This window comes from Lates calcarifer, linkage group LG1 (assembly GCF_001640805.2).
Source record: "Lates calcarifer isolate ASB-BC8 linkage group LG1, TLL_Latcal_v3, whole genome shotgun sequence".
Classification (NCBI taxonomy): domain Eukaryota; kingdom Metazoa; phylum Chordata; class Actinopteri; family Centropomidae; genus Lates; species Lates calcarifer.
The window spans coordinates 10,725,325-11,013,682 of record NC_066833.1 but is presented as its reverse complement, the minus strand read 5'-3'; the positions used below and the strand labels follow the sequence as shown (position 1 = coordinate 11,013,682).

The 288,358-nt window shown below is 40.0% G+C and overlaps 5 protein-coding genes across 6 annotated transcripts; 2 read left to right on the top strand and 3 right to left on the bottom strand.

Moving 5' to 3' along the window:
• Positions 1 to 2,795: 2,795 nt before the first annotated feature.
• On the bottom strand, positions 2,796 to 9,008 carry umps (uridine monophosphate synthetase). The gene is made up of 10 exons (XM_018704836.2): positions 8,764 to 9,008; positions 7,762 to 7,915; positions 7,481 to 7,605; positions 7,104 to 7,291; positions 6,906 to 7,003; positions 6,585 to 6,745; positions 6,381 to 6,498; positions 6,067 to 6,242; positions 5,853 to 5,967; positions 2,796 to 4,805 (listed from the first exon to the last, which is right to left on the bottom strand). The coding sequence occupies exons 1-10, from the start codon at positions 8,914 to 8,916 to the stop codon at positions 4,627 to 4,629; spliced, it is 1,467 nt and encodes a 488-aa protein (XP_018560352.1). The 5' UTR covers positions 8,917 to 9,008; the 3' UTR covers positions 2,796 to 4,626.
• Positions 9,009 to 9,669: 661 nt separating this feature from the next.
• On the bottom strand, positions 9,670 to 38,767 carry fn1a (fibronectin 1a). Its single transcript, XM_018704829.2, has 49 exons — positions 38,417 to 38,767; positions 37,421 to 37,546; positions 37,196 to 37,333; positions 36,768 to 36,899; positions 36,457 to 36,594; positions 35,572 to 35,730; positions 34,609 to 34,806; positions 34,199 to 34,381; positions 33,867 to 34,043; positions 30,599 to 30,754; positions 30,092 to 30,220; positions 29,709 to 29,852; positions 26,479 to 26,600; positions 26,199 to 26,367; positions 25,579 to 25,764; positions 25,341 to 25,469; positions 25,046 to 25,135; positions 24,722 to 24,916; positions 23,272 to 23,550; positions 22,913 to 23,176; positions 22,567 to 22,661; positions 22,065 to 22,233; positions 21,872 to 21,958; positions 21,563 to 21,754; positions 20,752 to 21,024; positions 19,992 to 20,106; positions 19,758 to 19,834; positions 19,579 to 19,668; positions 19,168 to 19,434; positions 18,945 to 19,061; positions 18,584 to 18,748; positions 18,309 to 18,464; positions 18,071 to 18,184; positions 17,660 to 17,929; positions 17,311 to 17,522; positions 16,709 to 16,796; positions 16,349 to 16,534; positions 16,131 to 16,220; positions 15,830 to 16,021; positions 15,616 to 15,705; positions 14,604 to 14,712; positions 14,220 to 14,439; positions 13,942 to 14,112; positions 13,709 to 13,847; positions 13,359 to 13,526; positions 12,082 to 12,207; positions 11,729 to 11,835; positions 11,401 to 11,520; positions 9,670 to 11,062 (listed from the first exon to the last, which is right to left on the bottom strand). The coding sequence occupies exons 1-49, from the start codon at positions 38,544 to 38,546 to the stop codon at positions 10,994 to 10,996; spliced, it is 7,518 nt and encodes a 2,505-aa protein (XP_018560345.1). The 5' UTR covers positions 38,547 to 38,767; the 3' UTR covers positions 9,670 to 10,993.
• Positions 38,768 to 63,494: 24,727 nt separating this feature from the next.
• Positions 63,495 to 68,198, bottom strand: LOC108902827 (melanoregulin). Its single transcript, XM_018704834.2, has 5 exons — positions 67,621 to 68,198; positions 67,205 to 67,460; positions 64,560 to 64,650; positions 64,256 to 64,422; positions 63,495 to 64,148 (listed from the first exon to the last, which is right to left on the bottom strand). Exons 1-5 carry the CDS (start codon positions 67,695 to 67,697, stop codon positions 64,077 to 64,079), a joined length of 663 nt encoding a protein of 220 aa, XP_018560350.1. The 5' UTR covers positions 67,698 to 68,198; the 3' UTR covers positions 63,495 to 64,076.
• A 124-nt stretch (positions 68,199 to 68,322) lies between these two features.
• On the top strand, positions 68,323 to 77,087 carry LOC108902826 (carboxypeptidase O). 2 transcript variants are annotated; one of them, XM_051070125.1, is made up of 12 exons: positions 68,323 to 68,585; positions 68,717 to 68,780; positions 68,982 to 69,083; positions 69,191 to 69,301; positions 69,396 to 69,512; positions 69,733 to 69,826; positions 70,009 to 70,101; positions 70,464 to 70,573; positions 70,678 to 70,762; positions 71,004 to 71,084; positions 71,177 to 71,287; positions 76,757 to 77,087. In XM_051070125.1, the coding sequence occupies exons 1-12, from the start codon at positions 68,515 to 68,517 to the stop codon at positions 76,780 to 76,782; spliced, it is 1,065 nt and encodes a 354-aa protein (XP_050926082.1). In that variant the 5' UTR covers positions 68,323 to 68,514; the 3' UTR covers positions 76,783 to 77,087. The 2 variants fall into 2 exon arrangements, with proteins under 2 accessions (XP_050926082.1, XP_018560349.1); XM_018704833.2 differs by lacking the exon at positions 76,757 to 77,087 and having other exon boundaries at positions 68,324 to 68,585; positions 71,177 to 73,289.
• Positions 77,088 to 113,427: 36,340 nt separating this feature from the next.
• On the top strand, positions 113,428 to 287,104 carry LOC108902825 (partitioning defective 3 homolog B-like). Its single transcript, XM_051070118.1, is given in 28 exon segments — positions 113,428 to 113,700; positions 114,385 to 114,610; positions 124,462 to 124,563; positions 149,233 to 149,386; positions 154,571 to 154,665; positions 164,101 to 164,142; positions 164,144 to 164,172; positions 170,599 to 170,682; positions 171,683 to 171,808; positions 175,177 to 175,435; positions 176,470 to 176,578; positions 177,983 to 178,122; positions 178,253 to 178,381; positions 188,962 to 189,153; positions 189,883 to 190,041; positions 193,075 to 193,228; positions 196,511 to 196,613; positions 197,093 to 197,241; positions 200,594 to 200,638; positions 209,708 to 209,923; positions 212,349 to 212,577; positions 221,330 to 221,440; positions 221,852 to 222,223; positions 237,327 to 237,447; positions 267,490 to 267,566; positions 282,333 to 282,548; positions 282,740 to 282,850; positions 283,061 to 287,104. Coding segments are annotated over 27 exon segments (3,756 nt in total). The 5' UTR covers positions 113,428 to 113,700; positions 114,385 to 114,493; the 3' UTR covers positions 283,176 to 287,104.
• Positions 287,105 to 288,358: the final 1,254 nt, after the last annotated feature.

Genomic DNA, 288,358 nt, shown 5'->3' with positions numbered 1-288,358 from the left:
TTGTAAGAATGGATACTCTGAAGGAAATTTAAAAGATTGTGTGAAAAGCCTTTAGCTTACCTTCAGAAGAAGCAAAGAAATGAAAGTCAACATGCGCAACCTTGATCAGGTTCGGCTCACCTTTTACGCGCACTGAATGTGTGCTGTTTTTGACAGGTATACACCTTTTATACCTCTACAAGGTCTCTCTCTCTCTCTCTCTCTCCCTCCCTCCCTCTCTCTCTCTCCCTCCCTCGCTCCCTCCCCACCCCTCCTGGATAGGAGAGAGCATCCTCAGGGTGAGCACGGACACCTGTCGCACGGTGCGTTGCTCTGATCCAATATTGACATAAGGGGGGGAAGGGAGGCGGTCACACACACACACACACACACACACACACACACACACACGATTTGAATTATTCTTTCCAACCCCTTTCCTTCATCCAAAGCACCCTCCCTCACTCCCCTTTTGTGCCAGGCAACGTGTCTGACCTTTGTGCCTGTAAAAGGCTCATTGTAACGTAGCTACCTGCCTTGCTCAATTTGTCCTATTCAGCGCCTGCGCGGGCATCATTTCCATATCATATACCTTGCAAATGACTTTCCCCCCCTCGCCCAACAACTCTGGGGGAAAGGCTCGCTGTGCAATCCACAGTTGTTGTGGACGGAAAATGTTTGGGGTTAATCTTAGATCTGTTACTGAAGAGAAAATCCGTCCTGAGGAAATATTGATCTAGTCTTTATAAACACACAGATCCTACATATTTGCCCTAACAGGAAATCAGAGGATCAGAGATTTGAATTAATTACGTTTTCAACAGACTGACAGAGCTGACCTGAGGCCTGTACTACGAAGGTTACTGGCGAATCAGGGTAACTTCAGGAGTAACTTGGTGACGTCAGGTGTAACTTCCTGATTTACCTGTGCTACGAAAGGTGGATAGGTTTTACCCGAGGTCTGCTACCATGGTCATTTACGCTGCGTCTCTAAACTGCTCCGAGCAGTTTATGTTCGTGGCTAACTCGGTGTTACCGGTGTTACTTTTACCTAAGTACCGCCACACAGGTGAAACAACCAATCGATATTGGCACAACGACAGAGAGAGGCTGACTCAGCAGGACGGGGGTTGTCTAAAGACCGTCAGTCCCCCCCCCACCAAAAAAAGTAGTATGTAGTGGATGGTAGAGATATGTGGACCAATGAATGGTGTTTTTTATGGCTCCGCATTTTCCATTTCATTTTCTCACAGTCAAGCAGCAGAATTTAGAGTCATTAGTGTTGCATATTATCGATTTGAATAATCCTTTAAATGGGGTTGGGGGGGCGTTATTGTCCTGAAAGACAATATAACGCGACAGGCTGTTGTAACTGTAGACTACAGACCAACACATGCAGCATTAATTATGGAAATATGAATGTGTAGCACTTGATAGAATGTGTCTATTTGATCCAGGTTCAGTTTCCACTGAGGCTGAAATACTGTTAACATGAAGTTCATACTGAACACAACAGCTTTACATTCATACATATACAGCCTGAGTGTTCCAGGCCGAACATCATTCACAGTAACAGCTCATTCTCAGACATGTGACCCACGTGTTGTCTGTAATCCAAGTATCCGAATATGTTCCGTGTCCTTACATCTCATATTACAGATTAAGAACCCAGGGAGCATGTGACAAGTCTCCCTTGGCTTTGTTGACAGCCGCGGTTTTACATTGTGTCGCTAGAGTCTCTTTAAATTCTTCGTAAACCGACAGAATTAACGTGCGCTCTTCATCTGAGAGATTTTATGCACGTGCGTTTTATGCACGCGCACTAACTCCGATTAACACCGACTCAGTTTACAGACATCTGAACCACCGTCGTAGTACCGTGTAACACAGATCGAGACAGTCACGAGTTTGTCAACCCCGACTTCCCTTGATAACCCCGAGTTAAATCAGAGTAGGTTAAACTCCCTTCGTAGCACAGGCCTCTGATCACATCAGTGCTGGCTCATTTTTTTAGCAAATTAATTTGGTCTGCATGGCTTCTGAATAAGAAAACCATTTTACCTAGATATTTATGAGTGTTTTAATGTCAGTCACACATGCATTTACAGAAAATAATTGTTATAACATGTTGTTAAATGTCTGTAAAACCTCTTTGTTTGTAAACATGTCTGTAAATTAAAGGTTCACTCCTCTACTTCAACACAACATGGTCAGTTTACCAGTCATGGTTAGTACCACTCAGCTTGTGAAAACAGTTGTAGATTGGCTGTGGAGGGACTTGGAAATTTGTTTTCAGGGTTGTTTTAAATGGAGACTGACCTGAAAACCTGAGAAGAGCATGGAGATTGAAGAATGAAAGCCTTTAACAGGCAGGTGAGAGGAGGTCTGCTGAAAGATCACTGGGTTGCATAATGGGAAGAGCAGGATCACGTTTCTGAAGCATGACAAATACAAAGATCTGAAAGGCAGAATAATTTAATTGGTGCTGCATCAGTTTTGACCATTTGCTATGAAAAGAAAAAATCTGTGCAAGTCCCCCAACTTTACAGGAGAACAATGAGAGAATATGAGAAACGTTTAAAAGAGAAATTAATTGCGAGAATATGAAAAGACAGTTGCAAGAAATACATTTTTTAAAAACCTGTATCAAATTTACCTAAAGAAAAAAAAAATTTTAATTAATCTGAACATGTTATTTCTAACAAGTTTTTAAAACTTAAACCACTGAAAGTGTCTCAGTTATGTAGTTTTGTCTACATTTCATTGCACTGAACAGAATTTTCATGCCATATTTTCAAGACATAAATCGAAACCAATAAAATGACCATGTGAATATTTTAATAATCAGTTCAACCATATTGCCAAGCAGTAAAGACTCTTCAGAAAAATCTTCAGATCATGAAAATACAGAAAATTTAGGTTTTGCGGAAACTGGAAATCATAAAATGTTTTTTTCATTCATAAATGACAGTTCATACTTATCATATTTACTCAGTATCATTTCTTTTATTGGCTTATATTGAGTTACCCTAAACCCTGAAACACAGCCAAACTTTCTCATGACGTCTCAGCCAACCCCAGAATTACATTAAGAATCAATATCAACAGTAGTTGAACATTATTTAGCATTAAACATAAAACAATGTTTTTTCAATATATGATTTATTTAAGTATCAAGTCTCACTTTACTGCATTTCTTCATGTATGTTCTAAAAGGAAACTACATGGAAGGAAAAATCAAATAAGGTGACTGTAAAGAAACTACTCATTTATTCATTAAATCAAGGATACCACCAAGTGTACCATGAAGCCTTTTCACTGCATGTAGGTTTAGTGATAACCACACAACTGTTATGGCTCCAGGACAGTGTTTGCAAAATTCAATTTGTCTACTTTTAAAAGGAGGTGTCAAATTGCAGCAGGTTTTCTCCTGTATAAACAAAACTTGTTTATCCACTCATCTTCTGGATGGGATGAGTGGATAAACAATAAGTAACAACTTCTAGACTTGTTCTGTGAGCTCGCTGATCATGTTACATTATGTTGATGTCTTTAGAAAAACTACTGCCTCAGCTCAGGTAAGTCAAGTTAAACAATATGGATGGCATTGGACTTAATGGCCAATGACTGGCCAATCAGCATTCCCTCATTTTGTAATTCACAGTAACCAGAGGGGCTGCACTGATCCTCTGAAAAAGGCTGAAACCATATCATCAACAACAACAACAAAAACAGTCAACTTAGTTATTGATTGAAATGACTGACCAATCTGTTTAATCAACTAAATACTGATGATTTGTGAAGCTGGAGCTCAAAATTAAAGACTGTTACTACCAGAGATTTGGTAGGTTTTAAAGGAGTTTGAAAGTCTTGCAGTAATTAGTATGTCGTGATCGTGTGAGCAGTGATGTGGAAAATCCAGATAGGGCAACTAAAGGACACAAAGCTGCTCCACTGCGTGCTGAAAAATGCCCTGAATTACCACAGAAACATTACACTATTGTTTGAAATACAATCTATACCCACTCTAATTTGGATTACAAATCTTGGTCGGGTATTCCAGCAATTATAGAAAAACATACACAGGCATGGTGGGTTTGTGACAAAGAAAGGCTTCATCTTGACTGGAAGTGGTAGCCTTTGCCAAGGGAATGATGATATTTTAGCAGATCACTGCAAAATACAGTACTGACAAACTAAGCAAGTCTAGGTAACCTGCAGTTTATCTCCAAACTTAAACATGGTCCTAGATCTGGTCTAAACCTGGTCAGAAGTAGCTCAGCAGATCAGATGTTAGCTCAGGTTGTGCAGCTCATTAATAGGATGGAATCAGAAGAAGGCATTTACAGCAGCTTATTCATAGAGGACAGAATCAAAAGAGCACATATGCACATGTTCAACAGTAAAGTTTGTGATTCCCCACAGTTGCCAAGTATCCCTTGCAAATGTTAACTAACTGTGCACTGGTGTAGGAACAGGTGTGCATTTCAGTGTGGCAGTGTGGTGTTCAGATGCACGTGTATACATGTTTCGATGTATACCAATTATGTGCAAAAATACTTTCAGGTCATCTGCAGAGGTTCATTATTAGAACTGTAGTTTAAATTTGAAATTAGACGTAATGCTAAAGATGCTACTCCTGAGCTCTCATTGGCCACTTTGGCCCAGTCTCTTTGTGTAAGCATCCCAGCCTGACTTTCTGTATGACTCAGCAGCTTTCAGCCTATCAGGGGCCTCCAACACACCCCGTCCCACAATGATGACATCGGAGCCCTTGTTATGGATAACTTCCTCTGGGGTGGAGTACTGCTGGCCCAACACATCACCTGTGAAGGGAGAGAGACACAGAGATGTCACACATATATGACGAGGAGTAAAGAAGGGGGGGTGCTATTTCTTGTGCTATAGCTCCACCCTGTGTTAATGATGAGTCACAACACCAAAAGGGAGCAGAGTAAAAAGTCATCAAGTTATTTACACTTTTTGGCTTAATAGGGGATTTTTTTTGTTTTGTTCTTGTTCTTGCTGTGTGTTGCGGTTTCCTGGAATTGGGATGTAAAGATGACAATGGGGTTAAAGTTCTTTTTGCATCTATAAAGGTCCCCCATATAGTTCTTTTGAAAACAACCATTATGTTGACAATCAGTTCCTCACTAAAATGCTCTGTATTCTTGAACTGTAACACATTTTAAAACCAGCATTGTAGGAATCCATGTTACAGTAGATCAGTGGGATAGTGTGATATCGTTGGCAGGAGTGTGTATCGTGTTCCTTGCACATTTGTGTTCGTCCTTGTGCACTAGACAACACACAAACTCACTCAAAGAAAACCTCAGTCGGGTTGAGGTCACTCTTCTGCAATAACAAGGATTTTTGTCTCTTACCCATCACACACGTGAACATTTAAAACACCCTGAAAGTCTGAATTGTGGGTTACCTGTGTTTTGAAAGCACCTGGAGCCCAAAACACAGTCACTACAGTTATGCACATAAAATGCAGGAACATAGGAGCAGGAACACACATTTCTAAAACCTGAGCCATTACACAGCCCATGTAGAAAACTGGGATGTGTAGACACACCATTACAGTCAATGTCTCATTTTAAAATCTTATGGAAATAACTATAAACAAAACAATTAGAAATGTGCCACTGGATTACACTTAATATAGTTCATCTGTTCTAGCTGGACATAGCAAGTACAACAATAAGAATGTGGTGGAATATTTTTATAAAAATACATGATTTCATTGCTTCCTTTCAAAATACTTGAAACATGTATACATGTAAATCCTAGATTAAATTCTAAATAAAACTAAACCAAAGGCTTAAAAAATCACAAGTGGAAGTCTGATCAAAAAGCCTTCAGTTTACCTCCAGCCTGCATCTGCACTCCAGGGGTCATGTGGATGAACTCTGGTCTCTTAGTGATCTTAGAGCCACAGATAAAGCCGATCACAAAGTCTGACTGCTCTTCTGCCATCTTCAGCTGTAAGGACAGACATAAACAGATGTAAACTTGTAGCCATGAACAATGTACAATACACTGAGTAAACTGAGAGAAAGGCCTATGGAGAGACATGCGTACCACAGTCTTTGTGTATTCACCAGTGGCCAATGAGCCCTGTGAGCTCATCTGTGCAATGAGCAAACAGCCTCGGCCCAGAGCCTTTCCTACAGCGCTCAGGCCCTTCACCACCCCGGGCCCTGGAACCGCATGAGCATTCACTATGTGGGACCAAGATGAGATCTGGTACATACCACCTGGAGAATAGATACGCGAGTACACTGTTAGGATACTCTAAATATTAACAGGATAGTTTCTTAAAGTCATTTTGAAGATAGATGTATTTCAAATATAAGCCATAAACATGTCAAAAACTACAATGCATTAAATTTCACCTTCATACTGGTGCTTGACTGTGTTCCCAATGTCAGCAAACTTGCGATCTTCAAAAATGAGGAAGTTGTGTTTCTCGGCCAAAGCCTGCAGTTTCTGGCTGAAGGCCACTGTGTAGTCCTGTTAGCAGGCGTGACAACAATCAGTTTCTTTGCCCTGACATAGTTCTCCTTGTAACAACAGGTTGGACAGTTTCCACTCCATACCTTGAGGATGTCTACGTGTGTCTTCAGCATGCAGATCTTGGGACCTAGAGAGTCTGCCAGCTGGAGAAGCTCCTCGCTGCTGGTCACGTCAGCGGACACACAGAGGTTAGACTGCTTCTCCTCCATGATGTTCAGCAGCTTTGATGCCAGGGGGTGAATATCTGCAGACAACAGACAGGAGAGCAGATGATTAATTTCAAATGTAATACTTAGTAGCATAAAACCAAGATATTGTTTAAAATATGGAGCTGAAACATTTATCTGGACATAGATTGTAAAAAGTATTGGTGTAGATGTAGCTTAAGTTGCAAGACTACATACTTGGAAGTTTGGCTCTGTCAGCATAGCTCAGCTCCAGGTTCTGTTCCACACATGGCTTCTTGGTGGCAGGAACTTCATTGCCATTCTCCTCCTTGGGCCTGAGAGAGGGAAGTTGCAAATGTTACTTGGGAACTGGCAGATGGAAAGAATGCATTAACCATCTTCACTCGCTGTAAGGGAAAAACAACACAACTGTACCTGAAAGTGTTATTGTCCAGGATGAACTTGCGGACGCTCTGGGCAGTTTGGGCGTCGATGCGTTCGGCCGCCAGCAGCACGTTGAGCAGCTTGAACATGGAAATGATGGGATGGAGTTTGATTCCCTGAGAGGCCAACATATCCACGCCGCCTTGCTCTCTGTCCATTAGTACAATGGCATCTGTCACCTTTACCAAATAAACAAAGAGGTCATTAGAAAATTACACTCTCCAGGGCCATTATTATTTTGATAGGACTCCTGTATGCTGCTACCCCTGGTAAAAATCAATGTAATTGATTTGCATCTATAATCTTGCAATCACTCTTTATACATATTGCTGTAATATTATCATCACCACTGTAATTTGATACTGAACCTTCAGTCCCTCTTTGTAGAGCACTTCAGCAGTCTCCAGGATACTGGCGCCACTGGTCACTGTGTCCTCAATGATAAGACATGTATCCCCCTCACGACATATCCCCTCCACCAGACGCTTGGTTCCTAGCAAGGTTACACAAGGAAGCTTATCAGTCCCAACTCTAAACAAACTTACAGCTTCTTTTTTTGCAATTTTCTGAAACAGCTGATTCACTAAGGGCAAGGTCAGTATTCCTAAAAACTAGATAAAATGAGCCTGACAAGCCCCCCTTCTCTCACCATAGTCCTTGACCTCCTTTCGCCTGATGAGCATGGGCAGTTCATGTCTAGAGCAGATAATTGTGGCCAAAGGCAGGGCTGTGTATGGAACCCCACACACTGAGTCAAACTGCAGCCCCTCTTCTTGCACTCGCTGGTAGATGAGATTTGATACCTGAAAATGAAAGAATAAAACAGGTTTGAGATAGTAAATGGGTCAAGATTTTTACAGTGGCAGCGCTGCAGTAGACATAAACATCCAATGTACCTACACATGTTCTACAAGAATGGTGGTCATTTTCCCACCATTCATACAAGATCTGACTCATTGTTGTCATGTTTAAACGTGTTAATGAGTATGTTGGCCTGTTCTGCTCATACCTCACAGGGTGATACACTCTTTTTATGGGCTTTTAGATTTTTGCCGGGCTGTACCTCATCATGAATGAACTGAATGAGTTGGATGATAACATCTTACATTCAGAGAGTATTACCAGTTTATTAACTTGTACAATCTAATTCATTTCATTGCAACAACCGTGCAATAAATCCTATATTCATGAGCATGATAATATGCAGTACTTTTGACATTGTGTCAAAAAGATGTTGATTCACCAACATGATACTAATAAGATTTAGTATATGGCTTTGTACTTAAATGCATTGTACTGATTGGTGTTTCTATGTTGTGCTCATCATATACATGAGGAGAGCAGTCCTCCGGTATAAACAGGTTCATTTCAGGAGGGATTAGGGACTTTACTAACGAATCCCTGGACGGAGGTCCACTGAAAATCCATTAATGTGACTGTTGGACTTTAAGTGCTGATATAGCCCTACAACCACGTGTGCACTAATATCACTACGGAGTGACGGAGGAGCTGCCATGTTAACGCGCATGTAATAGTATTTTGCCTTTGGAGCAGTGTAGCTGCTGGATGTTTCACTGTCTATCCCACATCATTAAAGTTGTCTTAAAGTCAGTCTCGCCATGAGGGGGACAAGACAGCAGCACGTGTTTACCTGGTTCATGAGCGCGGGGTACGAGACGAGGACTCTCAGGTCGATATAAATGGGTGTCAGCATGCCGCTCTTCAGCTTATATTCCCCAAACTTCACCGCGTTCACATCGTGGAGCTTCAGGATTAAACTGTCGATACAAAGATTGTTTTCCATCTTCTCGTTTGTTCTGGAGATTTAACCGGAGTTCTCTCTGACTTGTGAGTCTGCGCTTCCTCAGCGGCAGCTGCAGAAACAATACTTCCGCTATGAATTCTTCAGAATAAAAGTCTAATTCGTGCTCTGGTTTTGAGAGCATTTCGACATAGTGTACTTTTTGTGCATCAGCTACAGCTGGGTTACCAATCGGGCAAAGCGGGCAAAACCCGGGCAGGTCCAGTTTTTTATTGGTCTCACATAATTATAATCATTGTAAATTTGCAAGAAATATGCACCACTGAATTACAATGGGTCCTCTATCGTGTGGCCCAGAGGAAGTCTGTTAAAATCTTGCTTAAAACCTAAACTGATTTACTTTATATTGTGGTCATTTGCTGTGCTTTCCAAATAGTCTGATTTCTGTATGCCAAAAAAAAAAAAAAAAAAAAACAGGGCCAAGGCCATATGAGCGTTTTGGCATTTTTGTTTTTTAAAATGACATGAAATCAAACGGTATTGATCCCAGGATAAACAGAGACATATTATATATTTCTGAGACTATTATTAATCTAAGCTTTAGTACACGTTTATCAACACAATTTTATTCTGAAGGAAAGAAGCCACCCGGAAATCTCCGCAATTTGCATTCCACGTGCTTCCGGAGTTTCTATTGTTTTTTTTTTTTTTTTTTTTTTTTTTCCAGAATAAATCTTCCGTATATCTTCCAACTCAAATTCTCCCCCAACAAAGAAACAACGATAGGCTTGGATGTTTTTTTTTTTTTTTTTTTTTTTTAAAGTTTATTAAAAAGATTCAGTCCACAGTAGTTCAGAGTTTTGGCACCAACAATATAAAAACAAGTTAATCAAAATAAAGTGTACACCCCAAAATAGCATCAAAATGCCTGAATAAAAAGGGATAAATAAAAGAAATGATTAAAAAAAAATACAAACATTTATGTAATTAAAATGCATTTCACTTCGAAATAATGGTGAATTTTCCCATTCATTTTTGAAGAGTTTAACTTTTGGTCAGTCAGCTTTGGCTTTAGAGATTTAAGAGGTGCTGTAGGCTACCTTATGTACTTTTACAACACCTATATTACAGATCACAGAATCACATCTACATGGTGACTTCAACAGCCTATTCCGCAATAATAGCAGGGCAATGATTTTAACACAAACTCAAAAGTAACAGTGCTTATCTTTTTTAGGAAAGTTTGTAGTTTGGAATTACTACTTTTGAAATCTTAGTAACCATCTGATCTGCTTATTAAAATAGAAGAACACTGACCACAGAGAGACAGACAGGACAACTGTAATCTCACTGTAATTCCTCTTAATGTCAAAGAATGCTGATTCAGGTTAATGAAAAGTGAAAAGTCTTATTAACTTTATTTCAAATCTGACTGTTTTGTCTGTCTAGGTCAGTCAAGCTGAGATAGGAACTTTAGGAGTTGTTTTGGGCAACAAGGTACATAAATGTATGGCTTTGGGATTCCTTTGTAAAACAACTCTCTCTCCTGCTTTGAAAATGTCTAAGGACCCACAAAATGCATTCTATCACTACCTAAACATCTTCTGAATATATATTAGTCACAGTGAGACTCAAAATTGTGGGACACACAACAAACATGGCTACAGATATTATCAGGGACAGACATTTGCAGTGGTGTTTTTTGTCTTGTAATGGAATGTTCTAAAATCAGAAATTTAAAAAGTCCCAATGCAACAGTAAAACTACACAACAATACTGCAACTGACGTGTGTGTGTGTTTGGGGTTTGCAGGTTTGAGGTGAAAGCAGCAGGATTTGTGCTCGGATAGATTTGTGTCAAAAATTCACCTGTTAAAAAAAAAAATCCTTGTTTCTGTTTAAGTAGAAAGAGGATCACGAACCAACATGAAAAGCTGGACAGATCTTTGAACAGGCACAGAGGCTGGTGTAGAAAAGTCTTTCTTAAGGCACTAAAATTTGGTGTGGGGGAAATCCTTTAAGGCACAAATCTAATGGAAAGGTCTTCTTTTCATGAGAGGGAGACGTCCTTCTTGTAAGGGGTCTCGCTTCTTCCTTCTTCACTCATGCTTCCCTTTTCTCTACTCTGAGGGGCTGTGAGCATCTGCAAGCAGCTCCGGCCTCAAACATTCAATCGGACACTGGATGTTCTGGACAGCAGGGAAAGGCAAGAAAGAGAAGGAAAAGAGAGAAGAGGATAAGGATTAGTTTTGACATTTTATTCCATATTACAACATTTCCTGGTCAAACTAATTTAAAAAATGTTATATTTTAACACCAACAAAATAAAATGAATTAAGTGGATATCCCTGTTAATGATCATTTAGGTGTATCCTTATACATGTATATATTGTATTGAAATCTGAATAAATATCAATAACTTTGTTTTTTTTTTCTTTATTTGCCATTTTGTAGGTGATTAAAATGCAATGCAATGGAAGAGAGTACAGCAGAATATTAGTGGTAAAATTTACAGTGAGACACTGACCAGTTTGCGTAGAGCATTTTCTCTGTACCGGTCGAAGACATCTGAGCTAACAGGCTGCAGGAGGTCAGCGTCCACATCAGTTGGTCCGCCCGGCCTTCTGCAGTTCTCACAACGCCAGCCCTAAAGAAGGAGAGGGAAAATTATTGTACACACACCAAATGTGGAGGTTTCAATCAAGCAGTTCTGAGCATGAAAATGCACATATACACACACAAAAAACTGACAGAGACACAGAGTTTCTGCCCATGCTTTCAACATTATTCTTAAAACAGCAGGGAATAGGTTTGTTCACTCAGAAAAAGAAACACACACACAGAGTGTTACCCACCTGTTGTCCTCCATAGCAGGTACAGGTACAGATAGCACCAAGATATTCTTTCTGCCACTGGTTTCCCACCTGGTACATTTTCCCATCATCATAACAGGTCGACTCATCTGGAGGATTACAGTTACATATTAAAGATCAGCAATAGTTGAGTATAATGATGAAATGAATCCCATTTAAAACCCCCTATTGAATATCTGATACTCCAAGAGATATGTATAAGAGTTGAGTAAGTTCATGTAAACCATAGTGTGTGTTCAGGCTGTGTGTGCATCAGGAAAAGGTTGGTGTGTGAGGGCCAGGGGCAGGGGTTTGTTTGCACAGTTCATGTTTGTGTGTCTGGTGTGTGTACTTACGGGGTTCACATTTGAATTCTCCCTTGCCGTTTCCGAGGCAGGTGCAACTCATCATGTGACCATTTTCAGCGCGGCGATCCCACTTCTCACCAATGCGGTAGTTGTTGCCATTGTCATGACACCACTCTGGAGGAGGAGAAGTAGAGAGCGAGGGAAAGAGAGAGAGGATGGAGGGAGCGAGAAGCAAGGGAATGACAATAGAAATACATGAGGAAGAGATGTAGGAGAGAGGAGGTAGGTTTAAATAAAATGGAGATGAAGAACAGAGCAAAGGGTGAATAGAATGAGGGTTGGAGTGGGAAAGTGTGGAAGGAGAGAAGTTCATCAGTTTATGTTTAAGAGTTTAAGAGCAGACAAAAAACACCTGAAAAGTTCAAACCTTTCCCCTTTGCAGTGACAGATTCATAGCATTCACATATACTGATTTCCACACAGTACAAATTCAAGTGTCTCTAATTGAAAGTGTAAATAGGCATTCATCTTCAATGTGCAAAATATTCCACTTGAATATACACATTGTCCCAGTGAGGAGACAGAGACATACAAACAGCATGGCTGACCTAAAACCTATGCTGATGGAGGATGATCTTAGTTTCTGGTATTGTCATGTTAGCTGTATAGACAATACAAACAACTGAGGCTGATGCTGGCTAGTTAGCTTAGCTTAGCTTTCTGTCCTCTTACTGTGAAGTTTTCACAGTTTACAGAGGCAGAGCAGAGAGGCCAGCATGGGCAAACTGCAGGCAGAATCACTTCAGTAAACATGAAGCAATTTAAGTGGTTGTAACACATAATACATCGTATAGAAATTATGATCTTTACAATGTATTTATGCAGAAAATCAGAAATTTTGAGAAGGTTGCCCATGCTGGGATCTTATTACTGCATGCTGCAGCACATAGAACATGAACTCTGCAATTCTATGGCTTTTGAACAGCAATAGCTAAGGAATTTAAGATGTGTAATGTAAAATATATTCATTAATATGCTTGATTTAACTAATTGACATAGTTCCATTCTTATATTAGGCCAATTTGGCTGTCTACGTCCATCTTATAATCTTATGCACATGTTGTGCTTATGACATATCAAAACTAGGATGTGGGTGCTGAAATGTTTTGGTATGTAAACACATCACTATGTCACGCTTTGTGTTTGTGTTCCCTCTTATAAATTCCTTTTTGAGTTAATCACATAGAATTATTTGACTTCTAATTCCATGGTGTGTTGTTGGGTGTTTGCAAAGCATGCTGGGATGGGGTTATTAAGCCACTCACTGGATGAATCACACCTAAAATGACCACTGCCCAGGCCAAGGCAGCGGCACCACAGCTTGAAGCCAGTCTCAGACATGCGCTCCCACTCTGAGCCCACCTCGTGATAGGTGTGTGTGAATGTATCATAGCACACGTCCCGGTTGGTGGTAATGGGGATGTCACCTGGAACTAAGGGATGGAGGAAAGAATAAGCTTAAAATAGGATCAGAGGATGTGGTTTACCTTATTCTAACTTTAACATTTAATCAAAATGTTATATTTATCAAATTGTTTATATTAATAGCAATATATATTGCACTCATATGCTTATTATGATGAAAGAAAGATTATCCCAGTGTGGACTACTGTACCAGCATTGCCAGCAGTTATGACTTCTTCCAGAACCTTCTCTTTAGCCCCGTCCTTCATGGCTTCCACTACAACATTATAGGACGCTCCAGATGTCAGTCCAATCAGTGTGGCGCTGTTAGATGTGCCAGGAAGACGCATCTGTATGGAGAAAAATAATAAGTTAAGTTAATCTTTACATCTCCAGAAGTAAATATTTGTGAGTGACTGTGTGTATGTATGTGTGTGTGTGTACCTGGAAGCCCCCTTCTTCATGGTGTGTAATGGGATTACAGGACACCTCATACTCTAAAGTCTGAGGAATGGGTTGCCAGGAGATGGTTGTGACTGTCTGTGCTTCTTGGGGCAGCTCTGTCTCATTGTCAGGGAAACCAAATGCAAGACCTGGCAGAGGACCATCGCTCACCTATGAAATCAAACAATGTCAGAGACATTGCAAAATACTCACTTATTATTTAACAACAGTAATAAAACCACATCAGATTTATAACACATGATTTTGGCGTCACACACCTTGACCAAGGGTATTCTGTTTCCATCAGGACCTGTTACAGGAATATAGACTAAGGGTTCTCTGAGAGTGGGTCTCTGGCCTTCTTTGGGTCCGCTATAAGGACCATGAAGTCCATTGTTGGGGCCTAGGCTCTGGTACTCTGTGTAGATGTGCTGGCCCTGCTGTCCTGGTTGGTTCTGGCCACTAGTACCAGCCAAGTGCACATGGTTGGAGTTGAAACTACACACACAAGAGGAGAACGAAGAGTAAAGAAAGGTGAGAAATGCAAAGATGGGAGAAAGCATGATATAGGGCATTCTTAGGCTCAAAAGTGCTGTTTGACTGCATCGAAATTGGAGGTATTTTTGAATTTCCTATATCAGTATAATTATACAGGTTCTTACATCTTGTCATCGAAGGACTCTGGAACATCCAGGATATCAGTGCTGGGTCGGTGAGGAACAGGAAGCTGAGGCAGCTCAGGAACCAGTAGCTGATGATCTGTAGCTGGCTCTGTGTGGATGACAGACATAGGTATGCTAGCTGTTAGAAGCAAGCAAGGCGAAGCAAATGCAGAGATCCACCAGCTGAATTTTTGTATTTCCACTGTACTCCAATATAAATAAGATTATAAATGCATCTGGTGAATCCATACAAGCTGCGGTATGCCCATAGACACAGACTGATGTATGTTAAGATCTGTAGTTTATCCCAGTACAAGTTCTCATTAGCCTCTGAGATAAAAAGCAGATATATTATTTTTATTGAATTCAATCAAATTTTAATACTCTGCTCTTAATAAGCATGTTGTACGTATGTATGTACCACAAATGACAATCAATCAATGCCAGGGGCAGAATTGTGTAATTCTACATTAGTAGAGAAAAAAGCCAGCAGGGGACAGCACAGCGTAGCTCTCAAACTGCAGGAGGTGTAACAATTGTTAGAACTCATTACTCTTTGTATGTTTCTGCTAGGAGAAATAATCAATGCTATTTTAGTGGGACGATGTATTTACACATAAAAAGCTAAAAAACAATATGCTATGCCTTGAAGAAAAATTAATTAAAACAGTTATGACAAGTAACGACAATCAAATCCAGTGGAGAGATCAGATGACTTAATTGAGAACAGAGTTGCAATTCTTGGCGCAAATTTCTAAAAGATGGTTATATAAAAACAGCCCATAATGTTGTATTTTATGGTTTCATCAACATTTTTGTGGTAAGTCTTAAAAGCTGTTCATTTTGTTATTCCACAGCACCAGTAGCATGAAATACCTTCAGAATGCCATAATTTAAGCTGAAAGGGTGATAGGAGAGATAGATTAGAGTACAAACTGCCTTTTGACATTCAACAATGTTTTTATGTAAGGGCAGTGCACCATTAATACAGGTGGAAGATGGGTGTACTCACGTGTTCTGGCTTTGCCCACTAGAGGTGTGCTTCTCAAAGCGTTCTGCAGTGCAACAATCTTAATAACATACTCTGTTCCTGGTTTCAGACCTGTGACCGAACAACAAACACATATCAAAAGGTTTGCTTATCATTTGTCACATTTTTTTAATGCGTGTATTTGCATGTACGTCCTATTTACCTGTGTACAGTGAATCTTATGCTCTGCACTCACCAGTGATAATGGAGTAGCTCTGGCCTGCGTGGGGTCTGGGGGTGACTTCTCGGGGCAAACCCCCAGCCTCCTCATAGGTAACATAATAGCCAGTGACTCCTGAGCTGCGTGATGGCTCCCAGGTGAAAGAGATGCTGTCAGGGTTCAGGGAGGTGAAGCGGATATTGGTGGGCGGGATGACTACCGGTTTAGCTAGGAAGAGATAAGACATGAAAGTAAATGCTCAGAACGACTGATTAAAAACAAGTTTTGGATAAACCGCAGATACTACACTCCACGCTAACTACAATTTAATGGTTACCTGTGGTGGCAGTGAGTGTGAGAGGTGCACTGCGTCCATTCCCTTTAAGCGTGTACATGTTGATCTTATAAGTAGTGCCAGGCTCCAGACCTGAAGTGGAGACAGAGACAGCTTCATCAGGGACTGTGTGTAGTAATATTACAAAACTGAGGTGGCCATCGAACTGTATTATATGCAATTCTGGTTGCTCTGGCTGCTGTGGTTTATATTCTGTGCACCTGTAATAGTGTATGAGCGTGAGTCAGGGCCGATGGTCCTTTGAATGGGTATGTAGCCTGTTGAGGAGGAGGTGGGTGTGGCCTCGACCAGGAAGCCAGAGATGGTTTCTGTCTTGGAGCGCCAGGTCAGAGTGATGGAGGAGTCGTTGACATCAGAGATGCGTACGCGACGAGGTGGACTGATATCTTGATGTAGACGACAAGAGAGGAAGTAAGGGTGAGAAGTGATAGGTGATGAATAAAACCAGGAGAGACAGAGAGCGCAAGAGTGTGTACATGGTATCAATAATGGGAACAGTGAGTAGAGCAACAATGCCATCTCATTGTCAGAATGTCAAAGTGTATGAGTTAGAGACTCACTCTCCAAAGTGGTGACCTCTCCTTGGACTGGCCTGCTGGTCAGAGAGTTTTTCAAGGCATAAACATGGACCTCATAGGTAGTTGCAACCTAAGGAACAAAAAGAGAAAATAAATCTGTCACAGTGTTGCACAATTTCCACAGAGTGGATTTCAGGTATACTGGCTACTGCCACAATTAGAACTGTTTGTGCATGTTTATGCATGTGTAGTGCTCTCACGTATGAGGCCTGACTATGAGTCTGTGAGTAATGATCATTAAGTGTGCATGCATCCACGTGTGTGTATGTGTGTGCTTGAGCTGAGGGTGGAACATTCCTCAAGGTTAATTTACTCCAATTATATCACTAGGGAAGAAAATCAACTTGTGGACACCTGAAATTTATCAAATGTAATCATAATGTAATGTGATCTCAGCACATTTTTCTTAGTTTTACTATTGTTGCAAGGTAAAAGCATTCACAGCATTCACTGTGATGGACATCTCTGCAAGTTGACTTTCACAGTCCATAGTGACACTGCACTCATGTCATTTATAACCTCTTTTCATCAAGAGACAACAAAGAACAAAGGTCCTTCATTCACACTCGCAGACCCACACTCACCATGAGTCCAGAGATGTGTGCCTCAGTGGTGTCTGGGGCCAGGTTGATCTCTTTGGTCGGTCCACTCTTGTTCTTAGGGTTTACCACCACACGGTAGCCTGTGAGACCTGTGAGGCCATTAAGTCGGTTTTCCTGACCTGGCACAGCCCAGCGCATTGTGAAAGAGGTCGGGCCAACCTGAGAGAACTGGAGGTTCATGGGTGGTGAGATGGCTGGGGTTGGGAAAAGAAAAGCAAAAAAAGAGGGTTTGAGGAAGACAGCGTTGACAGGCGGACACACTTGAAGAAATCTGTTAAGAATATAGTATTTTTCATGTTTATGCAGTTCTAGAATTAATTTCCTCCCATACCTGTAGCTTGTGTCCCAATCAGTGGTGTGCTGGCTGTGTCATCGTGCAGGGCAATGACCTTCACAGTGTATTCAGTGCCAGGTTGCAGACCATAGATAATGGTGGACTCAGCGTCACCTCGGGGAGCAGGGCGCAGCTCTCTCTCACCCTCCTCCGGACTTGAGTACAAGACCCGGTAAGACGTAACGATTCCCTCAGGGCTGTCCCAGGTGATCCGCAGTGACGTGGAGTCAATGTCTGAGAAGGTCAGGTCTTTGGGGTGGTCTACATCTAGAGGTGAAGAGAGTGGAGAGAAGGGTGGCGAGGCAGAGGGGGTGGAGGAGTAGGGGGGAGAAATCAGGAAGTTGTTTTTCTATTTGTGAAAGTTTAGTGAACAATAGTGGATAAGTATTAGAAAGTGTAAACCCTCACTTGTTACAGCATTCACCACTAGTGGAGAGCTCTCTCCATCTTGTCCAAGAGCGTACACACTCAAAGTGTATTCTACAGTAGGCATTAGGCCTGAGAAAGTAATCTCTGTCTGGTCTGCAAAAAAGAAGGAAAAAGATATGTAAAAAGGAGACGGGGAGACAACAGTATTTAGAATAGATTAGAAAGTTTTAAAACTGACAATACTCTACAAACTGGGAATTATGGTCAAAGAACATACCTGGAGCCACCACCTCAGTAAAAGTCGGCCCCTGTCCATTTTTAGGAACCCCAGTCACCCTGTATCCCTTGATTGGACCCTGGGCAGGGCTCCACCTCACTGTGACACTGTTGTCATTCACATCCATCACCTCCATTTCAGAAGGAGAGTCCACACCTAGCAGAGGAGAATGGAGAGATGAAGAGGAGAATAGCTGTGAGTTGAAACAAAGGGAAGCAGGATCATACTGTATCACGAGAAATGGCTGAAATAGTATCATGTATGTTTGTATATACCTGTTTTGTGTGTGACATAGATTGGAGTGCTGGATGCAGGGCTGTCTCCTCTACCAGTAACAGCATAGACAGTGATGGTGTAGTCGGTACCAGGCTTCAGGTTAGAGATTGTGGCAGTGGACTGAGAGCCAGGCACTGTGAACTCCTTTGGATTACTGTGACCTCCTGGGTAAAGATTGTGAGTGTGATACATGTTGATTAAACCAGCGTTTTGAGTTCAAAATCTGGTCAAAGATTTGCAATGAATGAATGCTGTATCAACTATAAAGAGAAAAAAAGAAAAATACTTTCCAAAAAAACTGTGTTTCTTGGCAAAAAAAAAACCTCTGCTGTAGATCTTGAGCCATTATTACTCGCTCACCTGTCTCTCCATGAGTGATCCTATAGTAGCGCACAGTCACAGGAGGGGAGTCCCAGCGGACTGTGATACTGGTGGGGGTGGAGTCTAGCACTTCCAGGTCTGTGGGAGCATCAGAGACTGGAGAGAGAGAGACAAGCCAGAGACAAAAAGTACATTAACAACACAATGATGATAACATGGTGAGCAACCGGAGTAAATCAAGTATTAAATACAGATTTCGTACTCGTCTTCTGATTCCCGCTGAGTGGCAGGCTCTCCTGGGACCCGCTCACTGCGTAGATGTTGACCAGGTACTCCGTGTCTGCAACGAGTCCTGTCAGAGTGAAGTGGCTCCGGGAGGGAGGCAGCCTCTCGTCCTTAGCCCTCCCGCCGCTGGCCATCTGGTAACGGACACGGTAACCGGTGATTTTGCTCTGGGGAGCAAGCCAGTGGATGGTGAAGGAATTGGTGTAGATCTCAGAGAAACGCAGATCCACTGGTGAATCCAGAGCTGAGGAAAGTTGGGAAATACAGAAAAGGATGCATGAAGGTTCAGGTGAAAAACAATGACAAAGAATCTCACTTGCTTTTAGATACCAGTGCCTATTCCTGGACTGATATTCTCCTGTTGTCAAATCAGATCAGTAAGACTCACATGTTTTCTGGGTGCCAACAAGGGGTGAGCTCTCCCTCTGCTCATACACACACACCACGCTGACCAGATACTCTGTGTTAGGCAGCAAGTCTGTGGACAGTAAAGAAGACATAAACACAAATGTAGTTGTCTGTGTGTCTGTGCATTGTTGTCAATTCTTCATTTTTGCTATAACTTACTCCTTAGCACCACGCTGTTACTCCTGCCGTCTGTACTGGTTTCTGTAATATCATCTTCATCGTCAACGGGGTGATACCTGAATAATTAGCAAAACCAACAACACAGAGTAGGTGTTGTTATTTTTGGTGTATTACTGGTTTCATGCCAGGGTGGTCTTTTCACTTCTTTATTTTTTGTTTTTGTTTTTTGGAAAAAAATATCTGCATGCATTAAAGGTGACATAAGAATCGCACCTGATGAGGAAGCTGTTGATATCAGCAGTGTTTGGAACATGGGGAGAGGCCCAGGAGACTCCAATACTGTCAGGCCCAACCTGGCTAAATCTCAGATCAGTGGGGGCTGGTACAGCTATTGAAAAGAGAGAGCAGCACGATTCAAAATGCATTCAAATCGTCATGGTAGATCAATCAGATTTGCTTTTCATCAATTGGTCAGAGAATTCTATACATGAGTGAGGATATAAGAAAAGTGCAAATAAGAGAGAGTGGATATGAAGAGAGGGAAATAAGACAATAATGAAATGACTAAAAGAGAAAAGCTTCCACATGCTATCTTTAAAAGGGGAGGATAATGTTTTATGTGTGTGTGTCAGTGTAAATCCATGTGTGAAGTTTTACAACATCTTAAAAGTGAGAGAACAAGCAGTGTTTGCATTGGGGGGTAAAATGAGCCTCAGTATGATAAATCTCCTCAACTAAAACCAGATGGTCCACACATACACACACAAACACACGCACACAGAGGATTATTTAACTGACAACACAGCATGCAGGGCAATTACATCAGCAACTTTAAAGGTTTGCTTTGAAGAGCCATGTCTTGGGGTTAATAGGAACTGTATTACATTATATAATTTCTTTATGACTCTCAGACAACACAAATCACACATCCTAAAGAACACTTCTGACAGCTTGGTATTGTTGAATACATGCACTGTAAATGATATTAGCAGTAGAGGAAATCTTTTTCTTTCTGTGGCAACATGGATCTTACAGGTCTGTTGAGTGAGTGTGGTGGGTTCACTCTCGCCATTCTCCGTCACAGTGATCACACTAATGTCGTAGTCGATACCAGGCTCCAGTCCATAGACGGTGTAATGACCAGTCGTTGGCATCACCAGGTCCTCAAAGATGGGCACGCTCTCGCCGGCTGCCACCACTGTGATCCTGTAACCAGTGACGGCTGTGGTGTTGAGCGGAGACCAGCGGAGACTGATAGTGGTGTCGCTCACCTCCTCAAAGCTGAGGTCCGTCAGCTGTGGCACTTCTGGATAGGTGGAGAGAGGGTGTGGGGCAGAGGACAGAAAAGACAGGAGAGAAACACCAAACCAGAGGAAAGACAGACAGACATGTAGAAGCAGCGGTTAAGACGAGCAACGGGAAATGTCCACTTCCAGTAGGATGAGATATTAAATATATCACACCAATGGAAGAGCTAATGCTAAGGGCTGCTTTTCCTGGTATCTATTACTCTCTGGTGAGGTTTTAGGTGTTATTCAATGAGGTTTCTCCATTGAAGAAAATCATATATAGCCAGGAAATAAAGCAATAGTGTTGCAAAACAGTCAGAGTACTGTTTCACATAGTCCCTCAGCTGCTGGTGAGTGAGTTAGAGCAGCAATGCTAACAAAGCTATCATCTGTTGAAAGATGCTGCTTCTGTAAATGACAGCTTGCTCTTACCTGTTCACATGCACATTTCCAAAACAAAATCATATAAATATCTACAAACTCAGCACCAAATATCTATATTTTCTAATGTTGAAAAAGCCATTCAAAACTCTTTGATCAACCCCTCAAACTCACCTGGTGTAATGACAGTTGATATTGGGGTGCTCTCCATGTCATCCTTAACAGTAACCACGCTGATGTTGTACTCCACTCCAGGACTGAGGTTCTCCAGGGTGCAGGAGTTCTGTCCTGCCTCCACAAACTCCTCCACACTGTTTCCTTGCTGTCCATTGGTGGGAGTGCATGTGACTCTGTAGCCAGTGATGTCTTGCGGAGAAAGACACATAAGCTGTGATTATTTGTATTTTGTTGAGTGTGACATAATCATTTGTTATTACTGATGTCCTGGTATACAGGTGTGTGTGTGTGTGTGTGTGTGTGTACCTGGTGTACTGGCTCCGTTCCATTGCACAGTGAGCTCTCCAGTGCCAGGGTTAGACTCCAGGTTGAGATCAGTAGGAGGAGACAGAGCTACAGAGGAAGAGGAGAAAGAACAGTCAGAGGAGGAGTAATAAAAGTAAGCAGCAATAATAGCCCAAGACAAGAAGAAAAGGCTGACAGAGTCTAATATATTTACGTGTAACAACACGGCGTGTGACTGGGGTTCCCTGCTCATGGCCGTTTATGATTGGCTGGACGCTGTAGGTGTACTCCACTCCCGGAGTCAGACCGGAAATGTAAATGCTTCCTGAGTCAGAGGTCACGTCCCTGGGGGCTTCTCCACCCTGACTGGGACGAACTGTCAACTGAGAAATAAATCAACACAGAGAGGAGAGACACAGATTAGTGGTACAGGAGGTAAGGGTCAGAGGTCAATGTTTTCCCAAGAACATGGAAGCCAGCAGAACATTCTCATCTCTGGTGTGACATATTTCGACCAATCACATTTATCCTTGAGGTCTTTAGTTCCCATGTTAGCTGACTCCAAAGGGGCCTACACTGAACCAAGAATAACTGGAATGTGCTTTCAACAGCAAATGGAGGGAAATAATTGAGACAGAATAGCAAACATGGTCAGATTTCCTGAATAACTGGGCAGGATATTGAAGAAGTATGTTATGCATTAGCAGTAAACATACCTTGTATCCAATGCGGGGAACTGGAGTCCAGGATATTATAATGGAGGTGTCGGTCACATCAGTGCTGAAATGAGGAGCGTTGCCCATTGGTGGATCTGCAAACACACAGAGAGCATAAGTGTGCCATGATGAGTTTGGGTGTAGCATAACCCAGTGTGTACATTTACATATGAATGCATGCATATTCAGACGATTGCTGCTATCTTTTCACTCAGCTGTTTCTATATTTGTTGAACAAATGTTCTGTCAGTCCAACCCTAATCTGAGCAACTCCAAGTTCCAAAACACAAGTGCTTTTTGACCATATGCAAAGTGTATAAAGAGTGTGTTATATTCTTTTACTCACTAGTGGTAAACACTGCGGTCTCTCCTTCACTCAGTGTGTTGTCTTGCTCTGCGTGTAGTGTGGCAGTGTACTCTGTGTCAGGCTTCAAGTTGAGGAGGGTGTACTTTGTGAGGCGAGTAGGAAGGCGCAGCTGCTTGGGGTTAGAGCCCTCAACAGTGAGGAAGAGACGGTAGCCGGTGATTTTGGCACGGGGGGCGTACCACATCATCACAGCACTGTCCTCAGTCACGTTGGCAAAATGGATATCTGTGGGAGCATCGGGTTCTAGCAAGAGAGGAAACAACAAGCATTGTTAGATATGGAACAGTTTGATTAAAGAAAAAGACATTTTCAGGCTTGTGAGTATCCGTCATACTCACTGGTAGTTCGCTCCCCAATAAGTGGTAAACTTTCCTCCCCATTGTGAATGGCATAGACACTGAAGCGGTACAGTGTTCCAGGCTGCAGGTGAGTCACTTCAATGTAGGAGTTTTGACTGACAGGCAGGGTCATCTCTCTCTGAGGAGAACCAGACTCATCGACAGGGACAACAGTGACGCGGTAACCTGAGACGTCACTGCCTGGGCCGGACCAGGTCAGAACAATTTTTTTATCTGACACCTCAAAGAACTGCAGGTCTGTAGGAGAAGCCACTTCATCTGTGGACAGGAAAAAAACTGCATTACATTTTTCATTCTTTATCTCCATGTATATTATTATATATAAACTGAGAAGCAAAAGCATTCATGTATTTATCGATAGATAATATGTCCAAACATGCTTCTGAGTAAATTTATCTTAGTGCTCAGTTAGTCTAAATCCCATCTGTGAATGACGACTGGTCTCTCATTTAAGAGCTGGAAAGACTGTCTTGCAGCTGTTTGAAATAAAAATGGTGATTGTGGAGAAACATGCCTTTTATGAGGGAAGGGCCCATCACTCATCTCAACACAAAATGGAAGTTTAGATAAGAGCATAATGTTTTGATATTTTAAATCATGTTTTGACCTCATGGCTGTGTGTCAAAACGTGATTTAAAAGCATTCGCTTCTATGTAGCTTATCATCAACGCCCACACTGCTTTATATATATGCATAATCATACCAGATGTATGACAAACGTTCTGCAAAGACAGCTCCAAATCATTATACTGCTTCATATTCTGGACACACTGGGCGGATGCTGCATGAGGGCATTCACTTGTCTGTCCAAAGATGGCAGCACAAACTCTCAACTCAGTTATGTACCTTTATTCCATCACACAGACACTACAAACAAGCCAACATCTGCTTGACTGACCTAAAAGCATGTTCGCCCTGGCAGACTGATCAGTTTTACATAACTCCAGTTGAGCAGAATAAGAGCAAAACAGCTGTGAACTCAATGACTTCACTTTCCATTGGAAAACTCTTTGCTTCTGTTACTATTGAGAATTGAAACTTCTACATAAATCACTAAATAGGCCACAAGATGACTTGCAGGTTGATTCTGGCGGGCACACTTATGACAAGAATAATAAGTATAATTCCTATGAACATAAATCAGAGCAAGGGGGGACACAGGATGTAATGACGATATTTGAATATCAAAATCACCAAATGGGCAGATTTGTAATCGCAGTATACTGACTCCTGGTGTAAAGAGAAAAAAGGGACAGATTTGCCATAGCTTATTAAACTCTGCATCTTTGAAAACATCCACAACTTAAGTACCAGGAATTCTCTCCTAAGGGATGTATGTTAATCTCTTTCAACCAAAACAGTTGTTTTGGCAAATATTAGCACATATGCAGATCAGGTCCCCTTTGTTGCACACATCTCAGTCATTTACCTGGCAGTGGATCTCCAGCAGTGTTGACCTGCACAAAGACAGGCTCACTCTCCAGGCTGTCCTCCACGGAGTAGATACTGATGTTGTACAGCTTCCCAGGTCGGAGGTCACTCAGGGTGACAGACGTCGCTGTGTCAGGAAGAGTCAGCTCCGTGCTTTCACCCTCCACTGATGGTGTGTATATGACGCGATAGCCTGCATGAAGGAGGAGACCATACAACTCGCTGTAGATGGCAGATGAATACGCAAGAGGCTAAAATAACCTACAGTAATTTTGTCTCCTGATAGATTTTGGCCGTGACAGACAATACTGTTGTAACATACCAGTGATAGGAGCCAGTGGTTTCTCCCAGCTGATCACAATGGAAGTTTCTCCCACCTCCTCTACTTCATGGTCAGTGGGAGCATCGGGTGCTATGGAACAAATGAGGTGATAAGCATTAGATGGAAAATTATAACCACTGTTTTTTTTTTGTTTTGTTTTGTTTTAGTGAATCACTTTATTTGTTGTCCCTGGCACGTTTATTATTTCAGTCGTGTGCTGATGAAGGGAAAGAATACCAGAGAAGATAGATGAGAATATGAAATAAGAGAAAAGTGTGTGTATGTCTCCACTCACCAGTGGTTTGTGAAGTAGTAAGAATGAGGTTGTCCTCTCCAGTATCTGTAACCTCATAAACGTTGACAGTGTACTTCCTCCCAGGCAGAAGCTCATTAATATTCACTGAGGTAGCTGTACGAGGAAGGTCTGACAGGAAAAATGTACATACATCAGTGGGTAAATAAAATGCAAAATCTCTGACAACGGGGACTGTCATCATGCAAATGTATTCATGTATATAAGTGTCTGCAGTTACCTAGCACCACGGGTTGTCCAGTGCTCTGCCCTTGCTCACTGAGCTCATACTCTACTCTGAAACCAGAAACTGTGTCGGAGGCAGAAACCCAGGAGATGACAAAGCTGCTGGAGGTAATTTCAGTCACCGACTCTGAGATGTCAACCACAGGCGGAGGCTGGGTGGTCTCGCCTTGTGATGTAGCCACTACAGGAGAAACAGAGATGGAAAATAATAGAGTTGGCTACTTGCTGCCTCTGAGATCAGAACTGGCAACACCGGCCAGGACACTCTGGCAAAATAGTTTTTAAATCTCAGCACTGACTTTCTTGTTAAGTAAAGGTGAAATTTAAGGAACCAAATACAAACAAAAAAGGAGCAGGGAAGATTGCAGTTTTATGATGCTGCACAAACTTCTCCAGACCCCCCTCTTCAACATCATATTCCATTTTTTTTACAAAGCAGCAACAGTGGATAGGATTAGACAAACATTATGCAGTGGCATGCAGAAGAAAAACATCCACGCCTAAAAGGCTTACATGGAAAAAGTAGCCAAATAAACTGGACGCAGTTAATACTGTAAGACAAACAATGTGTTGCAACTCAGCCAACGCTGAGGTCTGTCAGCTCCCTCAACTCACATGATCCATAAGTGGTGGTGAAGTCAAAGCGTGTGATGTCTCGGTGTCCGAACCGCAGAACACTGATCAGCTGACCCTCGTAAGTGATGCCGGGCTTCAGACCAGAGATGGTGTAGGAGTTAAGATGGCCAGGGATCATCACCTCCCTCCATGGGCTGTTACTGCTTTTCTGTAAAATGTGATGACCAGAAGTTGAATGTTAGATATAAAAGGTCAGAGACAGAGATGGGTAAGAAGAGGAGAAGTCATGTCTTTGTTACGAGTGATGCAGAAAACTCACCACTCTCCATTTGAGGATGTACTGGGTGATGTGAGCAGATGCAGGAGCATTCCACTGAATGGGGTGGGAGTTGGGTTGGTTTCCAGACTCTGTTATGATGACTTGGACAGGACGGTGACCACCTGAGAGAGAGGGATGACACAGCACAGACAGAGCGGTAAACAGACCAGTTTCACTATCTTTTGTACAGTAAATATATTATTATGGTCTGATATTAAGAATGTCTTGAAAGAATGATGCATTATCAGTGTTTTTAATGTACAAAACTACAAAACAGTAATAAGTGCAAAAATACAAAATCTAGCATCTATATATATGGAAAATCATTTGCTATTCTACAGTCTGAGAAATTTCAAAAGCCTGTAATTTTACATAACCCAACTCAGCACTGAGTGAGTATCAGTGAATGTGCAGCAGTATTTTCCTGAGCAGAAAGAGAGAGGAGAAAAATGGCATGTCCCTGTGAGATTCCAGCACAGATTTCAACAGCTCTACTTTCTCTACCCCACCATGTTTTCTAAGCTTCCCTGTTCTCTTGGAGGTATTATTTTGCTGCAGGAATAACTAGTGTTTAGAGGAGCAATGATTTAGTGGTTAGTTTACAAACAGTATGCATAGATAAAGTAGACTACACAGTAAAAATGTAATTATAAAATAAGTTACCTTCAATAAAAGCTAACCATATTAATGCTCTTAATTCTCTGTCCTTGTCCAGAATACAGTATGACTTACTGTCAAATAAACCCTGAAATGTCATAGAAAGATTTGTATGGCCTCAGGTGATAAACATGAATAGAGCTGATGAAACACTTAAAACACTTGCAGAAGAATCAAACAAAAGAATATGAAAAAGTTAGAAACGACAAGGAACAATGAAGAGAAACAACAAGAACTGCTGAAAAAAACGCAGCAAAGCTGATGACAGAAAATCACAGAATTTATAGTGCTGGAGGAATCCTTCTCAGTCCTAGAAACTGAGGTTTTCAATGCTTAATTAAACTCCAAGGCCTCACTACAGGCTGCCAAACAACATTTAACTTCAACATTTGGGCATGTCTGTCAGTGTTTTCCTTGGAGAACCCTTGCAGTTTTGTAGCTGACAGGAGCTCAGGCATGTGTACTGTGTCATACTGCATTTGACACTCTGGATAGGCTTGGATTGTGTACTTCAAAAAGTGGTGGGGTCCAGGCAAAAGTGTATCAATTTACCAGATGATGCATGTAGCATACAAGCTGAATAAACACGTTAAGTCTTAGCAGGTTAGTAAATAAGAAAGAAAAATGGTATCAGCACTAGCTCACAATTGGAATCTCTGCACTGGTTTCAGAAAGGGTATCAAATCATCTTTAATGCAAACAGATGTCATGTGGCAAGCAGAATCCTGCATAAGCTATGCTGATAAAAACTGGTAGCTTCTATAAAGAACTGAGGTTTTCTGACCACTTTTCCAAATAGCAGACCTGTAATCAAAGTTTCTGAGCAAGTGGCTCGGTTAACCAGAAGTTGCTAGCAGATACGCAAACCTCAAAAACAATCTGGGACCAATTACTGTCTATTACAGACCCACAGGCCACTAGCGAGGGTAAGGGTTACACAGAATCAGATGTGGGACGTGCATGAAAACGGATGCATGCTTGCAGTGGATGCATGTACACACACACACACACACACACACACATTCTCTCAGCAATATGTGCCTGTGGACACATCTATGTAACTTACAAGCACACACATGCATGCAAACATCCCCCCTTTACTTTGCACACAGACACAACATTCATTCTTGGTACAGGCAGATGCACGACAAGATGGTGATAAGGACCACAGTAAAGGGAGGTAATTGTTAAGAGTCATCCTAACAATGAGAAATGCCCAAAAAGATTAAATTAAACCCCAAACAAGAGGAGGATAACACAGATGGCAGAAAAGAAAACAAATTTCTAAAAGATCTTATCAGTGTCGGGCTAAGTCTGAGACTTGTGAGAAGCTTAAAAAATTCCCTCACATGCGGTTGCCATTTTTACCTTTTATGGTGTTTTACCCAGTAAGCCAACTGACTTGGTGTCTGGATCTGCTCCCTGCTGCCCTTAAATCTTAGTATGCTGTATTTTGTATGCCTAAGCACACACACACACACAGACACACACAGACACACACAGCAAGTTCGCAGCTGGTTGCCATTATGGCCACTTACAGAAGAATAGTGCCCTACATTTTGTATCTCCCATCAACCTGCTTCACACATGGAACAAACAAGAAAGCGTTCGAATGTTTCTTTACGTAAGACATGTCAAACCTGAAGCTTTGTTTTCATCAGCACATCACAGCCTCACTTGGAGCTAAACTGACATATTTATGTCAGTATCATTAGGCATGTCAGGGAGCACAGGAGGAGGGAACTTTAAATAAAAAACTGTGAGAAAGATTTTGTTGGAATAAGTTAGTGTGCAGTGATACGATCTAGTCAGGCTTGGTTTCAAGTAATTAGGAATTAGGTAACTTAACCATCATGGCGACATAATGTTGTGCAATGAAGCATGACCCTGTTATCAATGACACAACAAAGGGCTTAAACTTTAGGACATGAGGTTAAATTCCTCAGTCCACAAAATTGAAAACTGTTGCTTAAAAAGTATAGTAGGGTAGTAGGTATGTGTGTGTGTGTGTGTGTGTGTTACACACACACTGTGGTGTTTTGTACAGCTGTGGCAACAGCACAGGGGATGTACCACATGCTGGCAAGAACAAAGGCTCAGAGTGGGGGGTGTATTTGTAAGAGAGGAAATCACACCCCCTCCTATGTCTGTCTGTTTCACATCAAAGTTAAGGGCCTCATTTTTGAGGTGACTTAAGCAAACATTTTTGACTGTAAGAAATGAAGCACAGTTTGTAAAGTTAGCCAATTTCACATCCAGTAGCATTGGTAGTCGTGGACACATCTTTACGGCGGCCTGAATGTCTGTTTTACAGCCACTGAGAAAATTTAGCTTGTTCTTTCTCCTGTAAATCACCAGAATTCATAAAGTCATCTACCGGGCTTTACAAAGATGTAAGGCTTCAACAGCTTACTAACACTGAAAAGGAATGAATACCTAACAGTCAAACAGCAGTCAGTATAATACAATATTACCAGGGACTGACACAGAACCAAGAGTCAAAGAAAGAAAGGAAACGATTCACTGCAAAAGGTGACCATGCAGAAAAAAGAAGAAAATCTGTAACATCTCACCAGGGTATGACTGCTGGGGCTCGCAGCTGAGCTCTCCAACACCATTGCCATAGCAATAGCACTTGTACATGATTCCATGGATGACTTTATCCCAAGACTCTCCAATCTGATAGAAAGCTCTCGTCTCTGGCTCCTGGCACTGATCTGAAGGCAACAAACACATCAGTTATTAGTCCAATTAGCAACTGTGCAGCTTACAGAGATGAGTCTATACAGAACTATTCTCTTCACTGTTCTCTTGCCCATTTCCATTCCATAGTCTTACATAGAAAAGAGAATAAGAAGTTTAGGATTAGGAATTTAAACCACTGAAATGTATAAGTAAGTAGAGGAGTAATGTTTTGCAACCTTTAGGTTGTAAACCTGTAACATGGTGAACTCACCAATGGCATCACACTTCCAGCGGCCACGTCCCTGTCCAAAGCAGGTGCAGTTCATCATGTATCCCTCGTCATGTTGTTTGGTGAAAGTCTGGTTCACCTCGTAGGTCAGACCATCCACAATACACTGGTCTGCAACAGACACACAAACACAGATATAAGAAGACGTGCAAAGATGTGGTGGTGCATGTGCAACAAGAAACTACTTTTCTAAATACCCCACTGCTTTTGCACATCTGCTCTTCTGAGGGCTGTGTGTGTATCTTTGTGTGTGTGTCTTTACACATGCATCGCAGGTGCAACTGAAGTCCCATTAAGTGCAGGTGTGCAGGCTCACTTTTGACCTTTTGGCAGGTGAGTGATTATATCACAGGTGACCTTTCACCTCTTCGCTCAGAAAATTCTAACATTACCCTGTAATTATTACACCACACACAGAGATAGAAACACTGCAGTGACAGCCAACGCTCAATCACCTTCAATCAAGTATTCCGTCTCTCAGATACACACCTTTAAGCTGGGAGTAAGCAACGCAGCTCCATTCTCCGCGGCCATTGCCAACACAGGTACACCGCATCATGTGACCCAGAACATCGTGCCGTTTGTCCCACTGATCTCCCACGCGGTACATCACCCCTTCACTTGTCGTGCACACCTCTTCATGGGCTAGAACACACAAGACACAAGACATTTTTTGGCAAAGTTTGGGCTTTTGGTGAACACACAAACAAAAACTACACAATTCAAAGTAATCAGATGCACAGGCATGCATCCAACACATCTGATCATATCACCTAGTTAGCAACATAAGCAATGCATACCGGCATCAAAATAAAAAGAGACAAACACATTATAATGAATGAGTGCCCTTGGAGATCACTTATTCTACCCTATAATTACTACAAAAGGCTGTACAGGACACAACCATCACGGAACATCTGTGTCCGTAGGAACTAAGATTTGATTAAAAGTCAGAAACAGCTGTTTTGTCTCCCAGTGTGTATGAATGACTGTGTGTGTTCACCATATGTTCTCCACTAATTAAAAGAGTGGGTAGTTTTTTTATCAGGAAATATAGAACGTTTGCAAAGGTGGGACAAGCAGAGACCTGTCTGTGTGTGTGTGTGTGTGTGTGTGTGTGATTAGTTCAAATTAAATGACTGACATTGCTTCAGTCATCGAACAGTAGAGCAGCAGACAAAACTGATATGCACACATGCTCATGAACAAATCTGTTTAATGCTCCATAGAGAGGAGGGGGTGGAGAAGGAGATAGAGGACACAGAGAATCTGGAGCCCAGCCAGGGCTTCTCTATGCCAGAAAGAATCTGGAATGGAGCCAGGCATCTGGTTCCTGGATCCTTTGGACTTGGGTTGGTGGCTTTGCACCAAGGCTGTAGCTAGGGCAGATACACAGGGGCTGGAGATGTTTAGAACATGGTGTAAGACGGTCATGTTCCTTGGAAGTGGTTTGAGAGCCTGAGATATGCAGCAGCCAAGTCCAGGGTTAAACCTTACTAGGATTTTTCTGAATGATCAAAGTGACAACGGCTGAGCTACAAGTGACCTAGTTTTGTTGTCATAAGAAGTCTGTCTCTTGACATGTCATTGATGGATGTACTTCTCTTTTGACAGGTATGGCTTGTGTTTAGTGGGCACCATTTCCAGTGTCTATAGCTGGTGGCATTATGTTTTTCACAATTTGAAATCATTGTGTTCTCTGGAAAAACTTCAGACTAGCCTTAATCTGTTCCAGTTGCAAAGGGTTATCTGGGGTCTGATTGTACTTGGTCAAAAAAAGAACCAACTACCTATCTACAAGTATTTCTTCAGAACCAATCAATACTTTCTCAGGGTCATTTAACCACTACTTTAATGACTCGGAAAGTGGCCATTTAAAACTTAACTGGCTGTTTGGACACTGCAGCCAACAGCTGCGGGAGCTAAAGCAATTACCCTCTGGCAAAACAGTTTTATAGCTACCTGATTGTATGTGAGCAGACTCTAAGATACAGAGAAGAAAACCAAAAGATCTGATGCTAACTGAATTTTAGAAAACGGTTTCTTGGTGTAGAACACATACCCTACTCCTGGAGTAGTAGAGGAGGGATTCTGATATATAAGTAATTATGGTTATGGAGTGTTTTGGGGTAGAGAGAAAATAGTGGATCTAATCATGTAAATGGTGTAGTTTGCATAATGGAGGTGTACCCTGGATGTTGGCTCACAGCTGGAGACCATTGCTCTGCCGTCCTAAGAGTACATGGCAGACACCAGATTTAAAGTGAACAATTAACATCTCAACCACCATGTTTGTTTTGACAGTCCTTGTGAAGTCATTAATGTCAATATCAAAGACCCCCTGCTGCTTTGACTGCTTGACTGAGTTCACCACAGACAACAAGCTCTGACATTGGCTAAAGGGCATGAATGCTGTTTCTGGTCTTGTTAAATCTTGACAGGGTGTTTTTAACAACAGGGTGTTGCCTCTAAGGTGCATCACAGTGACTGAAGAAAATGATAGCTTAGAAAAAAAACCCATAAAGCTTAGTTTTAGCATTTAGCAAGCACAAAGATTAATATGTTGTAGGCCTTCTACATGTGCATATATCAATGTTTGCACACACCAGGTTCCCCAGATTTCAGTTCAGAGTTTAACACATGCAAAATATTTGAACTTCTTCAGGGATCACTTCATGCAATAAAAGGAGATAGATAAGTCCAGTGCTCCACTCTTTCTTTGAATTCAAAGACTATTTTATCTCAGGTAAGGCGTATAGATGTTTCCACTGTGTACCATCCACATTTTACAGCCTGCTGCAAAACAGTCTATTCTATCTTCTATCTGACAACCAGTATCTGCTTTGATGTAGACAGCTAAACAGACCAGGATGTTTTTTTTTGTTTCAGAGCTACCCTTCTCTCTATTTGTGGATACTGTTTCAGTGTCACAGCATCAAATTTTAGGCATCAACATGCGTTAGCTTCAATATCTAAAGACGTCCTATAGATTTTCATAGTTTGTGCTGTTTTTACAGCATGTTGGTATCATCATTACCATTTCATTACTTCACAGACATTAGTGCAGTGTCAATAACCCCCCAGTGTTTCGCTGTCTTCAACCTCTTTTGTTATGCACAGAGACCTAATTAACACCTATACAACACAAAACACAACAGTGACTTCAATGTGAATTTGGTTGTGCTAAAAATAAAGGTGTAACAACTGTAAATGAGATTACGTCTGTGCCATCAGCTCTGACTCCTTTTTTGACATCAGTCTGATAATGGCTTTCATGCTAATTACAGTAAATAAAATCACCCATCAAACCCCTTTATTGTAGAAGCAAAGAATACAAAGGCCATGTTAACGCCTTGATTCAGACAAGGTGGAGATAAGTTTTACTTATGACTGGGAGAGACACTGCAATTAGCTGTGCTAATCACATTAGTTACCCCCATGGGTCGCAAACTGTTGAGCTGATCTAAAGTTGGCCATCAATCCACATTAAGTTGTCTGTGAAAATATACTGTTTTGTTAATACTTAAGTCAATAGATCATAAAACATCTGTATCTTGTTGTAGTGTGTCTCATTGCCCAGAAACTTAACTGGCTCGCAATACTCTGAAACTGATGCACCGAAAAAAAGAGATTTATGGTTTGTTTTCTTTTAAATTGACATTTTAATAATGTGCTAAACTTTGTTCAGTGTCACACAACTTTACACCAACACCTCCATCCCTCTTTCTCCATCAACAACAATTGCTCACACACTTACCAGCCATGGGACAGAACCCAAAACGCTGTTCTGCATCATAGTTGGTTGTGGTGCCACACCACTTCATGCCATCTCTGCGCCCATCTGCAGTGCAGTCAGTGTAGTTTCGGCCATTGTAGAGGTAGGGGAACTGGCACAGAGCACCATTAGAATTACCACCTCGTGTTACCACAATCGCTGTTGAGAGAAAAAAAAAACTTGCTATCACTCTGACTTATGAATGTTACAATAGAGATATTGATTACTTTAGCTCACACACTGCCTTTCTTGAAGACAGTGACAATGTCTGTCTTTCACTTCAAAATTCTTCCCACACAATTCCCTGTCCTCACCACTCTTCTCTGTGCAGAAGGAATATTTCTGGTCTGTCTCAAAGTTAGAGGAGGTGGAACACCACAGCTGTCCGTCACTGCGTCCATCAGAGGTACAGGAGTGGTAGGTCTTCCCCTTGTAGACAAAGGGAAACACACAGGGCTGACCTCCAGAGTTGCCACCATACACTGGAGCTGGTCCATCTAGATGAGGACAGATGAAAACATGTTATATGTAAATATCCCTAATCCTATGACCACATACAGGTATGACCTGAAGCTCATCAATTCAGTTGCATTCACCTGTTATGTTTATTGTTACCTCAGCCTAATCATACAACTCCATGGGTAACTTGTTGCATTTCATTTGTAGGTCACTGTGCCCATAATTGCTTTCCCTGAATTTGTTAAACCAAAACAACATCTCTTACCCCACTGCTCACAGCTGACTCCATTACCAAGGCAGGTACAGATCATCTGCTTGGTTCCCTGGCTCTTCATCCAGCGCTGGCCAATGAAGTATGACAGTCCTGAATCTGTCCGACAGGGCCCCTCCTGGGGAAGCTCGGGCACAGAGGCAGGCTGGTAGACTGCAGGCTGGATGTTAGTGATCACACGAGAGCCAGTGCCTAAAATGTAACATGGGAGTCAAATCAGATAAAGCAATCATATCAACAATAGAAAGTTTATTATAAAGTGCATTAAAACACTGTGTGGTGATCTAGTTTTTTAAGTTTAAATTGAGGTGACCTGAGAGGAAAGAATGCTAAATGTCTGTAACAAAATAGCTAATTATGGCTTTTTGAGATTATGACATGTACCTGAAAAACTAAAATTACATACAATAATACACCAGAGTAACCATCCTTGAATAAACACATGTAACTGCAGTGCAGCTCTATGCAAAACCTCAACTGAAGAAAAACAAACATTACCTAACTTAAACATTAGAAGTAGGTATTAAGATGGGTTGGTAAGACTCAACTAAAATCACCAATCAATGAGTTGTACTGTATGAGACACAGAATAAAATATGAAAAAAAGATACTTTCCATTTGAGTTTTTTCATTGTCCCCGAGTCAGGATGAGCATATGTTTCTGTCTCACACCCCATAATCACTTCAAACCACTTCAAGCACATTTTTCCCACTAACTTTCCTATGTTTCACTCCTCCCTCTTCATTCTCCTGTTCCCTCATTCCGTTTCTGACTCTCCTCTTCATGAGGTCATGATCATGAGTTACAAGACACGTCTCTCACACTTCAGCACTTGGATACTTTGGCACTCCTTATCGCTCCCTCTACACAGCATCTGTCTCTGGTGTTCTCGTTCTTGTCTCCACACAAAGTGAGAGAGAGGAAAAACAAGAGACAGGGACGTTATCAGTTCTCACCCAGGCCAGTGGTGTGAAGTGAGGCGTGTCGCTCACACTTCCACTCCCCTCGGCCGTTTCCTGTGCACAGGCACTGGAGCAGGTGGCCTCGGGCATCTGTCTTGGTCCAGGTATCTCCGATACGGTAGGAGGACAGAGTATCCTGGTCATTACAGCGATCTAGGAGAGGAAGGAATGACTGGAATTAATTAAAAATGGTAGAAATCTTCAGAGGGATGTAAAAGTCAGCGGTGTGGTCCAAGAGGAATGATTCCTTCTGGCCACCAGCTGTTTCCATGTTTGTGCATTGGCGATTTTGTTGATAATTTGTTGAACACATGTATGAAAACAATTTGTTGATGACTTCCACTAAAAAGCCTCCGAGGCCACCCTGAAGTCTTGCATGTGACAACAAGCCAACAGGGAATAACATCTCTACCATCATCTGTTGCATCAGCCAATATCATTAAGGATGCAAGTAATGGTTCTAATTAGAAACACCACTGGTAAACATTTCCGCCATAGCTTGTTGAAGTCCTCCAACAAATCACAAACTATACAGTGTTTTAACTCCTGCCAGTAAGGATAGAGAGTTTATCTGTGCAACATTTGATGAAGATTAAGCCATATGTATATCGACACATGTGACTTGTTCAATAACTGCAGCAGTTCTTTTGATTTTCTACTTGTGTGGCTCTTGGCAACCCAGTTTTCCCGGTCTGTTCTTGACAATGAGATTACATTTGTGTATGTACACCACATATAAAAAGAAAGACAGATCTTGAATACAAATGAATGAGAGCAAAGTGGCAAGAAATTAAATTAGGTTAAATAAGAATTAAAGACGTTTTTAAAAAATGGGGAGGTGATGATTTGATACAAAGAAAGACATAAAGGGTGTCTTACTTCTGGAGGTACATGTGATGCGTCCACTTCCCTCTCCCAGGCAGGTGCAGTCCACCACCATCCACCCCTGGTATGGCTTCTCCCACATCTCCCCAACAACGTAGGATGTTCCCGCTGAGTTGTCATAGCAACGCTCAGCTGCAGGAAACACAGACTTGTAAACTACTAAATCAACTAAAAACTTTTTTTTTCTTTATTCAACTCTTGTGTACAAACCACTCAAAAAGTGTCAAACTAGCAACTAAATCAGCCAGTAATCCACCAGGTAAATACAGTCGCCTGTTAGTCAGTGGACTGTCTGAACGACTCACCGACAGGTTTGCAGGTCCACTCTCCCTTGCCATTACCCAGACAGACACACTCCAACATGTAGCCTCCAGTTTCATGGGGTCTCCTCCAGGTGTCACCTATCTTATATGAAGCCCCACCCTCATGACAGCGATCTGGGTAGGAAAGGAAAACAATATGATTTCAGAGAGAGACAGACATGACTGTTTGTGTGTTTTCACAGTAAGAATGCAAAGGAAAAGAAACACACTCTCAGACATTTATCTCATTAGCTAACCACCCAGCTAACTGCAAACAGCTGCATGGCACCAGTTGTTAATCGGCTGTAGAGGACATGGAGATTAAACAGTTTACTGGTATCAGTGTTGCCAGACCAGGATATACACAAGAAACACATGAGCTGGGGTGTGTGGTCTGGGGTAAGAACAGTTAATAGCAGAAACACACTTACTAGCAATGGTGCAGCTGATCTTGCCCCTCCCAGATCCAATACAGGTACAGTCCCAGATCATGCCATCCTTGGGTCTCTCGTAGGTTTCTCCCACAGTGTAGTACAGCTGGTTGATTTTATCATAGCACCTTTCCTCTGCTACAGGAGGAAAGCAAAAAGAGAAGGTGTGTGCCACATGTGTATTATTAAAGGAAGGGCCGTTAAAAACACCACAAACAAACTTACCTTCAGGTTTGCTTTTACACTTGATGCCAGCGACTCCATGGCAGGTACAGACCAGAGTGCTGCCCAAATACGGCCGTTCCCACTGGTCATTCACGGCATAGAAGTTGCCATTCTCTATACAACCATCTGACAGGAGAGAAAAAATGAGCTGATGAGACATTAGTATAAGCTACATTCTGGCTGCAGGAGGTTTGATTAAAAAAAATACCCCCTGCCTTTGCTCTTACTCCAAAGACCTTACAGCACAGGGAAAATGTGAAACACACCCCACCCACACTGTACCTGCTTACCATGTACTTTTTCAAAAACGGAAAGACAAATACAGCTACTGGAAAATGTGCTAGCCATAACCACAACTTCAAAAAACACTGGTCAGTGTAATGGGTTAAAAGATAAAGAATGTAGGCATGCTGAAATAAAGCGAACCCAAACTTGGAATACACATCTTATTGCAGGACAAGACTTCACCCATGTCTGTGAAACTGACTCTGGATGTGTTAACTTAACTTCAAAGGGCCCCCACCAAGCCTGAGTAATAAATCAGCTGCACAGACTGAAGAATAATCTCTCCCCCACCAGGGCAAGTTCTTTGTTCACATCTCATGACTTCATATGCCACAAGCATCTCTTTTTTCGAGTGGCCAAGGGATTTATTTTATGTTTTTCTCTCTCAAGCTTTGATTATTTTTAACCTATTGAGGTTAAGAAGATCAGAAAACCTGAGGTGTATTTACAACTGATTCTAATTTCGTGGCGTTTATCAATCCAACGCACAGGGCATTACCTAAATTAACAGGGTTCCCAATCATTTTAATTGCAAGGACATTCAATAGACAAAAGATGTGTCATGTATGCTTTCCATCTCAACAGCTAAAACCATACTCCCTGAAGTTCCCCAGGTGACCTCTGGTGGCTCCTGTACCCCAGTTTGGAAACCATTTACTGCAACACGAAGTCACTCTTGTGACTAATAACTTGGAGGAAAAAAACACTCACCCTGAGAGGCTGAGGAGACGTGATGCTGCTGCGCCTGTCTCCGATTCCTGTGCGTCCCTTTGGGCATGCAGTTCACCGCGCTCCCGATACAGAGCGCAACCAGCACCCTGGCTATGGTGCTGCCGGGCATACTGTTTTAATGCGAGCCACTCGATTACTGCAGAATGTGGTTACAGGTGCTCCTTAAACAGGTTTTTTCTCTATTGTCTCCAGGGACGGAGAGAATTCGGTTCCAGTGCAACCCTTGTTTTACGCCGCGCTCCTGCCTCCCTCCGTTTCAGTCCGCTCCTCTCCGGATCTGCGGCCCCAGTGTGCAGGTTGCCAGTCTGGGGGAGTGATTTATCTGGGTATGGCTTTCAGACGGAGGTGGGAGGTCCAAGAAAAAGAGACCGACTACCCACGCAGCATGTAGAAGTGAGATAGACAAACTTTTACGAAACGAGGATGGTTACTCACGTTTAGGTCGTAAACTACTTCTCCTCACTATGAGGTAAGACAAAAACCCACGGCTTGTCTCCATGCGACCTGCAACACTGAGGCAAACAAACTTTAAAATATCTTTGAAATCCGGATGTGGAGGCAAAACAACACTAGCAAGTTTTTAATTCCCCCTCCCGATTAAAAATGTAAAGCCCTGGCCCCAGCCCATCCGTTTAAATGTTGAGGATTTGAGACCTTGATGGCCACAGGGGTGCAGCCCTGTTTTCAGCTGCTCTCTTCAAATTACATCCATGGAGACAAGAAAATCCACCATCAAACTTACTGTGATTTTACCGTGTACTTGTAGAACCCAAACTATGTATGAAGAATTCCAGGTGTACTTGAAACTTGATTGTAAGTTAGTTTCGTTATTATTTTGTGCTTGAGACCATGTGTTAATGCAGAATATGGTGTGTACAGCCAGATTCACTGGGTGTGGAACACAAATGGAAAATTGTTTCTTTCTCTTTTAGTCAAGCCTTTAGTGCTTCATTTAGCAGAAATCAGTACCTGCCATCAATATAGCAGTCTGTATCTTCATTGCAACGTGATATTGACAGCAGTTGCTGTGTTACTGCCTCATGTTCATATAAGCGCAACGGCCTCGCTGTCCTTTCATTTGTACTCACTGATGCTGTGCGGTATTGGCCTATAGGTGTAACAGCAGCCCGGGTAGTGATCTGCAGGAATTGGGTCACATGGCGTCAGTGCCTGGAAAGTCTCCAGTAGTCTTTCAGTGTCTGGAAAGTGTTTATACGTCCATAGGGTTTATTGAAATGATTCCTCTGTGATACAAGCTAACTTCTGTAATGTGCAAGTCAAGAGGTCAATTTTTTCACTCTTCAGGTCTCTTCCAGTTTAAGTCCTCAACACCATATAAAGAAAGAGGAATGCTCTGTATCTCTGAGTTTGCTTATTTCTCTCAGTGACAACTTGGTCTGTGCCTGGTACGGGTAGTGGGGAAAAGCCTGGGGTACATTTAAGGTGTATGTATCTTCAGAAAAGTCCTTTTAAGTTAATTAGGTATTTGTGTTTGGTTTAGTTTGGGGATTGGAACAGCCAGAGTGAATTCATCACTGTCTCTTTGCTCCTTTTTTTCTCCTGTTTGGTTGAATGTCCTGCAGTAAACATTGTAAAGTGACCACTTTGCAAATGGAAACCTCCAGTAATGGTTGTGTTTTGCCAAATTACACATTTGTTTCCGCTGTCCATGGGTCGTAACTTCCTTCCATGTCTTTAGTCACCTCTACACAATTTTGGGGTTGAAACACTCATGCATGATGAGTCCCTGACTTTCTTTTCAATAACAGAAAAAGTGATGTTGGTTCTCTCTCGAGCACATCTGGAATTCAATTGATGTATCTGTAAGTTTTAAAATAAATTCATTATGATAATACAGACATGGTCCTGAAAACACAATCGTCTGTTCAATTTGAGGATAATTGCTGACAAGTTAAAATTTCATGACAAACTCTGTTGGTCCTGCAGAGCAATTAGACAGAGAACTGAAACTCTATTGACGTCACCTCAACCTCTAGATTATGATAACTTCAAGTTTCATCAATCAGAAGATAACAGCATTCAGCATAAACAAATTCTATTGGAGGGTAGGCCTTAGCATGGATTTTAAAAGACAGAGGAGATAAACAAACTCATGGATTATCATTGACACTTGATGTGTAGTTCACATTCTAAACCAATTTGCAAAATGATCCAACCCTGACAAAAATGAAAAAAAAAAAATCCTTTGCAATGTCATGAACTCATCTGTTTCGGCAGTAAAACAGATAAATTGTCTAAATCATATCAATCAAACAGTGGTTAAATGTGAGGGCAGGCTTTCTAACTAAGCCCCTGAGGATTATCTTATGTGTGTCAGGAAATCTATGGCATGTACAGGCACATTTTCGAGGTGTTAGAGAGATTTTATGTTGGCATCATGTGGCTCTGCCATGACATCGATCTGAACAGTTTATTTTATTGCACATTTGCTCCACACCAGTAGACAATGACCTTTTTTCACTACGCCATAGCATGAGGACCCATCTGTTACATTTTCTCCTATGCATGGGAAATCTGTTGATGGTGTTGGATGGCATGCAAACATACTCTAACACAGACTGACTGGGATTTTTTTTTCAAGACTCAACAACTATATTCCTGTTGCACAGTGTGGGTTATGTTTTCTAAAGCACTATATTCACTGTGTTTTACAAACAGGAACCAGCTCAGTAACTGAGGAAAGGCTGCTTCCACATACAGACCTATAGTGTAAACGCAATCTGCTTGACTATCTGTCTGCATATACAACAGAATTTTCTGAGATAGTTATCTTCTCTTTGGGTCTTTCTTTCTTTCTTTCTTTCTTTCCATTCATCTCCCCCGAGCCTCCAGAACACACTCATCTGTACATCAACATGTTTGTTGAATGTCAGTGTCACACGAAGGTGAAGAGGGCGTTAGATATGCCGCTGACAGCAATTTTACACCTTGAATGTGTTTCTCATGATCCACGGATGCACTGACCTAATTATGTTTTTGTGTTGAACTTGAACTTCGAGTGCGTGACAACAGAAAATTGCAAAGTTTGTATCGCAGAGGGACAATCAGCTTCGGGCCTTGTAGCAGAGAGGAGGAAAACAACATGTGTCATTGCATCATCCTGTAATAATGAGGTAATCATAGTTATATCAATCTGATGTCATGAGATACTTATGTTACATTAAAATGCACTTATCCACTTAACTCAAAGCACTAACCACCAGATTCAATACTTCCACTGGGTGGTGACTTCTTCTAGTCCTCTTTGATTCTTTTGTCTACAAGAATTTCATATTTTGAAATACTTGTGATTCAAAGGATGTCCAAAAACATGGAAAGTTACTCATTTTTGAACAAAAGTTCTTCATCTTTTGTCCCTTCTTACATCTTTTGTACCCCAAACTGAAGTCATTTCCCTGTGGTTCCCATCCCTAAACCACTTCTGCTACTGCAGTTTAAAGCCATTATCTGGTTGTTGTGCAAGCGAACTGGCTGCTGTGGCTTGACATATAAATATACAAACATTCCTATGGTTTAATTGACTGGTTTTAAGTGGTAGTTAGCCATTAAAAGATAATCACAAAAGGAAGCTCACAATGAGGATTACTTATTTCCAGTATGCAACTTGGGTGTCAGAGAGTGACAACAACACCCTGAGCCACAGGAAAAGATGGTCAAAAACAAAAGGCCTCGTAAAGCCTTCTGGTTGTACAGCATACACAGTGTATGTCGTGTGAAATCAGGTAAGAGTTTGTATGTTTGCCTCTGGTAAATCTTTCCACCTGGATTTAGCAGTTTCTGCAGACACTGACCTGTCTTGTTTTGGATGTTCAGAAACACCCTGAATAGGAAAGAGAAGAAAAGAGAAAAAAAGAGAGAGGACAGAGAAGGTGTATGTAAGAAAGCAGTGAAAGAGATAGAGAATGTTGTGAGGCTGAATGCTGAGAGAAAAGGAAAAGTAAAGAGTGAAAATCTCTGGAGAAGGTTTCAGTCTGAGTTCTAGGCTGTGGGAGGTATGAATAATCCTGACATCAGTGGGAGAAGTAAGTGAAAAGTGAGGGAAGATCAAGACAGTGAATTGAGAAATTTGGGTAGTTGGTGAAGTTTTATGCTGATGTGTGGAAATCATTCTGTAACTTTGTGATAGCATTACACAACAGATTCAGAATGATCCTCCTGAGAAAGAGGACAAGGGTGAGGAAAGAGGTCACAGCTGCAAAGTCTCTGTACAGCTGCTGCACATTTCCATCCAACTTTTTCTTTCTAAGTTCTTCTCCAAATCTTTTCAGAATGTTACTCTCATTTTTTTCCTCTTTGCCTCTTTTGGTTTTTCTTCAGGAGCTGTCCGGTCTTACTTTCTGCTCTTTCATCTCTCTCCCTCTTTCTTTCTGTGGTGTGGTGTCTTATTACTGCATTGAGTAATTGGCCATTTGTCACAAATCACCAGAGGAGTTTTCCCGTCTTGCTCTTCTCTTACATTCTTTTACACGTTTTCTTTTATGCAGTATTTTCCATTTTTTCTTGCATTCCTCTATCTGACCCCCTCATGCATCTTAAATGTTCTGGTATGTCTCTGTGTTTAATTAACTCTACCTTTGTGTCCATTCCTTTCACTTTCACTTTTTGTCTGCAAACTTATAATTCCCATTGTTTTGTATCACATGATGCCAGACAATACATACAGACAGAGATCTAGTATACAGCACCAGTCAAAATCATATATGCTATTAAATAACTACTTTTTCAGGGCATTCTGGATGCTACCGTGACGTGACAGGCGGGGCTAGCTGTTAACTTCAAGACGTGATAGAACAAGAGGCAAAATATTGCTGTTGCTTTTCACTGCTGGATACTTGATGTTTTAGGTTTGATGCTGAACTTGCAGTGTTTCTTCTAGACAGGTAACAAAACAGCTGTTAATGCTAATGTTGACTCTGTAGCTATAGCAAAACTTACAAAAAGGTTCTTTTAAGTATTGTCATTTGTTCACATCTGTACCAAGGGTTATCAAATACTTGACTATTTTTTACAGCAAAAACATGTTCACAGTTGTTCAGTCAGTAACACATTACAACTCATCAACTTTCGCTATGGTTTAGTTTAACCCTGACATACTGTCCGCGGTTTAAGAGCAACTTCCTGAGGGTAAAATTAGAAATATTAGACTTTATAAGTCGTTCAGCAACCACAGAGTATACCAACATATTTGTCCCTGTGAGGCAAAGGGTGGGAACTCCCATTTGAAAGAAGGAAAAAAGGGGTGAAAGGAGGAGGAGGTGCCGGTTAAACACTCAGTTTTGGGACGCCTACACCTTTGTAGGGTGGTGGAATGGAACGTGGCTTTTGTGACACCCCCTGCACCCCACCTAATTTTCCTAAACTTTTTTATGTTTAGTCATGCATACACTTTTTATGATACTTATGTCCCTGTGTCTGTGCTTACTTGACTTATTTATTCACAGATCCTGCTATCATTCTACACCATTGGCACTTGATATGTGATGAGGATTACTTACACATCTTATTAAAAAACATATACAAAATGAAACAAAAACATTCCTAATTTCCCTCCCCCCTGCTTTTCTCCCTTCTTCCCCCTCCTCCAGCCTCCCTCTCTCAAGGGAGATGAGGTCACAGTCTGAGGAAAGATGGAGTGATTAGGAGTTTTCTTGGATGGATTAGCTCTGGGTGTCTTCAAAACAATCTCAGTATAATTGGTCAGACTTGGTAAAGTGTAACAGAAATAATTGTGCAACAGAGTGGGCAAGATTATTGTCTTGTAATTTATCTATTCAGAAACCACTGAAGCATCTACTGTTGACATTTGTCTCTGTTTACAGATGTTTACAGAGGTACAGTACACATGCCAGCATGGTATTTGCCAATTCATGTCTTTAAATACATAATGGATAGAACTTGTTTTGGGGGTATATATGATGCAGATCTTGTGGATATTTGACACTCCGGTCTCCATTCAAACAAACAGATTAAAATGATGATAACATGCCCCCTGGAGATTCTGATATCTGCCCCCACTGTGTGGCTTTAGTCATAGCCATTTGGTGTGGAGACGTGCAGGAAAATTGTTAGAGAGCGTGAGAGCAGCATGGCCCCTAACCAACTCCACAACCATTAGCTACAGAACACCACAGATATGAGTGATTCAGATCTCTAACCAATGAATTATTATGGATAGACGGGAAACTTCCAAGTGTGTCATGTGCACCTCATGGACCACTTCCACTGTTATTGTCATGGGAATGAGCACTGTTGTGGGAAGTGTGACATGCAGCGTTCAGCTGTTGTTTGTCAGTGCCTGAAATAACAAGCCAAAGGCTGTTTCAAAAATGTTAATTTTGGGAATTTACTCCTGCTTCACCCCTGATTTATGTAACTTTGTGACAGTCTGACAGTCAGGCCTGCTGGATTGACAGATGTACAGCGGTGACAACATAGTCAAGATGTTAGAAGTCAGTCCATCTGTCAGTCAATCACGAATAGACTGACTTACTGGCCAATCACAACCCATGTCAGTACCAGTGCTAACTCCAAGGCTGAATTTCTTTCACAGTCTGACCCTGTGTGTAGGAGAGTTGATTTAGGTCAGGCAGTGAAATTTTGGTGCTCTAGTATAACTCAGTGCCCTTCATTTATGCCAGAGAACTGATCAAAAGAATTGGTTGCCTTTCAGATTTACCTCCTATATTTTTTTGTTTCTGTTTTTGTTCATGCAAATTATCAAAGTGTTCTAAATATTTTTTGTGATTCCCTGTCGCAAGTATATATTTTTATATAATGTCTTGCTGTTATTTTCTGTTGTCTCATGAACTTGTAATACTTTCGTAGACAAACTTGTCTCCCATATGTAGAAAATTTTCATGACCTCTGCCCCAAATCAAACCATTGATTGCGAAACACGCAAAAAAGCAGACACACCTCTCTGTTAACTTCAAAGAATAATACACAGATGTAAGCTGCACTTAATTGAAAAGCTCATCCATAGACTAAGCAACTGTCTTCTGAAAGCAAACAGCCAGTAAGTGCAAACTGTGAGTGTTTGATTATTCAGTGAACATACTGTGGGCTAAACAAACTGAGCAGGCAAAGTGGGTTAAATTTGCTTATTCAAGGTTTATGAATGCATCCTGTTTCTTTTTTTCTTTCTTTCTTTCTTTCTTCCCTGCTGCAGTCTCAGACCATCTTCTCTCTCTTCATCTCTTCTCTGCACCCCACTTTCTTCATTTGTCCCTAAACTCCACCTCTTCCTTCATCCTCCATCTTCAGTCTTCACCCCCATAAACAAACACACAGATGAGGTCATCACTGCAACATTTGGTTTATCTCCTGGTGACAGAACATAATGCACTGAGCTGTTGACCCCCGCGGGGAACCCAAACTGGAGGAGAGGAAGTAAGAGACACAAGGGGGTATGGTGGTGTGTGAGTGTGTGTGTGTAATCTCAGACAGATGTGAATTGTGCTGTGTCCTAACAGCACCATAAAAATGTATTCTCCACCCTACTTTCCCAGCAGCCCTTTATGGATCATTGAACACATCACAATAGTAACTAATAATGATCAAATACTAGATTTACAGCACTGTCTCTAAAAGCTGCAGTTTTCAAGCCTTTCCTGTTCTGACACAGCAGGGTACAACTATGACAAACTTTAAAATGATTGTTAACTGAATGAAACAGAATCTGAGACCTGAAAGATCTCTGGTGTTTTAACACGGGATAGGGATGCTGTGTTTCATTTAATCATTTAGAGAATTCTGTTTCTCAAATATTTCAACATAATTCATAACTGATGCAATATTTATTATTACAAGATCGGTGAAGAATATTTCTTTCTAAATTATATGCAACATGAAGCACTGAATTTTCAGCAATAACAGATTATTTACCATATGGATCATGAAAGCGCATCATATAAATGCATGATTTTTGCTTGGCAGAATAGCAAACACCTGCAATTGTAGGTCAAACACAGATAATAGGAAACTAACATGAATTTTTAAAGTTTCGTAAAATACAGCACCATTAAGTGAAAAAAAGGTTGATATAAGGAAGCAAGTAGATTTTTTGCCATTATTAACGTTCTGGATCATGAATCTGCATTATTTAGTTTGGCTAAGCATTTTCCATTCTACCCTTATGCCTGTGACTAATTAATGGTCATGTACTGCATAAGCAGAATGTAGACGTCAGTCTGAAGATGTTGCAATCTTAATTCTAATGTTTACAGAGAAAAAATATTTTGGAATTTCCATATTTCCACTTGTAAAATAATGTCATTAGAGCTGTGTTATATGTTTGCAGAAATTGCAAGCAGCTTTGTTTAAATCATTCTCCTGCTGTGATGTAAGAAGAATATACAGCTGCTCATACCATTTCTTAAATACATTCTAAATTATACATTCTAGAAGATGAAAAATACTTTCTTAATTTATGTGCACAGGCTGAAAAGGAGTTAAAAGCCCTCTCTGATGGGCCATCACTATATATGGCAGAAGTACTTGTTTTCATAAGTCTGGGCCCATGTCTGAAATTTGGGTTCTGGTCTGGGAACACAAATCAGCTGCTGGTTTATTTTTTGTGTTGGTTCCCAGACTAGGTGTCCTTTTCCACAATAAGTGTCAGTACTATTCTTTTCCTGCTTTTGGTTGTTGTTGTAAAGACAGCCTGCTCTGTGAACTTCTTGGCAGATTGAAAAATGTTACCTTGCGTTGGTTGTTGAATGGACAGCGTGTCTGGAATACTAAAAAGATGCATGAGCCCAGACAATGACCCGTCTGACCCTGCTATCCCCTGTCTGACCTGGAAATAATTAACAGCCTCATTTGCATATGTGTATGTGCAAGTTTCTTAATAAGACTTATGCAGGAAATAACAAAATAAGCAAAAGCAAGTAAATAATGACATTTTCCTGACTTATTTATTTCAGTGAATATTAATGGCTACTGACCATCAAAAGAAGATAAACAGTATACATTTCTGGATTTAACTGATGCTACTGTTGACTGTTTTATCACAACTATATGAAGATATAAATCTCATGCTAGTTGCCAGGGGAGATTTAGATTTGAGTTTCCATAGTTACCTCATAACAATGGTGAGGAATTCCAGAGTCATAATTTTATTGCAGAACAGAGAGCTCCAAGTGGAAAGGGGGGAGTGAAGTTGACTGAATGGATGAATGGGATGAGGAAAAGTAAAGGAAAGAGAGAAAGACCAAAAGAAGGAGAATGAAAGACAGCAACTTCCATCAGCATGCACAAATATGCTTGGTTGAGTCATTATAATAACCTAGAAAAACAGTTACTAAGCACAGAGGGCATGGAAAGTCGGGAGAGCTGGGAAATGATCCCTCAAACGTCTGAGTCATACACAGTCATGTTCTAATTAGAGGTATATAACTACAGATGGAGATGTTTAGGAACAGCTGCATATGAGTGTGTATGTGTGTGTGTGTGCATCCTGGATGATGCAGAGAGGGAACCTATCTGCATGTATGTTTATATACTTTGGGGCAGAGTTAAGTATCATTACCACATTGTGTGCTGCAGTAAGCTGCGATGTGAGACCAAAAGCTGAGGAATATCTTCCTTTCTCACATCACATTTTTCCATCCCCCAGCCACAAGGGGAAACTGAGCTAAAACTGTTAGTAGATGACACAATAGAACTGGTGAGGATCAACAATGGACTAAAACATCTTTGGGTTGCGCTTCTTTTGGCTACTGTCTTATTCCACACTTCCACATTTTTTGTGTGTATTTTTGTTTGTTATGGATGCCCCTGTGTGTTAAACACATAGTGAAAGTGGTTGGAGGGAATGAATGAATCAGGTTTGACTACAGATCTAACACCGCACAGTTTTGGTACATAGTGAGGAGAATGAATTAAATGTATTTTTGTAATATTTGTCAGTTCCACTAATGAAATTTCATGCATCTCCATTATATTTGGGTGGAAACAAAAATCTCAGAGATAGATATCTTTAAACTGTCTGCATGGTTAAATACCACTAGAGTTAAATGAGAAAATATAGGATATATTTGTGTAATATGGGTGAACTGATCCTTTAATCATGTTGGCGTTGGAGACTTTGAGTTTACTTACCATATCCCATAGTCTGGTATTTTGGTGTTGGTTCAGTACTTTATGTCATACATGAGGTTTTTCTGTGAACGGAGTATAAAATGAAATTGCAGCTTTGTTTTCTTGCTACTGCTTTCTGAATTTGAGCGTTACATCATAACCTGCATTGAGTCAGTTTGGTCTGAGTGGAAACCAGTGAATGGAAACGGACTGGGAATTGCATACACAGACACACACACACACACACACACACACACACACTTCCAGAAGGCTCTATAGCACTATGCTAGACAGTCCGGTAGTATTGGAAATACATCAAATGGGCTGTTATGACAGGGGCACCAGAGAAAGAGGGAGGGATGGGCAGAGGGATGTAGTGTGTTTTCATGCTGATGTAACCTGATGTAATGTGTATCAAACCTCTCTGTGAATCTACTGTATCTACTGTATGAAGAGTATGTCATAATTAGACAAAGTAAAATTTATGTATATAAATATCAAGCCCCATCCTCATTGTGCTTGAACTGGATTTAATAGTTTGCTTAGATCTTTCATGAGGAGTGGGATTTGAATCAGCAATACCATGAAAGTAATGTGTGTGTCCAATGAATAGAACAGATCAAGGGAAGGTTTTGGTTCCTTTCATGTCTTTAGGCTTGCTACATTATTAGAGGAGCCTCTGTTCCTTTGCTACCTGTCCACTGAACCAGGACAGATAAATCAGGTCATTGCTTTTGATGTTGTTCAGTGACCTGGCCCAAAATATCTGCTCAGCTATCAGAACAGAAGAGTGACTGTTTCGCTTAGGGCAGGCAGCCCACTCTGCCGAAGCTCTTTATTAATCCCTCTGATAATATATGGTGCAGAGAGACAAGAAAATGAGAAGGCACAAATGCCACATCATGGATGACTCAGTTGTGATGGTCAAGTACAGCTACAAATAGTAATTTTGAGCCACTGCAGCAGCCCATGTATAGTATAAGAAACTGAAAACAAATGGAAGCTATTTACATCCAAAACTACCTGTATGTCAGGTCTTTAAAGGTCAGCATTGTCTGGAAGCCTTGATGTTGATCAATAGTGAAAATCTACATTGAAGTCATCATGAAAATCTGAGCGACTTGGATGATTAACTTGCCCTCGCAAGCAAGTATGCTTGATCCATTATCTGTACCTCTTAGAATCACTAGTTAACCTAACCTGCATGTCTTTGGACAGAGTACCCAGAACATGCTAACTCCTCTCAGAAAAGTTCAAACCCAGAACCAGTGTTCCCTCTAAGCTGCACGCCTGCGCAATCGTGCACTGCTCCCGCTTTCACTGCACACAGCAAAACTATGTAGCGCATAAAATTACAGTGTGCAACAGTGTGCACGTCTGATGTTCTGAATTCTCAGGGAGTTTGTGTGTATGCTCAGACACATGAAAAATTAGGGGGAACATTGCCCAGAACCCTCTTGCTGTTAGACAACAGTGCTAACTGCTGCACCGCTGTGCTGAGTGGCGATGCCATTGAAATGAACTGAGTTTGTTGCTAAATGTTTCAGTCCATTGCTAAATCAAAAAAGTGCTACTCTGCAAATAAGTGCTTCTCAGTGATGGGATCACCATGTGCTTTCAACACTGCACTGTTTTAACCAACTTTAGCATTTTCCCACACTGGGTGTGAATTAAAATGCAGGCCAGTGCTTCCCTAAAATCCATCTACAGTATGTTGTAACCATACAGTTACATCAAATGAGTTCAAATATAAAGCTGAATTAAAGTGAAACATGTACTTGTCATTGTTTTCCAGACATTTTGTACCTCCCAAAAGTCCCCTCTTAAGCAACAAAAACTGATTCATTTTCCTGTTCTCTTCCATGTGTCCACTCATTGTTTTGCTGCTTTGGTGGTTTAGCTTGGTTTATCTTATGCAGCATTTTTTTTACACATTTTGAAATACATATTATGACCCATGAATTACCAAATGTAATGCAATGGAAAAAGAGCAATCTTCTGTATCACATCTGTGCTTGATACACTCGAAATGAGATGATGAAGGAAAATGTAGAAAAGAATTTGCTCATGGCTCACAGTAATACCCCACTCAACTGACTCCAATTAAATCCATTTATGTTTAAATCAGTGTTCAACCAAATCATGGTATGTTTTTGTTTTGCAGCGTCTTATGATGTCAGTTGTGTTGCTTTACTGCAAACTCTAAAAGTAAAGGAATTACTGCAGCTTTTAAGCTTCTAGACTGTATATGATTGACCCAACTAAAACCTAGATAGATTATTTTATGTGTGTGTGTATCAGTGAGCAGCTTAACAACCAACACAAGGCTGGAGACAACAAAAAGAAAAAAAGGTTGAGTTGTTAAATGATGTGTCTTAGGGGAAAAAAACAATGATTCACCACTTTGTATTACATTCTGGAGCCTCTCGAACACTTACCCCACCATAGATGGACATAGTCTGCTGCTCATGGATGTTTGTGTGTGTGTGTGTGTGTGTGTGTGTGCGTGGGCATGTGTGCGTGCCTTAGGCATTGCATTATCGCTTTGTTTTTTGAAACAACACATGTCCACTGTAAAAAGACACTCATTCAAAACAAACCTCAGGCTTTCCCCACCAACCATAGTTTATTCTAATTATTTCAGCAATAAAACAGGAAAACCACACACACTGTGAAAATTCTCTTTGGTCATTGGTGTAATCTTCAAACATCATAGCTATCTTTTTTTGTCACAAGTAACCATTAAATACTAGGGGATTAACAAAATATAATTTCTCCCAATGTGTAATTGTATGGGCTTGAAATAGACTATTAAAACAGTGGCTGTACGAACAGTCTCAGTGACCTGCTCCATGGTTTCTTTTCCTTCAGAGTCAGAGATACTGGAAAATGTTTACAGAACAGTAAAGAGAGAAAAATATTTTTTAAAAAGTGGAAAACAACTCAGAAAGCTGTCCAACAGTACTGGCAAAGGTTGCAATTACAACTGATTTACTGTTGACACATCTCTTGTAGAGGATCCCATATATGTAATGGTGTTTGAATTAGCTTATCATTCAAGTACAGACTTACACACAGACTGTCTGTCTAAATCTTAGATCTTGTAGTATCTCTGTAAAGGCTCTGACACACAAAGCAAACCTCAAAGAGCTACTGTCTGCTTCACTTTGAATCACACATTGACCTATATAACCTCGTATTACATTGCCTCATGACACCTGACTTTGTAGATTACTAATTATACTTAACACACCATCGTAACTACAACTTTTGTCCAGCTGTTTGCCGACATGCACAGTAGTTGATGCATGGTATTGTAAAGATGGACAACATGAGCTGAAGCACTTTTTGCAGATTGGTGCCCATACTGTTCAAAGTGACACTGTCAGCTCTCAGCTTTTCCCTCTTGCATGGTTCCAGAGAGGTGTGGGAACCAAGAGAGGCACAACGCAAGGATGAGACACTCTTTGGCTACACAATATGGTGCCATGCTGAAGACCAGAGGACTGAAGCAAGTACAGCAGACACACCCACTCAGACTAGACAAACTCATGCTGTAACAGCTATTAATTATATAATACATGGTGGTATTTTCAGGAAAGAATTTTCTTTCTCTCACATATCCCACTTCTGTCTTTTCCAGGCCAGATTCCCAGGCATGCCCACAAAGTTTCTCACATGAACTTTTTTCATGATTTTTTTCCTCTTTCCTCTTTAGCTCATGCACTGTTTTTAGCAGACAAACCCTCCATCTGATCCACTGTCTATCGTGAGTTTTTCTTGTTGATATAAATATAGATAACATTTTACTAATGATTAATGTTTTGTATTATGATTTGCTTTATATGACAGCTTTTGTATTTACACTGATTTATAACCATTCTCTCTCCTACAACCAATGAAGCCTGCAACTATATGATACACTCGTGGTGTATTGTTAGAAGCGCCTGATGCCAAGGGATATGGCCAAAGTCCTTCCCTTATAATGTCTTTGGTATAGCTGAATGCACTTCAGTAGAGAAACTGGCAAACCTGTGCTTACTTGGCCAAGCCTTGTCCAGTTTTTGGTGGAAACTACCACCACAGCATTATACCCTTCAGCCATGCAGCCACACAGGAGGACTGCAGTGACTTTTTGCTACTATGGTACTGGAAAAGTGTCAAGTTGTCTGCCAGAGGAGTTTGTGTTTTTCTTTCTATACTTCCCTCTCAAGCATCTGTTTTCCTTGCCTTTCTTCTTCAATATTTCCATCTTGCTGTGGCTCACTACAAGTTTTTATCACCTTTCACACTTATTGTTTCTCTCCTTTTTTTAACCACTGACCCCACCCTTTTTTATAGCCATTCTCTTTTTTGTTGCAACTGTTGTCCCTTCCTCTTTAATCAGTTTCATCCTCCACCCTCTGGAGGCGACCCAAGTTGACCTAAGAGCCTCAGTATTTTCACTCATCCTCCAGCTGAAACCTCTAATCACTCTATCTGTCTTACAGTCACTATAAAAAGATGCTCTTTGTGGGTGTCTATATATCTGTTGTTACACATGTGTGTGTCTAAGGATGGACATCTGTATGTGTGTGTGTGCTGTCACGCTGTTATGTACTGTGTTACACCCAGTCAATACAACATGGTAACAGAGGGATGGGATCTGGTCCTGGCACAGTGACATAAAGTGACTGTGCATTTATATGCCTCTCCTCACGCCTGTTTCACTTTTCTATCTCTATACAATATGAATTTGTCCATTTGCCTGAGTGTGTATGTGTGTCTGTGTATTTGCGTCATCCAGGAAACTCATCACTTCGCAGGTTGGCCATTAGCCAGTAAAGATAAACACTTAATTAGCCATCTACTGGGGTTGCTAGGTAGAAAACAGATTTCCCCTTTTAGAGTTTCCTGACATCAAAGAGAAACAGATGCAGCCCTAATTTGTCACATTTTATCTTCTCTCTCCCTTTTAATCTACGTGTCTCCTCCCCTTTGCTCCCCTCTTTCTGTCTCTCTTTCCCCTGCTTCTTTCTGTGGCTTCATCCTTTCATCTATAAACAAACAAAGACAAACTGTTTCCGTAACCCAGACATTATGTCAATTGAAACATAATTTGACCATGATATCCACTGTAATCTTTCATACAAACACACCAAAGTTAATGAACGTACTGCATTAAAGAATTTCCTTTTTCCTTTTTTTTAAAAAAAACTATGCTGGCAGTTGTTTGAATTAGCAGACATCTTGCTATAAGGGGAGCTGCAGGATTCTAACCTGAATAGAAAATGTCAAATCATCCCTTTGTAAGAATCATCAATCATTACTATAACCAGAATCAATAACTGTTTCTAAGGATCCTATTATTGCATACTATTAATAATAGAATAGACTGTTACTATAATAAATTAGCTTATAATAAAATTAAAAATGCAACCATTACTATCTTTTTTTTTTACCACTTATGAGGTTTTAACCAAGCAGATGTGCACTCACATGCACAGACAGTTGTAGCAAATGTAAGCACCCCTAATGAGCATAATTGCACCGACCTAAAATCATTACGCCCTGACAAGACTCCATTTTCAGATAACACAGATACAGAGGAGAAATGGGATGATTACCAGCCAGGCAAGCAAAAGAAGAGAGATGGAGCGCAGTAGTACAGCTGAACGTGGTAACTTTTCTGAGCAAGCAGAAGGCAAAAGAAAAGAAAAGCATGAGACAGATCTTGGCTTTTTCCCCTTGTCAGGAAGTCTGCCAGACTAGCCCTCTATCCACAATCTGTATATCAGACTCCCTCCTCCTCCCCCCTCCTCCCTCTCCCCCATTGGCCATCTTTCACATCCTTCACCTCCTTCTCCCCTTTGTCCCTCTTTTCAAGGCATCTATCTTATCCTCATCCACTTCCTCTCATCTCATCTCCTCTCCCTGTTCCCCCATCTCTTCTCTAAATTCATCCTCAGCCTGCGCCCACCCCCCCTCCCACTCCCTCCTTCCCCTCCCCACCCCCCCTCATATCAGCCTTTCAGACAGAGATATGGAGTCAGTTAAGGAAGGCCTGCCAACTTTCTTTGTGTTCAAGAATATTCTGTTCTCCAAAAAAAGACAGAGTGTACAGAGTATAATAGTAAGATTTGGATATCACTGATGAGTGTCATATTTTCTCATGAAATACCAGAAGGAAAATACAACATCCTGTTCCTCATGGGCAAAATAGGGGCTAGAAAAAGTTCAAACAACTCTGATCATGTAACAAATTAAAGAGGAAAAATGAAAAAAAAAGATGAAATGAAACAAACCTGTTGCAACTTTCAGGTTGGCAGGAAAATTCTGTGCAATACAGATTTGAGGAACACAATTTAGTTGTGCAGACCTTTGAACTATCCTTTAATTAATTTTGTACGTTAATCTTACTTCCAGTTAAACATCTAAACTACAGCTCTCCTCAGTCTCAGTCTAACATGATGTCAGCGAGAATGTGGGAGCCTTTTGAGGGACCTAGAGCCAGTCATGGTTCATTTATGATGCTAAAGGCTTTATGAATCATAGCCAGAAATAACAAACCAGAGACTCCCTCCCTCTGTTTTCTTAAAAACTCTGATCCCACTGTGGGTCATTAGAGGGGGTTTCATATACGTAAGTCTTATATCAGCATGGACTTGGGTTCACACAGAGGGGAGAGAAAGAGTTAGGCATAGAGAGATGAGGAGAGGGAGGGAGGAGAAGATGGAATAGAAAAGAGAAAAAAAGATGATTTGCAGACAGTAGAGAGGTAAAAGGGGATTTCAGATGATTCTGAAAGGTTTTATTCCCTAGTTCCATTCATCTTAAAATAATCCAATATTTTCAAGCATTAGAAATAAAATAAAACAGTTCAATGCGTGCAGCTGGCTTTAAAAGAAAATACTAAAAATACTAAATTGTTAGTTTGCAAAAAATGGGCCAACATGAACTTTCAGCTTAAGGAAGAATTGGATTTGGAGCATTGAATGCAGTCATGAGGTTTTCATGTGATAGCAGCATGGGATCCCATAGGATTTCTGGATATGTTGATTTAAAAAATAAATAAAAATCTGACGTGCATAAGGGCCCATTAGAAGTATTTTCTCCATCTGTATCTATTCATCACTTGTTCTCCTCATGGGCCTCTAGGTGTGGTTTTAGTATCACTCCCTCTCTGCCTTCATGTCGAAGCAGCTGACTCTACTTTCCTCTCTGCCCTCCATTGCTCTCTGCCTAACCACTGCTGCGCTCACACTCTATCATTTAACCGTACCGCACTGGGAAAAGCCTCCCTTTCGATGGGTCTACCTCTGCTCTGTGTATGTGTGTTCTAATGTGTTCCTCCCAGAGGGAAGGGAGGAGCAAAGTTTTTGTGTGAGATAGGATGTTAAGCCAACTGAAATGCATGCAGTGAAACAAGCACGCACACAAACACACACACACACACACACACACACACAATCCCACAAACAAAAACAGACAAGTATTTAAGTAACATTTTTATGCCTAGTTCATTTGGCTCAGTTTATACTTTTTGAGTTATTATTACTGATGTGTCAGGTGAATTCACTTTTGGCTTTACATTCAAGTTAAGTGGTTTATGTTCTGACCAAACTCAAACAGAAGTGAGATCAAAGTGTGCTAAACCAGGATTATTCTTTAACTAAATGCAGATGCAGACAGAGTGTACAGACATAAATATAGGAATAGAATCAGATAAGGAGGCAGGCAGGCAGTTATACATACAAGGCTTTCTCCCTCATTTGACCTCTGTAAGTGAATGGCAGCTGTTTTTCAATGAGCTCATAATGGTGGAAGCCCAGTATTTGTCATGTCTGCCTGTATATGCTTGTGGGTGTGTGTGTGTGTGTGTGTGTGTGTCTGTGTGTGTGTAGACCTACCAGAGTGGATTTCTGGGCGGTGAGTCACAGAAAGTTGAGATTGCAGAGTCAGGCAGATACATATCCCAGTGTCCCTGAGCAAAAATACACCCCCCACCTATACACACACACACAGACGCAGGCCAGCAATCACCTCAGTAGCAGATGTCTGACATTAGGTGTGTATGTATATTTGTGAGTACGAGTGTGACTGTGGCTGTATGTGTCTGTGCTACCTCTTTTACAGTCAGAGTGAAACCATCTGAGAGGATCTAGCTATACTATGATATCTACAGTTGGAGGAAATGTTTAACTTATTATAGTTAGTTAGGGTATTTCTCTTATGCTCTGATGTACACATTTTTAGTCCTGTGCTCTTATAGATAAACAACTAGGTTATGACAGCTATCATCCAGCTTCTGAACATAAAGGTGAGATCAGTTTATTTCATAACTGTATCAGAAAAGTTTCTTCAAAAGTTTCTTCAAAAATATTTTCCAGCACACCAAAAGACATGAGAGAAATGATGGATGGAAAGAGAGATGATCAGACGTTTGATCAGACATCACGAATGATGAATCATCCTGATGTTTGGCAGCTTTGAAGCAGACTGTAGGAGCATCAAGGTTCACCAGAGATATTCATCTAAATCAAGTTGAGACTCTGACCTCACTGCAGTGATTTAGCAGATAGCAGTGTATCTATTATCAGTAGCCAGTCAGTAGCATAGCTATAGTTGATATAAATGAAAATATAGCTGTAGTAGACAATTCAGTGTGTCAGATTTCTGTAACAAAATGAGCCTTTAGCTGCTCACAAAATGTATTACATAATTTAATTGCTGTGATGTGTGCAGACAGCGCTGTAAAGAGTGCACAGACAGCTGGAAAGTTAGTTTGGTGTTTTTACCAAAACATCCTCAGCTAAACTGGGCAATGTCCGTCATTAGAACCAACATTTTAGTAAAAGCAGATGAACAAGGAGGTGTGTGTATGTTTGACTTTGACTTGTATGCATTTATTCAAATAAGGGACCAAAATTAACAAAAGGAAATATACAAACAGATGAAACAGTTGATCTGATATTTGGCACTGGGCAGGCACCATGGTGTGTAGTCATTAAGCCTCAATTATCCTCCCTTGATGCGTAGTTGTTCTTATACTCCGTACGAACACAACAAATTAGTGAGTATGCAGACAACCCCCCTGAGCCTAGTGTACACCCTCCAATGACAAAATTTACATAATGCTGACCCCTGCATACTCACCAGTGTGGAATGTATATCAGTGGCCTTAGCCAAAGCCGGTTCTAGGCTGGCTATTTCCTCTTTGCCATACACCTGCTTTGAAAATGATTAAAGACACACCAGTGAGCCACATGTTCCCATGTTTCAGTGAACGCAAACACTTCACTCCATTATGAGTCCCTCTACTCCTTTGGTTGCAATACATACTGACTAGGGGGCAGCCAAGTGTGAATTAATCCACCACTGAAAATAGAAGAACCAAAAAGGGTAACACAGAATATATTCAAAATCAATATATTGATATATTTTCATAGGATTTGTTGACAGGAAGAAATATACAGCATAATGTCAGTCTAAGGAATTGATTTTAAATTTTACAATTTCTCTGTATGTTCTCTCTTTTAAGTCATTATCATTTTGCTCAGCTGTCAAGCCAATAGTTAATCTCTTTGCTAGATGGCAGTGACGTGACAAAATTGCAGGTTAAAGTTGAACCCAGTTGTTTATATTTCACTGTACTTTACTCTGTTATTCAGGTTCATTCAACTTGTATAATCATAATTACTAAAGAAAAATACTCAGATGGAAACTCAGCTCAAGAGACAGACATAGAATATGATGTCACGGCTCTGGTCTGACCAGTACTGTGGTAGATAGCATCATGGAATCAGAATTATAATTCCATTAGTATTCCAGAACTGTTTCTATTTCTATGAGGGGACTCTCTCTGCTTCGATTGACCTCCCAGCTGTGGCACTTACATTCGTATTTGTTACTACACACACACACACACGTACCCACGCACACATCTGGTGGTGATGTCTAAAACACTAGCCTCTGACAGGCTATTTATATGGTAGGATCAACATATGTTTATGCTGTACATTGGAGATACCTGTGTGTGTCCTTCTATCAGTGGCTTCCTGTTTGTTTGTCCTTCTACATTGACGTCTCTGTAGGCAAAAGAAGAGACACTTTTCCATCTGCACCATAATTATATGACATCATACACAGTCAGAGTGTCTGTTACAACAAAAGGAGGTTCTTTTCCTCTTTTGTCAGCATGGATGCAGTCTATATGCCATCAGTGCAACATGCCGATCCAGCCTCTGATTCATGTCAAAAGAATCAGTGAGCGTAAGTGGGTTTGTGCTGCTTGGCTGCTCTGTGGTCGCGGCTCCCAGTCAGGTAGTATGAGTGAACAGCAGATGAGTGGTGACAAAAACCCCAGCCAGGTGATCAGAAGTGGGGATGATTCATCGTCTGACTTTGCCTTGGAAAGAGCAGAGAGGGGGAGGTGAGGATGACAAAAAGAATCTGTGTAACAGTTCTTTAGTCACTCATGTTTTTTTTTCTTCCTCTGGCTTTCTTTTACCCATCTATCTCTTATAGATGATATTCCCTACCCCAGCAGGACATCAGTGCAGTCTAGTAGAATTATTTGTTGGAGATTTTAGCAGCATTTATTTTTGCTGTGCAGCTTTCAAGAAAATCGCTATAGAGCAATATATTAATGTGTGCGGGGGATTCCATACACACTATTGTGCTTTTTAAGTGTTATAAGGCCGGCTAACCTCAATAGCTTTTAACAGAGATGGTTCATTGTGAACACAAGAGAAAATATATACACACAAGAGGATGAACACATCCACACATGTGGAAGTGAGTTTTTGGCATGTTAGGGGATATGGCATGGCCTCAGCAGCTGTGTGAGATGACTATAACATCCAAAACCACATCAATGAATGCTATAACCCACACGTCCACATACATACAGTATGCTGCATATATACACATCTGGATGTATCCTTAACTCCCATGTTAATGCTGATTATTAGTTCAAACCACATTACTTAGCTTATTAAAATATACCTACAAAGTATTATTATCAGATACTGACCCACTGTACAGTGGCTTCCCTTGTGACTCTCTGCGTCCTGAGGCCTACGACCAGTGCAGTTATACAAATAACAATTACAGTAACAATACACAGTCTTAAATTGAGGGGATTTACGTTTATCTCCTCTAATCATGTTCAATTTGTGGGAAATAAATCTGGATATTTCAAGAGCATCAGTGGACTTGAGTAATTACTGATCCACCACTGATGACCACAGACATGCTGTAGAACACACCCTGCCCTGCCCAAAGACTTGCTCAAGCCATCTGTTTTGTGTATGCATGTTGCGTGTGTGTATATACAGTATATAGTGTGTGTGCTAATGCATTATTGTCTGTCTGAACTAAGATACAAAGAATGACAGTGGTGTCCAGAGCAACATGCTTTCCATGACTGTGGTGTCAGTGAAGAACTTCATCCTTATTTGTTAGTCTGCATGCAATGTTTAGATTTTTCAAATCTATTCCTAGACAGTAATCTTGAATTGGTGAGTAATGGAGTGCAGCTACAGGGGTTGCTGATTGCAATTGCAATAACACAGTAAAAAGTAACAGGTCATTCTCTGTCCAATGGGAGAATTCTCCTCCTCTACAGCCTCTCTCATTTGGTGTTCTGCAGGGTTCAATCCTTGATCCTACTGTTTTCTGATTCACTTGCTCCAATTAGATCAGCTCATACATAACTATAGTATTATTGTACACTGCTATGCTGATGATACTCAGCTTTATATCCCAAATAATGATGACATTTTAGGTGTCATGGTGTCTTTGTTAAACAGCAGTCAAATTCAGAATTATTATTCTGATATTATTAATTATTATTATCATTATTATTATTAGTAGTAGCAGTAGCAGTAGTAGTAGTAGTAGTAGTATAATCATCAATAAATTCAACTAAATTTTGTTGGATAGCAACACATGCAACGCATGCAACATTCATAGTCACATTCAACCTAAACCTGCTTTCTCTTACAGACAATATTAAAATTGCAATTGGTGGGTTTGACTTGAAAGCAACATAATAATGCTGCCTTTCCTGAGCAGACTCTTGACTTCTGACCTTTTGCTGGGAGTCACAGAGGTCAGCACACTATAGCCAGGTTTATTTGTTCAGTTCTCTAAACATCCGTTGCAAACTACTGTGTCTGTGTGTGGGTGGGTGTGCTTCAACATTGCTGTCAGCACTGTCTTATCATAAATGACTCTCTGAGATAAACAGTGCAGGCTTTGAAATGGGTTAAAACTGGGCATTTGTGCAAGTGAAAAGAGGTGCATCTTTAGTCATTTTGGTTTAAGGGTAACACAGTTAATCAAGCCATCATGAGTATCCCTTTACTTACCAACTGAACAAGGTATGGTATGCAAAGTGTATTTCCACTCTATGGCATCAGGTCTATTTCAGAAAACATCTACATTCTCAACTCACAAGTCTATGTTTCATGTTTATGACAAAGTCAAAATTACACAATCTCTAATATTTTTCATGTCTCTTAGCCAAAACCTCAAGTTGAACATTTACAGCTTCTGTTGCAACATAAGTCTTCATGGCAATTCATCCAATATGGAGACATTTTGCTCTGAAACAAAAATGTCAAACTGCTTGTTGTGCTAGAGACAAAGTCAGGTGAAAAACTCATAGGGTATACCATCAGGTGACTATGAATGTTGCATGTGCCAATCTATGCAACACATGCAAGCCCTACACCTAGCAATTAAAACTGAGTTATACTTAAAAGTTTAGTCAATTGTGGTTCACAAAATAATTATTCTCATGTCTCAGTCACATAAGTATAGATATATAAATAGTAGAATAATGATCCTAAATTGTCTGTGTTTACACATTATGTATCGGTGCTTCAGACAGTGTATGATGAGAGGTTCCTGTTTACACAGCCTTACAGATAACTGATTATAACTATGTTTAGTCTCCAGGAGGATGAGTAGAAGTAAGTATCAAGTCACTGTTAACTATGTTTATTGGGTGTGTGTTAAACCAGTCAGTAGATGCCTCTGTTTGCCTGAGTCAGCTGTAAAATCTCCAAATCCAAATGGCACACTATAGTTCATCATTACAGACTTTGGCATCTGTTTTAACCAAACCATTAGTCACTGTGGCAAAGTGCTTTGTATGTGGAGATAAACATACAGGTCCTGACCTCATGAGTCATGGGTCTCCCTTATAAACTACCTGAGATTAAAAGCAGTACACACTCAGGACTAATGTTTATTAGTCTTCACACACTCAGGGGTGAGAGAGAGACCAAAGAAACCTGAGGGAAAGGATGTGATGAAAGAGATGCACAGGAAAAAGAGTCTTTGAATATAAATTGATAAATTATATCACTTATATTTTCTCAACCCATATATATTAGGGCAGATGATTCTTCTGATGATTCTTTCTTATTTGCTTCAGATACTCTCTGATGAAAGGGGGTCAGTCTTGTTTTCCACTAAATTTAAACAAATCAACAAAGTATAGCATGTTCATTAATTAGCTTTAGAGATGTTGGTAGACAGATTCTGAGTTAAAATAGCTGTTACTCTGTCTCCAGTCTCTAAGTCAGCCAATTCCTGGCTTTAGTTTTGTATTTAATGTACAGATACTGTATAAGAGTGGTATGTTCTCATCTAACTCTTCACAAGAGACTGAATAGTGTATTTCCTACATATGTGTGAGTATGTATCTGTGGACGAAACCCCACTGGAAAACATTTGACCATAAACAGGAGTCAGTCTGAATGACCATCGTCTCAATGTGTGTGACAATAATGGACTGTATGCCTTGACCACTGACTGGCCTTTGGCAGGTTTTATTCTACACACACACACACACACACACATTCAATGGTAGATGAGCAATGTTTCCAAAGAAGTACTTGCTGAGATTTTGACCCTTTAAGAGGACATTAATAACCAGAGTGCGGCAGCCTAGTCTTTTCTCTCATTTTTGTACTGCATCACAACCGCCCTCTTAATCATTCTTTTATTTCATCTGTCATATTTCAGTCCAATAGATATAAGAACAATGATCAATGCCTCACTCTCTTTGGGATAATATTTCAGTAAAATTCTTAAGAATGATGTCAGCATTGCACGACCTAAAATGCACATGCATACACACACAGTTGTATAATGAGAAAAAGGTGCAAGCAGCACAATGCCTTTCAGTGCTGCCAGACTATTGGCCTGCTCCTCATACTGCTCCCCTCCCCCACTGTTCCCCCCTTTAAGGTCCACATCTGTTTCCCAAACTTGGGAAGGGGCCTTGGAGAGAACAATATCTGGGTCAGAGTAAACTCTCTCTTACTGTGTGCATGTGTGTGTGCGCCAGCAAGAACGCATGTACAACATACCACAGTCATCAATGTATGAAAACTGTCTCACAATCTGTGACCCTGAAGACAGGGCAGAGGCCTAAATGGGTGTGTGCATATTAGCATGTATACAGTACAGTGCAAAGATTATTCAAAAAATGGTTTTGAGTGAAAGCCAAGATGAGACATTATCAACTGCATCCTGCACAAATCCTCAATCTCTGAAAGAGTGCAGTACTTACACTGTGCATCCATAGACTGTAAGACTGTATATGTGCACCTCATCCTTATTCTCAGTTTTATTCATTTGAATGTTGTACTAAAACAAACAAATTTCAAGCTACCTTAAATATTACAAAATAAATGTATTCCTCAATATTCCACATCACTGTTTGAGGAGCAAAAGCTGAATATTCACTTTCTTTTATCATTTTTGGGAAGAAACAACTTCATCAGTTTAATGGAGTGGAAATGTTTCACCCATCTGTGATATAGAAGCTTCAGTGTTTTTTTGTTTTTTTTTCCTTCCAGGTTAACCCTCTGGAACATGACTATATGCTGCCACCTTTTGGACAAAACTGCCAACACATGGAGCCAACTGAAAAAAAGTCAGACAGAGCACTTCCAGCTGCTGGACTGAGCAAATACACTTTATTAGTGACAAGGTGAGTAAGAAACAACCCAGTACCACATTAAAAAACAGTTACTATCAGTTGACAACAATTGTGTTAAATGAACTGTTTCATATTTAATATACAGTAGACACATCTTGCAGATATGCAACCTGCAGATGGTTTCTTAACTTTTTTGAAATGCCTGTCCATGTACAACAACTGACCAAAACAACTAAACAACAAGCACAAAACAAAATGTTTTAAGTGGTACCTCCACCTGTAACGTTGTTTCTTAATTGCCCAATTCTCCAGAAGGCATCTGCATTTCTCCAGCTAAACAACAGTGTAACAGTCCAACAAACAGACTACTGAAAAATGAATAAATAAAAAAACACAGTGTTTTTAGACAGTATTATAAACTGTATGGTTTATACTAAAAAAAGTGCAACTTATTTGCAGTGTATTAAATTATATGTATATATGCAGTGTATTAATTAATTCAATCAAGATTCATATTAAAGAGCAGGTTTCTCAACATTTCAGACATTCTCACTCCCAGCCTTTCTGTCTTCATCTTTCTGCCACTGTCCCTCAGCCTTATTTCTTGGGGTATTTTTCCTTGGCCAGTCTCACAAAGTCCTCAGCACTGTCCAGTGACACCAGGCAGTCCTGAGAGAGAGAGGTGGAGACAGATGAGGAACATAGAAAGAATGAAACAGATGAGATTGGAAGGTTGGCAGATGCAGATGGAGGAATAGAGACATTACAGTGTGTACCATGACATAGAGGTATCTGTTCTGGAGCCCTGTTCCTGGGGGGAAAAGAGAGGTGTGGTCCAGCAGCTGTTTCAGCAGTTCAGTTGATTTGCTGTGGTGCTCGTGGTCTTGACTGAACCGGCTCTCTCTGTTCACACACAGCAAGGCATCCACCTCACACTGATAACCTGCAGAGAGAGAGAGAGAGAGAGATGGAGAGTCAAAAGAGCAGGGGTGTATTTGAGAGACATATGAGGTGAGAGACAGACAGTAGAGTCAGAGTATAGTAAACTGAATGAAGCAGAGATGAAGCTAAGCATCTCACCTAGCTGCAACAAGATTTTCTTCCATCGAGATCTGACTTCTCGTCTTGCGTAGCGCAAAGTGTGTATGTCATAATTCAGCTTCTCCCACTCCTAAACACACAAGTACATGAATATGAATATAACACATATGAAAGGTCTTTTTAACTTATGTGGGAAGTACGGGGTAAAGAGATTAGTGACAATGCTTGTTTGGGGGCAGAGTGTGAATTATCTGTAACCATGCAACACAAGACTAAATGTCTACAACCATTCTAGCAGTTGAGGCCATAGTTATACACCATGGTACTAACAGGTGTTTTTACTTATGCCTGATTAGAGGTCTTCTGAGGACTGTGTTAGCAGACATGACTGTGCATCATTAACATCTCCTTGACCCTGCTAATAGTTTTGTTGCCAAACTTCAACCAAGCAACAGTCTAATCAACTAGAATAAGTGAAAACACTTGCAGAGGTGTGCGGGGTCTTTAGAAACCATGTCACTTCCTTTTGTAAGTAAATGAAACATTGAATACTATCTAAAGTATTGTGCCTTTTCACCACAGACATTTTGACATGTTACAATGGGAAAATCACAGGTGTAATAAATAAAATAAATAATGGTTGCATTTCATTCAGCATCTTCAGCTTCAGGGTGTTGTATTGCACATGCTGGCCGTCTGTCATTGTCATTGTTTACTAGGACACTTGAACAGAACAGAATCATTGTTAATGGTATTACTAACACCTGTGCTTTTATTGCTATGACAAATCAAAATGTCTGCTGTGAAAAAGGCCTGTGGCTTTCGAAACTGCACACTGAAGCTGGGTAACCGAACTCATAATATTTTTTTTTACTAGACAAGAAAAATACTCTCAACTGTAAACTATCTGAGTTTTACAAGCTAGTAAGACCCTGGCAAGTCTTATTTTATTTACTAGGCTATTTTTTCCTCCATGTTTAATTGCCTTTTAATGTAGCAGACCCATTCTGAGTTTGTCTGGACTAATAATAAAGTCTCACAATATGATTGGAATGGTTCAGTGAATATCTTTGAATGTCCAGCCATGCTGTTGGCCCACATCTCTATTAAGGAATTCAGTTATTAACACAATGTTCCCACTGTGTCCTGCAGCCTGCTATTCTCAGCATGAAGACTGTCACATGTTTTGCCAAATTCAGACTCTCTGCTCAGAGACTGAAATCACCCAGCTTTTTTATGGAGTTTCACTGGGTTGCAATCCTAACATATATCCCAACATATAGAAGGAAAGGGTCTCTGAGTGATCCCAATGTGTTCCCTCAGCAGAAAAATGGAATAGTCTTTGAGCAGGTCACTAAAAGTAGCAACACACACACACACAGTTACTGTATGTCTAACTCATTCTAACACTCTAATAAGCAACCTACAGTAAGTTACTGTGTGAGAAGTATTGGGTCACTAATTGAGTAAGTTAATAAAGTATGTCGCCTCCATAGACTGTAAATAAAAATGTCGCTCCTCTGTGTGCTCTTTGTGTGTGTGTGTGTGTGTGTGTGTGTGTGCGTGTGTGTGTGTGTGTGTGTGTGTGTGTGTGTGCGTGTGTGTGTGTATGTGTGTGTGTGTGCCTGTGTGTGTGTCTTTTAGAATGAGGACAGATCACAAATCAGACAAAACACAAACAACGTAGTGTGCCTGTGGTACACTTTAAAAGGTAACTCCTGAAGTTTAAGCGGCGATTTAAGTTTAAACTGACTTCTGTCTCACTTCCTTCATGATTCTGGTAACAATAAGTCTGATATAATATTTCTGATATTAAGTTATTTTGGAATTGAGGTCAAGTTCATTGAGCCAACATGAAAGTGACTCAAAGACTTCTTTGAGAGCAACCTGTGTATGTCTGTGTATGTCCTCTTATTAGATAATTACATTACAGAGCTGCGATGGCACAGATAAGGAAGAGAGAATTACTGTTTTATTGAGTTACAGTTGTACCTTCTAGTGCTAGTACAAGTGTGGATTTTGTAAAAGCATGTTGGCATTTAGAAACATGGTAAATCTTTGTCCTGATATGAATGTCAGGTCTCGGCCTGGTTAATTTTCCTGATTACTGATAACTTACAACTGTGGAAAACCTATGAACTACAGCTGTGTACAAAAATATAATGTATAGATTCACTGTAGCCCAGTCAGCAGGTGACTACAGTATATCAGATGGTGCAGGGACTTGTGTCTAATTCTTTTAAACTTCTGTTATGGAACATGGAGGAAAAACTGATGTGCTATGGCTTTCAAGTGTATTTTTTTGATCTCCACTGTATTTCCCATCATACATATATGGTTGTGTATGTACATAGATATAAGTGGTCTATGGTCTATTGTCTATGGTCTAAAGGGATTAGCAGATCAGACTGATCATTTCAGACAATGTGCCACCAAACAGGTAAAACTGATACCTTGGAAAGTGACAGCAGAGTTATCTTCAAATTCACAAAAAAGCCACATTTATTCTCTTATTTACAGAGTGTGTCCTGTGTCCTGCCTACATTTACTTTCTGTCATTCTAAGGAGAATTTTCAGATTTCAGATTTTTCAGTGTTAAAATTTTTGAAAATATAAACAGATGTTGCTGTTTATTTCTTCTGTACTCTGCATATCATATGCAACAACCATACTCTATGTCTCACCTCTGTGGCCTTGTCAGCCTGGTCTCTCATGCTGATAAAAGCCTGTAGCTCTCTGTCTGATCCTCGGCTGATGGGAGAGTCACAGGGTCTGTTTGTGCTGGCCCACTGATCAGCAGTGCTCCTCTGGCTCTGCTTGTTGCGCCACTGGTTCCATTTCGAAGGCTCTGGCCCAAAAAGGCTCTCCTCTTCTGTTTCACTGTCACTGGACCCACTGGACAACAGCTCCGGTGGTCGGGAAGCTGTGGTGGAGTGCATACTGAACAGAGACAGAAGAGTCAGGAGAAATAAGTAGTTCAAAAGCAGGATATTATTGTCTATTGTCAAGATGTATTAGATTCTAGTGCATTAAAATAAATGAAGATTAACAGCTGAACTGTAGGGCTTTCTGTCATAATGTCTGTCAGGTGTTGTCTCACCGCAAAATAGCATTCCCCTCTTCTTTGCTGTGTTTCAGATAGTAGCGAAAGCAGCAGGTGCTAAATTTAGCACCCATTGGTCCTTTCAAAAGGTTTTCAGAAATGGATATTTATCCTTCCTGATGTAATCCCAGGACAGTCACAACTCCCGCCACAGTTTCCTTCCAGAATCCTCAGGAAACCTCAATATTTCCAAGCTGATGAGTCCTCATTTGCGAACGTCCAAGTGCACAAATTCAGGCAACAACATCCTAACTTGTTATGTCCATCCCCCTTTCTCTGTGCCTGTCCTGGCCTGAATGAGAGCCATCTGTCAATTACATTATCCACGTGAGTCCAAACAGGAGACGACAACAACAACACACAGGACAGCTGAGGGATGAATGGCACATTTATTCAGCAACTCCTGATGGTGCAGAATGCAGTGGCCAGGGCATAGTTTTCCATCCATCACTGCTAAACACAAGCTCACTGCAGAGTTTGTGCTATCATGTACTCCCTGCTTTCTAACTAGTAGTATTATAAATGTCTGTATTATGAGTGTTTGAGTAAGATAAACACACATAAAGAAGCAAGCAGCAGACCTACTGCTGTATCATGTGATATCACTTGTTACATAACTTTATTGACACTTCATAAATGTTAATATATGACTGATCTATAATCATCTCTCCCATAATCCATTGCCTGTGCCTCTGTGTTGCACTGTTAAGATAGCAAGTAATGCTCTTTGAAGGTGAAAAGGTCCCCTGTCTGAACAAAATGTACCGCTGCTTCTGGACATGACAGCAGTGTTAGTGCTGCAGGTGCAGGTGCGACAGGTAAAGAAACAGTAGCACGACGGAGGAAGGTATCTAACTGATCTAACTGAGAAGTCTGAGTGGGAACAAGCAAATGAAGATGACACTCGAATGCTGGATGCTGGGTTTGTTCCTGCTGATAAACAGTGGCTTGACCTCTCACAGGTGAGTTTGCGTTTACCATAAAACTATTAGTTATAATATTGTCAGCATTCAAACTTAACAACTGTGTCAAAGCAATTGTCAATCAGTCTTATCTTGATTTATTAGTAATTCCATTATTTTTACATTTACAGTTTAGGAGAAGGATTGCAATCAACATGGAGATATGATTACACCAAATATCACCCCATGGATGAGGTAAGGAGCTCTGTTTCCAAGTTCAACGTTCTTTAGTGAATATTTTATTAAATAAATATTTCTCTGTTTTGACTCACCCCCCTTGTTCTTCCTTTTAAATTTGGACTTTAATCTTTGTAGATTACAGATTAACCTTGCACAGAGAAAACTACAGATATCATTATCAAAATGAATTATCATACTGATTAAACTACAATCCAGATATACGGGTGGATGGAAGATGTGGAGCGAGGAAATCCAGAGCTGGTCTCCTCTGCTGTCTATGGACACACCTATGAAGGAAGAAATATCACACTGCTGAAGGTATTCAAAACATTTCCCTCTGTGGGAGGTTTCTTGATAAATTCCTGACAAGATGTAATCCTATTGTCACTCATTCATCCAAAATGAGCCATTTTGTGTGCCTCCAGCTGGGACTAGAAAACTCAGAGGGCAGAGAGAAGAAGGTGATATGGGTGGACTGTGGGATCCACGCTCGAGAGTGGATCGCTCCTGCTTTCTGCCAGTGGTTTGTTAAACAGGTGCGTATGCTCAGACACAGTTTCCATTATACAAGCATTCACTCAAGCACGTGCACCCTGACATGTGAGCATTTGAAATTCCTCCTTTGTTCAGATTGTGGACACATATAAAAGCAACAAGAAGCTGGAACAGATGCTGCAGAACCTTGACATCTATGTAACTCCTGTGATTAATGTGGATGGATATATTTTCACCTGGGCCAATGACAGTGTGAGTCTCTCTTAAATTTCATTATTGTCAATTCAGCAAGCACCACTGTGTACACACTGACTTATTGTTTTATGACTGAGTGACTTGTCTCAATTTAGTTTTCACTTTGTGAAAGCGTCACATTTTGTCTGGAGAAGATGTGACTGTAAATGAGTGGCTCCATTGCCTTTGCACAAACTCTCTGACCTCTGTGCCTGCGTCTGTGTGTTGTTTCATGTAGACTCGTCTGTGGAGAAAGTCTCGTTCCGCCCCTCCCCCAGAGAGCAGCTGTTATGGTGTTGACCTAAACAGAAACTTTAACGCCAACTGGGGAAGTGAGCTACATACTAAAACAATGATTTAAGCATATATGACTGGGACAACTGTATCATTAGATATTATATTATCAGCTGATAGTCTTTCATACAAATCAAACTTATTTTAAACATAAGCCTGACATTGCCTGTCATTTAACTGTAAGTAATGTGTTGATGTACTTTGTTGGCTCTTTCCTCAGTGGTAGGTGTGTCTTTTGACAGCTGTGCTAATACCTACTGTGGGACATCACCAGGGTCGGAGCCAGAGGCTAAAGCTGTGATGGATTTTGTCGGTAACTACCTTTCTTTCTATGAAATTACATCAGTTTTTTAAATGAAAAAATGAGAATGATATGTATTTTTTTTTTAAATGTGTCATGTGTCATAAATGACATGTAGAGGTGCAGTAAGGTCATGTATATGAATAGAGATGCTAACAAATTAAATGTAAGAAATGATATGACGGAGTGTGTCTGAGCTGATTATAACATAAAAACATGAATATAGAAAGATCATGAAATATAAAGGGCCCTGTTTAAAAACATTGATATTATTGCTTATGTTTTTCTGTACATTTATTCGGGGGCTGTATCTTTAAGAGATTTATGCTGTTATGTCATTGTGATATTAATCCCTTTGTTTTGCCTGCACTTAGCTAGGATGGTTAAACAGACTCTGTGTTTCCTCACCATCCACTCTGCTGGGCAACTTATACTCCTGCCATATGGCCACCCCGAGATCTCTGCACCCAACTATAATGAACTGGTGTGTGTGTGTGTGTGTGTGTGCCTCGGTGAATTTTTATTAAGGACAACAGTAGACCAGTAGACCTTTACAGTTTACACATACATTATATGTAAACTGTGCAGGTCTCAGTCGGTCAGGCAGCAGCAGAAGAAATGAAGAAGGTGCATGGAATGAACTACACCGTAGGAACATCTCCACAGATCCTTTGTAAGACTCACACACACACACACACACATACACACACACACTGACCTGACCTGTTCTTTCATGCCTGTGCCAACACATAGTCTGATCCACACTCACTTTGATAAGTCCTTTCTTGAGCAATTTAAATGAATATAATGAATAGTAAGGCATCTTCAGGGTTTGTATCATATGCTTAAGTAAAATACTCACCCCACCTCCTCTTCTTCCTCTGCTTCTGTCTCCGTCCCTCCGTCACCATCAGACCCAAACTCAGGTTCAAGTCGCGACTGGGCTCGTCTCATTGGTATCCCATTCTCATATACCTTTGAGCTGAGAGACAAGGGTGAGTTGGACTTTAGTAACATAGTCATCAGCCAAACATAATGCACTGATTTTTACTGAGTAGCATTTTGATGTTAATTAATGATCCACCAGGTGAGTTCAGCCACTTGCTTCCAGAGGAGCAGATCCAGCCAGCATGTGAGGAGGCGTACGCTGGAGCTCTCTCCATCATCACATATGTTCATGACAAGGCTTTCAACAACGGTACCCCCCCTAACACTGCTGTCACAGTGATGGGCTTTACCTCACTTTTCAGGGTTGCTATGACGATTTGGAGCACTTTCATGGCTGTGTGTCTCACTGCAGGGGTCTTGGTGTAAGCCAGAGAAAACCTCAATCAAACAAAGATGGGCCACCAATTTGTGGATAGAAAGAGATATTGTAGGTCCTAATTGTGGCAAAGAGCCAGAGGTGATGACTAAGCTTTCAGTGCAAATATTTAAAATAGCAAGTATGCAGTCTGTAATCTGATTGATGGTTTCTCAGACAAAGAGACATTTACCCATTTTCATAATCATTAGTGTTCATAAATGACATATACAACAAATAAAATTGGTGGTCAAAGTCTGACATCCTCTATTTTAAAAGAAATGCATTATTACACCATTTATAAAATATTTAGATTTTAATAAGAGGGAACAGACTGGAAAAATATTGACCACTTGCAGAGTAGTGGTGATGTTGTACTTGCTTTGCACAGCAGGGGGCAGCATCGCTTTATTTCAAACAGCACACTCTAGGTCATTCCTGAGGGGCTTTTCTCAACCAGACACGTTTTATTCTGTTAACTTGAGTTCCTTTAGCTGTGTTACACAGTTGGTGAAGTGAACATACATTGAAGTCGCCTCCTAAACTATGAGTATCATCTTGTTTTGTCATCACATTTGATTCTCTTCATGTCCAACACCAGGTCAGATCAACCATTTTAAAAGACAGAAAAACACAAATCATATGACTTGATGTTACCACAGCTAACAAGGACTGCAAGTTGGTGGGGCTCAGAGGTTTATCTGTGATTTGTTTTTGCAAGATTTCCATGAAGATTTAATTTTTTAGCAACAAAGACATCACTGTCTCTCCTTTAGGGTCAGCGCAGTGTTTCAATTTTTTAAAAAATCTTAATCACCCAGTTTATCTGGAAAAGGACTGGGATTTTTGAAGGCAGCTTCGTTTGGTTAGAAACTCAATTTCAGGTGGCACTAGAATGTGCTTATTTATTTCCATAGACTTTTATGTACAAGAATGCTTTTTGTCAAGACAAGCAGATTTCTGTTGTTAAGAACTTTAGATATACAGTCTTACCCTCAACCAATGTCCTCTCTCTCCCTCTCTGAGATTTATATTTCCAGACTGTATTCTCCTCTGCTACCTCAGTGACTGCAAGACCACCAGACAGACACACACACACACACAGACCAGACACACACTTGGCCTTTGACAATGTGACATTGACATACTGCAGTTGAATACCTTATGTGAGGGTGAGTGATGGACCACTCACCCTGATGGCTGTTCCCTAAAAGTGTGTGTGTGTGTGTGTGTGTGTGTGTGTGTGTGTGTGCTGTTTTTGAGCAGCAGTGGAAATAGAATTATATTCCAGCTCACATGAAACCTCGACAGAACAGAAAGACAGGTCAAACACCAGGGAACCAAGAGAATAATAAGCAGGAACACTGACACACACACACACACACACACACACACACACACTCATATATAACCCTTTAGGGAAAAAACTATTCACTGCTCCATCACTTACGCTCACTGAAAGATACTCACACATGACTTGGTGAAGCAGTGCAAGGCTTCCTGACACACACACATACGAACATAAGAACTGGGCAGGGATTCAGAGACACAGATTGAAGGTGATTATAATTCACAGTGAAGTCTGGCTGGTTTAGTTATCACCAGCTCATCCATCTATTTGTGTGCTCGCATGTGTGGTAGAGCACTCATCAAGGTAGCAGGGGAAAAAAACCCACTCCTGACATATAAATCACAAAGCCAGAGAAAGACAGAGAGACAGAGAGGACTAAAAAATCAAGCCTACGTATCAAGGAAGAGGTAATGAAGAATGTGTGTGGAAGGAACAAAGAGAGGGCTCCAGGAAGACAATAAAAAAGAAATAATGTAGGGCACGAATCGGAAAACACACTGTGTTTTTTCCAAAACAAAACTGATTCAGTGAAAACAAACAGCAAAAGATTTAAATTCAGGTCTTCAGGCAGAGGGAAAAAAGTATTAGCTTCTTGGTGGGAGGTGTACATTTAAAATGAACACTTTCACGACTGTTCTATATATGAGTTCGTAAGGATATTAAAGCAGGACGCTGTCTTTTTCTTACACATTAAAAGATTTGTTCATAAGTAATAAAAACCACCCTAGCTCAATTCAATAAACTCAGGGGTTTTGCAGCTATAACTTTACTTGGTCTGGCAGTAGCATATGGTGGCTAATGTGAAGCTAATGTTAGAAACTTTAGGTAGATATTGATGTGTAACTGAAATACTTAAGTCAGTTCAGTGACTTTGTAATTCTGTCTATTTGAACAAGTATGTTAGACTAAAACTAACATTATAATATGTTTTAGCTAATGTTGCTTACTTATAACCCCTGGCCACAGCACTGTAACTGCTACAATAAATATTATGGGCTCAAAACTGCAAGTAACTTATTGTGCACTAATTGCATTCAATACATTATATTCAAACTGCAAAACACAAAAAAAGCAGAAAAAAACATTTAACGACCATTAAACTTTAAAAGTATAGTAATACTCTCATTGTGGTGACACAGGAAGTAATGCTGTCTCGTCTGTCTGCTTTAAATTTTGTATATCACAATATCTTTCCATTCACTGTATCACTGCTCACTTACATGAGCAGATCCATACTATTCAGAACAAAAGACAGCAATAGATCTGAAAGTGATTCAATAGAGTACTGAGCTGCAACTTTTTAATGCCATTTTTTAATTCCTCTTTTGTTCCAGCAGAAGCTCTTTACATCATACTGATGCAGTAATGTTGTTGGGACCCTCAAGCAATAATTCCACAGACTATTTTAGTCTAGATCAATATGGAACCAGTCACCAAGGGACATGTGACACTGACCACTCTGCCTCTGTGTAAGGCAGTGATTTCAGTGGAAAACATTGAAAAAAAAAGAAAATGGAGAGTTTCACAGGATTCAGTGTGGTTCATTGGGATAAAATTTGATTGGACATTTCCTGTAATGTTTCAACAATGAAGAGGAAATGATAGTAATATGTTTATTCAGGCTTAAGTATGTATTTTCAGGGTGAGACAATACATCTAAACTCTCACAAACTCTCTGTGAATCCCCCAAGGAAGAAGCCAGGGTTCAATTTCCAGACATTTCAGGTTAAAAGAGGAGAAATCATGTTTTTGTTTCTGCAAGTGTTGAGACTTGCGAGAACTAGCTCTAATATGTCGGCTCTGCTTTATTTTACATGGATACAAGGGGGAAAAAACCTTTAGTGCTGCTCTCTTTTCAACACAGTGTGTCATTCAGGAAGATATCCCCAGTATGCCACTATGTTTCACCACTGATATGTTCTCATTTTTTAAGGCGTGAAGCACGTGTTTTCACACGTGGGCCACATACATTCAAATGATGAATAGTAGTGTGTGTGAGAGGGCTCCTCTGCTGTGGACCTATGACATATCTTTGCCACACACCCTTATCGCTAATCAATATAGATGACACCATTTTTTACACACTGTCACTGACGATCAATGGGAATTATGCCATGCTTTTTAACTGTCACTGGTAATCAATGAGGGTGGCGCCATCATCTGCATCTCCTGATCATTACAACTGGTGATCAATAACATAGCTGGCTGAGGATGACACATGATCATCATACTAGCAGTCTGTGATGATAGGTAAGCATGTATGTCTGTGTGTGTGTGTGTGTGTGATGTTAAATAACGGAAATGTGTGAAGCTGACTGGCGGTCAGACAGCGGGTGGGAAGTCACAAAAACAAAAGCACAGACAAGGGAAGGAATTTGACACAAGAGACACACAAAGCTCAGGAAGCTGAGCAGCCATATTTCAAATCATCATCAGGTCAAGGCTGTCAACAGATAGTACTGTAGACAACACAACCTCCCTCCCTCCCTTCCTTCCTTCCCCTCTGACTGTCTAGGTGCTCCCAGTGCCCAAAAGGTGATGCAACTGTGCTGCGCCAATCCAACATTAGCAATAATAATCAGAATCAAATGTGATGGATTTAAACATGCCTTGATTTATATTTTGGCTACTTGACAACAGTGCAACAAGGTCTAAACACACCATGCAGTATTATCACCTCATAAAGTTAATTAGAATTTGTGTTAACAGTTGCTCATACACCAACTCTACCAGCCCCTGCAGACAAGCACATAATCCCCACTTGGGCAGGTTATTCTTTTTTTATCATACATTGTTGTTACATTTTTTAATAGTAATGACTGAGCTTTACAATATGCCTCTCATTCATCTATTCACACACACATACATACAAACAAGCTACCATGCAAAGTGCTGGTTGGACCATCAGGAGTCATTTGAACTACCATCCTGTACTTTCCATCTCCCGAGCCAAAACCACCACAGCATTTTTGGTGGCTGTGGCTTACTGGAAATTTCACCCTTGCCCAAAGGAAATATTTTTATTTGGCTGTTTAGCAGCTAAAGGCACGGCTATAGTTCACCAGCTAGTCGCTAACTTTGTCTGCTTACTGTTTGGTGCTGAACTGGTAGAATACAGGATGGATTTAATTAGATTTTTTTTTCTGACTGCTTATGTTGCCAGGAAAAAGCCAGTGTCACTACAGTCTGATCAACCACACACACACATGCAGAGAGTCCTGATGAAGTGTAATAGCTGAGTTTTCGAGTGCAACGTTCTCATAAAATAGTGGATGTTTGCTCTTATTGTTAGTTTCATATATTTAATGGTGTTGAGAATCTGCTTGTTTAGAAGTATGCATTTGTGCCAGTGCTCCTCCCACCATATTATCACAGGTGATTGAAGAGCCTGTGGTACTTTCATCAGTGGTAGATCACATAATAATTAAGATTCCCTTTACTCCGTCACGTCACTCCTTCTGTTGGGTGGAAGAGGATATACTTTACTGATGTGCAGACATGTAGGTGTGGTGCTCCTGTAAAAACATGGAAAAATTACTGTTTCTCTTGTCCCAGTTCTCACCAGTGACCGTGTGAGCACAAGGGTGATTTATTTTATTTACTTAACCAGGATGAACTTTCTGACTGAGGCCAGCTTCCTCTCAAGTGTTTTACAAGTAATGTGCCGAAAGTCTCTCTGAGAAATAACCCTTCATCTTTTTCTCATTAGTTTCTGCATCTTAGTCTGTCTCTAAATCCTGCATGATGTTTCATCATAGGATATTAAAAGTTTCCTTTCTAATTGCTTCTCTCAGAGATGCATCTTAAAACTGGCATCTTAAAGTTGTTATTTTAACCTTTGTGACTGACAGCTCCTCTTCATCCATGAACAATTGCGTCTTCTTGAACCTTGAAAACAAGGCAAGAATTATTCCCTCTTCCCTCTCCAACTCGCTCCAACTCGCTTGACCCGAAATTCTCCACATGAGATGACTATGAAAATAACACATCATTTTTTCCCGTTCATGCACCAGGAGATAAAGCAACAGAGAGAGAGTAGAAACCAAGCTACAGAGGAAGTGGACTGATGGAGAGTGAATGAGGAACGTCGCAGTGGAATAGAAAGAGGCAGACAAACTAACAGAGACCACACAGCAATCATGCCAGTCACAGACCATCACCAAGAGGTGACCAGGCCATCTGTGTCTCTGTCTGCCTGTAAAATGACTTGCCATCAAAACAGGAAATAGCCAATATTGCACTAATACACTGAGGGAGCACAAAGAATGCCCTGATGGACATCTCTATCCTGACACGATTTTGTGTTTGTGTGCAGTTCTGTGTGTTTGAATGTAAGCGTGATTTTTGTCTGCGCATGCATGTGTGTAGTCAAAGGACTGCTGTTTCCTACATATTTAGTTTTTATATCTTTAGTCTCTCTGGACAAGTGGCCTCTAACTTCAACATGGAAAAACAGTATTTCTTTCACTGACTAGATAATGATGGAAACAGACACAGTGTTTGATCAAGACTCGTTCTCAAATCAAACACAGAACAAGTTAATATTGCAAAGAATGACTCAATTCTTGGACAGGGTTTGAATTACTCTGCTTTAATAATGTGGAAAATGGAAAGGAATAAACTGGGACTTACTGTTATTTTATTAGGCATACTCTCTGGGGAAACTGTGTGTGTGTGTGTGTGTGTGTGTGTGTGTGTGTGTGTGTGTGTGTGTATTTGAAAATAATACGTTCATGATGGATTGAATCTGTGGCTTTATAGATCTACATGTTGATTTATGGTACCACAGGACCGAATAATGAATGTGTGTGCACACGTGTGTGTGCACACGTGTGTGTGTGTGTGTGTGTGTGTGTGTGTGTGTGTGTGTGTGTTTCTGAATGTCTGTTGTACATCTGTGTATCCATACTTTCCCTGGTGTATGCATATGCGTCATGACCTGATAGTTGATCATGAAAAATTATGTGTAATCAATAACTGTAGTGCGCAAGACGTGTACATGCACACATATACACACACACACACACACACACACACAAACACATACACTTCAGAAACTCCTCCCCTAGACACTTTGGGACAGCTTGGCAAAGTCCAATTTTTCCCTGTTTTCTCTGAAGCAAGAAAACAGTTTCTACTGTACGCTGATTGGTTAAACAGAGAAGGAGACTTGCAGCTTCTTTCGCCACAGATTTGCTGTTGTTATACTTTCCCTTACCTCTAGGTGGCACTGTTGAACAGCATGGAGACACTGACAACCATTAAGTGAGGCTGCAAGTCTAGAATTGTTTGCCACCCAGTGTGTAGGATGTGGCTTCACTTCACTTTCTGCACATAAATGACATGTGATGAACAAAAACAAAAACAAAAACAGCAGAAGCTGTAAGCTAAATGTCCTGTATGCCATCTGGCACACACTACACTACATACAGACATCCCATAATAGGTAGTATCTGCTTTTCCTAATTTAGATTTTTACAGTTGATGTTTCCCAGATGATGACAACTAGAAATGAGCTAAATATCAAGTGTTTTTTTAGTCTGACTTTCTCACTTACTCTTGTGACTGCATGTGCGTGTGTGTAGATGTGTGTAGGCGTGTGTGGGTGGTGGTTCACACAAATGAGCATACAACTGTGAACTTAAGCTTGATTTCTTTTGCCAGCAGTTTCGACCAGAAAAAAAGCATCATGTCATTTCCCATTTGTTTTTCATCTTTCCCTGTCTTTTTGTGACTTTCTGACGCTTCCCTGTCCTTTCTCTCGCTCAGTATGTGTAGTTGTCTTTGCTTACTGTTCAGCCATAAATTTAGCTCACCCACTTGCCCCATGAGATACCCAATCCTTGAAACAAACCCAAATGCACAACCACAGTAGAAGATGGATAATGCTCTGGAGTAATAAGGCATAGATGTGCACACGTAGGAGCCAGCTAGAGCTTGGGCCCCTGCCCAACTGTCCTCTGAAGAGAGAGCACCCTTTCGCCAACATAAGAAGCATATTCCTGCATCTGCCAGGGTGTATAATTTCTCATGCTGCTGTGTCTGGGTCATGAGGCTGCTGAGCCATTGGTGGCAAACAGACAGTGTCAGACTAGATGAAAAAGTCTTGCAGGTTGCTTGCTAATGGAATGAACAATACCTGACTTTATTTCCAAATTAGAGAAAACAGCAACGCTACAGCAAAACACTCTCTGAGAATTAACCTTTAAGCTATTGATTGATATTAAGTGATTTTGTTACCCACCCTAGAAACACAACACATGGATGATGTGTCCTCAGCTATCATAATCCACAATCATTCCATTTATCCGCCTTTTAAAGAGCACTTTTCTGCTTCTCTTCTGCCTAAACTCTCTCCTCCCTTTCTCTGTCACAGACGAGTAGGCACAAGCTTGACTTCTCATTGACACTGACACAGACGTCCTACAGTACTTGTTGCATTTAAAATGGTTGAGTTGCAGAGTAGTCCCGTTTGAGACCTCAACATTCTTTTCTCACCACTAATTTTTCATGACTGATACAGTTCCCCATGTAAACCCAATCCAGTATTTCCACAGATAGGGCCACTTAACTCTGCCCTTACCCAGTTTCTTTGTACATTGTGCTCTACTAGCATGCATACAAGGGCACACATGTAGGTGTACAAGCACATGAGTGAAATAGTGGTTTCACACTAATCAACAGGTCACAGCAGTGTACTACCAAAGCACGGAATAGTAGAGACATGGCTTTACAAATGCTTTCTGAGCAGGGAAATACTTTCAGTACATGTGTATGTGGTCTCAATGATAAATAGTATTTTCGTGAGAGAACAGTAACAAAAAAACTCCAAAGGGTACCTTTAACGAACTCCCTGGGAAACGTGTATCTTCAGTGATGAACTCGTGCTGCACTATTGGGTGTGACTGAAAAGTCAACCACTTTTCAACACTTCTGTCTGTCTGCCCAAATTAACATACTACTTTACACTTAAAACGTCTAATGTCCTGCACTAAAGAAAGCACATAGCCTCATACCACACATGCACACACACAGTTGACAGCAGAGGGTCTACCCGCAAACACACACACACCATTAGTATAGTTTAGTGAGCTTCCATGCATACAGACTACCTGTTTAAACCAATCATTACATCGCCGCTGGCTCATATGAACACTAAGGAGAGAAGAGCAGGTTGGCCAGGGGAAAGAGGGGAAGATGGATTGACCATAAGCAGAGAGGAGGAGGTTGTTGGGTTGTGACTAACTCTGGCTTGAACCTGCAATACGATGGGTACATGCCATCAGAAAGAGCTGATATATGATGTCTGACCACAAGGACAGTTAAAGGCGAGCAGTTAGTTGGATGCCACAATGGAGGGATAAGACAAAGAGGAAATGAGAAAAAAGAAAGAAAGGATAGGAGGGAAAGGAATGGGATTTTTTTAACAGCATCAAAGCAGAGAAGAGGATCAATTGATAAAGTGTGAGAGTGAGATGGAGGAGGACAGGTGGAAAGACGATTTAAGGGAAGAGAGCTGATAAATGGGAGGCACATGTTACATAGAGGCAGGGATGGCTGGGTGTGCCTCTGCAGAGAGTCAGGAAAGAGAGAGAGAGATGTAAGGGTGAGATAAAGAGGAATGATAAAAGTGTGAGAGTGGGAGGGATAGCACCGGCCGGACGGATGGCTGGAGTGAGGAGTAATATGTTGTAGGAGAGGAGGAAGGGAAGGTAAGTACACAGTAGGAATGAAACAGTGTCAGATGCAGGGTGATGAATGAAGAACGCTGTAGGCGGGAGTACGGTAAAGGAAGCTAGATGAGGGGAAAGAGGGATGAGCAAGGAAAGGAATGATGAAAGGAATAGAAATGCAGGGTTACCCTTACAATTAAATTGTACCACTACACATCTTTTAGACTTACTGTGCTACAACCCAAACTGCTTCTCAGAAGATATAATAGTAATACTGTTGGAGGTGAAAACAAAGTATGAAGAAGAGAAGGAAGGAATGATAGTCAGAAGAAAGAGTCTTAAAATGAAAGAGTGGCGGATGGGTGGAAAGGAGGAGGAAACAATAGATTGATAGATGGCCGAGGCAGGACACAGTGTCTGACTAATGGTAAACCAAGGTGGCAGAATGGACAGAAAGAAGAGCTGAAAGGGAGGATGGTGAGATGGATGGGTAGAGTGTCATGCTGCTTAACTAATGTTTCCCAGGCCTGTAGTTCAATTCCTTTTCAGAATTAAAGCTCCATCTATCACTCCAATGTGCCTCGTTAGCAGTGCAGCCCTAACCAATCCCAACACAACCATTTACATTTTAAGTAAGACAGACGATGGAGCTTTTATCTGCCTGTGTTCCTATCTGTCCGTCTGTCTGCGACTGTTTCTTTCTCTCTCCCTCCATCTTTCACCTTTGCATCGTCCACACACACACACACACACACACAAACATAGAATGCATCGAACACAGATTATGCCCAAACAGCGGCTGTGGCGCAGTCAACCAAACGTCTTTTATTAAAACATGAAACAAGACACTGAGAGAAGAGACACACATTTCCAAGACTGCAGCATTTTTCTATTGTATTGTCTCTACGTCAACCAGAATTGTGTGAAATTAGTTTGATGAAGGTAGTAATAGACACACCATTCATTAGACACTTTATACTTGCTTGGCCATGGGTATTCTTTATTATCATAGCACACATGATAACATAATACATAGCTCTAGCCTAATTAAAATTGTGGTATCTGTTTTCTTTCTGCTTTCCTCAATTATTTGTAAAAAATACACATATCTTAGTGTCTGGCACTCGCCCAGCTGCCGGCTAATAATGACTGGGTTGTATTTCACACAATTCAATTTCAGTGATGAACTGCGAAAGGTCTTAATTGCTTTTGGTTTTGCTTTCTATAAAGCTGAGTCACTTCCTACAGACTCTGAAGGAAATTGAAACAGCTTTCCTATCTTCTATATTTACAGAATAATTATCAATATGCCACAGAATCTTAAACAGATCTGTGTCAATCTAATTCTCAATGTAATTTTAATACATTTAAGACAAAATAGTTATTAAAATTTAATACAGGTACATCAGTACTGAGAGGAAAAAGGGCAGTTGGTGTAGATGTAAGTTACTGTGGATTAAGGGAGGATCAGGATGAGAAATTGGTCAATGACTAATTTGGAGAGGAAAACACTTTTGTGTTGTGTCTAACAATGCAATCCACCAAGCTATGGATGGCAAGCAATGTGGGACTGACCAGCAATGCAGGAAAGGAGATGATAAGAGTTGAAAAATGTTACTGTAAAGAAATATATCCTAATAAATACACACTATTTACTCACATTCACAAGTTATTTAAAGGTCCTGGGAGACATTTTTATCTTTATACTATGCTAAGCTAAGTTAATCATCCTCTGGCTCTAGGCGCTCGATACCAGCAAAAAATGAAAAACACTTTCTACCAGTATTTTTGTTCAACACAAATAGAGTTTACACTGGTACGTACTGCCTTCTATATGATATAAAAACAATGGCCAGCCATATTTATGAAAGCATTACAACAACATAGTGCTACAAACTCACTCTGTGTAGCAAAGTTTTAGCTGTGTGTGTCTTCCTACACATGCTTACAAAAGCACGACATTGCCACTATGAGTTGATTTAACCCCTGGTATCTCGATCACCCTGAATCAGTGTGGTGGTGCTGATGCCGTAGTTAGCACTGTTGTCTTACAGCAAGTGTATCCTGACCAGAAAACCAGGATAGGCTCCACTCATCGGTCCACTCATGCTAGGCATAAGTGGGTATGATAATGGACAAATGGATGGATGTATCACCCCAGATCCATCCATACCTTGTTCTCTCCAGCTACCCTCCATCTCTATTTGTTACTCTACCTCTCCTCCGTTTGCTCTTCCCTAATCTTTATCCATCTATCTCTATCAACACTCCGCTTCCCTGTCGTCCACACCCTTCCTTTACTGCTCCATCTCTTTCTACATCCCCACTTTGCATCACTCTCTTTCTTTCTCCGTGGGTCTGTCTGTCTCTGCTGACGGTGCCATTATTAAAAGCTGTCCTGTCAGATATGTCGCTCATGGCCATTATTGATGCCCCCTCATTACTCATTATCGGTGAGTGCCTGTATTACTGCTGACTGGCCATAAACTGGCAGACACACACACCCGAGCATACACAGTGTATACACTATTGCACACACATGCAACATGTGTGTAAATACAGATCACACACAGACAATGTCTATAACAATGAGTGTTCAGGATTGTATTGTTTCAGTCAACCTCTACATATAATGTGAGACCTGAGTTTAAGAATCATTCCTAATATGAGCATATTGATTTTGTCAGTTTTCTCTGGTAAGACTTTGCTGTACAACATTTATATTAAACATAAACAAAAACACATGAGGGAGTCCAGTTTCTGGAGTTCATTCATTATAATGTGAAGCATTATAAATCTGTATCTGAATGTAAATTACATATGTAATGTAATTTCCTTTCTTCACATTCACTGGTTGTGTGTTTTTGGATGAAGAGGGGAGGAGTGGAGAGGAATCTCATGAATGAAAGACAGAGATTTTTTCAACAGTGGTAAATTTAAATGATCCTTCATACACACACACCCTTCACTCAGCCACTGCTGTTAACACAAGACTGTGTCTGATTTATAGGTCACAGGATACTGGTTTGTTTGTACAACAGATACCTCCATCCGTCTCATATGAGAAAACCATGCTCAGTGTAGAAAGTTATTTGACAGATGCTTTCTAAGAGTCTGACACTCGTTCGCCTGTTTGCAAATACATTAGTTTTATCAGTCCTCACACACACACACAGAGAGAGAGAGAGAGAGAGAGAGAGAGAGAGAGAGGCATATGGAAGCACTTTCCCCAGTTTGTCTGTGTGCTTGTCTGTGTCGTCTTAGGGTTTGATTACGTGCCATAGGAAGCCATGCTGGGTGTCCTCTCAGCATATAAGGCTGAAAGGATCACTGAGTGCACTGGCCAAAGAGAGGTGATGTTGAAATGAATTTCACCAGGGGAAACACAGCAGCGTAGGACAAAAATGTGTAGTCTACAACCAACATAACAATGCAAATTAACTTTTAGATAATTCATGTTTATAGTGTTTTTGATTTTATCTGAGGTTTTCTTTACACACTGAAAAACAGAGCCACAGAACAAGTATATTTTTATAGGGAAAAGTAAATTTCTCACAGATGTACCATGACCAGTACAAAATAAACTTTCACGAGATAACATACACCACAAAGGTACACAGTACATAGTGTTACTTCAGGTGAAAGCACTCACCACCATCAGAGAGGCTCATTTAAGGTTCAGTGTTCAGCAGCTATGCATCCAAACTGGCCCATTCAAACACAACTGGGCATGTTGCTGGGTGGGAAGCCGGAGAGGAATCATGTCCATAAAGTAAATCCTGTAAGATTTCTACAAGTTTGTATGTCTTCATCCTTTAGCCTACACCTTCTGAGATAAAACTGGAAGTGTATTAACAAGCGTGCAGGGAGAGAGAGAGTTAAAACAAGCTTTGTTTTACCAAAGGCACTATGTACTCTACTTTCCTCTGACTGTGTATCTTGATCGCTTTAACATTCTGAGTTGAGGTTTTTTTTGTCACATTTCTGGCCACGACTCTCCTTTTAACTCGTTTTGATCTCCACCAGCTCCCGGGGGAAATATCTGGTGCTCCACTTGTTCACCAGCTAGCTGCTGACTTGTTTATCTGCCATTGGGTGCTGGACAGGGCAGGTGGTGTACAATGGATTCATCAGAGTTTATCAGATTTTTTTCTTCTTCTTTTTCTTTGTGAAAACAGCTGTCTGATGCGGCTGGGGTGATGAGAGCTGTGGGAGTGATCCAGAACAGTACATTTTAAGGCTAGAAAACCAAAATAGTGAGATCAAGGACACTATAAAGCTTGAAGGGAACTGCAGAGTGGGGTGGTCCTTTTTTTGTCACTGTCAGTACAACACCCAGTGACACCTTTTACATTATACACAGTAATTTGAGCCATAAAAAATGATAATGGTTCAACATTAAAACATTAATTGGATATTTTCTGGGGAGGGCACTGAAGAAATAATTACTAATTACTTTTACTATATTTATGTCCAGGTCATGTGATGACACCACTACAAAAGAACCCTGCTCTTCTTTTAATGTGACAGAGGTTATATTGACAAACACTACAGGTACAGTGCACGCAGGGTTGTAGCAGAAGTAATAAAGAGGCTGCAGGGTTGAAGTCAAACTAATTGCAGCATGATGAATTTGTCTTGGAACAACAAGCAGCATCTGAATGCTGCCTTGTCTCCTTGACTGATTATACTGAGCAATCTCCCGCTTCATCCATCAAACATCTTTATGGCTTCTTTGGGGAATAGTTTGTGCACATGTACAGTACTCGTACATGTTTGTTGGTGAGTATCTGTGGGTATATACACATGTTTAGGGCTCTTGGTTGGCGAGTGCGCGCATGTGTGTGTGTCAGGAGAGGTGTGGTCAGGCAATTAACCAGCTGTGCTAACGATCATCTCACTGCAGAATCACACAATGTTTTACAGCGCCGTACAACACTTTACTGCCTTTGTTGTCACGGTGATATAGTATTCTTCACCATAAAGTGCTGATACTGGTTGATTGTTTTGGCCTCTTCAGGCTTTTTCTTTTATGCGCATACACACACACACACACACACACACACACACACACACACAAAATGCTAATTCACTCACTGTGTTTTTTACACACACATACACTTGCAGGCACATTACCATTCTTTTATGGCTGGTGTATTTTTTATAGCTAGTGTCTACTGGTCTGTCCTGGGACCAATCTCAAGCCGTAGATCTCCCTTATCATAAAACGAGTGGTGTGGCTAGTGTAGCCATGTTGGAAACCCTCCACTGTGCATCTCCTCTGCACATAACCTCCATTAACACCAGCCACTGCAGTCCATTCATTCTGCAATGCTGGTGTGAACAACAGAAAAGGGACTGTGCCAGACAAGTTCTCTAAGTCCTTCCTTTTGGTAGCTGAAAGTACATTTTATTTTCCATTAATTGCAGAAGCATGTGACGATTCATGCAACACAAAGTTGAGTTCTTTTCATTATTCTATTTATCCTTTTTATGAAACATGTCATTTTGGGAATGGTGAACACAGCTGAACCAGGAAGAGTAGCTGTTGCCTTGGTAACAGCATGCCAGGTTCCTAATAAATAAACAATAAAGTTCAAGAGAGGTTTCACAAATAGATGCATCAAAAGATTAAATAAAAATATTTCATTGTATTAGCTTCACAGTGGGTAATTTTTTCTTCTGTATGCGTATGATTCATAATAATACTTCCTTCAGCCCTATATGTGCATCTAACTGGCATCACTTGAAAATTACAGTATGTGTGCTATTTATTTAGCTTTTCAACACTCAAGAAATGAGACTTTTGTTACGAGCACAGATTTAGGTTTCAGTCAGTGTGTAAAAATATAAGCTGCTGTTTTGATGAAGTGTGTTTAGTATATTGCAAGATCTCATATTCCTTACACACATGTAAGCCCCCAACAGCAACAGATGCTACTCCTAACAAACCATTAAAGCGGCATAAGCACCGCCATAAACAAACCCTCATGGTAACATCAAGAAAAGTTTGCTGACAATTAACTTGTTAATGTCTTGACTTTTTGTTGATGCTGTTTACTGTTTACACAGCCAGCAAACTTCTCTTCCTGTATCATCCTCACGTATAAAAGTTAGACGTCAGATTATTCCCTTCCTACGCCCTCGCTTCTGGAGCGGCTGCAGACATTGTAACTTATTGTGTGTTTGTGTATCCATTTGTGTGCTTGAAAAGTGTGTGAAAGAGTAATGGCATTCTTGTCTCTGTGTGTGTGTATGAGCTGCCCACCCGTGCATGTGCACACAGTGTATGGATTTATGTGTACGTGCATGTTTCGTGAGTGTGTGTGTGCATGTGTGGTGCATGGGGTCTTAATTAATCTCTGTCATTAATAATTTAATCATGGCTTTTTGTTTAATAAACAGTTTGGCAGTGATGTATTGCGGCTGGGTCAGGTAATTTGATTGGCGGTGGAAATGAGCTGGGTATGCATATGTCTCTCTCTCTCTCTCTCTCTCTCTCCTCTCTCTCTCTCTCTCCCTCCCCCTCTCTCTCTCCTCTCTCTTCTCTCCCTCTCTTTCTCCCTCTCCCCCTCTCTCTCTCTCTCTCTCTCATGACCAGAGATATTACTGTTGGCATTCAGGGATGGCGAGTGTGCATGCACAACACGGGGAGGGCAATTACACTAAGATGCCATAATGATCAGTGATGGATGTAGAGAGACGAGGTTCTTTCAGAGCACATTTCAGCTAATGGAATAACACTATGCGGAAAAAGGCAGCAAAGAAAATTTTCAGAATTACTTTATATTACAAAGTACATTTCCATCAATGTCTCTTCAGCTATTATTCAGGGTCTCAAAATAGGAATATATGCTTTTCTCTCTGCAGGCTCCTTATTCTGCTCATGTACAGTACATTTAATGAGCCTGGGTCCTAGGCCAAAGCTGGATTCATTCAGTGCTTCTACCTGTCAACACTAGATGGCACTCTTGAACAGTCAGCCTCAAACTGCAGCGCTTATTCAGAACTTCCTCTGATGTTTCATTCCTTCCTTCCTTAATGCACACTTCCTTTCCATCTTCATTCCTCTGTACTTATTTAGTTCCTGCCACCAACATGTAATATGCTCAATCATGAATACAATATGAATGCCTCTGCCTGTCAGCTTGATTAATCTTACACTTCCTGTTTGGGTAAGTGCAGTAGCATAAGATCTCACCTTGCCCTTTCAGAGGCCTCATTCACCGAAATACAATGAAGGCAGTAATAATGCTGGATTTCGCTGAGGGGCATGTTTCGTTATCAACGAGTCCAACCTTCAAATACTGAAAAATGGCCATGTGATTTAAGTCATTTCCATCAGTCTTTTACTAAGCAGTAGTTCTCTCTACAGTCATGACCCAGGAGGTTTTCAGATTTCTATACAGTAAAACTAAAAAATATTAAATAATGCAAAACAGGAAAAATATTCTTTGATACATTTGGTGTACAAGGCCTCATAGTTTCATTTTGAACATGGACTATACTTTGCTGTTTTAAGTGCTATATTCTACTAGCAAATTTACATTCTCTAGTTCAGCAGTCATTGAACGCTGTGTAAATATTTTATACTATCATTAAAAATAGTACAGTAGAAAATAGTTCACTTGTTCTGATTTTGTTAAGCACAGACAATAGAAGCAACAGTATAGTGAACCTAGATGGACATCATTCTCTTACCAGCCTGCCTCTCCCTATGTACACAGTCTTCAGTCTTTCTGCTCCCCCTCAAATACCTTTCCCAGCAAAATGCAAAGAATTGCATATATTGTTTTGAAAAAAAATGTGATGGAAAAATAACAATGAGAAAAAGGCAAAAAGGGGTTTTATTTTAGCAGAAGGATTTAGGATGTGGGTTTTTTGAGTTCCAGTGTTGGTGTGTAACAGGCTATGCTATCCTGTACCACAGCGTCTATTACAAGAGCTGGCTCACAGGGAGATAGACATGCTGCAGCACTGTTTGGTCCATTTACTTGCTAAGGTTGCAATACTGTCGCATATGTAAGCCACTGTGAGGATTTTGTGTGTATCCTTTTGGGGGGGTGTATAGCCTATATGTGTGTAAAGGCATAGAAACCTGTGTGTAAAAGGATTAGAAGTGATTGGGCTGGTGACAGCAGTGATGTGTATGTGTGTGTATTGTATATGTGTGGTAGATGTTTTTTGGGGGGACTGTTTTCATTACAGCACAAAATGAGCACAAGCGGCATTAACACATTTAGGTATTTGTCGATTTCTTTATTATTCTAGTGTGCAAAGAAGCACCAGTGATACAAAGATAGAGAAGCAACAAGATTGGGTGCAAATCTTCCCCTTTAAAATCTCTGTAGCCACCCAAAGGTTGCCAGATATGTACAGTACACTGTATAAAAGTATGAAACCAGAACTTAATGTGATTGTTGAACATCTATTCCACTCTCCTGAGAAGGCTTTCCATAAGATTTTGGAACCAGGCTCAGGTGAACTTGCTCCCACTCAGCAACAAGGGCATTAAAGAGGTCGTCTCTTGAATGCTGGGTGATAAGGCTGAACTTGCAGTCAGTGTCCCAGTTCATCCCCAAGGTGGATGGGGTTGAGGTCATGAGGTCATGAAAATGTTATCTGATGTGGAGGCCATCTTGATTCACATTCAGCATATTCCTTGGGTTTGACTGCAAAAACAACAAAGGCAGTTTTCTTTGGACAGTACAAAATGAGGGGACATAGCATTCCTCCATCAAACAAAACCAAACCACATAGTGTACTGGCATTTCATCTCTATATTTAAGGTCAGAAGTGTTGATTTTGAGTCCATGGACCTGCAACAATATGTGATTTTAAGTCTCAGGGCAGTCATGGCGGCAGAGAACATAGATCAGGAACCATCACATGTTTTCAAACTAGAACGAGGTCAGCAGTTTTTGCAAAGGTCTCTGTTATAAGGGCTTGAAAACTCTGGAGTAGTATGGACGCCTGGCCGTAAACATAGCAACAGTGATGGGCTTTAAAACTTAAACATATTAGTGTGTATGTAGCCTTAGTCTATATTTAACTAACCTGTGGAAGTCTCTGATTCCTACACAGAGAGTGCCAATCTTTGAATTGCACTTACAAGCATTTGCTTTCCTTTGTAGAAAGACTCAAAAAAGGAAAGACAAATGTTGCAAGAGAAGAAAAAAAACATCCCGTGGTCAGGTCATTTGAACCACTGAACTAGCCAGAACAAAGACCTCTATTACATTCCCTGTTTTTCAGTCCAACCAAGAAGATTTTGTGACTACATACAGAAGTGCATTACAATAGCCTGTAGAGAATAGAATGCTTAGAATGCTTATATTTTTAGTACGAACAAGCCTGCAAGAACTGTGCCATGCCCTCATGCTGATTGAGGTACTCAGCAAGTTTTCATATGATACTAGTGGTGTACAGTGAGTGTTTTACAGTCAGCTGTGTATTCTCGCTTTTAAGAGTCCAAACAAGGACTAAAATCATCAACATTCTTCTAGCATACTTCTCAGATATCTCTTAAACTGGCAGTCAACCCAAAATCAGTAATCTTATGTTTGCGCCTCTGTTACCTTTTCTGCTGATCAAGGTCTTCCCAGTTGGACATGCCCGGAGTATCACCTCAGGGAGGTCCAGACCACCTTAACGGGTTTGACTGGTCAGTGTACATTTTAACATAAAGTGATCCTCTAAAGAAAATTCTGCCTCTGACAGCTACAGAGCTCACCTTGCACATATACTCATACATTCACTACAATACATCAAAAGCTTCAGAATAGAGCTACGCAAATGACAACTTGTAGTATAGTGTCAGCTTTTCTAATGACCTCAGTAATTTAAAGTAGAATAGTCACATGCTCAAGTGCAGGCAAAACGTTAAGAGAAATAGTTCTTTTTCTTTCTGCATTTGTCACAGCTGAACAGATTACATGACATGTTCTTCTCTTGAGCGTTTGAGGTTTGTTGAACATGTGATTAATTGGACACAATGCTCTGGAGTTTTAGTTTGACTGTGCTGATGATGCAGAACGTATATTATACTGACTGATACACGTGATTTTTTTTCCCCTCAGAAAGTATGTTTTCTGAATCCTTTAGGGGATTAGACATGCATATGATTACTCTGTGTGTATAGAGCTGTGTAAGTGTATGCGTGTGTGTTTGTGTGTATCTGTCAGGCAGGCTCATTAGCTGGTGGAATCACAGCAGTAGGTACTGAGAGGGTCCACTGTCCCTCTGGTGAGAAAGACTGAACAGATGTTTACTGTGAAGAAACTGTACAATAGAACAGGACAAGACACACAACTGAAAATTACACACTTCAACACCCACAGGCATCAGATACATGAACACCCCTACACTTTAAAAAAAAAAAAAAAAAAACTCAGAGCAAAAGAACATGTACACAGAATCATACACAAACACTTTTACCGATAAACAAAATAGAGAAGAAACCATCAAACAGAGTGGTACAAGCTGTGAACAGCCACACCAGCATTAACATTCACATTTGAACACTTTTGTTTATAACCGTAAACAAAGAATGCAAAAAGATATACTACAAACTCTTGGTTTCTTGTCTTTGAAAAGAGTCCTTGTAGTTAGAAAGTCTGTCTCTGGAAACATAGCGATCACAAGAATGAGGCCCCAGCAGGTCATGATCATGCAATTTGATTCCAAAGCATTTAAAAACAAAAACAGTAACAGTAATAGAAACAATAACATTCAACATGAGAAACAATAGCACCCAAGCATGGTTATTGTCACCATTCCTGTCAAGCCTTCCATCCTCACATAGCACATAGGCACTTTACAATGATATCCACGCAAAATCTGTGGTAATTTTAGAAACAATGGGTCCTTGAGGTAGAAGTAGACCTACACAGCTACACAGATGTTGCATTTTCAGTCACCATCACTTTTAAAAGAGGAAATGACAACTGTCAAGGCCTGAGTAAGTTCACTAAAAATATTAACAAAAATGACTGGGGGCATTTTCATCATATGACATTTATTTATTTATTTATTTATTTTTGATGATGTTTAATAAAACATATAGCTCACATCAATCCTGAGGTTAAAATACACCCAGTGATGCAAAAAAGCTAAAAGTCAACATGCTCACCAGCTGACAGACTGATTAGATTGGCCAAGTCATCGGGGATAAACTCTCCTAAATCTAACACAGGACACTGCTACAGCCTGTACCCTAACATAATATTAGCTATTAGCTAGCTAATAATATGCTAACTTCTGTTTTTTTCCCGTATAGAGACCTGATGTAACTCTTGTTTCCAGTAAGCTGCAATGGAATTTCAGCACCATCTGATCAAGTTTTCAAGGTTTATTACAAAACTCATACTTTATTTGACACATTATTAGGCCACATCACCATAGAGCACATCACAAAGAGAAGACAAGAAAATTAAAAGTTTTTTTTTTTTTTTTAGATAATTAAAAGTCATGCATGCTGGGTCATCGCAAGAGCTAGTCCTTTGTGTTCTGATTGGCTTAATTAGCTTTTGAAGTAGAAAATTACTCCTTCAATGAGATTGTGTGATTTCTGAGAGTGTGAGGAGAATGACTTAATCAGATATAATCAGAATGGAATAATTAGGACTTACAGCATAACGATACAATGGGATATTCTTTACAATGAGAAATATCAGCTTATGGGTTTGCAGATAGATCTAACACATAATACAATAATGCTTTGTACTTGATTGAACCCTATAATGTACAGAAATGTGTTTCCTCCAGTCTTATGGCAGGACTCTCCTTACATTAGAATTCTGAAAATTGAACACAGCAGAATTTGTTTTAATGGTCCTGATTGGATGGACTGGACATGACAAGGCACTGCAACCATCAGTTTCTCAATATCCCCATCCATCCATCCATCCATCCATCCATGTTCAGCCTCAACCTAACACAAGCTGGACTGACAAACAAAAAACTATTCACACCTTTCTTCTCCTCCATGCTTCTTTTTCTTTCAAAATACATTCAGCCTGCACACACAGCCGTCCGAAAGCTCTGTTCCTGTCCTCTCTCCTTTCTTTGTTATTTTTTGTTATTTTTACAGTCACTGCTCTGTTCCTTTGTAAATGTACCTGACTTATTGAACGGGACTCACCTATTTCTGAACACACATAGAGATACATACACAAACTCCTACATACACACAAAGAACTGAACACAAGACACAAGCAGAGCACACACACACAGACACACACACAATGAGAACACAGAGCACACACAGTGCCAATCCACTTAACCAAACCACTCTCTTCCTGAAAACGGCTGATTTGAGCCCCCGCAGCCCCTAATCATCCAATCAGGGACAGAGCAATCTCCTCCCCACTGGGCCTATCAGAGCCCTTAGTTCAGGTTCCACCGTTCCTGCAGGGAAGGCAAGACAGAGTCGTGTTCAGAGCGCCCTGCCACTCATTCACAGGGACTAGGTTCATTTATATAGTTCTCTGTGGTGCACCAGGCTGCTGTAAAAAAAAAAAAAAAAGAAAGAAAAAAAGAAAGAAAAAAAAAACTGTACATTGCCGGTGTCCAGTCAAGATCACATATATCCAATTTTGCTCCAGTTTTTGGCTGCAACTGCTGGCCACCATCACCTCCCAAAAACATTACAGATGATCCCTTTTTGTTGAAATATCTGGGTTTGAAAAGTTTGTCCTGAATATGTAGTTATTCGGGGCAAAGTAAGTATGAATCACCTTGCTAAAAAGGGAATGAAAATTTAACTTTGTCTCTGTTAGCAATTTTGGGTCCTTAAATGTAGTGCATGCTGGGTCATGGCTACAGCTAGTCCTTTGTGCTCTGATTGGCTTAATTAGCTTTTGAAGTAGGAAATTGTGGCTTCAATGAGATTGTGTGATTTCTGAGAGTGTGGAGAGAAAGACTTAATCAAATATAATCAGAATGGAATGATTAGGACTTTTATCTGTAGTGTAAAGTTACGATATAAGATGCTTTTTAATAAAAAAAAATGGCCCAATTATGGGGCTACTGATGTATGGTGGCAAGATTATGCTCCATGCTTCATTCAAGCATATAAATGAAATGGCTTTGTGTGTGTGCATATTTGCATTTGTGATATCTTACATCTATATGTTGTGTTTCTGCTTCCCTTTATGCTATCCATTAAAGTACCTTTTTACATGCACAGAATTGTGCTGCCAATTCAATTTCAAGATCTATTCGACCAACTGAAGGCTGCACAGACACAGGATGATGGGCTTTTAGCTGCCACTGATTATGCCTGTGTGAAAAACACAGATATCTAAAGCGAGACGGAGGGTGATAGGAGTCAGATGAATGGACAGATAGAGGTAGACCAAGTCGGACAGAAGGAGATGGAGCTTTGCCTTTGACAGAAGATAAGTAAAGTACATTGTGCAAGTGGTCGAAGGTTGTTGTCACGGTGATAACAACCCCAAAATGTCTCTTTTGTTTGGGCTGATATTGCCATCTGTTCATTTCGGTGTCATGAAAACGGCCTCTAATACGCTTCATGTGAAAGGGGGTGAAGAAAACGAGTACAGGCTTTTTGATAAAAAATGGGGATGAGAAGGAGAGCAGGTCGAATTATCTTTATATCCGTCTCTCTGACAGTGAAAAGGGACATAATTAGAGAAAAGCAATCTCCCTTCTGTATCTCGCTCTGTCTTTCTCTACCTGTACTCAACCCCCCATCTCAATCACTCTCTCTCTGCCCATCTCTGAGATGTTTTTGTCCATTTGATTTTCTCCTTTTCATGCCCTATAATGGCACATTGAGAAACCTCCATCCACCCTCATCCCCATCCTCCTTTTCTCTTCCATTATCCCCCTTTTTGTCCTCTACTCTCTCCTCTTCCTCCTCCTCTTCCTCCTCCACCACCAGCTCCTTCCTCCCTGCCCCATCTCTCACTTTCCACCTCTCTCTATCTCATTACTCCGAGGGGGCCACCATGCTGTGATCCTGGCCATCAGTAATGGCTCATGGCCACAGCGGATGGGAGATTGCAAATGTAGCACAGATGAAATATTAGGTGGTGACTGAGATTGTGTAAATCAATGGCTTATGAAGGCTGACCGGACTCCTTCATCCTCTCGCACATACACATCAGACGCTTGGTCTGTACTTCCTATTATCCTGCTCTGTGGGTAACCCTCACTTTCTCTTTGTTGGTAAATCACTCTTTCTGTGTTCTTGGTCTATCTCAGTGTATCATTAACATCCCACTATTTTCTCTCTTGTTCCATATATATAAATATATATATATATATATAAACACCCCATCTCCCCATTCTACCTCCCCCTCAGTCTGTTTCTCCCCCCATTGATGGGATTTGATAATGAGGGCCATGACTTGGTCTTCATTTTTAGCCTCTTTCCTCTCTTCCTCCTCCTCCTCCTCCTCTTATCTGCCTCTCTTTGCAGCAGAAGGTAGATAATGGGGATCAGAGAGTGTGTGTCTCTTCCATTAAAGCCCCTGCAGGTTCATAAACCAAATCACAAATCAAACAAAAGTGCAGAGCTGGAGCAGAAAGGACTCCAGATTATAGCAGCCAAGTCTCCAAATAGGGTTTAGTAATGTTGCCATGAAATTAGTGAGGGAAACATTGAAATGGCATTTAAAAAATAACTATAAGGGGCTCACAAATGGCTTTAATGTGGTTGGAGATCCAAAAGTGATTTGCACAGGTTGTGCATTTGCAGGACTAATAACTGTGGTTGTAAGCAAAAGTCAGCAAACAGGAATGCACAGAGCCTGTACACACATTCTGCACTGCATTCATGAATGTACTGTAGCTCATCAGCTGTTCACGATGTTGTTGTCACTTTCTTATTAGATTTATGATATTCTACTGATGAATGCACATTTATTTTCTTTCACTTTGTCTGTAATGCATTTGGACGTTTCACTATCCCTCTTTTTGTTTTGGTGCTTTATTCACTTTCTCATCTTTTTGTTTCTCCTGCCCCCCCTCTGTTTCATACTCTCTGTCTGTCTGTTTCTCCATGATTTAGCAATTAGTTTGGAAGCTATAGGTTACTCAAGTTCACACTGGAGAAAAATCACTGGTTAATTAATGACAGAAATACTAATTGTGAATTTCCGGCTGTCTTTGTTCTGCTTGTCTTTGAAAACCATGCTCCCATGGTTAATTACAACTGTCCCTGCTTCACATAAAAAAGTAATTGCGCAAAAAAAATAAATTTGTTTCATCATCGGCTCATTCTTTATTGCAGACAAACATTCATTTTACTTATCGACAGTAATGACTCTTTGACATTGGCAGGTACAGCATGTATCTAAATGTGAGGATCTCTGCCCTGAACAAAGTTGTGTTGATTTCATGGTGGACTTATTAGCTCTATGTGTGTGTTCATGCAGGTGATAAAAGGAGAAAGATTTGCACTGGGTCCTGGAGCTAAATATATTGTAGCTGTTAAATGTGACTGGATTGTTGTTTCACTTCTACAGTACCTATCAGACAGGAGCATTACTATTTTTTGTACTTGTGACATTAGTGCTAAAAGGAATAGTTAATTTCCTGTTAAATCTACCACAACACCTTCTACAGGTGCTTCACAGTTAGAGCTTCACACTGGCAAAACACTTGCACTTTTTAAATCAGTGAATCCGTTTAAACATTGAAATTGTAAGAGGAGAGGATGTGGTTGCAAATGAGCTCATTAGAAGACACACAGGCAAAATTCTTTAAATGTGTGAATAGCTGAGCTTATTCGTTGTGCCTGTGTGTGTGTGTGTGTGTGTGTGTGTGTGTGTGTGTGTGTATAAACTTACCAATTGTAATGAGTGTACATTATCTGTGCATTATATTATCATTACACATCATTACAGTTTTAATTCTACTTGTGTTAATCAGTTTCACTTTATAATGAAATTTTTGACACCAACACCTTCAAAATGCCCTCAATCCATTTTTTAGAATTACAATCAATATGTTCTTATTCCAAAAAAATTAACAAACCCTGTGTAGATGTAAAAATGAAATGTCACTGTACAAAAATAACTTTGAGTGTACAATTCTCAAATGTCACCATTTGGATTAGTATTGTTTTGTGTTTGAATCAGGCAAAATAGCCTGAATGCTTTATGTAGTTAATCAGCCAGCGGTTCCACATCTTTGTAAAACTGTTGTACTTAAGACAATTCACAAAATTCCAGGCACATGTAATTATTGATTTCTTGGAAATGTCAAGAAAAGCCTATTATGGTTGCATTCAGTGCTTCAGAAAAAGAGAGACCGTGGCCAAGGAGAATTTCAAAATGCTTATTGGCTGATTTTCATTATTTTACATTAGAGTTCTGGATAGATGTTGTTTTTCTTCAATTTCAGGAGAAGTTCAAAAGTCTCCATTACTGTCATAAAAGTGTTCATTTCTGTCTTTTTCAGTGGTGACATCCATAACACGGTATATCTCACTCCTAAATACAATACGTTTGTGACTTCCATGTTATCTTGCTTGATAACTGTGTGGTTGTGATTATATCCCACTAACATCTTGAAAGGTTTTAAATATCCCAAGAGGTTGGAAAATTACATCAAACACAAAGAAGCTTTTATATCTTTCATCTTTTGTGAAAATGTGAAAACCGCTAAAAGGTTGGGTGTTGTTAAAGGCTGGGACATGTTTGTAACGAATGAAAAGTCAGACCTCTACAGGGGCCTCATATTGAACAATGCATTCTAACTGGTCTTTGTGTTGATGGGCTCTTAGTGTCTGCATTTCCACATGAGATTCTAGACGGAGCATGGAAATTATTTTTGTGATAGTAATGTTTGTTGTTGATGATCCATGAAGCTTCCCTCTAGTCAGGACATTTTGTGTTCAGTTTTACACTGGCTGTTGTCTGGGTACAACTAAAGCCAATACTATAGACCTACCTTTTTACACATTATTACACACAGCCATTATTACAACATTACATTCTGTATTCACTTTGCCCAGATACACAGACTAGAGCTAGTGAGAGCACATTATCATGTTCTAAAGACATATGCATTGACAAAATTAGAAAATGATTTTTTACTTATTTGTTTATTCATTTATATCATATATGGATTTGTCTTCCATTAATATTTCAGTAAGCATGGTTTTATATTTTTTCATAGTTTTTTCCTTTTTAAAGCTAGTTTGCAAACTTTCAGTTTGATAATGTCAAAAACAGTTCACATTACTCTTTTTTATGGAGAAATGTGTAATACAACAGAAGGGGATTAAATAAATTGAATGGTTCAACACAGTTAATAAGCTACTTCCATTTTGGTCTGTCTAGCTCTCAGTTCTCTCAGCTATACTCTTTCTCTCACACACAGACAGCTGCACACACCACAGATGTGTAGTTGTTCTTATTCTCCTACTTTCTGGTTTGCTTGGAGTATGCTTGGAGGAGCATATGTGCAGTTTATGCCCTTGTAGTTTAGTGGTTATACAGACCTCTGCATAGAGCCTTAGCCTTATCACTAGCTTTAAAGGTGGTAATAGTCTGAAAAGCTTCAAAATCCACAAAGGCTGAACTCATATTCATGTAGATTTACTTCACCTCTCTGGAAAGAAAGTTTTATTTTTCCTCCTCTCTGGGTTCATTGTTTCTTCCTGTGTTGACCTTTCTCTGTCACTCCTGCTTTCCAGTGCTTTCAAAATTCCCCATAATTACTAGTTTTGACATCACAGTGATCTGACCACATTCCTACAGCCAGTTGGTCACTGGATGTCGTTCTTTAAATATCATTGCAATCTTGTCATTCTGTCTTTCAGACCTTCTATTAGCACCATGATCCTTAGGTTGATTCACAAGGTTCAGCTGAGAGATTCCTTCCTCCTCCTAATGTCTTTACACCACCAGCAGCATCTATATCCATCTTTGATCATTATAGTCTTTAAGATTTTAGCACCACTGAATTACATTGGGGCTGAAGGACAATTTTTCAGTTGAGAGTTGAGATCAACATATTTAATCATACAAATCATAATTAGAGTCACTGTGATCACAGGCAGGCAGATGTAGTCATTTTATAAGACACAGTTTTCACATGCTTGTTGCACTGTTGCAGTGGTGTTACAGTCCCAGAGGGATGTGCTATCCTGTTCTGTTCTACACTGACAAAAGGTACACTGTTGTACCTGTGTTTTCAGAGGAAATTAAATCCATATCAATAGTTAATCCATTAAAAAGTAGGATGAAAACATGGAGTTTTAAAGCAATAACTCATAAATACACACACCTTCTCATTTTGTTCATCTCCATCATTTCTGTCCTCCTCTCACCATCACTTCCTCTTCCTCTTTGACTATTATTCTCTCCCTCTCTCTCTCCCCTCCCTCTCTTCCTGTCCCCAGTGTTCACTGCCACAATGAGTTTTCACAGGAATTTGAGCATGAATCTTTAATTAGCAACAGCTGCTGTTCTTGTGTGCCTGTCCTCATGTGTGTGTTTATGTGAGTGAGTTGGTGTGTGTCTGGTTGGTGCTAACTATTCTCACGGGCTCACTGTCACCTCAATCACTGTTTCACACACCAAGCAGCCTGCCAAAGAGCATACACACACACACATACACACAAATAGTGTACACGTGTGCTCATGCAAACTTTAGCTTCCAAATTCACATATATACGCACACCCACACATGAATGCACATGGCACTTGCATCCATCACTCACCACACACACACACACACACACACACACAGAAACACTTTCTCTATGTATATTTTTCAGCCTCCTTGGCCTTCTTCCTCGCTGTCCTTTTCGTCTTCCTCTTGTTCTCTCTCCCTCTCTCTTTGTCCTCATTTGCTCAGCTGTTGGCTATGAATTATGTATTCTATCCTTATGGAGTGAGAAAAGTTAGCCTGAGGCTATCATTCCCCACTTAACGATCATTAGTTGTGTCTTTGCACCAATTAGAGCTCGATGGCAAATCAGATCCTTTTTGTAGCCATCCAACTCCTGCATAATGCAACTCATTGCACCTGTTACCACTGCAGATTTAGTTGTAATTCCTCTGAAAACGGTATGTAAAGAAAAAAAGAGTGTCTGACTTCAAACTAAATCACCCCTGTTCACTTAAGAACATGTTGGTATTGCTTTTTTAGACTGTGGCCAAGAATCTGTTTGGTTACTGCAGTCTGGACCAAGGCAACATAAAAATAACCTCAGGTAAAGGTGAGGTAAAGGTGAGGGTGTGAGCACACCTGTAGATGAAGATTAACCATGATGAGGGAAGGAAACTGAAAATAGATCTGTTGTTGCCTCTTAAATCTTGTCATTCAGGTTCAGGTCAGATGAATTTGATTGGCTCAGTACAGTTTTTAGCAACATGGCTCAGGGGTGATCAGTGTCAGTCAGTCCACCTCTTTGATCCAGACTGAAATATCTCAACAACTATTTGATGAATTGGCATGAAATTTTATACAGACATGCACAGTCCCAGAGGATGAATGCTTTTGACTTTGGTGATCCCCTGAGCTTTCTACTGGCGTCAGCATAGGATTGACATTTCTGTTTTTTAATTAAATGTCTCAGCAACTTTGCTGTGAAATTAATATTATCTATGGTTCCCAGAGGATAATTCCTAAGGATTTGAGTGATCCTTTGACTTTTCATCTAGTGTTTTTATTGGGTCAGATTTTTTCTGCAAAAGTAAAGACATGAGCCTTAACTCTGTTGTGTTTAGTGCTAATTAACAAATGTTAGCAGGTTTACATGCAAAACTAAGAAGGTAACTATTACCTGCTAAACATCAGCATATTAAGTACAGTCTGACAGAGCTGCTAGCATAGCTGTAGACTCTGTGGTCATGGAAATCCATCATGGTTGCCAGTAATAACCTGCTTGTACAGACGACCTATGGGCTCGCTTTTTACAGGACAGCTGTCTCATCTTGTAAGAGGATTCCTGTTTTAAATAAATACTAAATATACTAAATACCTATCCCTGTACAGGAGGGATAGCTACAGGAGAAGAACAAGAACAAGAATATTTCATTTTCACATTTAGCAAATGATCCTACCATATCTTTGTTCATCTTTGTTGTACTGCTACTTTGTTCTATCAGCGATATGCCCCCTCTCCTCTCCTCTCTTCTCCTCTCCTCTCCCATGATCCCTTTCTCCTTCACCAGACAGCCGTCTTGCCAGGACTGGATTTTATTTTGCTGACTTCAAGGCAATTTGTGGGATAAATGTCATCTTTTCCATTATGCTAACATCGCCGCCCTTCTTGCCTTACCATCCACACTCACACACACACACACACACACACACACACACATACATACACACACACAAACACATTCAGACACTGAGTTTGTGCAAGCCTGTTCCCTGTTAGCACCCTACCCAGATATACAGTGGGTGTCATTGCGGTACCATGGTAACGAAACCATAAACTGAGACTCGATGTCTTTCCTGTACTACTGACATGGTAGTTTCCCTCTGTTCTCTGTTGGTCACACAGCAGCAGCAGCAGCATATTCTTTTGCAAAAGCAAAATCAAAGAAGAAGAAAACAGCCTGTAACTCACTGTAATATCAGAGACTATTTGGATGTTCTGTCGCAGCATTCAGTATAGCTTGACGTAGCTACTGCTACTTGCTCTTACTAACACCCTGCTGTAGTTAAATATAAATGCCATCCTGACATTCTGCGAAGCATTAATAGTATTCAGTACACTGTATGTACTGTATCATCCTGAAAGCCTCTCTCTGTGTGCCCACACTGTCCTCACTTTGGCTTACAGGCTTAGTGGCTCAGCTCGTTTCACACCCAACTTTGCACTCCTCCTTCCATAAGGGAATAGGAGATGATAGAAAGGTGGAAGAGGGTGTAGCATTTCAAGGGGGAATGTAATGGAGAGGTCATTAAAGAGGTGAGGGACAGGAGAGTATTAAAGGAATAAAATGGAAAGAAATTTAAAAGGGGAAAGTGAGTTTATTTAGGAAGACAATGGTGCTATTATTACAACAGGATACATTCAAAATGATGGAGGGATGGATGGAGAAAATAAAAGGGGGAAGATAATGATAGAGAGAGAAGAGGGGGAGGAGGAGGAGGAAATGAAGATAAAAAACAGTTTGAAAGGTCATAGTGAGGATAGTACCCATTCTCTCCAAAGACAAATGGGAACAACCCCTCTTCAAAGGAAAAGACCTGATACTAAAATAATACACACTCACTTTTTTTCTTCTTCTTTGTCAAAGCTTGGGTTTCCATCAGACTTTGAGCTTGTTATCATTTTCCTGTTCAAGGAAACTTAAGAACATCTTGTTTATCTCTTATCTTTTCATTTCACCATTATTCATCTGCTTCCTAATATCCCACCTCTCCTTCTCCACATCTGATTCCTTTCCCCGTTCTAAGGATTTATTTTACCAGGAATGAACAGATTGTTATATAAGCATGACACACCAAGAGGAACCTCACCTCTGAGAGGGGAAGGAGAAAGAATAATATTTAAAGTGTTGTGAACTCAGATTAACTGGGCAGAAAGAGTTTAGCATGAAGATAAAAGGGTAAGGAAGGAGGGAGTTGGAGAAAACAGAAATGGACGGAGCAGTTATAATGACAGGATAGGATGGATCACCAGTTTCTATCCACAAAACTTCCTCTGTTCTCTTCAGAAGCATGCACAGGTCATGTGGCCATACTTGTGTGTGCATGTGTGTGTGTGCTACTCCTATATAGACCCCTTCAATACCCTGACACACAACCACACACACAAGTAGAAGTGATGCCAGGGGAAGTCAGCTTATATCATCATTTATGCCTATCATTTAAGGTCAAACTGGGGTTTTCTTGCTTACTGAGCTGAGTTATGTCTAAACATTGCAGCAGGCTGGTTCAAACATGTCCTCAATATTACAGGAGTAGTTGACATTTTGGGAAATGTGCTTATTTGCTTTCTTGCTAACAGTCATATGATAAGATTAATACCACTCTCACAATTTCATGGTGAAAATGAAGCTACCATCAGCAGCTAGTTAGCTTAGTTTAACAGAGACTGGAAACGGGGAAACAGTTCTACCATCTACCAGCACCTCCAAAGCTCACTGATTAACTCAGTATATCTGTATGGTCTGTACAAAAATATCATTTTTATTTTTTCAGAAACAGAAAATATGCAGAAATATAGGTTTCCTGCATGATGCCAATAATTTCCAATTGATGTTTAAATGATATGCACCACCATCCAGTAAAAGCTTGAAACGAAAATGTCAGTTCAATTTGCCTTACAGAAAACATCTACCTCCATTTCTTCTACAAGGTGAAAGGGTCAAACTCCCAGAAACACTATTGATCCAATGGAGCATTAGCATTCATGCTGCCGTCTTTAAAATGCAGCGCCTGACAGTATACTGTATGCCACTGGGCTATAGATACTGAAACACGGGCACAAGGGCATAGAATTACAATAGATGAACAGGACATTTTCTGCTGTAATGCTCACCATTGTCTGTACTCCATTTTAAAAAACTGGTTCATTGTGAATAGGTTTTCTTTCTTTCTTTCCTTCCTTCCTGCTTCCTTGCATCCTTTTTTTCATCACTATACCATAAGGTGTGATTTAAGGAAAATGACCCTGAGCCGTAATGAAAGGAAAGGAGAGGGGATGGAGCATGTTATCAAAAATGTGGAAAGCTTTGAAAGGTCAGTGTGTGTGTGTGTGTGTGTGTGTGTGTGTGTGTGTGTGTGTGTCAACGGCAGTGCCTGAGTTCAGGCAGTGATCACACTTGAATGTCAAATAAAATAGACTTTTCGCTTTAATTCTTTCATTCTCTATACAGTACCACTGTGGTCCTTCTTTTACACACTACTCCTTCTTTTGCACAATTTCTTTTTCACTCTCATCCTTTGTCAGCCCTGTGACCTGTTCTGACTATGGCCTGTTGAAAATTCAATTTGAGAGTGCTATGATATCTCCCCCCGAAATCCCCCCCCCCAACCCACCCCAACACACACACACACACACACACACAAAACACAAACTGCAGGAGAAGAAAGAGACATGAGAGAAGAACATTCTGAAAGAGGAGTGTGAAGTGGAGGGATATGATTTCCTATGGTTTCAGGAGTACCACTGTCTCAGGCCAGTCATATATTATTCACTTTCACATGGCACAAGGTAATATCTCACACACTGAGGACTCAAGACTATTCTATTTCTATTTCGCCAAAGTGAGCAGAGGAATGGAATTTTATATGAGGAGACTATGAAAACATTGTTCTTAATAAATAGATCTGTTGGTGTTTACTTTCATAGATGTGGATTTGTGGAGCAGTGTATGAGTTAGAATATGCCCCCCATCCCGACCCCCCACACCCCACTTCTTCAGTCAAAACTGAATATTTTCACTTTCTCATTCTCTTTGAATATTTTCACCCCCCTTTGCCCTCTTTTTTGCTTTTTCTATCCATTTCTATTTCTTTCCCCCCATCCTCTTTCTGCATAGGTCAGACTTTCTCTCACCATGGGGGACACAAAAATAACAATATAATCTCAACTCTGCAAGCAGACTTGGGGTTTATTTTCACATTTAATGATAGCAAATCTCCTGTGCACACACATACACACTCAGGACCTTATATCTCGTTCTGTGGCTGCTTTTCTTGAAAATGTTTGTTTGAACTAGAAGAGGGGAGAGAGAAGCAAAGAGAACAGAACATATGAGGCAGACTGACGTAAAAGCCAATCACCACCTACAAAATATATTATTTGTAAAAATCTGATAGAAGTACTGCCCAATAGGGAATAACTCATCTAAAGACCAAGAGGTAGGAACTGAAACTTATCACATCAAACCCTAGGGGGAGCAATTACCACAAAGCACAAGATCCCACTGAGTGGTTGTTCTCAATCTTGAGAAATCAAGTTAAGTATTTAAAGTTTTAAAGTCCTAAAATTTGACTGAGCTTCTCGTTAATCTGTTCATTGTTAAATCAAGAAAAGAAACACTTACTTTTCACACACACTCACACACATACATAGTTTAGAGCAGACTTTGTTTCAGACTCTCAGTGAGTTAATACCCTAAATAAAATGGATGTCACTAATGACATTTCACAGTGCCGTTATTTAATTTGAAAATTTACGCTAAATGTGTAAAGTGTGAGCTTCCTTCCTTCTATGACTTAGGCTCAAATTAAACAGCATAAAGCATAAGACACTGTTTTTTATGTGTCTGTCCAGGTTATCTGAATTCACAGCAACACTGTCAGACCTCACGTCTCCCTGTTTACAGCAAGTTTTGGTTTAAGAGCAGTTAAGTCTCTCCTGAGATCAGTCATTTGAACCCTTGACTGAAACCATGTAGACGACCATCACACACTGCAAACTGATTCTGTAGCAAACTTATTACTTAATTCACATGGCAGGTGTTCTACCTGACAATGTGAGCAGTATTAATCAAAGACAATGGAATGCATATATGTGTATATACATACATATATAGTATACATACATATATAATCATGGTCATTGGTTTATGAAGGAGTGTAGTTGTTTTGGTCTACATTATGATTGTGTAAGAACCAGGTACACCAGTCTACCTCTCTCTTTTGTCTATTCCCATTTTTAGAGAATTGAAAACATACAAAATAATGTAAGTAACTATGTAGAATAAACAGAATTTAAATTCCCAGTCCTGACATATATACAATACAGTACCAACTTGTTTTTTAGTAAAGCAATGTTATATTACTACCTATTATAAATCAACATTAGCATTTGTTTGGAGTTATGTTTCTGGCCAACACATGAATGTAAATCAAATATTCACTCTACTACTCGATACTCGCTAGCTTTCTCTGTCTGCCATGAACTACTGCTGAGGCAGAGTACACTGGGTTTATAGTATGGTGGTAATTCTCCATAGGTTTGTCCCTGCAAGTGAACCTTTCCACATTACACAACATCAAGATCTAATGTTAATCTAAACACTTTAAATATTTTAGCTTCAATGTCAAAAAAATTGTTAGTAATTTTGAGAAACAAGACTCCGTATTTACTGCAGTAATAAACAAAAGAAACTTAATGTTTAAAAAGAAAAACATGCTGAGACGAAGCAAAGATACTTGTGCTTTACTTTTTAGGAAAAAATATTAGGTGCAAGTGCTGATGCCTGCAGCAGAAGCATATACTTGAGCACATTGTTGTCATAAGACATGACTTGCTTTTTTATTGCATTGATCCTCCGCAATACACATACTATATACTTGAAAGGGAGCATGTCATTTGCATACAGGAACCACACAATGAATGATTCTTTGTAACTGTTGCCATTACTAAGACAGCTTAGGAGTTTGCACACTTACAGTAGCTGGATATCTAAGTGCATATACATATCATCCTCCAGCTTAAGGGCATGAACACATTGCATTCTGTGTAGAATTCTTTGAACTGCTACAGGATTAATCCAAAGCAAGGGTCTGTGTCAATCTCCGCCATTATTCACAATGACAGTGTTCAGATGAATAAAGCAGGCCAAGACATTTCCAATGAGATGGTGTGTTTAACATAACAAAAGGATGTTTTTCCCTGCATCTTATTCTGTTTTCTGAAAAACCTTGATTTCATTCAGGCACTCAGTCAGTCTGCTATCATCTCTTCTTTTCATTGCCTTGTTGTTTAAGCCCCCATAAGCCCCCACCTTTTTCTTACCCGTCACAACATTTCTTTCATTCTTTTTATTATCTTTCTTTCTGCTTTCCTTTTTTCTTGTTATATTTTCTCCTCACTTTCCGTTTTGTCATCTTTCTCTCTCATATCTGTGGATTTGCCCCAGACGTAAAATGCTTGTATATTCAATTATTTATTTATTTGTTTTTTATTTGCATGAGGGCAGAAGGTGTTTTGTGTGTGTGTGTGTGTGTGTGTGAGGGCTGTATAAAAGAGGTCAAAGTATAAGGATGATGTAGTTATGGGTTTGCAATTAATGAATTTACATACGGTAATGGGGAATGTTTGGCAGGCAGAACGCTGCTCTCAGATGGGAGCAAGTCTGACCTCTGACAAATGGACTGATCGCAGGAGCAGTGAGAGAGTGGGGGAGAGAGACAGGGAGACTGACCTTAGAGAAAACAGAACGATCTCCCACTTAATTTCACAGACACTCATTTACAGACGTTTTCATAAGAGAGAGAGCGAAGGGAAAGAGATTAAATTTCTTCATGCATTGATAATATCTTATATTTTGTATTAGAGGGAGACAGGATGGAGCCAAAGAAAGAGGGAGGGAGAGAGATCGACAGACTGACCAATCTCTGGGCAATCTCCTTAATTTCACAGACGCTCATTTAGAGGCGTTTTTATAGAAGAGCGAGAGATTAAATTGCTTCATGCATTGAAAATGTCATATTTTTTGTAAAAGAGAGAGGAAGGAGATAGAGGGCATGAACCCGCAAGTCTTCTGGTCGGCAATTCCTCTGAATCCAATTCGGCGTCAGACTGCTTCCCATTCCATTGCCCTATTCATCTGCTCACATCAAATTCTTTGTTGCACTGAAGCGGCAGATAACCAACTGTGTTGATTTAAAGGACCGGGCTGGTGATATTAAACATTATATTTTTTTATCGTTAACAAATCTTACAAAAAGACTAAGCCCACTGACAATGTTGTGTGGGTATCTGAAGCCTGATCATTCTTATGTCTCTTGGCCATAGCACTCCATTGTTGTTCAAAAACTTTTAGATAGCTTGCACCATCTCCTATATATTTTACATTATAATATCTATCAAGATAAGTAAAGAGCGCTTCAAGAATACATAGTTTATCTTACTATAAATCTCACATATCTCATTTTCTCTGAATGAAAATTGTTTTTTCTTTTTTCCTGGTTTTGCAGCTGTAAATGCATGTCTGTTTTGTTTAATCGACTCTTACTTCTGCAGATGCACAGGGACATCCAACACAACCAGCTTCTCCCCAAACATGCTTTAAAAAGTCATTTTGATTCAATCTGATCCTCTTTCTTCTAACTGTAAATGCAAATGTTTCTTGGTGTAAAATACACATAAAAGAAGCAAAGATCACTCTGCAACTTGTATGATCTCATTTGAGTCAAAGTCTGCCATGTTGTATTTGTTCTGTGACATCACCAGTGAATGGAGAGATCACAGCACAGTCACATGATAAAATAAACACACACATCCTAGAGAACTCACTTACACACACACACACACACCTCCCGGTCCCCACAACTATTACCTTTCAGGAGCTGTCGGAATAATTCTCTGCTTGTTATACACACATAATTAGTTTTCAAAGTAGCTTTCCATGAATATAGTATCAATTACTTCCTCTTTCTTCGCTATCCTCCTTGGAGACAGGTGGATTTAGTGGGCTCACATTTTCTGATGCGACAGTGTGACAGTGTGTTAATTGAGCTATTAGCCAGAGGTGTGTCTGTGTGTGTCGTGTGGTGTGTGTGTGTGAAAAAAGACAGAGAGAGAGAGTGAGAGAGACACAAACCCCAAGATATGTTCAGGTTCTGTTTGTGATAGGAAGGTGTGTGTGTGTGTGTGTGTGTGTGTGTGTGTGTGTGTGTATCTTCCCAGGTGTTCTGTTAGATTTTCTCTCTTACCTCTCTAATTAACACCTGCTAACCATACCAGACTGGATTACTGGTTTACTACTCAGTCTCTGTGTGTCTGATATTAAAGAATGGAAATGTATCTGTCTTTTTAATTTGACACACATTCACTGATTGTTCTACATGTTTACAGAGAGGTGACATTGGAATGTAGAAAGCCCTCTGAAATATCTGCTGCAATCACAAAGCTAGATTTGTCATTTTCACACAAAGAAGTTGCTTTTAACTAGTGAAAATTAGTTTGATCTCCATTTCTTCTCGTCTATGTTCTGATGTTCTGTCTGTCTCATACACGTAAGGGAATGTCATCGTCCAAATGTTTGGCAGCCTGGCCTTATGGAGAAAAGCAACAATATTCATGGGAAATGTTACTCATGGATATTTGTACGTCAGGCTGCCTGTAATGTAAGCAAAAGTGAAATTAAAGACACTGTTTTGTTTTAGGGTATTTGAGTCATCACTGGTGAGGAGCCTTTTTATTTCTCTCTGATGCAAGAGCTTTGTTTTCTCAAACTCTCAGTGGTCTCCAAGCCAAATAATGTTTTTCTGTCTCATTTTCTGTTTCTTTTGCACTATTTTGCTATTTTATTTTTCCCCTAGTTGTTGAAATATTGAAATATCTGTGCCAATTTATCTTTGTGTCCATGTAACATTTTTTCTACTACCATCTCATGAACAAGTAGTCAGATTCATCTCAGGCCAAGGTATACTGTGTATACAGTACATGAAAAAACAATTCTTTATTCCCCTCAAATGGAAATATACTTTAAATGAAGTAATGAGCTCTGAGTAGACTTCTCTCAGTGAACAAAGAAATGCTAAAAAAAAATTGGAGCACAAAGGAAAAGTGTTCTTTAAATTATTATGAAAAGGCTGTTGTTTAAAATGGAAAGAAAAAGAACATAAACCAGCTCTTAATCTTTCTCTTTGGGAAAAGCTATTCAAAATAAAATCCAAATGGTTGTCAGAATAAAACAGGCATTGCAGTGTGGAAAATAAACACATTAGGCATACATGTTTTCTTTGTTGCAGATTTTCATAGTATTTCCCAATTTTCATTTATCCATTCAATCTAAGTCCAGGTTTCCCTGTGGAGCTATAAATGGGTTTTACGTACATACTGTATGTGACACATTGAAGATCACTGCAGAGATAAGGATGAGCAACAAGGCTACTATTACTAGTGTGTGCATGTGTGTGTGTCTGTGTCTTTGTGTCTATCTGCCTGTATGTCTGTCAGAGTGTGAACTGAAATGGTCTATTGACAGCCTGCTATTCTTTTGAGTGTGCAGTGGGAGATGGGGTGTGTCCGTTTCTGTGTATATGTGTGTGTATGGGGTACTGGGGGATTCAGGGGAATGAACTGAGTGTGACTGATCGAAATCTCCCTGGTGACAAGTCCTAGTATCGATCTGCTTGTATCTGTGGCCGACACATGCCCCCCACATCCCTACCCCACCTTCCAACCACACACACACACACACACACACACACACACACTCTCACACACAGACACACACACACACACACACACACAACATCAGTCTGGAGGGTGTAGGAAAAATCTTTCAGTAATATATAACATGCTGAGCACCAGGGCAGGGCATTCTGTCTGGGCTGGATTTATTTGCCTAATATAATTTATTGATGAGATTTGGAGATTTCTAATTCAACACAGAGCAGGCAAAGTAATGTGGGGAGACAAAAGCAAAATGAAACAATGAAGAAGACATTGGCACTGATATAGAACATTCTGACATTTCTATCGCACAAGAATATCATTTACAATAAAAGTTTATTCTTTTGTCAACTGTTATTCAGTGCATTCTGTTTATATAATAGATTTTAGGGCCATAAAGACTCTCTGTGAAAAAGGGGTAGGTGGGACTATAAGACTAAGATCTCCCACAGTATAGGAAGAGCTGAATATAATGTCCATGTGGTGCTGGTGGAGGGGATACTAACTTTCACAAACAGATGTGTCCTAGTGGAGCAGTGGTTGATGGCATAACGATATACATCCTGGGTTGGAATGGACCGTGGTGCACTTGTGTTATTGACAGTTCTTTATTCTGATTTCCAGTCTTTAGTGTCCAAATATCTGCAAATATGACACATATACACTTAAATGTATTCCACATTAAAATATTGTACTTCAGTTTGTCTTGCTGTGCACCTGAAAAATAAATATAATGCAACTTGACAAGCTGTAGAAACAAAATTACCATATTATCACCTTATAAATGTACTATAGTGAATGTGTTTAGAATGAGTTTTGCTCATTTAGACATATTCTAGCCAGAAATGATGCAGATGAGTAGGGTTTAATAGATAAGTATTTTACGAACCTCAGGAAAAGAAAATTAAGGAAATTAAGTTCTGTCTTTATCAGTTTCAGCTTGAAGGGAGCTCATTCCTTTGTGACATACTATATCTTCAACAGCGAAGCTGTGAAGATCCAGCAGTACAGGAAATATGCCTCTGCATTCTAGGTTCTGAATCATGTTTGGGCTGTGTTGTCACGAAGCAAAAACATAGCAGCAGCAGCAACTTTACATATTTAGTGCGTACAGTATTGCACATGCATCTTTTAAATATACTGTCATTATGTGCACATGACTTTTCTGACCAAACGTCTCTTTGTCTCTTGCTCTTGGTCTCACATGAAAGGCAGCTGTAACGGTGAACTCAGGAAAGCCTTTTTGTCTCAAAACAAACCCCACAGATGCCCTGGAATTATAGCTGGAGAATAAGTGTTTGTGGGTGTTATTGTGTGTTTGCTCCCCCGCTGTCTTATGCCAGATGTGCCTCTCTGTCCATCTCACCTCCTGGTAATACATTTAATCTGAGGCCGCTTGGGGTAATTTAGAAACATGCAGTGGGTGACACATGTGGAGAACACAGGCACATGATCTTCAACATTAATGATCAATTTTATTTGAGGGTGGGGGCTTGAGAGGCTGAATGAGGGACAAAGGATGATGTGTCCATGTATCTAAGTGCTTTCCTGTACAGTGAATACTATATACTATACATGTACTCTACGTGTGTGTGTGTGTGTGTTTCAATCCTGCATGTGTAACACCAGCATCTTATAATTCTCTCCTCTCTCCCACAGCATGCTTTCATTTCATTTTTTTCTGAAGCTGTTCTACCTCACATATTGATTTATTTATCAGGGTCTGAATGCACCTGTCCCAACAGCAGGGGTGCATTCACATCCTAGCATGTGCACTGCAGTTCATAACAGTTCATAATGGAGGAGGAACAACACAGAACACTGAAGTTAGGATTTTACCAAAGGGGTGAGGAGAGGGAATGAGTAACCATATGGATCAGCTTGGCAAGGTCTGGATACAAGTGGGTGTATCTCTGCGAATAAAGAAATTTAACCAAAGTGTGAACCTTTTTTTCCCTCCATTAGTGTGAACGAATACATCTGATTTACAACACCTGGGCAGGAGTATGTAAATAGGTGTGTATCCAGACAAGGATGTGAACTGATGTCTACCAGCTACTGGCTCCTTCCTGGTACACTACATAAGGAGCCACTTTGGTGCTGTAGCTGTGCTCATCTCCCTCTTCTTCCAACTACAGCCTTGTTTGTTTGTATTATAACTGTGATTGTAAGATGAAGTCTGTGCAATGTTGAAGGCTTTGCTCTCCTGGAGTTTGTAAGTTTTTGTTAATCATGTCTTGTTTGTTATGTCGTTCTTGCCCACCCTGAAGTCAGTCTTAGCTCCATCTATTTATCACCATACTGTAAATAAAACATTTTTAATTTTCCATAATTTGTCTCAGAGTTTTCTTGGGACTTTTTTTCATGTTGCGTCTGAGCCACCCTCAAATGTGTCATAATACTAGATTTATCCACTATTGTGTGGATAAGGACTCAGTCATTGGTCTCTTTCACATCAGGCATTTTTGGCTTGTTACAGCAGGATAAGCACAGGTGTTTTTAATAACACTGCCGGCTCTGTTCGGTTCAAGAGCCCCAGTAAGTCATGACAGTATGCCAACATGCATAATACCAGGATTTTGAGGCTAGAGAACTGAGGCAGCTAAAATGAAACTGAGCCATCATTAATTTTATTGCTGACAAATCACATGTCACGCAATGAAAAGAACTGAATTCTTTGGGATGAAATAGAATGCTATTAAACCAAATAACTCTCAGCCCTTTAATTTTTAATTATTACATTTACAGTGTATTGTCGTAGTGTCATAAAAAAGGAAAAAAATGTCTTTGCCTGTTACTCTCCAACTCTCAAAATTAATATCCTAAATGATTATTCAAGTGTAATTCTAACTTTCAAACTTTCACCAAAGAAAGAAGAAGAAAAAAAAATGCATGCCTGCACAATGTTCCTCCTCCCCTGAGGTTCATTAGTAGCAATGGAATTCAGTGACCCAGAAACTAAACCTAGCCCAAATCAATTAGCAGACATACACATGCATACATTTGAGCTGCTAATTATGAAGCCAAACTCCGCCTCACAGGGAGGGGTTTCCCCTTTGAAGATGAACCAAGCTGTGAAAAACCTAAATGTTTTCTAAGTACAGTATTTTTGTTGGCTTCTACATTACAATGCTGAACTTGTGCCAGCCAGTAGAAGACGTTCAGTGGGTTTGATCAAGATTCGCACTCACGCAAATTTTATGTCTACTGAATCAGTGAGGATCCCTTAATATTATAGCCTGAGGAGTATGAAGTGGAGTATGTCTAAGTGACATAAATGCTGAAATAAATGCTCCATAGTGACCTTATGTAAAATGTATCATGAGGTGTTCTGGATAGAGCGGGAAAGCAAAAACATCAGAGGTCAAGGCTGTGCTATGGATGTCATGCAAGATTGGTAACCAGGAGTTTGGATAATACTATAATATTCTACAACAATATCCCTTTTTTCATTAAACACTATGCATTACGTGAACTGAAATCACCCAAAAGTTTAATGAGGAAAATATCACAGCAGATCCTTTCACTCATTACTTCAGGAAAAGCTCCACTATTAGGGTCCACATTTTTTGTGTACCCTAATAGATGAAATGAGATGAAATAGCTATAATAGTGGATTTAAACCAGTGTTACCATTTTTACGTGTAATTCATGCATCTTAAATAATTTTGAGTGAGAAACTATTACTTCTATTTAACTTAAGGGTTTGAGAATGAGTGTTTGATATGCATGCATGATATTAAAAATGACCCACTCGATGAATTCATGTCACTCCTCTGTCAGCTTTAATCCGTGTTTCTCTCCTCTACACATCATATTTTACCGTGCTGCTAACTGTAACTCAGAATGTGGATCCAAAATCATCCTTGCGCTGTTTGATTGTAGCAGTAACTGGAGCAGTTCTCCTTTAAGAAAGTGACAGCAATGAGTGGCGGAGGAGCTGGTCAGGAACTGGCCAGGAGCGGACGGCAGTGAAGGCATCTCAAAACTTTTCCAACACACAGTTCCGTGGTCCGTTTACATTTTCAATTCGCCTTCAGTTTGTCCCTGACTATGAAAACAACCGCTGTGCTGTCATACTTAATCTGTCGGCGATGAAGTGGATGCTGCTGGCCGCTTGGAAAAACGGAAACTTGCGCGAGGGAAAACTTCTGGGATGATGCCCGAGCGACTGCATCCCTCCCTCCAAAGTTCAGCTAAGGTGGCTAACGTTAGCTAGCATGGGACTCAGCTCGCGTAAACTATGTGCAAGTTTTGATATGCATGTGTCCGTTTCTCGAAACAAGCTGTAACGTAGTGGAGAAGGGGGTGACGATATGTTATGCCTCTGGCAAAGTGTATTTCTTTCATCCTTGGCTCACTATCTTAGCAAGGCCAGGTTACAGTATCAAGCTAATCACTTTTAGCCAACTGGAGCTAGCTGCCAGACTGCCTCTGTCAAGTAAAATTAAGCCAGGGCTAGTTAACTCCCAGTGAGCAACGACATAACACGCACTTCTCGTTTACCAGCTACCACTCAACTCATGAAAAGACTGCAGTTCTTTTAACGTTTCTAGAAACGTTGTTTATACATGGACCATAGCGTGAAAGACTAATGTATTTACTCCTGCCATTGGGTTGTGGCTTCAGAATTTGGGAGACATGGCATGGATAGACAGTAAACACATCTGACAAGCTTATGAAGGAGCTATACTGACCACTTTGACAAGCTGTGTGACATTTGAACAAACTGCTCTAAGTGATGTAAGTTTTATCTGGATGCAAGTGTCAGCTTTTGACATAAAGCAACTCACTGTTAATCCTGCATTTTAATTTTTATTATTATTATTATTATTTTTTTTTTTTACCTTTTCTGGTTGGCTACATCCCCTGCCTCCTTATGAAGACTCTCTGGGGGGCATTCAACAGTTTGAAGCCTTCCGGCATTTTCATCGCCATTGTTCACCACCCATATCCAGAGGGTACGCATCTTGGATGAAGTGGAGAGTGCTATCATGAAGGTGACAGTGACGTTTGGACAGACTGGTGTGGTGGTGCCCTGCAAGGAGGGTTGGACCGTGAGGGACCTCATACAGCAAGCCACGCAGAGATACAGAAAACTCCTGGAACAGGTACTGAGCAGAAGCTGAAATGGTTGAAATTACCCTCTTGGGGTAGGCAGTGTCATGATAAAACTGCATGTTTTGGTGTAGCTGTTCCAAAACCAGGTAAAGGAGTTCATTATCATTATTATTGTAACAAACAATACACAAATACTAATCCAGAGGACATGCAAACCAACATGCCAGCTACTTATAGTGATGTTTTCCCAAATATAACAGGTAGGTAAATCTCAAAATTACCTCACCTTGTTCATCACCCTACAAAGCAGTTATGGTGGATGTTTTTTTTCATGTAAATGCTGCTCATCTGTTAAACTTTCTGAGTTGCAGTAATTTTAGCTGTAGAATAACATTTCATTGTTACTGATACCAGATTCTCCAGTGTGCTCAAGAACACGAACAAAAGCGTGAACAAATGTAATTTTATCTCTCTGTGAGACTGTCTGACCTCTGAGCCAGCAGTTAGCTACATTATTAATTGTAAGAAGTAGTTTTGTAATAATGTGTAAAGATTTTCATGAACTCCTGAAAGACTTCGAAAAAGAGGCGAGATAACTTTTTATGAAACAGTGCTTTCATAATATTTGAGGGTTTCCCTGAAGTCATAAAAGAATAATCGAAAGCTCTGTCATTTTTATATCATGAAAGGACCATATGATTTTCACATCCCAAAGTCTTGGGAAATTAGACAAAGCCAGGAGGTCCAGTTCTCCATAATTGCTGTATAAAAAATTAAAAGCATATCTGATATGAATTGTGATGATCCAGACAGGGAGCAGGCACGAGTCGTTTCCACTTTAGTTGTGAGTGTAAAATGCAAATGTCTCCCTCTTGTGATTCCTTTATCCCTGCTGTTGATTCCCTGCACTGCTCTTAGGGCGGGAACCCTGTGACCCCCATCAGACGACCAAATCTTCTCAGTGACTCACTTTATATTGGCTCCATTATTCAAAGAGCACACAAGCTATATAGATAGATGGCCTCAGTTGTGATTGAGGGAGAGGCAGAGATGTTGAAGCTGTGTGTGTATGTTTGTGTTTATGTGAAAGACACTGAGACAGCACTTGGAGATGCACTCATTTTATCCACCCATCTCTTTTTCTTTCCCTCGCTGCCTTTTTTGCCTCTTAATCTCCTTTCATTTACCCATACCTATCCCCACTCAGTGCTCCTATGTGTTTTGCCCCCTTCATCTTCTTTATCAGCCTTTTCTTCTCACTGGTGCACCTCCTCTTCACCTCCCTTCATAGCTCTCCACATAGCAGGAACCCTCGCTTCTCTATCGTTTGAACTCTTCTTCCTCTTTGAACACTTCCTCCTTCACCTTCTGTTCCTACTTTGTGAGACAACTCTGTTCAGCCTCTGTTCTCTTTTAACCTAACAAGATGGACAACTAGGTATGAACAGAGGCAGCGACCATAAAGCATAAACCTTTTTCACAGCAGACACTTTTGGTATGTTGTAGCAGGAAAAGTACAGGTGTAACTGATAACATTGAAAACAACAGCACTCTGTTTAGGTGTGCTCACTGGCATGCATGGCTTACTGTGACCCTGGACTGTGACCCTGGATGTGACTGAACCATCTTGATGAAATTTGTCTCTGTAGTGCTGAAAAATGTCAGCTGTGAAAAAGCTCTGTTGCTAGGCGATAAATTGTTAGCTTCTACGGTAAGCTGCTGACTGGGACACATTATACTGCATAGAGTATCAGTGTTTATGTATGTAATGTAAAGTTCTTTCCCCTTTTTCACCAAGCGCACATAGTGTTGACTATTAGCCATTACCATCTGTTAGCCGTCTGTCCCTTTACAACATTCAGCATTTGAGAGGACCCATCCTGCTAAATGGATGGAAACTAGTTGTAATTAGCACTAGACATCACTTTTTGCTAATTTTATTTCATCACCTGCAGAGTCAGCGACAGCTCCAGCTATTGTTAGCTGTGTTTTTTACTTGGCTGGAGTTGTATTGATGGCAAATAATCAAAAGTAACAGCAGTAGATTGTCCTCTAACCTCAACACTCTTGAGTGTTATCTTATGATTTGAATCATGACAAACAGAGTAACAACGTTCAAATCACAGGTGGGACTAAGCAACAGTAAACAAGTGATGATGTTGGACCCCCCACTACTTTTGAAATTAAAGAAAATGGAAAACTATTTTTAGTTCTCAACCATACAAATGTTAGACGAATACAGTTAATCTTACTGACATGATCAGTGTCAGCTAAAGATTCATTTTGGTAACACCAATGTTTGACTTTAAAAATGAAAAACAAAAGGTACATGCCATGTTGCAGTGTAGTTTGTATCTCATCTTACCCCAAAGCAGCAACATTTTAATGGTTATTAATTTTCACTGAGAGACAGTGTGAGAGCTCCAGTAATGTTTTCCTGCAGCTGCATTGTGTGTAATGATGCACCTCCCTGCTCTATCGATTAGGTCTCAGAGTGTTTAAATACTTTGTTTCCCGTCTGTGTGAATGAAATGCCTTGTTGAGCACATGCACACTGTGTGTGTTTTGGCCTGCTCTCCCACAGCTCTTCCTCTTTATCTTCTCCTCTCTGTTTGCTCTCTCTCTTCCCACACCGTTGTCAGCATCTCTCAATCTCTCCCTCTCTTACTACATTGACATTCCTGTTTGTTTTTTATGTATCCTTCCTCTGTCATTCTTCCTACTTTTCTTTGGACATTTTGGCCAAAGATATTTCTCTTCTCCTAGTTTATTATTTGGCATTTCAAATACCCTACTTTTTGTTTGTGTTCACATTTTTCTTACTCCCCTCTTCTTCCTTCTCTGGAATTGCAAATATGTACGCTCCCGAATTGCTTCATCTCATCCCATCTTTTCCCTTTATATTTGTTTCTATGTGTATTTTTCTTGCTTTCTCTCCATCACTCAGTCATTTTCCTGCAACAACTAATCTGTTGTCGTAGCTGTGTAATTATGGCTGTTAATGTGTTTCGGGATTAGAAAGCTGGGATATGTGTATGTTATAAGAGCTGTCCAGTCACTAATCCTCCCTCCCAGTGCTAGGCAAATCATATTTTTAAATTGTCACTGAGACAGGTTGCTCTCTGTCTGTCTCTCTCCCTCTCCCCTGCCTCCCTCCATCTCCCCTGCCTCTCTCCATCACCCCATCCACTCTATCTGCTTCATCCTACTTAGAGAGTACGCTGCTTGTATTTGAAACATTTTATTATCTTGCGTGTTCCAGCCTGCAACCACTGTAGCTAACTAACACTGGCAGTTCCATTTATCAGCTTCTTTGTTAGGAGTTCCCACAGCGGTGCTTAAGAAGAGCTAACACTTAAAATAGGCATTAAAGCTTCAATTTAGTGATCTTTAAACAAGTTGAGGTTTAGTCTTAACTTGAGTCGCAGAGAGGATTTATTTTGTATTTTAGTTGCATAGATTTTTTTAGTTTCACATTGATCACAGCCTAATTAATTAGAATTTCTATACCCCTTTGTGTTACCCAGTGTGGAACCAAAGGGAGGATAGGGAAGACAAATGGGATTAGAAAGTGATTGGCAGAGAGTGCTGATGTCTTAGTATGTAGGATGCAGATCTTTGTTATACTAACTAAGTCTTTTTAAGTACTCTGTAGACTCTCAGCTCGTGGAAAGTTCTTTGCAGTGAGAAGTCTCACTTCATTAAATGCTATGCATAATCTTGAGTTTGACTGATTTTTGTGGACATGCAGTTCAGTGACTGATGCTAATCTGTAAACATGACATAGTTCATTGGAGATGTCTAAACTGGTCCTTTTAGGTAACTATGTGTTACAATGATAAGCACAAAAAAAAACTGGGTGTGTGTTTTTTTTGACAGTGAAAATGTAAAAATATAAATAGCCCTCACAGAAATCACAGAAAAAAACGCCCTAATGATTTTTATTGTGTTAAATTAAATTAAATCATAGTGTATACAGATGGATTTTGGAGTTCAGATAGAAATATAGCATAAAGCAGAACTAGAGTTTTATGATATAAGCCAAAGTAGCCATTATCATATTGAGGTATGCCTTAATACTTGGCTCCAGCGCAACCTTTTAGAGGGGATCAGAACTGGCTGTATGACAGTCTTAGGTTAATCATCATCCACCTAACTCAATACATCAGGGAACTGTCAGTGCTCAGTGATCTGTACTTATCTGTTACAAAACTAAGATGCAAAACAGCATATTTATAGGTATCACTCTTGATGGATGGAGCATAGAGTGAAAACACAAACAGACAGGGAAATGGAGAATGTAAGTTGTAATTTAAAAAAAAACAAACATAAAACAATCAAACATGAGGTTCATGTACCGAGGCAGCAGGGAAGAAATGAATAAACCTGTGAAGGAATCAGAACAAAGATGATGAATGTTTAAAGGGATATAGCTTAAAGAGCAAGGCAAAGAGGAAGAGCAGCCAGAGGGAGAGGAGGAGGGAGGAAAGCTGAGGTTGTTTTTGTGGGGAGTTGTCAGGAAGTTATCAGCTTGTTGACAGACTTCTTAATTACCCTTGGCCAAACAGACAAGCCTGTGGTTATGTGTTTATGGATGCCTGTTTTTGTGGTTTCAGGTTTAGTCTATCCTAAGAAGAAGACTGTAATCTATGTAATATCACACTGCACAATCATATGAGCTCATTAGTGTGCATTTTTTGAAGGAAAATGTGATTTGCTTCTCTCAAATATATGCACAGCATAATTTTATGCATATGTGATATTAGACTGCATCTATATTTAACACAATATTGGGGCTAAATGTGTTGTTTGTGTGTGGTCTAGATATTTCCAAAACCATAGAACCAAACTGTGAAAGCAGTTCCTTTTGTAAGCTGATGGTGTGTGAACAGTGTGTATGTGTATGCGTGCACATATAAAATGTAAGGTGGATGTGTATGGAAGGGTTCCTGCCTATGTGGGTGTGTGCTGTGGTTTCATTAGCCAGGGGAGGAATGCTGATAAGGCGTGGCCAAACAAGCTGATAAAATCGTAAAAACATTCTGGCCCCGTGCCAGAGCACAGGCAATTATTTCTGAGAGGGAGGAGCAGGGAGGAGACACAGGCCGCCTTCCCTGCAGACACACCGCAATACATTGTTGATCCTGTTCTTTTATGGTCCTTTTCTTACTCTATTTATATCTATTCTGTTCCAGTCTTATTTCTGTTTTATTCTATAATTCTTGTTCTATTCTTCCAAGTTAGGAAAGACATTAATGGCACACAGGCTTTTCCAAATTAAACAACAGCCTGACAAGCCTGCCATATAACCAGACAATTAATATAAGAATGAACGCTGTAGCCTAGTATGCAGATCATCCTGGTCAATAGATTCTGAAATTGTTCAGTTTTACTGTTTAGCATGCCACATTAATTATTACTCATGATTATGCTAATGTAATCTGATTTTGAACCATCAAGATGAACAAACTTTCCTCAGCTAGATGAGTGAAGAATCCGCTTGTGCTCGTTTGAAACCTGGATTGATTAAATGTTAACATGGTGAGTAATGGTTACCATGGCACTGCCAGTGGTAATTTTCTAACTTTGCTGGTCGCAGAAGACGAGCTTTGTTACTGCTGGGTAACAAGATGGGTCAAGGGACAATCAGATGTTGTTATTTTTCCACAAAATTAGGTGCTGCATCAGTATTCGCTGTCTGTGCAAAATCATGTTTGTCAAGACAACTTGGAGGCCTCTCAATGAAATTGTGATAATTTCCGACCTCCGTTTTGGCTAAGGATCCAGATATTTTACTTTTTATAATCTAGTGGAATTTGATGTACACTGCCTCATATTTAACCTGTTGTAGTATTCAGCTGTAAATGTGTGGAACAGATGCCTTTCACGTTTTGTGTAGACAGCATGAGCTCCAGTGTTTGCTGAAAGTGAACCCTGGATCACTCATTTGTGGCGTGCCCAAGTCCACCTCTTTGCGCTGCCTCCAGTTTTGACAGCAGCATACATACCAAACTCTTGTGTCAGCTGGCAGACTTGAAAGGCTGACTGTTTAAAGATGAAGAGTGGGGGAGAGGCAAGGGGTTAAACGCATACCTAACAACACTGAATAATCTAACCCTGGTGGGATTTTACTTCAAACTAATAATCATCTCTGGATGATGTCCCGAGAGTCAAATGCCTAAAATTGTCTAAGATTATCTGTTTAAGTATCAAGCAAAACACTGTATTAAGGACTAATCCCCCTGATTTTCAGATTACATCCGTGTGTTTACAGCTCTTATCTTTAGTCCTACAATATCTAAGTCTCCCTCTATGTTTTTAAACTCACAGACTTGGGGGTAAAGGGTTTCTGCAGTTCCCCAAAAAATATGTAACATATTATTCATGCACTCCCCCCTAATATCAGATTTGATCAGTGTGCTCACAGCTCTTTTCTGTCTACCTCTCCATCTCTTGTCTTCTTAGCTTTATGGCTTGCCTACTGTAACAAGAGATCATAGAGGGTTGTTGACCTAAAAGCAACAGCAGGTCACCAAAGGAATGAGGCTGTTGGAAGCCAGTGTTCTGCAAATACCTTTTATCACTACATTTACCGTTGTTTTCCTGCTGTAGTTAAAACATACAATTTGACTGTGCTTTCTGTGTCCTGGCTCCTGTCTGCTGCAGTCAGTTTTAAATACAGGGGGAAAATGTGATTTAAAAACGTTACAAGTAATGGTAATTTAATTGCAACCTAAGATTATTGTTATTATTTTTAATTATACGTGCCAGTGTAATTATTGTAATTATTGATAAGTCTGCAAATTCTTTTTTTCTATTATTTAATGAGTCATTTAGTCTGTGAAATGTCAAAAATCAAAAAAATGCCATGTCAACTTGGCAGAGCTGCATGTGATGTCTTCAAATGTCTTCAAAATATTGAGTTTCGATGATAAGACCAAGAAAAGCAGGAAATCCTCTTATTTCAGAGCCTGGAATCAGATAATATTTGTCACTGTTTCACTATTTTTGCCAAAAAAAAAAAGACAATTAATTGATTATAAGACAGACTAATCATTTCAGTTCTAAATCTATGCACATTTATTTTGAACATTGTATGAAAAGCAAATGTCTGCTCCAAGCTTAAGGCAAAGTGACATCATGAACAGCAAATTACTGAGGTTTGCTTGATAAATTACTAATATGGCTATTAACTAGAATCAGTTAATTTTTGTCAGTTGACTGTCAAGATTTGGTGAATTGATTGCACTACTTTAGAACAGCGTAAATCCATAGAGTGCTAGATTACTAACATTGCTAAGGGGCAAAGCCCCAGGTTTGTCAGTTGGTTTGTGGTAATTTGATGAATTGCTTATTTGTTTGGGACATGCACCCTAAAACTCAGTGTTAACTGAAATGAAAACACAATGTATAGTCTGCTGTGTTAACTGTATTGCAGGGTCACTTTTGCCCCAGAGGCCCCCTAAGGCTTTAATGTGGACTTTGGAATCAGAGCAGGCTTTGTTGACACAAAAGTCATTTTTCTTACTTTTGAATTCACAACCCATTGAAAATATTACCCTTAATGCTCCTTTGTAGTCTTCTTCTCTTTAAAAATGTAAAACACTGCATGAGATTATCATGTGTTTTTGTCAAGGCATAGCTCGTAACGTTGCTTGTGGAGTGACTTACTGTTTGTGTGGGGATGTTGGATCGACAACTTGCCAGTTACACACCACAGACAAAATTCCACAAGATGTTATATGAAAAGCCAAGGGCAGAACAGAACATTTACATGACACTTTGGCACGTAAATGTTTCCTCGTAATCATAGAAACATTCACATGTGCTGTCCCAGAGTTAATATGCCTCCAAACCCTGATTGATAGTGCTCAAGGAAGATAAACACTTCGCAAAAGAGAAAATTGAAACAATGTAAATGCAATGTTTGAAAATCTCTCTCTCTCATACATCTGGCCTGGGTGTTAGCCAAGTCAGTGTTACAATAGGGTTATACAATGAATTCCAGCAGGAAGGGAGGGAGGGAGGGAGGAAGAGGGAGAGACAATTTAACAGTATAAACAGCCACAGTGTCAGAGTCTTGTGTAACAGTGATGGTTGAAAAGCCATTGAAATGACTTGTTTTGTGACATAATAGATTTTTATGGTCCTAGGCTATATTTAACCAGGCACAAAAGCTTTACCTCAAGTAAGCAAACACAACTGTATTTGTAGTTATATCATCTGGTGCCAGATGGTAGTGAGGGATGACTAAACTCAACATTTCTGAATTGTATGCTGAGTTACATTTTTATAATGTAACACATTATCACATATCAGCTGACTTATTACTGGAGTACTGTATCATTTACATATGGTGAAACACAGTGTTAGTCAGTGTTAATCTAGGTGTGTTTTAAAATGTTAAGTGGTTGAAATGCTACTTTCTTTTACTTCTAGCCCATTAAAAAAGACTTTTGAACAAATCTTTTAACTTAAAGCATCCACCACCGAAGGAACTCCTTATTTCAAAACATTTTCTGTGCCTAGCCTTAATGAACACAGTTGAGTTGCATGTCCAAAAGTCCTATAAGACACAAAAACTATGTGGAGCCAAGCAGGTTGGCTATTAAAAATTCAGCTGGTTTGTTGATGAGTGTCAAAATAGATCAGAAAATGAGATAACTCTAATCAGATCTAATGTATAAATATACAAAGAAACTATTTTACACTGTCAAATATATTCTATGTATACTATGTATGTACTATCTTAAAAATGTAAGTTAGTTAATAAATAATATATTGGAAAGAGTGTTGCTGCAGAGTGAAGTTTAGTGTTGGAACTAGTATTGACATTGAGACTTACAGTGATATCCAGGGACACAGAACACCCCGCTCTACCTTACACTCTCCCTGATGGGAATTTTTGAAAAAGCACTGACAAGCATCTGACCCTGAAAGAGTGACTTAATGGAGCACCACCCTGAAACGTTTTGACTCATACCTTTCCTTAGGCTGTGTGTGGTCCTGTATGTATGTATGTGTATGTGTATGTGTGTATGTGTATGTGTGTGTGCTTGCTTGTGTGCGTGTGTGTTGTCTCAATATGTTGTTCAACAACCGGCTCTATGTAGTCAGCTGTCCAGTGCAGTGTTGATGTCATTAATCACAGACCCAACACAGCGGAGAAAGGGAGTGAGGAGGGAGAGAGAAAGGGCCAGGTTGGAGTTGTAATCTGTATGAGGCACCTAGGGACAGATGTGGAAGATGTGTGGAGGAAAAAAAAAAAGACAAAGCGCAGATGGGAGGAGAGGGGAAGGAGAAAGCCCCATAAATGAGAAACAGAAAGAGGGAGTTGGTGACTAGTAGAGAGGACCTTTATGGTTGCTCTGAGCTTTGGCTTTATTCTGTTTTAAGTCTCCATGAAATAAAAATCGACTTTTTCATTGTTGGTCTCTATTATAATGTTTGCTGTTAAACAAATATCAAGACTTTAATTTACCTTTAAATTAGAGTTAAATCTTTAACACTTCCTTTAAAATGTAAATAACAATACTAAACATTCAAAGCATCACAGATTTTTTTTTAACTATGCAGCAGATGAAACTGCCTTTTTCCACTGGTCTCTGTTTTTGACATTAAACTGCTGTTTTTGCTCAGTAACAAGTTTCAGTAGGAAATGAATCAAATTGAGCAAATAAAAAACTCTACTTTTACCTTTTTTATTTGCTAATGTGGCCTATGTACTTCTGGCTTGACTTAATCAGATAATCCTGAATAGTAATATTGACATCAGCAGCCACTATTTTAAGAATTGGAAACGTTATGCTCATATAAGCAAAGTGGGAAGACTGATCAGCTGCTGATAGAATTATTCACACATTAAGTTGCTGATTTACGTTGGTTGTGTCTTGTGTTACAGGAAGGAGATTTCCTGGTTCGGACTCATCATGTTGAATACTGTGATGGGGGGATTCTGGACCCTGATGATATACTCAGCGATCTAGTGGAAGACAGGGACAAGGTAAGAACCTCTCGGGGTAGATTTGAATGTTGTTCTGTGTGCTCCCGCTTTAAATCTGATAATATAACAAAATTGTTTAAACTTCCTTTTAATTCCATCTATTTAAATACAAAAACACTGACACTGTCAACAAGGAATTCAGTGGTTTTATGTAGCTTTAAGCTGACAACAAACAACTATGTAACCTTTATCCTCTTAATTAATACCTGTGAACTGGAACTAAAACGTGATTTAATAGCCATTAATTAAAATGGCCCGTTTCCTGAATGACCAACAGTCAACAGAGTACACAGACATGCATGTGACTAACCACACGCTCAGCCAGGCAAGCCATGAGGAAGAGAAACAAATGTCAGGTAGTTCTTGTTCTCTGCACAGATACAAAGTATCCCTTAAATCCTTCCTGATGCCTCTGATGTCATGCATATAATAGTTTTGATTTATACTTATTAATCAATAACATAACAGTGTGTATGTGCACAGAAAGGTATATGAACTTGCACAAAGGTTTGCGTGTGTGTCAGGGTGTGTGTGCTTGTTCAGACTCTAGAGTATTGAGCTGCAGTGGCCTATAAGCCACTCCCTTGGATAGAATATTGCCTCACAAGCAAAATTCAAAGGGAAAAGGTTTTAACTTGCCTGTAGCATTAGGCAGTGTCATTAGCAATTCACTTTTGGAGACTTTGCAAACTCAATCCATATATTCCCCATTTTTCTTATTTTTCCCCCGAGGAATATGTCATTTTTCATTTTCCCCTTTGGGAAGTCTTGTGTTTTTTTCACACCCTCTCATATACTCCATAACTTACCATAACTTAGGACCTTAAATGAATCTTGAGCCCTCTCTTGGTGGCTCTGCACATTAAAACAGTATCAACATGTTTTAATCAGCCTGTATCCTATAGTGAACTGAATTCTTCATTTAGGTCACAGCCAGTAAAAGCTGAAGAACCTATTGGCTAAAAAAATGTAATGTACAGTATATTCCCTTGTCCTCGGCTCATGCTGTATGCCTTTAAGGATGTATGAATACTGCAGGATTCTGTTTGAGATTCTCTGAACTAATTAAGAACAAAGTTGCATTAGTTGGCAAGTTCTCTTGGGGCTATAAGAGCCTTTGAGAAGAAGTGAAGTGATCACTCTCTCCCTCTAACTGGGACTTAGTGTCCAACTAATTGTCCTCATGGTTCAAATCTTGATCTTTTTGAATATGTAAGCAAGATATTTTTGTCATTTTAAGTTTAGTGACAACTAAAATGAATGAAAATTAATTTTGTGTTTTTTGTTGCCTTGACAAGGATAACACAAACATCCTATAGAAAAGTGACTTAATAAGAACTATCTTTACAGTGAAGAAATTCCCACAGGACATTTTAGAGATTTATGCTGAATGAGTTGTCCTGATGAACCCTCATGTCTCTAACTGAGGTGGGGGGGCTACATGACACACTAAGCCATGGCCCTGGGGCCATATGACTCAGTGACAGGAGCAATAACAGAGTCAGGAGACCAGCACCTGACTTTGGGGATTGCTATTATGAGAGCCTGTTGCCATGGCTTTGTAGCGATTCAAAGAGCAGCATGCACTGGTCCCACAGCTGGCTAGTTGCCACTCGCCCTGTGCGACTGTGATCTTGTTTGCAGCACTTATTCATGTGAAGGTGTTACAGTCTGGAGTTCTACCCGTGATCAGTCATTGTGGCATGGAAGTTGGCACTGCAGTGGTTTTATATCCAAAAAGCTTTAGTTTGAATACAGTTGGTTGTATGCTATAACCAAGTTGTTTTCAAAGTCAATTCCTATTTGTAAAATAGTGCACTGGTTTGTTGTTCATCTACTGCTGAGGAAAATATTTGGCTGAAAGATGCTAAAATGTTCCAAAGAGCTGAGAGGACAGAGACCTACGACCTTTCATTGTGAACAGGACTGAGGAAGCATTTAGCTATGGTTGATGGCAAAGAGGTGAAGTATATCAGTCTGGTCAGAAGTAAAATGACTAGATAAGCTTTGAATAATTTGAATAGTAGGTCTGTAGTTCAAGCCGGTTTAGCAGGTTTCTGTTTCATGGCTGGAGTTATAATGACTAATTCAATATGTGTGTGTGTGTAAAGATAGATACTGTATTGATGGGTGTTTTGCATTTTTGTCTCAAATATGTCCTAAAATCTCCTCATATTCACTGAGAAAGGATTCTAATGTTCCTCTTGTTGGATCCAGTATTAAACTGTATTAAACATACCTTTGGTGCACAGAAAAAGCACATGCATGCTACAAAATACACATTTTCATACTGGGATCAAATACAGTATATAGAAACTAATTCCTCAAAACACACACATACATAGTGAGACACACACATAGAGAAATAAACTGTACAGAATGATATCCAACAATGCATACTTCTGAGCACCAGAGATTGCAAATGAAATGAAAGTGTGAAATATTCATTGGATTCTGAGGCGAGGCTCTCATAGTATTACTGAGCTGAGATGAATAAATGGCTTCTAATCCCAGATGAGTGTTTTACTGCAGGCAGACTCAGACTGCCTGGTTTTAGGTTTTATAACCACAAAAAGTACAGAGAAGGTTTTTGAGGTCTGCTGAAGACTGAGGTCAAAAATACAGGTTCAGAGATCCATGACTGAAATATATTCTCATGATACATTTGGAGTGAGACTACTCAAATTTATGAACTTAACATTGTTGTCATAGCACTTAAAGCTGTTCGGGACCAAACAAAAACACAGCGGCACAGTATGTTAGAAAAAATCCCCCACAGTCCTGACTTATTTGGAAAGTTATTTATATTTCCTCAGACTCTGTGCTTCAGCACATGCAGTTTGAAATGAAGTAAAGAATACTACATTAAAGTGCCAGGTCTCAGAGTAGGTTTACATTACTGTAGGAAGAACTGTGTGGTAGATATAAAACACTGTGCCCACAGTTTAGGGATTCAAAAGTAAGTGGACAGACATGTAAAACAAAATCAATCAAGATGATTATATTTTGTAAAAAATCATCAGTCTTTTACCCACAAATATCAGCAGAAGCTTCCCCAGTGATGCTCTTCCAGACCTTTACTGCAGCCACCTTTAGCTCCTGCTTGTTGTGGACCTCAAAGAAAAGAAAAAAGATACAGTTACCATACAGACAGTGAAATAATGTAAGGATACTCTTAGTGTGTGTGTGCATTGCAAGTTTACCTTCAGACCACCACCCACACACCCCATCCCTGTCCTTTTCTCCATTACCCTAATGTCTCCCTTGCATGTTGCCTTTCAAACCCACTCAAAGCTTTATGCTGAAGAAAATGAAAAGTAAGCAGGGAATACGGATTCCCATCAGTATTTTCTATGTAGCTGGAAGTGTAATTCCTAATGTATTTTTCCCATCTTGTAGGTATTGCACAAATATCCTTACAGAGACCAGGGTTTGTTAAAAAGGTTAACTGGTAATGGTAAGGGAGAGAGAGAGGAGAAACACTGTTGCCTTGATATTGATGTTTGTTGTGGGACATTCATATCACATACACTTGATCAAACATTCACACGCACACACACACGTCCCTTTGCACACACTTTGAGCACAGATGTTCATCAAGTATGCACACACGTGATCACATCATTTAGCATCCATTTGCAGTGACTTTCTGTATTGTGCTCACTGTTGCACCCATTGGTATTTACAGTGTGCATTTGTGTGCTAAAATGTAATGTATGTGCTTTGCTCACATACTAAGCTTAATGAAATTTATTGATAGAACACACACACACACACACACACACACACACACACACACACACACACACACACACATAGTTGAAGTCAACATGTCAACATTAATAGGGACATATCTCAGATATTTTATCTGATAGGATGGTATGGAAAGTGTATTAAAAACTGTATAATGTTAATATGTTTTTGATTACATTGTGATTGAAGTTCTTAATTATGAAAATACATTTGTGAAACAATAACACAATATGATCATATCAAACCTAATAGGTAGTTTCACCTTTTAAGAAATAAATATACTTCCAGGCTAGCCTCCATGGAAAGGCTATTCACGATGTGGGGCAGCTCTCTATGAGCTGAGCTTTCGTTGTGGATAATTGTGCCTATCGTTATTTATCCTGTTGATAGTAGGACACACACATGCACAGCACCCTGCTGATTTTTTGATTATACTTCATTCTTCTTCAGATGTAAATGACATTAGCCTTTACCAGGACTCCCTACTGGTTTCTCTTCTGGCAAAATAGTTGGACTAATGAAAATTACTTCACTTTCTTCATACGTATTTTTTTATTGACCCTTTTCACAGTATTGATATTCACAACAGAAAATATACCATGGTTTAAGATGAAGATGAATCTCTACAGTAAATGCCAGATTCTGATATCCTGAATTATATCAGAGTATAAGGTGTTGGCAGATTTATATAGTCTTTGCGTTTTTAGATAATTGACTCTATGCTGCTCCGTATATTCACTGCTTTGGAAGCTTTATTGTATCCTTCCCCGATCTGCACTTGGATAACTTTGCCACTGATTAGTTGATTAGTTCATAAGCAGAAACCTGGTGTAAATACCAGAAGAAAGAGGAGCTTGTGAGATCTCTTGTGTTCTCAACTTGTTCTCAAGTGGGTACCTCCTCAGAGAGAGAATTTAGTCCATTTAGACCTATACTGCCACAATAGTGTAATTTACTAGAGAACTGTTTGTAAATTGTCTTGTAAATCCTGTTAAAATACACTTTGAATTGAGCAAACTCAAAGCATGTCTGGCGATTATACTGTCTGTCTGGCTAATGAGATGAAACAACCTCTAACGGCCTGACTTGGAGATGTTAAGATGGACAGTTGGTAGACTCAAGCCAACTCAATAGGGAGTGCACGGTGTGCGAGTGTATGTTTGTATGTGTGTATTTTCACCATGTGTATATGTGTCAGTTTTCCAGTCAGCCAAAATCATTTGCTGGAGAAGACAATCAGGCCAACAGTTCATATCTCAGTTTTGTTAATGTTTAAATAATGCTCTTGTTATCTCTCCTTTTTTAACTTTCTTTTTTGTCCTTTTGATTTTCTTGGCCTACGTTGCCATCACATGGCCTGGTGGGTGGTAGGAACAGCATAGGGATAGACAAACAGGCAGGCTGGCAATCGTGCAGACAATGTGTGTGGTGTTGGCATAGTAACTCAAATGTAAGAAAACTATAAATGCGATGATAAATAAAGTGAAAGTGGAGATGACGGACTTTATATATAGAAAAGAGAAGGTCATGAAGAAACTGAATATGCCTCAGACCAAAGTGTGAAGCAGTCTCACCAGACTGTCAAGCTAGACTAAATCAGCACATGCTGAGGGAGTGTTTGCATCTGAGGAAGTAAGATATAACCTGTATTGAAGCTTTTTTTGGGCTCTAAATAAAGTTTAGTTCTTCTTCTGTTTCCTATTGAATGTCTTACCCAGCCTACATTTTAATTAAAGCAGATTCAAAAATTAGTAATTGCCCATGTCTGAATATTTTTTATTATTTTTTATTATTTAAATAAAAAATGAACCTGCTCTTACGGCTGTAATGCTTTGAAATGATTCATCTGCTGGGTAAATCTAAATAATTTAAATAATTAAAGGTCACTACAATACCAGAATCATTAACAAAGTGGCCAAACCTCTGATAATGAGGAAATTATTCAGAACAGGTTCCATTTTGTCAGCAGGCCTTTCCTTCCCCTCTGCTCTCTCACTCTAAAGTTCTCAATGTCCATGATCATGAATGCTTTACTACTGGCAAATAGCACAAGCTGCTGCTGCTGCTGCTAACTGATGCAGAGATTGTTTAAAATTTTAGCTCATTTATGTATGTCTTTCAGTTTAAGCACTGGCCTTCTAACTTATGGCATGCACGCACATAAATGATACACTGGACTTGCAAGATGTGATATTGATACAGATGAATCAATTAAGGGCTTATGAAAATGTTCATTTTGCAACTGTGAGTGAAAGATGATAATGTAGATCTGCTGTGCCATTTGTTTAGACAAAGACACATGCAGGCAAAAGTAATTTCGCCAAATTAATGTATGTGTTGCACCATTTACAGAGTGATTGCTGACATCACTGATTGTGTGAGCTTGTAATAGCATTTACAATGGAGCTGGAATGTAATCATTTAGCCATTCATCATTACTAATACGTAGTTTAGCTTTTTATATGGCAATTAACTGTCTCGTGTAATAGCTCTGTTTGGGTCACACCATATTTTTAAAGTAAGATAAGCTATTAATTTAGTGCTTTGTGTGCTAGTATCTTATCATATTTCTGTGTATGAATGCTTTAAATATGTATGTAGCCTGTATTATGGATTTGACAGATCCCTCATAGGTGACAGACTAATTTAGGAGAAAGCTGAAAAAAATGAAGATTAAAAGAGTTGATGGCCACCAGCTTGTCAATAAAAGTGCTTTTTGGCTTTCTGTGTTTGTTATTCATAAATGATGGGACCTGGTAAAGAACAGGCTTTCAGGATCTAAAACATTAAAGTTTACTATTTGTAGTGAACTTAAATTCTGTGCTACGTGTCTTACCAGGATATATTAAAACAAATCACTGACACTATTGGTGCATCTGGCGGCAACTGCAGAGCAGTTATGTAAATTATGTGCTTGACAAAACTTCCAACACCTCCAGAACTACAGATTCATGAGAGCCAAGGTACTGCCAGCCTCAGTGTATCTGTATATATGAACATATCCTTACTATTATGTTTACACAGGAGATGTTTCAAGAGAAACAAAGAAAGCACAGGTAGAGGTGAGTGTCTGGATGTCTTTTGGCACTAAAAGTATTGTATAGCAGCCTATGGAGACTAACTAAATGGTACAGAAAGCTTGTACGGTATGAACAGTTTCTCCCCATTACTGAGATGTAATTCAAAGATGTAGTTGTATTTGTCATGTTTGGTTCCCTTACCCCTCTGACTCTGAAAGTATCAAAGTCTGTTCTTATTTTGACACAAAGATTGGTACATTAGCAGGAGTGTAGAACAACACTGAAGCGAAAGCAGTACTCTGTAAAAATATTTTGTCGTTATAATTAATAATTGTAACAAATAATCATTATCTCTTTATTGATAAAAATAATCATGATTATCATCTTGGCCATGATCATGCAGCCATGCAGCTTTCTCACTGTTGTACATGTCTGCCCTCTTTTTCACTCTCCTCCCCCATCTCTTTCGTCTTTCTCTTTCCATCGCTTTTCTTTCCCCTCTCCCCCTTCTCACCAGCTTAGCTCTGCCATTTTGAGGAAAAAAAACACAAGCCAGTCAGAATGAGGCAATTATTACCCTGTTGGAAGTGTTATTATGCATAATGCCCTGTAATCCCCCTCTACTGTTTTCATCATAAATGACATGTATATTAACTCTGTGCAGTGTATATGTGCTGATGGAAACTTCACTTCCGTGGAGAACACCAGCTTCATGCATGTGCACATCAGCACACACACACACACACAGGAACTCAAAGCTGTGTTTAAAGTGTTGATTCATAAAGATGACATAGTTGAAATGTGATTATTCATAGCCATTTATTCTGGTGTGACAAGATAATGAAGACAATAGACACCAGACAGACTGGCAGTATTTGAATGGATTCTCATGAACAACATGCTGTGTAAGTTGTGTTTATGCATTAAGGTAGCTGATGATAAGGTTCTTAAAGCATTTAGTGTGTGTCTGCGTGTTACTAGTTAACATGTCGACATTAATTGACCCATGACCCAGATCAAAACAATGAGACTTGAAAGGGATTAGAAAAACATGCAGGCATATTGAGAAGCAGCAATTTGTGTGGGTGGCCTCTGACACAGTCCATGTTTAATCACAACATTTTAATCCCAGGCAATTTAAATAAAACCTGATACTTAGATGAAGCATACAGGCATCCAGCAAATCTCATTGTTCGGGTTAAACCTTTGTGTTAAGCTTAATAATCACGTTAGTGTTGTGGTAAGTATTAATAAATGATTTTTTTGTAGCATTGCCAGCATCATTAAGTCTTGCTGGTATTGTTTTCCTGCACTGTAGTGGCCAAGCAACTTTTAATTCAAGTTTTATTAAAGAATAAAGTCTCCATTTTCATTTCCTAGTCCAATTATCATCATCATTTTTATTTATTTAGGCTTGACCAGACTCAGTCCATATAACGGAAGCTTATCTAGTCAAGACTTATGCTTACTGGTGATATTTTACTTGGCCTGCACACTTTCTTTGCTGTGATTATACATTATAGGTTAGATTTGCTTCATCAATAAAAAAACATCAGTCACTTGTAGGTTCCAAGGTGTCTGGCAATGGCACTTAACTTGCAGCTTGAAACTGAATTCACCCGGGGACATGCTACATGTCTTTGAGAAGTATAGGCCATGTTTGTCTCAAATCTTTTTAGACCGACAAATAAAGATACACTGTCAAAACATATTGTTTTTTCATCAGTCTTTCTGCTTTTCAGCCTGTCCTCATTCTCTTTATCAGTATGTCTTTGAGGGCAGCTGAGTTCACATGTATTTTAGTTTCCAAGTGTGATGTCACCTTGAAATGCGTAAGTGAATTACCAGATAGGACAAATATACACACTCTTGTCTCCCACACGTCTACTCACACATAGAATGTGATCCGGTAATGGTAACTGTTTTCTAGCCACCTTTGACCCCCCAGCCCTCCATATGAAGTGGCCAACTGGTGAGAATAATATTGACCTTTCACTGAAGAAAGCAGTGCTTCTTATTGCTTTCACACATTGCACTGGTTTCATTTACTGGATATCCTGGTGTGTGGATCTGTGTGCACTCATGCACAAGTATAAAGAGAGGTGGGATATATGTTAAACTGGTTTATGTTTCTTTACAGTCCATTAAGAGCAGCTCTTTTCTAAAATGATCTAAAAGTTACACAGTCACACAGTAACACAGTTTCAGCCAGCATCTTACAAAAAGAAGCTTTCAGTTTTTGTCACCACTTCACCTTTCATCTCTCTCTCACCTCTCATTAAATGCATGTGTGTCAACAGGAACCTACTGTGGATCTCCAGTTGTTTAACATATACTACCATGAATAAATGAGAGTACTTGATCTTCCTAGTCCTTCAAAAGGGTACAAGAGCCATAAAACCTTCTGCCTGTCCACTGTAGGTGTGACTCAGATATCATTTCTTTGTCATTTGCCTTATGTAGCCTGACATTTTTCATATTGTAATCCTATATGTTTTCGTTGATGGCTTGTCTTGTGTGTGTGTGTGTGAGCAGGTGTATCTGGTAGTCCTTGAGAAGGGTAGAGGGACCATAAACCTTCTCTTCAGGAGCTGAGATCTCAGCTATTAGCTGAATTGTGAATTATATTTGATGAGGCTATGGCCTCATTGTTAAATTGCGGTACACTGACACATATATCAGTCTACACTGGCAGTCAACATATATTCACAGAGCACCCTTTACAATATGTGGGACTGTATTCATGTGTGTGGCTGATGTATCAGCTTTTAATGATATATGACCTACTAGATTACATCTTCTGCATTGATTTACAGTGTCAGTCAGTCTATATAATGAATATTCACCTTTCTGTTTTTGATAGGGTAAAAGGGTGTATGTCCATGATAGGCAGGTTCCTTGGTCTTAAATCTTATTTGTCCCTAAACCGTGATGGCAATTGTACTTGTGTGTGTTGAATCGTGTGCAATGAGCTCTTTATGTGTGTGTGATTTCAGTGAATCATCTGTCAACATGCTGCTCACACTCACAACCTTTATCTGTATATCTTTATCTTTTGTGCGCACACACACACACACACACACACACACACACACACACACACACATATCAGACCATATAAGTCATCAAGAGCAGTGTGACTTCAGACGTAACCCTTAATGCCGCATAGCCTCATATGTTACAGACATGTCATGTTTCACTTGATCACACACACAGATGGGTAATACTATATTACCCGTGTGGCACATTTGGAATAGCTCTATGATGTTCCATCAGTTTGATTGCTTACAACCTGTCACAGATGATAGGGTAGAAACAATAAAATCAGAGCAAAACTCAATTAAATGGCTGTTTTTATGTGTTAATTTAATGGTTTAATTTTAATATTTTTCATTATGACTAGATGGTTTCACTTAAACACAGATACATGAAGATGAAAGGTCCACACAAAAATACACTCACATACATGCTGCTTACACACACATGTGCATGCCCCCACATGCACACACACACCCTGACACTTGTCAAAAGCAGTGGAGTGGAATAATGGACAAAGTGATGGAACAGTGGGCAGATTTTATCATTCACACTCTTAACCACCAGCCATCTGCTAAATACAGGCATACTTGTCTTTGCGTATATATGTGTGTATCCACACACGCACACATGCATGTGAATGGATCAATTTAATTTCTTGAAGGCTTGGACAAACACTTATAATGTTAAAATGGCTGATGCAGATAATTTGTCTGCGCAGACTAATTCAAACAAAATTGTGAATGTTGTGTCTCAGTTACTAATAGAAAAAACACATATGGTATATACCTGAAGAATTTGAATAAAAATGACCTAAATATAAACCAATGTGATCCCATGCATAGCTAGTAACATAATTTTAATTATTACTTTTGTGCTATTAATTTAATTTTATTAATTTAATGATACTTTTTTGGCTGGACCGAGTTGGTCACCTGAAATACAGTGCAATTACATACGTACATTCATGTAATGACATTTAGCAACTTTTCAAGCAGGCTTCCACTGAAAGTAGCTGTTTATAGTGGCTCCAGTTTTTGTCCTAGTCTTGTTTCTTAGCTTCCCTCTAATTTTGGCGTAAATTTGCTGATTGCAAAAAGTAGAAAACTCCATGAAAGGATGAAAGCCATTTAAAAAAAATGACATAAAAAGTTATTTAAAAAAAAAAAACATAATTAGGTAGTGTGTTCACTCATCAAATAACCTAGAAATTGCAGAAACAGGCAGTGAACTGATGTTTCAAGATACATGGGGCTCAATTTTTTCCAATTAATGGAAATTTTTAAAGGTCGTCCAGGCTTGGCTCATGTATCATTATCTCTGTGTTACGTAGAGAGATTGCTCATTAGGACAGGATAAAGAGGAGACAACAGTGAGATCTCAAACATAATGAACCTAACTGCTCCCTCTCACCTTCACCTCATCCTTCTGTTCTGCCCATTCTCTTTACACCCATTCTCTCTCTCCTCTCTTCATACTCTGTGTTTACCCACTCCTAACTTTTTGTCCTGTCTTTCAATCTGTCCACCTTTGGCTCTCACATTTTCTCCCTTTATACTCTCCCTGTCTCTGTTAACACTATTACTACTATATACTGCTTCTTTCCTCACCATATTTTCCCAGCTAACATCAATCTCTGTCTGTTTCCTCCCTCCAGAGTTTATTATTTACCTTCCTTTTCATGGCCTCTCTCACTTTATCTTTTTTCATTGAACATGTCCTGAGTCCTCTACCAGTTTTTAGCAATACTTTGGCCTCCCCCTTTCCACTTCCTCTCACCCCATTTCTTCACCTTCACCACTTAAGTCTAATGAATCCAATAATTTGGGAGTCACACCTTAGTGTGCAAGCATGCGTGTGTAGGTGGACTCTTCATTTGTCAAGGGCACACACACAGGATTGATCCAGACCTGATACATATGTTGACCCTTACCCAGGAACCAAGGGGGTTAATTGAGTAATGCAAGCGTTTGCAAGAGAGGGAGACGATGCTTTGAGGGAGGATGAGACAGAAAGCCAGAGAGAGAACATTAGGAGAGCGAGAAGAGGCAGATAGGTGCAATTTGTACGAGCATGTGAAAGGGAGAAGTGGGAGGGTGCAAGAGAGAAAGGGGTTAATTGCAAGAGTGAATAAAATGAAAGTCAGAGGGAGGCTGGCGATTAAAGAATCGTGGAAGAGAGGGTGAAATAAAGACAAATGTTGGGTTAATGGTGACAGTGTGTGAGATGGGCACGAGGTGACAGCATGAGGCAGCCAACCAGCAGGATATGGAAGATTGATTTTAAGCGATAGAGAAGGGGTTAACTGAGTGATTGAAATGAAACAGAGAGAGAGGCAGGCAGGGTGAAAGTGAAAGGGTTAATTATGAGTGTAATAAACGATGAAGCCTGTAGTCTTCATGGAGCTGGGCTCTTAATTAAGGAAGCACAGCTGCACCTGGGACCCACCAAGAATAGATGGATACACGATACTGCATGAAATTGTGTGTGTGTGTGTGTGTGTGTGTGTGTTACTAATTGTTATTGTTATGAGGTCCACCTCCTCATGGATTCATTGTGCTGATGAATTATCTTAATGAAGTGCCTGAATGTGGGGTTTGTTGTGGATGGACTAACTAAATGGCCAGATGACTAAGAATTGGTCCATCATGTGCCTGTGTGCTGGTCTGACTGTGTGGTCTGACTGTTCGTCTGTCTGTAACGTTTCTGTCGTCCTCTACGTCCTCTACTAGAAAGTAAACTTTGTGTTCACATTGATGATGTGGCATTTTTGATTAGACATTTTCATTGGGCTCTGGATTGTGAGGCCAAGGCAACAAATCAATCTCAGACATAACTTCCATTTTGAAAAATCTGTTTAAGTACTGTACATTACCATAGAGAATACATTCATATGCAGATATACAGATACAGACTTTGAACTTCTTATTCCTGTTGTCAAAAATCACCAAGGATCTTGCATGTGGTGGCCTAGAGCACAGAACTGATTGCTCTTGAAATGTGAGATCATAAGAAATAATTTCATTCATAATCTATTACTTTTTTCATATGAGAGCAGTGAAACTGAGATTAAGACTGTGCAGATTTGTTTTTTAATGAAAAGCAGGTAGCTTGAAAATTTCTTAAATTGAACCTCTGATGACCTGCCAGTCTCATTCTGTAATTCATTATGATTACACTGAGACAGTGCTTGATCTAATGACTTAAAAGGCTCAAGGCTCAACAGCTTCAGGTTGTTTTAAAGCAAATGTAGAGAAAATCTAAATGAGAAATGGAAAACTAGTCTGAAACTTCACCTTGAGACTTTTGCAGCTGTTCCTATGGTAGTGTGTAATCTGTTTTAAGGTGGATTGTCTCTTTAAGTACACAGGATTTAGCTTTGAGATGGATTTGATTCATGGTCTTGTGAGTAGATGATATGATCTGTTAGGACTAATGTAATCACTCTGTGTTGTCTATGGGCTTTACTCTTCACCTCAATCATAGAGATGTTGGAGGGACCACATCTCATGCCAGCCTTTTAAAAAGAAGCTGTCTGTGATGTGTGTGTTCTCTATGTAGGCTGTGTATGTGTGCGTGTGTGCACGCGCTACTAGCAGTTAGGAGAAAGATTTACATACATTGACAGAGTAATGTGCTGGGCGGTGAGAGCTTTATAAAGAGTGAACCTGTCCCTGAATGTGTGAGTGATGATAACAGGCTCATTTAATTGCCTAACCCCTGCACACATAAACACACACACATACGCAGATCATCAGCTCCCTCAGAAGCCGCCACATAATTTCTGTCATTCACCTTGAGGAGGTGGTGGTAAGGCAGCATGATGTAGTAGTAGTAGAGTAGTAGTAGTGAGAGAAGGGAAGTAAAACAGTCAGCCAGAAAGAGAGCAAAATTCAAACAAAGCTAATAAGATATCAGAGGGGTTTACAGTGACCATATCTGACTGTATCACTTTTGGTAGACAGTTAAACCTAAATCAAGTTTAATGTTTGTTGGCTGCGTCTTTGCAATAAACGTTCAGGTTTTGCACGACAGTGACTAATAGAAAAATCCTAGTTGAAAAATCCTAGTTTTACACTTGTCACACAGTTTGATTTTTTTGTCTTTTTTTCCCCATTTCAGAATGTCAAATCCATCCATCTACCCTCATTTTGTCCCTAAACCTCTTGTATTATAAAGTGTATTATCTAGATTGCAGGAACTGCAGGTTTTTGGTAAAGGTAAAATGTGTCTCAACACACCATAAATGAAACATTTTAGCCTTACAGAGATGCCCCAATCTGCAAATCATATCCTCCAGATGTAAGGGAGCATGTTTGTTGTACAGACCTCAGCAAAATATATCATTTTTATTGCATATTGTTCAGCCCTATCTCCTGCCACAGACTGCTTGGACTTAAGAAGTTAAGCTCAGCTATGCTGTAATATAATATTACATATTTTTCAAAAAAAAAAAAAAGACAACAAGGAACATCTTTATTTTTGGCCGATTGCCCTCAGCAGATGCTTAGGTGATGTGGTCATTGTACATCATGTTGCTATGAGACTGTTGAATACTGGCTAGAAGCACAAGTTTCAAAGTCCACATATATTTACAATCTGGCACTCACTACTAAAATTGTGTCTGGCTGTGTCTGATACATCCTAGCAGCAACATATTTGGGAAATGAAACATATAAAGGTTGTCCTTTGTGAACTTGGAAACCACTGATGTTTCAGCTTTTACATAGACTCAGTGCATGAGGTTCTGCAGGGAGGGTGTCTGCATATGTTTGTTGACATACAGTCAAGTTAGTAGGTGGGTGCTCTTAAGTATTTCTAATGTGTGATGTATATAGTGTTGCAATTTCTGTATTGTTTTTCCGGGGGTGTGTCAGTTAGTATATAGGATTAATATAAATGTTGGCATGTTACACTTCCATGCATATACTCTGGTACTGCCAAGCAAACATTACTGTTAAACCCCTAAACACATTAGCTCCCTCTTTCTTCCTCTCTTCTTTCCTCACACATGCACACACACAAACACACACACACACACACTCGTACACTGCTTTCCATCTATCCCCTTATAATAAAAGCATCTGCAGACACTAATGAATAGACTGAGTGTAGTTACACAGCTCCACATAGGAGATAAACACAGCCCAGTCAGGAAGATAATTTAGGTTAAACTGTGTCTGCGCTCTCTCTCTCTCTCTCTCTCTCTATTGTAGAGTCCAGCCAAACCTTCCTTACAGCTCACAAAAACATGTCACTTCTCTATCGGTCTGTCTAATTGACTGGCTGTCCATCCATCTGTCACTCTGTCTGTCAGTTTGTTTGTCCAACTCTTTGTGTCACTATACTTTTAGGGAATCAAAGAACAATATGAGTCATTGAGAAGGACTATTAAAGATGTTGAATAGGATGGTGTATTCTGGCAAATACTCCTCTTCAACAAGCAAACTGGCAACAGTATTGACTCAGCAATCACAACATTGTTGCCAATAGTCCGTTTTTCTCATTGTGAAGCAAATCACAACATTTTGTAATTCCCTTATCTGGGTGAATTCTTTTGATGGCAAGGCTATCCTATTTAGCCTTGGTATATAAACATTTGCTTGAGATGTAAAGCCCTATCCAAATGCATTTGATCATCCAAAGTTGTTGTCAACAATGACTATTTGACAAAGTGAACATACATTTGTGGAATAACAGTGTTGTTCCTCCAATCAGTCTGGCCAGTCGCAGTCGTAGACATAACAATATGAACACCTATAAAATAAATTGGCCTCCAATGCATGTCCAATGCCCTTGTGATAAATACTGTATTTGTGAAGTACTTAATTTGAGATTTAGCTTTGCAAGAGTCTCTCCCGTTTAAAAGACACTGATTGAACCAAGAACAAACCACTTAATTCTATTTGAGGATGTTAGATCATCATCGTTTTCACTTTTTGAATGGATAGAAATTGTTGATTTTAAAATGGTGAGAGTGATTCCTTCTCGTGTAGAAATAGTTAATGGTGTTGAAAGAATTTTTTCCTTGCATTGGTTTGAAGTGACATGGTGAGATTGATTGTTCTCCTTCAGCTCTGACACAGATAAGCTGTCTGGGGGTCAGGAGACAACCTTTCAACAATTAACCCCATAATCCCCAAAGTGGTTACGGATTATAGAATGGCTAAAACTGCAATGCTCCATTGTATGGAACAGGACGACCACCCTCCATCAAACCTGCTTAAAGTTACAAAACTCTCATGGTACTAGGGAATAAAGGAATAAGTCTATTATGAGCCACTGAAAAAAGATAAAGTTTGAAATCGTTTTCTCTCCTTTTATCAGTCCGTCTTGAAAAGGGTAGCAAGACGTATTACTAGCATGTTTGATACAGTCTGTTATTTTAAAATTTTGTGTGTCTCCATGTAAATGTCTATGCATGTACATGTGTACTGCATTGATCCTGGTTTAGGACTGTCAGCTGACAGTTACTAGTGCCTAGTGTTTTGACATGTTAATCCTCAGATAGCGACCATCAAAACATTTGTGTGTGTATATGGGTGTGAAGCTGTGTTTGCATGTATGTGAGAGAGAACATGGTGCCTGTGGGTGAGTGTTTGTAGCCTAATCAGTCACATCCGACAGACAGCAAATCCCACTTCAAAAGCCACTCAGACATCTATTGTTATGTGGAGAGCCAATTGAATGAGATAAGATGGTGGAAAGAAAGGAGAAGATGAAGGAAAGGAGGGCTGGATTTGAGCTATCAGGGGATGTAAGAGCCATAGACCAAGGGTTGGTGCATGGTCTTTCAGAACTAGTTCTAAAAATGTGTTCATGTGTGAATGTTTGCATTGGAAGGTGGAGAGAAAAGACAGCCTTGATAGCAAGAGAGGAGACACCTTATAGTAAAAAACAGAAATAATGATGTATATTTCCAGACAGTTAATGCAGGAAAATATTCATAGTGTTGCACATGGTTGTTCACATTAAAAGTGCCACAAGTAGTTTTGTAAAAAATGAGAGCTGGAGAATATTCAATACCTAGCTCCCCTCTCATCTCCACACAGCAGTATAGCCACTTTGGATAGACACCCCCTATTCGACTTGAGAAAGATGTGGGGGAAGGGGTTCTCTAATGTTAACTGAGCATAGAACATTTGTTCAGATGGAGTATAAATCCCACTTAAACCTCAGTGTTTGAACATTGACACCTTTTAAAGATTCTGTGCATAGTCCTTAAACATCAATAAATCATTACCATTTGTTCTGATTATTTGAAAAGATGAATACTCTTTGGTTTCACTATTTTTGATGTTCTATATTCTGAATGATTAATCAAAAATAATCAACAGAATAATCAATAATGAAAATGCCTGCCCTGTTCTTCAATTATAGTGCATTTTGTTTTTGCTTTTTTTCTTGTCTGTGTTATTTTCTGCAGTAATGTGAAGATAAAGTATAAAGTGCGCTTGTTTAAGTTAGTTGCTGTGGCAAACTTAAGTCTTTTAGGTTGAGGAGATTCATTTGTTTAATTCTATAGCCGCAGAAAACTGGCATACTGCAGACAGACCCTTCCTTAGGGCTTGTTCAAACAAGAGGTGCACTGCAGGGATTCACTTACTGTATGTGAATTTTGGATCGGTATTAATCGGCAGCAACGCTACTGAATATATCAAATGATTTATCACAGTTAGTAGAGTGTAAATGCTACATACTTGTGAAATAATAGAATGTAAAAATGTACAGCATGTTTTCACAGTGGGTCTCTGTAACACCTTTGTGCTGTGTTTATGATTTTCTCAAAGCGTTTGAAAGGTTCATGGTCAATTTTGAGTCTTAAGCTTGCAGTGCTGTATTGGGGCAGATGCAGACACATTTTAATGAATCTGTATTGGCTAAAATAAACCCAATCAAATGCCAATCCTTTCTGCTTTGTCCACAACAGCATGTTAGTATAGCAGTGCTGCACACCTTTTTGGCAGCCAGGCTCAACAGTGTGAGCTTTTCCCTGCCTATGCAAATGAAAAGTGTTGTGAATGTGAAAAATTATTTGGGTGTACAAGTACCTGTAATGTGGATTAATAAAATTCACTAAACCCTGTTATGTCTTTCCAAAGTACAGTATGTGAAACATTCAGGTTCTCATTTTTAGCTGACGTGAATCATTGCTTTCGCTAATCATTGCTTTTGCTTAAAATGACAAACAATAGTGTCTGGTCACATCATCTGTCACTAATTAATATTAATTCAGTGAGTAACTTGGTGACAGGCTGAGATTAAAGCTTGCTGTTGTCGGCTTTGTGTGCTCTCTGCAGCAGGTGTCTGTACTTGGCTACAGATAATTTTGGAGGAAAGATATTCCGCTCTTTACTACCACTGTACAATTGTGATTCTTTTTTGAATTCTTACAACACCAACCAGTGATAAGACTTTTCTGGTAAAACACTCTGGCTTTTCATGTCATGTTATATCATGTTATGAAATGACAAGCAATCAATAGCTTTGAGCCTGGATCTTAATAAGCTTGTGAAAATAAGAAATGCCAAATTTAGTAGTTTTCAGACGTTATTTCAGTGTTCAGATATTTAATCAACATTTAGGTAAATATGAGCATCAGATTTGACTCTGTATTGGCAAATACTCAATATGAAAGGACTTCATCAACACATCCCTAGCTTCTAATATTTTGTCCACCCCATTTCTGTCATTGAAGGTTGAGGAAATATTAATAACATTCTCAGGCTTGAGTTTGCAAACACCCTTCGATGCCCAGAGTCAGCTTCCAGGAAAGGTAAGACTCTGTGTCAGACAAACTGCTTCCAAATTTGTGGATATGTCCCCCTTGAGAAGCTGGTATACTGGTTCACAATTAGCGATTTACTCTCGTCTTCCCAGAGGGTGGAGCCTATGCAGTTTTCTCTGGTTAATAGGCTCCTCTGGTTTATGAGTGCTGCCGCTTAGACCGCTACTGGTGGATCATTGGGAATATGGCCTGCACAGAATGTGTCCATCTGTGCCACTGCGTGTCTCCATAATGCAGTTCCATATGGCCAAGTGTGGTCTACACACAGCCTCGGGGAGGCAGTGGTAGATGGTTAACGCACACACACGCTCATACACATAGATATTCTTCCTCATGCACAAGCATAAATGCATATATATATGAATACAGGGACACAAGCACACAAACATTCATGCACACGCATGCACATTTGAATGCAGACATGCACACACACCATCTGTGTGACTGAGGAAACAGAAGTTGTCATTATATTTTGGCTGTGTGGCAGACGCTGAAGTTCTGTTTGTCTGAAGTTCATAAAGTCACTGAACAGTAGTACTGCTGGTGTGGATGGAGGCTACTCTGCTTTTGACAGTTGAAATTGTTTGTGCTTTCTCTATTTCTAATATGTCTATATTTCTATCTCTCTTTTTGTATTTCTTATCTTGCTGTCTGTGTCTAACAGTTTGTATTTTATTTCCCTTTGTTTTTATGTCCATGTTTCTCATTCTTCACAGTGCATCTGTTGCTCATTCATCTTTTTCTTCTTGTCTGTTTTGTCTGGATTTCTCATGCTCTGCTGAGAGGTAAGGTGACTGGAGATCAATAGAGGGTCAGCGCACACACAGACACACACAAACCTTCACAAACCTGCACACACACAAACTTGAAACTGCTGAGCAGGTGAATTTCATTCATCCATATTCTCCATACGGAGACACCACCATCCTGTTTATTGATTACCATGGCAATGGATCAATGGCTGTGGAGAGGTCATAGAGATGTGTACTTTTGTGCTTGTGTGTGTATATGAGTCTTTTTTCCGCTGTCCTTTTGTGCGATGTATATATAAGTGATTTTATAGTGTATATACATCTCTTTGTCCTAAGCGTGTTTTTAAATCTGTACATAAATCTGTTGCGGTTTATGCCTGACTCTTTTCTCTCTCTCTCTGTATATTCGCAAAGTAGACATTGCAAAAGAATTGAAATGAGAGAGAAAAGGAGAGGCAGGGAGAAAACACATGAAGGAATAAAATAGTGAGATTAAGAGTACTGAGACTGAGAGAGTGAGTGTGGGTGTACTAGATTCATGCTTTAATCGATATGCTCTTTGTTGCTTTGCGGGTGTATCCGATAGAGCAAAGTGCTGGAACATGATGATTTACATCAGCTGATTTGTAAGGAACTACTACAGATCAGAGGGGAGAACTGGACGGCTGAAGAGAAAAGCTATGGAGAAGATTACAGGAGATGAAGCAAAAGGAGAGACCACAGAGAACAGGTGCAGGAGAGGTAAAGCAGGGTAAATGAGAGGAAGCAAAAATGATGAAGGAAGGAGGCAACCGGAGAAGAGGAAAGGCAAGAAAAGGGAGGGGAAATGAGTGGAAGCAAAAGAGTGCAGCCAAAGTGAAGCCAGAGGGGAAAACAGGGCTAAGCAGGAATATTTGCTGATGAAAGACGAAAAGGCCAAGTTGTATATAGCCATAGGAGAGCTGACCTGCCTCAGGGTTCATTCAAATTCTCTTTGTGATCTGCACGATTATTTTTATGGGTATCACACAGAAATGTGCAAGGCTTTTAAAAATTACCTCTCATGCTAGCTTTATAGAGAAACTGTATGCCTGCTCAAGTGACCTTATCTTGCCACATTAGCAACCCTGCTCTGACTTCTTTTATGGGTGCAGCACAAAAAGCATCAAAATTATGTCATGAGACATAAAAACGTCTCAGTATTACATCAAAAGGGCAAAGAGGGCGATGACGACATGCTGACAGAAAGCCACTCACTGGGCCTGTAAAGCGTAGCAGCACAGTTCAGAAACACAATTCATTTACAAGAATGGAACTTAAAACCAGAAGGAATGGAGCCGTCACTCTCCTTACAGATAGATATTAACAAAGCAGTTGAAGCACTTTGTGTTCCTCTTTTTCTTCTCACAGGCAGGAAACAGTTCTTTTGTTTATATAGGAACACATGGATGACACAGTAACAGATATTGAGGACTGGGGGGTTGGGGTGGGAGGGTGTTTGGCAGTTGCTGCAAGATGTACTTAAGATGCAGTTTCTGTTGTGCAGAGCTAGGTGGTGCTGTCACTCTAGCCACTGTTACTGTGTGTGTGTGTGTTTCTGTGTTTGTGTGTGTGCCACTGAGTGATCAAACCTGGTCTCTTTCTCACGAACACCAGTTGCATGAGAGTAAGATCTTTGTGATTTTGGACCTGAAAGATGTATTTATTATCCTTAGTTTATTACTATATTCAGATCATTGCAGTTTGTTTATGACATTCTTGCTTAACGAATAAACAAAAGCAAAATGAAAAGATGAAATTATACAGTTGGCAGTAAATTACCATATCTGCAGGGAGAAAAATAGAGAAAAATTATTGCATATGTAAAATGTTATTTTAGTACACTGTCTGTCTTCTAATGTATTTTACCCAAAACCAATTGAGCTGTTGTAACCTATAAAATAACTGACAGCACGTCCTGACAAAACGCAGATCTGCACACACACATTTTACATGTGATGGACTGATGCCATCATGTGTGGCCAGCTCAACTATTCAATTTGTTGTTAAGGTAATTGTGATGGAGTGGCCATTGCCAAGGATTTTGCTGACTGCATTAAGATGCCAGAGTACACAGACACACACATGCACTCGAACATTATAGATTTTTTGTATGGTAAATGGTCATGAGTGGAAATCAAAGCTCAGCTGTGTACAGATAGCTTAATCATATTTAAAGATTGTATTCTGTGCTCTGTCTGTGAGCCGTGTATGTGCTCATGCATTTGGCTGATTGTAGTGTTTCATTGATCTACTCCAGACTAATCAATCAAGCCCTAATCGACCCGATTAAAAAGGATATGATGTGAAAAAATGGTAAAGTAGTGTGTGTGTATGTACTGTTGCCATGCTGTGCACTTAAATCTTGAACTGCTATTTATCCTCACCAATCTCAAATTCATGTGCTCTTTTAATTTTAATAAAAGGACAGGAACCAACTCTGCACTTCCTCATCCCCTCTCCTGCTCTCACACATGCACTTTATAAGAGATGCTGAGGCATTGCACTTGATAGCATGCACATTGGGTATTGTGTGTGAGTCATTTTCTTGCCCCATGTGTTCATATTGGATGGCACACAATCTATGTCCAAAGTGAATCGCCTTGTTCTAGGTTACCTGTGTAAACCTTGTATTGAGAAACAAAAAGGGTCATGTACATATGTAGTCCTCAGAAAATCATAAGTCATTAATTCATTGTTTTATATTTTGTGCTGCGTGGAGTGTTTGCTGTGATCAACCTCATGGCAGCCTTCTGTCCTATTCAGACGTCCATAAGCTAGTTGTTTTACTTGCTACCCCAGTGCAGTGAAATAGTGGCTGAATTTTAACAAGCATCGCAGCAAACTACCACAACAAACTACATTTGAATATAGTTTGTGCCATTGTCAGTCTGTGTTAAGTACATCTTCATAAACCCATATTAAGACAAAATGAAGTCTTATTTCTTGCTTTTGAGCTCAAGCATTCAAACTCACGGATGGATGAAGGTATTTCTACATGAGGTTGTCAGCAACACGATCAAAGTAAAATGTGTTTTGACAGTAAGCTGAAACTGAAAAATAAGAGAAAAAAAAACAGAAATTTACTATCATCTTTATCTTCGACTCTGTCAAGTTTGATGACAGGATAGCTGATGAGAAGATTGTATGTTACATATAGTAGCATGATGAAGACACACCGGTAGCAGTGCGCTGTTGTGAAAAGTGATGATGGATCGATCACATAAAGACTTAAAAACACAAAGTGTCTACTCAAAAGCTTATGATATAGCACTAGTCTTGAGATCAGAAAGTGGTCTAAGGGGAATAGAGGAAGCGTTGGCAGCATGTAACTTTTCATTTTGTCAAAAATGGACACATCATTGCAGTAGCACTTGACACAGTGACACTCACAGACAGTGTCGAGTTTAAGTTTAGCTTTTTACTCCTAACTCTCTGGAGTACAGCACATCTGTCAGTCCCCCTCATTATTATTATTATATTCTCTCTCAGCTTCTGTCTCTTACCTTCTCCATGGCCATTTCACTCTTTTCTCAGTGCTTTCCTTCTATGCTGTCTCACCTTTCTGTCTCCCCCCCCCTCCTCTCTCTCTCTCTCTCAGGCTCAGGCTGCGGTGTCATTTTGTTTGGCAGGTCTTTGAGTCCCCTGTCGGAGAGAACAGAGGCAAAGTCCTCCCCTGCCTCATCTTGCTGTCTTTCTTTTCTCTCCAACTCTGCTTTTTAAGAGACTCTGCAAGGCTACGTTGAATTTGTCTACCCATTTTTCTCCTTGTCACTCTCTCAGATGTTCTTTTTTAAGAACCTCTTCTACCCCTCTGTGTTTGTGTGCTTATCTGGAAGCTATTAGTCTTGTCCCGACTCTCTCTTAACAGACAGATTTACTGAAACTGGATAAGAATGTGAGCTGTTTTTCTTAAATATGTGTAGTCACACAACTAAACCAAGGCTTTATAAGTGTGTAAATGAAGCAATGGGGCAGAAGAGGTGGAAGGTGATGAGGACAGTGTAGAAAAAATGGGAAAGTGGTCTCAAGAGGAAAGGATGATAATCAGCCATCAAGACAGAGACAGCAAAGCTCGTTTGACAAAACTTTGTTGTAAGAGGAAAGATGTAGTAAGACAATGAGAAAGATTTGTGTTAGATAGATGGAAGTGGGGAGTGTGAAAGAACATGAAGTGTGTGAGCGATTGAGAGGCTTCATCCCTGCTGAATAGTTGGTGAGATATAGATGGGAAGATGGTGAGAGGGGTGCGATATTGTATAATGTGATACCATTGTGCTCTCTGCCTGGGGAGATAATGCTAGAAAGAAAGTTCACATATGGTATATACTGAACATCTACACACAGACATATACAGTTTAAAAACAACGAAGCTATTGTACTTGAAAATAAGCAGAAAAGCTACAAAAAAGCCCAAGTTATTTTCAAGTCATTTTCATATTGTTTGTGTTTCTGTTTGTAGCATGCATATGTATGTCTGAGTGAGAGGGTATGTTACCCACTTGTGGGTTCCAGTTTAGCAGGAAGCCTCTGGCTTTACTGGCAAAATCCCCTTTCTTTACTCTTGACCACTATAGATACAACACACACATACATATGCACATGTACACACAGATCTATTCAGCTTTTGTGTGGAGGCCCCTAGAACACTGTGTTGACAAGCTGCATGCTATGTTAGGCTAAACGCAGACTCAGTGCAATACTCAATAGACAGGGATTCCACTATATAACACAGTCAGAGCTAGCAGCATGTCGCACACATGCAGAAAGGAGACACGAATGGAGTCAGTTGTTAATCGGTAGACGCACACTGCACAGGAATGCTGGGCTCCTTGGATGTCCTCTATAGCGTCCTCATGCACAAGGTAACACAGAAGTTATGTGTGTGTACATACACACAACCGTTCTCAATTTTCTAAGTTCAAATATTTTTAGGTTAAGAAAACATTTAAGTCTCTGATTGTGCTTGTGCTTGATTGTGCTTACGGCAGATTAGCATTTTCTTCTTGACTTTATATGCATTCATGCTACCTCTGAATGTTGCTTTCCAAAATATAATGGAAGCAAAGGGCAACAATTTGCACACTGGATGTAAATCAAAGTAGAGCAGATTTTCTCTCAGTGTGAGTGGAGAGTAGAAAAAAGAAAACCTAGAGAAACTGTGAGTGGAGCTGAGTTAAAATCTGAGAGCAGAATTCATGCTGCTCTGCTCGGATGAAATACTGTGTTCATAATTGATGAAAAAAACAGAAATAATGAAAAACTAACCAGCTACATTGTGTGTGTTGTTTTTTTCTTTAAGCTGATGGCGGTGTATGAGGAGCAGGAAGCCCAGCAGAGGGGTGTGGCTAACACAAGCCTATCCCCCAGCCCTGACCTCTACCAATCTGAGCTCTCTGTCTTCCAGCCAATCACAGGAGGAGAGATTGAAGTCAATTCCTCAGCGCTCAAATCCAGTGAGTGATTTTTTATTGAGTAATTTCCTGCTCCACTCTTGATATTGGGCATTTTCTCCTCTTTATAAACAAGTCCACCCCCAAAATATCAAATCAGAGGAAATGTTCTGTTTGTAGATCTACAGATTGTATTGTACTGTAGAAGTGAGGTTTGAAAATTCACAGCTACAACAAACTTATGTGATTTACATATTGACTTTTGGCAGCTTTTTTCATTGTTTCCTGCTTTACACATACCTAAAATATTACATATAGTTTAATACTTAATGTTTGTTCCCACGAGATTTGTTTATACTTTCCAAAGATTTTGAAAGTTACAAATTGTTATGTTGTGAAATGCACTCACTAGCCAGTTTATTAGGAGCACCTGTGCATCTAATCAGCCAATCACGCAGCAGGCAGCAGTGCAATGCATAAAATCATGCCGATACAGGTAAGGAGCTTCAGCTAATGGTTGTTTAACTGAAGGGCCTTGTTGATAAGAAAAGTCAGAGGAGAATGGCCAGACTGATTGGGGGTAACATAGATAACCACTCTTTACAACTGTATTGAGTAGAAAAGCATCTCAAAATGACCAAACCTTTAGGTGGATGGGCTACAGCAGCGAAAGACCTCATCAGTTTCCACTCTCATCAGCCAAGAACAGAAATCCGAGGCTGCAAATGTTGTCTCAAACTGGTGTCATGAACGTGACAATGCGTTCAGTGTATTTCAGTGGTCTCCCCACTCATCAAATCTGGATCTAATTGATCACCTTTAGGATGTAGTAGAACAGGAGATTGGAAACATGAATGTGCAGCTGATGAGTCTGGAGAAATGATATGATGCAGTCATACCAACATAGACCAGAATCTCAAAGGAATATCTCCAACATCTTGTATTATGCCTCTGAAGACAAAGTAGTTCACTTTGACTCTGGCATCCACAACCACTCTGTGTCTGATCCTGCTGGAAATACTCATCGTACTGTCAGTACTTCCCCCACTGTTGACTTAGGCAGGGACTTTCTGATGCCAAGGTTTAGTGTCACATGGTCTAAAGACTGTTTCAGATTACTCTCATGACACAACAAAGGGAAAAAGTCCTTTTTAGGTGTGACCTGTAGGTCAGTGTGTATACGGGTCAATGCCATAACTGATGTTAAACAAGAAACAGGTTCAGTGTGGCTCAGTTTTGATGAGGAGGTTGACTGCCAGGCCAGTTGCCATTTTGGAGTGATGGAGAGAACATAAAAGGAAAGAAGAAATAATAAAGCACATTTGACATTTAACAATGGCTTATTAAATAAAGTTTATTGTTAGTTTCAGAGCCATATACTTTATGTTTTGTAGACAATATTGGAGGAATGAAGTTAATTTGATATTTACTGAATTATATTACAGACAAAGGTCAGGTTGTGTGGCCATTTTCTGTTGGACACTGATGAAAATAAGATGATGAGAGCTGAAATGTTGGCAGCACTGTCTCTGAGATGGAGACTGAGATGGGGAAAAAAGAAAGAGAAGACAGGAAGTGTATGTGTTGTGTCAGGCTGTAGAGCAAAAACTGATGTCTGTGTCTGGTTACTGTTACTTGGACCAGACCTATCTACATGACCTTTCCTTTCTCCTGTGTCCCTCTCTTTGCCTCTCTTCCACTCTGTCTCTGTGTCCCTTTCTTCATCTCTATCTTCATCTCTCCCTGTTCTTCTGTTTTATTTCAAGTCAAGTGCCTGTTCAGTACAGGTACTGTAGACATGAGTGTGAGAGGGATTAGAGTTGTCAACAGTAACTTGTCCAAATTTGCTGCACCAGAACAAACCATGTGGGTGAAGGATTTATATACCCACAACCTACAACCAAAGCCTATGCATTATGTCTGCTTTGTTTAGTTATGAATTGTAGACTCTATATCGATCTAATTTCACACACACACACACACACACACACACACACACACACATATATATATATATATATATATATATATATGTGTGTGTGTGTATGTGTATATAACAAAAAAAAAATGCATCTTGCATCTATACATTGAGCTTGACTTCTGACAGTAGTAACATTTCATTTCAGTCTGTATGACCTTCCTAAATTGTGTAGGGGCATTAGCTGTATGATCCAGACAGTGTTAAGACAGGAAGTTTAGTCTGTTTTACTATAGTCCCCGTCAGCAGAGATTAGTGGTAATGTGTGACTGTCATGGGAGATTAGAGGTAAGGGATGCTCTGGAGCCTATCACTGTCAATGTGGGAAGGTCAGACTTAGGCCTCTATCACTGTCTAATTTTTTGCTTCTCATTCTAACCACCTGTCTCTCTCTCACTCTCTTCATGCCTTTTTATCTCTGAATCTTCTTTTGTTTTTTCTCATCTTTTTTTCTACACCACTTTCCTTTGTGTAACTCAACTCCATTTTTCTCACTAACAGACATTAGTTCTGTTTCCTGTTCCTGCCTCTTTGAGTCATCTGTGACATCTCTCCTTCTTTGTGTCCCGTTTCTCCACTGCCAAGCTTTTCTTTACTTGGCAGGTAGTGACATACATGACATAGTTAGATGATGCTTTACAATTCAGCCTTGATGAAGGACTCTAAAGAAGTGTTCATGAGCATCACCTCAACATCAATATTCAAAAAGCTGAACATTTTACATTACATAGATTAAACGATTATCAGCGAAATCTGCAGGTTAATTGCTTATGGAAATAATCCACAGTTGCAGCCCTATTTTAAGCAACTTTGATCTTAATATTCTGTTGGACCATGCAATAGAACATTTTTATGAGATTCTGTAATTTTTGTCTTAATTTTTCCTGTAGATGTTTTTTGTATTCTCTGTCTTCCCTTTCATTGCATCTAGCTACATTATTACTATAATTTCTTTATGTCTCCTTGTTTTGTGTCTCATTTTTGCTCCTTTTGTCCTCTATCTTTTTATCCCCCTTTCACTGCCTTTCCTTGAAGAGATGAATTGATTAGATTTGATGTAATCCACACCCCCCACCAGTCTTAAGAGCACCAAGGGTCCATTTTGTGACAATCAATATATGACCCTACAAATATCATTTGGCATGTGTTCTGAGCACTCCACTCATTTAGAGTTCCCTCAACGCTTACTACCACCTTTCTCATTTTATTCCCAGTGGAACTATAGAATCTAACATGACAATGTTAATGTATATATGGATTGATGGGGCCTATGAATGGGGATGGTAGATTTGAGGATTGGGAGAGCAACACACAGATCATAATAATAGATCCAGTAAATATTATTTATTTGCATAGCTTTCTGCAATGTTGACTTTTCTCTCCATTTCACTATTTCTCTAAGCTATAGCAGCAGCATAGGCAATAGTCTGCTGTGCTTCATCCATCTGCTTCTGTTAAATGATGATTTTATGCAGTGGGCTGATGAGATGTGAAGAGAAGGGAGACACTATCATATGTTACCTACATGCACACAGAGATCTGCAAATCAGCCACTTATTGGCCATTTGGATGCGTGAACACCAGAGCGTTCACTGAAGGGATATGAAGGGAAAGGGATCAGTCATTAACTTCTCTCACACTCTGGCTTTCATATCTGCTCCTTAAAGATGTAATGAACACATTGAGCAGTGCACACTCACATCTCCCAAAACAACAGTTAGGACTGAGCTTTATGATGATGGTGCTATAGCATGTAATCAACAGATATGAACATACACATGTAAATGTTTCAGGCTGTGCTAATGAATTTGGATGATTAAAAGTAGTCATGAGACCTGTAGGTTTTCTTAAAATGGAATTTGGCAAAATGCCAGTAATGGCATCTGTTCCACATGTTCAGCTGTGGTAAAAGTATGTAGTAATTGACACAACTTTTTGAAAACCCAGAACTTTCCACTGTTGAACTCTGAAAAAAGTCTTATTAAATTTGTCCAGGTCTATGTAAAACCTGCAGAGGCCCTGATAAATACACATGCATATGCAGATTTACATTTGTCTTTACACATGTTCATACTGTAGTTTCCACTCTGCCTATAACTAATTTTATGCTAAGCATTGTGTTCTCACCAAAATAGGCTATTAGGTAATTTTGCCGAATGTCAGGATGTTCTTGTTGTTGTTTGAAAGCACACTCTGACATGTCTTGGGCTGATGTCACAGGTACATTACGATGACAGGGTGGAAATTAATTTTGTCAACCTAACAAAAAACAAATTCATTTCTCCTCTCTCTTTCTTCCTCCATCACGCTCGCAGAGAAACACACACAAACTCCTGTCTGTAGTGCTGGCTTAGGGTCTGTATCCTGTCATCTACAAGATTATTATTAGACATGAATTTAGCTGAACTGTGACTCCATCAAAATAGCATTAGCAATTTTAAGACAGCTACGTGTGTGTGTGTGTGTGTGTGTGTGTGTGTGTGTGTGAGTGAGTGAGACACACAGACGGGCTGTAGATTTGGAAGCAGTGCAGATGCAGACTTTCTCAATTCTCACCATTTTAGCATTAGTCCTGTTTTTTTCCCCTTCTCCATCATATCTTTTTCCCCCCCAACAGTCTGGGCTCCTCTGGTTTTTACCAGAGGAAACTGGAAGGGAAAAGTGCACACCTTGAAAAATACAGCAGAATTAATGTAGATTATAAAAGGAAAAAAAAGTTTTTTTTTTTTTTAAAAAGGAATAAAATTGTAGAAAAGGGAGTTATTAACTGTTGAATGTCATACATTCATGTCATTTTTCTACAGCTAAAATTGTTTATATTTGGTGGTATTTCATGAAATTCCTCCTGCAGATACCTCCTATGAACAAAGAAATGGGGGAAAAGTGGCTGATTTACAGGCTGTACAACATCTACTTTAAACATTACCGTTCTTTACTCTAAATAGCTAAATAGGCATACTGTATAAACACACACATCTTTTCTTCTGCTTAAAGGAATCTTTTTCAGCTTGTCCTAGCTGCAAAACTAAATTTACAATGCTGCAGTGTAATTGTTATGTGCAGTATGCTAGACAAGGGGTACTGTGACTGGTCTCAACATTGTATTATGTTGTAGATGTGTACTTGTTTCTCTGAAGAATATCTCAAGAGTACACATGGTCACCTTTTGAATGCTCTTTAGGCATTCATCCAAATCTTCGAAAGTAGGCCTTACTGGAAAAGAATGTCTCGCTATCTTCACATGTAATTTGTGTTTGTGTTTTCTACAGACACCCCCCTGCTAGTGAGAAGTAGCAGCGACTCAGCCCTCAGCCCTCAGCTGACAGAGACTGAACCGTCCCTCAATGAAGACACCAGCGAGATGGTAAGACCTTCACACAGTTGATACAAAAAGCATATAAAGTTTGAAACACTCACTGGAATAACAGCACATATGAGCATTATTCCTGTGTCACTAAGGCCACAAATACTTTTGTGAGAACCTGCTGGATACACACAAATACCCATAACCCCAAGATGACAATGTGTGATACTCAGTTTATATAAGAGCCGATACTGAAACTTGTCTAGAGGTCTAGGTCTGTCAGAAGCCTGCAGTGTTTGTCTGTCTTCACAATACAAAAATGCTTGATGGATCAAACAACATACCGATGGTGCTTGAAGAGAGATCAGGAGGGTCAACAAAAACATAAGGATTTGTACTCTGGGGCTATGAATATTTACAGCAAATTTTATAGGGATCTAACAGTTCCCAACATTCACTGTCATGGATGACGTTCTGGCAAAAAGTTGCAGGACAAGAGTGTTGGATAGACTATTTGACTTGCTATTCTGACTGGCATTATCATCCTTAGGTACTGTCTCTGAGGTTTTTCATATTGTAATGCAGTAAAAAGATGTCACTTGTCAAGCTTTTAATATGTATAGTTGACATTACTGAACTTTTGCTATTTCTGCTAATGCACAAAGCATCAGTTTTAGTTTCAGTTCTGTTTTACTAGCAAGAGAATGGTTTTGCCTAAGAACAGCAGTGTTTGACATTTTGCAGCTCCCTCAGTGGACTTACTAATCTTTTGTCGGGCACCTGTGTTGGGTTAAAAATAAACTTGAGTAACTAAAGAATTTAATTGGAACATTGCAATTGAATTTACTGAGTGCATTTATTATCCCTAGAGAGAAAAACTTTACATTAGACATCCTGTAAACTCTCCTCTAGTGTCAACATGACACTAAATATGAGAAAGAAGTGTCTAAATAATTGCTAGCATACATAACGCCATCTGCTCATTTTAATTGCTTGTATTTGTTTTGGATATATTTGTTTGCTTTAGCAAGTCCCACATATCACATTTTGCAAACATTAATGAGATGGTGGTTTTACAAGACAAACAGATTTGTGTCATGAAATTTCTTTCCCTAAGTGTAGTCTTGAATTGGCTTCTTTCATGTGCTCGAATACGTTCCTCAGCTTTTTTAAGATATTGACTTAGTGTGATGAATCCTCATGGATACTATGAGCTTTCCACTAGTGCTGTTGTAATCTAATTGGTAGATTTCCATTAATTATGCTAAGCATATTAAGATTCCCAAGGGGATAAACACTTTGATTTTAATGGGCCCATGGCCTTTCTTCTAGCAGCATCCCCTGGACAAACGTAATATTTTTTGCATCAGTGCGGCAAAGCTCAGCGAATAGCAAATTATTGATATGGGTTTGTATACTTACTTTTTTACTACCTATCTAAGTATTTCCAGCTGGCAGGATAAGATTTTGCCCCTAGGATAAATAAAGTTCCTTGTTTTTTCAGTTGGAAGTGTTGTTAAAAAGTGCTTACAAAAGTCCAACCAATGCCCAATTGGTTTCAAATATGTCTGAGCTTCTTGTTTGTGTCGGGCCCTTTCAAACAAATCACAGCATATGTACAAATAAAACAGATGTGTATGTGTTGGTGATGTATTTAAGGGTTGGGGGGTGAGTTGTGCTCACATGATTTCATGTTCTACCTAATTCAGTCACACTTTGTCACATTAAACTCCACTAACAAAGATGAATGGCTCTTTATTTATTTTTTTTCTGTCTTTTAATCCTTTCTTTTCCTTTCTCAAAAGGGCAGAGGGCAAACACTTTCTTTTCTCCTTTTTCCTCCTCTGCCTCCTCCCCCCTCTTCCTCTCTTCCTTCATAATTGCACAGATGGACCTCACCTTTTCAGAAATCTTTGCCTTTTTTTTTTTTGCATATTTTCCACATCCTTGCCCAAATGTCATTACAATGAATAATTTTGGTACATGCCTAATACAACACTGACCAGAACATTAGCTACTATTCAACTTGTACTACAAACCCTACCTTTCTTTTCTTAATCATAGCGCATGGTTTTTTTCTTCTCTATGAAAACTGCAATTTTGTACATGCTTCTTTTTTCTCTGCTACTTTTATAAAACAGTTCACTCTCTAAATAAACTGTCCTCCTCCATTCTCTCCAGCCTCAATGTCTGCTTTGCCAGTTTAACCCTAGAGCCTTGTGTTTAACCTACTGATCCATGCTGTCTGTTCTTTCTCCTCTGAAGCTAATATATGTTTTTTTGCTGCATCTCCTGTTTCCTATTGAACTGGAACTAATGACTTAACTCTGTACCTATCCATGTTTCTGTCCTTTGCTGCAGCACCCCTTTATCCATCTTTTCAGTTGTCTTCCTGTGTTGTCTAAATAGACAAACTCCCAAAAGGTAAACTGTATGCATTGACTTTACATTGTCAATATAAACAGCAGCTGTGTTAATCCAGCGTTAAGTAAAATAACATTTAAGGGACAACAGTGAACTCTGAGCATTAAGATGTGATTAAAATAAACACAGACATTGGTCATTTTCATGGATGTCAAGGAAGTATTTGAACTCAAAGTGTAAACTTTACAGTTTTCTATCGTTGTTACTTATTTTGAGTTCTCATTTTCACATCTTATAATGTAATAATATTGTTTGTCAATCCTCAATATTCTCCTATTTCCTCCTACATTTCCTACCTAGTTATTTTGTCAGCTTCTCTCAGGTGATGCCTTATATGTATTTTACACAAATACACTTTTTCCACTAATTTAGTAACATTACAAAGTCATGCACACAGACACTTATCTTCTTACAAGAACATGGTAATAAATACTGTAATGCAGTGTGCCAGCTACGCAGACATGTAGTTTCTATTACTTGTTATGGTAGTGTCACAGTTTAATATTCCCTGTAGATGGCTGGACACAGTAAATCCCTCAAGTACATGGGTTAAAGGAACTCCACGCCTGATTGCACTCTTGAGTAGTGAGTGCCGTTCCTTTGAGATTCCTCACTGGACAAACATCCCTTTTTATACCCGTGCTGTATTCCCCGTAGAACAACCTGTTTGCATGGTTTAGTTCTTTTGGGGAATGTGATTGGTTCTCAGAGGTGGCCAGTCTCCCTGCTTAGTGTTGCTGAGGCTAGGTGGTGACCTAACATGTTTATGACTATACAAGATGCAAAGTTGACAACAGAATGCTGTATGTATTGTTTTGCTAAAAATATGATCACTCATATTCATATTACCCAATCAAAGTGATTCCATACAGACCAGTTCCCATGACGATCCACCAGAAATAGACCTGTTTTAATTTGGTGTAGCAGAAAGGAAACCTGGGTGAAATTAAACTTTGGATTACTAATAAATATAAACTGCCAACACTGATATATTTTCTAAGTAAGCTGAAACTTAGGAATGTAGATCATGTTAGCCTGAGCTCACCTTCCACTCCTTACATCCTAGCTCTGTTTTCACAGCAAACTATCACTCATGTGGCTGAGAATATGAAATATTACTGGGTGTCAGTTACACAGTAGGCCTATCCAGACTGCGTGCGTCTGGGTGTTTGTCCGTTGGAGCTCTAGCATACATATACGTGATTTTAACTCACCAGCTGTGCCTCTGCCTGTCTTTCTTTAACCTCATGCCAGCTCCTCAGGTTTCTCTAGTCGCTCATTTCACACATAACATTAGTTTAGATCAGAACAATAATATTCTAACCTATATTAGCATAAGTTTACCCTTGAATTAAAACTATCAAATGTTTGTTGCTGCTTAATAATTGACACAGTCTTGTGTTGAATGGCTATTAACACTGACAGAGCAAAAAACAAAAAAGTGAAGTTAGCCTAGTTAACATCAGGTGGGTTCATCAGTTCACTTTCATTTTCTAATCTTGTTAACCATCGTCTTGTGGCCATTTGAAGAGCTGCATCTTTAACCATCCTTGGTTAAAGATGGTCACCCTAGCTGGTCACCCTCGCTGACCACTGTGGTTCTGTGGTCAGCTAGGTGATTCTGCTTAGTCATCATTAGCTTTTATTTTGAAAAATAAATAAATAAATCTCTCAACTCTCTCATTATAGACATTATAGACATTTTATAGTGAAGTCAAAACAAATCTCACTCCAATTCTTGTAACTTAAGAAAACCATTCTAATCTTGTTTTTGCAGTTTTTTATCATGACTGGCCCATTCACATCAGGGAAGACAGTAATTTTGCCTTGTTTATATTTGATACTGAATACTGTTTTATGGTTTTATTGCAAAGACATCAAGGCTGACAGCAAACAGATTCTTTCTGCTCAGACTACCACTTGTGAGTAATTTTACTTGGATCAATTTCATAAATATATGCTTACCATCCAAGTAAGAGTCAATAAGAAATGCTTGTAGTCAAAAGAAAAGGAAATGCTAACATAGTGCATATAGCACCATCCACAGACTTCTGAAAGTAGAGTATCATGTCATTTTCTACAAACCTATTTACTTTAGTACTGACTGTAGTTTTATCTCTCGACTTGGTGTAAAGAGTGTAAAAAGCAAAATTTCACTGTTGTGTTGATGGTGCCATTAAATGATTACATTATATCCAGTGAGATTAAGATTGAGTTTTCAGTATGGATATTTATAAATTACATGTTTTATTCCAGTCGTTTGGAAAAAAAATAACTGTTTGATGGTGTTCAGTGCCACTCATCTTCTCTCCCTCTAAGCTTTTCTGTCTCACACCTGCTGTGTTACCACAGCTAAATGACTGTGACGAGTGCAAATAAAGAAATTCTCTTTCTGTTTTTCTCTCTCTTCTTCCTCATACGACATTTTCAGTTTTTGTCTTCTTCACCATCCCTCACTCTTTCACTTAGAAGCACACACAAACACATACACACACACACACACTCACACACGTTCAGTCGCTTGCTCATAGGTCTGCCTCTTCTCAACCAGCCAGGTTCAGATAGAGGTAATGGCTCCGGGTAATTGTTCAAATTGTCACTTGGCCTTTTGGTGAGAGCGATGAGGGGAAGAAAGTACTCTTCTTGCAGTAATTCTCTGGTCTTTCTTCTCTCTCTGTCTTTTCTCCCACTCTCTGTCCCCTGTCTTTATTTAATTTCAGTCCAGAAAGATTTACTGGTGCAGGTCTTCCGTTCTAAATGCCAGGCACAAATGAGTACAGTGTGCCACAAAGTCACTCTCCCTGTCCCTCCCTCACTTTGTCTCTTGCTTACAACATACACACACACTCACACACACATACACAGTTGCAGGTTAGTTACAATGTGTTAATCAAGCTGGGAGTATTTGTCCTTACTGAGAATACTACTGGGATTAATAAGGCAGTACAGCACTTCTTTATCATGCTACTCCTGGGTATGTGTACACATGGGCGCTCACGAGTGTGTCATGGCTTTTGTGCCGGCACCCTCCGTGTACATTTGTCAATGACAATTTCGTATACCTGTCATTGTGCGTATGTACAAGCTGTTTTATGTGTCTGTCCTTTTGTGTTCACACCTTTCCTGTTCCTCATTGTGCTTTCCCTGTGCATGTGTGTGTGCATTTAGAGAGCTTAAGTCATATTCATTAAATATACGAAATGAATCTGACATCTACTAAACAATGCAGAAACAGGAACACATTGTTTTCACTCTGTTGCACTTCTGATACCTGAGGGAAAGTTAATGTTGAGCCTATGTTGTGGTGGTGACACACACACACACACACACACACACACACACACACACACACACACACACACACACACACACAGTCATTTATCTTTAAACTGATGTAATGTACAAGAACTCAGTCCTTGAAAGAAGTTAACAGTTTTAGCCACTGGTATTCTTAACAAATGAAGTGATTTTATTTAATATAGAAATAGTGTTATGTTTATTAAATAATCTTTATTTCAAGATTAATTACCTTATGTTTATCACTTTGATACAGATGAACACACACTCACACACAAACAAATACATACACATAGGCACAAACTGTCCAGCATTCATTACTTTTAATTTATCATACTCACTCTGGGAGCGTTTTCAGGGAACACTTAGCCTGATTGGTTATTCAGTAATTAGTAATATCACTAATAGTTCACTGTTTTTATCCGCTTTTAGCAATTATTAGATTGGACCAAGAAGAAGACTAAATGCTTGCAGCCCATTTATTACAAGCATAGTTATGCAAGGTAAGATTATCCATCATTGAGTTAACATGGAAATCCTACTTCTCTTTTCTTCAGTTTTAGGAGGGGCCCTTATGCTCAGAAATATTGATTGAGCTGTCCAAGGTCGGCAGACTAATGTATTAATTTTTGCCTGCAGTTGTCCTCAATATAGTTTTAATAAATCTCTGTCATTTGTAAGTAAATTTCATCTGGAATAAAGCATCAGGTCTTTCAATCATTATTTCTGGTGAGCTTTTGCTTTTTGTGTATAAACGTTGTCTGTCTTTATGGGGCTGTTTGTGTGACTTTACATTTTGATATAACAATGAATCACTGGAAGCCATGATTGGCTGACAGTGCTGATCAATCTTGAAATATAGTTTTAACTGATTTTGCAGCTTTAGGAAAAGATTTCAGATTATCGGTATCATGAAAGTGAGCTAATTCATTAAAACAACAGCCATAACTATGGTATTGGGTGCTTCAATTTCCACTCCAGCACATGTAATTGTTCAAGTAACCACAAAAATGTCATTTTTAAAATTGTTGTTGCCCGAGGAATGAAATATATAAAAACTAGTAGAGAAAATATTCAGTTTTTAAGCTTTTTCATTTAAAAACAAAGCCCTAGCTAACTTAAAATTATAGTGTATGACTAATATGAATAATGAGACACATTTATTTGTTCAGATTCATTTACTTGTTCTAAATTACCCTTTGATAAGTAACATTCGTTTCTGGCCTTTGTTATTAATATGTTGCTCTTCCAAAGAGAGAGAGGTACTGTTTCTACATGCAGTTACTGAATGAGACATACAATTAAGCACCAAAGACTTTCCAATTAATATGTGAGTGGCTGTTGTTATGACAAAGAGGTTAGGATAATTAATGTTACCTGTCATCCTCTTAGTAATTAAGCTCACATGACAGCATGTGCGTTAGACCAGACTAATTGATTTCCAGACTGCCGAACTCCAAACATAGGTTTACTGTATCTGCAGTCATTCACAGATGAGTAATGCCTTACCTTCCTCCATCTCTTCTAATCAGCCTTTGTCTCAAATTTGTTCATCCTTACATCCTTTTTCACCGCCTTACATCTTTCTCATATTTTCTCTCCTCATTACTCATCTGCCTTGGTCAGTGTCTCTACTCCCTCTCTTTTCCTCCCATTCTCCCTCTCTGACAGGTGGTGTGGGTCATATGGCCGTAGGGTGAGAGGTTAAAGGTTAAAGGCCATGTTAAGAGTCCATTAGTGACTACCACTAACATTGAGCCTTATTGACCTGCATGTGTTCGTCTGCATATGCTCACACAAACACATGTGCTCAGAGTGCACGCCTAAGCTCAGCTATCCACATCCACGTCTGAACATACAGGACAGATGTGCACATTAGGACTGAATGATAATTCTGATTATTTTGACAGATATGAATATAGTGCAGTTTTTGTTTGAGGCAGGTTAAAAGTGCTTTACCTGCAATCTAAACTGGTTTTAATTTGGTAAATGGTAAATGGACTGGTACTTATATAGCGCTTTTCTAGTCGTATTGACCACTCAAAGCACTTTACACTACCCTAGTACCCCCACTAATTTCTAATGTAAAGAAATTAAAATCAAACCTTTTCAAACGATTCAGGTCTTGCAGCTATAGTTTGTGATCTTTGTGTGCTGCTTTACATTATGTTGTTAGGTGTTGACCAGATACCCCATACAGTTCACCATAACAAGCACATTAAGGCTCACAACAGCCTCAGAAATGGTGATAGAGATCAGAAGGGAAACCAGAACTAATGGGTTTTGTTCCAGAAGTAAGAAACCCCATTCAGAATTACATTTGACATTTGTTACTAAATTACTGAAATTTCATCCATGAAATATATCCTTCCTCAATACTGTGTTGTTCACTCCACATGTCTACATATGGATGGTAGCTATTAAAAAAGGCACAGCTTTGTTGTTTACCTAATATTTCTTTTTTTTTTTCCTGCTTTTAATTAACTATTTTCTACAAGCCCATAACCATAGGTCACATGTTTGACAGAGGGATGAGTGGCTGCAGCTAATTCTGACACAACAACCTTAGCATGACAAAGAAGGCCAAGCAGTGTAGACAATGACAATAACAGCTAAAAAATAAAGGTTGAAAGATTGTACTAGAGTAAATTGTTGGTGGATATGATGGATGTGGAAGCATTCAACATTTATTTAAAACTTGAGTGGAGCTGCAGTTTTTTGTATGCTAACATGAAAAGTTTTATTTTTAATTTCAGCTGTTGTGGTAGATTTACCTTAGAACATGGATAGTAAATCCAGAGGAATGTGTTTTCAAAGAACAGATGAATAAATAAAAACACCCATCAATAGGAGTTTGCTTAAAGACACAGAAGCTTGTAGAAAACCAGCTGTCCCTGCAGTGACATAAGGACTTGAGGGTCTCTATTGATAAAATAAATCAATACTTGTCCTTCACATTATTTAAAAACTATAAACATAGCTGAATGTCCCAAAATGTCATTAGCTTTACAAAGGTAGGATGTGTTGCAGGGCTATGCGATCATACACATGAGAATGCGTACACTCAGATGCTGTCACATGTTAAATATTAGATGATTCTTCTCTCTCATTGTTGCACGGTGGCATGGCATGAAACCTCGTCCCTGTGGAGATCACCTCTCTGTGTCTTCACACAAACACACACACTTCACACAAGCCCTATGTCATTGTATAAAGTAATTATTGCAGCTCCCTTAGCTCACATTTACACCCTTCTTTCTCACACCTCTCTCTCTCAGTTTCTATACCCATTGACAGTGTTATTTATTACTGCCTGACAACACTGTCTTCTTGCCTTCATATATTAATTGCTATTTGTACATGATCCATCCATCAATTTAGGAACTCCTTCACTCATCAACTCACTCATTTCTTCTTTCATTCTCTTCATGTCCTCCCTTGTCTTTCAAAATGCAAAGATGTATTTGTTGAGCTCAGGATTTCATGAGAAGTGCATTAAAAGCCAAAGTCAAAACAGTGAGCTTTTTGTTTATTTTACACTGTTGAGTAGTGAATTCATCCACATATCCATAATAACATATCCATAATAACCCCCCCCACACACACACATACTTTTTTTTTTTTTTTTTTTTACATTTGTCCTTCCATTAAGTCTTTTGATATCTGACAGATTGAATGTGCTGTTGGTGCTTTTTGTTCTGTTCTTGTATTGTCTCTTTTCCAAATGCCAATCATCGACTAAGCTGAAAGGTGTTCTGTGTGTGTTCTCTGCAGGCAGCCGGTCCCGCTGTGGAGAGGCCTGCAGGGGTGGACCTGTGCCCAAGGCAAACACACCTTCAGTGGCGGGTCAGTTTGTGTGTTACTCTTGTACTGAAGTCCTCTGTGATGTGGATGCATTCTGTTTCTATTCATCATTCTCAGTCAGTGTGTTTGATTAGATAATCTTAAAAAGTGACTCTGTCTTTCTATCATTAGGACTCTGTGTGTTACATACTTTGTTTCTGTGCTTGTATGTTTGTACTACATTCATGTTTATTTATGTGTGTGTGTGTGTGCCTCTGTCCTACTTTCCCTTCATTAAAGCCATATTCGAATCCAGATCAAGGCCCTTGCAGATACAGTTAGTGTAAAGAAGCTCCATCATTAGCCCATTATAAACGACTGCCAAAACGGGGTCAGGGTCATACACACACAAACACACACACACACACACACACACACACACACACACACGTACACAATACACACAGACATGTGTTAACTGCCATACAAACGCATGGTCTCAAAAATAAACAGCTACAAAAACACACTTGCATCTGCCTTTTTTTTTAAATAAGCAACCACAAGTGAACACATTATAACACACATGCATACACTAATGACTGCTGCTTAATTAAGTGTTAGGGATGCAGGATGCCCTGTGTCTCCTGTGGGCCTTTTAAGTGTGCATGTGTATGTGCTTATTTTAGCAGTATATGGGGCAGAGAGCGAGGACAGATAGTTGTTATACATGTAACAAACATGTAGAGCAATTTAATAGGCCCTCTTGATTCTGTGATCCGAGTAAGGTATTACTCAGGTTAAGATGGCTCCATTTGCTGCCTCTACCAGTCCATTAATAATCACCTTTCCATCTTAGCATAGGCCTATCTTTGCTGTTCAGCATCCAAATCTGCCTCCAGTGTTTTGTCTCAAGTCTTTAATGCCACATAACATGATACGCCCTTGCATTACATATGTAGCCTTTGCTGTGTAATGTTTACCCTCAGAGTAATATTGTACTAGCCTCATATGCCTCAATATGTAGCCTCATATTGTATTTCACAAAAACATACCCACACTGAAACTGAGGCGAAATCAGCTTTCATTTGTTCTTAAAGGATTAGGTTTTACAAAACCAAGGCAGTAAATGGGCCAGCAGTAAATCTGAGAAAATGGCTGTTACATCACTGATAAATGTGCTGCTCTGTCTGACAACACTGACCTCTGTTAATGGATAGTATATTAGACTGTGTTTTAGAAATCAGCAGGCCAGTATGGGCAAGAAATTAATCTGTGGTTAATTCATCAATACTAAAACAAAAATAATATGTAGTTAACCTGTACCGCTGACATGTGAGAGCTTTGTGGAAAGAATAATGTTGACCTGAGCCAAAGCTGTTTTAGCCTCTCTCCATAGCAACCAGACGCAACCACAGAGCACAGACGGAGATTAGATCACTCACACATTTACACATATACACCTCACATTCATTACTGCACAGAGGTGCACTCTCCATGCAAGGTTTGGGCAGTAGCTGGATTTTTCTCTTCCCTCTATTAAATTATTTCATGATCAAATTATGACATTGAGTTATTGTGACACAGAATCTCCTCAATTAATGATGAGAAGCAAATTCTTTTGAAAATAATTGAATGGGAACATCTGAATGGAAGTGAATCAGAATATATTTTTTTGAGTTTTAGTTTTAATGTCCCTGACAGTAATACACACTTAAATGCAGAGACAATAAATTATTTTAGACACATACAACCTCACAGTCATTTGATTTCCTCCTTTTTTTCTGCACATATCCTCTCATGTACACACACACACTCTCACACACAAACCATCTCAGCTGTGAGTAATGTAAAAGTAATATAATGGTTTTTGTGGTCGCCGGGGAAACGATCCTTGAAATTGCAAAAAAGGCCAAAATGAGAAGAGGAACGTAGCTATAAATATTGGGACTGTAAAGCATACGTTAAATAAATGTGTGTATGTGGCTGTGTATGTTTCTACACACATAGTGGTCCTCTGTGTGTGTGTATGTTTGTGTATGAGTGTGCATGCACCTTTGAGAATGAAGCTACACCTATAAATACAGTAATGGCTCATCATAATTTTAACCACACAGCACGCTCACTGCAAAACTCATTACCTTTGAATCAAAATGTCCTTTTTATACAGGGAAACAGATTTACTGTAAATTGGTTTATTGAAATAGCATTGCCAGTATATTGTATTTCTTAGTGAAATAAGGCACTGCATTGGACGTTTAGAAGCTAGGAGGTGAAAAGGTAAATAGGTTTCATTGAATGCACAAGACAAACTGGATGTGATGAGGGTTTTACATGGTGAACAGAGTTTATTCATCATGTCATTTTGGGACCCAACTCAGTGAGAGTCACTGTTGTGATGGCGTTGTGATACTTAGTCTGTTTGTAGATCTATATACCTCTCTCTCTACCTACCTCTATCTGTCCACCTGTATGTCTACATCTCTCTCCTCTGCCCTCACTTCCTTCCTCTATACCTGTTTTGTTTCTTCCTTTTCTCAGCTTCCTCTCTCCTAATAGTCTCTGTTGTCATAAATACAGCAGTATAAATATAATGCAGCAACTGTGTACCTGGTGTAGACCTCAGCTGTAGTCTCTCTGCTGCTGTAATTTACTATTATTCCTGACTGACAAAAAAGAAACTCACTGCCTCAAGATTTGGCACATGACACTTTTCCTCATGGGTCAGCCTCAGCTCTGGCCATGTTATTTCTTAATAGTAATGAGGAGATAATGTGCAGATGAGTGGATGGTGTCACTGACTCGTAGGGGCTCAGTATAAGTGTGCTGTGACACCCAGCAATTCTTATAGACAGGTGTGTCAGATGACCAAACTCTATGTTTGAAAGAAACATTATAAAACCAGTTATTGTGACAACAATTGTAGCATGAAAATTTGATACCTTGCCCCTATTTGGTAGTTTAAAAAAAGGTTTTGATATTTCTTGTGTGCTCATTTATTCATCAAAGAACTACTATTTATAGTGTGTTTTAATTTCTGTTTTTGCATACACCAACCATAAGCAGAAATGTACATTTTTTACTGGTTTGTCTTCCCCTTACTCTGTTCATCTCTGGTCCTCTCCACTTTGATGACCAGCTTAGAGAGAAAAAAAAAGAGAGAAAGGGAGATGATAAATAAGAAGAGGGATGAGAGGGTGAGATGTAGTGAGAGGGAGAGAGTGGTTTGGTAATGCACATCCTCTGTTTTTTGTTATTTCTCCTCTGTGTTCCTGTCTTTCATAGTGAGGATCAGTGAAGTGGCAGGTGGATAAAGAGAACACCTGCTCTCTTCATCTCTCTCTGCTTCTCTCTTTCTCCTTCTCTCTCTCTCTCTCTGTGTTTGGCCTTTTCTCTCTGTCTCTTATTCTCTCGCACCGCGCTCCTGCTCTCGTCTCTCAAGTCTCACCCATTTTGTCTCCCTTTCACCCCCACTTCATTTTTTGCATTGATGCAGCCTGTCAAACATCTCACACAAAATATAAAAAAAGGAAATGCAAATGGATCTCAAGTGCTTGTGTGTGTGTGTGTGTGTGTGTGTGTGTGTTCTAGTGGGAGTGTTAGAGATCAGAGGCACAGCAGCAAGAAGGGATAGAGGGAGGGGTGGATGTTATTTTCTCTCTCATATTAATGCTATTCATTAGCCCTGTCTAATTAATTCAGTGCCTCCTCCTTTCATTTCACTATATCTTGCTTCCAGACCTCCCTCGCTTCCTGCCTTCTCTTCCTCCCCCTCCCGCCCGGTTTTATTCTTTTTTCTGCAGTTTTCTTTCCTTCTCTACTTTTTTCCCCTTTGCCTCTTTATATTTACCTCATATAATTTTTGCTAACAGTGTCAATATAAGAAGACAGCCCACGACTGTTGAAGACTGAAATATGTCAACAAAAGTTGGATGGATTGCATGAAATGGTAGATATCAAGGTCTCCAGAGGATGAATCCTATTGACTTTGGTATTCCCCTGACTTTTCCTCTTGTTTAACCATGAGGTCAGATTCAATCAATTATCCAGTGAGAGATGTCACTATCTACTGAGTGTAGAGACATGATAATTCCCATGATTCTCTTGCACAATCATGAGGTTAAAAAATTTTATTTATTATTTTTATGTCCAAAAATTCCCATCAGTTTCATCTGTACCTTCTGTTTAGTGCTAAACAGCAACTGTTACCTCAGTATGATGAGTATTTAGACTGCATTTTGACTGCATTCTAATTGAGTTTTCACTATACTAATATTCAAGTATATATTTACAGATAGTCCGTCCCTCTATCCATTTTCCACCACTTAGTCAGGTCTGGCTTGCAGTGGCTTTAAGCTAAGTAAGTTATCACATACATCCCTCTGTGTAACTGCCTTCAACATTTCTCAGGAGATCCCCACGTGCACCCACAGCTTAAAAGGAAATTAATGTATAGCCAAAAAATACAAACAGAGGAGAAAGAGGGACAGACTTATGCCATCAGCTTATACACTGCAGCCAGACCAGGTGAGCTGAATCTCCCTGTTGTCTGCTGTCTGCCCACGGGCTCCTGCAGGGAGAGGCCTGCCCGGAGAGGGTTATCACAGTTTGTAGACTGACCAGTAAATTGAGGACCTTCACCTCCAGGCTTGGGTCTCACTGAGACAGTCCTGTATAGCACCTGCATTACTGTGCCACTGGATGTCATTCAAACTGCAACTTCAGAATATCTCTGCCATTTAAACATCACAAAAAGGAGACAAAATGATTTTCCAAGACCGTTTTGATATCTGAAATATTGAGCCTTGAGCTTTTTCATCACCATTTACAATCAGTTATTTTTATTTATTCATTTATTTTTTGTAACTGAGAGCAGAGCAGAGGAAGGGTTGTTTGAGTACTACTTTAAGCAACTTTTCCAGTGTAAACACAGATCATACTCAAAATCCACTCACAAGTAGTATGAAATATAAAATTGAGACAAAATTTTAGTTTTGGTTTTCCTGTCATCTCTTTTCCTCCCCAGTATCTTCATCCTCACTAATAACCTTCCCCCTCTGCTTTTCTCCCTTTTCTCCCTCCCTACCTTCCTCCTTGCATACATCCTTCTTTTCAGTCTCCCTCCTCGTCCTTGCCTTCATCTCTCTTCCCCTCTCTTGCAGTCCCTTGTTTATTGTCTGGTTGTGTGGATTAACTCAAATTTGCTGAGTGGCGATGAGGCAGCATCAACTTGGTGTGTGTGTGTGTGTTTGTGTGTGTGTGTAAGATGGAGTGAGAGACAGAGACAAAGAGAGAGGGAGAACTTGTTTTTGCACTTCACATCTCTCCCCTGTTGCCACCCACCACCATCAGCCACCCTCTCTGTGGAGTTTATCAGCATCTGCACTGCTATCAGTTCATGGATGTTTAGGGATAGACAGTCTACAGAGAGAGGGAGACAAAATGAGCAGAGTTACAGACAGAGAGAGAGAGAGAGAGGGTAGAAGGAGGGTAGAACTAAAGCGCACAAAACTAAGTTCAGACAAACTCACTTTAGAAAAAACCGCACACACAGAGGGAGCAGAGAGAAGGTCAGGGGAGGATTAATGGCTGTGCTCAGATAGATAAACTAATCAAACAAACAAAGACACACATTAAAACACAGACAGAATGTAAAGCAGACACTCACTTGAATAATCCAAGCTAGACAGAGGCATTGAAAGATCCAAAGAGAGAAAGAAACCCATAGAGATGAATGGCACAAAAAAGTTTAGACAAACATACACACACACACACACACACACACACACACACACACAAACACACAGTGCTGGCATCTCCTTCTCTGAGGGGTGGTTTAAGTCCTTGACAAAAACGTATTTTTAGCAGAATGACTGCATCCATGGCGAGTGATGTTTCAATCTAGGATAGTAGTCTTCAAACTTAGCCTTAAGAGACAGATATTTTCAATATTGTTTTTATTCAGGTGTTTGTATCAGTGTGGTACCACACGTTTACACGCAACATCTTTCCTACTTTACTGTTATCTTGCCTTCTGTCTCTCCCTCTCTTATCTTACTTCCCCTACCAGTCTCTGTCATGTATTATAACCTGTGTGTGTAAACAACGGAGAATTGATTAGATGTTTTTTTGCAACACATGCATGTCTTTATTGTGTGTTTTTCAGGTAATGTTAGCTTGTGTCACAGATTTGTCCCTGGATAGTTGATCATTATGCAGAGTATCTCTGGACACAAACAGAAACACTAATAAGGGGAGACAGACTGAGGTTAGATAACTCGTGTAGGACTTTGAAATGCTTGAAATTGAAGAAAATCAAAGTTCTCAACGTTTTTTAATGAATAACTCATTTTCACAGTACATACAATTAGAATACTGGACAAAATTCATGAGAATGTCAAAGCTGTGGTGTGGCAGAACTTGTACCCGTATTGTATTTGAGTGTACTAATATTACATACATTGTTTTTTTGTGGTGTGTTTGTGTGTATAGTCTGACCAGAACAGTGGAGATCCTGGGAGAGGACAGTCCCTTGGGAATCCATGTGGTTCCCTACTGCTCATCACTGAGTGGACGGTAAGTTGTCTGCTTTCACACACACAGTCATAGATTTATGCACACAAAAACAACAGATGCCCATTTATATGAGTCCTAATTCTACCCTTCCACCTCGGAAAGCCTTGTCTGTTTACCAGTTTCAGTGTGTCTTAGAGTTATACTCTCGTAATCCTGTTCTGCACTTGAAAGGAATTCTGAATTCTGCTCCCTTGCACTACAGTACACAAACCTGGCAAACGTTTTTTTCTCTCTCTCTCTCTCTCTATGCACACAATGGAAAAAGGAAGAAAAATTGCACAGCTATGCAGGGCTTTTATTTGGGTGTGTGACAGTCAGACAGAAGATGGGGGATTTCCTAAAGGAAAGCAGGATGGGTTTTTGTGGCTGTTCTCATGACTCACCTGACCCTACCAATCGCCTCCTTAAATTCCCCCCTCTTTCTCCTTCTCTCTCTTTCTCTTTGTCCTCTTTTCCCTCTTTCCTGAACACCTCTTCTGTCTTTTTCCACCGTTTACCATAATCGCTTCCACCTCTTAACCTGCTTTCATCCTTTTGGAGCTGAGGTCTTTTGTGTGTCACTGTCCTATCCTATCCTGCCATTTTATTCTCTGTCTGTAAAAGTACTGTATACACCTTTACACCTGTTTCTTTATCACATGTCTGCTTGCCTCTCTGTCTTGGCTATATGTTTTTTGTGATGCTGACTGTGTTTCTCTTCCTCTCTGTCTTGTTATCTCCTAATCTTACTGTGACCACTCTGCTCCCATACTGGTGTTTAACAGTTAAGGATGGATAATATAAGCACAGATAGAAATCCACAGTTGGACAGTGACAGACAGTTAGGGGTTGTAATCAGTCTCCTGGGGCCATGACTGTGACAAGTCATTCTAAGAAAATGTGTTCTTGTGTATGCATACATGTGTACAAGGATTAAAAAAGCTGTAGAGGTGAGAACATGAGAACGTGCCCAACAATTTGTACAGCTGTAACCTCTGTTTTTCTCCTTGCTCACTTCCAGGTCTCTCGGTCTGTTCATTCGTGGAGTGGAAGAGGAGAGTCGCTCGAGAAGGGAGGGCTTGTTTCAAGAAGACGAGTGCATTGTCAAGATCAACAACACCGACCTCATGGATAAGACCTTTAGCCAGTGAGTGCAACGCTGTTTGTCTGTGCTGGGCTCAAGAGTTAATTCTCACATTTTGCTTTTAGAATTAAAGAAATACAGTTACAGTATATGTTCAGTCCATGATCTTGGGTTAATGTGGAGATTTTTTTTACCTACCTCCAGTGATGTCTAGCAATGCAGGAAATTTAAATGTTTTTTTTGCTCATGTTTTAATGTATCTCAAGATGAAGCTTCACCATGATAATTAAGTGAACTGACAGGGCAAAACAAGTCCATCTGCACTGCTACAGCGAGGAAGAAATATTTAAATCTAGATTAAATTTGAGCTTTAAATATGTAGATATGAGTATTGAATTAAGTTACATTAAGGTTGAAGATGCTTCAACCTCTGTGATTCTTAACCATTATCAGAACAGAGAGAAGACTAACAATGTCTAAGTGTGTACATGAATAGTTGTTTTTGAGCCAAAAGCCTGTTGAAGTCAGGCATGGCCTGTCTTCTCCTCCCTGCTGTCTGTTCTTCTGTGTGTCTTGTTTACCTTTCCATTGTCAGAGGGCTTATATCACTGTTGTACTGCCATCACAGAGAACGGCTGAAAAGACACTTGGCAGATGTTTGGAGAGCTTTGCTTCCAAATTCATCTGTGTGTGTGTGTGTCTTTGTCAGAACTCGCCTTTTTGTGTCTGTGCGTTCCATCTCATTCCTCCAAGGAAAGATTTGTTCAAGATTCATTTGAGACCAGATGTTTCTCAGCACAGTTTGCTTACTGTAGCATTGAAGCACCTGAAACAAAGAACATTAACATGAGAGTACTTGGGGATATAACATGATTACAGAACATTAAAATGACAAAAGACACACTTGTAGAAATGATTGCTGCAGATTACCAGGGCTGATGTGGATGTTATAATGATTACCACGCATTACAATGTCTATATAGTCCACACAACAGTCCTGGTCCAGTATTCAGTGTGATAATAAGATTATATGTGAGGTATTTTATGCCGTACTGTAGGTAAAGGGATTATCACCGGAGGGGTTTGCACCTATTGTTCAAAAACAGGTGTATATTCACTCGCTCAAAAACACCAGTTCACACACACACACACACACACACACACACACACACACACACACACACACACACACACACACGTATGTTGATCTTTCTATAGTTGTGAGGATGCACCTTGACATAACACATTCCCTAGCTCCTTACCTGAACCTTAACCATTACAAATAAATGCCCAACCCTAACCCTAACCTCCAATTCTAACCTGAACCTTAAAACCAAGCCTTAACCATGAAACAGCCCTTTGACGTTGTGAAGATGATCGTTTCAAACCAAAATTTGTCCACACAACCATAGAGAGACATGTCCCCAAACACACACATACACACTCTTGCCAGTATTGTTCTGTCATGGCAGGTTTATTGAGATATGCAGCTTGGTCCAGTGAAATATGTCTAAGTAGGCCACTGATAGTCCACTGATCCCTGTGAGTGCCATGTCCACACACAAACACACACACTCACACACTGCCATTGTTCCAGCTTGGCAGCTGTATTGAGGAAGCCAGCTTGATTAGAATATCTTTTTTTACACAAATGTGCCTGCTCACGTTGTCCAATCAGGAACAATAATGATATCATCTGTGCACAATGGTCCCAAAACACACATCTACACACACAGCTTTCACATCTAGTTTCATTGTACTGTATTGTGGTCTTAATACAATGACAATTACTTCAAGTGTCATTTAGCAAGGTGTGACACAAGCACTTGTATAGGCTGCCCAGTGTGTTTAACAGTTTCAATATGCAGATCCTGTCACAGGAGAATGAAGCAGAGATGACCACCTATCCCCAAATACACACATACACATTTTCTAAGAAGTCATTCTCACTTTGTGCGTCATTCTCTTGCAGAAAAATATCAATAGGTCACTCAGTACTCTATGAAGGATGGCGGGTATAAGAGCTACATTTTTTTTATATGTTATTCACACAAATTGGCCAGTCTAATCTAAAAAGAACTCTACAATGTACTACAATGCTGTTTCAGCATCAGGTTTCCATCGACTCTTATATTTTTATTTGTTTTTATACTTTATTATTGCATATCAAATCTATTAAAATGTCTGTATATCCCTCATTCACAGCTTTCTAAACATAGTCTCTAGTTACGGAAACAGTCTGATCATTACACGCAATAATAATCTAGGCGGGAAACAATAGGAGTGTAATCCAATAAAATTTAAATAAACTGGATTTTCTCTGTCGGTTATCTGAGGTGAAGGATGGTGTGTACCAATGGCTCCTGACACAATTTTTCCTCTAACTTATTTAGCATAATCTGATATACACTAATTGCCTGCAAAATGACCTTTTTTTATAGATCACAGGATTATAACGGCCTGCTGTACAGGTGTCATGGTCCTGTGTTGCATCTCCAGCTCTGTCTCGTCTTGAGCTCAGATGAGATAGAAAACAGAAGCAAACACATTGAGCCACCAGAAGTAAAGAATAAAGCATACAGATTAAAACAAAACAAACAAATTTATTACATCAGACATTATAAATAAGCAGCTGCAGTGCAGTGAGTTTCAGTGCTTTCTTTAATATTCACACCAGTTTACACATGCACTCGAGCCTTCAAAGAGAAAAGTACACAAGCTGAATGCAGTGTACCACAACCCAATGTAACATAACTCCTGGACTGTTTAGAAACCAATCTCTGCTCAGTTTTGAGATGTTTTTCACGTGATTGTTAATCCGTGATTTGTTTATAACTTGTCAAATAAATTAGCGCATCTAAGACATTACCTTAGGTTTATTTAGGTGAGTTTTCATTATTTCAAACATTTTAGAGATTAGATAATCAGTTGATTAATTGGAAAAAAAAGGTATTAACTGCCAATAAAAACAACTGTGAGTTATACTCATCTGTCTTTGAAGTGACAGTTACTTAAGATCTGCTTTGTAAAGATATATGAGCCTGAAATATGCAAGGGTCTATTACAGCTTTTGAAAATAAAGCACCCCATTTATAATCATTAGCAGTTGAATAGAACTCCTTTAATTTGTCATTTGTAATCAGATTTCTACTATTATCTTTTAATATTACTTCTATATTTTTCTCCTAATTGAGTTATACATCCTTTGATAATGACTTTGCATGTCAGAGATTGATAACTATGCACTGTATGTAATTGTGATTAATGGCATGATTAGTTTTTGTGGTAAATGAATATCGAGTATAAATTACTTACGCAAAACTCCACTTTTGAACAAAACTTTTTCTTTACTGTTTCCTTTATGTTTCTACACCAATCACCCACCTTTCTCCATCTTTCTGTGTTCCTCTCTCTCTCCCTCATCCTCCCAGAGCCCAGGAAGTCTTTCGCCAGGCAATGCGTTCCCCAGTTGTACGACTGGAAGTAGTTCCCTCCTCGAACAGAGAACGCTACGAGAAGAGCCTGATTGGTCAGCTGTTTGGCAACAGTGCTGGTCCTGACAACAGTCCCCGAATCGCCAAGACCAAAGAGCCACCTCCGCCTGTCAAAGCCAAACCTGTGTTTAAGCCCTCTGAGAATCCAACCACACGATTGGCAGAGGACCCTGCCACTCTGGAAGCTCCTGTCAGTGTAAGTCAGCAGACTAAGTAGGACTACTCAGAAACATATTGACTTGCAAAGTCCCTGAACCTGTTTTTGTCTCTCTTACTTAAAATATTCCCCATGACAATTACTCCCAGTCTTTCTACACTCGCTCACTGTACACATACAGTATATTTATCTAATTTTATTTTGCATTAGATTTATGACTTGTTAATTCTGTCAGGGAATGTTTAGTTGTTGTAGACACAGCATGTATTCCGCATTATGTTTACTTTGTTCCAGGCTCTTTGTTAGAACCAAGTTTTTCTTATTCAAATGTCTTTAACTGTGGCATCAGCATCACCATGGTGACATGGTTGACATTTAAAAAACAGCTGACGTAGAAGCAACAGTTACTTAGCAACAGCTGGTTATCATCGTATTAAAAAAACAACAACAACATGAACAACAAAAAAAGAGACAGACAATAAAAGCAAGTAAGTGTTTTTCTGTGATTTTGTAATGCAGATGTTGGAGCACATACACATTTGGCAGGGCTCTACATCATTTTTCTGTTTCTGATGCTTCCATAGATACAGATTCATCAACTTTGGTACAGTACATCAACTTTATATGACACCTCCTTTTCACTTTGTGTTTGGATTGACACATGCATCAGTTTCTGAGACAAAAAAACAACAGAAAATATTCCATCCTACATTTAATATTTCAAATTAGTGCATAAGCATTATACATAAGCAATGCTTAATAAGTGGATGACATTGACAATTACTCATAGGTGGTCACTTTTGTGTAATAGGCGTTTAGCTAGTTTTAGCAAATATCACCTCACTATATTTATGTATGTCTTGTGAATGAAGGAGCTCAATTCTGCAGTTCACCGAGCAATTCAAGTCCAGTCATGAGAAATGATGCAAAAAGAATGTGACAAACTCGGCAACTAAATTATACAAATTAATTTGAATGTTTAAGCCGCTGTGGATATCCTCACGTGTAGCTATTTTTAAAAATGTATTCAAGTTCTGCAGAAATTAATCAAATGCTTTACTTTCTCCACTTAGACCCCCAGGGTGAGGAGTGAGAGCCCCCTCCTTAAGAAAAGTCCCGCCCTCTCCAACTTGGTGGCCAATAAAAAAGGAGGACGAAGACTGAGGATTGACTTAAAGAAAGGTGAAGAACACCTGGCTTCAAAGCCTCACTCAGACTGTACGACAGTACAGTATGAGTCTGACTTCTTTTTAAAAAGGTCTCAGATCAGCATTGTTCAGTAAACGTTACAACTTTACTGATGAGTGGAAGTATTTCAGAAAGGTCTCACCTCTCTTGTATTTGATCTTTTGGTGCAGTTCCATAGTCTCAGTCACTTATCTTAAAAAAGATACATATAATTCTGTCTGTGTACAAATGATGATTTTTTTGTAGCCATTTGGACTGTGAATAGAAAAGAATGACATAAGGTCAATACTGTAAATTGACATAGCATATGTGTGTAGAAGTAGAACTAAAAAAGTTTCCATAGTTACATCTGTTCTTTTTATCTCTATCTATATATATATTTCTTTTACATTCATCTGTCATTTTCTGAATGAACACTGTTAACCCTCTTTATTTCTTGTCATTTTCTGAATGTATATAATTGACCCACCGTATGTCTCTTGCTGTTCGCCCAGCATTGTGCTTATTTCTATAAATCTTCCTTTCTCTGTTCTCTGGCTGACTCCCCTTCCTCTCTCCCTTCCTCTCTCCATCTTCCTGATTCGCTCTCTTCAGGGTCTATTAAGTCTTTATTGATCTGTTCATTTCTGCTGATATGAATTCATACTGGACCAAACTGCTGACTTGGCTCTGCTAAAGAGACCAGACTAAATGAGGTCTATAAAACACACAACCAGACTCTCTGTCTGTGTGTGGCCTTTTTGTACATGAGTGCTTGTGTATGAGTGCTTTCATACACATTTCTGTGTGTGTGCACTTGTTTTTCACTGATTACTATTTTAATCTTCATCACTTCTCTTTCCAGAACATTCGCTCCTCATTTCCACTGTGTTACACTCATTCCTCTTTTACTTCTTCCTTGTTGCTTCCTAATTTTCTTTTCCTTCTCCCTGCCCTGCACCTGAACCCATTTTTAAAACCCTCACACCTGCAGATACTATAGGAGCTGCTATAGCTAAAGGGTTTAAAACAGCACACACACACACACACACACACACACACACACACACACACACACACACACACACACACACACACACACACACACACACACACGAACACGAACACACAATCTCCTAAGGCTTTAAATGATCACACTTAGAGAATGTAGTCAGGAGCTGAGTCAACAACACTGTGTTGTAGTTTTCAGCAGTAGTTTAGAGGGTGTGTATGTGTGTTTGAGGATGGATAGATTTTTGCTCTCAAAGCCTGTGGAAGACAAATATAGAGGCAGGGAGCAAACAGCTATATGTTGATATTGGCCTAGGAGTGTTACTAATGCCTTGTACATTGTACCTCATCTCTCGAGTCACATTTCTTTGTGTGTGTGTGTTTGTGCGTCTGTGTATCTTTGTCTAGGCTCAGAAGGTCTTGGTTTTACTGTAGTAACCAGAGACTCTTCAGTCCATGGTCCCGGTCCCATTCTAGTTAAAAACATTCTGCCTCGTGGAGCTGCTGTCAAAGATGGACGCCTGCAGTCTGGAGACCGCATCCTGGAGGTACAAGGCAGCTGACTGTTGTTAGACTTTAATCATTATCATCACTCTAGTCCAAAATTGTTTAAGTTATACACACTTTTTTGACTCTATGTGTCTGTGTGTGTGTGTGTGTGTGTGTGTGTGTGTGTAGGTAAACGGAGTGGATATCACGGGTGTGGGCCAAGAGGAGTTGGTGTGCATGCTACGCAGCACGCGGCAGGGAGAGAGTGTGTGCCTAGTGGTCCTACGGCAGGAAGACATGTTTCTTCCCAGAGAGATGGTAAGAACCTATCACACTGCTGTATTATCAGCCAGTGAAACAAGATTTTCTGGTTGGGTGGTGGGCCAGTGGCCAATTATATGGAAAACGGCTTCTTGCTCTTTTTTTTTTTTTTTTTTTTTATTATTTATTAAGGCAGCCAGAAAGACAGGCAGCAACACAACTACATTACTTTTCAATATTTAAATTTCAACTCCCTAATTTTGCAATTTTTGGTCCAATCAACAGGCTTGCCTGGATGATGCAGCAGCCTATAGGAAGGCTTCTGTTTCTAGACATTAACCTCAAATGTCAGTGAGGCCTTTTCTGAATTATCTGTACAATAATATTCTGGCTTTAAACTCAGAAAGCAATCATGTAATCCGGTGTTTTACCGAACTCCACTCCGATTGAAACAAATGAATGCATTGTAAAGCTGTTGATATTGGTAATATTTTGTGCTGGTCTTCCCCTGCCGCATTGTTTCTGCTGAATTTTAATAGTGTTTTGATTAATAAACTCTTCTTTTTTTAATCTGACTAATTTTCCTTATTACATTTTCTTCTTTCCCATTTGCTTTCACACTGTTTGTACAGTAAACCTTTTGCTCTTTAGCCGTCCTTTTTCCGTTTTCCTGAAAGTCTTTGTTCTCTAAGGTGATTTTCTGTCACTTCATCACTATTATCTCAGCTGTTTTGGTGACGACTTAGATTTTTCCCTACAACTTTGAGGCGTCACTTGTTTTTCTGCAAACACATGAGGGTTTACAGTCTCAGTTTATAAGACCACCATTTTTTCATGTGGCCCAATTTGCTTTTGTCTCCTCTCCAGCCGTCACTCAAGTCTTTGGTTCATGTTTTCCATCTCTCACTGATATTATCCTCTTTTTATACTGCCTTTTGTGTCTCTTTTCCCTCTGTGTCTCTGTCCACTCTTATTGACTGATGTTTCCTCAACGGCTGCCAGGAAGTTCTACACACACATGTGCATGTGACCCTGAGCCCCATAGGAAATTCTGTTTCTGCAGACAGGAAAGGGAGCAGTGTGCTGGAGTGTGTACATGTGTTAACATTTAGGATCATTCAGAGTTTTGTATCTAGTCCAGAGGTCCTCCATGTATGCGTATCTGAACTCCATGGCACTCCTCTTGGTGTGATGACCAAGGATATGTTTTATGCCTCTGTGCCTGTGAGGGGTTTTCCATTCCTCTGTCCGTCTATCTGTCCATCCTCTTCTCCTAAACATAATATCTCAGTAACGCCTTGAGGAAATATCTTAAACTTTGGCACAAACATTCATTTTTACTCAAGGATGTACTGATCAGATTTTGGAGGTCAAAGGTCAAGGTTGCTTTGGTCTCACAGAACATGTTTCTGGCCTTGTGAACATATTGTGGGAACACTTTGAGGGATTTTCTTCAAATTTGGCACAAACCAAACAACCACAAGGTGGTGATTCTCATTGAGTTTTATAAGTGTTGTTGACTTCACTTGCAGTTCTGTCATATGTGTCCCTTCAAAACTTTTCTACTACAGCACTACTCCTTCTACTTCTTTATCACCATACTGTTATATAGCAAACACTGCTCAACAGCCTCTTGGTGGCCAGTTCCCAGGAGGAGTGAATATGATGCTTTCTAGCTCCCTGATGGAGCTTTGTTGCTGTAAACTGGGCAGAAACGGCAGACTTTTCCAAAATGTTCAACTGTAGTAACAAAAGGGGGAGAAGGGACAAAAATATGTATTGTTTCCTTTTACTTCTGTTGAGCTCCCTGCTCACACCGACGTCTTAGAAATGAACCAAAAGCTGTAAAAATGAAATGATACAGAGTGGCATCATCGGGACCCTCATGGGGAAATCAAATTGCAGTTAAAATCCCTGCTGACAGGCATTCTTGTTACCATGGTTACCCATTGATTTGCATATAGTCAGTATCGCTTCGTTTGCTTGTAGACCGCAAAACGAATTTCGCCAGAATCCCCTTGGAAATGAACTGACACCCTGTTTCCTGGTGGTCTTGATGTGGTTATGTAGTCTGCACCAGTTTGATTGACAGGTTACCGGTTAACTTTGTGGCCACATGGGCACTAGACCATAACATCATTCACCCAGTCAGGAAACTGACCTCTCATTGGTCTAGTATTTTTTCATACACATGCCCAGCCAGTCACACCCATTTGTTTCAAAGCAAGAAAAGAACTGTTTGAGTATTGTTCCTCTGCATACAAAACTGCGCAGCAAAATATCTCCCATAGGAAAAGCATTGTTCTCTGAGTTCTCTGTGTATATTTGGAGAGCTGCTTAAACCAGTCAAGGACGCTGCTGGTGTTTGTGTGTCGCTACATGTGTTTATGGAAATGTGCCTGTAATTGTGTAGTGTCTGTGTGTCTGTGTGTGTGTGTCTGTGTGTGTTGTGTGTGTGTGTGTGTGTGTGTGTGTGTGTGTGTGTGCTCACTGCTTAGACCAGCTTCAGAGGCTGATTTTATTCATTTTAGAAAATGAACATTTCAAGTGGACAGGTGTTTCTCTTGGTTGTGGTAATACAGACCTACAAGGCCTTTAGCTCTTCTTTCCTGAGCTCAGTCACCTTTGTCAGGTTATTTTTTTCATCATTAACAAGAAAAAAAGCTTCTTTGGAGGTTTTGTAATTGTAACACACAAATAATTTGTGTGATCGTGGTTTTGTTGTGTTTAGTCAGTGTGTTTTTCTGGCCATGTAGATCAGGGCAGTTTGTCAGTGAGATCTGTTTGGGCTCTCTTAAATGCACTGGGTACGGCAGTGATGCAGCTGGTATGGAAGTGTTGGGGATGAATAGTACAGATGTGGTGGAAAGCGTATTGGTTGAAAGGCAAACTGATGAGGATCCAGCCTCATCACCTGGAGATGAAGAGTGTGGATGAAAAATGGATAGTTTGACTCTCCAGTACAGAGTGAGTACTGATTAATTACACTGGTGAGCTGCAGTTTCTCACTGGCGAACTTAGCCCGGCTTGAATGCTGCATTCAAGGTAGATGATGAATATGTGTGTGCTTGGATGGATGTTGAGAATGATGATGTAAAGACTGAGGAAGGATGCAAGCCCCCAAACAGGAAGATGAGCAAGCAATCCACTCTGGCCTTGGTGTTTTTGATAGAAGGAAATGAAGAGATGAAATATTGTACAAACCTGTTCACACCACCGCTATAATTCACTTTTCCTTGAAACTGATGTCCTGAGTGACTTTGGTTTATCAGAGAAACAGCGAGAGAGAGAGAGAGAAGTTAGCATTTACATTTTGCACTTTTTCTTTGTACAGTATTTCAGTCAACAAACTTGTGTCTGCCTCTGTCTGAGTTGTCTCTCTCTCTTGCCCTCATCCTCTCTTCCTGACAGACAGCATGCCCTGCTAGAATTCACCTGTGTCTAATTAACAGCTGATGGTACAGTCACAGTCACAGTTTTCAAGAGCAAATGCAGATGAAGTTCTGCATAGTGGAGCTGTGAACACACTCCTCGATTAAAATTATACGTGCAATATAGTGTTGTGTGCACATAAATATACATGCGTGTGTGTGGGAGGGAAGATATCAGGACAGTGGTGATCATTCATTTGACCTCCAGTCAATATTGTTTTCTAACCATGAGCACAAACTTTATTCATGTAGTTTTTGTCAGAGAACCGTCATATCAGTCATATTTGTAACAGTCATACACGTTATGTTTGGAAGGATTGTTGTCATGCATTAAATTGAGCCTCTGTTGAAACTTTCACTTGTAATTCTTCAATTAATCAGATATAATCAGTTTAGCACTTGAGACATGCTGTCTGCGCTCTGCTATTGTTAATTTTTGTGGGTCACACCTTCTTCAGTTGACAGTGCAAATAAACGCACAGACTACACAGAAGCGATGAATCTCGCCTTGTAGTATTCTCACATCTCACTAGTTGGAGTGTTTTCCAGATTTTTCTGTGTCTGTTCACATGAACAGTATTCACACAAAGCTTCTACACAACCTTGCTAATTTAGTTGTGGACCTGTCGCTGCTGCAGAGGGCGGCCATAATAATTTCATATCCTGATTTTTCCTGATCTGTTTTGCTGCCATGTACAGTCTGTTTCTATCAGTGTTTGCTAAGGACAACATTATTTCTTAGGTACTTAGGAACAACTTTGTATGTCCTCCAAAAGACTTTTTCTGTTGATGTTGTAGGGATTCATATGGGAGTGGCAGTGAGTGGTTGTCATTTCTTAAGATGTTTGTAATGAGTTTCAGATTGTCAATTTATACCAAACGTTATGCACAGTTGCAATATTTTTATACCATTTTAACAGACTTTAAACAGTGATAAGACTACAGCTTTTTTAATGGTTTGATGTGAGGGTTTATGCCAGCTTGTTTGTGTTTACAGAGAGGAAACAGAAGAAGGATGATGATGAAATGATGGAAGGATCTTGTCTATTGTCTCCTCCCCCTCTTCCGTTGTCTCATTTTAGTCCACCATCTGGTGTTGTCTGCTAAAGTGTGTGCTCGCTGTAGAACAAAGACAATACACCATGTCTATATGTGCACACACACACACACACACACACACACACACACACACACACTTACTCAAAGTCACTTTTTCTGGGACATACTGTTATAGTCATACATATTCACATTCCACAATAGTGCACAAGTATACATCCACCTGCTGTATTGGCTCACTTTAAAGGCATTTTGTGTGTATGCCCTCACACAGACACACACACAAACGCACACAGAGACACACGCCCACATAAAACATTTTCATCACACATGAACAAGCATACGCCTGCTGAGCTATCTCGAGCCTTGAAACTAACTTCTAGTGAATATCACAACATTAACATCAACTGAAATAAGCAAATTATTAGACACAGATAATTTATTATTACTACTATTAATATTATTATGATTACTATTATTACTATGTGAACAAATGTGAAGAATGTGCTTTATCTAAGTAAACATCTAATGTACATAGTTTAAGTAGGTCAAAATATTCACGTTTGATCCTCCTCAGACATGTTTTAAGACTTTTAACTAGTCCACCATAAAGTTCAATAAATCATTCACAGATTTTTATGGGCACACTTATTCCTTCTCCCTCACTGAAAAATCCATAATCTATAAATATGCAAATATTACTTTGCTTCAAAAGTTCAGCTGCTCGACACAGGATGTCTCCTCCATCACTGTAATGTCCATTCATATTATAGTTTATGTGCAGTGGAGGCTTCAGATTTCCACATCACACCTGTGTAAGCTGCATGCTGGACCACAAGTGGCTCCCACATGAGTTGTAATGTCACACAATTACACTCATCTATCCTCATCTTAAACTCAGATTTAATATAAGAACAGAGAAACCTTCCACATACAGCGCTGAATGTGAAAACAGGGTTTCTTTGATTCTATTATTCACCACCTACCTCGCTTAAAAGACAAAAGCATTAATAATGAAAAATTATTTGGCACGGCCACACTGTCGTTGAGTATACGAATACAAATCATTCACAAACACACTTTGGCTACAGAGGACTGAATGAAAGGTTTAAGTGTGATTCCATCAGGCTATTTATGTAGCTCTGTTTTTGGCATCCAGTATGTGATGAGTCTTGTGTCTTTCCTTTTCCTGTTTTTTTTTTTTTTTCCACAACAGGAAACATTCTCCTTAGTGCCAGATGCTCCTCTCACACACTGACAAATCAGTAAACAGTTGGCAGCTGGTGACAGAGCACATTCAAAACAAAACAACTTTATTGAACAGTTTTTTCATTCAGATTGTCCCCCATCCATCACCACTGCAGCCACTGTGTGTGTGTGCGCGTGTGCATGTGTGAGAGAGAGTGTGCGTCCATGCACTTCTTGGCAGGCTGTTGTCTGTTTCTGTGTGTATATGTATGTGTGTATGTGTGTGTGTTACATATCACTGATATCGTCACCAATGTGACCTCACAGAATCACTACAGTAGATCCCCCATCTGTTACACCCTCAGAGACCTGTGTATGCACACACACATATACGCACACAAACTCCTTGGCAGCTTGGTGTCTCTGCAGGAGCTGCCATCATCCCAGTGGAGAGCAGCCGAGAGGGGTATCATGTCTCTCTTCTCTCTCTCTCTCTCTGGCTCTCTGTCTCAACTCACTTCTGTGTGCTGTTTATTGAAGGTTTATCAGCTCCTTCATTATCCTATCATCCACAGTTGCTGCTGTGTCTTAAAGCCCCCTGCACATGAGTGTCACACACACCCATACATACCAGTTGCGGGTTCAAGCCACTTTGGATCAGCATGGGTATTGTCATAGCAGGATGTTGCTGTGCTACCAAAACCTACAAAACGTAGTAATAGCAACAGTTTTATTGAGAACAGCAAAAATCAGATGTACAGACAACCCATAAAAAAACTGTTTTGATGAAAGATAAAAATTTGACTTTCACTTAATTTGAAGCTGCCTCCATCAGCTGCTTAATTTAGCACAGAAAATAAAAACAGCACCCGGCTCTGTCCAAAGGTATCGAAATCTGCACACAGCAACTCTGAAGCTCACTAATTAGCATGTTTGTGTATCTTTTGTTTAATTCTTTTAAGTGTGAAAAAGACAGATTGCATTTCATAGCACAAAGATGTAAATGTCAGAGCTGGCTGACAGAGACAGTAGACAGATCATAGTCTACATGTTCATGAGCAAAAACACTTTGAACTATTTTCTGTTAATGACCTGATGTTGCTACAGTACGCGTGAGTCGAAATGAAAAATTTTGACTCTTGCCCCAAAACAGATAAAAAGTTGTGTGTGTAGAGTCAGGAATTCAGGGAGACTGGTTACCATTATATCACACTTATAAAGAGGAAGAGGATCATGTTAAGTAGAGGTCTGCATGTGCTCTGACACTGTATCAGTTTGCTTCTAATGCTTTTTGCGCCCCGATGGCATGCCCTTTCATACATTTCTGCCTCTGCTCCTTCATCCAGTCACAGTCAAATTTCAACAAACAAGATCCATTTTAATGTTTCAGTGCACTGAAGACAGCAGCTATGATTTACTAACACTTGCCAAGAAGCAGTTTGGTGTTCATGCAGGGGGCTTCGGCACATGAACAGACGGCTGCCCAGCCCACACCATGGTCCCATATTACAACGTGACCGCCCATGCCCACTTGTAGCCTTGGAGAACGAACCCTGTGCCGCCAACATCTGCTGTGGGTTTCACAGGACCTGCAGGCTGGCTTACCCTGCATCCGCTGACCTCTAATATGCAGCTCCAGAGGAGACTGTGCACTGATGGCACCAGTGCTGTACTCGTTTAGAGGACTATACTCATCAGAATATTTAGTGCTGTATCTATCCCTTCAGCTCCCTCACAGACTTTTTTTGGATAAAATAGAAAACATGTCATGGAGGTCAACTAGTTCCTTTACTCAAAAAAGAAAAAACTTTCAATCGCATGGCTAACCTTCTCTCCCTCTGTCTTTTGCTCTGATTTTTTAATTTTTATCTTCTGTCTTCTCATCCTCTTTCTTTATCTATGGGGTTGTAAAAGCTCAGATTGTGGTGTGTAGGTTTCCCGCCACAGCCTTTGCCATTAGAGGAGGGTGTTGCAGATTGGACAACAGGGGCCCATCCTGAGAGGCCAGTGATGGGACAGTTATTGTCATGAGTCAAAAGCATAGCCTATAATGTCAGGTTATGTCCCTGGGAGTAGTTACCTGTTTGTGTGTGTGTGTGTTGTCACAGCTACTGCTGCATTTAAGCACAGCGGCTATTGTTGTTTGGCCTTGTAAAATGAATCCTTGGGCAGTCGTTCCCACAGCATGGGGCTTACTACACACACACACACACACCACACACACAGTCTCTCTGCATGGCTGGGCGGAAGGGCATCTGCGAGTCCCCCTCATTAAACGAACATGTTGCTGAAAGCAGGTGTCCTCACACACAAAGACACAGAGTGACTGCAGAGTTTATAGCACCATAGTATTAAAGTGTACCCCTAATATTACTCACACAACTGATAACTTAAATTATGATCATCATTCTTCTTATCTCCTCTTTTATTTTATCTTTTTTAAAATCTCACTCCATTTATTTCTCTGGCTCACAGTTTATCTGGCCTTTAGGGGTGAGTTAAGGACTTTTTTTATTCTTTTATGTGTGTGTGTGTGGTGTGTGAGTTTTAGTTGACTGTCTCTCCATCTTTCGGTTCTTTGGCTCAGTGTAATATAACAACACACACTCTGATTCACACATGACAGACACTGAGCTGTCTTTTTAATAGCACGTCATTCTCTTGATCCATCATTGTGGCAACCCATTGAAATGTTAAATAACCGTCACAAGGAGGTTCATCTATGCAATGTGTTTTTTTCTATAACCTTTGACAGAGTTTATGCAGCAAGGATTCAGACACCTTTTTATAGCCACAAATGGAAAATACACATACCTGAAAGCACATCACTGTTTATTATTGTAGTGTTACACACAGATATAACCACCTATCATAGCAATGAGGCTGAAATAGTAGAAATGTTCCATGAAATTAAATTGTGCACTTCCACCACTAATTGTTTGTGCCCTCATCTACTCCTGTGTGTGTGTGTGTGTGTTTTAAAGCAATTCCAGTTAATGAAAAAGAGAGGCCTTGTTTAATTTTGTGGGGTTTTTTTTCCTGAGTTCAGCCACTGAGTAGAAGTGGGTTCTCTCTCTATTCACTTGATTGTAAAAACCCGCAGAACAGTCAGGTTTGACACTAAAAGCTGATGTTTTTTTACTATCCTCACAGGCGGATTGTTTGTCTAGTAAATCATCGGAGGGAGCCCGGAGGCTGTTCGTATTCATTGTTTTACAGGGAAAATTGAATTCATCACCCAGAAAAACAACTTTACATACATTTGCATATTTTTCTCAGATTTCATAAAACATCTCACAGCCCTGTGGGTGGTCCTGACCCTCAAGCTCAGAACTGCTGGTTCAGACTTTTCTACAATACAACAACACCCATCCTCTGCTCTAAATTCATTCTGGCATTGGTTCTGTCCCATGCTGAGAACAAGAAAAAAAGAAATCATAAATTAACAAAACAGGGAGGTTGAATCAGATAAATAAAGAATGTAGCGGTAGCAGAAAAAAACTGAAAACTTGCCAAATCATGACATTACTTCGGACCGAATCCCAGACTAATAAATTCTCACTGTAATTATGTGCAGAAATAAGCCAGCATTTCTCTTCTGGGGGTTTTGAAGTTCTTTCCAAGGTCGTGGAGCTTCCTATCAGGTCTGGACAGTCAGTCTGATTGGGGGACTTTTTCCAGCAGGGAAAACAGCTTTCTGCAGAGTAGAGGACTTTGTGTCGGCTTAACGCTGTTAAACCTACAATCCCCACAGACAAACAGTGTCTAAACCTGACAGTGCTGACCCACGAAAACACACACACACATACAGGCAGACTGAATTCATGCATGTACATAGAAAGCCACATAGGCACAGACATCAGACTCTCTACCACAAGCACATATAATCATTAACAGATTTCTGGCAAACATGCACATGTACACACATTGTTGTACATAAATAGTACAGCGCAGATCAAAAATGCAACCCATTCACAGACACACTTCTACAGGATGAGGCTACACACAGCTCATCCTTTGGTTTTCAGTGTTTGGACTTTTTTCCTCTGTCTGTCTAAAATCAATCAAATATTTTTTTTTTTCCTGTCATACAGTAATGAATATTCAATAGTTTAGTCCAATACCTTGTCCATTCTTTTTCTTCTGATCAACTAATGGCTCTTTAACTTCACTGTTATTTTAAAGGTTTCATAAATAAGCACTTATCTGAGATGAGTTGAGTTGAGTTGAGTATTTGGAATGGAATAATGTTTTTTCGATAAATACCTTTAACTCATTGTTACATTTCAAGTGTAATCTATATCTAGTGCAACACTGCTGCTCTTCCCACTGAGCTTTCACAAGCCCCAAACACTTATTTTCATCTGGTGGGATCCACTTGCTTTCTTTGTTGCTGATAATTTTCCCTCTAACTCTGTCTCAGACTTAGTTATTACTGCCATACCTCCTTCTTGATTGGTGTTTTTCACCATCTCTCTGGTTTTATTATAGTCATTTTCTTTATCTATAAAGTCAGTCTTTGGTTCTTGTTTCTCTGTCTGACGATGTATCTTTCCTATTGCCTCTGCTCAGTAGTTTTGTCCCTCTGCTTCTCTGTGTTTGCTGTCTCCAATTACCTCTTGAAAATGCACAGGTCATTTTATTGATATTGCAGAGCTGAGAGAGGAAGAAAGATGGGTGTATAAAAGCAGCCATTCCAAATGGCTTTTTTCGTTTTCCTCCTTAGAAAATAAACTCTGGCTACAGTTTTTTTTTTTTCACTTATAGAGAAATTTAGCTGAAAAGCTCCTTGTGATGGTTTCTCTCAAATGGAAAAGCTTTTAGTTTAGCTTTTGGAGACTATTCAAGCACAATGAGCTGACCTCTGTCTCCTCGTCCTCACCCTGTTCACCTCTCTCCCTTCCTCATTGATATCTTTCCCTTCCATCTCCATTACTCTCTCTATCTCTCTGTCACCCGCAGAAGGAGGAGGTGTCCCGTGTGCCTGGCTTTGTTTCGGAGAGTGGGAAGGAGCAGCTCATGTTTGAGGTACCTCTAAATGACACTGGCTCAGCGGGGCTGGGCATCAGCCTCAAAGGAAACAAGTCCAGAGAGACGGGAGAGGATCTGGGAATCTTCATTAAATCCATTATACATGGAGGGGCTGCATACAAGGTGATGTAACAATCTCATACATATAAAAAAGAGGAAAATTAATAAAGAAAAAAATGTAAAGCATTTTTTTGTCCATTGTAAGCTTCTTTTTAAGCCTGAAGCTAGCGACCAAAATGGAACATTATGGAAAATAATAACAACCATCAGAACAGACCTTTGTATATGAGATGGTGTTGTGAGAGCTGTTGTAGCCACTTCAGCTGTCTCTGCTTCTCTGCTGCCATGTGCTCCTGCTCTGTTAACCTTTGACCTCTTACACGCCAGGACACGCTTGACATTGTTGAAGACGGCAGAGAGACAGACAAGCAAGCAGATGCGTGCGCACACACACACACACACACACACACACACACACACACCTGTGCAGCTTTTAGTATCAGTGCAGAGACAGACAGGAATAGATGGGACCAGGCCTGCTGTCGAGGCATTGTAAATAACACACCCGGGAAATCAGACAAGGAGCTGATGGCAGTCTGTGTCGAGGGTGGTTTGGGACTGAGTGGAGTCGGAGAGTCATGGGAAAATATGTGTGTCAGTCAAGTTTTTGGTGTCCTGGATAATTCCTTCAATTGTCGAAGAAAACAATATCAAAACGCACAGCAGGAGGAAATGTGAATGCAGCAGTTTACATGTTTTTTAAATTAATTAACCCTGGTCATTTATGCATATACCTGTAAAACACACACACACACACAGTATGTTTTAATCAAACTGGTGTGTATTTTACAGGATGGGCGCCTGCGTATCAATGACCAGCTGGTAGCAGTAAATGGAGAGTCGCTGCTAGGACGCTCCAATCACGTGGCCATGGAGACGCTCCGCCGCTCTATGTCACAGGAGGGAAATGTTCGAGGGACCATCCAGCTGGTGGTGCTGAGGGCTTTAAAGGTACATACTCTCTCTGTCTCATGAGTGCCAATGATTTACGTGTTAATGCTCTCTGCAACCATGAGTTAGACTAAGAGCTGCAACATGTAATGTGATTAATCAGTTAGTTGATTAACCAAAGAATGACTCATAATTGATAGTCTTTTAATCTTATTTCTTAGCAAACATGGCAAAGATTCTGAGGTTCCTAAATGGTCTTTTAAATGAGTGTTTTGGGGGTTTGGGTTGGACAGCACAAGAACATGAGATGTTTTAATGGATAAATAAAGGAGGACTTAAATGTCTTTTTAGGACACCTGCTGTGCAAATGAGAGCACATGCATGCCTCTGTAAAACTAGCATGCATGGCTCCTTTATCCTCACTCTGCATCTCCTATCTTCTCTTTTCTCTCAGTGACTATAGCATCATTTTTTTCCTGTGACCCATTGCCTCTTCTTCTTTCTACACATACTTGACACTAGCCTCCCTGCTCTCTTTCCTGCTCTTACCGGCAGCACCAAAAGAGCATTTACACTTCAGCTATTCAGATTTTGTGTGTTTTTGTGTCTCTGTATGCTTCTTTTTGTGGGTGTGTGAGAGAGATAGAGTGCTCTTCACCCAGCTCTATCTCTTTTCTTGAGTGAAAAAAAAACTGCTGGCTGCTTTTCAGTTGATGCCTTTAACACAGCTCTGCTGAATGTTTGTACAAACCCTTGCACACACAAAGATGGGGTTGTTGGCTCAAGTGTGAATGGCCTGTTGCATGGCCTCCTGGTAGTGGAAGAAAAAAGCTACTTATAGACCCTGTATTGTATGTTCACACACAAACATAACAAACACATGGACAGATAAAGAATTAACACAAAGAGAAACCACACAGACTACATATTAGTAACTTCAGTATACATTAACACAACACAATTCAACTGCACCACATAATACAACTTTCAAAATTCCTGTAAGTTAAACTGCATTAGTTTTAAGTAAGTGTACCTAATAAACTGGCATCTGAGTGAACATAGAGTGCTCTGCTGGGGCTTGCAGGGCTCAGGCCATCCCCAACCAGTCTATTGATGGTCAAAGCTGTTAGCAACATCAAAGAGTTGCATCCATGTTTCCCTCTTTGTCTTAGAGTGGAAAAGACAGGAATAAAAAAAAGAGGGAGATAAAGGCAGATAGATAAGAGACTGTACCTTAAAAGGCTTTTTGGGGCTTCAGTATTGATGCTTTTAACATTACAGAAGTGGAGCACTCTGCTTTTTTACCCCTTCTGATCTTTTTTTCTTGTATATGTCCTTTATTCTTTTTCTTGCTCACCTCTTATTGTCTTCATCTCTAGCCAGCTCTCCCTTAAAATCTCACTAATTCTAACGCTCTCTCTTTCCACGCTAAATAAGTATGGCTCTTACTTAGCAGTTCCCATGGCTATAATCTGATGTTGTTCTTGCACATCAGTGATGCTGGTGTCACTATATTTAAATTTATAGTATTATTGATGATACTAATCAGAGGAAAAACCAATATTTTACTTATTTTGAAGCAAATGATGATTCCTGACCATAATCCTTTGGCAAAACAATGTATTCAAAAACTCTGTAGTTTGACTTTTATACTGACTTATTGCTCTGTGCGTCTCCTTAGACACCTGACTCAAATATCAAATGTTTCCAAGCAGCAGCAGCGTGCTGCCAGTCACAACGTTTTGAGGAGGAACCACTCTATTCTTTCCTTCTTTAGCACGCCAACACCCTGACAAGAACCGTGAACTGTTCTCAAGTGGAGAGTAATGAGAGAGACTGATAGAACACCTCTGCAAATACACAGCAAATGCTTGATGTGGAGAGTGTTGTGTGTGAGGCATGTGTGCTGCTGCTGATGCACAGAAACTGCAAGGTTGTTTCTTGGATTTTCCACTTGACAAAGTGGACAAGTGAAAGTATTCACACCACAATCCACGAAGTATCTACTGAGTGATTAAAACAAAACAAAACAAAAAAAAGAATTAAAAACAACAGCAACAAAAAACACACTATATCTTAAACTATTGTTTTATATCTCAGCAACCTTTTTTGGCGTCTGTAGAGGCATGTGTTTCTCGAGAGTAATCTGGTGGCACAATGACACTGGCTAATGGGATATGTGTTGGGAGAGAGCCAGGGAGGAGAGGGGGGCCCACAGGACCTCTAACATCCTGATGAGTGATGTGTCCTGGGTTGGAACCAGGGAGAGGCTGTGTGAGGGCCAGGAACTGGTGGTGCTGGGGTGGGGTCAAGAGGAAGATGACAAGGAGGATTTATTACACACACTGTACTGTTGTGTCCTCTTTGTTGTGTGAGTGAATGGCTTATTCTACACATAAACACCCGTGAATACTGAATCACACCAAGCCATACATATGCATACATCTTAATGAAAACGAACAGTTTTCCACACACACAAAAATGACAAATAAATGCTAATTAAATTCCTAAAGATATACGCACAAAAAGAGACACATCAACACTCAACCAACTCTTTGTTTGATCGTTACAGGGGACCTAAGAGAACCATGCCTCCAGGGGATAGGTGTCAGTTTGACTGTCACTGCCACACACTCAGACAGATAGACACATATACAAAGTGATTAGTGTTGAAGATAGTAACAAACCTACGGGCCATGGGAAATGAGGTCCCTCTTTTCACCTTGATCCTCCACTGTCTTTCAAGAGTCTCTCTCTTATTCAATCTCTTGACATCTATTTGTGTTTGAATAGTCCACTACAAAGCTCTCACTTGGTCCTCTGGTCATCTCTTAATTTAAATGTAATCCACATACCAGACACTTAACATAAAACACATCAAAGTTTTAAGAAAGGTAAATGACAGAAACAAACTATCAAACATCTTGTTATGTGTGTTTGTTTCAGATTTCAATTTCAAGTTATTAGTCAGCATCAAATGATGTTACCTTTTCATGATTGTTGGGGAATTACAGTAGGTAGCCACACCTGTCCATAATCTGTGTTTTGACAGCGCTGTAATGAATTGTCGTTTTTCTTTCCTCCCTGCCTTAGGATCAACACAGTGTGTCACCCAATCGCTCATTTGACGGCTCCTCTGGCCTGTCGGGACCGATGAGCCCAGTGAACGGTCCGTCAGGATTGGTCAGTCAGGCCAATGGCCCCATTCACCCTCCCATGGTGAACAACTCTCTCTATGCATCTAATGGTGAGTAAAGTTTTTTTTCACATTAGTGGTCAGTCAGCAGATATGACGTTTACATACAGCCCAATGTCAGTTTAATGTTGTTGTTTTTATGTATTCTTTTAGAGTCTTAATCTCTCCAGGGCTTGGTCACATTCTTAGGCTTGTTTACTTAAACGTTTATTCCTGATCTAAAACAGGAAATCATGATACTTTGCTGAAAAGTCAGTGTACAGAAACTAATGAAAACTCATGCAGGGTGAAATTTGGCATTTTTTATAAAATGGATGAAAGGGTTGCCAAAAAAAGGATATTATTTTTAAAATATATTTTAAATTGTATTAGTACCAAAACTCTGGTATTGTATTGTCACCTGTGTTAACGAAACAATGCTGACCAATGTTGATGTAACCCAGTGAGGTTCTCAGATGCTATATTTTTGTTGTCTGGCAATGTTGAACTAATCTGTAATGATAGTATTACTGATGTACACTGAGCTTTCTTTACTTTATTGAAGAAAATTGTCCAGTTTCAAACATTTATTTTGAGCATTTCCTTAATTATTTTCAGACTTTTCTGTCTGAAACAGTGTTCCAGTTTAATCTGGCCTTATTCCATCCCTGATTTTAGCTGAACTTGATGCACATTTCTATTAGTTTGTTTTTCAGTCTTATTATTTTGCCATTAAAACAGCATCAAAGGTGGGCATACTATCATTTTCAGTGAGATCAGGAAAGCACTGCATAAGTTTAATCATCATGAACAATGTCTCCAAGAAACAAGAAGAAACTAAAAACAAACATAAACAAAACAGATATTGCCATCTACACTCAAACCTTAATTAGACACTTTCTGCCCCCATTTTCCCTCTCATTTCTCTCCCTGCTTTATTTTTCTCTTGTGTTTCTCAAGGTGGTTCTGTTTATTTGTTTTTGCTGGGTTCAGCCTGTTATAAAGAGTTATTTTAGTACCGTGTGCTTCATATCGGCTCTTTCTCAATAACTCTATCTGCTCCCACCCCTATATTATGTGTATGGCCTGTGTGTGTGTGTGTGTGTGTGTGTGTGTTCCATGCTAGTGTTATGCTCCATGTCAGTATTTGCCTGTATGTGTCCCTGTTAAAAGGTGTGTGTGTGTGTGTGTGTGTGTTTGTTACTGAATAATATTTCTGCTCATTTAGAAATGTGTTAAGGGCTGCTGTGTGTGTGTGTGTGTGTGTGTTTGATCAGGGATATTTGGCCAATATCAAACAGTGTTGTTTTTTGTGTGTTTACACTGAATCTGGTAAACAGCTTTGACCTTGAATACACTTTGCTGTTCAAATTCACCTCAGCTGTGGTGTCATTTACATACAGACATTAGTGTGTGTTAGTGTGTGTAAATGTGTGTCTGTATACAGTGAGCACATTTCTCCAGCTCTGTGAGTTGTTGCCAGTATTTTACTCTCCTAATGAACTGTTTCACACGCTGAATTCATTTTATTTGGCATTGAACTCCAAATTAAAATGAAGAAATCTTTTTTTTTCTTGCACTGTTGTGTGCTTCTGCAGAAGAATAAATTGAGTTTAATTATTCACTACATATGTATTTATGCAGATGTGTTATTTTTGCATTTATAGATCTTTCTCTTTATCTCTTATCCATCGCTGCATCTCATTAAGTCTTTCTCGTGTTTTTTTCCCTTTCTGTGCACTTTGTCTCTCTGTTCTCTCTCTGAAGAGTTAATCTACTTGGAGGCATGAAATAAAATAATATCATTAAGTTTTAGTCTAGTTTCAGATATTACTCAATCGAAGCAGATGGGTTTTAAGATGGAAACTGAAATGTCCTTATATAATAATGACCCAGACCTCACTAAAGGAGTACTGATTTACACATCAAGATCAGTTTACTCATCATATTTACTACTTATCAGCCTGTCCTGTGTAATGTCTTCTGTGGCTCTGGAGAAGCTCTGTCCAATTAAAGTATGTCAGTCAGAAAGTTTAAGCATAATGTTATGGCTCCTGTTTTTAAGATTTAATTTTCAGAAATGTTATGGTATTGTCAGGCCATCTGATGTATGTGGTAAATTGTTGAGTGATGGTTTCCCTTCAGAGAGGAAAAGGGAAAGGGTGGAGGAGATGGAGAGTGAGAGAGATGATTAGACAGACACATTGTAGACAAATACAGACGGCAGGAAGGAAAAGTTGAGTGCAAAAGAAGAGGATTCATATATCTGCTATTGGAGCAAGCTGCTATTGATCTATCATCTACACAGCAAATGCCTTTTGCACTTCAAATAGTGGGAGTCAGTGAGAACAGATTTGTGTGTGTGTGTGTGTTTGAGGTGAAAGAAGAATGTGTTTTTGACAGTTCAGCTGATTAAGGTGCTGGCAGTGAGGAGGAGGGAGGAAGTTTTGGAAAAAAAAGGCTGAAAACTGAGCGAGAGATAAAATGATTTATGGGAGATCTGAAAGGAGAGATAAATGACAGGCAAAATATCAGAAGATTGCAAGAAGGGGAGCAGAAGAAAAATAAAGCAGGTGATTAGTGTAGAGAAAGTGAGAGGGAGGGGACAGAGATGAGAGGATGTGATATCTTCAGATGCTGCCATTTTCCTCCCCAGCTCCAGACATCTCTACTTTCAGTCACACATGTGCGGATGCAAGCACATAAAGGACACACAGTGAGGGACTGTGCAGTAATCCCAGCATGTGTTGTGTGGCAGCTATGCACTCTGAGAAGTGATGACTGTATGTAAATTGTGCTCGGGCGTGTGTATGAAGTTGTCAGAGACTCGTTTATCAAGCAGATGCAGCCGTATCACTGCTCTACATCTGCAGCAACTTTTATGGATGAAGAGCAGCTGCCTTTGGTGTGAGGTTTTCATCCTCTTTATGTTTCCCTTATATGTTTCCTCATCCAACTTCTCCTTTCTCTCCCTCTGGTTTTTAATCTAAAGACCTTTTGCTCGCTCTTCATCCATATGCTCACTATGCTCATCTCAAACTAACTGCATGGCCCTGCCAAGCTCTCCTGCTGTCTCTGATTGTTGTGGTTTGTGTATGTAAGAGTTCTGGTCTTTCTTTCTAGTCAGAATGGCTCCATTGCAGCATGTTTCTTCATCCAAATTAAAGTGTACTGTCATTCTGTTTCCAGGTCACATCACTCTATAAACAAAACACCAGAAAAGACACTTCTCTTTATTTTTCTTTGTTTTGTCCATAGAATGCACAGGGTCTGTTTGGCCAGTTTTGACTGTCTACATCATATCACAACTACTTTTGTCCTCAGTGCAAACTCGTGCTTCTTTTTTCTTCTTAGTGACCAATGGGAGTTATACTCACATGGATGAGGAAGAGGACGGGGAGCTGTATGGACATGAGGAGTTCAGCAGCTCTGCTCAGCACTCCTATCTACAGGAAAGGTTTGAGTTAGTGTATGTTTGGTCTTGCAAAGTTTCCATGCAGAATGATTCAGAAATGAATGATAAATTATGAACCAAACAAATGTTCTGTATCTAATGTTGTCTTGTTGTCATAATACAACAATACATAAATACATATAAAATATGTAGAAATATAATTAGTCTACTGTGTTATTTGTTTTAAACAGTTATGTTCAAAGTTGCATCAATGAAGTATTTGAAAAGTTATTTGTCATTGTAGCTTGTGCTGTCAAATATTTTTTCTTAGTTTTAAATGCAACGTTATGGCACAGTAAGCAAATCTCAAATGTATCAAGCATGAATGGTTGACTAGCATTCATTATGCATGTTGTCCCCAAGAAGGTCACAGAAAATGCTACATTATTATCTAAAAAGATGACTTAAGTACTAACAGATCTCAAGGATTGACAAACACGAAATAAGCTGAGAGTGCTCTTTTTGTCATCAATTTGTTCCAGGGAGAACTCTCACATCTCCAGCCCGGCTCAGCCCCAGTCTCCCACCCAGAACCAGAACCAGAACCAGAACCAGAGCCAGCGGCAGTTCCAGCACGTTAAAGCCTCCAAGAGCATGGACCTGGGTACGACTCAGAACCAGCAGCACACTGGTGGGGTGATTTTTCTGTTTATCTGCTCTGCATGGAGGCCTGCATGAGTCTTATTCTCACATATATTTAAGTATCTCTGCTGATGCATGGCCGCTGCACCAACAGCATGCACCTCAAAGCCACATGCAGACTGACACACCTGCAGACTTGTGCTTCAACCAGACACATGGGCACAGCTACACATGTAGGTGGGGAATCATTTATGCCTGTTGCATGAGTTTTTCAGTTGTCATCTGTCGAAAAAGGCATTTGTCTTATTTTTGTCTGTGTGTGTGTGTGTCTGAAATGTGGTAATATTTAAATCATAACCCAGTAATATGACCCATTTGCTCTATGAATATCAGGAGAAAGTTCTTATCAGATGACAGCTGGTACTGTAGAAGAATACAGGTGACAGGTGACACAGAGGAAGTAGAAGTTAACATGGAGTGTGGCAGTGGGAGACAGTGGAGGAGAGACACCTTTTCCTTGCAGTGAATTTCTTTGTGTCTACAAGATCTCCAGTAGGCTTAAAAACAATGACCGTATTATAGGCTATGGCACATTTTCATGTACGAATCTACAGTTACCCACCCTCTCTCTCCCTCTTATTTTCATTTATTTTTCAGAATTCTGAATAAGTCACAAGTTGTGTCACAGTATTTTAATTCTGATTCATTATGGTTCTTTATATATGCAAAAACAAGTCAGAAAGGCTACTTTTGCGGCCACTGCGATCCCGCTTTCCCCATCATCTTTGTCACCTGTTGCTCTCTGATTACTGATATTGGGATAGAAGGGTTCAGTGACATTTCAGTGACTGTTGAAAAGTCAGCTTTAGAGGTATGTGTGTGTGTGTGTGTGTGTGTGGTGTGTGTGGTGTGTATGTGTATGTGTAGTTTTGTCTGTGCTTATGCATACATCTGTGTAATTTGACAGTGGATGCAGAAGCACAACAAAAGCTTATTGTTTCAAATGTCACTTCCCTCAGTCCTCCTCCTCAAGTTGGCTCCACTGCCAGCTTTGTGTGTGTGTGTGTGTGTGTGTGTGTGTGTGTGTGTGTGTGTGTGTGTGACAGAGAGAAAATGAGACAAAAGAGCAGGAGACTATCTGAATAGTATATACATCCATTTCTATAAGAATAACAGACTGATGTTATACTGTTTATCCGTACATCACCTCCTTTGTATTTTTACATGCTTAATCTTCACTTAATGTGTGACAAACAAATTAGAATGTAATTCATGGCATTACATGGTTTCATTGCCAGTCCATCAAGTAGCAGCTTATTAACAAATGTCTCTGTTTTTCTATACTGACAGTAGGGGAATAAGATTTAACTAAGATTACGAAGCTGTTTTACATCCAGAAATAGTTTAGAGAGGAGAACCCTTCATCTTTTGGGATAAATGTTATCCCTTTACACTAGCCTGAAATCCTGCTAGATCCCTCTCTGCTGTTTGGCTTATAATTAGTACAATAGTTTGTTAATTGTGGCAAAGAAGTGTTTAGAAAGATCCAGAAACTCTGCCTGTTCTGTGGTGATGATTAGTATATACTTGGGGTTTGTATAAAGAGTTCCAAGCTATGACAGAAACAAATATGTAGTACACCGATAACAAGAGACACTTGTGCTTCCTGAAGTTCTGCTTTAATCACCACAAAATATGAACCATAACCAGCTTTTCTTAATGAGGTGATAAGGTAGCCTAACTCAATCATTAATTTGCAAATATTTCTTCATTGGCATACTTGATTTTACATAATTGCGTGGAAATCAGATTTAGCTCATTAGTACTGAATGGGAATGCTTATTTCAGTTCTATAAGAAGACACATAAAATAATTATTAAGCTGCCTATTTAATATTACACATTTTAGTTAAACTGATACATGAAATTCAGAATCAGGCATTCAGAAATGCTATTGTAGTTTTTATCCTTAGTTGAACAAAATGCCTTTTTTTAATACTGTTTTCTAACACTTAATGTCTGTAAATACTGCTGATAATAGTGCAGAATTAGTACATGCTATGAGTCCATTCTGTAGTGTGTGTGTGTGTGTGTGTTTGTGTAAAGGAGAAAAAAGTAAAAACAGCCAGACACAACATTCTCAGCATTTCATTTGTGGGTCTGGTACATAATTTCATTTTTATTTAATTTGTCCTGATTTCATTTTCTGCCCCAGCCCAATGAAACATTTAACAATAATTGGTTGGTTCCAAATTCTAAACTTCCTGCCCTGGTTTTCACTGTCCGTCTCACTTTCTCCATCTATGTATCTTTTTTTCTCTCTCTTCACCTTTGTCAGAGTTTGTCCCTCTCCTTGTCCCTAGGTTTCTTTTTAAGGTTTCATTCAGGTCCATTCAATGTGAATATAAGCAGAAGAACATCAATTCTGTAACTCAGTTTAAGATTTCTCTACAGAGGTCATTTGAATTCATTTTTAATGTATGTTTGTACCTTTCTGAGACTCCATCCCTCATGATAAGCCTCTGTTTGGATCTCACACGTGGCATTTTCAGATCTGCTGAAGTAGACACACACACAAGTACACTGATCCCTAAACCAGTGGGCTGCTGAAGCAGCCACATTGATTCACCACAGACTGATGCCATCAGACACACCACACACACACACCACAGCTACAATTGCATTTTAGGCTTGGTTTTCATTAGAAAAGTATTTGCTGGGAGAAGCCATGTTACTGCTTGGTTTTTGTGGTCTGAATGTGTGTGTGTGTATTTGGCAGAGTGCTACCAGTCAATGTGTTCCTTGTTGGCATTGGGCTGCTTTGTGGCTTTAGGAAGGAGTGAGGACAAGCAAGAGCAAGAGCTGGGGGAGAGGTAAAAAGTGAAAGGAGGACAAAGGAGAGAGAGACGGAGAAGAACGCTGTGGGATGGAATGAGTGTAACTGAAGTAAAAATGAAAACATGGAAAGTCAGACGTGAGGGTAAAGGGCAGGAGGTGAAAGGGATAGATTGAGGGGCATTTGCAGAGAGAGAGAAATGGGATGACTGAAGGAGAGGAGGGAGGGTGAGTGACAAATGAAGTGAGAGAGAAGGGGAGGAAGGGAAATGACTTCAGTAGCAGTGAGGCTGACTTTAACATCACAGGGAAAAAGAGCAGCTACCGCGCCATCCTGTAAAACGAGACAGAAAGAATAATAGAGTGATAGAGACAGATGATGGTGGAGGCAGAAGGAGGAGCTGAGAGGGAGGTAGGAGGGAGAAGTGCAATGAGATTTTTAAAAAGTTTTTTAGGAGGTAAGAAACAATTGGCATTTCAGGCACAGGAAATGGAGAATGTTGAAGTCAAGGTAAAGGAGTAATATATACAGCAATGTGATATTAACATGTATTTGTTTTGTTTCAGTGGCAGATGAGAGCAACGTAGGATCCCTGGTTGGAAACACTGCAGGTGAGCCAATCACAGATGGTCTTCACCTGCACAGAGTCAAAATCAAAGACACAGAGACACCGAAACACACTGAAAAAAAAAAAAAAAGAATCACAGCCGGTGTCTTTAAGCATATTGTTGTGGTCCCTGAAGATGACAGGAGATGATGTGTGTGTGCGTTTGTGTCTTTATTTCCCGGAGCGCACACCTGGGCTCAGTTTCACGTCAGAATGAATGAATCAACAATAAAACAAGAGAAATGTGTAAAGAAAGAAAGAGTAGACACAGCATGTACATGTGCATTTTCTAGTGTATTACGGGTAAAAGGAGTTCTCTGTCTTCTTTTCCAATTTTTCAAATTCTTTTTGTTGTGCAATCAAAACAACCTCTGCTGTTCTTCACTTCACTTCACTGAGTTCATCACCATGCGCCATGTTTCCCTCTCTCTCAGTTGCATTTACATGCCACTTTACTTTCCCTCTTGCACATTGCCTCTTCTGCCTCTATAGAAACACCTCCTTAATTTGTCCAAAGAGCAGATGAAAGTAAGATTTGCAGAAGGACTGGAGAGAGAGGAGAAGGGCCAGGCTGTGGCCACTTCTTACATATGTGCATAGACAAGCTTTTTCTTGAGGGTAAGAGAGAGAAAGACACACTCATCTTAAAGGAAAGCACGAGCACAGGGAAACAAACTGGTACTTCAAAACCTTTCACCTCAGCAGCCTGCACACACTCCTTTTTAAAAGTTTGATGTCAAACTTTTCTTTTTCGCTTTGCCTTGAAGTCTCGCCCATCTCATTTGTAGTTTCTTGAATGTAAGAGCACTCTACTTTATTTCACTCTGTGTGTGTCTGTCTTGCCTGTCTGCCACTTTATTCCTGTCAATCAGTCTGGCCTTTTTCCACATTCTGCTGTGCCTCAGTTTTATATGTGGTTGTATTGACTTTTATGTACCAGGTGTTCTAAAGGGAGCAAGCAAGGCAGTATAAAGAGCATAAAAGACAAGGAAAGAGTGCAAGGTAGTGTTGTAACATTTATATTATTAGAGTGAAACTGCAATATAACAAAAATAACTTTTATTTTAGTAGCTGAACAGATAGAGAAAACATCTTTTTTTTTCTTTTCAGTGTCTCACCCTGGATTTGAAGCTAATTTGTTTCTAAAAAGTAGGACTTGTTTGAGGGAGTAAAAAAAAAAAAAGAAATACTGGTACGTACAACTCTAGTGTCACAGACTCTGGTTACATATTCCTTCAGCTTTCCAAAGCAAAGCTTTTGATTGTCAGCAAATCGTCTGAACATCTGCTTACATGTGAAAATGTACCTGGCCCTTGAATAACTGCGAATTGCCTTCAGGTGTAAAATGAATGTTACACCCGCTGACAGAGCTTAGTGAATGACTTAAAGCAAGCTTCAGAAATAAATAAATAAATAAATGTAATTTGGAATGAACAGTTATGGAGCTTGGCCAGATTAATGTGTAAGGGAGACCTGGGGAAAAACTTGCCCTGTCAACCTCCCTCTCCATGCACACATTTATTTAGGAATATGTGATCAATGAGCGTAATATTAGATAAAATACCGTATGTTCAACTTTTAAAGACTAGATTTTTTTTCCCTATAAGACAGAGCCACAAGATTAGTTAATAATGAGGAACCCACCTGAGTTGATTTTAGTCCTTAGAGGTGAACATTCCTTTACAAATTTGCAATTAATCAATTTACCAAGAGCTAAGTGATACACTGTAAACCTGGGCTTTTTGGGCCCTGGGGCAGTTTTCCATGTTGTTTGTTTGGTAGTCCAGCCTTGATATGGAAGAACACAGGGGAAATTTTGTAAATGGCTTTATTTTCTCCACTTTGCTCTGCTTTGCTGTTCCGCACTGTAGACTACAGCTTGTTTTTGAGACACATATCTAGATGCTGCAGAACAAAAATAGTTTATAAAGCTCCTTTTTTTATTGACTGAAATCTTCGGCAAAGAGAGGCAACATTGCAATTTTGGTGAGTTATAGTTTGTGGGTTTTATTTACTAGTGCATTTCTGTTATTCTGTGAGTCTAACTTGATCAGGAATTTGGGTTGAGGTGATAGCTGAAAGTTTCAAATTGAAGGCTGATTTTTTTCCCCATCTGTAAAATCTGACCACAGTTTCCAGTCTTTCTAGTTTGAGCTATTTTTCCCCTGTAATATGGCTGTTGAATGTTCAGCAAAGCCTTTAAGGGCCCCTATCTTTTTTCCCTGGTTCAAATCCAGCCTTTTTTTTATAACTAAAGTCTGTTTACACATTCCCTATACCTGTTGCTTGTCAGTGTGTCTCCTGTTTTATAATGCCACATAGTCCAGAGAGTTGTTAAAGAGAGTGTGTGCCTGGCAAGCATGACCGTTTTTTTGCCAAACCACTTTCCTTTGCTCTAATGTATTTTTTATTATTTTACTAAAATGCTTCCAACAGCCCCTGTGCTGGGACATCAGACAGCTGCTGGGATTTTGGGGGGAAAGAGAGAGAGAGAGAGAGAGAGACAGAGACAGTGAGTGTGGGGTGGGTTCCTGGGAAGTGAGCCGTTTTAAAGACAATGACTTCTGGGAATGGTGCTTTCACTTCCAGCACTGGTCTTTCCCTCCACACCCCAAGAAACCACTGGGCAACTACAGCACAAGTACACACACACACACACACACACACACACACACACACATACACATATAAAACTATTACTGTTATGGTAATTCTATGGTAATGGAAAGTCTCCATCATCTTGTGGAAAATGTGAACCTTGGAAGATGTCATATTACATTAGAATTTTTGCAGAATCTGAGATGCAAAGTGATGGCAATAGGAGACCATATTACAAAGTGCGCGGTGTGTGTGTGTGTGTGTGTGTGTGGAAACCCTTCCCTGAAAGTGAGCTGGTGTGTGTGACCAAGTGTGTTTTTGTGGCTAAATACATTTGCCGTGTGTGGAGGCTGCAGTGGAGTTATGGAAGTCTCTTCAGTTAATTTTTTAAAATAAGTTATTTTTTATATGCAGAGAAAAGTCCCCAATTCAGCATTCTGATATTATAAATATTGATGGAGAATATGAAACTGTAAACACTGCTTGATTGTGTGTGTTTGTGTGTCTTCGTGGTCAGACATGCCTCACGTCTCTGTGGTGGCTCAGAGAAACAGGAACCCAATCATTTCCAATAATGAATCAAATCAGCTGTGGGAGAGGAAACATGAAATGCAGTAATGGAGGAGATGCTTCAAATTAAATTCCAAGTAGATATCACTCAAGTCACTGTCAGAATATAAAGTTCACCATACAGACAAGAACGGTGTCGTGGTGAAAGAAAGAAAGTAAAAACAGAATATATCGGTCTGTATCTTTCTGAAGTGTTGACTGATTCTCTCATCAGACCGCCTTAAATAGGACAGTACAGTCAAACACACACTCACACACACATACAAAAACTGCTGACACGACATTAAACGAACGGTTGCAGCTGTGTTTCTTTCACGGTGTTTTCCTTTGGTGTTGGGAAGAGCCTGGAGCTCTGTGTGTGTGTGTGTGTGTGCACGTGCGGTGTGTGTGTGTGTGGTGTGTGTGTGTGTGTGTGTGTGTCTTAGAATCAATGTAGGAGAGATGTTTCCTTGTGAAAATAAACGGTGAGTGATGAATATCCAGAGGAATGATGAAAAGCTTGTCGGAGAAGTGATGATCTGCCCGTGTGTGTGTTTCTAGGGAGTATGTGGGCATGTGTACAAACGTACTCAGTCGTGCACTTCTCGAAAAGGGCTCTTAAGTGTGCGTGAGAGAGTTTAATAGTCACACAAGTTCCAACACAGATGCTTCTTAAAGAAGTGATGATGACTGGCAAAATGGTCTCATTTTTGAGGAAAATATTCTCATCTGTCTGTACTTATGAGGACACACTCTTATACACAGATCCACCAAAATTCTTTTGCTGGAGTTCTGTGTCTTTGTGTTGCCTAATTTTGGCTCCTCCACACACCACCATCTCTCTCTCTCTCTCTCTCTGTCTCTCTTTCACTCTTTCACTCTCACTCACTCTCTTTCTTGCCAGCGCCATTCAGGCTTAGAGACTGACAAACAGGCAGAGGAGCTTAGAACGAACAACATCTCTCTGAAAACGTCTGTGTTTGTGTGTGTATGTGTGTGTGTGTGTGAGAGTGAGTGTGAGTGTCAGGGGGCCAGTGTGATGCTGAGGGAGACTGGTGCAGTCCATTGTCTGAATCTCTCCCTTGTGGAACTTTGACTTTGACAACAGTCACACACTGACGAGCTCTGCCAAAACTGCGTCTTTAGAGAGCCACATCTCTCTGTATCCCCTTCTGTCTCCTTCTCTTTGTGATTGTCTCTTCATTTCTCTCTTCATCCCTCTTTCTATTTTTGCTGGGGGTTTTTTCATTGTTTCACAGTCTCTCTGGCTCTTGCAGACTTTGCTGTGGAATTAACCTGAAAGCCACCTTGTTGCTGATGTGGATTGATGGATTAATTTGTCTCAAGGAGAGAAGTGTGTGTTTGTGTGTGTGAACACTACGCAATGCCACCGCACATTAGCTCTTTACAACCATTCTTTGAGCAGAATTCAAACAGCTGCTTCTCCATCATTTTTACCTTCATACTGTTGTGTGAATAGGTGTGTATGCTCGATCTTGAACGCCTTTTCCCTGTTCATGTGTTTGGTTTACAAGCTCTCTGCCTCTGTCTTCTGCGTGCAGCACACACTCATATTTCTTTGTCTTTGTGTGTATTCTTGGCTGCCTCTCCATATATTGAATGACCTTTGACCCCTCTCCATCTCCCCCAGTAAGCCAATAAAGGTGAGCAGTAATCAGGAGATGGTCAGCACTGTCGTTTCTTGCTGGTGCAGCCATTCGTCTTTATCAGGCTCTACACACTGATCACTGACATTTACTGTACTGTATGTTGTATGATGCTTGAGAGAGAAGCACAAAGAGAGGGAGGTCATTTGTTTCTGTCCCGGACCAATCAGTTAGATTCCCTGTGATTGATTCATTTTGTAGGGCTGCAACAGTCTCTCCTAACTGTAGTCTACATCTCAAACCACCGGGGACTACATGTAGCTCTTGTCTGTTATAAAAAGTATCAGTAGCTAATGCTAAATTTCTGCAACCGTTCACAAAATAATACCAATCCAGCTGCAAAGCTTTTTTCTTTTCTGTTACAGATATATGATTGTTTAAAGTTTACATCTTTTCTGTACTGAAGTGATCATTGTTAACAACTGAATTTGAAAAGTAGAATATCAAGGGAACTTCAGCTTTCAGGATAGAACAGGAGCGGCAGTCCTGTGTGTTTATGGTAAGACAACAGTATCGATTGTAGGGTTATTGAGTCTACTTTTATTTTCCACAGACGCTCCTGAATCTGTGTTTACTGACTAAATAACTCCAGGCGAATGCAGCAGGGATCAACAAAACGATGAATTGTAGTTAGTGTGATTGTTAAAGCTATTTTCTCAGTTTTGTGTGTCAGAAAATTTGAATCGTTACAATTATTAAAGGCACTTTAAAGTACAGCCCAATTTTTTAAATAAGTTTTTGTCCCTGTTCAGTTATACCTTTGTTAAAACCTTGATAATTCACAACCCCACCCAGCTCATACACAGAAATAGCAAGTGAAAAATTAGGATTCGTCATCTTGTTCAGAGACATTAAAATGACACATTGGTTTCTCAGGCCTGGTGCCTTCTGGTTATTATCGTTTTAAAGTGTTGCTGTTGAGGGCTGCGGCATCTAGGGAACCCGTAAATACTGACCAGAGACATGATATTGAGGGTGATGTCACATGTTTTTATTGTTTATGATTCCCATTCAATTAATATGAAACCCTGTGGGAGAGCAAAGCCACATGTCATCTGCTGGGAGATTGAAGAAGAGGAAGCTGAAGCTGCTCCTTACAGGAGTGATCTTCCCTCCACAACATAAGATATTTCCCAGGAGATACACATGTGCACTGACACATACTCTCATTAGCACAAACACCTTCCTCTTACGAGTGTTCGCAGGTTTAGGAAAACACATACGCATGTAACTAACACACACACAATTTTGACACTGAGGAGCCACATCATTGCATTTAAGAGGGAGTAGTTGTGTAATACATATACAGAGTTCTGTATATGTATATTTTAAACACAGTATTTCCTGCTACAGTGGGTGGGTTGGGTAAGTGAAGTATTTGAGCTGTGATGTACCATTGAAACTCAGGGGGACTTCCACAAATGGGACAGTGAGAGAAGTTGAATATTCTCTTTACTGAAAAACCTGTTTCCCTGTTGTTGCTGCAGCCTGCTGCTAAGCCTCTGCTTGGTGTAATTTTTGACTTTGAAAGTAGCCCATTGCCTTCCTGCCAACAAAACAGCCTTGGGATAGCTTGGCGTTCTCTCTCTTTGTGTCTTGTTTTTAATTTTTAATTTCTTTCTTCTCTCCTACTCACTCTCTCTCTTGTTGTCACTCCTATCCTCTGTCGTTCCCAGGCCTGCTCTTTTTGTTTCTCTTTCTGTTGCATCCTTTCACAGCGTCTGTTTTTCTCTGCCAAACCCCCACTTTCATATCCTTTCCCTCAAACCACTTTGTTACTCTTGTCTTACTTACGTCCCTTCTCTCTCTCTCTCTCTCTCTCTCTCTCTCTTTTCTTTCTTTAAAAGCAGCTTAATTCTATCATCTTACAGTTGGACAGCAGTAATTACATTTATGACACAAATCCTGCTACTCACAGCAAAATACTTTGTGAGAGAGACCAAGTGTGTGTTTGTGTGTATGTTGGTATGTGGCATGCTCATCAATCCTGTGTGTGTGTGTGTGTGTGTACTGTTCATTCCATGATAACCCAGCCCGACAGCACTAAGCTATTTTTAACACTGTTTATATCATCCTTCTATCCAACCCTCTGCAATCAGACACATTTGGACTCAGAGGTCACTGGCTGTGAAAATACTGTGTGCTCTTCTCTATGACTGCAGTTGCTCTCAAACTTTGTAGATCCCTCAGTGGGGAATGAGCCTTGACCAATGCCTTGTGTTGAGTTTAAATGAAAACATCTTTCATATGGAATGCATTAATCTACAGAAAGCAGTGTGTGACTAAAGACTGATGCATACAAATCTAGGCATGTCTATTGAGCCTAAATACACTGGATTATGAATTTATTGTCCCTGAAATGAAAATGTCAGATGCTGGTTTAACTTTGATTATGCTTGTGTTTTGAAAAAAGTGTTGTTGGCAACTGCAAACATGTTGGCGTGAGGAGTTTCAGGACTCTGATTGGAGTGTGAATAAAGAGAATAATACATCACAAATCCAGGACAATTCATGTTGAGGTTATTCATGCCTTTGGTGGCCTTGGTTCAAATGTTACTGGCAGCTCTAATCCACAGTCCTTAGAGTTTTCAAACAGTGGATTAGCTATTGAAATGGGCATGTGGAACATTTTTTAACATCAGTCTCAACTGTAGAAGTGAGGATTTGTTTTTGTATAGATGTCTCTTTAATGGAAAGACTGCTTTGCTCTTTGGCAAATGATCTAATAATGTTTTCACTAAAGTTTACTCCAGAGTGGTGGTGTTATATTACCTGTCTTTATGGATTTTATGACTGTTAGTCTAAAACATGGTGTAAATGATATGATAGTTATTTTGTTTAAATCCCTGTGCAATTTCAAAGAGTTTTGGAAATTTCAGTGTAGATTAATCACATAGCACTTGTATGATCTTTACAACTTCACTATGAATCTGAATGTCACAGGGACTGTGTTAATGGATGGGAGTGATGGCCCTTGTCCATCTCTCCCAGCAGCCGACTTGAATTATGCATGTGCATACATTCTATGTGTGTTATTACTTTTTATGCGTTTGTGTGTGTTTAGTTAATGGTTGTTTAAATAGATGTGAAAGTCACATCAGCCTTCTCATCTCTTTTGCTCTGAGAAAACACACTCACACACACTCTTTCTCACTCATACACACACACAAAGAGCAGTCATGTGTGTATGGGGAATCATTAGCTAAAGTGATGCAGGTTTAGCTATCATGAATCACAGTGGCATCGTATCGACAAGCCAGAGCCAGCAAGGAATCCAAAATGAGAGTGTGTGTGTGTGTGTGTGTGTGTGTGTGTGTGTGTGTGCGCGTGTAAGGATTACCAGTATTTTGAGCTGGCAGAAAGCCCAGCCTTCCTCCCTTCTTCCCATTTTTCTCTGTCATCCTCTCCGTCACTGTGGTATTCCCTGGAGGAAACTTAATGTGCCCTGTTGTCGTTCCTCCTGTCCTTTTCCTCCCCATTTTGCCTCCCGTCAGTGTCCTGCTTGTTTTGGGTGGCACTCAGTGACAGACCAAGCTCAAAGACCACGTTACCTTTTGGTTTTACTGTCGGCTGTCCTCACAAGTGGTGGGGACATCATAATGGACCTTTAGGCTGAAATTGGTCTTAAGCAGTCAGCATGTCATTAGCTTTGGTTGAGTTGGAGCAGCAGGAGTAGCAACAATTATTAGGTAGTCTGTCTTGCTTTTAAATCACTTGGTATCTATATAGACTGGAACTTATGAAGCCTCACAACATCTCTGATCTCTGCTCTCCACTCTCTCTTGAATACTTCTAGCATTGCTCTGTCTTCTCATACATCGCTCTCCTCTTCATCATCCTTTCTCCCTGAATCCCTCCCTCCCTCAGTAATATCTCTCACAGTGTACTTGTGATGATGGATGGAGAACCAGTAACAGTGAAGCAGGCTTCACATCCATCACAAACTCAACAACAGCATAGTTAACTGCATCACTGTGTTTTTTTTCCTCGCCTCTGCTCTCCAGAGTTCAGCCATGTCGTGGTCTTTCTGGCTCTCACTGTGTCTCCACAGGGTTTTTAACCCTATCAGAGCAAAGCGCAGCAGGGATAAACCTATTAAACAGCCTGATCAGACTTGGGGGAAAAAATGGCCATATCCTAAAATATACATGCTTTTCAGGTTCTTTCTTTGTTTTTATTGTAGCAGTTTTACTGGTACAACACATTCTTCTAATGAAATTATTATATTTGCTTATCTGTGTCTCCCTCTGCCACCTCAGCTCCTTCAAGTCCCATAGAGCTCGGCCCTACCCTTGGCTTGAAGAAGTCCAGTTCGCTGGAGAGTCTCCAGACAGCCATGTCAGAGGTCAACAGGAAAAACGAACTCCTCCCATTCCACCGTCCTCGCCCAAATATGGTCAGGGGAAGAGGCTGCAACGAGAGCTTCAGAGCAGCTATTGATAAATCCTATGATGGGCCACCTGAGGATGATGATGGTAAGAGAGATGAAAAGTGTGTGAAGTTGGGGGCGTGTGTGTGAATGTGTGCTGTTGTGGTGCGTGTATGTGCAGAATTTGCTACACAAAACAAATAACATAGACTCGACAGCAGCTGGCTTAGTCTCTACATTTAAAGCAAAAATATAAATAAATAAAAAATCTAAAACTCACTGCCTGGGAAATGTTTGGTGTGATGAGACAGTCCCAACTGGATGTTCATGCATCCAGTTGGGACTGTCACTTGCTGTTTTCCTTCCCTCTACTCTCCATATGTTACCATTTCCAAAATGACATGGCTTACTCCCGTACACAGTGTGTTCCCCAATTACACTCAGCTCCAGCAAAGTTTGACAAGGGCTTTGCAATTAGTGCACCATGCCTCAAATTATTAACACATATGATGCAATGCAGCAGGATTTCATCACAGCATGTTGTTCGGTGTTGAGTTGGGCTCTCACTTTAAATATTTATCCAGGAGCTAAATGGTAGCTGCTTGGTTTGTTTCACTGGGGGGTGCAGTTCAATTCCCAGCCGTGTTATTAGCAGCAAACTCTTATCAGTCACCACCAGAGTAATGAGTTGGGCTGTTTCAGATCACTACTCTCACACAGGATAGGACTAATAGGCCATGTCAACACCACACACACGCCATGGCCACATCTGTCACCATCTCTCTAAACGTTCAACACGTTTAAAGCTGCTGTTAATTGACAGATAACAGTTCTTTGAAGCATACACTCTCTTTCTTTCTCACTGTGGGTTTCTCTTCCTCTACATTTGTGCATATTTCTGTCCTAAATTATATCTTCACTTCCATGTCAAATGTAAATGCTTATCAGTTGCCATCTGTCGGTTTCTGAGAGGAGGATTAGCTGTTTTACCTATGGACTACTGTTGGATTAGGAGGGCAAACACTGCAAACAGTTTGACAGTGTGAGTGCACAAGTAATATTTAATCTGGGTTCATGTGGAGCTGGCGCATTGTGTGGGATCCTGAGTGATTCCAGCTAATACGACAGTGCTTCACAGCTTCCAGTGAATTCAGTTGTCAAGAGGTCCATTCAATAGAGGCTTTGAGTCCCTGGCTTTGATGTCTTGTGTCAGCTGGGATGGATTATAGTGGTGAATACTTGTTTCTGTCACTCTCTTTCTGTCTTTCCTCACATGTTGTGTTACCTTACTTCTGTGTCATTTGTGCATCTTTTCTTTCCTTATGCCTCCTTCTGCACACACCATCCCCACAGGTGTTGGGGAGCAGTCGTAAAAACACAGTAGATTCTTATTATGGTGGTTTGTGGTGAGTTCTTTTCCATCATTAAAACAAAGCTGACTTTGGCAAAATACAGCCCAGAGCATTTCTAGAGAGTTAGTATTTTCATCATTTTTAGTGTGTTTTTAAAATGCTGTAGTTTGCTAAAATAAAGGAAATAGCCTAGTGAATGGCTGTATATGATGGGATATGACAGTTGTAACTCACATTCAGTTTCAACCCATTCAGCATGATCCGCCAAACTGTGGTCCGTACACATTTTGTGAATCAGACAGAGGGTTTTCCTGACATTGTTGTTCATATTTTATGCCTTTTTTTAGCCTAAGACCAAAGATAAAACATTTGTAAATGAAGCTTGCTGATTTTAAGAACTGTTTAAAAATATACATACACAGTTTAACAACAGCAAAATTTATTTAAACATCACAGCTGTAGCAGCACTGGTCACGTTCAGTTTCTAACTCCCTGTGGGAAGGCTAACAAGGCCTGATACAAGCATGAGGCTGTGGATCTGCAGGCAATAATGCACACACACACACACACACACACACACACACACACACACACACACACACACACACACACACACAGACATACATACATACACACACAATTATTTCCATTCTGTTGGAAGACAGTCCTTGTAATTAAGGGTGAAGTGAATATCCACACAAAGGTAAATCTCAGTTGAGGTAAGTAATTTAATTTGGTTATCTTATAAAATCTGACAAGTGGTTGTGTGTGTGTGTGGTGTGTGGTGTGTGTGTGTGTGTGTGTGTGTGTCAGAGATCATTGTTATTCAAGGCCAGACCTCCAGTCTGTTGAAGAAGTAATGAGACATCACAGTTTACACTTTGAACATTTTGGCTTTCTTACTTCTAACAGTTAATTAATTCACTGTAAAGTTAATAAATCTGCTTGGGCAGTAGAGAAAGTTAAGAATCATGTGCCTGTGTGTTTGTGGACTGTTCATGTCTAAATAGGCACACAAATCATTTTTTGTCTGTTTTTGTTTTATTGATTTAAATCTAAGAAAATAATGGAAGTGAAAAAAAATCAATTTTAGTTCTTTTATTTCACTACCACTTTTACTTTACGCTGTTCTTCCCCCACTTATTTTAATCTTTATCTTTCTTCCTTCATTCCCTCCAGATGACGGTTCGGAGCCGAGTTCAGGCCGTGACACTCCTGCAAGTAGTTCGTCCCGCCAGGGAGTCGGGGATCAGATAGAGGAGAAAGGCAAAAAAGACAAGAAAAAGAAAGCAAAAACAAAGAAGAAAGAAAAGAACAAGGGGAAGGGAAAAGAGAAAGAGAAAAAGAAAGCAGAGGAGCCTGAAGAGACAGAGAAGAAGAGCAAGAAAATAGGATTTGGCCTTCTGAGGTGAGTAACTGTGAAAGAAGTGGAGATGATTATTTTTTAACTCAAAAATGTATTTGTTTATTTGTGTGGCAACTGTAAACTGTAAACATCTTCAGCCTGATGTTAGTTGACCTGTCCTTAACATCAGGTCACAGTTTGTATCATTGCAACAGCCACTGAGTAACTGACAAAAATGCTGTCTTTGTTTGATATCAGGAAATCATATATGTGGAGTCTGCCATCCACAAATAAAGCACATATACATTTTTCCATCATTAAGCAAACAAACTGGCGCAATCTCTGTACACCTCATGCATTCGTAACGAAAAATATCCCTTAAACAGGAACACTGAGGTCTTTTTCCTCCTCATGAAACACTATCACATGCTCACAGGCACACAAAGAGCACTGTAAGAGTGGTGCCCCAGTTTCCTTAAGAGGTCCTGAAAATTATCTGTCAGAACTATTTGATGTGATTAACTTAAACACCATATCTTCCAGTGTGAATAGGACATAGGTATGCACACAGTGTGAATGGGGCAGAGTCTTTCAATGAACAGTTTGCACTTTCTTCCATAATACCTACCTAATATTCTGTTTTTTTTTTCACCGTAGTTATTTCTGTAATGAGATTTCACATGACCATTTCAAAGATACAGATCTTAAGAAAAACACTTGCATGCAATTTGAACTACAAAATAAAGCCACAGTCTTTGAAAATACACTTACAAAAGCAGTCTGTGTGAACCAGAACACAGGAAAACACTTCACATTTTATCACAGTGATTATCTCAGAATTGCAGGTTATTTAAAGTGAAATATTGGGTAATTAGACTAATATGCACTAATGTTACCTAATTGAATAGGTTCAGTGCTTTCTCTTTGAAAATAACCACCTTTTTCCTCTACTTCTTTCCACCTTGAAGTTAAAGTGCCGCCTCTGTCATGCAGTTGAGGGTAAATGGCTCTTTGTACCGAAGGCTGTTGATAATTATGTCAGTTCAACTTTATACACAAAGATAAGAAAATTCAACGAATATGCAGATATATAGAGCCACAGCATGTGATGTGTACTGCCTAGTACAGTATGTTCCTTTTCCTCAATCACTTATTTTTTGTCCCTTTTAGTTGCTTGTCAGATCTTCTGTGCCTCTGACTTTATCACTTCCTGAGGTGTCAGCCCATAGGCATGTCAACCCATCATCACACAGGATGTGCCTTTGAGTTGTATGTAAAAACAAAAAGAGTATCAGTGGTAGTTTATTACATGGCCTGAATTTTTGAAATGCAGCATTTAGCTTTATTATGCAATTCTTCAGACCTCAAAGGAAAGATAAACTTTGCAACATGGAAGAAAGTCCCTGGTAGTTCAAACTTTGTAAAAGGTCAGTTCACCCAAAAAGACCTCCATGGACCTTACTAGCAATATATTTCATCAAAAAGTAAAAAAAAAAAAATACAAACGGATCATTTTCTAAGATAAGTGCCCTCAAAGACATTTTTCTGTTGAGTTTTTTTCCACAGTTTCCATTTTATTGCATTGGCAGCAGACGTCTTAGCAGCAGGTCTGCATGGCAACAGCAGTAAGTTTTATAACTTACCATTTACTTTCATCTGAACTACTGGAAATTTAGTCTTGTAACTCAATCCCAAAAAATTTGCTTTAGCCACACTTCAGCCGTCCATTACTTTGACCGAGGCACTTAGAGTGACTGTATGATTAGGCATGCACAATTCACTTAAAGCTTAAAATGTAAAACCTGGTTCTGAGAGGTGATTTTAGCTCTCTTGCTGGAGGGCGATGCTGAGCTCTGCACACACAAGAAACAGGCCTGAAGTTACATTTTACTTGAGTCAACAACAACACTGTTCATTATCCATTAGTGCACCAAAATCCGTCAGTGAGGGAGGCAGTATGAGCAGTTCATCAAACACCTGTCGATCAAACACAATATAAACTTGCAGAACTGCTGTGCCTGCAGTTAACCCGCTGTCCTCTCTTCACTCACAACACCAGTTTGTTTTACACAGACGTATGGAGCTTGTTTAGCAGATAGTGAATGAACAAGTTAAAAACACAAACACTAACTGTATGTAACGGTTGAACTGAAATAGCCTTGTATTGTTAGTAGTTAGACTTTTGCAGACTTGCAGGTTGAGATTATCCAGCCACTCATTTCCACTGGCAGGATCTGTCGAGCAGAGGATTAAAATTAAAAATAAATAAAGGCTATTACAAACAAGTTACAGTATATAATACATATTTTAGATATGGTGAAGTTATCACGTCCATCCATTTATATTATTTATATTATGCATGTAGTAAGAGTCTCTAAACAACCTTAAAAGGAAATGAATAAGAGATTATGTGTATGCAACAGAAAGTACAGCTTATTTATAGCATACCAGCCACTGCTGCCTGTGTGCAGCACAGGAGGGAGAGCTAAGCCGGATGGAGCAACAGATGCAGCAGAAGCTTAGAGTGCTGAGGTGGAGGGTGGAGATGGTGTTGATATAGTCTGATTCATATAGTGAGGTAAATGCCAATAAAGCTGTTTATGCTATAAAAATAATGTAATTGCCAGCTTGTTCATCCAGTGTCAATTTAAATTTCAAATTTAATGATCACAAAACCACAACTCCTTCTTTGGTTTTATTTGTATTCCTTCTCTGCCTGCATCTGTCCCACAATCCATTTCTCCTTTACAGCCCTAAGCCACTACCTAACACACCTAAAGTTATCTTTTTTCCCCACTTCCCTCACTCCATCACTCCGTCTTACCATCTTAGTAATTTTTTAAGTGCCTCAAAGTTCAGGGGAGGTTATGTCAAATACCTTCTTTCTGTGTACATCCATCTCTCTTCCATCTATCTACCACTCTGGTTGATTACGGTGTGGACAGCCTACGCAGCACACCCAAGAATATCTCCAGTTTAATCGCACCAAGCCTTCCCTCTGTGCTCCCATCTCTCCATCCACCCTGTCATCTAACCACCGGTTCCCCATCACTTCTTGCCTTAAGTGCCTTAAGAAACCATATAATACACCCAAGGATATATTTAAACCTTTTCTCTACACCCCATCTCTCATCACCATAAGAGGGTCTTGATTAGAGCCCAGTGATTATCTCAACCTTTTCTCTCCTTTCCCTCTTTCTAGTCATATTTCTACAACCTCTCTCCCTCTCTCCCACCCCCACCCCCACCCCCCCTTAATCTCAGCATCATTTCAATTTTTCCTCTCTGTCTGCTCTCTTAAGCTCCGGCTCCCTATCTGCATTTGATTACATGTAATGGTGGTAGTCTGAGAAGGCAAATTGTTGCTATTCAGTGCAGTTCAATCTAAGCCAAGCTGCTGATTTGTCACATTCATCTAAGGCCAGCTTTGATTGGCCTAATGGTCTGGGGGAGAGATTGGTATGGGATGCCCAACCTTTCTCCAAAGCTTCTGGTTTTACAGGAGTAAATTTTAATGTTTATCACCTGTTGTAACGCAAAAGATCTGTTTATCAACTACTACATTATATTTCTATCCTGTCACCTGTTGAAAAGACAAATCTGAATGTTCCCATTGTGAGTTTCTCTCTTAAAGAGGAACTCTCTTCACTGGCTCTCACAAATTAAACTGAAATTGCCAAAAAGGCTGAATTACTGCAATTTATTTTTTTACTTAAATGAAGAGAGGGTGTAGCCGTGTAGAAAAGTTTAATGTAATTACTGTTTTTCATTCACACTGTTAACCAAGATATTGAAGTCAGACTGAATGTTTGTTGTAAATGCCCTCTAAAGTGGACCGCTGGCTCTGTCATCTGAACTGCTGCCACCTGCCAATCAGATGTGCCAATCATCTGTGTGTATGTCTGCGTCTGTGTGTGTCTGTGCGAGCGCTCAGTCGTAACCATTCTCGTATTATGAATATTCATGTGGTGATAAAACATGATTGGTCACACAGTCAGATGGTTGTCATATAGTTGGCACGTGGCCGCTGTGAATCTTCCTCAGACACCCTGAGTGTGTTTGTGTGTGTTTGTGTGTATTCTCTCCAAATTAACTGCAGTTGTGTGACCCTTTGTTCCTCTCTGATCTGTGTATCTCTTCTCCTTCTTGCTCAGTTATGCTTGATATTCAAACAGATCCCGTGCCCCTGAACATTCATATTGCGCACGCACACATACATACCTACAACCATTACTTAATGGTCTACGAACATAACATACATACATACCATGGGCTGAGAGTATGGTTCTTGAGCTGTTCTGTCATCTGTGAATGTGGCTGGCTGTGAAAGAGGGAGGGAGACAGTACAAATGGAAATATGGTAATCTATTAGGTGAGATTGGAAGAGAACAAGGTCTACCAGAACCAGAGAGTGGGACAGGCGCTGCTGTTGCCAGTGCATCATGTTTATGTGACTGCTGTTGTGTGTTGTAAAGTATGTGTGCATGCTGTTCATTTTCAGATTTAAAGGTGTGAATTTATGAGAATCTATGATAATAAATGCGTGGTTGCCTGCCTGGTTCTAATCATGCACTGCTGTCCTCACGTCCATCTAGACCCGTTGCTCTGTTTGGTATGTGTATGTGTGTGTATATATGTTTGCTGACTGTCAGCTGAATAATCTACTTTCATAAGAACATTTTTTACCTTGGCCAAACTTTCAACTCAAAAGAGTAACATAAAAATTGCAGCAACAAACCAAAAACTAAAAAAGAACATTAAGGTTTTCAGTTAGACTACCATCTGTCTTTTTGTGCATTAAGTCTGCTTTCTTTCTTTACCTCTTACTGATGACTATAATTACACTCTGCCCCATACATGCCCCTTTTTTCCTTCTCTTTCCCTCTCTCTCTTCTCTTCAGCTGGTCATAATGCAGCACCTCTGTTAGACTTAAATGCTCCATTGTTGGGACTATTAGCCCATCTCAATGGTGAGGCCCATTAGGACTGACTAGCCCCATTGTTGGATCTGTTATGGTTGAGCTCCATGCTAGGCCTATTAGCCATACTGTATGCCTTTGTGTGTTTGAATGTGCACGCGTTGTGTGTAGATGAAAGGTTTGATGGTAGAAAATGGACTTACTTGGTTGCTGCAGTCCCTATCATTTGCAGGAGACTTTGTGATTGGTGGAGCTCCCCATTTTATTAAAATCATTTGTAAATAGTGTGAGCGTGTTTCTGGGTAAAAGTCAGATTAGATGGAAATTGTGTATGAGGGCAGGTGTTTGGATTAATATTATTAATATTTTTTATTTAGTTTGGAACTCAACAAGGAAACACTATCTGACTCTGTGCCTGTCTCAAGTAAATTATGTGATTCTTAGAGTATTATCAAGTCTAAATCTCCCCAGAAAATCAGATCTGTATGCTTTATTTATTTATTTAAGACATTCAGGACAGCCGCAACAATATTTAACCCTGTGGAGCAATGTAACAATGTGTAGGATGTCACAAAATCTGAATATTTTCAATGAGTATCTTGTGGATTTTAGATTACTTTTGCTTATCCAGTATATCACTCTGCTGGCTTATCTTTTCAACCAATGTGGTCTGGTTTTGGTAAAGACGAGGCAAAATTTGTTAAAAAGGGGGCGGTTTCAAGCCCTTTATGCAGGAAAAAAAACCTGTCTCCTGACCAGACATTGCCTGTCATTGTTTCATAATTAGAGAGCACATGCTTGAAAGAGGGGAAGGACCCACCAGCTGCCAATCAAACATCATGACAGGAAGTCATTGGTGTGTCACTGACTGTTGTCGTGCCTGCCAGTCACTTGTGTGTATGTGTGTGTGTGTGTGTGTGTGTGTGTGTGTACGCATGCGTGAGCTCATTATCGTAGCACAGTTGTCAATCACCCATTCCCTCAGGGATCCATTTGCCAATGATAGCAAAGGGAGGCGTGTCTAAGGAGTGGCAGAGGGAGGGAGTGAGAGAAGAGCAGAAGAATAGAAAGAATAGGTGAAGTGAGAGTCACAGATGTTTGTTCTCATTTTCTATTCGTTCGTCTGTGGGTTTACACCTCATGGATTATTCGGAGGCACAAGTGTGAAACAGCCCTCTGCTCACTGTTCACCATGCCAAATAGCACGTCTGTGTACATGTGAACGTACGTGTGTGGGTTCGTAGGTGTTAATCATTAGGACCAGTTTTAGTTTTAGACCTCCTGATGTTCTACCAGGTTGTGTCATGCTGGCCAGTGTTAGGTCAGAATGCTGTCGGTGTAGGGTTGGATTTTTGGTTAAGGCTCTTTTAGCAACTCTAACCTGCACATGTCTTTGGCAAATCTAGCTAAGGCTTAACCCAAAATGACACAGCAGCCAGGCTCAAATAGTCCCTCTGATCTGCAATAAGGGCATATGCCATAAAGTTTTTGAAAGATTTGGAATATGGACACTGATGAGAGTGTTCTACAGTTCCTGCTGCTGTTTGTTCAGTTTAATAAATATATTCAGAGGGACTAGCTGGGAACAGAGTGAGGAGAGTTTAATCATCCTCTTATGTAGTCTTATTTTGCCTTGTGTTTCTATCAGTAAGAATTGATGTGGATGTGTTAGATATGTCACAGATTTTGTGGTGGCACATATTGTTTAATGTAAATTCTTTACTTAACAAAACTTTTTACCCTCGGTCGGAAAGGTTGAATGAATCTTTGCTCTTTTTCTTCCTACCTTTTCCCTACACAGATGGATGTTTTAAGAAACCTATGCATATATATATGTAATTAGATTTTTCTCACATGCAAATGAGTGAGCCATAGACTTTCCATACAGATTGTGGTGTTAGGTCATGAATATTCATGAGTCATCATTCTGTTCCCACTGATGACAGATCAGGAGGTAATGTATTCATCCTAACTGGCTGCTAATCAGCTGTTCTTACTCTGATATTCCTTGTGAAACGATGCTCAAATGATAATGTCGTAACTTAAAAATGTGTTCTGGACATTCTGCCTGTGTGTGTGTGTGTGTGTGTGAATGATATGCTGTTAAGGTTACAGTTTCGAAGTTCACTTCTTCCATATCACACGTGTCATTCCACCACTCGATTTCTAGAAGCTGTCTCAGGTGTGAAGCATTTTGTTTCTGTTTTTTCTTCCCTCGCTCACAAAAGGCCACGTGCACACACAAAAACACGCATACTTTTTAAAAATTGTTGTTCGGTATACAACAAAACTGATGACACTCCTGCTGAGTATATCTGGAGAGAGAGAGTAGGCCTAATTATACTGTAGGTGTCCATTATCTTTGTACAGCTCTCTCCTCTGTTCTTATCTCTCTCTGTTCTTTCACCTTACATTTCTGCCACAAAATTGTAAGTAAATCTTCTATAAATACAAATGATTGCTTATTTGTTGTAATCAGTCCACACTGTGAGGCAAGAGAGTAAATGGGGATGACAGCAAAGAAGAGAGGAGAGGAGGGGATGGTAGAGGTTAAGTGTTTGATAGCAAGGGGAAAGGAGCAAAAGTGGCAAAGGAGACGACGAGATGAAGGGGTGACGGCAAGGTGAACTATGGAGAGAAGGAAAGTGAGGGTAATGAGGGAAAAGAAGGAGAGAGCTGAGGTAAAACAGAAAGAAAGGGAAAGAAGGAATAGAGGTGAAAGAGAGGTAAATGAAGGTATGGGAGAGAGTTGAAGGAAAGGGTAAGCCTCTAACACTGTAGGTAGCAGTAATTAGAGCAAGGCTTGTCCCCTGTGAGGCAAATGCACACACACACTGTTAACGCACACACACGGTTGTAGCCCTTCATTGCCCGTTGAGTCCAACTCCTCTATGGGTGGTAAATAGGCTTCTGTGCCCCCCCAGTCCACATTAAGCATTTCAGTGAAACTTATTAGCTCAGCGCTCATGCATACTCCATTTTTTCTACACCAGTGCACAAACATGCACATGCTAAAACAACACATTCACTTCAAAACAACCATGATTGTTGTTCTAACAGGTGTAGTGATGCTTCAGAAATGGCAGCAGCAGCGGGCAGCAGAAGTGAAGACAAAAGGATGTAACATCAATAAATTCACAAGATAAATAAAGCATGATGTGTGTTATAAGGTCATGGTTTGCAGGCAGGAGATATTAACTATTTAACAGGTTTGACTGTCTCAATTAACCGTATCCTGCTGCTGGGGTGTCAAAAAATCCTCGATCTCAAATGACAAGAGGAGACAGTGGAAAAGAAAGGCAGAAATGAAGCAGAGTTTAAATGTGACTTTGTGAGTTAATGTGGCATTAACTGTAGGGCAGCGCTAGCAAAAGTCTAGCAGCAGCAGTGCAGGCTAAAGGGTCGTGTTTAGCCACAGCGGCTGCTTACAGTGATGGGTATCTACCTCTACCAGTTTGAAAGGGCACCAACTAGCTAGAAGTGGCATGCCATTTTTAAGTTGCAGCAAGATGTTGAGTTTGATTTACCTTTTTGTGTGTGTTTCCTCTTGTATTTGCTTGCATGTGTCTGTGAGTGAGGGGTTAGAAAGAGGCAGAGATGATTCATACCAGCACTCTATTGGTCCTGACAGTGAGTCACAGGCTGCGCCAGAAGCTCTCACACTAAATAACACTGTGTGACTATAACACTGTGCGCGCACATATCACAGAGCCATACAGTGTTATTGTGGTGCTTGCCCCTCCCACCACCTTTCACAGTACCACATTATGTCGAAGATGTTAGAAATCTTCATACAGAGTTATTATGATATGATGTTTTTCTCTCCCTTTGTCAGTGTTTCTGATGTCCACCTCTCTCGTCTTTTTCTGTTTGTATCACTGTTTCTCTCCGTCCAGATTTGGGAAGAAAAAAGAGGAGAAGAAGGAGGCAAAAGCAGCTCTGCAGCGACAGAAGTCAGACATTCTGAGCGACCATGAGCTGGAGAGGATGAAAGAGGAGAGGCAAAGGTGCAGAGCTTTCTGGAGATGAGGAGATTTTTTGTGCTTAGACTCAGATTCTGTATAGTTTTGTTGTGTTTTGTCTTATTTTCCTCCTCGATCACAGATGATTGCTCACTTACCATTTTGATTGAACCCACTTAAGTGGCTTCATTAGCACCTTTTCCTTGAATTACATTTCATTCTTTCCATTCTATCCACTCCCTCTATTTTCTCTCTACTCTGTGCCCTGATTTCTCTCTTGCGTCGCCCTTAGCCTCTGTCAGTCATCTATAACACAATCAAACATGCATAAACATGCAAATGCAAACATGGTATAGGTGTTAGATTAATATTTGCTCCAGTTCTTCCCTGTTACTCAGTCTGTACTATTCAGTAATATTTGTAAAAGTTTGAACTAGCTCTCCATTTGTCTGTCAGAATCGAGGCAGGGCATCCTGAGCTACGAGAGCACCGGTCTAAAGACCAGCAAGGTGGCGGTGGCAGGTCCGCATATCCAGATGTTGAGGATGATGACACAGACCCCAACTATGCCCGAATACAATCCTTCAGGGACAGAGATATGGGCTCAGTGCCGCAGCCACTGTCTCAGTCACCTCCCTACAGTACGATTCAGCACACCCACGCCCCCTCTCCCCAAACACCGTCTGGCTTTCCAGGGCATGGAAATCATGCTAATGACCCTGGAGCCACTCCTGATGATGACCACATTGATAGGCTTTATGCCAAGGTCAATAAACCAAGGGCAGCTGCATCTACATCTCCTCCAGCTCCTTCACCCGCCAATGACAGGTAAGGCACCTTTCTGCATATTCTGCATTTTTTCTTAAATTAATTTTTAGATTCTGAAAGATCTTTTTACTTCTTAAAACATGCTCATTAACCTGGGCCTCCTCCTGAACCTAAGCTCCCAGGTTAGCCCCTGGGTTCCCGGTCAGGTTGAGCACCAAAGGATAACAGGGTTGGTATAATGTGGGCTCACCTACCACAAGGGCAGGTGTCAGCCTGGTGTCAGGCCGTGAAACACAGGATGTGCCCAACAAACTGACAAATACCCTCCACTCCCCACCACAACCCACTGCCCCTCCTTTTAAATCCACCTTCTTTTTGCCCATTCTCTCCCTCAGTACAATATTATCTTGCTGATGCTTCATATTTCTCTCACCTGCTCCTGTCTAAATCAAATTTTTCTGCCACAGGCCAGTGTGTGTGTGTGTGTGTGTGTTTGTGTTTGAGAGCAAAAGAGAGATAGAGACAGACAGACAAAAAGAAAAGATTGAATTGTTTGTGCTTGCTTTGAGCTTCAGTATAAGCACATGTGTGCTCAGATGCCCACAGATGTGTGTGTGTGTGTGTGTGTGTGTGTGTATCTGGGTCTTGGTGTTGGAAAAAAAAATCACTGTAGGGCTCTGTGTGTTCCTCTCAGCTCAACAGTTCTTATGTTTTTTACCTTTATTATGTCAGTCACAGCTCACTTACTTTTGAATATACTGTATCAACCAGTACAGATGCGCACACACACACAAACACACAGCCATCCACCTCATTTCTGTACCTGTCTTCAACCGAGGAAGTAAACCTCTTTGATGGACAGTTGCAGGCTTCATAGAGATGTTTTCTGACACTGTGTCTTTCTCGCACAATTTCTTCCATGCATAATAGCGTCTAATTATGCAAAGTCCTGCCTCCTTTGACCTTAACTTTTAGGGTAGACTTCTTTAAGTTTTAGCCAATTAAAGACAGGATGGAAACACAATACCAGGTTCTTCTAAAAAGTATTTATCCTAAATCAGTGAGTCCCATGGATCCAGGCTTTTAGTGAAGGTGTACTTAGTTTATCCAATATTTATTTACTAAAAATTTCCTTAAAATTCCTTAAAGGAAATTAAACAAGTTGTAAAATGTCTTGATTTTGGAAACATATATTCATTGCCACAGCAGCCTTGGCAAGTAGCACTGTTCAATAATCATCACTTCCTGAAACCTGATGATGCAGACAGAAGGAAGTCCAGGTATTGGTTGACAGTAATCGATGGTGCCAAAAAAAGAAGGTAGTGTGTCAGCGGTGTCTGTGCGCACGTGACTCTGTCTTACTGTGCGTCAAGGGAGGGCGAGAGCTGGTGTGCATGTGGGAGACGGAGATAAACGAAATCGCTAAGGACTCCATTCCATCAGCACCTCAGCAAAGCAATGAGCCACACAGATTTACACACACATACACTGTGAGAGTAATGCAGTGACAAAAACACCAACAGCATATCGCTCACAAATGTACAAAGTTGTGTGTGTATGTGTGTGTGTGTGTGCAGACTGAATAAAAGATTTAGATGGACTGTGGTCTGTTAGTAAACATTCATGGGATATTAAGTGGCTCAAAAAGCCAAACAATTAAACAGTTACTGCCTCATGCTTGATAATAATTGGATGATGATTTAAGTGACGAAACAAAGCCATTGGCTGATAATTTGACTGCCCTTAGTTATTGATTAAGGTCCATACAGGTGCACTTTAACAAATAAGCAGTTTGTTTAAACAGTGGAGGTTGTGATATTTTGAATGACTGGTGAATGACAGGCACACAAAGACAGGCAGACAGGGGCCAATAAAAACTTCATGGGATTTGGAATTTGTCGCTCTCCCCTGCTTCGCACTGTCTGGAGTCGCTCTGCCTTTCATTTTCTTCATTTGGTCATTTTAAGACAAAGCTTGGTTGTAAAGTTTACTGCCTGTCACACTGTTGCTCCTGCAGTGCTCAGTGTGTGTACTGTGAGGAAACAAAAAAAGTGTGAGGAGTTGACTGACATTTTGTGAGTTGAACCGGGGTCTTCTGGACCGATGAACTTTTAGGAGGCAGCCGAATTTAATATCTTCATTATAAAACAGTAACTTAAAGTAAATCAATAATCAATTTGTCTGAATATAAATGATGTGTTTTGTTTCAGTAGTGCTACCTGCCTTTTATATCTGGTCATCAACACAGTGGCACAGTGGAGCTGACTCTGTATCACTTATTTTTTATCGCCTTTGCTTGCCCATGCAGTCTGTAACTGCTGGTGCACCCTCATAAATTTGAGAAGCCCCCTATGCAATGTTACTCTGGGACTGAGACAGGCTCATGAATGCAGACTGTACTGTGCTTTCATACCTGCAGATGTCTTTTTGATACATGTGCAACAAAGAGCACATCATCAAACAACAAGCCGTCATAAAAGCCCCCATCGACATTAATGCCTGAGTCTGTCCAAGGCTGTGACGAACTTTGGTAAAGGAGCAACAGGTAGTGAGACTTCTAAAAGAACAATGTTGATGATAAGAGCTAATACCAGTGCTTTAGTTATGCGATCCTGTGAACATAGTTGGCCGCATGTAAGCAAACTAGCATGTTTTTTTAAGCTCAAATACACAGTAAGGTTGCTTACAGTCCTCCATAACAGTTCCATCATGGCAGGCGTTCAAACATCAGGTCAGTTTCTTCGGACAGCTGAGGGCAGTGGTGTGTGGCATGTAATTCTTAAAGTATAGTCAGTTATATTGCTCAGCATGTATTTGTATGTATATGTGAGTGTTATGAGACCTTTTTTTTCAGTGGTTTGCTTTAAACAGCTCTATTATGGAAGGACAGTTATTTAACCACACAGCACAGTGATATATCACACTGTCTGCCTCTCAACTAGCCCAGCACCTTTAATTCTAAAGGGCACAGCCAGCTCAATTCCTTATGCATGGCAGAGTTTAATGCAGACTCATTTAGTAAACTCAACACAGACACTGCACATTTGGTAAAGACTACACACACACACAAAAGCAGGGATGTTTTTAGAGGAAGAATAGACTCATTCTCTCTCCCATAAAAACAAACCAGCATTTTATTATCCATCTCCCTAAATATTCCACTATATTCTCTCTATCTCTTGTCTGTTTCTATTCTACCTGTCTCTTTTCTCAAATTAAATTATTTCCTATGTTGGAATCCTTTACTATCAGAGACTGGTGATCTAACAAGCCCTCTCATTTTGATACCAAGAGTATGTATGTAATGTACATTCATACCAGTGTTTTCATGTTGTTTAATTTATTATTCCAAACTTATTTACCAAAATGCACATAAATACAATGTAATGATAATACCTGTATTGATCTCCTATATTGATACTTAGCCCAAGAGCAGGCTTATATTATCGGCTTCACATTTGTCCACATTAGAGACTTCAACAGGCTGACTCATTCAGGCTCAAAAATCCAGCTAAGTGCGGATGGAGTTCAAACTCATAGTGAAAATAGCGTACTTTTCAAATTTTGTCAGCTCTCTGTGGACATACAGTCATTCTCCCGGTGTCCACCCTCCAGCAGCTCCTCCGTCTCTCCTCCATGTCAGTACACAGATGGACTGATGTGAGGGCCTGAGTGGCTTTCATAGGGAAAGCAAAGTGGGAGAGAAAAGGACCCAAGCAAAGGAGCTCCTCAGAAGATTTTCAAGTGGAGAGCAGCGTTCTTTGCCCACCTCCTGCACATAAACACACACACATGCGCTTATACACTATCTTTCTCATTCCCTCCCTTCCTCTCACAAGAACCCTTCCTCTCCCTCTTGTGCACACACACACACACGTGCACGTACAAAACTGAGGTAGTTAGGGTGTCAAACACACACACACACACACACACACACAGGAGGAGAGAGAGAGGGTCCATTTTCTGAAGTGACCACCTAAGCCTTGAATGAGTGCTGCCCTTGGTTTTCTTGAGTGGGTGCCCCTTCCCACCCTCACCCAACCACCGCCACCGCCACCTAACCCTTCCAAGTGCCCCTTGCAGGTTACCATAACAACCACGACCTCTGGCACTCCACCAATTAGAAAACAATCAGCCTGGAGAGACCAGAGTGGAGAGAGCTTGAGAGAGAGAGAGAAAGAGAGAGGTACTGTTGCACATGAGTGAAAGCTAAGTAGAGAGCAAATAACATAAAAAAGAAAGAAACATAAAGAAAAAAAAGAAAGGTCTAGAGTGCATTTGGTTAACATCTTGCAAGGAGAAAGCATAGCTCTTCTTTAGCTAAGACAATTAAAATGCAGATTATAAAATGTCTTTGCTTATAAATCTGCTTGTTTGGAGGCTGTGTTAAAGAGGCATTAATTCAACTCTTTGGTCAATTTTGAGCCTGTAGTTTGAGGTGACTGTTGTATGTTTAATATGCTAAACTTAATGTCATGTTTTTATATGTAGGAACTAGAAAAAATAGTATATCAGTTGCTACTATTCCATGCCAGTGAAGTTGTTGTATTAAGCTGAACAAACCTCTGCTGGATCGTTAACAGTGTTGCCATTTACCAAAAAGACAAAGTTTCTGCTCTGCCTCCCTCTGCCTTCCCGATATTGGTCCATTTGTGTTTGTTTTGGGTTAGCTTTACTAAAGAGGATAAACATGTTGGAAGTGATTTTGCCATTGGCTTTCTCTTGTCCTACCATCTGCCATTTTGAGAAAAGTTTTTTTGTGTTTGTGCTGGAAGCGCAGCCGTCCTCTTACTGCTTTATATCATACAGTAATACTCCTTCCTTCTGTAGAGCAATCCAACAGATTTCCTGTGAGATACTTGTTAGTGTTACCCAGTGTAAGACACAGTGTAATGGTTTTTAGGCTCTTTGGTATTTGACTGTTGAAATGACACATAAAAGCTTACGGTATAGAATTTACACAGCTTTAACATATTTAAGCATAAATATATAAATGATTCTTGCCTTATTTCACAGAATACATGACCGTTGACAACATACTCTCCCAAAACATGTGTTAAGAGTCAAAATGGTGAAATAGAGGGAGTTCATGCAGGAAAGAGAGATGAGCTTTTAGCATTGCTTGGCCAGTCACTGGAGAGGCTTTCTTTCCTCCATGTTAATTAATCAGACATTCTCTCAGCTCATTGAGTGCCACATGCACACACAGACTCGCACACACACACTGTAGACTGGAGCTTTAGTGGGTGCCAGGTTGGTCTGTGTGAGTGCTGTTTACCCCATCACTTTCTTCTTGTAGGTAATTAGTCTTGGTGGGGCGGGGGCTTTGGGCGTGTGTGTGTTTGTGTGTTTGTGTATGAGGGGGTGTATCTTTGGTGGTGCTGGGTAGGTACATGATTTTGGCACTAATAAGCATTAAAGCAAATAATATAAGTCACGAAGAAAAGCTCATTAGTGAATGAAAAACTAAGGTTACATGAAGATAAAATGCACTTAAAAAGCTGCTGCAGCAGGAGCAGTAATTTGTAGTTCTGTTTCTTCATGTAGGTAAGAAAATGGCATTATTATGGAAACTCAGTGGAAAGAAATGTGGAATTTTCAGCAGACTGAAAAACCGAAAGAAGCAGGTAGATTCAAGGACCATGGTGGAGATGAAGTTTAGAGTGTTTTGGAACTAAAGCGAGGTAAATTGGAAGGTCAAGTGGGATTAGAAATAGAGAGGAAGGGAAGACAGGAGAAGGAGAGGGGGGAAGGGGTGAAACAGAAGAGAGGTATGGAGAAGAAAGACCCAGAATGAGTTTGGAGCTAAAGGAACAAATTAGTGGGTGGAAGTGCTGAGGGAACAGAGTGGATTTAATTCTAAAGGTAGGAAGAGAGGGATACAGAGTAGTGAAAATGGAGGATAAAGGTGAGGGAAAAGAAAGGGAGGATAAAGAAAATGGTTGAGGGTCAGAGCAAAAAAAGTGAAAGCAAAGGGGATGATTTGGAGGAGACAATATGGCGTCCAAATTTTGTGGGCTGAAAGGAGACGAGTAGACCCAAATAATTGCAGGAATGAGAAAAGTGGACCAACTTGTGAGGGTGAAAGGAGAAAAGAAGAGTTAGCGAGGGATTCAGAGGGGAGGAGAAGCTAAGTGGGTGTTTTGGGATAATTCAACAGATGAAATGGGGAAAGAGGTGGATGGGGTGAGGAGATGCAAGGAGAATGCAGGGGGTGAAGGGGGGTGTCAGTGAATGTCCAGGGCGGAAAGGGCAAATTAGACTGAAAAAAGAGATGGGAAAGTAGAAAAAATTAAGGGATAAACTGAACTGAGATGCTGAGAGCAGAGAATGTGAAGAGAGGTTGTATTTGGGAGGAGGGGACCGGCAAGTGATGGTTAGCAGACGAGAAAAGGGCCAGAGTGTGTGTTTTCCGGACTCAAAGCGCGTGATTCAGCTCGGCTAATAAGGAAAAGCTCTCAAGAGGCACTCGTCCGCTCCATCCCTTCCTCCCCCTTGCTCTCTTTCCTTCAATAGACCCTTTCTAGGTCTCTCTTTCCCCTGTTGCTCTCTCTTCCTCTCATTTATGATTTCCGCCTCTCGTATTTGCACAAGTAGTTCTCAATGAAAAATAAATTCCATGCAAAGGACATCCGCCTGCGCTGGAGCACGTACACGGTAAAAGGACACATGGGCACATACACTCAGGCTCTTAAAAGGACACACAAACACACTGAAAGTTTCAAGACACAAAAGATATGCAATCGTGGCACAATTAGCTTTGTACGTATTTCATGTTATTTTCTTTCTATAGAGATGGTGGTTGTTCCTGTACTGTATCTCGTACCCTTTTCATGCCCATATCTGTAATGAAAAGTTGAATTAGATTGGGATTTCAGTAGTGGGAACCTGTAGCTAAGCAACATGCACACACAGTTTTTCTGCAGTTTTGTGTGTGTGTTCTATGTCTCAGATCCTAACTAGCAAAGATTTTTATGCTTCATATGTAGTGCATTACTTGTTTCTTTGCAGGTGTGGCTCTGCTGTTTTACCATGTGTGAGAGAATGGATATTTTTTGGTGTGAGTTCTCCATCGTAGCAGCATGCGTGCACATAAATGCTACCCATTTCTGTTCACATCATATAACCTTGAAGTTAACGCCATGCCTTCTTTTTTTTAAAGAAAAAGTAAAGCTAATGTGTGAAGGTTAAGCTAACACATTTTTGGAAAGGTCAGGATAAATTACTATACTCAGGTTTGGGAGAAAGTATTCTGGTCATGAGGATTATGATTAAGGGTTTGCTTAATTTAATCTAATAAAACTACTCTGGTCAAGTCCACAGAGCCAGCAAATATTTGTTATATTAGCACGACCGAGAGCATTGAAGAGATGGGGCCATGTTAAAGTAAAGGTCAGCAGGAGTGGCTTCTCAAACCTTATGAGGATTCTTAGTCAAGTTCTTTGGCTTGTGTGCCTCTGGTCTCTGCTGGTTAATCAGCAGACAGAGACAGTTGAGAGTGAACACAACGCAAAGCAGGTTCAGTTATTGTCTCCTTTTTATTAAGCAAAGTCATCTCCGTTGCAGACCTGCAGTTTGCAGTGATTGTCACAGAGAATGAGAGAACATAAACAAACACAAGGTGAACTCTCCCATCTTTGTTCTTTATCACAAAGTGAGTAAAAGAATTAAAACAGAATTGCAGTGGGAAATATAAATGAAGCACAGTAAGACCTGATTATGTGCAGTACAGTACATCTCTCTGGTTTGGCTGTGGTGCTATCAACAAATTGAATATAAGCACTGGATTATGAATCAAACTCTACGCTGTAGGTATCTCTGATGAGACAGCCGTTAACCCCTTATGTCAAGTATAAATCCAGCTTTACAAAGATGCCATCCGCAGCTATTGTGGTTGGCAGAGGCATTAGGCAAATAGGCCTCCTGCCACACACTCACGCCTGTTAAAGTCAAAGGGGAATGTTGAGCCAGGCAGCCTGTCTCCATGATTTTATGCCAGCCAGTTTACCACCTGTAGCGCTCCCTCCCCTCTGTCTGTCACTAACACACACACACAAAGAAGGCTTGTCTAAATAATGTTATGCCAGACAGTTATCAGTCTGTACAATATGAACATACACAGATACACACACACACACACACTGATTGTCATGACGACAGGATGCCAGCCTCCTTTGCCATGTGCGCGTCTCTCTTGCACACGCAGGCATTTAGACAGCTAGTCTGATTGATGTCATGGCAGTCGATAGTGTGCTAATTACTCCCCTTGCTTCAACGGTGCCACGTAAGGAGCAGTGTTATATCCTGTTAGCTGCATTTGGAGAACACGTGTCACTTCCTGTTAGCCTCCCTTGGAGAAAAGAGAGCAACGGAACAACCTGACAAGCACATATATGTGCCCACACCACTTACACAGCCACAGTGTATTACCCAGTCTCTCTTTCACTCACCCTCTCTGCCCCTGTTCCTGCCCCTGTCTTTCTTTTTTTCTCCCCCCTCAGACCCACCTGCCAGAATTGGTGATCTTTTGTTGTCAAACTTCATTAGTAGAGACGTCAGCTAATTAGAGCCAAGCAGAAGCCTGGGAGATTAGGAGGAGGAAGATGATGAAGGGCGAGACGAGGGAGGAAAATGGAGGCAGGGCAGAGAGAGATGGAGATGAGCAGATGATGAAGAGATTAAGATGGAGTGGGAGGGAAGGAGAGATGGAAATGACAGCAGAGATGATTACCTGCACAAACCGTGGGGGGCAGGAAGAGGCGAGAGAGTGAGAAAAGGTTGAATGCAGGTGTGAGAAATTGGAAATAGAAGGAGAGGCAGAATTGTGAATATTTACTGCTCTAAATGGATCACAGTAAAGGAAAATGTGAAAAGAAAATTGAATACATCACAGAAATGCCAAAATGACAGAATATACACAGTAAAGAAGAAAACACATATCCATTTTGCCAGATGATGCACGATGACTCTGACTGATTAAGTTGTTTTTGTTACTTGCGAGCAATCCAGTGCAATCCAACAAGAAGCCGAGCGAACCAGAGACACAAGACACAGGGAGAGATAATGCATTGACCTGTGTCCGTTGCTGTGGTCTGATAACGATCCTCTACTCTACAACTAGACACCAGGGAGAACACACACAGACCAGCACACATTTGTGGACCTGTGGAAAGAAAAAGACTACAACTCCCTCTTGTCATCATCAGTCAATATTAAGCTTCATTTCCTCTGTTGTTCTCCCTCACTGTTATCGACCGAGGTTTGACTCCCGTCATTACCGAGAGATGATACCAGCCAAAAATACTTTTTAGACTGTTCAATTATGAGTTCAAATTGTTAAAATACTAATTAATTCTGTCTCCTGTGGAACAGCATAAAGAATTATATTAAAGTTGTATTGAACTGAATTGAGTATAATTAAGTTAATTCATGCAATTTGTATCCTTGAGTAAACAAGTTTAAGGTCCCTGCCTTATTACATCTCATTTAAATAGGAAGTCAATGTCCATTTACTGTTGCACTTAAAGGGTAGAGACAGTCATCCCTAACTCTGACATTTCTAAAGCTTCAAGCTTCAAACAGTTATTGTTCGCTGCATTGATCAGCGTCGGCAGGATGCAAAGTCACAGATTTCCTACTTTCTTGAAAAGGGTGAAGGAGCCATTTATATACAGTATGTACCATCTCTTAAGCTTTTTAATCAATTGCAGTTTATGTTTTCAAGCTTTATTGATTTTTCCAAATGGCTATCATGACTTTGTGTTTGCACTAATGAAAGGAAATCTGACTTTACTACTTTGCTTTTTTTTTTTTTTTTTTTTTTTTTCAAGAAGGTCAACAGCTCTGCCAATGGGTAACATTTTTATCCTTTTCTTCCCTCCAAGAATAAAAGACTGACACACACACTCTGTCTCTCTTGGACACACATGCTAATATTTGGGAGATAAGATACAATTTTACTTCCTCTGATACCAATTCATCCGTGAAAGAGATGTCACTATACTCTATTTTGGCATTATTTAGCCTCTCGTTTTTCTGTGCACGTACCAACACACATTCTCATGTACACATAGGTGCATAGATGAGATAAATCAGACCGAGCCGAGAATCAGAGTAGCATATTTCCCCTGTGCCACATCTAAGAGGAGGCTATACATCACTTGTGTGCTGTCCATCTGTGTATGTGTGCAGCTGAGCACTTACATGTGTGTGTTGCTGCTTGTGTGGCAGACTACACTGGCATTTTCTGTCAGGTTTATGAAACATTTCAACTCAGAATCATCTGTTGTAGAACAGACGTCTGCATGGCCTGTCCTTTTATACAGTACCCATCTTTTCACCTGTCAGTCTGTGTCCATAATTAATTTTTCCAATAGAGGGAAAATGCCAATGCCAGTAGATCTTCAGGTGCATATGACAAATCAATGTGTTGTCAGTATACCAGCACCAGTGTTGCTAATGGATTTGCCACATCACTCTGCATGGTTTTTAATTATTAATGATCTTATTAAGCCAAGCCTACAGTCAGCCAGGCTGATAATGCCTTTCCAAGGTATTTACACTTAACACAAGCATTAAAGTTTAAATAAATAAAACCTCTTTCAGAGAATTAAAACCCTTGCATGTGCATTTTTCCTGAATGGATTGTGTTACTACAGGATTTGACAGATCTCACATTATGTAATTAAAAATTAATGTTAAATATACATGGCCTATGAACACATGTTGCTCTTCATCCTGCCCTCAACACCAGAGTCTTGCTTTTAGATGGCAAGATCCCAAACCTGATTTAAAGAAAGCCTGAAAACACATTTTAAAGGTGTAACTTAAAAAAAAAAAAAAGAAATTGCACCTCTTATAACCAGTCTTGTAAATATTTATAGGCTTTAATGACAAGGACGTATTCCTTTACTGTGGACATTGATATATTTTAGGGCGTATCTCGCCATGTTATTAATGGAACAGAACTCTTAATTATTAATAGTGGCATTATTAACAGCTATGCCGAGTTTCAGATTCTGATTTTAAACATTTATAGAATTATTATTGGTGTGACAGAGCAAGAGCAAGAGATTGATCTTCCCCTGTGTGTGTGTGTGTGTGTGTGTGTGTGTGTGTGTGTGTGTGTGTGTGTGTGTGTGGTGTGTGTGCGCTTGAGAGAGAGAAAGAGAAAAAGAGTTTGTTCTCCTCTGCTTCTATTTTGAACATGCAAGCCTTAAACATGACTTATTATTTTAGGCTTTAGAATCAAACAGTAATATTCCAAAGTGTATGACATACTCATCTGGAGTTACTCCTGACGTGAAAGTTTTTGGTAATTAAAGAAAAAGCATTGGCAGGTTTTAGGTACACAGTCATCCATTGTATCACACACAAGCACAGAACAAAGCTTGCTATTTTGCCGTTACCACATGAACCATTGCTTGTGGTGTTTAATGACCACAATGGTAGTTAAAAGTGAAGTCATACAATTCTGCTTCTTTTATGGCTTGCTTGTTTCTCTAAAACCAATCAATAACTTCCTCTGGTTCCTCAGTATGTGGTCATGGAAATGTTTGCATGGATGTGTGTTTGTGCTGCTGTGTTAGGTACGTCTGTGTTTATCATATTTATTTCTTCTTGAGCCCACCCTCTTCCTTTTATGTGGGGTCATAAATCGTATAAAGCACCCTTTGTGCTTGTGTGCACTAAGGAGTGTTTATGTGTGGGCATGCATCTGTGGGCATAAAATGAATGTTGTGTACATTTATTCTTCCAGGCTCCTCTGTCAATAAAATAGAGCAGAGGGTGAGTGTGTGTGTGTGCATGAGAATATTTGCATGAGGTGTGTATCATCTGCTGCTCCTTGTGATACAGTTCATTTCTGCTGTGATGCATAAACATGAAAAAGCACAGCAAAGACGAACACGCACAGAAGTATACAGCAGAGTAGAAAAGAACAGAACTTGACCGTAGGACTATCTGAGCTTTGTTTGTAAAATTTTGCTACAAACAGCCAGTATGTACAGACAGTTATCTACACCTAGCTAGGACTGTGTGCTGGTACAGTACAGGATGTGTGCAGAGTGTACCTGTCTATGTTTGTGTTAAACTCTAAAACTGATGGAAAAACTTTTCAAAGCTCCATCTCTCTCTGTTCCTTTTCTCTCCTTTTTTTCCTCATTTGTTTTTACATCTTTCCCCTGACTTTATGGGCAATTGTGGGAATTTTAAAATTCACTAGCAAGTTCTGTTTGAACACAGTTTGAGCCTTTGTTTCATTTCTCACCTTTAACCGTCTTCCTTAATTTCTAATGCATCCAAAGTTTGGAGTGGCCCTCATTAAAGAGTGTGTTCCATGAGAATCTGAAAGGGCAACAGAAACCATATAAAAACACTTACATGTTGTGTTGAGAGCTACTCAGTTTAATGATGTGTTACCACTCTCTGTTTTTAACTTTTCTCTTGGTTTATGAGGTGCTCTGGGTAGCCATCCTTGTATTTGAGACAGCACTGCTTTCCAGGAGTACATTCAATCAGAAAGGGGAGGTCACAGGGTAAAGGTGGGAGGAAAGGAAAGATGTGGGATGTAGTATTGATTGCCTATAAACATGAATGTTTATTTCTGTCTATTTCTGTTATGTGATAACCTTGTGATGAGTTGCCAGTTCGCCTCAGGTGTATCTCTCCGTTCACACTACCCTACAGTCCCTGTGATGCTTAATAAGGTGCTAAAGACAATAAATACAATTACATAAACAGTTTTGATTCTTAAAAGAGGACAATTTGGGATTTACTCACCTGATTAAATGATCAAATAAAACATGGAATGCCAATTCAATAAGAAAAGAATTGTAAAATAAAATTCTGAATAGAAAAAGGAAAATCAAGACAAAAAAAGTGTCTCTTGGTCATGAGGTGCAGTTAGCATCTGATTTCACTGTGCTCCAAATCTACCCTTTGCACAGTAGATGCTGTGTGTTACTGCTGACACAGCTCTCTCTCACTGCGGCTAGAATATGGAGCAGACACACACACACAAACACACACTGATACACACACTGACATTAGATTGTGTTTCACCACAGTGCAGTCCTCAGTACAGTATATACCATACATAAATGCATCTTCTCTCAATCTACTGTCACTCCAGTACCTCCAGTGAATTTTAAATGGGAAAAGAGAATGAATGACAGACAGGCAGTGCACTGTTTATTCTGTATTTCAGATTTGTATATTAAATATCGTCATAAATAAACATAAATAATAATAAAAATAGATTATACAGGTCTAAGAGGGAGTAGTAAAGTAAATGGAGATGCTAACAAGAGGAATTTTAAACAAAGTGTGACATGATTTGTGATGTGAGACCAGGTATAATGTGTTATCAGAGCTGTAGATATTACACTCATTCTCACAGCTCTCTGGGTTTATTGTTTCAATGAGATGATGGGTAATGAAAGAGCAGGTCTAAATAAGAGAATAGGTGAAGAGAAAATGGGGACAAAAGAAGAACTAATGTGTGAATGGAATTTATATTTTAGAAAAATAACAACACCGGAATATTGTGCTTTTCCAGCAATCTTATTCTTAGCATTTTAACTTTGATTTTAAGTAATGTTATCGGTTTGAATGTAAGTCTGTCTGTTAATCTGCTAGCAGCCTGAGTGTGCCACGTCATTGTCTATCATGTTGCTAACCATCTTATTACATTGCTTCTGGTATCTAATATGGTGTAATTTTGTAGTTTTCCCCACTCCACCGTCATCACTGTGGAATGCCTCTGTCTCCCAATGGCCAGACGAACATGGGCTTTTTTTTCTCCTTAGCTAATCTGTTTTTTTGGGCTGTGTGTGTAGACACTGAATCACTGTGGCAAATCTGAGAGAAACTGTTAAGAAGAAAATACACACACGCACAATCAATGTAAACTCAGGGAGGAGGCCCATCATGACAGATTTTAACCTAAAGTAATATAAATATAGAGTGCATACTGAATGTTTTCATGTGCACTACTTATATTTTTGTTCATTTGTGAGTTTGTGTGTAGCTAATCTGTGTTTGGACCTTAATGTTAATGTGCATGAAGACTGGCTCTCGTCTTCAGTGTTTCTCACCTGCGTCAAACTGTGGAAAACAGGAATGCTAGGCAAAGTCTAGCATAAGATTTTTAATTGTTAAAAACGTATTTTTGACTGCGGTTTTTCAGTTTCACAGAAATAAATACCCTCAAATATAAAACAGACCAAAATTATTGTGAAATTATGGGTGACGTGCTGAGTATTGGCAAGAAGGTCAGAAGACATAGTTTGCAGAACGCCTTGGAGAAAAGGGAGAGAGTGGGTTGCTATTTTTCTGACTTTTCATAAATCCTGACGCTACATCAATGTGTTTTTCCTCCTTCCACCAACTTGGTTCAAGAAATTGCACACAGCAGTTTTAATGGTGCATATGGGATCATATGTGTAAGATATGGTTTTCCGTATTTCCATTACGTGTGGGTGAGTCGATATGTGTGTGTGTGCGTGACTCACAAGGGTGCCCTGGGTTCAGTGTTGATGTGCTGCATATTTCCTCTGTTGACAGAGAGAAAGAATATTCATAGAATGATTGATGTTTTTGTTTTCTTGGCTTTTGCAAGAGAAAAAGAAAAACATGGAAAAGCAGATAGAGATGTAGGCAGTCAGAGCGATTAAGAGATTGATTTTTGTGGGTGGGCGTGTGTGTGTGTGTGTAGTGCGTGTTCGCACGCACGCACGTGGGTGCGCATGTATACAGGTGGGTCTGTCTAGTCTTTATTTCTGCCGTCAAACTTCTGCAGGCTGATGTCAGGAAAATTGCTAAACAAAGGGCTTCTGCTGGCAGTTCATCAGCTGTCTGGTGGTGATACTAGACTTCTCAAAGTTTTTTTATGTTATATTGATACCAGTGTGATTCAGTTGTAATGTCAAAACACGCAGCAACCTTTAACTGGTCACTGCCTTGACTGTTTCACTATCAAACTTGCTTGTTTTTAAGATCTGGAATCCCAAAATGATACTGAATTTAATCTGTTTTAGGCCTGAATATTCTCCACAGACACCTCAGATGTGTAACAGCTTAATTAACCCAATTTCATTTTTGTTTTCAAAACAATCTAAAAGCATATTTCTCAAATCATTTTTGTGTGCTTCTGCATGTGTAGCAGTGTGGACAGGATCCAGCAGCTAAGAAGAGAGTACCAGCAGGCCAGGAGAGAAGGAATGGTGCCACCCTATGAAGAGCTGGACCCACGACGCAGAGGGCACGAAAACGACGCACACAGGGTAAGGAGCCAACACACACACATACGTTCACACACACACAGGGAAGCACAAAGTTGTTTAAGTATGGATCAGATATGTAGCATCACAGTCCATGACTTGAACCCTTTTCTGCTCTATGTAAATTTATTGCACTCGTCATCAGTCCGTCCATCATCAAGTTGTCTTTCCATGAGATAACCATGAATAGTGTGAGCATGTACTATTTTCTATCAGCTATCAGAGTGATCACTGCCTTTATTGCGTCTGTCGAGTGATCAAGGCCCTTTAGCTGTCAGTCGCAACTTGCTCTTTTGACGCGAATGGCTCCTGTGGGCCTTGAGCTGGTAGGACTGATACGATCCACTTCTCCCTGAGGATGAGACGCAGAGGAGATGAGCGGAGGTTTTACTCGCTTGTCATCTTGCAGGTCCTGTTTTTCAAATCACAGAATCCTAACCACATCCTCCTGAGCTCGGGCTGCCTGAGTCACGCTGTAAAAAATCTCCAAAAACACGTCTGCGATGCCGCAATGACGGTAAATTATTAATGTGGTAACGAGAAATCACCTCCCACACTGGTACCAGGTGTCACCCTGCTATGATTTTGTTTGCAGCTGCTGCTAACCAAGTGTGAGTCCTGCTATTACAAACGTGTTGCTAGGTATCAGATTTTGTTTTTATTAGTCTGACAGTGTCATTGTTTTGCCATATCTCTTGGTCAACCAGACAGTGACAATATGTTCCTTCTTACCTGCTGCTACTCATTTTATTTATTTTCTTGTATGTCAGTGGTAATGGCACCTCTGCTTAATGTATAAAGTCTAGACTTCTAGACGTCAAGTAAGACTCTATGAGTTTTTATGGTTTGTACTGTAAACAGAGTAGGTGCAAAGCAAAACCTGTGAAGTGTTTGACAGTTTAGTATCAGGCTAGTGGTTTATTCCAGGTTTCACAAGGCTCTGCTGCATTATTTCTACCACTGTTGACTTTTTCAGACACAATTTATTTAAACAAAACTTTTATTTGTCACTCGACATATAAACACAAGTAGGAGAACAATCTCAGCCTGGGAGTTGATGTCATGGAAAATCTAGATTATTTATTAGTTATTGTCAGCAAATGTTAAAACTCTGTGGGGATACACAATGATGCAGGCGATTTCAGACTCCTTATTTGAACGAAGAAAAACCTTCATTGTTTTTCCCTTCCTGTTAACAAAAGCAAATCTTAATCACGCTCTTTCAGGCACACAGTGGAGTTGTCATTGAGTACAGTTTGTCTTTCCAGTACACACACAACACCCGGTCTCTTTCTACCTTACTTCAAAACCAACTTCACTGCTGTTTAAATCAAGTGCCTCCTGAATTGTATTTTGCCTCTTCTTGTCACACTGATATTCAAGCTTTGGTGGCTTTTTAGGGAAAGAGAGAAAATCGTCCAGAACAAACAAAATTAGTTCTTCACTGTGGAGCTAAAATTAATCTCGTATGACAAATGGACAGGTTTATTGCAGCATATCACATTTAAGCACTCAACCATGATCAGCACTTCAATTTAGCTCAGCTGGACAGAGACAGAAGCTTTACTTCTGTGGACCCTGCAAAATGAACAATTGAATCCAGTTCTTTTTGAACAGCATTTCATAATTTAATCATGTATTTAATTATTATTGTTTCCACATCTAAGATGCAGTTTGTTAATAGAATAACATAAAACACTTCAACGGCTTTGAACGCTGAGGGGAAGACCTTTTTGTGTCCTTCTGTGTAACTATGTGTAATACTTAATGGAATTACAGGGTTAGGGTAAGTCCTCAGGGTTATGTAAGAAAAATATATTATGTGCTTGTACAATTAGAACAAAGGAAGTCAGTGCTGCTTGCATGAACCCACATACCAGGAAATTATACTCTGAATGTAATAATTAAGTCAGTGCATGAATAGAGGTAGTGGTCTTCCTACAGGGTATATCTCAGGTCTTGAAAAGTCTTAAAAAACACTGAATTGTGTTTCCTTAAAAGAGGGTTTTTAAAAAGTCTCACATTTCATTTAGAAATTTCCAAAATATTTTTTCTTGCTTCTCATAATGTTTGATAGACAAGTAAAAGACCCCTCCCACCAGTCCAATATAAAGCCAGACTGACACAAAACATTAATTGTAGGCCTTATTGTTTTTCAGTTTTCGACCAGTTGGACCATGAACAAAGTATTGAACTGCATCCTCAGCAGCCTTAAGTTTAATTTGGAAAACTTCTGTCATAGTTACAAGAACATATTGCTATCACAGCATTTTGTGTTAACAGGTGGAGCCAGCATCATTTCACTGTAGTTGTTGTAACTCCCTGTTCGTCACTTAGTGGAATGATGGTGCTTTGTTCCTCTGTAGGATTATGTGAAATGTCATTGCGTATCTGTATAAGTAAAAACAAGACAAGCTTTAAAACAAGGAGGAGTTTTTAAAACATTTTCATTCTGAGAATAACTGTTAATGGGGCCACAGCAGGTGTAATATGATCCCATTAAGCAGCTCTACATACAAGTTTGATCAGTTAATCAAGAAACTAATCAGCAGATTAGTTGATAATGAGAATAAGTTGCAGCTTTAGTTAATAGTGTATTTTAGATTTATTATGGTTTCTAGGGTGCACTGAAGTGGCTTTCAATGAATTTGACTTTTATGTAACAAAATACTGAATTTGACATTGAATGATTCAGAAGTGTAGCACCTTGTGTTTATCCAAACTTATACGTGCCCCACTTTAATTCAGATCTAAGAGTCATTTGGTTTGTGACCAGCTAGGGGCAATCTCCTTTACCCTGCGATCGATAGCGGCACATTACACCGTTCTCTGCCTCCAAATGAGAAAACTTTTTTGTTGTTTATAAAGCAGGGGGTGAGAGCAATTAGCATGCTTCAGAGGTGAAAATTAAGTTTGAAGTTTGTAAGTTAAAAAAAGGAAAAGAAAAAAATCAAAAGAAAAACAGACCAGTAGCAGTTGCCACAGGGCCTAATAAGCCCCTCTCATTAAGGATGATGCATTTATTAATTAAAGCAGAGGCGATTATTTACCTGACTGGCTTTCTGTGGGAAGGGTAGAGGGAGAAGTAATGGTTATGGAGGTGAGCCGATGGCAGTCTAATTCAACTTCATGTTTATTGGTTTGTTTGTTTCTCCTCAAGACGTTTTTATTTTTTGCATAGGATTTGCTGAATGGCTATGAAAAGTAAAAGCAATGGAAACTTAAGAGTAGAGAGAGAGAGCGAGAGGAGATAAAGGCAGGCAGAGAGACAGAGAGAGAGTTCCTCATGCAATGTTGCCACTGTATTTTGAGTGTGTGTGTGTGTGTGTGTGTGTGTTTCTTCCCCCTAAGGCTCCATTACCATCTCATTGATTCATGGTTATGGGTTAGCTGTCTCCGCTAGCAAAATTATGTTTGCCTAAAAACAATTATCAAGCATCAAAAGCCACACCACAAGTTTGTTTCCAAGTGAGTGCATTGTGTGCTTGTGGGTGGGTGTGTGTATTTTGGAAGACAACAACAGACTTTCTCCCTAAGGAGAGGGGAACTAAATCAACAGGGTGCTGTTGCTGTTGTCACACACACACACAATCCTACACAGAGGGTATGGAAGCCAATTGTTATGGTGGGCGGTGTGACACAGTCTTTATTATAGGATTTAATTACAATGAAAAGCTTTCATCTAGTTTTTTTCCTGTACTTTGGGCTTTAATATGTGTGTTCATTTACAGTTTAGTCATTTAATTACTAATGGCATTTTGTAGTATGATGTGCAGTGAAATAGCTTTGAAACCTCAGAGTTAGAACACACACTGTGCTGTTTTATTTGTCTTCTTCCTTAAACTTTGTGAAGAGTTTACTGGGCATATACTCACTTTTATCTTCTTCTTTATGTTGCGAAAGTGTTCACCTGAAACTTGTCATTAGTTGGGGATTAAATGCGTTGCTCAAGAGTATTTTAATGGTCTTTTTCCTTTTTCCTCAGTGAGTGTGTTCTTGCTTTTAAAAACACGTTGGAATGAGTGTGCAACTCTGCACTCATGGGACTTGTAGCCAGGGGTCAAACACTGCATTAGATAGTTATTCAGACTACTTATCTCTGTTCTTTTGCCCATTTTCTAAATATGTCCCTCTTAAAGTGCTTCAAACAATAGCAGCATTTCAGGAATAAATTGTAGAACAAATCTGAATAAGAGGAGCCATTTAGTCCAAGTCAAAACCGCCCCCACAAGGATTGGCAAAACAAGAGCAAATGTGTTTTCTTGTCTGAAGGTGAAAGTGTTTTATCGTCATCCCAACCCACAGGTGATTCGTCTCTTTATCTGTCTCCTCAATTCACATCTTTATCTTTGTCTTCCTGTCTGCGTCCTCCCTCCAATTCCTGTTATTTAGAAAAAAAAATTCCCATGGTTACAACAAGACAACTAAAGCTGTGTGGTAGTGGTGTCATCAGACTATGAAGTTAATGTTTGATCACTTGTATTTGAGCCAACCATAAGAATTTATCTTTTTGGGAGGTCAGAATATTGTTTTTCTGAATATTTTTAACTAATTTGATGAACAAATATGTTGTGTCACAGAAGCACAGGAAGAAAATACTTTTTTCTGCCAACACAAGTAGCTATTTCCCCCTGTCTATTAAAGTTATTATTCTGCATGTATAGTACGTCTCCTCCAACTGGAGAGGTGGGAAAGATGTCTAATTTATCTTTTGCCACCCTTAGGAATTATGATTAAGACAACAAACATGGCATTTGTTCGTCCAGGTATCTGCTGTCCTCCCTGGTTACACTGATCATCATTTTAGTTTTTTCTCCTTTTTCTTTTCTGATGTGCTTTTAACCCTTTAGCCTTTCATTTGTGAAACACACACTTCACAAACACCTGATCTATCGAGACTAGTGGTTGGTAAGTCCCCAAAAGTCCTTTGCCCTTGTTTGCAACTTGGTTTGACTTTACTGTTGTCATGGTAACAATAATGCAACTTGAGGCATTTTGGCATAAAAACTATTTGTTTAGGTTTTCAGTTAAAATAAGTAGTAGTTCTTTAAGTTTAGAAAGCCGTTGCGGTCACATATACTGCGTCGCCTGACGCTGCCGTCATGATCACTATGGCTGCTAGAGGTCACCTAACAGTAAAATGCAATTATGGGTCCTAATAAGCTGCACACACAAACGACCCATGGGGTTGTTTTCTATAGGATGGCAGTCTCCCAAGTCTACATCTGTCTTAGAATTATTGTTGTCTTGGTCTGTGACTGTCTGTGATTGTCAGTGACTTCAACACATTATCTTTGGTGAAGTGAAAAGTGAGTAGTCAGTTTTGGATGATCAACAATAAATATTTTCCATTCAATTCTGATTGATTTACTATTATTACTAACTATTATATAGACAATTAGAATGTGCATAGATTGTTGAATGAGTGTGTGATACCAGTAAACATTATTATTTTCATCCAAACATTACTGATTCAACATGCGTAGCTAGTGTCAGTATTATTCTAGACATAATGAAGAGTAGTTTTTTATGTCATATAGCACAGCTGTGCTGTTCTCAGTATGCCAGTTTGCATACTGAAGAAAGATAACTGAATAACTCATTAAATTGAATCACTGACTGTTATTTTTTTTTTATTTCTACAATCCATTCATCCATCTGTTTTCTGTTCAGCGTCAGGGTGCCTGAAGATGATCCCAACATGTATTGAAAGGCTGAAACAGCAGGTACACCATGATCAGGTTGTCAGTTTATCATGGGGCCATCACACGTTTAGACAGAAGAATACAACCACACTCATATTCTTACCTACAGGGAATTAACATTTGATCTGTATATCTCTGGAATGTGGGAAGAAAACCCATCGACTGATCGACTGGCAGATCAAAAGTCTCTGAATTGGGATTGTGGGTTTGGAAAAAATAAGGCTTCACTGTCTTGAATTGTTTCACCATCCACTCCTGATACTGTATAGATGTGTGTGCGTGTATGTGTCTGTGTGTCCAGCCAGCTGTTCCCTGCAGTTCTTTATTTTTTTCCAGTCAACAAAATGTCCTCTCCGCCTAATGAGGCTTTGAATTCAGAGTGAACAGAATCCAAGTAGACAATCAGAAGGTTTTTATTTACTAATTTGATATTTAATTTCCCCTTCATTCACATAAAGACATGCACGCACACACACGTGCAGTCCTGAAGGAATCAGTTTAGAGCTTGGCAGTAAGTCAAGTCATGTAATGTATTTTACATCCTCCTCAAACCCAAGGCAAGTTCACTTTTACTCTGCCAGCCATTTAGCTTAGATCAGGTGAACTTGGAAGAACTACATCATGGTCTTTCTCATTGTTTAGTCAGATAATTTTCCAGCTTTGTCACTGCATGATTAAAGCCTAGCAACACTGTTGTTAACAGACTGTATGGTACTGGCTGGGTTTGACTTTTGAACATTTAACTTTTGGGATTTTTGTCGGGGTTGTTACTCATACAGAAATGTTTCATTTACCCTTTGTTGTTCTAAGGGTGGCACCAAAAAAAAAAAAAAAAAAGAGGTTTTCCTGGAATTGCAGTTGGGGTAGCAGCCCTTTTTCTATGAAGGTAATCATGTGCAGGCAACATTTGAACGCAGAGGTCACTATTGTCTTCAGCAGGTCTAGGCAACACATATGGAACACATTCAGTTTGGTTGACATTGGCACTGAAGATCAAAAATGGAAAAATGCCCCGGACGTACAGTAACACTGGCAGAATTGCTCATCTGTGTCGCCTCCAAATGTTGCCCATGCAAGGTTATAAGAGGATCTTGTATCATATCCTGTTGTTCAAGACTGAATTCCCTGTACTGTCAGAGCAATGTCCGGATTCATTTTATAATGTGTGTGTGTGTTTCTGGAATTTCTTTTTGTCTTTGGTTCAAGGTCTCGGTCCCCTGAACTGTGTCCAATATTCTCCCTAACCTTGTCACTGTTACCATCCAGAGACAGGCACACCATTGTGTGATTCACAATAGAATTTGGGAAAATCCCGGCACACAATTCCCACAACCTTTCTTATTTTTATCTTCCTTTTTTGCCCATTTTAAGGTCACAACTGTGAAATTTCTTCTTTTTTTTTCCTCACTTCTGTTCATGTTTTTTCTTAATATCAGTCACCTCAACCAAAATATACTTTAAAAATACTAATTTACCCTGCCTAACATTTTAAGGACCTCATGCAAGCTTTAACAATTGTGTGTACTCTCTGTACAGTTGAAAACATTATTTTCACATTGCCCCTTTCATGGTCTCGACACCATCTTTTAAAACCACTGCCTCAGACAAACTTTAAATAGGTCAGAAATGCTGGGACACAGACTTTGGCGAAGACAGAAAGCCTTCTCACCATGATAACACAGTTCAGTGCCACAATCTGTATGTATGCGGGCACATTAGTCATGAGTATCACCCACTGAGACCCATGACTAACAATGAACACAGTTTTTCCATCCTGTACAAGGGAGAATAAAACAGTGGCAATGCAGAGAATATCTCTCTATTTGGAGTGCAGGGTGAATTCAGGTCTCTGATTCTTCAGGCGATACTCTCTTTTTTTCCCCCAATATTTTTCTCACTTCTGGGAAAACTTGTCCTGTGAAAGAATCAGCTTGTTTCATTGTGTTATTCATGTTTAACCATGAAGATATGAATTACCTTTTGTTGTGACACCACATAGACATTAAATTGGACTGAGACACACAATATCAAAGCAAGTCCATTCATTCATTAAGGTTGAATTTCTGACCTTCAGTACAGTGTGTCTCTGGATCTGTGCATCTATAGTGCATAGTGAACAATAGGATAGGATTTGCAGCCTTTTCCATATGCAGTGATTTTAGAGCAATGCATCAGGATAATGATCCTTCCAGCTAAGGCAAACAAGCACTGTTTATGGCCAAACAGTGAAATGTTCTACATTGGCCAAGTCAGTCATGTGACCTCAGTCCCACTCAACATGTCTTTCACTTGATGAAGACTAAACTCAAGGTGAAAATCCCCAAAACAAGCAAGAAGTGAAAATGGCTTAGAGTGACTAGCACTGCTTAACGTCATATGGATGCTAAATGTTTGATGACATCTAACATTTGAAGACCTCGTTGAGTTGTTGTCCACAAGGGATTTAAGTTCATTTAAGTGTCTGAAATATTTAATTACTTTGGGTATTACATACAAAAAGGGCTTTAATTGTTAAACTTCCTCTGATTAAAACTGACAGTTAGTACTTTTACCTCATCGTATTGGCGCCATACCAAAACCACGTCCTGGAGTACAGCGCCAATACAACAAAAAAAATGTGTCACCGTCTTTATACTTTCTGACTGCACGAATGGTAGTTGGTAGTCCACATAAATCAGCCTTTACAGATAATAACTCCAGTTACAGCTTCTGCTTGAATGAAATTTGTTCTGTCAGAATAATGCTGTAAATCTAGGCCTCTAAAATAAGATATTTTGCCCATACCATGGAGTTGTACCTGACAGACTTTTATATTTGTCATTTTATAGCCATGCTGGTGCAGACAAAACCCCTTTGCCCTCTTTTTCTGCACTCACTCACACACAGACACACACATACAGCCCTTTCCTTCATGACCTCGAAACTGTTCTTGTGATTTCAGCCATTATAAAACAGAAATAGGCGCACTACCTTGGGTGTTTTATATGTGGACAGGCAGGGGATCGAACCCCAACCCTCTGTTTAGCAGAAAAGGACCGCAGTAAACCTTGTACCTGATTGTGGCTCTTTGTTATAACAGACAGGGTTAACAGAGTTGTTTGTGCTCTACATAAAAACTGTTTCTCTCTCTCTTTCTCTATTTTAGTCTAGTTCCCCATCACATTCACTCTGGTCATGTTCTTTCAACATTATTTCCTTCTCTCTCCAATAAGAGGTACATTATTATTTTTCTATTAAATATGACATTGAGGAATGAAATGCTGTTGTTTGTTGGTTGAGATGATTGGTAGGTCCATCCATTTACACACCTATATCCTCACATAGTTTAAGCACTTGGACAGACAGAAGGACAGAATGGAGCACTGCTATACTCGGTGTATAGTCAGAACAAGCAACAAGAAAAGCAGAATTTGAGAAATAAATAGAAGAGAAAAAGTGAGGAGTTTTGCTCTTCAGTATGCCGCCTGTAGACCGTTTTTCTTTGGTCTCCATTATTAATGCCAGCTCTGGGTGACCATAAATCCACTGGAATATCCTGTACCACATCACCCAATCACCAAAGACTGCACTGCTGGCAGCAGACACACACACACACACACACACACACACACACACACACCACACTTACAGACTGCGTTTCTAATCTGATGATTTGAAGGGGACACATTTCAAAAGGAGTCTAATATGTAATTTTTTGCGTAGTCAGCATACATACACCCTAACGCACACATGTACACACAAAATAACATGCACAGGCACAGATTAACGCATGCAAATGAACACACTTAAAACACACATATACTCTGCCAAGTGCTAACACAAAACCACAGCTTTTCTCATGGAAAAACACATCAGTGCTGTTAAAACCCGTTGCTCAGATCATATTATTTGACTTTCCCTCACTGGCTGAATACAGACAAAGCATAATTAACTTATATTTAAGTGCAGCTCATTGTATAAGCAAGACTTTTCGACTGCGAGGACTTTGCCTGCGCTAAGCATTTTTGCAGAAAAGGCCCATTATTTACTTTGCTGACGGATTTGACTAAGAATTGAATCACATTACAAATTTTACCCATTGCACAAATTGGATAAGGTTTAGTGCTTGGCATCTCTGGAAACTTCCAACCTAAATTTATTATCTGACAAACCAGCATTATTCCAGAAACAGCAGGGTAGGGCCTGCAGTCTATTGTTGGCTTCAGTGACTGTAAGGATGACTGACTGGATAAAGAAATTAATGCGACCAATGAATACATGTCAGACTGTTTTTGAGCAGAGATCTGAATGCTAAGATAAACTGGTTTGTAAAGGTTATCTGGCACAAATGTGAAAAAGACAGCATCACCCTGATGATGAACACACACATGCATGCATGCAAACATATGATCATACACACACAAGCACACGTCTACACAGTCACACATCTACACTCAAATACATACTCTGCAGTCAAACAGTGGTGTTTCCAGTGTGATCATGGGATTGAGCCCGATGCTGTTACTCACTCTGGCCTTATAAGGACAAGTTGAGCGTTGGAACGGTACAAATGTGCTGAATCTAATGGAACAGAAAGGGAACTGGGCTCACACTGATGGTCCAAAACAACTGCGAGACAGAGAGGAGGAGGGATCAAGACAGAGGAAGTAAGCGATGAGAGGCGAAAAGGCAAATGCAAAACAATTAGACAGCAGATATTCTACATTTGACAAGGTTTCCTTTTTTTATGTAATGTAATGTACGTTTTCTAAAACTTCCTCAATTAAAAAGGTTCTGTATAGCATGAGAAGTCAGGGAGGAGCTCCTTTATTGTGAATATTCCTCCTTTATTATTCCCTTTATCAGTTTTCTTTACCTTCCTTCCTCTCTCACCAATCTCTCTCTGCTTTATCTGGGTGTGTGTCTGTGCGTGTTGATGTATGTGAGTACTCCCAGCAGCAGGTCAGGAGGTTGTAATCCCCAAGTCAGACAAGATGGGATCAGTGCCGACTCAGTGGACCCAGACACATAGCTGCGTCCACTGGGATTAGCATAGACATACTCACACACACACACACACAAGTACAGATATGATATACATCCTCTCAGTGTCTCAGTCAATAATGGAAATACTCTCATGCTCAGACATTTATTGTTCCGCTGTCTTTCCTATATTCCTTTTCTGTCTTTTTCACATCCCCATGGACCACTGCGCCATTGAGCTAAGTCCACACACACACACACACACTCACACTTAGTCATGAGGTAATCTTCAGCAAGGTTCGGTGGTTATGACTGACTGGAGCACTTAACGACTGACTCATTGTCAGAGATTTGGGGCCATTAACAGTTAAATCATTCACACCAACTGACCATGTAAGATAATGTGTGTGTGTGTGTGTGTGTGGGTGGTGGTGGGGCAGGCATGTGTGGAGAGTGGGGTGGGGTAATGGTGAGAAAATTGAAAGAAACCTTAAAGTGTTTCCAGCTTGAAGAATACTCAGAACCATGCCATGGTGGAAAAGAGGAGGATCTATTATGTGTATGTGTGTGTGTGAGGAGTTAAAGAGAGTCTAATATGAAAGCCACTGCAGTACATCAAGCCAAATGCATAGCCATTTTGAGTCAGACTGGTCCAAGCCAAGTCACACAGGCTCCATTTGATTTGGCTAGAGAACAGTAGAAGCAAACCTGGTGTTGATAGAGATCCTCATGCACACACACACATCATCTAAGCACATAAAAATGCTTACTAAAACAACACAAAACTGACCTACAGTGAGCGCACCTCTGTCACACACTTTGCAACACACTACAGGAATAAGACCCATGCTGACAGAGCTTCAGGGAGCCCCAGCACTCCCCAGTTTTCCTTTTGAATACTCCAGTGAAACCGTCTCATATAATCGACCAACAAATAGAAATTTCTGGGGTCAAGATGTATAAATGTTGCATTTTTCTACACATAAACTGATATTTCTAAAATAAGAATCGTCACAGACAACAGCTTCACACATTGTTCAGACCTGGTGTTCGCACAGTTTTTGTGGAGCCAGCAGGTGAAGTGATAATGAGGAAATTAAATATAAGACAAGAGACATGTTTGTTTAGGTGCTTTTCCAATATCCCTGATTGCGTTATTTTTTAATTCTACACAGCAATCTATAACATTTTGATCAAAGCCCCATATATAAGCTTCATTTTAAATAAAATAATTAATAAATAATAAATAAATCATTTATGAGTGATGAATTTCATCAACTTTTATTGTCATTCAAATCAATGATGTTTAAATTTTTATGCTCAGCTGTGAAGTAGCATACCTAAGTCTACATCAATTTGAGCACTATGAATTAGTCATTGATCATCTGTCTGATGTTTAATGTAATAATGATGACTGAGATATTACAGTGATGATGGTTTACAGATACCTGTGATAAATCATTGGGATTTATCACAGCCATATGTAATGATTGTATTAATGACAGTTGCTGTGATGTGACTGGAAATGAGGCCTGTGTGCTTGGGTCGAGTTCTGCAATGATTGAGATTTGAAAAACTGAACCAAGTGTACACTATGTGCAGGTTGTTGTGGATCTACACAGAGTTTTTGTATCTGGTAAATGCAAATAATAATTATAATAAAATCTCATCAAAATTACAAAAACCTTTTCTCAACACTTGAAATTGGTCAAATGATGCAGGAAACATTGATGTGTAAATCGGTGAACTGGATTAGACAGCATCAGAATACACAACGTTATTTAAAAGGAAAAAGGGGGATAGAAAGAAAGATGAGATGGGATTTAACCAGAGGAAATGAGAGGACAGTGGGAGAGAGCGAGGGGTAGAAATCATGAGAAGAAAACGAGAAGGGAAGGAAAACAAGGAAAAACACACAGCAGTAAAGTCAACAAATGAGAGAATTGTTGGAGGTCAGAGATGGACAGAATAGTTAAAAGGAGGCAGAAGGAATTAGGTGATGAGGTAGATAAGAAAGAAATATAGACCAGGGAATGGACGGGAGGGTGAGATGGAAAGCGTGAGTGAGGCAGATGGATGGAGGGAGAGAGGAAAAGACTGAAAAGGGAGAGTTATGCATTGGGTCATTATGAAGGAATGTTAATATGATTAGTGAATGACTCTGACCTCGCTGTCTGGGACTGGTGCCTGGCTGGTCTGATGACCGCTGAACGTCTGTTACACACACACACACAAAAATACAAGGATGAAAACATATATTCAGACACATATGCCTGAACACACACAGTGCACGAAACAATGAACACACAAACTCACATTAACTCAGAAGTACAGAAGCATGTCTGAATACAATATTTTCCCTTAAATACACACACACACGTATACATCGACTCGCTCGCTGGCATGTGTGATTTGTGTCTTCTCTCTGCCAGCAGGGCAGAATGAGTCAACATGTCATGACTTATTATCTGTTTTTAACATGCATGATTCCTTACAGTCTGGCCTCATAAACTCTGGGTTAAGATCCCAAACGGTTCACAGATCTGTGTTTGTCAGGTCCCCACATGACAACCTCAGTGATTTTTGGGCCTGAGTCCCAGGGTGAGAGACAGAATTATCCTGTAGGTCCTGACGCGAAAAGCTGAAGGCTTAATTCCATGATTTAATTCTCTGTATATCAGCCAGTAACCTCACTAAAATTTACTGCCGTCTACTAGCTGTGGAAACATACAGTTACAGTTGTTGAACACTGTAAGAAGAAGTGTTTGCTTTTTTCTGTCTTTAAGACGAATGAGTCAACAAATAGCCAAATTTCCCTGCTTCTTTTACAGTTCTTCTTTTGCTGTAAGTAAGTATAGTCCATATGTTATTGTAAACCACTTTTCATCAGACATGGAGTTAGCAGTCTGTCTCTTTTTAATGTGAAACAGCAGCAGGAAGTGTTGTCTTTTTATAAACACTAATCATGAGTCATCATGTCATGATTTATTATCTTTTTTTAACATGCTTGATTCCATACAGTCTGGCGTCAGTACAGCACAGCTGTATCTGTTGCATGGAGGTAAAAACGAAAAAAATGTTGTGGTGCTGAACCAGAGACTGTGTGAGAAAGTGCTGAAATGTGAGCATGGCACACCTGCGTGACCACATTAGTCAAGCCAGTCAGTTTACCACGACACAGCTCAGTCAAATCGTATCCTGGCCTTAAAAAAATCATATATGAAGTCATGGTGTGCTGTGTGTGCATGGTGGAGATGTTCATAATGTGAAAACGTGTGCAGGGTGTTTGAGTTTCCTGCAGTCCAGAGACACATTGAGTTTGTAAATTGGCAACTTTCAATTGCCCATAGGTGTGAATGCGAGTATGAATGGTTGTCTGGGCTTTATGTGTTACCCATGTAGTAAACTGGCATCCTGTGCAGGGTGTACCCAGCTTTGTGCCTCCAGTAATGTGAGGTGGGACAGGCTCAAACCTCCACAGTGGGTTTATATAATGGATGGAAAATGTGCATGTGGAAACAGGGTAAGTCATTGTGTTTCCTCAGCCAAAGAGAAAAAGAAGACATATGGCTATGGATTTTTTTTTTAAATTAAAAAATATATAAAATTACATGAACACGCAATATTAAACCTGACCTGTATCCAAGAACAGACTCGATAAATGCCTGCTCACAAGTGATGACTTTTGATTCCCACAGTGGGTTTCAAATGGCCATGCTTTGTATTTGTCTAGACCAGTGCAGGGAACATACACATTTTTCAACACACAGATACACAATGGCAATTGCTTTTAGAGATCCAAGCCCAGCATGTGTTTTCATCTGGTTTTCAGGCGTATTCAGCAAAGGGCCATATCAATATCACATGCAGAAATAGAAATTATCCTTTAATCTAGCGTGAAAGCCTCTCTTGTTGCTTTGCTGTTGGCAGAAATGGTTGGAATAATACAGTTTACTATGTAGAGGTCACATTCTTGGAAAACCTATCTGCGGTGGCGGCCATGGTTGTGTGTTTAGCTATGTGTGTATTTGCATGTGTGCTTCTTTTTCCTTTCAGGTATAGCATGGGTTGTCATCTCCTTATGTCTTATCAAATCTAGATTCCTATTTAGTCCTCATGACTTCTATTCAGGCTTTGAGAAAGATGCCAGCAGGCAAACACAGAGACAAACACACAAAGCTTTGTCCAGGTATGTGTGTAAAGAGTGATGAGTTTTGGTCCAGTGGAGAGTGTTATCACCACTGGCCACTGCGCTGTGGACAGGACAGATAGCCAACTGCCATGCACTTGTGTGTGTACATGTTTTTTTTTTTTTTTCAGACTGTTGGCTCAGCTGTGTTAACGTGGACATACACACCTCTGTGTGTCAGATACGTGTACCTGTGTGCACGCTGCGTACACACTTTTGTCACTCTGTCAGCAAGCGAGGATAAAGTGCGTGCATGTGTGTGTATTTGGAGATTGTCAGCGATTCTTAGAGCAGCATGCAGCTCTTGAGCTTCTGAGAGAGAAATATCTGAGGTTGAAATATGGTGAGTCATCTGGTAGATAAGAAATACTGAGAGCTGGAGAGGAAAGGAGGGGGAGGGCAAGAAAAGGGGGGAGAGATTGAGAGACATACAGTAGTAAGAGTGTGAGTTTCAGAATAAGAGCAGGTTTAAGAAACTCAAGAGGTGTCGGGAGTGAGGGAGTGGGAGACAACTTAAAGTCACTCAGTGAAAGAGCGAGTGCTGGAAACTCGAGGAGAAAGGAAGATGTTGAGGAACATCAGGACAAACAACCTCCTGCTGAATACTTAAAAGTTGAAGCATGTGTATTTGTAATATCTGACATATAAGCTACCTTTAGCTAAGACACTGCACCGGTTATTATATTTCCTAACATGAATTTATGGCACTGGTTGTGGTCACTAACAGGTCTTCACCTTACCCCGTTTCTTGCCCATTGTGAGCTGGGATAGCCAACACTGCACAGGATCAAGGGGTGCTTAAAATAGATTAATAGAATTAGGGGATAATGCTCAGTCTATTCCAGGTATAGGTCATGGGTCAGGATGTTGTTACGTTTGATCAAATTTAGATTTTAGTTCCCAGGACTTCTATCCAAGCTTTGAGAAACATACCAACAGGCAAACATATACACACACTCATACAGACAGCTTTGTTTAGGTATGTCTGCATAGAGTGGGGACTAATACTTTAATGGGCTGTGCATAACACTGTGAATAGAGAATCTTATATACATTTTTTTATATAAACATATCTCTTGTTTAAGATTTTAAAATATTTTCTGTTTAATTTTGTATCTGTTGTAATTGTTTGATTTGTTTTTTTTTCTCTTGCCCTTAAAGAAAACTGAAAAGCATGCCTAGAGAGAAGGTGCTATCTCTAAAAGTGGGGAAGAGTGTGTGTTAGGGAAAGATTCAGTGAGAGTTGTACAGAAATAGAGAGGAAATTCAAGTCACATGCTGAGATATTGAGAGGGCGCGAGCTTATGTAACTGTGGCATTTCAATACAGCTGTCCAAAATGCTGACTGAAAGAAAGTCAGTTTCACTTAATGTTTTCTGTGATAAAGAATAGACATACTGCTAAAATGCTGGGAGAATTTTCACTCCAAATCAGTGTAACTAGTGAGGCAGAGAAAGCTTTTCAAGTTCCACTGCGCTCTGCAGTTTGTGGTACTTTCTCCATACAGCTCACTTGATATTTTTTTTCCAACCCAGTAACATTTAGGCCTTCCCATTTAATACTCAAATTTTCACAGTTTGCCAACTTTACTTGAAAGAGCTCTTCATTAAATTAGGCTTAATGGACAAGAAATCACTGGCCTGCCTTGGTGATTATTAGTCTTAAAGTAGAACAGAGATAGACGGGAAAGTAGTTGAGAAAATAAAGTGAATTGAGTTGCAGCTGAAACTCTGGTGTGTGAAATGCATCCGTAAGTCACACACCAACTACTGCACATTGGAACCTAGTAATGACTGGACAAAACCTAAAGTGTGATCATCTCTCTTCACGATAAGTTTAAAACGTGTGGTTTTACTAATTATCAACATTTAGTATACGCTTGAGATACCTTTACAAGGTTTTGCAGGATTACAACATTATAGAATTAAGCATAGGTGGTCTCCATTTTAAAATCTGGCGTGCTTGCAGTTTGGTTTCCTTTTTATTTCTTCTAGTAGCAATGGAATTATCCCATTGGTGGCTTTTAAATGGAGAGATTTGTTTCCAACTGCTAACTCAAAACTAGCCAACCTCTTCAGTGAAGATGTCTCAATAGTGTTTGGGAATTCAGGCCAAGTCCCTCACACGCTCTCTCTCTCTCTCTCTCTCTCTCTCTCTCTCATTCACACTCTTCCTCTTTCCCTCTCCCTCTTCTCTCCCTCTCTGTCCTCCCATCTGTGAGTTCACATGAACAGAAGTCTCCCGGGGCTTTTCATTGGCCGAGCTCCACACTAAGAGGCGAGCTAATTGGCCAGCTGGGGCCCAGCCGGTTGTTGGAGACAGGGCATTGGCCAAGAGAAGGGTCAAGTGACATGTCATTGGTCAGATTGGCTGGTAACCTGGCAACACTTCAGGCTTTCCCTCTCGAGAAAAGCCTGGTGGGAAGAGAAAAAAAAAAAAACAGGGAAAGGCTGCAGAACGTAATTTGGCAACAGCTTTTCTGAAAAATTGTCAGTTAATTTGCAGCTTTTTAGAAATATAACAGTGTGTATTTGTGGGAGTTGTAAGTCCTTGCAGTCCTTGTGTGAAATCTAATGATTGAGGGTTATTTGTTGAAGTCTCTGTGTCATCTTCAGCTTCACCAGTTTATCAATCCAAACAATTCAAACAGGCAAGACGTCACAGCCAACTGGATACTATGACATGCAAGATTGTGTGTGTTTGCTTTTGAATTTAATTTGACTGGGCATTTGATTTTTATCTTTTAGTCGTGCACTATGTTGAGATAAGATAATGATCATAGAAAAACAGCTCTGAATGAAGCTATTCTGTTTTGCTCTCCTCAGTTATTATTCATCTTCTGTAGAGTTCAATCCAAGTACCGTCTGTTCCCCTCCATCCTCTTTTCTTTACTCTCTCTATCCTCATTTTTTTCCGTGGCTTCCCACTTTCCCTCAGTACCTCCAATCCTTACATGTGTTTGTCTTGACATTGTTCTGTTCCTTTAATTGTTCAATATGTTCAGTAACTTAGTTTCTGTGTTTTGGGAACACCCACCATCTGACATATAAGCACGAGTGTGTGAATCCTTTTGAAGGGAAGGCTCACTGCACTCTTACACTGAGATTTTTTTTTATCAGAACAGATAGATTATTTAATTTCCCCCCTTCTGTACTGCTCAGTTAAGGTGAGGATATGATTGTGGTTGTGGTTGAAAAACATCCCATGTTTGCAGTTAGTAGTAGTCTGTCCACCTCAGTCTTTTCTGACACTGCAACAATGTGACATTACTTCCATCTTTGCTTCACAGAGACATTGATTCATTATTCACAAACCCACAAGAGGTTGGAAGAAATGATAAATGAGAAAAATAGTTTTTCTGGTGAGGACAGCCTCCGCAGTCAGAGAAAAGAGAAACTATCTTTCTCGCTTTCTCTCCTTCAAGTAGGTTAATATCTGTCCACCTTCAACTTTTTATTAAGTAGCAGAGTGAGCTAATCCAGAGGAAATGAGAGGTTGAGGTTAGTCACCAAGGATTAGTCTGGTCCCAGGACATCAAACATTCCCTACCCACCCAGGAGATAATCATAGCCAGGTAAGCCAGGAAATTAAGTGACTGCCTTTCAGAGGGTTTCTAATCCCCATCTTGCTCTCTCCTTACATTTCTCATTCTTTCCCACCCATCCTGCTTTCTGTTCTCCTCCTTTGCCCATCCCCCCCTACCCCACCTGGACTAGAGCTAAGTCTACATCCTGGCCAATCTGCAACAGACTGCTTGTGTCTGCAGGAAAACTTCATCTCTATCTCTAAGAGGGTGTGTGATAGATGACACTATCTATCCTTGTGCTGAAGGTAATATCTGACCTATCTCTTCTCTCAATCCGGATCTTCGACAGTTTTCTGTTCATCTTCATATACTCATTACTGCACTGTATCAGCTCAACCTTTTAAAATACATTATGAAATAGGTTAAGTATGCTTTTCTGGAGGAAATAGGTTTCTTACAGGTCATGCTGTATAGTTCAGAAAAGACTTTAAGGACTCAGATGTGTATATTTGCATGCAACTTTTTTTCACGTAAGCGTGTTCATGTGTCTGTGTATGTGTACCTATGAATTCAGGTCCACAAACCCAACAAAAACACAGCACAGCAGCTGGATTTCTGCCTCCTGCCAAAGCATGTCATCCAGTACAAAAGCAAAGATTGTCTCCATTTTCCACACTTCTTTGTCCAGTTTTCTCTTCTTCTTTTTCTTGTGTCCTGTGTGTCTCATCCTTTTACATCTACACAGTCATACATGTCACATATATTGTACAGTACACACAAACCTACAAAACATTCCTTTTTAATTACTTACTTGATTACTTTTCGATTTACTTTCAATTTTTTGTCTCTATATTTTAAACAAAGTTGAGACATGTTTACATTTTTATGTCAATATCTTAAATATAGGCTCGATTCATGTCACATTAATGTCACCCACCCATCACAGATTCATAATTACTGCTTTGTAGCTTGAGGCACTGTAATAAAATGCTTTGGGAGCGATAGCAGGTCTTAATTCACGTGGATGAGGAGAGGCTCAAAGTCCTAGTGTTACCTGAATAGACCGGGGGAGGGGAAATGAGAAAATAAGAAAAATAGAGGATATGAGAAGGGAAAGCAGCAATGTAAAAATGGACAGGGCGAGATATAAAACATGTTGAGACTGGTGCAGTGTGACAGAAGAGACAAAAGGAGAGAAGAGGTCAAGACTTCCATGAGATTAGAAGACACAGAAGTTATAGGAAATATAGGGAAGAATGAAAAGACACCCTGGCCATCACTACCCCCCGACTGGAGCCAATCATCTGAGAAAGGAAGAGAGTGTGTGAAGGAGGCAGAAAGAGAAAGTGTCACTCTCATCCTATTATTGCTCCATCTAACCTGCCACTGTAGCCACCTGCTCCCAGTGTCGCACACTCACACATATACAAAATGTATATTTTCAGCTTCATACTCAGCACATGCATACGTTCTCTCTCTCTCTCTCTCTCACAGACTCACACAGTAGAAAGGTGTCTGTGCTGCTCTTATGTGCTTATGCTCTTATGCTAAGTCCTGCTCCTGAGATATCACGGAGAAATAAATAAATAATCCAAGAATCCGCAAATAAAAACCCAGCAGAGATTTTCCTACCTAAGGCGCTGACATTATAAAAATGGCAGAGAGGGGGGAGCAGAAATTTACCCTGCTCTCATCTTTGCTGTCTGTGTCCTCTCTCCCATCATCTCTTCGTCTCCGTCAGGTAAATTGTGTCCCCTCTAACCCCCACCTCTTTTCACTCTCCCACATCTCTCTCTCTTTCTCTTCCACTATCCCAGTCCTCCTTGGAATTCACCTTTCTTTGTTCCCCCTAATCCTCAAAGGGGAACTTTTTTAAGTCGGGAAGTTTGGGGTAGAGGGAAGGAGTGAGACACAGATGGAGAGTGGGAGGGTAGAGGAAGAGGGATATACTATCTGGGTGGCAAGGAGGGGGCTTAGAGGTAACCAAATTATCTGGCTTCTATTTTTCAGCTCTCCGTCTCCTCATCCCTCTCTCTGTCCATATATATACACCATCAGTCCGACTCTCTCTCTCTGTCCCCTTATCAACTCCCCACCTTGCACTTTCAAGGACAAGCTTAACTGTTAAGAACACTAAGGATTGGATGAACCTCTGTGTGGTGTATATGGTGTAAATGTATGTGTGATTTTGTGTCTGTTCATCTTTTATTTATATTTCTTAACTGCATGTATAATATAACACATGAATATTGTACGTGTGTGTACACAGTTATATATGCACACATGTTTTTGTGTGTATTTCTCCAAAGGCTTTGCAGCAGGGACTAATCCCAGCCTCTCTGCTATCGCCTTACCTTCCTCCTTACTATCATTTATTTATCCCCCATCTCTCTCTCTCTCTCTTTCTCTCACTCCCACCACACTCACTGTCTCCACTCTCTCTCTCTCTTTCATTTCTATCTCTTACTTTCCTCACTCCCTCTTCCAAATATATATATATATGAATATATAAAATATACACACACATATACAAAAATAGCTGCTTTTTACCTGAGAATTTCATTGTTTAGGATCAGAATTTGGTAAAACATTAATTTAATGGGGACTCAGTTCCCATTTAGAGACATACATTTATAGGTTATTTCACACTTAACTTGTCTCCAACCAGTTCAAACAAACTTTCAGTGTTTGTCTATTTAATGCAGTTTGATTGGACTGGTGTGAAAGCTGTCAATTGGACTCCGGTGGGGATTAAACAACCAGACAGTGTTCTTCCACTTCAACAGAGATGTGTGACTTTAGCATAGATTCAAAAGCTAAACTACTCTAAATTCATCTGCTGATATAAACTATGATAAAAAATGACCTTTTGATATTTATGAACACAAGGTCATTTGAAACAAGTGAATAATCCATCACTTAATAATGATATAAAATCAGTGTAAACACAACTGAACCAGAACTAAAAAGCAACATGTGTGTCTTTTCTTTTCCCCTTGCACCTGAATAAATGAGCCAAGACTTGGTGTCTGGTTAGGGCTGGGATTGTTACTCATGTAGTGGTTATTGTTAAAGCAACATTATGTGATGACTTTTCCTTAAAAATCATTCTGATGGTACACTGACTTGTAACAGGAAGAATGGCGCCTTTTTCACTCCAACTCCTGCTCTTGCTCCGTGTATAACTCGATTTAAATGGGTACGATCTTTGCATTAAGTGCCTAATGCTTTAATGGCCCCACATCACACATTAAAGAAGCTAGCTCGGTAATTCTTTCTTTCGTTTATAAACTTCCCCAATTAATTTTGTGCTTGTTAGCAGAGAGATTGATAAAGGTACGCTGCTTCCAGTACCTATAACCACTGTGACTTGAAGCCAAAAGATTTGAATGCATCCTGTAATTATTGTAACTATTGCTGCTGCTCAGCAAAAGTAACATAGTGTTGCTTTAAGGTTGAGGTAAGTTGCTGGGCAATCAATAGGAGTGCAGTGTCCTCCTAAGTGACAAAAACAGATCTGTGTGTGTGCATGTGTGTGTGCCTGCTGTAAGTTTGCTGGGATGCCGCGTGCTTGATAACTTTTAAATGCCATCTAAAAAAGAAAAGAGGAATTAATTTGATTGATAGGTCTACGCACTGATATGCATACAAACACACACACAAACCGAATATGCAGTCTCTCCCACTCCCTCACAGACCTACACTAAATAAACAGGATATGCTTTGCATTAAGTAGTATTAATCGCTGTATTCATGGGAGACGCTCTAAGCTGCATGCTTTGGGGAAAATTGACCTTCTGTGGTCTTAATTGTACCAGAGGCTCAACAGCGCTGTGACATTTAACTGTGCTCCAGTCTTAATTCTTAGCCCTTTATTCTAGTGCTTCGCTGACATTTCGGTATGAAGAGGGTTTGTGAATAAAGATGTTTGGTGCTTCTTTGGTGCTGTAAACAAATAAGCAAATTTGCCCATGATTATTTTATTCTTTCCCTATCTTTTTCTGAGTCTGTCACAGTTTTGTGAATCTCTCACTTTTGTTGTCTGTCGGCGTCACTCTTTTGGCTGCCACTCTCCCTAGTGAGATCTTGCAGCCCAATAGCACAAGCTGACCAAAATGGTGTACGTCTGCAGAGGCCTTGTGGGGTTGTTGATCAATAGCAGTGACTCAGCGATTACTTTGCCAGGTGCTGAAACTACGCTGGCCAGCCCTCAGCTTTTACTGTGTTTTGTAAACACGGACACACAAACACAAACACCACCCACATATTTTTGTTTGTGATGGATCACGATGTTACAAAGAGGTGAATCACAGTAGATTTTAATAGATTTTATTCCAAAGCAGCTACATTGTCGTTAAACTTTCCAAGGAAATGAAAACTGGCTGGGTCTGTCTAATCAGGTTGGATACAGTCTCATTTTACTGCTTCAGGTCTCGGGTCTGTGTGTGAACATGTCCAATACCTGAGTGGATCAGGATAGAGTGTGTGTGGTATTGATCACGTGGTAGGTCACAATCATCGTGGGAGAAAAAGGTGTGTTATGAGGTAAGGATGTAACTTGTTAATTAGTGGGTGCTTCTATGTGACTTTGCTGTGTTGAGACTGGGCCAAGCTAGCAGTTTCTCCCAGGTTCCTGTCTTTGTTCTGAGCTAACCAGCAGGCTGTAGCTTCATCTATAAACAGATACAATATGAGAGCGGGATCTGTCTGAATCCAAATGATCATATCTCCTAAGACGTCCCTTTGACAAACCAGAAATCTGGAAATATTTAGGTCATTGCTGAAAGTATAAATTCTGTCACGCTACCAGGCTGTTATTATGATGCATATCTGAATCCAAATGGAGCGACGAACCAGACATGCTGTAGTTGACTTTGGCAGTACGACTGTGTCTTGTGTGGTCAACACAGAGTCATTGTAAGAATGATGGGCAATGGAAAGGCTTCATTAGAATAGCTGTCTGTGTGTGTGTGTGTGTGTGTGTGTGTGTGTGTGTGTGTGTGTGCATGCAGAGGTGAACTTGTATTTAAATGCGAATAAGCATGTTCTTGTGAGTGTGCTTGTTGACTCTCCTTCCTTTAGAGCTACTTTGTTAAGAGGCTGTAGTAATTAGCTGGAGAAAATGGATGGCTTTTCACCAGCAGCTGCAATTACTGCTTTCTCTAGAATGAATGGATGGATGGATGGATGGATGGATGGAAGGATGGATGGAAGGATGGTATACAGTGTTAAATGAACAGATGGAGAGTTATAGAGAGAAGAATAAATAAAGACTCAGGGTGCTGGGATAGAGGGCTGGAAGGAAGTATGCATGGATGGTTAGAGGTGGGGGAAGGAAAGATGGAGTGTGTTGGTGAGGAACAGGGTGAATTAGCTTGTTTTACCCTGTCGTCTTGTTATTTATTGCTCCAGTGGCAGTGGATGGCATCACAGCTCCCAGCATATATCCAGGAATGGCAGAGAGGTTGTGAAGGGCTGTAGGCTAAATTTGATGTGAATTTAGAAAAGAAATTTAAAAAAAGAGAGAGAAAAGAAATTACAAAACATCTGCAACCAAAACTGGTGTGTACTCTCTGATGCGCTCCAAGCTGAAGCATAGCTCACTTCACACACTGGAGACAGGTGTAATATTTTTGTTCTCCCTCACTCAAGACTAAGATGACATATTCCTAATATCATTTTGATTAACAAGGCGCATTAACCTGTTAAACACACACAGAATGTGGGTGTGCAAGAGTGTGATTAAGTGTGAAGTTGTATTTTTTTACAGTACGTCCATGTGTGTGCACGTAAGTTAGTTTTTCCATCTCTGTGAAGTATTAAGAGCGTGCCTGTGGTGAAGTAATCACAAAGAATGGCCTTCAATATGAATCCAGTGACAAAATCCAACTAATAGCAGAAGGTCAGGGTCTCTGTACACTGAGCAAATGTGCGAATTGCTATTAATTACTTTATTTTAGATATATAACAATCATATTAATTATGATATTTAGGAAATTAAAATCATATCGATTAAGAATAGGGTGATGAAGTGCATCGCTTTGTTCCACCAGGGTTTAGCTGTGCTTGTGACAGACAGACTCATCCTTTCTTTGTGAACAGAGAGAAGATGCAAACCAAGCTAACTTTGAAAAATCAACATGATACAGAGTCAGTTTTTTCCCCCCCTCTCCATAAAAAAACATTTTCAGCTGAGCACACACAAGTTGGCAGATAGCAGCCAGCATTTCATTTTATAGTTTGGCTAACTCAAAATAAATGTTGCTACCACTCATAAAATGTAAGAATGAGAATCCTGGTAAGAGCTTGGATCCTGGTCTAGTTTATGTTTTAAGGGGGACGTTGTCACAGTGATGCACCCTGAGTATAATGCTGTTTCTTCATCCCAAACCAGAGATATGAGTATGTTCTGAAAACAGGAGTTAAAGTTCACTTGAATGCTTATTGTCTTCTGCTGTTTGCTGTCCCAGGCGTCCTCAGGTGGTCCTCATCCAAACACACCCAGCTGCAACCAAGAGCTGTGTTTTAATTGAGTCAGCTCAAAGTGCTGGCTGAGCAGAACGATATGTCTGATACGGATTAGAACCAGCCTTCCCTTATTCATCGATTTCTACAGGGGTGGGAGGCTGGGGGGCACAACGGCAGGACGACGGAAAGGGAGCAAAATCTTTTTCTATCGATTTACGGAAGGAGAAAAGGACATTGGGAGTGAAAGAAAAACATGGACTGAGAGTGAAAGAAACGTACGGAAGGAGGAAAGTATTGGATGGAACCCTCTCTGTTAGATGTACAGAAAAAACAAAAGCGAACAGAAGTGACTGATGGAGATTACACTGCTCCTTTTCTGCCATCATTGATTTTAGTAAGGGTGGGGTTAGCAAGACAGCTGAACTGGGGAAGGGATATGGAAGAGGTATAGAGCTAAATGGAAGAGAGCACAATGGAGAGAGAGATGCAAATTCAAGGATAAGTGATGTAGGAGGAAAAAAAGCGATCTTAACTAAGAGTGCGGGAAGGGGATTTTACAGTGCTCAGAGGAACCCTTTATTTCACTTAAGGAGAGTTGGTTAATGAAGGAAAAAGATGAGGTGTGGACAGGGAGAGGGAGAGAGATGGAGGAAGAGAGGATGAAAAAAGGAGATGTGAGAGAGGGTTGGATGGCGGGATGAAGAGGAGGAAGAGGAAGATGATGAGGGAGTGCAGAGGAAGATAACAAAAAGCGTTGAGGAGAGACACTTCACATTTGGGCTAAGTGGTCTCATTGAGGCCGTGTGCATCTACCAAATACTCCACGTCGATCTAAATCTCTTTGAAATCCTTGAAACAGCTCGAGTGAAAAGGATGGGACATTTGCGCCATTATGTGTGTGTGTGTGTGTAAAACAGGCCAAGACAGAAAAAAACAAAGTAAGAAAGACTGAGTGTGTGAGTGTGTGTCAGTGCTGAAAGTGATGGGGTGGTGTGTTTTATGGGTAAATTGAAGGGTCTGTTGAAAGGAGAGAGATGAGCCCCTCTTACAGTGTGTGTGCGCCTGTCTAAGTCTGTGTGTGTGTGTGTGTGTGTGTGTGTGTGTGTGTGTCTCCCTTCAGTATCAGTCTCTTCTGCTTGATTTCCGCGCTCTCCTCCTTGCCTCTCCTCTGCCCGCTATGCCGTGAAATGGTTTTTCACTAGACCATTACCCCAACCAGTGTGCTAGACTACTGCCACAGTCCTCTGTGAGTGAGAGAGAGTGTGTGTTTAAATTGCGCGTGCGTGCGCCGGGAGTCGGAGGGAAGGGTGTGTATTTGGCTGCGTGCGCGATAGAGGCCACACTATGTGTATGTGAACAGTCGCTGCGCTTGAAAGATAAAAATTGTGCGTTTTTTTGTTTATGTGTGGGGGTAAATAAATCATGTGCACATTTTCCTACGTGTGTGCATATAACAATAGTGTGTATGTGTGTGAAAGTGTGAGGGGGGAAAACAGAGTGGGTGTGTACAGTATGTCCCACGCAAGCTCAGCTGTCATAGTGTTTGCCCTGCACTGTACTCCTGTCACAGTTGTGAATGCTGCAAGTCTACTAACATCTAACATCTCTCTCTGCCTCACACACACACACACACACACACAGCTGCAGACAGACTAATACAGACAGCTGTAGTTGTAGCCAGCAAGTTACTGAGCTCACAAACAGACCGGTGGATCCTCCAGCTCTGGCTGAATGGTTTCTGGGATTGTCAAATTTTCAGCTAGAACCATTTTTCAGTAGAATTTATGTTTTGTTTTGTTTTTTTCATTCCTGGCCTAAAAAAGTTTTTGGGTGAATTCAGCCTGTGTGCAAAATGTACACACAAACTGAATTCCCTGGAATTATGTTTGAATTTGTGCTGTATGTCCCAGGCTTCTTGTGATTCAAAGACAAATATATATTAAGTTATTTATTTTGGTAACACTTTATATTAGGCTACACTTATTCACCTAGCTGCTTATTAGCACTTTATTAGTCATTACAAAACACTTATTAATCCTTTACTCTGCATGATCATATTCTACAGCTACTACACCAGTTTTCCTCAATAACCTCCTAATTACTGCTTATTGATGATAAGAAGGGAAGTTGTTGTACATGAATTTACAATCTTAAAATGCTTTGCTCAGTTTGGACCTTATACGATAGTAGCAACACTAGAAGAAGTAATTCTCCCTTATTAACACTTGATAAATATGGTGTTTTCTTGCATAACTAAACACAAAACTGATGATCAAGACCTCAGTTTAGAATAGGAAACATATTCTGAGACTTCATTTACACTTATTTGGACACTATTAACACTTGTAGGTTTGTGTTTAATAGACCATATTTATCAAGAGCTAATAAGGGAGAATCACTGTTACTACTTTACTACTATATTAATAATGACTGATAAAGAGCAAATATGCATGCTAATAATCAACTAGTTAATGGTGAATAAGTGTAGCCTAATATAAAGTGTTACATTTATTTCTTCCCAAACAATGTTGCTGCATCTATAAACAGAACTCTAACAAAGCTGTATCACACCAGAGACGTATACACCCGCAATGACGTGTTACTTTATTAGGAGAACGTGCTCTTCATGAACAAGCTTATTTGTTGTTGCTAACTTATATGCACAAGCACCATGCTACCAGCATGGTGCTTGTGCATATGTGGGATGAGTATGGCTCCCAACACACTGCCTTGCTTCATACACACATATGCGCATTCATTATACGTTCATCTGTTCGTGTTTACTCAGCATGTGGCATCACGCAGTAGTCTGAGCATCAAACCAAGGTAGTCAGTCTGTCTGTCTGTGCTGGAACGCCATCTCATTCAGGATGCACTGCCTATAAGATTAGAAATGCTGTACATTTTTCCCAATTGACAACAAATCCCATGAAAAGATCAAAGCCTACAATAAATTGATTCAGCTAACAGGTATCGCTGCTTTAGACAAAGCCTGAGATCTTATTTCTCTGTGTCATAGAGCTCCATTGTTGTCCATTATCAAAACACATAAATGAGGCACAAAGCTGCACTGGGAGACATGCTCCTTCATTATCATGAATGCAGGCAGTGTAGTTTAGTTCAATGCCACATACCACAGCCAGAATACAGAAATGTGTGTTTACCTATGACTAAAAATAGTCCCTAGCGAATGTATTGTTTGTTTAATGTTTGCTGTGCCCAGCTGCCTTTTTAAAAATTGAAACTGTGTGTCTGTGACCTGTTTGTAAAAATGTATCTCCTTATAGGAAACATGCCTCCCTCTTTCATTAGTTTCCTCTCCTCCTTTCATGACTCTTTGCTTTTTCCTCACCTCCACCTTAGTCATCTCTCCCGCCTCTCACTCACCACCAGATGTAGCAGTCATTTCCCCTTCATCATCTCTCACCTCTCTCGCTATCCTCAGTTCCCTCCTTTAACATCTTGTTTAAATCGTGTCTGTAATGTCCCCCTCTCCTCCCCTCTCTGTCGTCTCTGTCCTCACCCCCATTCACTCCCCTTGTTTTATAATTCACCTCCCATCTCTTCTCTCTCCCTGCCACTTCTCAGTGGCTTCATAATATCCCTCCCCTCTCTATATCTCCCTCACCTGCTCTCTGTGACTCATTTACTTCTCATTCGCTCCATCTCTCTATCCTCCTTTCTTCTCCATCTAATGCCTTTTCATTCTTTCGCTCCACCTCTCTGCTCCCTCCTAATATCCTGACGTCTCTCTACCTGAGATATTGAAGCTATAAAGACAGGTGTTCAGAACGAAGCAGGACCAGCAAATCTGTTTTATGTGCCTCCTGGCGTTCTTCCCTGGAATGCAGAGAGAAGAGGAGAGAAGGGGAGAGGCAGAGAGAGGAGAAAAGCCGTGGTCTGTGATATCTAACTCTCAGCATTACCTCGAATCGAGGAGAGACAAAGAACCCAGTTTTCCATAAAAACTCCAACTTTTCTCTTCACCACTTGGGACACACACACTCCTTCCATTATGTTCTTTTGGATCTAATATGCTTATACTCTTTTTTTTTTTTCCCCCAGTATGTGGGGACATGATGTGCACCGTGCTTTTAAAGGACATTATAGCAAAATGTGCAGATAACGTACAGTAATGTCCTGTAGAAGGCACAACAATGTACAATTTTATCAGATAAGGATGTGTATTATCAAAAAAAGCTGCATTTTACAGTGGTGGAGATGTAATAGACTAAGTTTGATGGGCTATTTTAGAGACTCAGCATCACATAGACCCTGAAGGGACTGTGTAATGCTGCATATAAGTATTATTTTTATTAGCAGGGTTCAGCATGTATGCAGAGTTCTGACAGTCACCCTGAGTCATATTCCTCTCTCTCACCCCACATTATATTAAAATGAGCCTCATTTACATTATTAAGTTACAAACAGAATGGCTTGTTTGTATGGCTCTGTGTGTGTTTGTATGGCTCTGTGTGTGTTGTATGGCTCTGTGTGTGTGTGTGTGTGTGTGTGTGTGTGTGTGTTTGTATTGCTGTGTGTTAATGGAGCTTGTTGAGGTTGTTGTTTGGGGTTTAGTCAGCTTCTTTAAGGAACGCTGCAGCAGCTGGAATCTCCCTGCTGAATAGACTGGGATAATCTCTGAGAGGGAGCCTGTGTGTGTGGTGTGTGTGTGGTGTGGTGTGTGTGTGTGTAAGAGGGAAAAAGAGAGGAATGGGAATAAATGGAGGAGGACAAGATGTGAGGGTGGGAGAGGGAGAACCAGTGAGATGAAGAGTAAGAGAGGATGCACGAGAGATTGAACTGTCAGCAGCTTGACTTAATCTTTTTTTTTTCCCTCCTCAAGATGGAGATGAGACGTGACTCTGTGTACGTGTGACTCTGTTGGTGCGTGTGTGTATTTGAGCAAGACGACTCCATCCTGTTTTGAAGTAACCTAATCTAGGATGGAGACCCCCGCCACCCCTCCCAAAAAAAAACCTCAGAAGACCGAAACTCTTACTCTAAATCCCTAATAACTAGCCTTTGTCAATCCTAAATTACCCCCAGTATCACAAACACACACACACACACACAGAAATGCACAAACGTGGAAAATAAGGGCCTTATTGGTGCGTACTGCTCACTCATGGGCTCACAACTTTAAGATTTAAGTACACTCACAAAACTAAACCAAAGTTGTCTCTCTTTTCTAGATGCCGGGCAGAGGGACAGATCCTCGGTTGGCACCACGTTATGAAGAGGTGGAACGTCAGTATGCGTCCTTACCGAGGTACTGCTTCTTCTGCTTGTTTTCACACAAGTATCACTCTTCTTTTCTCTTCTCTTTGAAGTCTCTAATTAAATCTGTGTAGTCTGTATGCCTTTCTGTCTGTCTCTGGAGCCTTCAGTCTCAGCCAGGAACTCACCTTATCCTCTCCCCGGGGAGGACACACTCATACAGGGCTTGAAAACTGATCCCTGATGTCTGGATCTGCACCTCCCCCACCAAAACTTACTTGGGCTTTTACACAATCAGTAGTTTTCAAAGTCATAACGAGTGTCTTATCTGGTGTGTGTGTGGGGGTTATCTCCAACTTCAAACATCAGCTATTATACTGAGGCTGCAAATTTCATTTCATTTTGAATTTTGGTGACAGTTTCTTAAGATGTAGGAAAAATTGACACAACTTCAAGCACTTCTCTCCCCACAAATGTTGTATACGTGGATTTATCGCCATCAGTGCAAATATTACAACTTGTTCTCTGTTTTACCGTCTGCAAATATGAGCTGATGTCAGATAGGTGCTGATTTTCAGCTGGCCTTTAGTGAGCTAGCTGTTGTAAATGCTCATCAAGCTAATTTTTAGCTTCCTACTACTTTTTTGACAGTTTAAAAGTCAGGATGCAGGTGAGAGGAGGACACAGAGGAGACAGCTCTGGTCAGATTTGACACTCAAGCAGGAAAACATAACCACTTGACTATCTCTGTGCGCCATATGTTAGCGTATTGCCCAGTGCATCTTGTTTGTTTTCCTGCCTGGACAGAATGAAATATTACGAACATTAGCCAACAAAAGAATAAAAACAGCTTCCTGACTATACTAATCAATTGCTGAAGCTTCTTTCCATTTGTTTCTCATGATGAGTTTCCTGATGCAGTCAGATAAATACACTGTCCCCCGAATGGCCACGGTTGTGCCTACGTTTCTGCTTAAAACATTTATGAAACCACAGCTGTTCACTGGCCATTTAAACATGTTAACCTCATTGGGAAACACAGTCAAAGATATACTATATTCTCCAGGTGTAATCAGTAACTCCTTGTTTTTCATTTGAAACATTGCTGCGTTCACTGCCTCAAAGGCCTCGACTTTAATTGTCTTACATCTCTGTATTCCTCTCTTTTCTTATACTCTCCTTTCTTAATTCATTCTCTTCTCACACCTGTGATATCTTACTCTCATGTCATTTTGTTCACTGTCAGGTTTTTCATTCCTTTTTAAAAAGAAATTAATTGAAGTAGAGTCCTTTAACTCGCCCTATGCCAGTGCATCATGTCTAAAAATAAAACTTATTCAAGTTTAGTCACTGGCTTCTTCTCACCTCATTCAGAGCTTCTAACTACCAACACCTCAGCAGACTAACAAGCCAACAACAAATGTTTGTTTGTGTGTGTATGTGAGAGAGAGAGAGGGTGAGGAAGTCTGGAGTGGAACGGCAGACAGAAGTTTTGAACGTTAGAAAGTTTATAGCCAGGTTCCCACCCCTGTTAAAATGGTGAGGGATGGCTATTTCACACCTCTTTCGTGTGCATGTGTGTGTGTGTGAGAGAGAGAGAGAGAGAGTGTAGGTCTGTGTGTGGGTGATGACTTTGGCAGATGGGAGCGAGAACAGTGATGATAGTTTTGAGGTCTGGCTGTGGTATCTGAAAAGCCTTGGGAAATTGGACACACACACACTCACATACAGTACACCCTGTCTCTGTTTCCACTTTCAGACATGCACTGTAATCTGTAAATGCTGTGCCAATTTTACATGTAGGCCTCATGTTTGAAAAGGGCCCCGAGTCATTTTTCCATAAAAGTTGCTCTGACAGTCTGCTTACTTTTGACCTGGTAACAGTTCTGAAACATTTTCTACATGGCTGAAGAGTGATTTAAAACAGTCACGTCACCAATAATCCAGCTTTTTTTACATATTACATTTTTGTGCACGGCATACAAACGAAGACAAGGAGGTGATGCTTTTAATGCTGTAATTTTCAAGCAGCAAATTTGACTTTGAAAAGGCACTTTCTTGTGTTACACAAACAAAATGATTTTTTGTGAAGGAAATAAAAAAAAAAATATATATATATGTGTATATATGTGTGTGTGTGTGTGTGGAAATTGGATGGCAAATACAAAGTGAGCATTGCACTTCGGTCCATAACAGCCTCTTATATTTGACATGAGTCAACATGAAAGTTTTCCACAATGAACACAGCAATCTTAAAGCCAGAAAGCTTTTACTAAATACATAGATTAACCCAGAAATGTTTTCCCTCTCAGAGACTTTATGTCTGAAACTCATCTCCCTCTCTCTCTCTCTCTCCCCTTCTGTCTTTATTTAGCTTTCTCCCTGCCACTGCATTTCTGTCTGCACTCTTTCTCCTGCTGTCAATTAACTCGAGATATTTCAGCGTCTAAAGAGTCAGGTTTAGAAACCACATCCAGGCTGTTGACCTTATGAAAACATATTATTTCACCGCTAACCCAGAAATAGCTGGCAGGCTGTGTGTATCTAGTATCTGCATGCCTGTATACCTGCATGCGTGTGTGGGATGGACCCTTTTTGTGTATGTGCATGTGTGTGTATTTGTGAATTTGTGATTATATTATTTCCAAGTGAGTCCAGAAATAGCTGGGGGGGAGCTGGGTGCTGCTTAGTCAGGTACTGTACATTTGACTCAAAATCAGTTAACTGGAGCACTGGGTACGCTGTGTATATTTGTGTGTGTGTGTGTGTGTGTGTGTGTGTGTGTGCAGCTACCACCGTGAGACAAGGTTTTGATGGCTCTAAAATTAAAACATGACCCAGCAGCAGTGGGTGATGTTTGCCTGCCTAAAGCAGAAACACTTTACCTAACATACTGTCAGCAAATGTCACTGCATGAAATAGAGAGGAATCTGCTAAGGGTATATTTTATATTGTACATATTTTCTTACTCCATAAAATTATTCAGTGTTTAGCAAATTAGATGGATTAGAAAAAGATACAGAGGCACTAGAGTCAGAGTAATTTAACTGTATTAAAATGTCTTACTAGTGCACGTAAAATAATTCCACAGATAAAACCAAGTTTGATGTTCTCTAATAGTAAATATTAATATTAATGCATATTATTTATTTGAATATTTTTCTTCAGATGATTCTAGCTGATCAGCACCTTTAACTCCTCCAAACACTCAAAATTCAGAAAATAGCACCTTTAACTTGAGAGCTGAGAGATGCAGGTTTTCATGGAATAGGAACGTTGACAACACAGAAAATGAAAGAGGGTAAGACACAACACATCATGTCTTTTCACTTCAAATCCCCCCAAGGTCTCCTCTCACAGCCATTTTCTTGAAATTACCCCCCCATCCTCTCCACCCCTCCATCCTCCACATTTCACCTTCTCTCTATATTTCACCGTTTTCCTCCCATCTCACTTTCTCTCTGTGATGTTATTACAGTGTCCCTGTCCCCTGTAAATTTACAGTCATGTGCTTTAAGAACAGGCACGTGACAAAGCTGCACACTTTTTATTTCATCAGATAGAAGTGCAGAAAGAAAGACCCGGAATAAAGAGAGAAAGAGAGGGAGGTGAATGACATTCAGAGAACATTCCTGACTACAATCAAACCCAGAGAGCTGCGGTTACATGGCCTGTAACCACTCTCTAATTTTGGGTTAATGTTTGAGAGTGAATGTACATCTGTTTGAAATAACCTCAGTGATTTGTATGCATACATGCCCATTACTATGGTGGATATGCACCTGTGTGACCGTGTTTCAGTCGTTCTGGGGTCGGCTGATGGCTATCAGAGTGTGTGTGTATGGTCAACATGAGCAGGTTGTACCCCTGCCATGTGTGCGCCATTACTGACCCATTTTCACATTCCCTCTGCACACATGTAGACATGCTTGTTTTCCTCTATAGTATTCTTCATATGAAAACAGTCAAAAGAAAGAAGATGAGGAACAAAATGAAGTTAATGGTTGACAGATTTCACACCAGGCTCATCTTTACTGTTAACAGTGTTAGTTTGAGACAGAATTATTGATTGTCAAGGAAAGAAGGAAGGAAACTAACTTAATAGCTGCAAAAATGGGAGGGCAATAAGCACCATAATGAGAAATAATGACCACTAGTTTACATGTGACTGATATAATCCACCCACTCACATCCATAAACTAATAACTCCTGTGTGTTCCTCTGATGTTTGGTGACACCCTTTTCTTCCATCAGCCCATACTTCTGTTGATGACCGTTTCTGAAGACCTAATTCTTGTGTCACGTAGGACTGGACTTTACCAACTTTGATTAGAGACGTGATGCTGCTTCCCAAAAATGTCTCTTACAGCTATCTGTTGTCGGAAACACAGCCATGGCCCTATTTGATTAGTCAAACACCCTTTCCCATTTGTCCTCGTTATTACTCTTATTGGATTAAAGAGCCAATCAGAATTCCTGTTCAGGTTTCTGGGAAGGCTGTCACTTCCTCATTATAATGATAATTAGATGATTAGTCATTAGAAAGCAGATGTCGCACTGTGTCTTGCGCTCTGTCTGTATGTCTCTTTTAGTCGCATTTCCTCATTTATTTCCCTCCGCTTTCTGCCTTTCTGCTTTTCTTCCTTTTTCTCCCCCGTTCTGCCCCTCCTCTCCTCTCTTCTCCTCTCTCTCGTTCTCTCTGAACCGGGGGTGAAAAGGACATTGTTGAATATCATTTCACTCTGCCGAGGAGGGAAGTGAAATGGGCATGCCTCTCGCTTCTCTTTCCATCTCTCTCCCTCCATCTCTCTTGAGAAGACCTCCCAACCAGGCCCCAGAGTTTCCCAGACCACTTTACAACTGCTGCACAAACCACCCTATTGTCCACTTGTTTTTCTGCGTGTCTTCGGACTCATCGGACTCTTCTTGTTTGTTAGCCACATAGGGGATCCCAAGAAAGACCCTGCCTCTCATACAATGCCTGCCTTCCTTCCCCCACTCTCTCTCCGTTTTTCTCTCTCTCTTGACCCTATCTTGTTCCTCACTTCTAGTGTTTCTAATGTGTTCCCCCATCGCTGCTTTTAAGAGTTCTGGTCACAGCTTTGATCTTGATCATGGACTCTAAAATGCTGGGTTACAACCCATAATGTGTTGCAGAACCACTGGGTCCTGGCATGAACAAGAGTATGATATGCTTTCATACTTCTGGACCCTGGGGTGAGGGAGGAAAGTTTTCTTTCAGGTCCCAGCCAGCAAATGTTTAACAGGTTTTTTTGGGTATCCTGGAGTTGAACTGGTGTTAAGTGATACTGTGCTCATGTGGAGTCAAGGAGGTTTACAACAAGTTGTGAAATTTACACACCTAAATTTTTCATTATGGCAGAATAATACCTAGGTAATGACCTTTATCTTCAGCAGTTCACTATGGAAACCTCTTATTTAAATTGATTATCATCCTCTCTGTTTTGAGTTTGACCGTTTATTTCAGGGCAGACGTTAGTTTGCCTGTACTTTACAGCAGTTAACTAGTCATCAGATGTGTGGGAAATACATTAGGGAATTTTATATTGTAATTTACTTCTGTCTGAAGAACAAGAAGATGGACTGCGCTACATACATTTCAGCAGTTGCAGCTGTGAGATGTTAACATCTGGCAACAGCCTAATGACCATCTGTCGTCCCCTGTACAGCCACAAGCATTTTTTCCAGAAACTCTCAAAGTTATATTGCATAGTTAAATGATAATTAAACATGTTTGTGCGTGCATTCAAAGCTCTTTTTCCCCATTACTCAAAACCATGACGTGCAACATGATTAGCATGTGCACAAGTTGGGCTCATATCGAAGTCCCAGTACCCAGTGGAGGGCACCGTGAATTGTTATGATGATTTATGAATCTGCTGAAACAGGAAGCAGCTCATATTACTTCAACAGGAAGGGGTTTGACATTAAAATGAAGCAGTGAGGCTGTGGCAGTCAAGTTAGTGAATGAACATTGTCATCTCCAACATCCCATATTCACTGCTAATGTTGCAAATACACTTTATGTCTGAAACTGAAATGTAACATTTTTAAGAAAAGTCACTGTAGTGTTAGGTTTAGCAGCTGCTTGTGAGTGGGTAAAATGCAAGTTTTTTTAAAAGTATATCCAAACACAGAAAACGTGTCAGAGCATATGTCTCAATGTAAGTTTGATTTCCTCCCTCAAAGTCTTTTCATATGAACCCTTGACCATACTTGTGTGTATGTGCTGGGATTTTTACAATCTCCCATCTCTCTTGTACAAGTGCAATTTCAGAACTCCACTCCATGTACCAAATTAGTGGCTATTGAGGGATTGTAATCTTGTCAGCAATTTGTATCCTGTGGTTGTGCACAGAGCAAAATGTCCCCAGCCTGAAACTATTACATCCTGTTGAGGGGAAGCTTATTGGCTCAAGATGTGATATAATGGAAGCTATTTGAATGGGATATGGTAATGGATGTCATGATTTTTCAGGAAGTCACCCACTACACTGCCTGTAACCAGGCATGTGTGATGCTGCCATAACCAATGTCATTTTATTTTGAGTAATTTCTCACAGTATAGACAGACACGGCCCATATAGATACTTAGAAGATGCAGCCACTTCACTGCCAATGTGATCAGACTGTCTTTATGGTTCTTACACAGTGAGGTATCTCAAAGTTGATACAGGCCAGTGACTTTGTTTGCACCATTTAACATGACTTATGGTTTCATTTCCAGAGGTTCTCTCTCTAATGATGTTGTAATTTCCTCTGATATTAGAGTTTGTAAACTCATCGTTTGTAGGGTGATTTTCAGAACAATCAAAAGTGATGCCTGTGTGTACTGTCTAACAAAAGATTTAACATTGATGTGATAATCGCACATTTTGTAAAGCTATTTAGATATTTATACATCTTTACCTGCTGATTTCCCTCAGGGACATTTTTAATTTAGAGTATTTAAAGGTCCAGTTTAAATGTGGTAATAATTTGTCTGGAGTAAGACAAATATCTTTTAACATTGTAGACTGGTTTGCAAAATACTGTACTGTATACACACATATACACACAAACACAAGATTTTATTATGTAGCCATAGCTTATATGAAACCTTAAATATTAACTTATTTTCTCTGTGAAATGATCAAAACATAATCTGGTAAAAATAAAAAGTAAAAAAATATGTTTTCACACCCATATTTATATAATATAATAATATCTAACTCATGTGTAACAGGTGAAGTGAGAGAGAGAATGCAACAAGAAAAGAGTTGCAGTGACATGAACAACGGGTCTGAAAGACATTCAACCTCATGATGAGCATGTATCGTAGTTTGTTGATCTGTCGGCTCGTCTCTCATTTGACATGTTGATCAGATTTTTATTTTTATTTTTTGAGGAGCTGTCTGCACTCAATTGTCAGCCTCTGCGATTTTTGGCTGCCGCTTCGTCGCTCAGATTCCAAATGGCATGGCCACATTATGATGGGATGTGAAAAACCACTCAAAATCCCCATTGTCCTGCCCTCTCTGTGTTTCCGAGGCAACAGTCTCCTACCATCTGGAAGGCCCTCATCCCTCAGTTGCTCTCACTTTCCTCTAATGGGTTTCTCCTCTGTCCTTCTCCCATCTCATTTACTTTTTCTTTTGGTACTGTCTCTCTTTTTCTTCTCATAGATATTTGTGTACTTTTTTTGGTTCTCTAATTTGATTCCAGCTCCTGTTTCTAATTTCTCACTCATACTTTCTATACTGTGTTACTGTGCCCTTTCATTTGCTCTTCACTATCCACTTTTTATCCTCCTGTGTTCACTTTCATCTCATTCCCTGCTCGTCTTTGTCTTTTTTTTTCCTTAACACTTCAGCCGTGTTCTTTAATACAAGTACTCTGTGCTGCACACCCCCTGACACACTCACACACATTCATACTCGGATACACACATATCGCCAAATTTTTGCAAACACACACACACACTTACATACACGAGGGAATGTAATCATGTTAGTTTCCTGGACTGGTCAGTTTGTAATTCATGATATCCAGGTGGATTAATCATATCTGACAGAACTTTATTGACAAAGACAGATAGGAGCCCCTGAAAGGTGTTTAGTTTCATTCAGACGTGAACTGTATGAACAAGCATCCGGGAGTGACTGTGTGAGAGAGCGTGTGTGTGTGCGCGCTCCTCTAAAGTAGGCCCTATTATTCTCAGCAGATGCTGACCTTCAGCATGCCAGCTCTCTGGAGGGCAGCACTTGTTTCTCTGCCTTTTTTCTTCTTTTCTTCTCTTCCCCCCTCTTCCACCCCCCTCCCTTCTTTTACTTCTTCTTCCCTTCTCATTTTCTGCTCCTTTCTTCCTCCCTCTTTCATGTTTTTCTCCTCAGCTTCACAAGGCCTCCATCTGAGAGGCTCAGTGTCTTCCACTTGTAGCCCCATTTATCATCCACTTTTTTTCTTTAGCTTTCAAATCTAAACTCACTTTTTCCCTGTTCATTTTCCTCTGCCTCATTGTCTTCTCCTTGTCTTTCTCTTCAACCTTATTTCCCTTGTCTTCTCTTTTTCTTGACTACATCTTGTAAGCTTTTTGTCTTCCCTGGCTAAAGCCGATTTTTCCTTCTGTACTCCTCGTTATTTGGAAACAAACCAGGTCTGTCCCTCTCTCTAGGTCTTGTCCTCATTCTTCTTCTTCCTCCTCTTCCTCCTCTCCTGTCTGGCTCAGCCCTCTACAGACACACCTCTTTGTCCTCTGTTTACTCCAGCTTCTTATCCTCTTTACATTCACCTGCTTCCTCTCTGTCCTTTTCTCTTCGGTTGTTTGAAAGGAATACAAATAAAGATTTTATTCTCGAGTGGTCTGCTCTCGGCCTATGAGCTCCTTGTGGGTTTGTCGCCTTCACACTAGTTTTACCCGCTAATTTTTCGCAAGAAACACATTGTTGAAACAATCCCTAGTGGAATGATGTCTGGTCCTTATTTTTTATTTTTATTTTTTGCAAACTCTTAACCCTCTATTCATCCTTTCACACTTAGCAGACAATCAGTCGCTGCTGGCTTTGAAAAATACAGGTTTTTCTTTTGAAAAAATGAAAGTCAGCTGTTTTTAATCCATGTCAGTGATGTTCACGATGATAAAACATGAGATTAGCTCGGCTTCCTCTGCTGTTCCAGGGTTAGTGATGGTCCAGAATGGTCTTGACCAAATGGTTGTTAACTTTACCAAATGGTATTGAGACTTTGAATGTTATGTCTATGTATTTGGTATGCCTCCTAATCCTTGCTTAGCCTTTGACCCCATCGTCTAAGTGTTTGGTGGGAACTGATGGAGTGTCATGTGACTTCAGGAGGTCAGGAGTCGAGGGAGGTTTGGAGGTCACGCACACACACACACATACACACACATAAGCACCAGTACAAACCACACTGACAGCTGAACCAACAGAATGTGCCATACACACACATACCCTCAGACTCACAGTATGTAACCACTTAACCATAAGTAGGAAAACAGCTTAGTGTCTTATTGGGCTTCTCCTAATAAAACAGAAAAACCGTTCTCTGCTGCTTCAGGCGTCACTCTTAATTACTTGGCTCTGTTCTGTTAAGAGTTTGTTTTTTTTCACCACTCACAGTTAAGGTAGTTCCACATGCCATATACTGTACCTGTACAGTGTGCTCACACAGCAGCTTAGAGTGATTTTACTTGACTTTTAAAAGACAACTGCCAGTCATGCTGAAAGCCTTACCTCCCAGCTTGATGCCTGCCTTTTTTTGCACATTTACACTCATTATGTCTCCATCACTATTGTAAGTGGGGTATTATATCTTTACCTTGGCTCTCATGTGAACTAATGCCAGTAAATATAGTAATGAAGAACAATACGTGACAGAAACTTCATAATTACATCTCAGGGTCCCCCTCAGGATCAGAGGATGTAATTGGATTTTGAAGCACTTTGCAGCATAAATGTGCATATTAATGAGCAACAAGGAATTTCCTTGAAACACATCTAGTGTTTTAAAGCTTTGATTCATAGAGTTCATAATGATGCCACATACTGTATGGGAAAACAAAATATTTGTCATCTGTCCTTTAATATGTAATATTATTATGGAATGACATTAGGCAGCTTTGCTCAGCTGTTTATTTATTTATTTATTTCTAATCTAATACGTACTCATAAATTTGTTTATAATGAAGACATTTTCACTTTTATTAAATCTTATTTTCTTTCCTTGATCAACAGTTTTTTAACATTTCCTGAGTACCAAATGATTTCGATCAAGATTTTTCTCCATAAGTCAATTTCATAACTAACTCACTGCTGTAATTTACAGTATATTGATGTGTTAAGCTCTGATAAATTTACTAAGCAGTTCAAAATCTATATTAAATGTAATTTAGAACCTCAAGATGTGACGCAGGTTTCATTTTCATCTCAGTACTATCTCCTTACAAATAGACTTTCCTGTCTTTTCCTTCCTCTCCTTTGATAGAAAATAAAATATTTTCTCTGCCCTTCATTATTTCTCACTTAAGATTTTATTGCCTCATTGTTTGGACTGTGATGCCTCCATGATTAAAGCTTCATAATGAAGTATCACATTAGGAAGATGAAACTAAGTTAAAGTTAGTTTAACTCTGGGGACATTATATCACTGTGGCTCCATTTTCACTGTGGCTCCCAAAATGACATTACGACAGCAGTTGTGGAACAATTTGAGCTATTAATCTGTTTTATTACCAGACTGTCAAAATATCGTGACTCTCATTGACAAAGAATCTGACACTGTTGAATACAATTTGAATATATGAAGTACTTTCCAAACCTCAAACCTAAAATCAGTTTTAAATGGAAATCAACACAAGGTGAGGACTCAGCTCTGTAAAGACTCATAAAGAAGATAACTGAATTAAAACTGCAGTCGTTTATCTCCTCTTCCTCCCTTTGCTCCTCTTTCAATCACTCTAAATATCACTCTTTACCTCCCCCTCCTCTTTTTCTCACCTTCTATAACCCTCCCCCTCTCATCTGAAACTTTTCCTCTGTTCTAATTTTGAGGCGGTGTTGTTTGTGTTTGTGCTTTAGTGTTTGGTTTTATTGAGACAATCCATCTGCGATGTGGCTGTCATTGGCTCTCAGGAGTTTTTTAATGTGTTGTGTCACAATGCTACGTCTTGTCTCTCTTTCTTAAAGATATTTGTGTCTCTCTGAAACAGGCTGAGATGATACATGGCTGTGTATGTGTGTGTGCGTTTCTTCCTAGTAATAACAGCTGTATCCAGCCCTTTTAGAAATAGTAAGTGAAAGTGTGTGTGTTTGTGAGAGAGAGGGGCAGGTGCAGAGGACATATAACAACTCCTTGTTTCCTCTGAAATCCATCAGAAATCTCTTAAATACCAGGGAATTAGAAAGGCTCACATTACTCTCAATTACTGTCAGTCCAGGGAGAGGAATCTTTCCAATTATCCTTTCAAATGTCCAACCCAGAGTAGTACACTATCTACATTACTAACTGTATTAAAGAAGTCATCCCAGACAGCTATTACACAGTTGAATTTCACTCCAAACTGACTTCAGTGGTGATTCTGTCCTCCTGGGAATGTTTTCAACTCTTTCGTTTTGGTTTGATTACTCTCTCTGTTATGTTAAACTAGTTGTTGCATATGCCAGGAATTTGTTCTCATTCATTACATCTGTTTCTCTCTTTTTATCTTTCTCTCTGTCTCTCTCTCACACACACACACGTGCACACACACACACACACACACACACACAGACCACCAGCCTCCTCATTTGGTCTTAACTCCTCTCCAGCTGTGTGCCAATTTGCCTCCTCCAGAGTATGTGGGGTTTGGGAGGGGGTGATTAGGATTTACGCTAAGGTTTTCAGTGTATGTGTGTGTGTTTCTGTGAGTTTCAGTTCACATACTGTATGTATCCGTATCCTTGTGTGTGTGTGTGTGTGTGTGTGTGTGTGTGTGTGTGTGTGTGTATGCACGTAATGGGTTCCATCCTCATTACCCTGTAATCCCCAGCTGCTGTGCAGCGCTCACTGGGTTCCTGGAGAGAAAATTCCAAACTTGCCAACGGATTTACAGCGGATTCCCCAAAGATTCCCACTGGATTTCTGCTCCATTCCCAATATGGAAACTCTCATAAGACTGTGGGGCTGCAGCTAATGATTGTTTTCACTATAGATTAGTCTGTCAGTTGTTTTTTTTTTATTAATCTATTAAACTTTTACTCTGTTGCATGTGCTGTCCAGCAAAGCCATGTGTTGTCCAAAGATATTCTGTTTATAAAGCTTTAAAACAATGAACGCCAGCAATTCTCACATTTGATCACTAAGTAAAATTTGCACCATGTAACTAAACGGGCGATACAGTATATCTCAGATGTTTTCCAACTTGATTCCCATTAGATCACTGTTAGCTTAGCAAAAGGCAGTAATAGTGGTTTGGAGACAGTGCACACAGTCACATAGAAATCTATGCAGGCCACATTCAGCCAATAAGCACTATTTCATTTGTACAGTACAAAAAGAGTTAGAGCTAAAGAGTGAGGTGGAGTCCAATTTTCCATTTGTCTTTTTAGCTGTCTGAGCTGACAAATTATGGACACTAGCCTCTCCCTCTTCCTTGCTTCTTATATTCATCTCATTTTCTTCTTCTTTGAGCCATATTGCCCTTTTCACTTCATCTAATTTCCTCTCCATTATGGGTTTGTTACAAATAATTGTTGATACAGCTTGATCTTCAAAAAAGTGACATCTTTTATCCTAATTTGGCATAGTGATTGAAAGCCTAAAAATTAAGTAAAGCATGTCTTCACAAAAGCTGATGATGATGTCAGTTCTACAGATGATGTTTTTGTCCTGCTGCTTCTTTTTCTTCCCCTCTTTACCTCTCTTCTTATCATTGTTTTTCATCTGCATCTCTCCCTCATACCTCCCCACCTTCACTCCTCCTCTCTTCTTTGTCTCCCTCTTGACTCTCTTCCTCTCTGCCCTGCCTTCTTCACCTCCCCATCACTTCTCCGCCGCTCTTATCTCTGCCTTGGTGACATTATTGTGGCCGGGGGTCAAATGCTGAGTGACAGATATGGGCGCAGGTATACAGGCTCAGAGGTGGATAGCAAGTCATGCATATTGGCTGGCAGGCAGACTAGTAGTTATAAAACTTCTAGAGAGAGAGAGAGAGGCAGGCAGGCACATTGACAGACTGGGCAGCTGGCAGGCTGATGTGTTGGTGTGATGTGTTGAAGAGAAGCAGACAAATCGGCAGTGGCTATCAAGGAGAGAGACATTTGAGACATGTGGCTGATTCGCTTACCCAGAGCGACTTACAATAAGTGTGGCAGAATAAGTCGAAAACCAGGAGACAGATGACAGATAGGTTGACAGATGAGTTGACAGGGAAGCAGAAATGTAATGTGCTCACAAACACACACACGAAGGCATGCATGCACACGCACACACACACACACTCGCTCTCATGGCGGATATGGAGACAGGAGGGGCAGAAGCAGACATCCCAAACATGATGGGCATGTAGTTAGTTAGACACTTTCCACTGCTGACCACCCAAATTGCCACACACAGGCGTCAGCATGGAGACCACCAGCACTCTGACACTGTCTGTGTGTGTGTGAGTATTTATGTACAAAACTGTGTCTGATTCAGTCGCTCTGTCTCCGCGGTCGTGTGCACATTCACATTATCTCCAGGCAACAGGCAACAGGTCAACTCTGTGATTGGTTGAAGGTTTTAGAGCCCCTCCCTCTCAACTATGCATATCAATGAAAAGTGTCATGAGGACGCACAGTGAGAGGAACATGATTTTGCTCTGAGCACATTTTAACACGAGTGCGTGCTTCAGTACACATTAAGCCAGTATATGAGTAAATATCGAGAGAATCAAAATTGTTCTGCGTTTTAAAATACTTGAACACGTTTACACTAATCTCACATTTACTCACACATACAAACAAGTGTAAGGACTGAGACTGAAGCAAATAAAAAGGCAGATGGGTAGATAGAGATAGAATAAGTAACAAATTTAGACAAATGAAAAGAGACAGAAGACAGAGAGATAAAATGTAATACCTTGTAATGTTAGCTATGTGGATGACACATGTTTGTGTACTTGCTTTCCACTGGGCACAAGACATCGATATCTATTAACAGGACTGGACTGGATTACCACAGCTGTGTGTGTGTTTGCATGTGTGCATGTTAACTGAGCCCTAGCCTGCTTAAAACTGCCACATGTCACTTATATTCTGTTGCTATGTGATCTTTGGCGGGGATGGGCTGTTGGCTGTGTGTTCTGCCTCTCCCTCTCTTTCACTCTCTCTCTCGTGTCCAAAACAAATAGTTTTCAGCAGATTTTCAGACAGATTTACCAGAGACACTGGCAATAAATGCAGCATTAAAATTAACTGATTGATATTTTCTTATTAAAAGACACAAAAAGAACACCACGGACCAAACAAAAACAACAAACTCTGACATTGTGTTTGCAGTGCCAGCAGTTGGTTGATGATTTGTTGTATTGTGAGTGATTTCAGACTGAGTGAAACTGCATCTATTTAGTGGTGTCATGCAGGCAAATCATGTTTATTTCAGTGATTGTCTTAATGACATGTTGGAGTGAGTAGGCCTGCACCAACATACAGCCATTTCCTGTCTTTTTGCAATACAAAGTAAAAGTAAAGCTTGTTTTTGTTTTTGTTTTATTAATTTGATTAATTTAATGTTTTTTCTTGTGGAATTATTTGTTTCAAAATTGTGCTGTTCTCTTCTCCAGGAGAGGTCCGTTGGATCCAGCTGAGTACCCCATGCAGCCCTGGTCTGGTCATTACCCCGGACCTCCTCAGGCCCCACAGGGATACCCTCAGTCCCTGTCCTACCCTAACCCCAACTCCCAGTCTGGTCCGTCTTACTCTGGCTACCCACCTGGCCAGCAATACCCACGGTCAGGTGACCCACGGGGCGTTGACCCTGGCTACTACCCCCACCCAAGGTAATTAAATGCAGGTTTCTGTACATGTGCACCACATGATGCTGTGTGCAGAGGTCAACGTCTAACATGAGTCAGATTTACAAAGTAGTCAGAAAGCAGCACTTGACTTGTAACACAGAGAAATTCAGCTATTTTTATGCCAATAAAATACTGCTTCTTATATTCTCATGCTGCCTGCTTTCTGCTACTAGCTCCCAGCAGAGAGGGCCCTTGCGGCAGGATGTGCCCCCGTCTCCTACACCTCCACTTCGCGGACTACGGTACGACACTATGATGCGTGGAACTGGGGGTGGAGGCTACAGGTAGGGGCAGGTAAATTCTGAGATCTAAAATCCTCCTTTGTCTCACAAATAACTCAGTTCATCAACTTTAACACATGAAAAGTGTTCTGAAATTTGAACAAGGTGTATGTTACAAAAGAAAGCCGTATTATTCCAATATGTGTCTCTCTCAAATAAAAAGCAGTTTGGATTAGATTTTGACAAACCTCAGAATATGTCTGATTGGTACAGGCACCCGATGGATCCCAGTCCAGACCAATACGGCTATTCTGGGGAGGGAGGAAGACAGCAACAGCAACACCAAACCAACCCAAGACAGAAGAACGCCATGACTGCAGCTGTGTAGACGAATCAGGTCCAGAGATGCTGATTGCTTTGTACTGAGCAGCTCCTCTGCTTCTGCTACTCCAGTGAAATAGAGTTGAAACCTCTTAATGGTGTGATTCCAACCACCATCATTATCAAACATTTTCAACGCTGTTGAAAGGTATATGGTAATACACAGACAAGCAAGGTAGAGGAGGTTAATTATAGAGGGGCTGGCGTAATGCATAATGTCTCGTTGTTTGAAGTCATTTAAATTGCTCAGAGTCTTCCCGGGGTATAAAATTAGCACGGTTTTCACTTTTCACTATACTCTGATTAAGTCGTCTCTTTCAAGAAACCGTCAGCGGTGCAGGTAATTGGATCCATTTAAATTAAACCGCTAAAGGAATAAATACAGTTTTACACACCCTCATATTGTACCTGCTAGTTTCACTACTGCTGCTCCACCAACAAGACAAAAAAATAAAATCTCCTGAAAACTAAACCTTAGTTATGTGGCCATTCACACAGATAAGTAACACCTTTCAGTGCCTGTGTGTGATAAAGCCAGATTTATTATCAAGACTGAAGCGGTTCACGTTGACAAAAACATGATTGTGGGGCTTTGAGTTCCCAAACTGTGTGCACAGCAGTGACTTAGTCTGAAGATATCATTCTTTGCTACATTAGTAACAGCTGCTGAAACAGAAAAATCATTATAACTCTAAACGTAGCATTATGCAATAAGACGGTATATCCATCCATGGCAGATTAATAATACAAACTCTACACTGCATTAAGAGTTTGGGTAATAGTTACAGTCTGTTAAATGAAGTGCTCTTTCTGAGGCCTTATAGTCTCAATTTGCCAAACAGGGAGAACTCCACTATACCAATCTTTATGAAAATACAAATTTTGTCTTATGATCAAGTTTTTGTTTTGTTGTTGAATTATGGAAACAGTTTAATAATTGAACTATAGCACAGTAGAGCACAGTATGAATGATCTTTCTGTGTAATATGCTTTTAATATTCTAATGTGCTATGATCACCTTTCGTTTTTATCCAAAATTTCTCTGGGTAGAGATCAGCCGAAATATAATTTCAGTACAGGACTGCGTACAGTCTGTTGGTTTGCAGCAGTTACTAATGATGCTGTTCCTGCATTAAATCGATCCCTGAATAACAGCATTTCAAACCTAAATCTCAAATATATGTTTTCATTTCAGGACGTATTAGCGTTACTTGACTGAAGTTTTTCTCGTTAACTTTATTTAAAACGAGCCCTACTTGAATGTATGATAAACTTGCTTGGATTACATTGTCACAGGTCATCTCTACTTAATCCATGGATTCAATCTGTGTGTTATTGAATCGTTCCAGCGTGATTGGAGTCTTGTCTCAATTTTTGGTTTTCTATCAGACTTCCAATTCAGAAATAATTGCCTTAAACAAAAAGCTGACAACACCACTTTGCAAAGTTTCATCAGGATGCTAATATCAGCTGATCAACTCTGATATTCTGGAGGAAGCTTTGTTAAGAACATTCATTTTGTAATAGGCAATATACAAACCAAAGCTTCTTAATGCTGCCTCCTCCTCTGCTGGGAGTTACTCCTACGATTTAGACAGTATTTGTTTCAAAGCATCTTCTCTTTAAACCAACTAAATTATTTGGGATGAGCACATATGTGATAATGGTGCTTGTACTTAATAGACAGCCATGTAGAAATAGGCAGAGGAATGCAGGAAAGGAGCAAAACTTCAATAACTGTCGAACACTTTATTTCATATAATATATCATACCACAACAATGTGCTGTCTTGTACTAGTGTTTGTACTAATCTTGTTTTATTTTCGAGCTGAATGTGGAGCTGAGTTGTTAAAGCCGTGCAGATGTCAGGACTGTGCAGTAAACCAGGTAGAAAAGGCTTTTCTTTTTTGGGCAGGTGTTTAACTGACTGTGTTGTAGAGCTTGTTTTCACTCTGTGATACTCAACAGCCTCTTTCCCTCTCTCTGTGTGTGTTTTCTGCATATGACATGTACTGTGGTTAGGGTGTGAAGGATGTTCATTGCACATCTCTGTGACCTGGTGGCGTAGGCGTTGCTGCGTGTTCAAGTGCACACAAGTCCTGTTGAAACATGAATTAGGCATCAGAGTGCTCTTGTCCCTGCTGCACCTCAGCTTGTATCCATTTAGCCACTTATTATACCATCAATTAAGTGTAACTCAGAGTTGGAGTCTAGCTTAACAGTTCTGTGTTTGATTCTACAAAGCTCAGCAGTATTAATTTCAATGGAGATTAAATGTTTGAAATGAGATTTCAGGATTTGGTTTGCATTTATGTTACTAAGACTGAGGATGAAATACCACTAAAGGATGAATGTTAAAAGCAATTTGACTGAAACACATGCAAATGAATGTGAAGTAGATGTTGTCCCAAAACCATGTCATTTGTTTGACTGACAGAGAAATCTGCATCTTGATTAGACAGAGGAATGTAGGTCTGCAGTTTGAATGAAAGGATCGAGTTAAAAGAAGGAAAGTAGGGAAAGGAGGAAAGAAAGGAATAGAAGTGAAGGATAGGTGGAGAAGCAAGGATGGTTAAATGAAATGAAATACTGTGGCAAAGGAAAGAGGGGTGCTGATGAAGAGGAATTAAGGAAATGAGTAGCAGATCGAAGGTGCAAATGGAGGGAGGTGGAAGAAAAACAGATGCAGTGCAAGAACCCCAGTGCCTTTGATTCACACTGGTTTGATATGAGAAGAAAAGAGCAGAGGAGAGAATGAAAGTTCATCAACATTTGGCGGCAGTTGTTCTGCTGTAGGAGGAGGGTTACAGCAGTGGGCTTGTATTGACTGAGTGTAGTGACTTTGGGAATTACTTAGAAATATTTATCTTGTTCATGCTGTTATCACTTTGCTTCACCAGTCTGAAGTCAAACTTCAAAATATTAATTGTCAAGAAAACACTCATCAATACCAAAATAATTCACATACCCAGGTCAGTGACTCACTGCTGAGTTAAAATGTGCAACTTTGTAGCCATAATACCAAAACCAAGAATAGAGTTCTGTTCATTTCCAAGATGTCAGTTTTATCGTGTACTTAGATAATAATAGTTTCCTATATGTTACAGTGTAACACAGAGCACCAGAGAAAATGATCTGTCGGGTCACATGAATGATTCCAAACATGTACTGCACTCCTTTAAGACAGAAAGAAAAGATGGACGTCTTCTTAACTGTATCTAAATGCTGGGTCGGTGCCTGGTGAAGCTTTTTTGAGCTACAGTATACAGAGATGTGAACATTACATGAAGGTGTATTACTGTTATTCCTCTGATATTAGTACACAATTCACATGCATATAACTCTTCACAAGCATTTATTTTCTACGTATTTCTTTTTAATGATAGTTGGTGTTGTTGGTTGGTTATACCAGAGCCACAGAGTGTTTGGCTTCTGTTACCATGCTACTGTAAGAGAGAGGTACTTTTTTATGTTTTTTCTCAGTTTTATATTTTGACTATTTTATCTGGAAATTACCAGAAAAAGGTTAATTCTGCAAGTAATTTGAAATTTGCTGAAACTGGGTAAAACAAACAAGAAATTGTGATGTGGCATGGTTAAAGATTAACCATCCTGTATGTATCACTCTTTGGCTTTTGGCAGTACAGAATGAGTTGCACAAGATGAAGGTACTAACCAGAACCCTCTTTTGGAAGAGTTCTGGTACTCCTGGTTCTCCTTTTACAGAGACCAGTGAATGAAGGAACCAACTAAATAACCTCTCTGTCATAGAATTATAACATTTTCACTACACTGCTTGTATCCAAAAAAAAAAAAAAAAAAAAAATCTCATTTTATACCATTGTAACAATAATAATGCTTTCTATTACTGTTTTCCTACATTTTATATATATGTATATAACATCTTTTTTGCATTAAAATCCTCATTTTAAAACAGGTTTTGCCAAAGATGTCATACTTGTTTTAAACATGTTCAGTTTTTTTAAGTTACGATGCATGCCCAGCACATCTGCTAAGGTTAATTAAATATGAGTCAGGAGAAATTATTTCCCTCATGTCCCCCATACCCTGCAAGGTGAATCATTAACATTGCCAACCCAATTTAGTCCATCATTTAAGCAGCTGATAAATTGTGCCTTTTGTGATAAGAGATAGATGTTGGCCCCAAATTAATGCAAGACTAATTATCAATTAGAAAAAGGAGATAAGGTACACTGATTGCGACGAAAAGTTTTTTGAGTTTCTCTGGCATAATGCCATTGCACTGCTAGGTCATATTCCTCCAATTAATAAGCATTTAGTCACAGTCTGTGGCTTAAGGTGCTTCTTATTTATCAGACACTATGGGTGCTGGACTCGGGCTGCAATCAGAGAAGTTAGTAGTAATGAGACACAGAGGCCAAGGGAATGTTTTATCAGTCAAGGCTTAATTAGCATATCCCAGACCTCTCGGCCAATGGGGAGAGGGAGAGGGAAGTAATTAAATTCTCCTGAGTCACTGCCAAGGTTCATTTTGTGCACAGTGTTCAGTATGGATCCACAGCCCGTGTGTAAGAGTGTGTGCGTGTGTGTATTTTCAACATCCAATGCTCTGATTAGAATGTCTATTTAAGTCCTGGTGTTTGTGTTAATGCATGTCAGAACTTAAATTAGTTACAGAGATTAATTGCAGTGCACTTGTGGACTCTTCTCACGGTCTGGATCGAAACGTCACTGAAATGGAACAAATGAAAGGAGTGAGGAGGGACTGAGCGACTGCTCTGTCTACCTGACTGATATCCCTTTGTTTATGTTTGGATGGTTGCTCCCTAAATCACTGTGAAATGATACATTCCGGTTTTACCATTACATTAAAAGACTGTTGCTCTCACTGAGGATCGTCTTCACACTTTGCAGATATGTGCACCTCTCAGCAATGTTAAGTATCATTTTGCTTCACCTAATATGGATGACTGTTAATGGCTCTTGCGACTTTCCTAAAACTCCAAATGTGCTGGACTTTTTTGGCTTGAAAGAGCAGAATGTCTGAGTAAACGAGCAGCTGATGGAGAAAGTTTTAAAACTCTCTTATCTAATAGTCTCTCAAGTGTCCCCCAACATTTGGAATTTGCTATTTTCACCAAATGAGGGCTCTGTTTGTGTGAGACATGTCACTAAGACGTAATGCTTTGACATGTAATCTGTTCAGAT

Bases quoted from the DNA above. Each gene is read 5' to 3' on its own strand.
- LOC108902827 (XM_018704834.2), bottom strand. From the start codon at position 67,697: ATGGGTGCTAAATTTAGCACCTGCTGCTTTCGCTACTATCTGAAACAC. The intron at 64,651-67,204 runs GTGAGACATAGA...TTGTGTGTTTAG, and splicing joins AGGCTGACAAGGCCACAGAG to GAGTGGGAGAAGCTGAATTA. The intron at 64,149-64,255 runs GTACACACTGTA...TCTCTCTCTCAG, and splicing joins ACAGATACCTCTATGTCATG to GACTGCCTGGTGTCACTGGA.
- LOC108902826 (XM_018704833.2), top strand. From the start codon at position 68,515: ATGAAGATGACACTCGAATGCTGGATGCTGGGTTTGTTCCTGCTGATA. The intron at 69,084-69,190 runs GTATTCAAAACA...GTGTGCCTCCAG, and splicing joins GAAATATCACACTGCTGAAG to CTGGGACTAGAAAACTCAGA. The intron at 69,513-69,732 runs GTGAGTCTCTCT...TGTTTCATGTAG, and splicing joins TCACCTGGGCCAATGACAGT to ACTCGTCTGTGGAGAAAGTC.
- umps (XM_018704836.2), bottom strand. From the start codon at position 8,916: ATGGAAAACAATCTTTGTATCGACAGTTTAATCCTGAAGCTCCACGAT. The intron at 7,004-7,103 runs GTACAGTTGTGT...TCCCTCTCTCAG, and splicing joins CTGGACAATAACACTTTCAG to GCCCAAGGAGGAGAATGGCA. The intron at 4,806-5,852 runs GTAAACTGAAGG...CTCCCTTCACAG, and splicing joins AGTGCAGATGCAGGCTGGAG to GTGATGTGTTGGGCCAGCAG.
- fn1a (XM_018704829.2), bottom strand. From the start codon at position 38,546: ATGCCCGGCAGCACCATAGCCAGGGTGCTGGTTGCGCTCTGTATCGGG. The intron at 30,755-33,866 runs GTAAGTGTGTGA...TGTGTGTTCTAG, and splicing joins TGGGTTCTGTCCCATGGCTG to CCCATGAAGAGGTGTGCACG. The intron at 17,930-18,070 runs GTGAGGGTTTAC...CTTCACCTCTAG, and splicing joins AGTGGTGAATGCTGTAACAA to ATGTAGACCACCCCAAAGAC.